Consider the following 288,358-nt stretch of genomic DNA (forward strand, 5'->3'; position numbering starts at 1 on the left):
TTTCCATCTTTTTTTTTTTTTTTACCATCTAGAGGCTACCTCTATTCTTTGGCTTCCTCTATTTTCAAAGTATCACTTCAATCCTTGTTTCTGTCATCACATCACCTTCTTCTCTAACTTCTCCTTCATCTCTATTAAAGAATCCTCTGATTATGTTGGGCCCACCTGCATAATTCAGGATAATCTCCCCATTTTGAGATCCTTAACTTTATCGCATATGCTTAATCCCTTTTGCCAGGTAAGGTTATCATTCACAATTTCTGGGGATTAGAACATGGACATTTTGTGGGAGTGGGGAGGTATTATTTAGCCTACCACAGTGACTATTGGTTGTTTTTTTTTTTTTTAATTCACTGGTACTATAGGGTAATTCTCCTTTTCTACCCTAAAAATGTCATCTAGTATTTGTTTGATGATATTACTAATATGAGAACTGGAGGGAAAAAAACACACCCATATCAATGATATTGGAATGCAAGTTAGATATAACAAGATATGGAGAAAGCTATTAAGAGAGATAGGTCTTTTAAGAAAAAATTATAAAAAAAGACTGGGGATCAGGTATGTTTTATGGGGGAAGGAGTAATACAGCTGTACTGTGTCCTTCAATTGTGGATCATTGAAGGTCCTTATATAAAATGAAACCCCCCATTCTTTAAAATGTATCTTTTGTTCTTTACACCGTGCTTACTTTTTTTTCCCTTTTTTTTTTACTTTACAATACTATATTGGTTTTGCCATACATCAGCATGCATCTGCCACGGGTGTACAAGTGTTCCCCATCCTGAACCACCCCCCAACCTCCCTCCCCATACCATCCCTCTGGGTCATCCCAGTGTACCAGCCCCAAGCTTCCTGTATCCTGCATCGAACCTGGACTGGCGATTCGTTTCTTATATGATATTATACATGTTTTAATGCCATTCTCCCAAATCATCCCCTCCCCTCCCTCTCCCACAGAGTCCAAAAGACTGCTCTATACATCTGTGCCTCTTTTGCTGTCTCGCATAGAGGGTTGTCGTTACCATCTTTCTAAATTCCATATATATGCGTTAGTATACTGTATTGGTGTTTTTCTTTCTGGCTTACTTCACTCTGTATAATAGGCTCCAGTTTCATCCACCTCATTAGAACTGATTCAAATGTATTCTTTTTAATGGCTGAGTAATACTCCATTGTGTATATGTACCACAGCTTTCTTATCCATTCATCTGCTGATGGACATCTAGGTTGCTTCCACATCCTGGCTATCATAAACAGTGCTGCGATGAACATTGGGGTACACGTGTCTCTTTCCATTCTGGTTTCCTCAGTGTGTATGCCCAGCAGTAGGATTGCTGGGTCATAAGGCAGTTCTATTTCCAGTTTTTTAAGGAATCTCCATACGATTCTCCATAGTGGCTGTACTAGTTTGCATTCCCACCAACAGTGTAAGAGGGTTCCCTTTTCTCCACACCCTCTCCAGCATTTATTGCTTGTAGACTTTTGGATAGCAGCCATTCTGACTGGCGTGAAATGGTACCTCATTGTGGTTTTGATTTGCATTTCTCTGATAACGAGTGATGTTAAGCATCTTTTCATGTGTTTGTTAGCCATCTCTATGTCTTCTTTGGAGAAATGTCTGTTTAGTTCTTTGGCCCATTGTTTGATTGGGTTGTTTATTTTTCTGGAACTCTTAACCCACTGCAATCAGTCCCCACCACTTTACAAGAATTGCTCTTGCCAGGATCAATTGCCTCCTACTGGACAAATCCAACAAGCATTTTTGTCATTACGTCTCTCTGGCATTTAACACCTCTGCTTATCCTTGAAATGTTTTCCTCCTATAACCTTGGTGTCACCTTCTGTTTTTCTGCCTGTATTTGTGGCCTGGTTTCTCTCATGGAATTTTTTTTTCCCATTTATGCTTTAAATATAGATATTCCCAAAGGATGTTAGAAGTGCTCTTCTCCTTACTCTACATTCTCCTTCATTGATCTCATCTATATCCAGGCATTCAAATACCACTACCACTCACTGTCAGGAGTCTAGACTTCTCTCCTGACTCATACAGCTAATGACTATCTGGACAACTTCACTTTGATAGCCCCTACGTAGGCCCAGGACATTTTGAACCTCTGTAGTGGTTTCATCTAATGCTTTTTGTTTTTAAAAGATTTATTTATGGTTACACTAGGTCTTTGCTGCTGCACAGGCTTTCTCTTGTTGCCTCTAGCAGGGGCTACTCTCAAGCTGCGGTGCACATGCTTCTCATTTCAGTGACTTCTCTTGTTGCAGAGCATGGTCTCTAGGCGCATGGGCTTCAGTAGCTGTGGCACGTGGGCTCAGAAGTTGCAGCTCACAGGCTCTAGAGCATAGGCTCAATAGCTGTGGCCCATGGGTTTAGTTGCTCCGTGGCATGTGGAATTCTCCTGGACCAGGGATCAAAACTGTGTCCCCTGCATTGGCAGGTGGATTCTTAACCACTGAACCACCATGGAAGGCCCTTATCCAATGTTTTTGAATAAAGATATTTTAATTGGGCTAATATTGATGAATTTTCATCAAGAAATTCTATAAAGCAACTCCATTAAGTCAACTCAATTCTTGGATCAATTTCCTATGCACTGAATTTCCATTTTATTGTAATTCTGTTCATTGGGATCTGGTCTTTTCTATAAGCATTTTACAATGGAAATTTATTAGTCAATTTTTGGTTCATTTCAAATTTTGCCAATAGTTTCTGCTACTGAGTTCTCCTGCGGCCACTATATCTAGTAAATTCCAACTTCCCAAATCAAAATTTCGATTTAAATTGCCATGATTTCATGCTTTCATCAATTTATGTGTAGTTTTAGCTGCTTTGAATTTTACTTAAACTGAATGATATTCACTATAAACTGAAAAAAGGCTGACAGTTTATATTTAATTTTGGTTAAGAGAAAATTGTGATCAGTTCCTCCCAGATAATGAAAGCTTTCATTACAGTGAAAAATAAAATATGTGCTTGGGGTCAATAAGTACTGCTCAAAAACAGGATGTGGTATGGGAGATCTGGTCCTTGTATAAAACTACTAATTTCACAATACCTGACTTTAAGAATTCCACACGCAGCGATGGTATTGGCCCCATATCTCAGCCCTAGAAAACTGGGCTGCCTTCTGAAGAAAATATTTGGAGTCCTTTTGGGCCTCTGGGCTATGAAGAAGTACTTGGTTTCCTTCCATGAAAGGTGACATAATTCAGTACAAGGAAACATAAGGGGAAAGATCTTTGCCTTCAAATCCAGAGAAACAGGTCTAAACCATCAGCTCATGGCTTTCCCCCGGATCTTACTCTGGCTCCTCCCCCTTGGATCTTGATTAGGGCACAATATAAGGGCACTTCCTTCCTGGCTGGTCTCTCACCAACCCATCTCGGGGCTGGCAAAAGTGAGTCATTAAAGGGTGAATGAATGCAATCAGAGATCACCCTGTGGGAACTGGAGCTTTTAACTCTGGCTCTGGCTCCAATTAAGGCAGAGATGACTCACCACAGGTAAACTCCATCCACTTCTGCAGAAAGCTCTGACTCCTGCATCTCAGTGGGAGTATTGCATCTGAAAGGGTTTCCCCCAGAGCACTCTGAGTCACAGGTAAGGAAGACTGTGCTTTTGGTTAACTTGAAATAGGAAAAAACCATAAGAACTTCACATTGTGGAATTAGGTATATTTAAAGATAAATGAATCAGATCTTAAAATAAATCTTCAGAAAAAGTAGGCGAACTCTCGTTTTACTCATGCATCTTATACCAGAGTTCTTTGGATCCCTGAATTTTCCTTGAACACCATACCTGTGAACTCAGTCCAGTGGGTGTCAGGCTCATCAAAGCTCTGTTATTTTCTCAGATTTGGAAAGGAAACAGGAGGCAGGTTTTCCTCACAGCATGAATTTTAAATTTCTTAGGTATAATCCATTTCCACCCAAGATTTCTCTTTCTAGTTTCTTATGGTCTCTTTTTAGAGATTTTTTTTTTTTTTTGAAGGCTGCATGTTGATGCAGGTCACATTCAGGTAACACATTTTAGAAGTTCACAGGAAAGTTTACATATTAGGGAGCTCTGTGATTTTCCCAGCTCAGTCCTTAGGCTCCATTATCTTATTTCATTTATGTCTCCACAAACATCCAGATGAAAAGTGGGTCTCAGGAAATAACTGCCAGCATTGGAAACCAATTCACCAACCAACCAACCAAAAGCTGTTCTTTGAAACTTAAAAATGTAGAATAAAGCTTGGTACTAAGTGAAAGACACATATGGAGCCCTTCAGTCCTAGGAAGATTTGACTTAAGGAATAATGCAAAGTGTAAATCATTTATTTTAATTAGGTCCATTTTAATAAAGTGTACAGAAGTTTACAACTCAAACAATTATCCATAAAAACTAGCAGATACATAAGATAGACCACACGAAGGGTGCAATAACATAAATCCAAGAGTCTGCAAAAAAGAGGTATTGCAAAAACTGTTAAGATTGACTCTATAAATGTCTCTTTCCCTTTCCCATGTTCATAGTCCTTGAGATTGCATGCACATACTGTTTTCTGAGGTCTGATGACCTCAATATTCTCACAGTTGTACTGACCTCCTCATTCAGTCAACTCAAAATATAGTCAGTAAAGGGAGTTCACCTCTTCTTCCTGGAATGAGCATGGTCCTTGGCCTGTATTCCGTTTCTGTCTCCTAACAAATGACGTTAAATGTTCCCTCTGAATTTCAAAGTAACATCTTACAGGCCTCGTAGTGTTCTAGTCACTACTGCCCTCCCAATACCACACATGAACGAGGTGTTTAGGTCAAACGCTATTGAGTTTCATCCTTGTGGATGAAAAAAGCATGCTTACTGTGGAAATGAGTCTAAAGCAGCGGCTGCTTTCTCTCCCCTTCATCTAGAACAATTCCAGTTCTAGATCACAAAGTTGTAGGTAAACAGCACTGAATTTACTCATTTCAAACACCTACTGTCACCTCTTGCTATTCTTTGGATGCCTTCATCAGGAGGTCTTTAACACCATGGCAGAAAGCATGAGGATACACACATGCACACACTCCACGCACACTCCTCAAATAGGAGTCTTTGGTTGACTCAGAGTATAACTGATTTGCCATTTCAGAAAGGAAAGGTGATATTGTCTTCTCTCGCCCCCAAAGTCTCACTTTAACTGATATGGGGGAAAAAATATTTCTGCAATTCCTTACCAAAAGGAATCACACAGATCCCTCTAACATGTATATATGATTCTCTTATAATGCAATGTAGATAACATTGACTTGATTTCAAGAACAAAACATTGCTATTATAAACTCAAGATACTGTCACTCGTATTGAGATTGCTGAGAAGTAGCTCAGACTAAATTTCTTATGGAATTACAAATTACCTTTTACAAGTTGTTCTAGAGTCCCTTCATGCATAAACCTGCCCCTGTGTCCTAGGAGAGCATGGGGCTTTTGAGTTGTGTCTCTGAAGAGTAAGGCTGGGCTTCTGCCAACCTTCCTTCTAATCCGTAAGATATGGGGAAGGTGAACCATTTCATTTTTATTTAGAATTATTCCAGGGTGATATTATCACAGGCTAGGCTGAAATTTAAGAAGAAACTGTTTAGAGTAAAAAGGAAGGTAAGTAAAAACCAACATGGTCCTTCAGTCTTCTCTTACATTCCCCACTTATTGGTATGGTTATAATAGGGGAGTGTCAAATGAGGAAATGAGCAAGCAAGGTAAGCCACATAGACTTGCAGCAATAGAGAAAAACCAGAAAAGACCAGAGTCTGTCAGTTTAAGGATGGGATCTTAGGCATCACACTTAGGCCTGATTCCTAATGAAGGTCAAGGTGCAAATGAGGCTAGCAGGACTGTAAGTCAGACAGCAGGAGGCATCCTGGCAACTGAGACACCGTCAGTGTGAATTCCCACAACAAGGGGGAGCAGCTAAGTTGTTTTCAACAACCTAGCATATTTATCTTACAGTGAAAGAACACAAAAACAATCCCCAACTAGATACTACTTTTTATTTTCAAGCATTTTGAAATTTTCCGTTAAGTGAACTTCACAAGTTTGCAAGTGTTCTGCTGGTTAAAACCAATCAATCAACAAACAGATAGTTGACAGTCATTTGGAAACGCTAAGAATTTAAATTACATGATTCTATTTAAAATCTTCATATTTACTCCAGAAGGCAAGATTGGAGGGTCAGAACTCAGGAATGGCTGTGGGCATCTAGAAGGTGCTCCTATCTCCTTAGAAGGTCTTTTTAGTGACTCTCCTATGTACCTTTCATCAGAACAATCTGAGTTCATATAAAACTGCATCTGTGTGACCTGCAGCCATTCCAAAGCTGACTGGCCTGTGTTCTCCAATTTCAAATTCAAAGACACAGCAGAGAATAACATTTTTCCTTATTAAAGGGACCCCAGGGGCCCCAACTTAAGTAGTATTCTTCCCGCTAGAGTGAGTTAGATCTCACTCTTCTCTGAATTTTCTATTTGATACAATGCATACATATTATGTAACCTACGTTTTGCCAACTTTTCATTATGGAAACAAATACAGCATGAGTGAATTTCTATTGCCAGATCACTCTGGTGATTACACCTATCTTAAAGGAACTGAAATCTGTTACTTTATGTCAGTGAAATGTCCACCAAATAGTTGAAAACATTGATGTACATGTATTCTAAAACTTACTAAATAATGGGTCAATAAGATATTGGTATTTTTCTTAAAAGTTCAAAAAGAAATCTTGGTCGCCTGGCTACACGCAGACCTAATATGGGGGTGTAAATATGTACACACCAGTCCACACATATGAAATTTTCAACTCAACAATGAGTGAGCCCAAAATGAAAAAGAATTTGTGGCCAAGATATCACCGAATCCTGTCCAGCACCTGCTGTAGCATCAAATTTTGTTCATTTTCCATTTTCCAATCTAATAAGGATTTGAAGCTAAAGGGCTCTCAGTGTAAGCCTGGTGGCTCAGCCAGTGAAGAATTCGCCTGTAATGAAGGAGATGGAAGAGACGTGGGTTCAATCCCTGGGTCGGGAATATCCCCTGGAAAAAGAAATGGCAATCCACTCTAGTATTCTTGCCTGGAGAATCTCATGGACAGAAGAGCCTGGTGGGCTCCAGTCAGGAGTCGCAAAGAGTCAGACACGACTGAGTGACTAAGCACACACCCAAGAGTGGGCCTAAGAAATAGATATGCTAAACATTTTTCACCACACGTAAGATAACTTCATTAATTCAATACTGTGTGTTAGTCGATTAACGTGGATTCTTTAAGAGTTCATCAGTGTATGCTCTAGGTCAATGTTTTATGTCTAAATATATTGTGGCTCATTGCACTCCACTGAATGAAAGGTCACAGGTTCCTGCATTCTGTTTCATATGTGTAATGCATATAAAACAGAAAACAAACTAAACAAGGAGTGCAGCATTTTGTTCACTATATGTTTTTTCTCTTTAATGTTAGCTTGCTGTAGTTGTTGGAAACATGCATTTGCTATTTAATTCAAAGCACTCTGAGCACTCCTGATTTCTTAAAGCTAAATTTCCCAGATTTCAAGATGGCCTCTACAAAAATCTTTTATCTTTATTTTAAAAATTTTATTATTTTTTTTGCCCGCACTGTGTGGCATGAAGGAGCTTAGCTCTCCATCCAGGAATGGAACCTGTACCCACTTGCATTGGGAGCAGAGTCTCAACCACAAGACCACCAGGGAAGTCCCAAGAACACTTTATCTCTACATGATGCATTTACCCTATATGATCCAAAGATGATCAGCACAGAATCCACTAGTTATTCGCTAATAATTAATGTAATCCAATAATCCAAAAATGTTCATGCATCATTAAGGAGACAAAAGTAATTTGTATGTGTCTATATTCATTTCTTGTTCAAAAAAGGTATTTACAGAGTCTCCACCCAGCATAGGTCTCTAGCAAGAATATAATAAAAAAGGGTTACAAGCTCAGCTTGACAAATAATTCAATTATGTAATAAGATCACCATTTTATTGATTTCATCTTGAGAACAAAAATGATCAGGAGGGATTGATCAAAAAACCAAAGAAAAGTAATTCCACAGGGCTGTTACAAAGGTAATCCTGAGTAGTTTCAAAGGGTGAATTAGAATGACCTTCTACTTTAAGAGTTTCTAGGATGAACCTTCCTTGAATATTCCCATCTTTTTCACTTCTGAACAGTATGAAAAGGCAAAAAGATAGGACGCTGAAAGATGAACTCCCCAGGTCAGTAGGTGCCCAATATACTACTGCAGAAGAGTGGAGAAATAACTCCAGAAAGTATGAAAAGGTGGAGCCAAAGTAAAAACAACATTCAGTTGTGGACGTGACTGGTGATGAAAGTAAAGTCTGATGCTGTAAAGAGCAATACTGCATAGGAACCTGGAATGTTAGGTTCATGAATCAAGGCAAACTGGAAGCAGTCAAACAGGAGATGGCAAGAGTGAACATCGACATTTTATGAATCAGCAAACTAAAATGGACTGGAATGGGTGAATTTAACTCAGATGACCATTATATCTGCTACTGAAGGCAAGAATCCCTTAGAAGAAACGGAATAGCCATCATAGTCAACAAAAGAGTGGGAAATGCAGTACTTGGACGCAATCTCAAAAATGACAGAATGATCTCTGTTCGTTTCCAAGGCAAACCATTCAGTATCACGGTAATCCAAGTCTATGCCCCGACCAGTAATGCTGAAGAAGCTGAAGTTGAACGGTTCTATGAAGAACTACAAGACCTTCTAGAACTAAAACCCAAAAAAGATGTCCTTTTCATTATAGGGGATTGGAATGCAAAAGTAGGAAGTCAAGAAATACCTGGAGTAACAGGCAAATTTGGCCTTGGACTACAGAATGAAGCAGGGCAAAGGCTAATAGAGTTTTGCCAAGAGAACGCACTGGTCATAGCAAACGCCCTCTTCCAACAACACAAGAGAAGACTCTGTACATGGACATCACCAGACAGTCAATACTGAAATCAGATAGATTATATTCTTTGCAGCCAAAGATGGAGAAGCTCTATACAATCAGCAAAAACAAGACCCAGAGCTGACTGTGGCTCAGATGAACTCCTTATTGCCAAATTTGGACTTAAACTGAAGAAAGTAGGAAAAACCACTAGACCATTTGGGTATGACCTAAATAAAATCCCTTACGATTATACAGTGGAAATGAGAAATAGATTCAAGGGATTAGATCTGAAAGAGTGCCTGAAGAACTATGGATGGAGGTTCATGACATTGTACAGGAGGCAGTGATCAAGACCATCCCCAAGAAAAAGAAATGCAAAAAGTCAAAATAGTCATCTGAGGAGGCCTTACAAATAGCTGAGAAAAGAAGAGACGCCAAAGGCAAAGAAGACAAGGAAAGATATACCCATTTGAATGCAGAGTTCCAAAGAATAGCAAGGAGAGGTAAGAAAGCCTTCCTCAGTGATCAGTGCAAAGAAATAGAGGAAAACAACAGAATGGGAAAGACTAGAGATCTCTTTAAGAACATTAGAGATACCAAGGGAACATTTCATGCAAAGATGGGCTCAATAAAGGACAGAAATGGTATGGACCTAACAGAAGATATTAAGAAGAGGTGACAAGAATACACAGAAGAACTACACAAAAAAGATCTTCACGACCCAGATAATCATGATGGTGTGATCACTCACCTAGAGTCAGACATCCTGGAATATGAAGTCAAAGTAGACCTTAGGAAGCATCACTCTGAACAAATCTAGTGGAGGTGATGGAATTTCAGTTAAGCTATTTCAAATCCTAAAAGATGGTGCTGTTAAAGTGCTATACTCAGTATGCCAACAAATTTGGAAAATTCAGCAGAGGCCACAGGACTGGAAAAGGTCAATTTTCATTCCAATCCCAAAGAAAGGCAATGCAAAAGAATGCTCAAACTACCCCACAATGGCACTCATCTCACATGCTAGCAAAATAATGTTCAAAATTCTCCAAGCCAGGCTTCAACAGTAAGTGAACTGTGAAATTCTAGATGTTCAAGCTGGATTTAGAAAAGGCAGAGTAACCAGAGATCAAATTGCCAACATCCATTGGATCACTGCAAAAGTGAGAGAGTTCCGGAAAAACATCTATTTCTGCTTTATTGACTATGCCAAAGCCTTTGACTGTGTGGATCACAATCAACTGTGGAAACTTCTGAAAGAGATGAGAATACCAGACAATCTGACCTGCCTCCTGAGAAATCTGTATGCAGGCCAAGAAGCAACAGTTAGAGCTGGACATGCAACAATAGACTGGTTCCAAATCGGGAAAGGAGTACGTTAAGGCTGTATATTGTCACCCTGCTTATTTAACTTATATTCAGAGTACATCATGAGAAATGCTGGACTGGATGAAGCACAAGCTGGAATCAAGATTGCTGGGAGAAATATCAATCACCTCAGATATGCAGATGACACACTTATGGAGAAAGCAAAGAAGAATTAAAGAGCCTCTTGATGAAAGAGAAGAGTGAAAAAGATGGCTTAAAATTCAACAGTCAGAAAACTAAGATCATGTCATTTGGCTCCATCACTTCATGGCAAATAGATGAAAAAACAATGGAAACAGTGAGAGACTTTATTTTGGGGGGCTCCAAAATCACTGCAGATGGTGACTGCAGCCATGAAATTAAAAGACGCTTGCTCCTTGGAAGAAAAGTTATGACCAACCTAGACAGCATATTAAAAAGCAGAGACATTGCTTTCCCAAGAAAGGTCCGTCTAGTCAAAGCTATGGTTTTTCCAGTAGTCATGTATGGATGTGAGAGTTGGACTATAAAGAAAGCTGAGCACCAAAGAATTGATACTTTTGAATGTGGTGCTGGAGAAGACTCTTGAGAATCCCTTTGACAGCTAACCAGTCCATCCTAAAGGAAATCAGTCCTGAATATTCATTGGAAGGACTGCTGTAGAAGCTGAAACTCCAAAACTTTGGCCATCTGATGTGAAGAGCTGCCTCATTTGAAAAGACCCTGATGCTGGGAAAGACTGAAGGTGGGAGAAGGGGATGACAGAGGATGAGATGGTTGGATGTCATCACTGACTCAATGGACATGAGTTTGAGTAAACTCCGGGAGTTGGTGATGGCCAGGGAGGCCTGGCGTGCTGCAGTCCATGGGGTCACAGAGTCGGACACGACTGAGCGACTGAACTGAACTTTCACTCCTGCTGATGCAGGCTTGTGCACTGATAATGACCAAGGTAAGAATTTGGGGTGCAAATTTTCATACTCGTTAGCCAAAATCAGTCAATTAGAAAGATAATTCAACGTCCACTGTTACACAGAAAATTCAGAAATGATCATTGGGAGAAAAGCCCAATGAACATTTAGCATCCTCAAAAGTAAAGGGGCGGCACTGCTGAAGCCTCAGTTGGAAAAACCACTGCTAGGAGCCCTGACCCACTGCCAATTATTTACCTTTTAACTTGGACAGCTGAAATAGGTGGAGACTGAACTAGAAAAAGTCTTGAGAAGTATCTGTTTATATTTTACTGTCAAGTTCCCAGAATTTCAAATTTAAAAATACGACATTTAGTCAACGTCAATCGAGTCTGGCATTCAGGCTTGATTCTCGGATGAATTTCCCATAATTCTTAAGTCATTACTCTTGGTTGGTGAGCAGCTCTTCTAACTTCTCCAGCTAATGAAGAAATCATGAACATTTACTAGGAGTCACAGGGAACTTTCAAGTTGAAACATGAAATTCTTTAGCAGAAATCTTCCCACTGAGATGTAAGTTTCAACTTAAGGCACTAATAATAATAAAGGGCATGAGAACAGTCAAGAATAACTTAGAGCTTTCCAGAAATAGAAGACATCTCAAAAACTTAAGTCAAGCACCTGTCCGACCTGCTTCACCATCCGAGGGGACAAAGAATGGAAAGGTTCTTGTGGCTGACCGGTTCAGCTCTTTTCCATTCTCCCAAACTTATTTACGTCTCAGGTTTCTACTTCCTCAAGGGGCAGACGAAGGTGACAAGGATGTGGAAAAACAAAAAGCAAATCTAGTTTGTAGCCTAGTCTCATGATCAATTAATTTTGTAATGACAGCATGGAGTGCTCAGACCTAAGATTTTTAAAATTACTTGATTACTTTTTAAAATTACTTAGACCCCAAACCCAGTGGTTGTAACTGTAACAAAGGGTTCTTTTCTATTGTTCTCAGGGGAAACTGTATAAGGATAATTTTTCAAGACTTTGTAAATGAAATTTGTTAATAGCAAATTCTAAAGGAAAAAACAATCTACTTAGAAAATTCCATTCCAGAAGGATTTTCCTACTCATTCCAATAAATTAAATTTTGCCATGAGAAAAGAAGGCAATAAAAACAGGGTTCAAGGAAGTTAGGTTAGGAGAACAAATACCAGCAAATGAGTGATTGTACGCAAGGTGGGACAGGATTTACCTAAAGGAAGAATGTTTCCTGTGCAAACAGACATGTACACACACAGCTGTGCACTCACATGAATTTTTAAAGTGTGCACGTGGGAGAAAGCTCCACATTAGCAGACACCAGCACAGAAATCTCATCTGTTTGCATTTCTGCAAAGGAAAGGATCTAACACACGTTACACACCCACTGACACTCATGCATGAGGACCAGGGTGGCCTACACAGACTCAGATCCAGAGCTTTCTAAGAGTTGCTGGTTTTAGAGGAATGACTAGTATCTTCGGGATCACACTTCCTTTTGATGAGCAGAATTTTTATCTTGTGTTTCCTTCCTGAAATGTACCCTTTTCAAGAGTATGAAACCAAGTCTGGGAGGAACTCATCTTAATTCCTCATTAGACATGACTCAGAACAGGAACTACAGGAATCAAAGTAGCAATAGCATGGCCCCTTTGGGAAGTTATTTCTGGATTTACTGACAAGTAGTTTGAGATTAAAACAGTTTCTAGGCACACAAGAGAAAGCAGAATTCTGGGTGGAGGTGAAGATGGACACGCTCACCGAAAGTCCAGAAATCAATATAAACAAAAGCAATGAGCATAACTTAAAGGAGTTTCAACTAAGTATCACCTCGACTGAGTTTGTTGACTCAAGAAGTTCTGCTCTGACTCATGGAACTGAAAGAGAATAATTGATATAATCTTCTCAGGAAGGCTCAGCTGGGAGTGATGTGGTGGGTATTGAGGGTAGGGTAGAGACAGAGGCCTGAGGCTCAGGCATGGTTCCTAAGGTTTCTGTTTGCCTGATTTCGAAGGAAAGGGTGCTAAAGCAAAAGGATCAGCAGCTGGCAGCTCCGTAGTCCTGGAGGCAAGGGATGTGATGGAAACGGAGCCAGCTATCGACTGCTTATTGGTTTGCGAAACAATTTTGTAGGCAGCGATGGGCTGGGCTTCTGGATTCGGCTCATCTTCCGGGCTATAGTGACGGGAATATTTGGATAAAGACTGGGGGCGGAATGGTTTGCCTGCCACGGGGCCTGAGACAGCTTCTTTCTGGGGCTGAGGTCCTTTGTTTCTGTCATTAGGATGGGCCCCAGATTCCAGGGAGGAGCCCCTGGAAGAGATGCTGTCAAGATGGTCTGCTGCTTGTACAGGATGGGAGGGGAGGTTAGACGGCTGGGCAAAGCCAGCCATGGAATACTGAGCTCGGGCAGACGGGTACACGGCTCGATCGAGGCCCGGGAGCAGAGGGATGTCATCGGTCTGACTGAGGAGACCGGACTGCTCCTGGGCGGGGCTCTGGGCAACTGTTGACTCCTCCATGCCTTTCTTCTTGGTAAAGGGAGCTCTCAAGAACACATCCGTCTCCTCTGGCTGGGAAGGGGCCACGTTGCCCTTGGAGACAAAGGGGGCTTTGGCAAAAATGTCATCAGCGGGAATCCTTGAGCTCCGGAAGGGGGCAGTGGCGAACACATCTGGCTCACCGAGTCCATCTGCAATTGGCTGAATGAGGGCTCCGAATTGGTTCTTCCTCCCACCTTGCGAGGCCTTGGCCTGCGCAGGAGTGACCTCGGGCTGAGTGAAGGGAGTAGCTCCTCCTAGCTTCCCCTGCGGAGGCTTGCAGCTCTCATCCTCTTCTTCTGACTCCAAAAGCAGAGGGCGAGAGCCACTGCAGTCCAGCATGTCCCCCTCGAGGTCGGTCCCCTCCTCTTCGCTGCTGTGGAACGAGCTGTTGCTGGAAGGGCCATCTCGGGCCAAGTAGTCAGATTCCAAACTGTTCTGAGTTTTCGTGCCAGGTACCCGGGAGGGGTCCGGGTATAGGGGAAGGCCTTTAACACCCGTCGACTCTTTAAAGTGCTCTACAGTTATTACAGGAGAGGAAATGGGCTCTCTCTGGAGACCTAGAAAAGCACAAAATGCAGAATTAATGCACTGGTCCATTCAACGCTCTTTGGAACACTCAATGGTCAACCCGCGGCAGGAACATTGTGGGACCAAATAATGGATGTTGAAAATGGAAAAAGGAAAAACAGAACAAGAAAAGTCAGGCAAGGAAACGGCACACAAATTGGAACACAACCAATCAAGGTCTCACATTTCGGAACACGAGGAACAATGTGGAGGAAAGGAGATGAAGGTGTTAGGCACACAGACATTCAGCGTTAACTATGCAATGCTCCTGCACGCGTGGGGCCAGGCACTGACACCTGCTCTACCTGACTGGCTCTGGATGGAATGAAAAACCCAGTCCCTCATCTCCACATCTACCGTGACAGTTCGGGCTGATGCAGAGATACTGTCTGGGGACAAACTCAGTTCAGATCTGATGTGTGGTCACCTGCTCCCCACCGCCTGTGACTGAAAACTGCACCTCCCCCCTCCAAAAAAAGCAGCAGAACATGGCTGCTTGATAAATACACAATTACTTGATGATTGACATCATAAACACTACTCAAAGAGTATAAGAGTGCCCCAAATATGAATGCTGAAGGCACTTTTCAAAAGGGAGACATAATCAATATCACATTTAACAGATCACCTTCAGCTGGAGTTGCCCTGGAATTTTGTTTTCAGTCTTCCAAGTTAGCAAAGATCTCCTCTGCTTAAATGTATCTGTCATAAGCTTCTTTAAGCAAAAGGAGGAAAATGCACAGGTAATTACAGAAGTATTTGCAAACGCTAATATGCTAATCGATTTCTATCTAGGTAGAGGTGCCTCAGGGTGCTCTGGCTTTCAAGATCAAACAGACAATTATCAGAATGCAAGAGAGCTTACCTTCCAAAAATATTAGCAGGTTAGAAGTATGTCATTGGGCACATGTTAGCAAGAGGGCAGGAAAAAGGCATATGTAACTAAGCAAGAAGAATCCAGAGAAAAGGGTGATTGGGGGCAGAGGTATCATGTCATCATGGGTTTCCCAACCCACCAGGGGAAGAAATTACAGGTACCATGATTTGGATTCTATAGATGATTCAGAACCTCTGTACAGAAGTAATTCAATCATCCTCTCCCCACATTACCCTCTCCCCTTCTATGCAAACCATTAGCTAGTAGAAACATCTGCTAACAATTTTCCCCTGCTAAAGTTTCTGCTTGAATTAAGCACACAGAACACAGCAGAAGCGGCATCAAAATCAATTTATTGGGAAACGAGTTAGAGACATTACATTGTAAAGTGATGTAGAGAGTGATCTGAACATTTTAGGAGATATTGTACAAAAATACTATGTTTCTCTGAATCCTGTAATTTTTTTAAGCAGTGCTTATTTTTTATTTTAGTGCTTCTTTTTAAACAGTTCTGACCTTAAGTATTGTTTTTGGAAACAAAAGTGCCCCCCTCCACCCCTTCTCTTTTTAAAACTGTGAATGTATTTGGTAAATTCCAATTTAGAAACTCTTTAAGTTAAACTCTGTACTGGTGCCAAAAGACTTTCTGAATAGTTTTTGAAGAGGATAAATGTTTCCTTGCACTGTAACTTTAATATGTGCACCTACCCGCTGATAGGAAAGCGTTAGTCAGGGAACAGGAAATAAATGGAATACCTTCTCCCTTGAAATATATGTGGAGGGACATAACTCTGACCTCTCAAGCAAGCATACTGATATTAGATCTGTCACAGTGATCCCCAGATGATGGTATCTGGGAGGAAATTCAAAATGCAGTAGGGCAGGGAAGTTTTCCAAATTTAGATCTGCTAAGCAAAGTGGTAGGAACCACCCCTTCCAAACTCCTTGAACCACTTTCTAACATAGTATCAGTTGTACGAAGTTTTTAGTTCTCAAAACTAAGGCATGGCTTCTCATCTCCGAAAACAACCCTAAGTGCTGATGCAGTTCTGTGGGAGAGCAACATATCTCTTAGGAAAGAACTGACACATTTAGTCAAGCCAATGATCAACTCTGGCCACCATATGGACCAACAATGAAAATGAGCACTAATTTGACTGGAGCTAGTGTTTGGGGGAAATTTTAATGGAATGCAGTCAAATCAAATTGTAAGCACTGCCAAGTTGCTTCAGTCGTGTCCGACTCTGTGCAACCCCATAGACGGCAGCCCACCAGGCTCCCCCGTCCCTGGGATTCTCCAGGCAAGAACACTGGAGTGGGTTGCCATTTCCTTCTCCAATGCATGAAAGTGCAAAGTGAAAGGGAAGTCGCTCAGTCGTGTCTGACTCTTAGCGACCCCATGGACTGCAGCCCACCAGGCTCCTCCGTCCATGGGATTTTCCGGGCAACAGTACTGGAGTGGGGTGCCATCGCCTTCTCCAACTGTAAGCACAGACCTCCAAAAAGCAGTTACCTATAGAACGTGAGCGTCTTGGATGCCTGCAGAATTAGATGACATTTTGAGAGCTGGAAGGTACCAAGTAGGGGTGCCCATATCCAGAGTTGGAGAGGCTGGAAGGGCATTCCTAGCCCATATAAACTATTTATGTTAAAAAGTGAGTTCTTGGTCGACTGTAAATCTGCCAACTCCGAGCATATTCCTATGACTTTCATAGTGAATAATAGGAAAATCATACCTAAAGTTTGCAACAACTTTTTAAAAATGTACATAGTCACAAAAATACTATAACATTAAGTTTGATGGGAGAACTAGTATCCAGTTCTTCAAAACAAGACCAGACCTATTTGATCTCTGAGCATAAATCTGCTCTATAGGATTGGAAAAGTACATTTAAAGGATTCTCCTGAAAAGGCCCAATCTGTTAACCTTTCCATTCTTTTTAGAGGAGGTGCAGTATGACCAAGGCTCAGAGCAACTGCCCTTTGCAACTCTCCAAGCCCGGCATTCTGGAGACCAGAGACAAGCGGTGGGTATAGGGTGCGCAGACATCCACATCCCTGCAGGGAATTTTGGTAGTGGCAGCCCAAGAAACAAAGCAGTCAAGAGAAGGAGGAATTCTAAATAACTGTAAACAGAAGACAGACATTAAATCTTGTTGGCGGTTAGAGGGTTTCATTTTTTTTTCCCCTTAATATGAATGTATTACTGTAGGAAGGGAAAACATATGTTTTCAGGGTGAATAGTCCTTATATGTGAAGATAGCCTTGTACTGTTGGAAAAACATGTTGAAAGCCGTCTGCCTGTGAGCGATGAAAGATTTACACTAACTTAACCTCAGTGTCTTGGCCCATTTCCTTTTCGAACCAATGGCTATGCATAGCAGACATCCTGTGATCATAAAACTCAGAAAGCTAGCCAGTTGTTCTTGGGGTGTGGGGTGATGGGGCGGGGTGGCTGCGCTAAACCCCAGGACCTGACCTCACAGAGTCAGGGTCTCCCTTATCAAGCATAAGGATCTTCCTTATCATGAAGTTTAAGGTGAGGAAATTTTGTTCTAATTCTCTCAAATTAAGTCATGTCTCTCTCTCTCTTTTTTGGTTTAGCACATTAAATTAAGCAAGAAGTCAAAACACACTTCTTTTTCTTGCTTTGATGTAGGGACTATGTGAGAGGTAAGGTCAAGCACACTGTTCCAACGCTTCCACTAGGGATAACTCCATTTTAGTCTATTTTGAGGCTCCAAACTACATCAATTTCAGTAAAGAGCTTATATGCTTTGAAGGAAAGACATACTCACAAGTATCTGATGATTTTGCAAAGACTCTCACCAATCCCCCCTTAATTTCCCAAGCAACTCAAAGTGCTGAATGACTTAGAATAGGTTACCCCTGGAAATTTTATCTGATGGACACAGTGAAGGCCAATGTTCCCTTAAAAAAGAAAAATCGAAATCTGAAGACTGAAATTTCAAGCTGGATCTTCCTGAGTGCCATATATCATAGGTGACCAGAATTTCACTTTCTCCCATACTATAAAGTGAAATAACAATTAGAAGAAGCATCAGAGACATACTTCTTGCCCCAAACTGGAAATTAAGACTTGGGAGTATTGGAAAACCTTCTCAGTTAATTAGCAAATAGAAAGCAAAATACATCCCTTCCCAAGAACTTCAGAAATGCAGCACCAAATGAAATCCACACTCTTTCAGAGTTGAATCAGGGAATCAGGAGATGTGCTTCAAATGCATAATTTCCATGACCTTTTGCTTAGACAATAAGATCAAGCATTTGGTTCTACCATATGCTGTGTCGTTGCACTAAAACCCATGCCTGGGAGCTAACACTGGCTAGCGATGCTGTGTCTCTCAAGCCAATGGGGCAATTAAATGAGAGAGATTTCTCCTTGGGCATAAAACTGCTGTTGCCAAGACAAAATGTTTAATTAAATTGGCCTGGGTACATCAATGATTAAATTCAAGGAGGGCAGCTGCAAATGTGTGCTCCCTTTAACAACTCCACGTCTGGTCGTATCAAATGCAGGCTCACAGGGGTTTTCATCTCCATGACCACAGGTGAAGCCAGGGTAGGCAGGACTCATTAAAACGTCCTCGGCACGTCTCTCAGATGTGTTTGCACAGCACTCGTGCACAGGTGCTTATTGTCACTCAACAATGTGTTTAAATCCTTTCTGTAAAAGTGGCTTTTCAGATCAAGAAAAGAGCAGCTATTGTAGGTTATTTATAGCTCTGAACATCATGCTCCCCGTTGAACAGATAAAAGTCTTTATTTTTCTGTATGTTTACATAAGAAATTTGTTTACAGACTTTTTTTTTTATACAATACTTGCGTAGCAATGTTCAAATTTCACATTTTTTACTGTATAAGATAGCTTCATGTACCTCTGTTTGCTTTGTCTTCTTGGGGAGGACAGGAAAAAGGTCTATGGTAAATACACATATACTTGATGAGGGGGGTGTGCAACAGGGCAGAAGAGACTCCCAGGGAAAGAGTGAACTGAGGCCACTACATCAGAGTGGGAACCAAGGAGACACCCTCCATTCTAGCAACACCACCACTTCATAATTCTGCATAGATCAGCTCTGACCCAGAACCTCTCTCCCTGATCATCATGAAAGGAAACCCAAGAGAAACAAAATAGTATCATGTTACAGTTCCTTGAAATGGAGGCCATCTGGGATTCATTCTGACTCAAGAAATCCAAGCACATCCAGCTCCAGGAGCATTACTAGTGGGGAAAAGGAAAAGGCTAACTTTGTGTTGGTAAAACTACAGTCTCTTGAGAGGAGTAAAAGATAGCTTTGTAATATCTGGAGTGTTTCAGTAAAGGTACCATGTTAAATATCCATCTAACAATTTCTTTATCCGGCAGCCTCTGACTAGCTGAATTCAATACTTTGGGGGCAATCCTGTCATTTTATCTCCAAACTTTAAGTGCATGGCTACAGAATTCTGAATCTTATAGACTGAGAAAGTTAGACTCCTGGAACTACAGCTAAACATCAGCATGGGAGACTTCGTTTTGGCCCAAGTTATCTACAGGGTGTATCTTGTCAGCTGACTTCATAGGCTTCCATACCGCTGGGCTGAGGTCAACCCCAAAAGTCCCCTCCTTCCCCCAGCACTGCTGAAGGCAGAACTGTTCCTGACCTGGGGAGAAAGCTGTGTTGGTTTGAATCATTTGTCAGGGGAGCTCCCCAAAAAGATCAGAAACAACACTCAATAGTTCATCTTGAGAAAAACAAGTTCTTTTCTGGGTTTGTTCCCCTATAATTATTAGCAATCCAAATTCCATAATTCTCACTTGGGAAGAGGCAAGTCCGGTATCCAATGACATTAAACAAACTGACAATCTCTTTCAGAGGTATTATAAAACCCGTATTTTTCAATTTTCTAAGCCATACTAAAGACAGGCAAAATCACACAAGTTCCTTTATTCAGAATATTAAAGAAATTAAGACTGATTGTTGTCACAGTCCATTATAAGGTCTTCTCTGGGAATTTTCAGTGGATTATTCTTCTGACTATCTTCCATTGTAACCACTCTTCAGTGTAGGGGAGTGGTTTTGCTTTTTTGGAAACATCAAATGTTACTTAGAACCAAGACTGGTGAAAAAAAGGGTAAGAGCATAGGTTCAGATGCTGAAAGAGACACTAATTAGATAATAATACAACTGATTTTCTTATACTTTTAACATAAATGGTGGCAGCATCATTAAAATAAGTATTATTTTCCCAAGTAAAACTAGATGCCTTTGAAGGGAACACTCAATTAGATGTCACAATTTTGATATGTCTGCTAAAGAAATCACTAACTATAATCATATTCACAAGTGTCCATTTAAACCTTATCTCCTCTGAGGCCTGTGTTTTCACTGGGACTTGAATTTGGTGATCTAGTTATCTGAATGCTGTAAAGGGGAAAAGAAAAATCCAATTTGTGATATTTTCTGGTTTAGTTACTATTTTGCACAGTTGGAATATATGCTTACAGTACTTGCCCATTTTAAAATAGCAGATCCTTCATTACACAGTTTACAATAATTGAAATCTGACGCTGTTGGAATAGGTAGATGCATGTGTGTAATATTAAAAAAAGGAAAATCTGTCCAACATTCTGTGATGACTTAGGGGTCTCTTCAGGTAACCAAGAAGAAACCCAGGTTAGCGAAAGCCTATTGTAATTCTCTAAAATATAAATACTACTATAGTAATAGTAAGAGCTACGGAAGATAACTGAAGGACATCAGGATTATCTAAATCCTTCATAGTCCTCCTAAAGCATCAAAATAAACACTGAGAACCCTAGAATTCTATAATCTTAAAAACCATCTGGTTCAAAGTCATCACTGTGGTAAGGAGCAGTTCTAAGAAGTGAAGCTCCTGCTGAAGGCCACTTGGCCAGGGACTGGCAAAGGTCAGGAGGAGCTCCCAGGGGGCCTCTCCTGCCCGGATCTCTTCTCCCACCACCCACATCTATGAAATGAAGTGGATGAACTAGAATAATCTCTAAGGTCCCTCTTGTAGCTCAGTCTACAGTTTCAAAATTCTATCAATTATTAGCATACTATGCTCATCTCAAATAAACCCTTTTAGCTCAGGGATGGTGCTATAAACGAAAGGAGGCCCCATTTATTGAGTCACTCACATGTTTTCTTTAACAGAAAAATAGTTCTATCCTTTGAAGACTTACTCCTAAAGAACAAACTCAAGATAATTTCATGTCATTATCCCCCTCAGGCTTCCTTCCTCCACCCAGTCTCTCTGGTTTCTAGTCTGTTCATTTTTATTAACATTCTCTATTAAGCTTTACTGAGCCAGATGACTAGATAATATATCTCAATGTAATTATGGGTAATACATGAAAAGGACAAATTGAGAGACAGCTAATTTCTAGACTGTACTCTTCATGGCTTCAATTACATTAGGAAGCTAGATATTTCACTGTATTTCTAACATGTATGTATGGAAAAAAATCAGATTGGAAAACACAGGCATAAAACATTATTCTTATTTAAAAATAAACTATCTCCTTCATTAGTTTACATATTCTTTCTATGTCTGGGAAAAAGTATACCATTTTGATCTTCAGTAATAATCCTGTCCATAAAAGGGCAAACCAAGTCCCATTTTTACTGTCCAGTCAAGGAGAGCTTTTCAAGCATATCTTTTTTAACTCTCAGTAGGAAGGTTGTACCTCCCTCAATTCTGGGAATGATTCGTTATCCTAACAGAGGCCTGTACGTCATGCATCTAGTTTCAGCTGGCACGGATGTACTTAAAGTCAGAAGGAAAACTGAAAAGTTCTGACTTTTCCTCTGCTGCCTTTCAAAGGCTTTTGAAGCTTGACCTCTGGGGTCAAAGCTTGACCTCTAAAGTACAGTGTGTTGCAGGCTGTTGTTGCTGTTCAGCTTTCTGTTTTCCCCTTAAAGTGCAAACATGAGGAAGCAGAAACAAGAGTACTAGACAGGGAAACAAGCAAATGGACCTGGAATTTTATTGGTACAATCTGATCAGCTAAGAGGTTCCCTTTTGACCGTGGAAATGGCACTCTAGGAAGAGAACCAAATGGGGCTCTCTGTGCCCACCTCTTATCAAAGGATGATTTGATATAACTGCTTTGCATGTAAGGAAAAAAATATACTTTAGTGAGGAAGGACATGTACAGAGGGTGACCATGAGGCATGTTGTCACATCAGTGCAGGGGCCTTTATTTATTTTATGAACAATATTCTAAGGTTAGTGAGAAACTGCTTTGTTTTTTAATCTAAGAAGCCAAGGAAAACCAACTGAACATATTTCACTGGCTGTATCCTTCAGTTCAAACATCAGAGAAAGAAAGGTAAGTAGCCAGAGTCAAATTGTGCCTGGTGTGTCTGCATACTTATTTCTGATTATCTGAAAATAAACAACATGCTTATTCTACAAAGACAGAGGACCTGCTGAAAGCTCATAGCAACACACAAGTCTATTCAAAATGATTCCATATGTTACACTGTAGGGCTGCCGTGTAGTTAGTTATACAAGGGAAAGAGATCAAAACCCTGTACAGACACCTGATATCGGACTTGAAACGCCAAGTGGAAACAGAACTATTCAGTGTCTTCATTTATACACAATTTACAATATTTGATTCAAAATAAAAATCACAAGAAAAATACATCTGTTTCTGCTACAATTCCTTCCCTTCCCTCATCCACCCCCCAGTGAAAAGTCTTCTAATAAAAGGTATCATATTACCATATTGTCTTGTTTTGGTCTAATTCTGAGATCCTGGCTTGGGATAGTTAAACACTAAAAGGAATGGCAATACTTGGAATTTATATAATGTACACATTTTATCCAAGGATCTCAAGTACTTGCGGTCACGTCTCCAGATCTGAGAAATCACGGTTCAATGGAAGCCAGAATGCTGGAAGGATGCTGGGCAGGTTGCATGGGGTGTAAAATCTCTTGGCTAAGTCTATGATCAAACAAGGTCAGAGTTGGTTGGCTAGAGCTGGGCTCAATTTCTCTTTCCGGACATAAACCATCAGTCAGTTTTACCCTCTCTTAAACCACACACCCATCTCTAGGTTACTGCCTAGAGTCAAGACCAACTGAAGAAGCCATGTCCTCAGGATAATGCAGCAGGATAGAAAAGCAAAAACAGAGAAACACATTCATCAGCATCTGGCCAGAGGAGATGGGGTTGGGAGGATCGATTTGGGAGGCCATTCCTAGCAAGAATGAGACAAAGGTGTCAATTCACTAGTTTCAGTTACAGTTAAGCTTGTGGTGGAGTCGACTCCAGCGGAGGTGAAGCTCATGGCATCTAGCGCTTGATGTAAGATAATGCTATTGAAGACGGGTAATGAGAAAACACAGCAAACTAACAGGGAGGAACTGGCCAACGAGTATCTGGAGGGCCAAAGTGATTTTCTTTCCTTATCATTTCTATGGGAGAAGGCAAGGGATAGAAGATCAGGGCTAGAGGGCCCCTTATTTGCAGATTAAAAAAAAATCATTTTCTTATAACTCCGTAATGAAAATGTGTATTACGGTATGAAGGTTACAGAACTGCATCTGCTACTGGGTCACGGCTACAGGTCTATGAGCTGATCCACCAGCAGCAAAGACCTGGCTAGGTTGGGAAGACTGGACTCAGAGCTCCCACTGCTGTTTCTAGAGTGCCCACCTGGAAGTGGAGAGATAGGAATTCAGTACAAAACACAGAGGGTTAAGGTTTAGATGTGCAGAATAAGCAAAGGAAAAAAAAAAAACAAATCAAAACAAAAAAATCCTGGAGAAGCAACAATTTACATTTTGAAAACTCTTACATGTTAATTCTTAAACATGTAAATTAGTTGTCCACCACCTCCCACCAAAAGTTCGGGCACTGTGTGCACACCACACTGTAGGCAGGAGATCTTGCAAAGAGCATGCTATTTTCAAATGAGTATCTATTTTGCCTGAGAACTGCTGGCTGTACATAATTTCCAGATAATATCAACTCACTTCCCTGATAAAGTAAAATCAGTAATTTTTGATTTGGGGAGGAAGCAGTTATTAAGACTACTGCAATAAAAACATGCTTTAAGAATACATAGATGGTCTTATGGCAATTCAGTGCTTTATGGCATGTTCAAATAACAAAGAGGAAAAAAAGGATACTCCACAAATGTCTAAAAGATGCAAAATGGTGTCAAAGTACCATTATTAATCTCTTTGGAAAGAGTATTTATCACAGATTGTTCTAATTATGATAAAAAATGTTCAGTTCATTTTTTGATATAGATCTTCAGGTTTCCATTTACTGAAGATCACTATTTTTAGCTTGATACTTTGTAAAAACCAGCTTTTAGTCAAACTATTAGATACTTTCCTTCTCTCTAAATAAATACCACAGTCATGCTTTAAGATACCTATACTAGTATCTTTATGTGTACCTCCCTCTATCTATACTGGTCCAGCCCACAAGGATTGTTATGACCCCCAATTTCTTTCATTAAATGTTAATGCTTCCCCCCCTTTCTACATTAGGTACATTACTATTTTGAAGAGAGCTGATATCAAGCTCTTTTCTTTTCCCCAGCCTCTCTTTCTTACCTTGTGGGTTTTTGGTTATCAATACAGGAATAGGGTCAAACTCATCTTCTGCCACCTTGTCCGAGCCCTCAGGGACATCAAAACCTGAGATGAGATTACTATCTTCCGCAGCTTAACACAGAACGCAAGTACACACGCAGAAACAACAGAGGCAGAGATCAGCAAATGAGAGAACACATCAGAGCAACTGCACACGCACTGTTGCTTTTAAAGATGAAAATGCTTATTCTCCTGCGTTGAAATAAAAGTAGTAAAGCTGGAAAACTTGAGGAAATAGAAAAAAAATGCTTTAGAGCTAGCCGTGTTAAGACTTTTATAAATGAGAAGGGAGAAGGGTTACAGGAAGAGTTCTCCCTACCTTTATATGGTCATTAAATATAGTTATTGTGAGAGATCTCTTCAACATCAGTAATTCATAAAGGCATGGGAGTTAGTCATTTACCTTCTTCATTGAGCTAACAGAGGCTGGACTAACAACGTTAGAAAAACTCAAAACCAGAGTTTTGAGTAGCAGGGAGATAATTAGTTGCCCTTTAAGAAGTAACCACTGTACGTGCTAGTGCTAAGTCACTTCAGTTGTGTCCGACTCTTTGCGATTCTATGTACCATAGCCTGCCATACACAGACAAAACAAAACAACATACTTCTGAAAGGCCACACTGCCCTGTGATTGGGAAAACAGACTTTCAAACTCTGATGCCCCAGGAATACTGGGCCACAAGACTGTATGCACTGAGATTTAAGGCAGAAGTTTGCTAGAAATTCTTCTCCATTCTACAAGCAAGTGCTAGCTGAGCACCAGTTTTGCAAGTGATGCTTCTCTGTAATTATGCATCACAGCTGACACACTCCTGTCAGACATAATTGGCTAAATAGGAAACTTGTCACTACACGTTCTATAAAAACACAGTCATTTTAATGCTATCAAGGATAAAAACAAAAACTCAGCTATTACCATTGCAAACTAAAGGCTAACTATTTTTCAGTCATATTAGGGAGGCTTCCTTCCTACATTTCCCTCAGAAAGGACTTAACAGCTGTTCCTTTTATATGTATTTGCTCCTTCTAGAAAACCACTTTCACCGTCTGAGCCCAGAAAGTTTACTGGATGCCCATGTTCTGTGTCTGCCACTCTCACAAACCACTCAATGAACAGAACTCAATTCAAGCTATTTTTCTGTCCAGCAGAAGTTCAAACCAGTATTAACACAAGGCAAAGAAATAAAAATAGTAGACTAGAAAGAGAAATATAGTAATTAATCATGACTACAAGGTTAACTAAAATTCAAACCTTTTCTGAGTTCAATCTTTGAGGACTCACTTTTGAGGAACAGTGCTTTTTTCTTTATTATAGTAATCATTACCAAAAAAACTTAAAATCTGATTAATGAAACAGTTTTAAGTTCTAAGGCCACCCAGTATCTAATCAGAGCCAGTTTGTGGACAGTCAGTCATCTCCCTGAGCTGACTACAAAGGCATGCAGCTGTGTCTTTACGAGAAAGCATGGGATATCTGCATTAGAGGTGACTGTGAGAAAGCCACACCTCCACAATCTGCCATCCCAGCCTGATTAAATATTCTTAGTGAAAGGAACTTTAACACAGGGGCTAAGAGTACAAACTCGAGTTTTCCACTCAAGGAGGTGGTTAGAAAACTTCACTAGCAAAGACTTTTGTTAAGGGAAATTCTCTTCTCCTCTAAGGATACATGTGGGCTCGAGAAGAGGAAAGTGTTTACCTTTATGGGCCGGAGCAGAGATGGCTATGGGGGCAAACTCTTCCAGAAGGTCAGTAGTGGGGTTAGAAAGCAGAGAGCAATCAATCAGGGAATCTTCCCCGGTGAGAGAATCTGAGTCCAGATTAACAGCATCCCAGGTCAGTGACGGCATTAAATGGCACACACAACAATATCACAGGTTAGGTCTTAGCTTTTGAGTTATTGCATTTATATTATACATATGAGCCAAGGCGGGAGGAAGAAAACCAAAAGAAACACGTTAAGCACTCTGGATTTTCATCTACAGAAACATGTATTTCTAAACTCTTAACAGTAATATATAAATATGGAAGAATTTCTTGCTTGGAGGTTACTAGTTAAGCAAGTAAATGGTTTGGATGCCAATAAAACTTGGGCAACTCAGTTCTCAGCAAATGCTGTTTGGGAAAAAGGACTCCGCAGCTAGAGTTTCACTTAAATCTTCCCTAAAAGTTCACTGAAAACATTTATTACAGGATGAGGTATCCAAGCTGACAAGAAGTGGGTTATCCCTGGCTTATAATTAGCAGAATATGACATGATTAGACAGCACCTTCTAGAACTCAACCCGATGCCCATTCAAAACAGAATTATCTTGTCTCTTATTAGTACTCTTTAAATTTGAATTGGTCCTCTGAGCACATGACTTTGCTTTTAGTTAAGGAACAGAGGAAAGATAAAATTCAGAGTTCCAAGTATTTCAACATATGAATTGTTTTCTGCAAAAGTTTTCTAGGAGAAAACAGCCAAGTAAGCACAAGAAAAAGAACTATATTGTCTCCTATCTTAATTCTTTTTTAACCTGGTTGAGTTTATTCTCATATTTCCCAGACTTCTAATTGTTTCTATTCCAAGTTGGCATAGTGGACACTTTTATCAAGGTAATTATGGACTCGACAAAATGAAGGTTAGCAAATCTCTATTTAAGGAACTGTAGTTAAGGAATTCTATTAAGAGTGAACTTTGAAATTGGGTTAAAAGCAATGACAAAACTAGGGAAGATTTCGATTTTGCCTAAAATTTAATAACAAATCATCTAGATATGATCAAACTCTGGGCTGGGAACAGAATGTTAACATACATAGCATGAGTTCCCATGGACATGACAGATACTGTTGAGAGAAAGACTGCTTAGTACCCTGGAGGAGTTAAGGGTATCCTTACAGCACAGTTCTTTCATTAAGAAACTAGAGGGAACCTGAACCAGTGAAAAAATTCTTAAGACTGAAACCAAAGAAAGCTCAGGAATCACTCTATAGAGAACACGGCCTCAAAAAGTGCTCCACTCTTTACCAAGGAAACACATCCCTCAACATCTAGAAGCTGGAGCTATAATGATGCAGAGCATCATTGTGGGAGGAGCTAACCAGGCTGAGAAATAAATAAGCCCAGGACCACTGGCTGCAGGCGGAACGTCTGACTCAGCGCTGCTGGCACTGACCAGTCCCTGCAGCTGTAGAGACTCCTGACTGACCTGTGCGGTTCGAGGTCACAGATTCCGTCTGAGATGGAAGGCGCTGAGGCACCGGGGGCTCCAGTCCTGGTATCAGACTCTCAACAGCAACATCAGCTTTTTCTTTTGTGACAGAGCATTAAGAGAGGAGAGGAAAGGGTGAGGAAAAGGGAATCAGAAGGTTCTTGGGATGATTCTGCAAAGGCTTTCTTCTGCACTTCTCTAAAATGCCCATCTCGGGCAAGATGGAAAGCATGTTAAGATTCTTTCTTTTTCTTGATTTGAGTGTCTGGGCTTCCCTGACCAAGCAGGCACTACTGTGGTTAACCATTGTGTCTAATTTTGGTGATTCTCAGTTTTCATAAATAAATGCAGAACGGGAGCCACCCCAGCAGACCTCTTACATGTCAGAAGACATAGGCTGAAGGCACATTAATGTCTTCCGGGAATTGTGCTTTTCTTAAGGGATAAACTTAGGGCAAACACGTTCTGTGTCTTGCAAAGGCAACTGGTCCATCCTGAGTCCCATGCCATGATGTAGCTGGAGGTACTCTTTACCATGCGACATCCCCCAGCTGGAGGCGCATCTCTCTGAAGGGTCATGGCATTTCTGAGTTCTGGGACTTCGTGCCCCATAGTACAGGGACTCCAGATATTTTATGGGTTTTGCCTGCCTTGTGGTTGGAGCACAAGAGAATGTAAAAGCAAGCAGATCAAGCCACCAGATCAAGATTCTACTCCTGGTGCTTCACCAGGGGGCAAATGTTTTCTCAGTTATTGACACCTGGCACATATGGAGGCCTTCTAAAGAAGAATCTGCTACAGGCAAAGACCACCTCAAAAAGCTTTTGCAATGAAATGTCAATTTTCCCACATTCCCCTTCATTCATAAGAAATTCACTCTAGAAATCTCAGTGTTTCAAGAAAGGCATAAATAATAGCACTCCCTTCTGCTGCAGGGAGGCAGAGAAAACACTCCTTTGGAGTGATAACAAGGGAAATCAACTAACCCTGGCTTCTGGTTCAGCAGAAGGCAATGCTTCAACACCAGGAGGCTTTTTAGCATTTCTACTCCTCTGCAGGGTTATTCAGTAGGGAACTGGTAACCAGTGGGTTGCCATTCTTGAAACAGACACACATCTCATGCACAACAGAAGACACAAAGAGAATGACTTTACCAATTACAGCATCAGAAGTGCTACCAAAAGGATCTGTCATAGGCAAGAGGTCAGGGAGCAGAAGAGAAGTGTCAGGAGATTTGAGTCCCTCAATTAGTTTTTCTAGGTTGGGCAGAGAAGTAAAGAGAAAGCAAAAATGCAATGAGATATTCAAGTAAGCCAATTATTTACCATATCCTATGCAAACATTTGAGGGATCAAAATTTTATACAGGTTCAGCGTAAAAACAAATAACTGCTAGTATCTTGTTAAAACCATGCTCTCAAAGTTTAAAAATGATTATTTCCCCAAATGAACTAGTCACTTTGTAAGGCATTCAAGATGCTGCCTTAAATTTGTTTGTTTTTAAATTTGCAGTATAATTTACACTGAATAAGAATACAAGTTACCAATTTTAAGAGTACAATTTGATGAATTTTGACAAATGTACACACAAGCACCACTGAAATAATGAAGCAGAAGGTTTCCATCACCCCAAAAAGGACCTGTGTGCCCCTCTCTGGTCAATGCCTTCCTCTGAGCCCCAGGCCCTGGCAACAACTGATCTGCATTCCGTCCTTGTAGCTTTGCTTCTTTTCTGATGTCCTTCATTTAGCATGATGCAATTGAGATTCCTCCATGTTGTGGTACATATCAGCTGTTTGTTTTACTGCTGAGTGTCACTGTATGAATGCACTTCATTTTGTTGATTCATTCATCAGCTGATGGACTTTCGGTTATTTCCAGCTTTTAGTTATTAAAAATAAAGCTGCCATAGGGATCCCTATAGCTCAAACAGTAAAGAATCTGCCTTCAGTGCAGGAGACTCGGATTTGATCCCTGGGTCAGGAAGATCCCCTGGAGAAGGGAATGGCAATCCACTCCAGTATTCTTGCCTGGAGAATCCCATGGACAGAGGAGCCTGGCGGGCTACAGTCTGTGGGGTCATAAAGAGTCAGACACGACTGAGCGACTAACAACTATTACTACTAAAGCTGCCATAAACATACACATATGAGTTTTTGTGTGTTTGTATCTCTTTCTGAGCTTAGTTTTGAATCTCTCCCCTTTTTTTGAACTTGCACTTAGAAATGGTTTATAGCTCACCAAGAGAAGCAATGAAACCACACCTAGGTTTAACTTCAACAATCATTTACTGTCCGCCAACTTACAGCTTGTGACACTCCCAGTACTCATTATTAAACTGTCAAATCTTATAAAATTCACTTAAGCCTGCAGGTGGATTACTTCTGATGTCTTTTGGCTAAAGAACAAAAGGACATTAGAAGCCACCAGATTTGTCACACCTGATAACTTAATGTGTGATAACATGCACACTGTTTCCTTCCAAGACAAGTCTTTATAGACAACTCTTTCAACAACTCTCTACCTTTTAAAAGTAGAGCATTAACTTGACACAAAATAATGAATCACAGACTCTTAGAGAAAGAAAGGAATTAAGAGCTCATACTTCCTTTAACTTACAGAGACTGAGTGAGACCACACAAATTCTATTACTTGCCTAAGTAAAGGCCTGTCAACAATGTCTTTTCTACCTCAGAAATAAAGTGCCATTAAAATAAAACTAAGACATCTAAGAAAAAGCAGTGACAACTGTGTGTATATAATATCTTAATCTGTATTCTTCTAGGCTATTAGGAATAGAGATAAGCAAAGATGAAACAGATATTCACTGAGGGACAGAAGCCAGATTTTAGGTGACCTGTAATTGAGATGATCTGTAACTGCACAGGTGAAACAAAATAATGGATTTTAGTGTCTAGGCAAGATAACTTGCTTTGGTACAATTAACACTGCAGAAAAAGCCATTTTTATAGGTGAAACCAATTTACCATTTTTGGAAAGTATAATATGCGGATATATTGGAATTAAATACCAGTAAGCGACATTTCTCATTGATACCTAATTTATATTGAAGGAAGGAAGGAAAGAAGAAAGCAGCCTCTGAGCAGCAGAGAACGAAACTCAGGGTTCTAACCAAGTACACGAACATAATAACATCAGCATTACTCGAACTGCAGATGACATGGTGAGAAAAGATGTTTAAAGTTTCTTGGGCAATTTTCTGCATACTGGCAAAAGTAAGATGGTTTTCCCCCCAAATCTAATTTTTCATTATTCTGAGCACTGGCTTTGGTTTTATTCCCCCCTAACAAGGACCTTTCACGTTAAAAAAAAAAAAAAGTGATGATCTGCTTTTTTCACTTCTAGCACTCAGACATTTGCAATCTTATGAAGTCCTGGACAAAAGGGAAAGAGCCCACATGTCTTGCTTGTCTTTCACCGGAGGCCTGTTTGTCTTGGCCTGTCCAGTGAGTGGGCGTGACTCTGGGGCTGTTCCTGAAACGGATCTCCTTACCTGTAAAATGCAGACAGCTACCCCCCAACCTTTTCGTATTAGTCACTCAGACATCATCTCTAAGCCTTTCCCCACACTCTCTGTCACAGTAGCAACTTTCTGGAACACTCTGCTTTCACTTCTCTTACAGCCCTTGAAGGCAGGGAAGGTAGATTCTTAATTTCTGATCCCCAGTTCCCGGTTCCCTCTCGTCCTCTGTCACATCTCTGCCTTTTGGCTTCATTGGAGAGGTGGGGAGAACAGAGGATCGATGGCAGAAAGGCAGGTCCTTCAACAAGAATCTAATTTTTTATTAGCCATTAGCAAAAAACATGAGAGGGTAAAAGAATATGTGTGTGCATGCGTGCATATGTGTGTTTATGGTGATATATAATGGGGTGGGGGTGGGTTAAATGGCCATGTTTAAGAAGGCTTTATTGACCAAACCTCAAAGTAACAGGCTGCTCACATAGATAACCTGTATGGTCACTGCTACTTAAGAATATTCAAATATGGGAACTAGGGAAGGAGAAGCAGGGATCAGAGTTAAAACTAGGCACAAAACACGGAGTGAGAGTCCAGGCCACAGCCTGTGCAGAAACAGCTTCTTTCACTACCAGCACTCTTGCTGAGAGTGGGCAGTCCATTACTCAGTGCTATTGTAACAAAGGTTGTCGCCTGCATTTGCAGAGTTCAATGCCAAACATTCTCATTCATTATTCACAAAACCCCCTGGAGTTTGGGAATATCCATGCAGTTGAGAATGGACATCAGAGACCTTGAGAATGTGTGACCTGTCCAAGTCACAGATGGGACATGGCAGAGGCTGGACTTGACTTCAAACTTTCCTCCCCATGCTGCACAAAGGGTCTGCCTAGCTTCATTACCAGAGAAGGGGTTTTCACAGACATGGTCTCATGAACAATGGTTAAGTTATAAAAGATATGTTAACACTGGAAAGAACTTCAGATCTTATCCAATTATCCTTCTCATTTGCAGATGAGGAAACAGCTTCAGAAACGTGAAGCCACTTGCCTAAGATCTTCTAGCAAATAAGTCACAGAATTAGCTAGGACTAGGACCCAGATCTTTACATACAGAGATTCATCCTTCTGGTTTAACTAAGGCTTCAACTGCTTTAAAGTGCACAGACTCAGGATTTGCCTGGTGGTCCAATGGTTAAGAATGTGCCCACTAATGTGGGGGACATGGTTCAATCCCTATCAGGGAACTAAGATCCCACATGCTTCAGCTAAGCCTGTGTCCTGCAACTACTGAGCCCTCGTGCTGCAACTACTGAAGCCTACACGCCTACAGCCCATGCTCTGCGACAAGAGAAGCAACTGCCACGAGAAGCCCACGCACTTCAACCAGAGAGTAGGGCCCACTCGCCACAACTAGAGAAAAAGCCTGCACAAAGCAGTGAAGATGCAGCACAGCCATAAATAAAAGTGTACAGACTCCTAGAAGATAAATTTTAAGCTGTTACCGGTCATTTCTGGTCACTGTAAATGGAGAAATTGACGAGAAATTATAAGAGAAATTAAAAGAAAGGCTACAGGAGGCTGACAGCCTCTAAACCACAGCCTAGACGCCTCCCAAGTGTATCAAGGTCTGGTTTTGATATCCCTCATTTTACAAATTATTGCCTCTCTCACATTTTTATAAAAACACTCTGAGGCTGTGTATTATGACAGAGGAAAGAGTAGAGAGGGTGGTGAATCTAGGAAACTGGGAAGTATTCTTTAGGATTCAAAACCTTATGACCAAGCCCCACACCACCGTATGACTTGTTGCCATCTAACAAAGAATTCTATAGTTTAACTTGAATAATGGGAAGTGGCTTCCCTGGGAGCAAAAACAAAACCCAAATTCTGGGACAGCTCATACTTGAAATGCATAGAGGCTCACACTCTATTTCCCAATTACACAAAGTGACAGACCAGTGAAACCAAGAAATAATTCATAAATTGCATTTTGCAACGATCGAATCATCCTAAGAAACATTTTACAAGAGTTTTCAATATCTTCTGTGTTAGAATCAAAAGTCCATGACTCCATCTTATTGCAGTATATGTGAAAAGCAGTGGACAATTATGGATAGAAGAAAATGATCCAGTTTTATATCAGTTCCTAGGCTGACTCTGATATTTTCAGATCCGGCTTCAGATTCTACATGTGTGTTGGAGGGAAAGGGGAGAAAATTCCTGGATTTGAGGAGGTTATTATTTATCTACTCTGATTGTAATACTGTACATTTTCAGCTGGAGTCTGCAAAATCCTCTCAAATAAATAAGCAACATGAAAGAGCCAAAGGGCCTGAGTTTACATTAGTTACCTAATTTTTCTAAGCATCAGTTTTCTCACCTGTAAATACAGGTTAAGAACTACTTTAAAAGGTTGTCAGGATTAAATGGGCATATTTATTAGAAATTAATGTGTGTGTGTGTTTATAAATTGAAATACTTAGCACATAAAAGAGGTGTGAGATTACAGTAGTGAAAATGGGTGAAATTCTAGAATTTTCTCAAATGCCTTGGTATGAGAATAGAATAAGCAGAATTCCTTGAATAATGTGAAGTGGGAGGTGGAGGCAGCATGTAGAGAGGAAAAACAGGTGAGGGAGGTGGGAGGGGGGTTCAGGTGGAGAGGACATACATATGCCTGTGGCCAATTCATGTCAATGTATGGCAAAAACCATCACAATAAAGTAATTATCCTCTAATTAAAACAAATAAATTGATTTTTTAAAAAGAATAACATTAAAGGTAAAAAAAAAAGAACCAGGGGACCTGGGTTCTGCACAAAGTTTGTGTGGCACTTTGGGCAAATCACTGTCTCTCTCTGGATCTAAGTCTTCCCACCGATAAAATGAAGATAAACTTAAAGATGCTATCAACCTCTAAAAGTTCAATCATACAATATGAGGGGAAAACCAGAAAGTAGGAACTGGTTGCTTAGAAGACAGAGAGCTGAATGATGACACTGGAGCTCTGAACTGGTATTGACGGCAGAGAAGGACACCCGGAGGGCTCCTCAGTGACATGGGCAGGAGCTAAAATGAGTGGCCCCAAGGTGGCAGGTTTTGGGCAATGCAGAGAGCTGTTCATCCTGCAAACTCAGCTCAGACATGCCCAGCCGGGTGAACAGGGAATGAGGCTGGGGGGAATATCTAAACTTGCTTCTCATTTGAAAAAAGAACAAATTGCAATTTTTTTTTACCCTAGTATAAAAATAATATCTGTTTACTGTATAAAATTTGGGAAATATAAATAAGCTACAGGATAAAAGTTAAACTACCCCAAATTTCCCTTGTAGAGATAGCCACTGTTAAGTGTTTTTTGGGAAGATATATTTATTTTTGGCTGCCCAGGGTCTTCGTTGCTGCACAGGCTTTTTTTCTAGTTGCGGCAAGCCGGGGCTACTCTAGTTGCAGTGTGCAGGCTTCTCACTGCAGCAGTTTCTCTTGTTGCGGAGCACAGGCTCTGGGACACGTGGGCTCAGCAGTTGTGGCTCCCGGCTCTAGAGCACAGGCTCAGTAGTTGGGGCTCACAAGTTTTGTTGCTCTCCCTGACCAGGGATCAAACCAGTGTCTCTTGCATTGCAAGGCAGTCTTAACCAATGGATCACCAGGGAAGCTCCACTGTTGAGTTTTAAACAAATACTCTTTCATTCTTTTCCTATATAAAATGATTGTTCAATGAATATTTAAGCATACTCATGTCTTCATGGAGATAATGTATTAGAAAGGAACTGCTGTCAATAAGGAAGTAAAATCTCAAAGACCACATTATCCACCCTGAGAGCTGTACTAATGATGTTCCCACAAGCAGGATCAGAGTGTGTCCATGAGGCACTGGGTTATTTCCATCTTTACCAAGCTGACAGCAGAAGCTGAGCACCTCACTGCTTTATAATTGGTATATTATATATACCAATTAAATGATAGTGAACTTTAAAAAAATATTACTTACTGATAATTCATACTTTATTTTATGGATTGTCTGCTCTTATTTTCCCGTTGGTGGTATTTTCCTATCACATTCTCAGTACTATAATCAGTTCTTTCCCAAGTCTCTAGGCTTCTCAAAAATGAGTCAGATTAAGTGCTTGGAAAAGCACTGAAATCACAGTTAAAAGACTGAGAAGGTAGACTGCTAAAGAAAAATGGATGCAGAATTAGTTAGCCTGGACAGTGGAGACCAGGACTGCTTTTGAAGGAGAGGACTGTTAGAACTTAGAAATGAAGGAAGGAGTGAAAGGGTCTTCTCTGAGCACCACCCCTCTCCTTCAAAGTAAGTCAAATGGCGTCAGGGACTAGGAGAAGAGAGGAGAAGGCAACTGCTGGAGCTGGGGGCAGGAATTCATCCATTTCAGATGTAGTTCCCTCTCCTCTCAAGGTTCAGTTATTGAAAACATATATTACAAAAAGGGTAATAAATTCTTCATAAACCAGTCTAAGGATAGATAATCAGAACCACTTCCTGGCATGAGACCAGGGAATACTGCAAGTTGTAAAATTTCTCTCTTAAAATCTCAAAAATGAGGATAGATATCTATTTATACAGACTAATAAGACTAAGGGCTTGCTCAGGGCCCATTCCAACCCTAATCAGAAATAGGCATGAGGAATAAAGCAGAATGAACTTAAGACAGAAGAGCCAGATGCAAGCCTCATCAAAAAAGATGATATGGCTGCTCCAGCTTTGTGGCTTTGGAAACTGTATGTCGTGTTGACTTGGGGTGTGAGCCCTGAAGTCTTGTAACAAGAGATGCTGTTTTTAGAATTTAGCCACTCTAAATAGCTCCTATCACTGAGAAACCAGGCACTAAACTGTCTGTGACATCTGCACGCTGGAATCAAAAGTCAATCTCCATGACGCATTCTAAGTCCATTTTAGAGAACTGAATCTGTGGGAAGAAAAACTTTCCAGAGTAAAGACACGCACTCTGATCTACTTTGGACCTTTTAATATCACAAGATGGCAGTAGGAAGTGAGGAAGATGCCAAGCAAATAGCTCTGAGAAGAATGCCAATCTTAACAATAAACCACTAAGGAAATGCAGCTTCTCTTGCCTGCTTGTCGAAAGAAGACAGAGGGCTGTAAGCCAAGAAGTATTTTTTTTTTAAGTTATTAATTCTAGGAAGTAGCGCTCATGGGGCAACTAATGCGTTCTTGCTTAGTCTTGTGGAACACTGATGTCGAAAGCTCAGTATGAAGGGGTTGCTATAAAAATCCTTTCCTCAAACTCTGAGCACTGCTGGCAGAAATGTAAAGATGTATAGTCACTGTGGGAAACAGTATGGCAGTTCCTCAGAAAACTAAAAACCGATTTACCGTACGTCCTAGAAATTCTATTTTCGAGGACATACCCCAAAGAATCTTGAGTTTTGAAGAGACATTTGCACAGTCATGTTCACCGAAGCATTATTCACAACAGCCCAAAGACAGAAGCAAACCATGTGTCAACTGACGGATGGATGAGCAAAACACAGTAGAATATTATTCAGCCTTAAGAAGAAAGGAATTTCTGACATATGCTACAATATGGATGAACCATGAGGCATTATGTCATGTGAAATGTTAGTCGCTCAGTCATGTCTAACTCTTTGCAACCCCATGGACAGTAGCCTGCCAGTCTCCTCTGTCCCTGGAATTTTTCAGGCAGGAACAGGGTTGGAGTGATTTGACTAAAACCACCTAGCTACTAAGTGGCTAGAACCAAGCTCTTACATGTTCAAATCCGTTCCTGTATTTCCCTAAACCTTAAGGTGAGCTCTCTAGTCAAAGGCCTGATTGACCTGGGATGGATGCAAAGGAGACCACTAGCTGCCTTGGGCTGTGGGCCAACAAAGAGCAGGGAGCTCAGTCACACAGAATTAGGGCCTCCCTCCCTCACTCACAAGGCAAGAGACTGCATGACACACCCACCCGTTTGTATTATCTGTAGGCTCAAAGGATATTATATGTGTAAACATTTAAACAGCATAAAATAAATGTCAAGTCATAGACACAGTTGTCAGGAGACTGAGGTTCCATGACTCTCACCACCAGGAAGGATGAGTGTGGGAGGGGAAAGCACGTATGTAAAACCAACCAACCAATACACCTGACCAGTGTCCACCATGGGGTGGAGAGAGTGACCAACTGCTTGCTTTGAGGGGCAGGAGACAAACCCGCAGTCTGCCATGGGACCAGAGACCCTAAATTCTCAGCCCTTTCCTCACTGCAGTATTTCAAGATGCTGCGGAAGGATATGGGGACAAAGAGCTATAACTGAACGCTAAATGTGCCACAGGCTGGGCACTGAAGTAAATGAAATATTCAGACACAACGGTCACATGCCATCCTTAGCCCAAATTCCAGACAGCAGCATGAAAAGAGGGAACTGAGGATCTGCTGAGCTTAGCTACTACTTTCATCCAGGGGTTTGGCAGCTTCCTGACATGTGGGCTGTGGGCTGTTTATATCTCCTCAAACAGTGGGTAGCAGGCCTGGATCGGGGTTGGCAGAGTCACACATGGAAGGCTATGGAGCTAGGAGTCTGGGGTTCGGTGTTTGGGGACAGAAATGGAGAGTAATGGGACCGCCAAAAGCCTTTCAGCCTCAGGTTTTGTTTAATTTATTCATCTGATCTGCAAATACTCAGTGAGTGCCAGCTATGCCCAGCACTATTCCCGACACTGGCAGTACACTGGCAAATAAGACAGACAAAGTCCCTCCCTCAGGACCTGATGTTCTGGTGGGGACTGAACAAGCAAACAAGAGGCAATGAAGAAGCAAAAACAGACAATGTCACGATAGGTGCTGTGAAGAATAAAGCCAGGGAGCGTGATTGACAGTGCCCACAGGACCACATTGGGCCTCACTGAGAAGACAGCATTTAAGCTCAAGACCCAAATGTCGACTGACAAGAAGGAAAACCTTTCCAGGCAGAGTACCAGAAAGTGCAAAGGCCCTGGGGTGGGAATCAGGTCAGCTTACTGAAGGAAGAAATGAGGGGATGAATGCTCTGAGCTCAGGGCAGAGGGGCAGCCAAGGGCCAGAATCATCAGGGCCTTGTGGGTGTGGTAAGAAGCCTGGATTTTTTGCTCAGTGATTTGAGAATTCAAAGGAGTAACATGTATGATTTATGCTTTCATCATCTGGCTTGTGCCAAGAGGCCACCCTTCCAGCTTCTGCAGTTCATGGGCTATCTGGGTAAGAACAAGGCATGAACCTGAAGGGGCATCTGCTTGAAACTGGCCTGTCTAGGCCCTGCCAGGCATACCTGAAAGATGCAACAGAGAAAAGGACCTCCATTTGACACCTTTCTTTTCATTTCTTTAACTACCCTCCCTGAGTCATTCCTTAATTATTTTAAGTATTTTTGACCTACCTCCAGGTCCAGCCAATACACAATACTACCTGATTAAGGCAAATTTCTGCTTCTTCTTAGAAGGGTCAACAAACTATCTAAAGAAATAAAAACTGTCTTGGTACCCCTAGCTGTGGGTCTGTTTTGTAAGTAGAGGATTTCCACATCACAATCCCTTCCAATTATGAAGCAATCAATCAAATAAATCCCTCTGACATTTTGAGAGAGAAGAAAAAACCAAGCAGATTCTTTTAGTTCAAGAAATCGACAGGAGTAAGAATGAGGAAAAAGAAAAACTATCAACAGCAAAATGACCTCCAGTTATTTCTAAGGGGCTGGATCTATTTGCTTTTTGAAAGGAACTGATCAAGAAGGAAAGGGCAACTTCTGTCCCTCACATCATGCGCCTCTTCCCCTAAGAGAATGAGGAGGGGAGCAAAGGGAAATCTTTGGCATCATGAACCCCAACTGGAAAGCATCCAAGCATTGTTTTGAAAGCTGTTTCAATCAGACCACGCTAACCGTTTCTTACTTTTGCAGACTGCTTACTTAAAAATCAGTACACGGCAGATTGTATGGGAGATGAGAACTACTTATCTTGATGATGAAAAGTCAAGCTCAGACAGTGGAAAGTAGTGGAACCTAGGTCTCCTGACTCATTCCCTATCAAATTTTATTATGTATTTTTATCTTATAAAAATCAAAGCACATTAGAACAAAACAGGAACAGGAAGTCACTCATAATCCAATCAGTATACTATACTATTAGGATTTTATTCCTTCCATCATGTGCTTGTAGGTTCCCCCGCACATACACTGTTAACATCACACTGGACTAAAAGTTGTTTGCAATACACAGGCCCTTTACATCACCATTAACACAGTCGAGGACATGAAACTTAACATTGGTATGATGTGGAATACAATTTGGTATAATTTGAGCTGAATTTACTGTCTTTGCTAAGGATAAGTGCCTTCCAAGTGAATTTTGGCCCTTTTATTGAGACACAGTAAAAATATACAACAGTACCTATTATTAGGTCTTGGACTGCAGGTTGTTCTCACAGTGTTTAAAACAGAACTCTCAAGAGGCCCTGTGATGTAACTTAACTTCAGTTTTATTTACCTACCTGGTGCATCAGGTACTTGAAGAGGAATGAAAGGATCAGATACACTTAGAAGAGGAAGGCTAGAATCCATAGTCTGCCCACCCTTCCTTTTTTCAGCTGGAGTTGGTTGGAGGGGAAAGAAGGGTCAAGGAGACAGGGAAAAAAGAGAAAAGCAGAAAACATCAAGTAAATCTAGATGTATTTACCATCTATTAACCCAACTCAAATTATAAAGTAAGTCTAAATTTAGAGACAGAATAAAGAGAAATGAGTGGATATAATTCAATGTAATAGCAAAATACATATGAGATATACACTCTGGTCCTTGCAGCACAGTCTGAGATGCAGTTAATGATAAAACTAGAATAGCTGTACATCTGAAATTTCTCTTCTTCCTTAGATACTGCAGTCTAGAGTGATCCCTTTCAGAATTCCTACAGCAATACTGGCCCCATCACACATTTTGGTAGGTAAACAAACTCTATTGTGTAATCTAGAATATGTGTATAGGTACTTCTTTTGTACCCATTTCCCTCTTGAGGTCCTTTGGGGACTGAATCCTGTTCTATCACCAAATGTCTAATGTAATGCTAGGCAAACAGAGAGACAGAAAGAGATTTCTTGCCTATTGCAAGGTTAGACAAGCCCTAACCTCTGGACAACCTCTACTATACTATTGGCATTCACTTTGTATTTGGCAAACTTACAGATTTACAAAAAATCTATACACCTTAAGGAATACCAGAGCTTGAAGGGATCTCAGGATTTTCTAGCACAATTTTCTTATTTTTCAGAAGAGAAAATGAAGCCCAGAAGTTAAGAGACTAACCAGAGGTCCACCAGCAGATCCATGATCAAAACACAAGTCTCCTAGTTCCTACTTTACCATGTTGTACCTTGCATTTTAATAATCAGTTTGTTTCTGAATTAAAATCTAATCTAGCCTTTTATAAAGTGGATGTACAAAAAAGTTTTAATTTTCAAATAATTATAGAATCATAGGAAGTTGCAGTACATAGAACCCTGTGAACCAGCTTCCCCCAGTGGCGAGTTCTTACAATTGTAGTTCATTATCATTGATGCTGGTGCAATTCTGTTGACTAACCTCTATCCCATTTATGTAAATTTTCACATGTATTCATTTGTGTGTATGTGTGTGTATACACACAGTTCCTTGTAATTTGATTCTATGTATAAATTAGTCTAAATACCACAACAATAATACACAACTGTTCTATCAGACAAAAATCTTCCCTGTACACCCAGTCCTTACTCTTCTCCTAATCTAATTTTGTCATTTTGAGAATATCATTAAAGTGGGCTTCTAACTAAGCTTCGTTAAAGGCTGATGGAGGAAGAGAAGGGTAAAAATCACAGCTTTTAAGTCTTTGAAATATATTAAAATGAGATACAATGAAATATATTCAAAGAAAAATAACAAACTATGAAAAAATATATATAGCATAACTCAATGGCAACCCACTCCAGTGTTCTTGCCTGGAGAATCCCACGGAAGGAGAAGCCTGCAGTCCATGGGGTTGCACAGAGTCAGACATGACTGAAGCGACTTAGTAGTAGTAGTAGCATAACTCATTTTGAAAAATGTATGTATGCAGAAATAAAACTATGGACATAAATATTGTAAAACGTTAGCAATGCTTTCCTCTTGGAGTGGGGTTATGAGTTTCTTAATCTTGCTTCTTTGGGGTTTTAGCAAATGAATGTATATAATTTATCAACCAAAAACTATTTTAAAAAAAGAGGTACCATGTCAAGTTTTAATCATCTGCCTGTTTCTCCTCTAATGTCATCTGCCCGTTTCTCCTCTAATGTATGGACATAGTTTAGTAACATTTTTGCAGCTTTTACCATAAAAATGTTAATGATAACCCTTGTGTCATCCTCCCCACCTCATTGCCACATTTCCTGCTTAGCTCCTCCCTTGGTTGGTTAGAAGGTCTAAAATCAGTGAACCATCTGAGCTTGATTAGAAACCTTCCAGAAAATATTGCCACCCTGAACTTCATCAAATGGGGACATATTCATTTCTGGGACTTAGATATAATTTTCTTTCATTTGTAAAGAATGAAGATTCTTCTTCATTCACACTACAAATATGAACAGAGAAAATACCAAATGTTCACAGAAAATGCTGCATAAACTGAGAGAAAAAGACGTTCTGTTATGTCTGCAAAAGCTTAATGTCATTGATTTATAAGATTTCTGAGATGTGTTTATGACTACAACTACTGTGCTGGGCTCTCAGGTACAAATCTCTACTCTGTCATTCTCCACCGGGGACCTTGGGCAGGTCACTCAGGCTCTTGTGGGCTGTTGTGAGGGATCACTGGAGATAAAGTGAATAAAAGCACTTACTGGGCTTAGTGTGTAGCAGGTATTCAACATATGTACACTTTTATTACAGCCCTAATTTTACTCAAATATGTGTTTTCTAATTGTTGGGCCTTTAAAAAAACTGCTATTTATAGTCTTCAAAGTAAGCATAAAGGGGAGAAGACACAAAAATAAAAGCAAAAAACAACTCTTTAAAAAAACAGTTTATACAAACAACAAAACATAAGATATATAATAAGTTAGAATTAGGCATTAAAACTGGAAGTGGATGGAAAATGATTAGGAACCTTTGTCATTAACATTGACGAATCCAAGCTCCTATCCTTTGGCAGAAAGCAACTCCTTTCCTTCACTCAACAAGACTGTACCGAGCCAAGCACTGTACTAAATGCTGGGATTCAGCAACAAAGAAGACTCTCCTAGAGCTATCCCACGACCCTCTTTTCTTACCCACACCATAACTGGTCATCACTGTGATGTTTCATCTCAAGGACAATGACCAATGCTTTATACATCTGGTATAGTCAAACTAAATATCCAACCCTGAGCACTTTAAGCCAGACCAAAATACCAATAAACTTAAAAATTCTACAGACCAGACAACAAAGCTAAAAATAAAAAATAACGCACAAAAAGTTTTAACTATTTAATATTTGAAGTGTACACCTTCCGAATAACTCCAATGCCTATTTCAAAATACTGAAAACATCATATGAAGACTTATGAGATACAATTAAAACTTGAGTTTTTTCTTACAAGGGAAACACACAGCTATTAGAAAGCACTCTCAATAACAGTATAATCCTCAAAAGGTGGGGTAGGGTGGGCAACTGGAAAAAGGCGACAAGGGAGTAATAAATTATGTGTGAAAAAGTCTTCCTGGAGATTACAGTCTCCCTCCCCACACTCACGCTGGTTGAAAATCTCTCTTATATTGAGAGAAAAACTCTAATTTTTTTTTTAAAGAATTAAAAAATTTACTATGTATTCTTTTTGAAATCAGCAAAGTGGGCCTAAAAAAGGGAACTGTAATCAAAAAGATAACGGCAACAGTCAAAGAATTAGAAGACAGAAAAACAGTTCTATAGAGTTATCTTTGAAAGATAATAAAACAGCAAATCTCTAGTTAGAGTTACCAAGAAAAAGAGCAACACAAATGCATACAATAAAACTGATGTATGGCAAGAAAATACTACAAAAGATTTCAATGTGCTCTTCCACCTTATTAAAAAAATTTTGAAACTATAGATGATTTTCTAGGAAAATATTACTAAATTTGCCTTATTATGAGGCAGAATACCTGAGAGAGGAAGTTCTAGAGCCAAATGTTAGGACACTGTCCTAACTCTGCTATTTACTAGCTATGCGACTCTGGGAAAGAGACTAGTCTGTACTCAGTCACCTCAACCATAACTGATATGCAGATGGTATGGCAACCTTCGAGGGTTGTTGAGAGGGTCAGATGAGACAATACTTATATAGGACAAATGACAAACTGTAGGATTGCCTACAATATATGACACATGAAGTGCTCTTACATATTAATAAGAACAAAACAAACATAGAACAATAAAAAAAAAAGGACACAAACAACACAAATTCCAAAAGTAATAAAAATGGCCAGTAAACAGTGTCCTCTATCTAAAACCTCTAAGCTGGTCTGGGTAGGAAAATGAGGTGAAAATTACTCATCTATTGTTAATTGAAATAAAATTTGATTAGCATTCTTGGAAACTGATTTGGATATAGGTATCATAAAGCCTTAAATACATATATATCTGTTGATTTAGCAAATAATCTCCTAGAAGTTATCTTAAGGAAATGGTAAAGGATATAAATAAAAACTTAGCTTCAGGAATGTTTACATGGTGAAAATTAGTAACAACCTAAGTATTCGTCAGGAGAAGGAAATGGCAACCCACTCCACTATTCTTGCCTGGAGAACCTTGTGGACAGAGGAGCCTGGTTGGCTGCTGTCCATAGGGTCGCATAGAGTTGGACACGACTGAAGCAACTTAGCATGCATTGAAGAAGGAAATAGCAACCCTCTCCAGTGTTCTTGCCTGGAGAATCCCAGGGACAGAGGAGCCTGCTGGGCTGCAGTCTATGGGGTCGCAGAGAGTCAGACACGACTGAAGCGACTGAGCGGCGGCAGCAGCAAGTATTTGTCAAAAGTGATGTTAAATACAATGCTATTACTCTTCCACTAAAAATCATGTTATAGACTAATATTTATCAACATGGAAAACTAATTCCCATATAATGTACACAAAATGAATAACAAACTGGACAATAGAAAGCTCCTCTATAGTAAGAACTACCTCTGTAGTTACAGAGGCCATATTATCACAATGCAACTAAAATATATCTTAAGCAACTTTAGGGTAAAGAAATCAAAACTTAAATTTAAAAATGTCCAGAAAACAAGAATAAGACAGCATTACATATTAAATATTACGGAATGACAGCCAAAGTTCTAATAAGAAATAAATTTATGAGGTTAGAAAAACTACTAACACACAATAGAGAAAGCAGGAAGAAAGAATATAAAGAGTTAAAATCAGTAATTAATCAATATAATTTAAAAGATCAATTTTGAAGGATATCAGATTCCATATCCTACAAAGAACATAGTCAAAACCTTACATCCATTGCTGAGGAATTTATAACAGTAAAATGTTGACATAAAATTAACGTTTAAGAAAGAGGTACTTGGTTAAATATATTAGGATATATCCACATAAAGGAATTTTATGTAGACAATTTAAAAGTTACATTCGAGGAGTTTCTCTAATGATATAAGGGAAAAAATGCTAAATTTTTAAAATAAAAATCAGGCTTTAAAATGTGACTATAAAAATGTATGCTGGAGTCATAAACTGAGGGTGAAAATTGTGTACAAAACTGTGGACACCTGTGTGTTCATAAAGAAGAAGATCCATAACTTTCCTCAGATTCTCAAAAGATCTCTGTGACCCTAAAAGGATTAACTGCTACTGACAGACATCAAAATGGTATCCAAAATGTTATTTCTTGTGTTAATTTCTTGGGGATAAGATCATGGGGCTTTTAATTTTCTTCTCTGTACTTTCCTATAAATTACTAAATAAAACATATTGTTTATTAATAAAAGGGAAAATTAGGTTTTTACTATTACTTCGAGAATTTTTTAAAAGTCTCATTTAAAAAGACCTCTCTCGTTCGATGCACGATACTGGATGCTTGGGGCTAGTGCACTGGGACGACCCAGAGGGATGGTATGGGGAGGGAGGAGGGTTCAGGATGGGGAACACATGTATACCTGTGGCGGATTCATTTTGATATTTGGCAAAACTAATACAGTTATGTAAAGTTTAAAAATAAAATAAAATTAAAAAAAAAAAAAAAGACCTCTCTCTCTCCCTAGAAGCACAGACACACATGCACAAAAACACGCACAGCAGAATCTCAGATATAGGACAGAACATCTAATTCTCAGAATCCTCCCAGTCATTCCAAAGAACCTAAGCAATTACAAGACAGTAACAGAGTGATGTTTCTGAAATTTAGAAATATTTGCTTAAAAACATGTCTATGGACTTGAGAGAACAAATCCTGTATATTACTGCCAGATCATTCTGACAATCTAATTCAAAGAAACTCTAGATCATTTTTCAATCCCCATCTTTTTTTAGGAAATCTTTTGAATGAAGGAAAATATGTTAACCCCAGGATCTGGGGCTCGCTGGCATGCTAGGGTCATCTGTGGACTGGAACCCAGTAGTGGGAAGGTAACAACAGTGAAGTCTTGAGTTACAGGTGTCTGCCATACTAACCAGTTCCAGCAGAAAATGAGGAAGCAGCAAAAGCATCACCTTGGGTTGGTTGAAAGCCTGGGATCAAACTCTCAGCAGAGCCTCCAAGCTTCTCAGGATACTTGCCTGGAGGGACAAAACACCACTCAGTTCATCCGAGGAGAATCCCACAATGCACACCCAGGCAGGAGGTGAAGAGCATCCTCCAAACTGACATCACTCTTGACTATTTTTACCGCAGAAAGGCAGCACCTTGGCTATTCAAAGGTCCTTATCTAGCCACTGCAGTAACTGAGAAACAGCTGAGCAAAGAAAGGAAGTCTGAAGCCCTGAAGCTTGAGCATATTACTCCCAGCAGAATGCCTTCAGCCTTCACACTGAGTCCATTTATCTCTACATAATTCTAATGAGTGTGATAATCTGTTTTCCACATTAGAAGCAGTCAGGAGAGCGAGTGAGAAGAAAGATGGCAGTACTGAGATGTTATGAGGGATGGGCACAATGACAACAGCTTAATGTAAAAGCCAACAGCTGAATAACAAGAAGAGTGACAGGAAATTATTAAAAAATAGAGACAAGAATTTTAAAACTAGGGCGTCACTTAATAGAGTGCAAAATACTAATTTTCAGTAGTCCATGAAGGTGTTTCTATTTATAATCTAGAGCAATAGGTGGTATACATAATGATAGCACAAACTGACAATGAATGTCAAAGGAAATTAAATCCTATTCCCTATGAAGACTAAAAAGAAAAGGGGGCAAGAAAGCATATGGATTTTGTTGTTGTTTAGTCGCTAAGTCGCGTTCAACTCTTTTCGACCTCATGGACTGTAGCTCGCCAGGCTCCTCTGTCCGTGGAATTTTCCAGGCAAGAATACTCAAGTGGGTTGCCATTTCCTTCTCCAGGGAATCTTCCCAACCCAGAGATCGAACCTGCATCTCCTGCACTGGTAGGCAGATTTTTAGCACTGAGCCACCAGGGAAGCCTATACATATTTTAAATGATGTCCATAAAATAACAAAACTAAAATGTTTGATCAAAGCTCTTATCATTCACTCTATTCTGATCATTCTTTTAGCCTGTGCTTTTGTTGACACTAAGGTACTTTTTTTTGAACTGTATCATATTGGAGAATTTTTCCCAGGGTATATACTGTTGTTTTCTGGCGAGGAGGCGGGGGGAGAGAGAGAGAGAGTGTGTGTGTGTGTGTGTGTGAGAAAGTGTGTGTGTGTGTGTGTGTGTGTGTGTTAGAGAGAAAGAGTGTGTGTGTGTGTGTGTGTGTATGTAGGCATCCTGCCTTTCATATTAGCCGGTGGATTTGAGGGTGCTACTGTTTGGAGATGCCATCACACACCTCTAAAGAGTAAATGTACTTGACACTATCATACTGATCTCTGCTACCAAACCTGTCCTAAATGTTTCCAACTCTCCCTGCTGCTCCCACAACACAACCAGGACTTCCTGAGGACAAAAAGACTTTGGCGCTCTGGTGAAAATATAAATTGATTTGCACACATACTTCAAAGTCAAGTCTTGGGTCCAAACCTACATTTTCACAGGCATACCCCTCTAGAATTAAGGTTCAATACCCTCAAAAAGATACTGATTACTCACCTTCCCCCAGCTTGGCAAAGTCCTTGTTTAGCAGTTCTTCAGCTGTCAGTTTGGAGAAATTGTCGTCATCAAAGGGATTCCAGGTAGAACCTTCTGAAGGATTATAAACATTTTGCTGGGAGGCCCGAGGGGAGCCTGAAGGAGTGGTGGTTGCAGACCTAGGTAGGTTCCCACCCCCACGAAATAAAAAGATACATGAAGGTTGAAAAGGGTCAATCTATTCTTCTTGTTTCAAGATTAACCTTCCACAGTATTTTTCTAAAAGGTCTTCCCGAGGCAATGGAAGTTTCCACAAATGCCCTTTCCACTGTGTGAAACAAACATCTCTCTTTCTTTTGTGATTCACTATCTCTCATTACTTCTTTAATCTCTCACTTATTAGATTTTTGGCCTCATCTGTGAGTTCTTTCATTCAGGATCCCAAACCAACCTGTTGCTGGGCTCGTTCACCCTGTGGTGACCACTGTAACAACTGGCCCCAGAGGGGCTGAGGCCTATTCTGGCTGCCTCACATCTGTCAGGGTCCTGCATCAGTGGACACCATCACAGTTAAAGAGCAATAGAGACAGTTTCCACCATCCTGGGGCTCCTGGGTGTCATTACCTAATTTCCTCTTAAGTCTCTTTTGATGCCCTTTGCATTTAGCTAATGACTTAAAGATTTTTAACTTAGCACATGGTTCCAAGAAAGTGGAGAAGGCAGTGGCAACCCACTCCAGTACTCTTGCCTGGAAAATCCCATGGGTGGAGGAGCCTGGTAGGCTGCAATCCATGGGGCTGCTAAGAGTCAGACACGACTGAGCGACTTCACTTTCACTTTTCACTTTCCTGCATTGGAGAAGGAAATGGCAACCGACTCCAGTATTCTTGCCTGGAGAATCCCAGGGATGGGGGAGCCTGGTGGGCTGCCGTCTATGGGGTCGCACAGAGTCAGACACGACTGAAACAACTTAGCAGCAGTAGCAACAATGACTTAAAGATTTTTAACTTTAGTACATGGTTCCAAGAAAATTGAGGGTTTGACACTGCATTTACGCAACAAACACTCATTGCGATCTACTTGATGTCAGGCACAGAGCCTGTCACCAGATTTACTAAGCTTGGTTAAACCATGGTGCTTGTTACGGACGAACCTACAGGCCAGGTCAGATAGACATACAAACAAGTAATACAGTGTGAAACATGCTCAAAAGACAGTTCAGACAAAATTATATATGATACCAGAGGAAGGGTCAAAGAGAAAATAACTGTGTACATGGATCTTAACGAACAAACAAGCAGTTCCTAAGTGGAACAGAAGGAAAGTGGCAGTTCTACCAGTGTGATATAATAGGCCTTGATCTGTTAACCAGTCAGTTCAGATATTATTCCACAGAAAATGGGGAGTCAAGAAAATGTTATCGGCATGTAGAGATTTGGTCAGATCAAGAATTTAGAAAACACTCTATACGGTATGGGATGGATGAGACTGAAACAGTGAGGCAAGTAAAAAATTATTTTTTAAGATCGGTCTGATCTATGCACTACAGGAAAATTCAGTTTCTCATTAAACCCAGACACGCACCCCTAAACGTACATCTATACACAATTATGTACATAGCAAAAATTATACAGCAATGGCCCCCCAGCAGCCCTTGCCCACAGAAGCAGTACATACTTGGACTTATTGAGACTGGCCTCAGCTGCAGCTGCTTGGAGCAGCTGGGTTGATTTGCTGGCAGGGACCCCAAAGACTGCGCTGTGGGTCACGTCGCTGAGAATTCGCCTGTGCCCAGCACGCTGGGCTTTGGGGGATGATGGAGGAGTGAGAGATCCGAGTTTCTGCCCCTGGATGGTAGGAGGTGGGGTTGTCTGAACCTTTGGCTGTTGTCTTACTGGGGCTTGAATCTGCTAGGAAGAGAGATGAAAGTGTTCAAGAGAGGGGAGATGGGTGGGGGAGGAGAAGAAAAACAAATAAGCAGACAAGCATAACAAAAAATGCCATGTGAGAGCTAACATATGGCTCAAATGGCACAGTTTCTCAATAACACCCAGACTGTCTAGGCTTCCTTGACAATCTGAGATGCAGCCTTGAGCCTGACACCAACAGAGTACTTACCTGGTGCTTATATATACATTTCAGTCTTCATCAGCAATAATAAACAAGGTAACCATACGCAAGTCGACCCAAAGACTGCAGAAGTCATCCCTAGGTCTAAAGATCTAGAAAGTTTCCTGAAGGACAACTTTCTGCTTTCAAAATTCGTTCAGAATGCCTCCAAAGGGTAGGCTTCAAGCATTCCACTACCAGAGTCACAAGCCAACAAAGGCTCACCTCCAGCTAAAACACGATTGAGCTGAGTGAGTTCTGCTAGGAGATCCCTGACTTTCTGACAGAACACAGACTACTAGTTAGAAATAAGTGAGACAGAATTTCACTGTGATTAAGAAATGGCAGTTCTTTTTTGCTTTTGCTGTTAACACTGTTTCGTTGACAGGATGGGTCTTACAGGATTCTGTTTCTGCAGTGACCTCTGAGAAAATGTAAGCACGGGGGCAGTTGGATTAATCTGTCAGAATCTTCATTTTGGAAATGGCACCAAAGAACAAGGTAGAGGATACAATAAGAAAAAAATGTTAAAGCCCTTGATGATGACTGACCTAATAATATGAGATGTGGGCCTTTTTTAGAAGGAAGGCAGGATGCACAGTCACCAGAGAAAAAAAAATTGGAGGTAACATCCTTGTTCCCATGTGGTGAGTTTTTAAGCATAAGCCATGATCTACAAAGTTCCATGTCAAGAAAATGATCAAATTAAAAAGGTTAAAGAGGAACACCTAATCCTTTTCTTCCTAACTGTCAATCCAGAAATAAAGGAATTTAAGACTATTCAATGCCTCAGGGGTTGAACTATCCCTTCCCTCGTCTCTCATCTCAGACTGGAGCTGTCCCTCCATGCTGCAGGTCAGTTCCTACATTCTATGTCTTCAAAGGCTGGCCCTGGGAGAGATTCCAGAAACTAGTGTCCAGCTACTTGGGTCAGGATGCTGACAGCCTGGGGGTTTCTGTCCTTATACTGACTCAGGCTTTAATTTTACTGAGGCAAGCTATGTGCATGTAAGAGTACACAACCACTCACCAACTGAATGAATGAAATAATATAAGGTTCTAATGTTGATCAAATTAAGGTCAGAGGGTAAAGCACTTTGCATCTCTGAGGGAGAAGCAAAGTGCCCTGTGAAGCAGCCCAGAGCTCCAGCTCCACAACTTCCTCAGGGCTCCAGGAAGCAACAGCCAACCTAACTAAAGCCAGTCCCCTCAGGGACAAGAAGGGATTTAAGGACAGAACTAGATTTGCTTATTTCTTGGAGTTTAGGACATCCATTACTCTGAAAAGGGTACTTAACTGTTGAGGCCCTTTATTTTGAAGAGTCCAAACTACTCGGAGAACATTTTCCCTTCTTCTCACCTATTCTCCGCATGCCGCACACTGGAGAACACATGCTTCTGTCATGACGACACCTTATCCTACCACAGCTACCAATTCAAAGGGGCTGCAACCCATCCAGCCACATCCCACAACAGCCTTATCAAGCAGTTTTACTTCCCATCAGAATCTCAGACTGAAGACTCAAGAGGGATCTTAAGACAGCATGGATTCCAACTCCCTCGTTTTAGAGACAATAAGACCAAAGCCCCCTGAGGTTAAGTGCTTGCTCAAGGTCACAAGGTCAATTGAGGGCAAAATCCATGTCTCGACTATCGCTCAGGACTCTCTTTTTTTGCACAACGATGCTTCCTCATCCAAAAATGAGATTATAAAGGAGGAGAGAGACACATAACACAGGGGGAGAGAAGCAAGGTGGACTCAACATGTCTATCTTGCCAAAGATTTTTTAAAAAGCAAAACTATGAAAGAAGTATAATCACATCAAGAAATATAAGAATACAGACAAGGGGAGAAAAACCACCTCAACTTCCACTCCACTACTCTAGTACAATTGTTCTTATCTTTTATTTGGTATCTTATATTTATGTGTATTTTAAGGACATACTCTTCCTGTAATTTCATCTCTCCTTTAGCATTACCCCATGAGCTTTTCCATACTGTTGTACAGACTTTTATAACCGTGACTTTTAAGGACTGCATAGTTAGGTTGTTGGAATGAGGAATGTTGCTTCCATGCCTGTGCTGATCATTAAGACTGCAGTAAACCTCTGTGGGATACGGCCACATCCCTGCTGTGAAAGGGCTGCACGGTACAATTTACATTCACTTACCTGGTTCTCTAGGTAAGTCCTATAAAGTCATGGGAAGAAGGGAAGGGTCAAGGCCAGGAAACTCTCTGGCTCCTGGCTGAAGCCCATTCTGCTCTTGTCCCCTCTCCGTACTCTTAACCAACTACCCCTGAACAAAGTGCCCAAGTATTTTTTCATTCAAAAAACATGGAGAAGGATCACAGTTCATTCCCAGAAAAGTGGATATTTTGTCCACGGTCAGCAGAGAGGGTTCCCGTGAGAAGTGTACAGTCAGTGGCAGCACTGTCATGACCCTGGATGAGCACTGCTGGTGCCCTTGAACACAGATCAGGATTCTTCAAATCTTGCCCCAGCTCTGCTGCTGTCAGTCTGTGTATCTCGGGTGATTCCCATTCTAGCCTGGACCTCAGCTTCTAATTCCATTACAGGAGGACTGGATGAGACAAAATCTCAGCTACATGATATGATAATTTTTTAAAAACTGTTTTTCCATTAGCAAGAGGAACTCTGTTACTTGTTAAAAAAACAGAGAATGATCGTCTACCACACGCCCGCAGGAAGATCGAGCTATTTCAGAAATGAAGGTGTAAAGACACTGAGCACACATTTAGCTGAGACTCAGAGAAGACAATCTATTTATGGCGCTGCTTACTTTTGAAGGGATGTAGGTTTTCTGGTTTAAGATCGATGACAAAACTCTATTAGAAATCAATCCTTAGAAAGACAGTTTCTTACTTTTCCTTGTTTCTCTGTTGGTTGGACTTGCCCGGGAACGATAATAGCTGTGATACTCTATCAACTGGGGATGTAAAACACCCTTTTCCATCACTATAAAGTTTTCTATTACTGTCACTCTGTGAGTACAGAATTAAGGGCACTCATTAAAAGCCAAAGTATCATGTGCCTGAGGATATACCTGTGGAGGTGAATCAGAAGAGTGTGTAGAGGTCCTGATTCTAAACTCAGCCAATATATAGAATGAACATGCCCAATTTCTAAACTGACAGGATGGCTCAAATAACAGTCAGACACTCTGGTGCCCAGAGGGGCATCAGGCCACAGCAAATGGTCTCAGCAAGCAGGCTCTTGAAGGTACTGCATACTCATATGAAGTGGCCAGTAATGTCATTCAAGACAAAGAATAAGCACAACACGGTCAGAACTCAGGGTTAAGGTGGGGGGCCTACATGAACCTTCTGAGACTGGCAAGGCCACAGTGGTCACACTGCCCTCTAAAGACAGGACAGGGATTAGCTCTAAATCTACTTTGGTCTCTGACTGCTTGACACTGGCACCAGTAGACACAAAGGACAGCTCCTCCCACTGGTCTAATATTAGGGTGAGAAACAAGAAAGTTTGTCTTCTATTGATACCACACTCCTAACTTATCCCTCTCCCCTCCTTTCCCCTTTGATAACCATAAGTTTGTTTTCCATGTCTATGAGTTTATTTATGTCCTGTAAACAAGTTCACTTGTCCATCAGCAACTTAGAATCATTTTTCTAAAACCTTAAGCTTCTATAGAATACTTCATCCTTTTCCTGGATACACTGGGAAAAGATCAAACATTTTAACCACCAGGGTGGAGAGCAGCCAAGCCTTGGTCCAGCAGCTCCCTCACCAGCTGCTGCCGCCTCTTGCCCACCCTTTCCCTAGCCCTCACTGCGGGCTCCTCTTCTGGCTGACTCTCACCGCTGGCTCCTGGGCAGGGGCTGGCGAGGCTGCTGCGGCCGGCTGTGCTTGGGGCTGCGGTGCGGCCGCTGCTGTCGTCTTCTGCTGCAAGGCAGCCTGCTGAGTCAGCAGCTGTTGCTGATGCAGGGCTGTGGCCAGCTGCTGCTGCTGCTGCTGCTGCTGGTAGAAGTTCTGTATCAGCTGCTGTTGAGAGCTTCCTTGAGATACCACGGGGAACTGAGCGATCACTGGTTGCTGGGCTGCTGGGTGTACTGCCTGAAACTGAGTAGGGGAAGGGGGCCAGGTAGGAGGAGGTGAGTAAAAGCCTGTTTCAGAACCATACTCCACAGAGGATGAAAACGCCTCAATGACAGCTGAGACCAGCACGGAAGGCAAAGGCAAGGGCAGGCAGGCGTCTCGTGGCTTGGCCGGAAAACTCACGAGGGGAACCGCAGGGCACCGCGCTTAAACACAGCAGCGCCTTCCGCTGCCAGGCTCCAGCCACTGCCTACCTGCCTCCTGCACTGCAGACTGGCCTCCAAGGGGTTTCCGTGCCTGGCCTGAGGGCATCCATCTGACTTACATCTTGTGACTCCACATGCTGCAGTGTAACAGAAGCTAACAAATGAACTCCCAGTCACAGAAGTTATCCCTCTTACAAAGGGATTTGGAAATAGCCAGGATTAAAATTCTTCCCTACATGAACTGGGCGAAGCAATGATGACACTGAAGAGAATAACCTAAATGTCAGCCCAGCTAGTAAGTCCTCTCAAGCCCTTCTGAAAATTATTTCCAAATAGCTCTCTTCATTAAACTTCCACCTTTAAATATTCAGAACACTCAGTATACTCTACTACTTAATGATATTTTGTCTCATACTAGCAGCATGGTTTCAAGTTATATTCTTTTGTAAACTTCCTAAGGATAGGAATGCTTCTCTTCTCCCCGCCGCTAAGGACTGTGTGTCAGACACAAAAACACAGCTTAAAAAATGGCCTACTGATGCACAAAAATCAGGATCTTAGTTTTGAAATCCCAAATATTGTTAGTTATAAAATTAACTGGGAAGATACTGTTTGTCTACTTGGGCAAAGTTAAAAGAGTTAGCAAAAAAGGCAGATGTCAATAAATAGCTTGCTTACAACAGCAAAATGCTAGAAACAACCAAATGTCTGTCAACAGGGAGTGACCAGATAAACTACACTAGACAGCCTTAGGAACACTCTCAAGTTGTAAAGAGAAATGACGGATACCTTTATATGCGGGATGGAAGGAACAGAATACTGCAGACTGAATTTTGAAACTATGCAAATGTTTTAAATTCTCACAAAACAAAATTAAAACAAAATTACAAAGTAACAACTAAAAAGCAAAACAAAGCAAACAAACTTGTATATCACATAAAAATATAAATCAACTAAGAATTATGTTGTTAGGAATCAAGATTTCCAGATGAGACAAATACAAATAGAAAAGCCAAGAAGTTAAAAATCCTGTAATTACAAATCTGCTTTAGAAATATAAATTCGAATTCATGATATACATTTTATTAAGAAAAAACCCAAATACATGCCCTAACTGTTCACTGAAAAGGTCTAAAAATAATAACCAACCTATTAGCAAATGGATATGCCTAGCAAGGGAAATAGCTGAGGAAAAAGTGGAAGCAGTGACAGATTTTATTTTCTTGGGCTCCAAAATCAATACAGATGGTGACTGCAGCCATGAAATTAAAGGATGTTTGTTCCTTGGAAGAAAAGCTATGACAAACCTAGACAGTGTATTAAAAAGCAAACCTATGGTCTTTCCTTCAGTCATGTATGGATGATAGAGTTGGACCATAAAGAAAGTTGAGTGCTGAAGAACTGATGCTTTCAAACCGTGGTGCTGGAGAAGATTCTTGAGAGTCATGTGAACTGCAAGGAGCTCAAACCAGTCAATCCTAAAGGAAATCAACCCTGAATATTCATTGGAGGGACTGATGCTGAGGCTGAAGCTCCAATATTTTGTCCACCTTATGTGAAGAGCTGACTCATTGGAAAAGACCCTGATGCTGGGAAAGATTGAAGGCAAAAGGAGAAGGGCATGACAGAGGATAAGATGGTTAGATAGCATCACCGAGTCAATGGACATGAGTTTGAGCAAATTCTGGGAGACAATGAAGAACAGGGAAGTCTGGCATGGCTGCAGTCCATGGGGTTGCAAAGAATCAGACATGACTTAGTGACTGACCAACAACAACAAATCCCTAGCAGCAAGACTGTGGTCTCTAAATACCATTTCCATGAAAGGGAAACAGCTCTTTAGAGAAATGGCTGACTCCAGGTCAAGGGAAGAATGATCCTGGAACAGCCTGTTACATCAAATAATAAAGGCATATTAAAGCTTACTGGAGTCAGAGCCAAAGGACCCAGGAGCCAATTTGAAGAGACTTTCACTGGCCAAACCTGGGACAGTTAGAACAAATTTTTTTATAGTAATGTACAGAAACATATCAAATATATTGGGTTGGCCAAAAAGTTCATTTGGGTTTTTCTGTAACTCCCTACAGAAAAATATGAATGAACTTTTTGGCCAACCCAATATTAAGATGCATGAATTCATAGTGATACTAAGAGCAAACAAAATCTTCATTGTTCACCTTTGGATGGTACCAGGAACAAACTCATTATTCTGAAAACTGGGAAACACAGGGAAAGAGTCATGCATTTTTTTCTGCCTTTTCTGTACAAACAGTACCTCAGGATAAGCAAATACTTGATGAAAAAGTTCTTTACAGAAAAATTCCATCCCCTAAATGAAGATAAAATGCTAGAGTATCAGCACATTATAACCTCTAAGGAATTAAGGGACTTAGGAAACAAACTGAAGGTGAATATTAAGTGACTGGATCACACAAGACAACACCAAATACACTGATTGATCTTAATATTAATAAAATAGAGGACAACCAAACTGCAGTTCTGCTTTCCACAGTTTCAGTTACCCATGGTGATCAACGATATGAAAATATTAAATGGAAAATTCCAGAAATAAGCAATCCGTAAGTTTTAAATTGCATGCTGTTCTGGGCAGCGTGATGAAACCTTGCACCATCCCTTGCACCTGCCTAGGCTCTCCAACCATTGACATCATCTGCTCCAGACACCCAACCATCAACATGGCTCCATGATCCAGGATCCCCTGAAGCATATGATCCTCCCTCTGACCCATGGTTAGAAGATCAACAGTAGCCTAAAGTTATGTCACAAAGTCCATGTCATTCACCTTACTTCACATCATCAAGTAGGCAAGAATATTTTGAGAGAGACTACATTCACATACTTTTTATTACAGTATATTATATTGCTATATTTTATTATTAGCTGTTACGTTAATCTCTTACTGTGCCTAACTTATAAATTAAACATTGTCATAGGTATGTATGTATAGGAAAAAACATATTATATATTGGGCTGGTACTAGCTATGGTTTCAGGCATCCACTGCAGGTCTTAGAACGTATCCCCCACAGATAAGGTGAGACTACTGTATGTCTCCTGATGTGATGTAACCCGAAGAACAAAGAACTATCATCCTGAAGCAAATATTGAGAGGCCTCAAGAAATTACCAGTTTACACAGGCGGTGGTGGGACATATTAAACAGCACCATGGGGCTGCTATCCACCAAATTCAGAATGTGGGAAATTCCACAGGACAAATGACCCAGGTTCTTAAAAAAAAAAAGGGGGGGAGGGGGGCTAAAGGAGGGAAAAAAAGAAGAGAAAGGCACCTATAGATAAAAGGGGACATAAAAATGTATGATTAAAAAACGTGAAAAAATATACAAACCAATTTAAATTAAGACACATCAGAAAGAATTAAACACTACTGGATGATAAGAAATAGCTGTTTTTTTGGCTCAGTTTGAGAACAGTGTCATGTCAGGAAAAAAGAATCAAAATTGAGCCCTGAAAAACCAGCTCTCTTGCTGAGGGTCCTCAACAAGGTGCAGAATTCCCCATGGCCTGAGAAGAAGAGGGGGAGAGGTGCGAGTGATTCAGCGAGGGCTCCACTATATCAGGCTTCAGTGTCTACCTGTGTGTGACAACGGTTTGTCATGGCTCTGTCTTTCCAGGGCTTCTCAAGGAAGACCCCTGTGCCTAGTGGACCTTGTCACAGATCAAAGTGAGGGTCAGATTTACCACCTTACCTGTGGAGCCTGGGCCTGCTGTTGTGGCTGCTGGTAGAACGTGCCCGCTGGCTGCTGTGCGGGCGGCGCTGTCTGCTGCTGCTGCTGCTGCTTGAGGAAGAGTTGCTGCTGGTGCTGGGGCGTGGCCTGGGCCTGGGTGGGCAGAGCCTGGGCCGGCGCGGAAGGCGGCTGCTGTGAGGTGGGCGGAGCCTGAGGCTGCTTGGGCTGAGACTGTGGTAGGGGTTGACTGGGTGGGGGCTGGGTTTTTGGTTGAGGAACACTGGCTAAAAGACCAGGCTGATTGCTGGATCCTGCAAAGAGAATAAACTCCATATAAGGGCTCAAAACTTTGAAACTCTTGCCAAAGCAATAAAGAAGGGGTGATCCGTGGAGAGATAAATCCCATGACCCATGGGCTCCTCACTGTTCTTGCACCTGCAAGTCTCTTCCTTCTTGCCAAACAATGTGCCTCATATTTTTCAAAACACGGTTCATTAACAGGGTTCAAGACCTGTCTCCAGAAAGTCCTCCCTATTCGCCATCCCATTTAGTTAATCACCCCTTTAGTCAGCACCCTGAAAATCTACATATTCAACTGGCCTTTGATGCGACCATACAGAAACACAATCTTTGTCAGCCTGCTGCAGCACAAAAGCATTCTTTGCTGGTTTACATGTATGTTTCACAACCCCAGTCTGCATGTCTGATTGTTAGTAAAGCAGCTTCCTGGAGAGTGATAGCTGTGTTCAGTTACTTATAATTTGGATCAATCCTCTTCACAAAAATAAACTCAGTCAGCTCATCAGAAACAGAATGTCAAAACATGAAGAGGTGAGAGATACCTCAAGAGACACAGCATTAAAGAAATAATTCGTCCGTGTCAAAAAAAAGTTTTGTTTTTTTTTAAAAATATGAAGTACATGAAATAGAGAGGCAGGTATGGGATGAATGGACCACGGGCTTCCCAGGTGGTGCTAGTAGTAAAGAACCCACCTGCCAATGCAGGAGATGTAAGATGGCTCAATCCCATAAAATCAGGGCCAAGACTAGAAAAAGTAGAGATAACAGGCTTCAGTGGCCTTGGAGATCCACTGGAGAACTCAGTGAGAGCCTTCCCTTTTGCTGGTCACTTAACGTACAATTTCAATGGCAGCTCACCTCTTGTTCCTCAAGGAAAACCTTTATTCCTTTTAAAAAAAAAAAAAATTCTTTTGTGATGTGAACTATTTTTAAAGTCTTTATTGAATTTGTTATAATATTATTACTGTTTTATGTTTTGGATTTTTGGCTGCAAGGCATATGGAATCTTAGCTCCCTGGCCAAGAATCAAACTTGTAGGCACTCCCTACATTGGAAGGTGAAGTCTTAACCAGTGGACCACCAGGAAAGTCCCAAAGTGTAAAAGTGAAAAGTGTTAGTTGATCAGTCGTGTCCAACTCTTTGCGATCCCATGGACTATAGCCCTTGGGGGTCCTCTGTCCATTGAATTCTTCAGGCATGAATACTGGAGTGGGTAGCCATTCCCTTCTCCAGGGGATCGTCCCAACTCAGGGATCAAACCCAGGTCTCCCATATTGCAGGCAGATTCTTTACAGTCTAAGCCACCAGGGAAGTCCCAAGGAAAACCATTATTCTTTATGTGCCTCTAGATTTCATTCCAGGAAAAACCAGGTTTCCCAAGGCTTCTCTGTCCAGGATAACAGAGAGGTGTTCCACGTTTCAAACAGTCTTGTCACTGACCTGCGGCCTGAGGCGGGGGCTGAACTGTGGCCCTCTTCCGAGGGGTCAGGGCTGGTTGGATGGGGAGGATTCCTGGGTTGGGCTGAGTCTGCCCAGCTTTAGGCCTCTGGCGGGGTGCAATTGACGTCTCTGTAGTGGGAATGGGATCTGTCAGTCTAGAAAAAGAAAAGGAGGGGAAAAAAAGAAGATTCCAGTTAAAGTATGGGAAAATGGAGAAGGGGTAGACAGAGTACATAATGGATAAGCTTTCATCTCCACATTTACCGAAACCACCCAGATTCACTTAATTGACATTTCCCAAAGGATATTTCACAGGATGTTATATTACTATGTGTTATGGAAAAAAAAAAGTGGGCAAATAAGTTTTAACATATTGATCAAAATACACCAAGCAGATTTCTGACTAGCAGAACATTTATGTGTGAATGTGCATAGAAAACCTCAAAGAGACCATTATATAGAATGCAGTGTTTCTCAAAGCTTTTTTGATCTTGGGACCATCTTGCCTAATAGTTAACCAGAAGTTCCTAGAATATACTTTGGTGATGATGCAAAAAGGGGTTTAAAGTAGGTGGTTTTCAGATGCAGAGGGACTCAAAATTGATTAGCACTAGCTGTCAAAATGGTCTCTTGATAATAAAAAGCATCAACTGAGTTAATCCAATAAGGCAACTAAAAGGAACAAGTAAGTAACTCAAGACACAGGATGTGGGGAGTCTGACAGGAGCTCCATTTCTTTCAGTACACATATTGCCTTTTTTCATAGTAACAACAATTTTTAGCTGGGCATAGGGTCACCCATAGTAAAAATCTCATTGCCCAGTCTCACACGTAATCAGGTATGGCCATGCATCTAAGTTCTGTTTATATCCCTAATGGGATATATACAGATTGTTATGGAGCAGTTTCTGGAAACTTTAAGAAACTCCATGCATGCTCTTTGTCTTTCTTCTTTGGCTATTCCTTGATCCTACTGCTTGGAAGAGGGATGGCCACAACTGCCATATCAGTCCATGAGGGCATGGCCACAACCACAAGGATGGTAGAGTGATGAGCTTAAAGCAGCCTGGGTACCTGACGGCTTTGTCTAACAGAACTCTGTACCAGCCCTGGACTACTTTGAGAGAGAGAAAAAAAAAATCTACCTTATATAAGCCACTGTCATTTGCACTTTCTGGAACTCACTGCCAGACCTAATCCAAGTAAGTACAGAGTGTGGTCAGCTTGCTCTCTGTAATAGTGCTGCCACTCAGGTGGTAGCTTCCTTTGATTCTGAGCAGTTCAGGCAGCTGGCTGCTACCTAACTCAGGTCACAGCGACTGTTCTTTGCAAATACACTTCTGGGAGTTATGGCCAAGATGAAGGCCAAAATAAACAAGCTTCGTGAATATTTCGAAAATATGTCTGGCACAGTCTCCATAAAATTCAAAATAGGAAGTCAGGCAGAGCTGGTTCTTCCTCATGACATACCTCCAAGACAGGTCCATTCCAGACCCTGAGGCTTTTCACTAGCTTCTTGCTTTCATGCTGGGGGCGGGGGGCAGAACTGGTAATACAAAAGCTACCACACTGGGGGAGGCTATGATCTGGAGAAGGAATCAGGGAGGAAAACGGGATAGATGTTGGGGAAGAGGAGAAAGGGGTATGAAAGATCAAGTTCAGGGTGAGGGAGGTAAACAGGCTTCTGTAGAAAACCAAATGCCAAGAACTTCTGTATTGGCCTTCTAAGGGCAATATTTTTTACAATCAATGGAATTTGGAGTCAGAGAAAACTCTACTTGAACTCTCATGCTTGTGCACAGCCGCCAACTCTTTGCAACCCACCAGGCTCCTCTGACAACGGGACTTTTTTTTTTCTAGGCAAGAATGCTGGAATGGGTTGCTACCTCCTTCTCCAGGGGATCTTCCTGACCCAGGGATTGAACCTGTGTCTCCGAGCTCCCCACTAACTAACTGCAACAACAGGCTTGGCATCGAACCTCTTGGCCTGGGGTCCCTTATGTATACAGTGGTGTGTGTGTGCTAAGTTACTTCAGTTGTGTCGGACTCTTTGAGACCCCATGGACTGAAGCTTGCCAGGTCCCTCTCTCCAGCGGCTACTCCAGGCAAGAATACTGGGCTGCCATTTCCTCCTCCAGGCATACAGTGGAGACAATAATGCCTACATTATGAGGCAGATGTGAACACCAAATGTATCAACAACTGTAAAACCATTCCAGAAACTGAAGAGTGCTCAAAATGTCAGTTTGCATGGATCTCAATATGTTGTACGAAGATACAGTCTTGAAGACAGGAGATCTGGCTCTACACTGCCTTGTGTGATCCTGGGCAAACCACTGCGTGTGTGGAGGAGAAAGAGTGAGGATGCTGGAGCTGTGGGTCTTTCACTAACCACATACTGACTGACGACCTGGGCAACTGACGTATACGTCTCACTTTCCATATCTTCACTTGTAAAGTGAGACCAGCAACAACCTCACAGGTTTGTCTGAAGGGCTGAAGGTCACTTGACATATGTAAAGTACCCAGTATTGTATCTGGTGTATATGATGCCTCCATGAATAGGGCTACTTTAAAAATAAAGTTTGAAAGAAAAACCCACCTCTCAGCACTAGGGACTGAATATGATCATGGAAATGAAATCATAGCATATTATATATTGGACAATGTAGACCCAAATCTCTTGGCTCTAAGATTTGCATATTCTTTCAGCATTACTGAGGTCATACAAAACAATAGTTTGGGCATCATGGAGTTTACAAAAGTTTGACAGTCACAGGTAGATTCGATGTTCATGTCTGCCTCATGATGTAGGTATCATGTTCTCCATTTTACACAACAGAGTACCACTCAAATGTCAGCGGGTGATAGAATTCTTACAAATGATTATGCTTTAGTGGGAACGGATCTCTGTGTAGCCTCTGTACATACCATACCTGAGCCGAGTACAAGATTACCATAAGACCAAAATCAGCCCCAAAAGCAACTCCCAAAAGTGAACATGGCAGACTCACTTAAGATATAAACAAGCTGCAAACAAACATCATGGAAGCAGTTAGCTAAGTTTGTTAAAAACCAGTCTTATTATTTTACTACCACATCTGGAATAGCCCCAGGCATTTTATAAATGTTCAAGAATTTTTTAAAACATAGAAGTTTAAAAGATACTATTCTATTAAAATTCACACATCGCCACCTAGGGTGCTTTGTTTGTTTTTATATCATTTTATTCATTTTTGGCTGTGCTGGGTCTTCGTTGCTGCTTGGGCTTTCTCTAGTTGCAGCGAGCGAGGGCTATTCTTCATAGCGGAGCGCGGGCTTCTCACTGCACTGGCTTCTCTTGTTGCGGTTCATGGGCTCTAGGGCATGTGGGTTTCAGTAGTTGAGGCTCGCGGGCCCAAGAGCACAGGCTCAGGAGTTGTGGGTGCATGGCCTTAGCTGCTGCAAGGCATGTGGGATCTTCCTGGACCAGGGATCGAACCCATGTCTCCTGCTGATTCTTTACCACTGAGCCACCAGGGAAGTCCCAATAGAGTGCTTTGTTGATACAGTCTGTGCTAAGGTGCCTTGCCATGGGAGTGTGGTAGGAAAGTGGGATATAAACATTTTTCCAGACCACCATGAGAACCTACCATTCGGAAGGCATGGCAGCCATTAGGATGTGCCTTGCAGACCTTCGACTACAAGGGTGTAAAAGACCAAGAACCGAAACTGAAATCCACTAGTGCTCCTGAAATCCACTGCACTGTGTGCTCTGAGGCCACGCTTCCCAGAGGCTGCTCTCAGCCTTCATGTCCTAGCCACAGGGTTATTAAGCCAGGCCCATTCCTACAAGACAGGATTCCCCGATGATGCACCTTCCTTACATTGTATGGCAGGCAGTCCACGTCACTTCGAACCAATCTTCAACTCCCCATCTCTGGGTCACTCCCTCACTGCTGGGAGGCTCTCTGATGGCTCTCCCAGCGTCCTTGGCACCCTCTCTATTTTCTCTCACAGGGGCATTTCCCCTAATAAAATCTTAGCTTCTTAACTCTTCCCTTGGCCAGCTTCTTAGAATATGGATTAGTTAAGATCCACAGGCTTTTTTGCTCTTCATAACTCAAATGCTTTTGACCTGTCCTTGCCCAATGTGGCTAGAGCCACAGAAAGTAAGAATTCCTGGAGATTAAGGTGGTGGATCAGGCTATGCAAAGGCCAGGACATGAGTTTAGGACAGACTTGTACTAGCAATGTTTAAGATCTGCTGTTGCCCCTTTCTGAATTATCTGCACCTATTCCCATGCAAAGGGAACAGCCACAGGGCTCTTGATTCTCTTTCAGATGTAGATCACTGTATTTTATTGTATTCCAACTGGCAGTCCCAAAGAACAGTTTCTGCCTGGGGGAGACAGAGCTTTCTTTCCTGTTCTGTGCAGCCTCTGGCCCTGGCAGTGGAAGAATCAAGAAACACTAGGCGCCCTCCCCTACTACTGGAGCAACAAGCAGTAGGATACTTGCTCACTCAGGCATTTCTTACCTGGCCTTTGGCTGGGTCTTCTTTGCAGCTGCCTCACTGGCTTTCACTGGTTCAGGGAGCTTTGTAGGAATGGGAGAGTTCTAGAGAATTGAAAGAAAATTTTAAAAGGATATCACAGACTTTTTTAAAAAATTGAGATGTAACTGACATACACTCAGTTAGCTTCAGGTATACAATAGCATTGATTTGATGTTTGCAAATATCACAAAATAATCACCACAATCTTTGTCTAGTTAATATCTATCATGTGGTTATAAATTTTTTTTTTCTGGTGATGAGAACTTTTAAGATTTACTCTCTTGGCAACCTTCAAATGCAATACAGTATTATTAAGTAAGTATAGTCACCATGCTACACATTACATCCCCAGGACTTACTAATTTTATACCTGGAAGTCTGTCCCTTTTGACGCCCTTCTATTTTGGCCCACTTCCAAAACTTACTTTTTAAAAACAAGTTACCAATCTGAATGCTTGCAATTCTAATCCACGTTATTTAACATCATGAGTGAGAAAGTGAGACAGCAAAAGATATCATATCGTGTTAGGTTAGTGCTCAGTATCCCGTTTTAATCTGAGAAACCTGAACTATGGAAAACTGGTCATGAAAGTAGCTTTTAGGAGGCGCCTCCATTTCATTCAAGCTTTCGGGTGTGGGGGAGGGTGATTCTGCTAGGAAATTTCTCCTCATTTCTCTCCCACCTCACAAACATTCTTCTCCCAAGGGAAAGAGTAGCTTACTTGACTGATAAGACTGGGAGAGAAAAGGGAGCTAGCCTGGCCACCCTCCCCTCCCCTCCTTTATGAAAGAACATGTCCCTCAGGAATCAGGGACACTGCTCAGTCATGCAGAGCTAATGGTAGGGATGCTGACCGGTCAAGCCACACTCTCTGACTCAGTTTTATTCGTAATGAAACCAATATGCTGAGCTCCATCTGAATGATTCCCACGTCTGATTCCAAATGTGGCAGTGAAGGACAAGTGTTATTTATTAGCAGCTTCAAACCCTAGTAGTGACATCAGAAGTTCACCACTGGAGAAACTGGCAAGACAATTTCCAAGCAGAAATTACTTATTACAGCGTCTATTAGTAAAATACTCAACAAAGTTGGATCATACTATGACATGAGAAATATACCAAGTCTGTCAAAAGCATGCCTGCAAGCACTGTACTCAGAAAACTGAGTGTAGAGTTTAGGATGACTACGAGCAGAAAACCTTCTGATGGCTGCAAAGTGTGTGGGGAGGGTAGAAGAAAAGCGTGTGGGTTACAGACTGGTCAGCAACAGAAGCAACATCGGGAAAGCTCCACTACAACGAAGGAGCAAAGGGACAACAGGCTCACGTTCCACCAAGCGCAGGGGCGAGTCCAGGGCCTCGCCTTTGGAAAGCAGCCTGCCTAACCCCCTCTAGGTAAATACATGGGCCAGTGACTCTCAGGGAAGTATGACTGCTGACAGGGTAAGGCTGGTCAATCTTCACCCAAAGTGTTCAACTCAATTCCTAGGGTGCTTGGGTGTATGTGTGCTTAGACGTATGTATGTGTAATTGCCTCAGTTTTATAATTAAATTCTATGGGAAAGCTGGATTCTATTTAAAGCAACTGCTTCATAGTTAGCTTTGTTTGAATGCCCCTTACTAGAGAAAGCAAGGAACACTTACATTCATTTTAAACAGCTGACTATTACCCCAGGAACACTAAAGGACAATTCAATCATGTTTACTTCCCCTAAAAAGTACCTCTCACATACCTGTACATTTGGAATTGGGCATTCTTTCTTGAGTAGTTTAAATGAGAAGTAGGAAACCTGGTAAATATCCGGCCTTTTGTCAGGGTCTGGTTCCAACATGTACCCTAAGATAAACAGACATGAATTTGTTTAATGATACCCGAAGAGTTATTACATTAGCTAAGAGGCATAATTTCTCTATTACCAAAATTCTGTTGTTTTAAAATTACTTCTCAGAAAAGTCAGAGAGTGCAATTAGCCCTCTTCCTCCCCTCTCAGAAAGGGAAGCTCTGACTTTCCTAAAATTTTAAACATCCGCAAGAAAATAATGCTTTTGAATTGTAACAAAAATACTTCAAGTTCTGTGCACTGCACAACAGGGACTCAAGTTCTCAATGTGGAAGTTAACACATTCATCTTCGGGTTCCTAGGAAATTCTGGCCTCCTTCTTTCATACTGTCAGCTAAACAAATGATTGTTCTTGATAATTATAACCTAAACTCAAATTTCAAGAGTATACTTATCATTCTTTTGTTGGAGGTATTAGCTGGTTTCCCATCTAAAAGAAACTGCAAGATAACAATACATCTCTACTTTTATCGTGATCTATAGATCATGTGTCTGTCTCCGGTCTTTTAAACTTCTGCCCTTTCTGACGCTAGAAAAATCCCCGGGGGAAAAAAAAATATTGAGAAGACACACACACACACACACACACACACACACATACATACATACAAACAGTAATGTGAGGCAATGTATTGCTTAAGTAATCAAATGAATGGTTTGGATACTAAGTTGAGAAAAGACTGATGAGGCTGCATCCTGGTGAAGGGCTTTGCAGAAGAGGCAGGAGCTGAGCTAGTCCTTGAAGGCAGGAAAAAAATTTAGTGAGTCAAGGGAAACACAGAAAAAAAGAATTCCAGGTAAGAAAACAGTCTGAGAAAAAATGGACTGGGAGAAAGGCAAGAGAACACTTTGTTGCAAGGAACAGATGAGCCAAGAGGACAGGACAGAGGTTTCCTCATCAGAGAATAAAGGGAAATAAGGTGGGGAGAACGAAGCCAGAATATGCGGGACCATTGACAAGCACGAGGTTTAACTGAATAGGGACGTGATAGGGTGGCATTTTATAAGATTAATCTAATAGTGAAGAGTCCCTTGGACTGCAAGGAGATCCAACCAGTCCATTCTGAAGGAGATCAGCCCTGGGATTTCTTTGGAAGGAATGATGCTAAAGCTGAAACTCCAGTACTTTGGCCACCTCATGTGAAGAGTTGACTCATTGGAAAAGACTCTGATGCTGGAAGGGATGGGGGGCAGGAGGAGAAGGGGACGACAGAGGATGAGATGGCTGGATGGCATCACTGACTCGATGGACGTGAGTCTGAGTGAACTCCAGGAGTTGGTGAGGGACAGGGAGGCCTGGCGTGCTGCGATTCATGGGGTCGCAAAGAGTCAGACACGACTGAGCGACTGATCTGATCTGATCTGATCTGATCTGAGGGTGTGCTGGACAGACGGAAGGAGGGGAGAGGCTGGCCAGTTTACCAGTACATGCATGAGCTGACAAGGTTGGAATGTATTATGGTGGCAGTGATGAGAACAGAGAGAATGTCATGAAAACAGGAGAAACTTCAGAGAAAGCATTAATGCTACCACTTAGGAAATGACTGACTCCCTTTTTTTCTTGCTGGCCAGATCCAAAGAAAACGTCACATTTCAGTCATCTAGGCTTGGATGGTGACACCCCTGACAGAAACTGAAAAGCGGGGGAACCTTGTGTTGGAAGTGAAAGGGTATGCGGGGGGGAATGATGGAAATGTATGAGTGAGAGTGACAATGGGCTCTTCCAATAGTTTGTAAAGTGAAATAGATCAGAGTGTAGGAAAGATGTCATATTATACACATTCATAGAGTTGTTTTTCCTAATACAAATTTGTTGCACAAAAGTAAAAAAAAAAATTTATCAAAAAATACTACCATTCTAGCAACAAATTTGGCCATTTTTTTGCATATTTCTTTCCCAGCTCATTTATAAAGCTGCCATTTTAGCACAGATATAATGCTTTACCCCCAAAAGCAATCCAACAACCATTAAATACCATACTCCGTTTCTTCAAATATTGCCCCTACTTTTGTATTCATAAACGGAAGAGATTAATTGATAAAACTAGTATAACGGAACAGGTGGTCACTTAGAAGCTAAAACTATCTTAACTTGGGTACAATACCTATCCTTTTTGAGGTACTGTTTCCTTGTTTGTAAAATAGGGATAATTATATTTACTATATACGGTTTTAAGAATTAAATGAGGTACAAGTAGGCCTTCCACAAATGTCAGATGCTCCACTCACACTGGCTTCATCTGTTTTCTCCAGTGCATCCCCATTTAGGATTTACAGTCTGTGATTGTTAAATGTAGATACTGAACGTCTTGACCAAAGTAAAAATATAATAAAAATTTGTTACTTCAGCATTCCAGTACAAGGGTTTGAGTAAAGCTTACTTACTCTGCCATCTGATTAATGAACATTAGTTCATATGCTTACTATGAAGGTACAAAAGAGTGAGGAATCTTAAAATCTTTTAAAACATTTAAATGCCTCTTATCGAAATCCAGTGATGAACCTAAATGAGAGGAAAAAACTAGTTCCACTGAGGTATAGTCTCAATTATGAATTCACTTCAGCCAATGCATTGCCATCATTTTAATTTGAGTTGCTTCCAGTTTTGCAAAGACGAATTTCTTATCACTTGATCTGAGTCAGCTGGACTCCTTTGGTACCGGAGCTTTCACACAGACTGCAAGAGAACAGAGCAATGCTCTGCAATGCTCAAAGCCCAGTAAGGATTTCTGCTTGGGTGGCCGGCCCAGGTGGGAAACCAAGTGGCAAAAAGACTCACAACTCTAACTCAACACCGTTACATGATCTTTGAGCAACCAATCATTATCAATTGATTTCTTTACTTTTCCATCCAACTTATCACTCATGGAATCTAACCCCTTTATCTTCCATTCCATTTCTAGAGATCAGAAGTAAAAATGTGAAACCAGAACCTTAAAATACTTACTAATTAGGCAGTGCATGTCTTGGGAATATCGAGAGTTATCAGGAATTGTGAAGTTTCCATCACAAATTGCCACTTGACTCTCCCCAAATGGCAAAGTGAAGTAACATAATTTATACAACAAACATCCGAGAGCCTGAAAAAATAAGAGAAGCAGAGTGCTATTAGAGGTTTATTTACCATAACTGAAAATGGGATTACTGAGAGATACTGGCACCATCCACATTTACTAGCCGATCTAAACACTAGGCATTATTAACCTATTTGAAACTTGAATTTAGAACCCAATATCACTATTTACCTGCCATTATTTCTACCATCATTACCCAATTGTGCTTCAAAAGAGAACAAGTATTCAGCTGGTTCTGCCCTTAAGAACTAGTAACACATGTGAAGACCACCTAAGTAATGGGCAGGTGACCCGAATAACTTTCCCAGAGGTCTGAAGTCATTGTCTTCGACAGGCTTCAAGAAGCAGTGGCTGATCACCTCGAGGCAAGAATAACCCTGAGGGGTAAGTAGACAGGGATGCGGTACAGTGGCTTCTCTGGCTAAGGCACTGTCTGGATTAGGCTGGGGAGTTTACAGCCAAGACTACTGACATCTGAGATGCAGATAGCTTTGTTGACACCTACCCAAATGTCTGCCTTCGTCGTGATGACCTTGCCACTGTACAGGTTGACCATCTCTGGTGCGCGATAGGACAGCGTTGTGTACCTACAATCAAGAGATTCATTTTTTTGTTAAATATGTCAATGCTATAATTAAAAACCAGGGGTAGCAAAATTACTTTTTAAAGAATATATGTATCAGTACAGTCAAGTTCCCTGGGAGCACTCAGGAGAAGAGAGGACGGGACGTTAGTGCTGGTGGGATGAAGAGCTGTCCTTGGCACACACCACACCCTTGAAGTGCCATCCTCTCACTCTAACAGCAGGTGGACGCAGACACTAAGGCTTTAAATAAACCCTAAAAGCAACTTTCCATGGGTCCTTAAATAACAAAATTGTCTCCTATAAATCCTTATTGTCTGACACTATATTTGGCTGGTTTGTTTTTTAAAATATACAGTAATCCCCTTAGATGCGGCTCGACACAGAGATGTGACGCTGGCTGGGACACTCAGGATAGAAAATGGGCCCTGGCTAGGCAGGAAGTGGGCCCGGAGCTGGATGGGTCTTTGCTGATGGAATAGGGCTGAGACAACAGCTTTTCTCTCTTCTCTGGCTCAAGAAAAGAGAAGTAGAAGTTCATCTTCAAAGTGAGAGTTAGTGTTACCAAGCCTGCAATTTGTGCTGCTTGAGCCTCTAGAGCCCAGAGGGCTCTGTGGCTTAGATGCCCACCAGGGCCTTGGACCAGAAGCCCTCCTGCCCCAGGCTGGGTTGCCAAGGGTGAAGCAGGAAAGGATCAGGATATGGGCGCACTCTACACTGCTGATTGTTCGCAGTAACAGTCAGCGCTGCTGCCTCTGAAAAATTTAACACTCTGGACAACAGGGGAAAACAGCCCAGGTTCTTACTGGAGTAACAAATCTAAACAAGCTGTTTCTCATGTAAGTCAGTGATTCAATGTCTGTAGAGACTTTAATAGCCCTACTCACCATTAATTCCACTAAATTGCAGGTTAGCTCCTTATGAGCAGGAAAAAATATACAGCAATTTAGGGTTCAGTAAAAAGCACAACCGACTGACTGGTAATGTCACAGCTGCTGTGATCCCACTGAAAGACATCACAGTACTTCCATGGTGTGTGAACCTTTTTAAGGGCTCTGGGATAAAAATCAAAAGATCTATGTACCACAGGACCATTGATAAAGTGCTATAAAATTCCTTCGTTTTAGTCCGCCGATCAATGATTGTGAATCCCCTCCCTATCCTCCACCTAAAAATCAAGCAACCCAACTGCTAATATGATGTTCTGAAATGAGGGACAACTGACTGGCACCACTGTCTTTTCACCATGACCCTCTCAATCATAAGCTGAAAGTAAAACTGTTGATCTGATAAGGATAAAACTCCGAGAAAGGAGGAAAAGCTTACTTCTTAATCTCATCTTCTACTGCATTGACTCCTTCTGTTTGTGGATTCTGGAATTTGTTGGTAGCACTTCCAAAGTCACACAGGACATAGTGGCCTCGGTCATGCAAGAGAATATTCTCAACCTGAAAAACATTGTGCAACCGCCCATTCCAAGATATTGTTTAATACTGGTTTGAAAATTTGGTGTACATTACACATAAAGGTTTTATTTCTGATAATCTCATCAACATGCATAGGAAAGTTATTCTCCTCCAAGTATATCAACAGGGGTCATTCCAAGTGAAATAAAAAGAGATGCACAGTAACAGAGGAAAATGAGAGTGGGGAGCGGAGTGCTGAAGAGGAAATTCCACAGTGGGAAAGCCAAGAGTTCCATTTTTCTGGATTTCTAGCCACACTTCTCACCTCTGCAGAAACAGCCCTCCTACAGTACTTTCAAGACCATATCTTTTCTCCTGCCTTTTTTTCAGTCTAGAATGCTTCCGATGATCACCAGCTCCTTACCCAGCTATCAAAATCCCATTCATCTTTCAAAAGTGAAAGGGAAACTGTTAGTTGCTCAGTCATGTTCGACTCTTTGCAACCCCAAGGACTAAAAACCCGCCAAGCTTCTCTGTCCATGGGATTCTCCAGGCAAGAATATGGGAGTTGGTAGCAATCCCCTTCTCCAGGGGATCTTCCCAACCCAAGGATTGAACCTGGGTCTCCCACACTGCAGACAGACTGTTTACTGTCTGAACCACTCTAGTTCAAATGCCACTTCTTCCTTGAAGCCGTCCTCAGAAAAATGTCACCCTTTCCCTACATTCCTTCAGTACTTGGTTCTTCCTGATATCAGTGATTTCACTTAGACCTTCTAAACATACATATCAATTTGTTTACCATGGTAGGTAAGGATTTTCTGAATTAATAAATATTTGCTATATTTTAGTTATTTCTCAAAGTGATTAAAGGCCTGTGGGCAAATGCACAGTTCTCCTGTGAAAGTACCATCCTTCTATTTTTGTAGATGTATTCTCTGGGCAGTGAGTTAGGAGTTCTGGGTAGGAGGGAGCTTCCAAAGACCAGAACCTAGAGAAATTCTTGGTGTCAAAGGATTCTGCCAAAGATATAACAATTCCAAAACATGGGCACTACCGTACTCAAGATGCATTAATTTTTGGCAGAGGTGAATTGAGCTGACTGGTGTTCTGGAGGACAGACCTGGCTATGTGTGGGCAGTAAAATGGTAGCCAAAAAATCTTGTTAGGTCAATAAGTCCGTGGCCTCCATTGTCTTTTGTCTTCAGCCTTCCAAAGACTGATCACCTTTGGAAAACAAAGGTAAGAGTAGACTAGAAGCTCCTTAAGGACAAGCACAGATATTTGTCATCTTCTCTACCAATGCCTAACATGATGCTTGGAATAGAAAATGTTTGTTGAATGGAATAAAGTGAAAAAGAGAAATACATATGACACACTGTGTGTGTGTGTGTGTGAGAGAGAGAGAGAGAGAAAGAGAGAGAGAGAAGCTGTCGGAAATAAGACAGGAGCCACCAAATACCCAGGCCCCGACTACTAGTGGTTCTTTTAAAAATATCTTCCCAACTATGATGTCTCCTGTTTCTATACTTTAATTTTTCTAGGATTATAGATTATAAAAATTATAGTCTGCATTTTATAAATATAATACCTAAAGTCTTTAAAAACTGACTCTACAGTTTATTATTCCTTATTCCAACTGAGTGTCACTCACGATACATTATTGTGAGAGGCTCTGCCACTGTTGCTGTTGATTCGTGCTCCTCAGAATTCATCTGTGGGAAGCCTTAAGAGGCCTGAGTTCAGGTCTATTATTCTTCCAGGAATAACCTACTTATGCACCTGGGGCACTAATAACCTACAATCACTTCACAAAATTGTAGGCGCTACAGTTTTGACCTTGGGGTTTTAGCCCTTCAGGCAGTGTGAACTATGACCATAAACTTGGGCGGATATGCTGTTGTGGTTAAGAATTCTTAGGAGAGACTTGTTCCCCAAAGACAAGACTGAATCAGGCAAATATTTCTACCATCTACAGCTTTTTATAATGCTCATCAGTTTAATCTATTTACACAAAGTGAAACAGTCAAGCTATCCTGAACGCATACTCACTTCAGGAATCTAAAGTAACTCCAACAAGGCAACACTAATATTTCCAGTGGAATTTAGAGGTTTTAAAAAGAATAGCTACTATTTACTGACTGACTGTCTCATCGCTTTACATGGATTATCTCATTCAATCCTTACAGTAACAATATAACAATAATCCCCGTTATACAGACAGAGAAAGTGAGGCTCACAGTGATTAAGCAAGGAAGTGCACCTAGGCAATCCAACTCTAGAGAAGGACAGGTAATTGCCTTTCTGCCAGGGCAGGGGGCAGAATAATTACCCAAAGCCCCCCATTCCCACCCTCCTACCTGGTAGGGATGACTACACTCACCCAGTGTCCTGGCTACAAGCGTAAGGACAGGGGTTTCTTAATTCTTTAAGCTCAGAAATGCCCCTATAATAGGAATCCAGTCAATGAGGAACCAAATGTCCAAACAATAGTCAGGCTGATTTGCTCAATGTCTCCTAAGCATTTCCTACAATGACTAATTTGTCTTTTTATTCAATTGCTCCCTCTCTGCTAGTCAACTCCTAGCCATTCTTCAAGGCCTTGCTCAAGTCATAACTCCTCAGGAAAACATTCCCTGGCCACCCTACAAAAATCTACAGAACTTGCTACGGCTAGAAAGGATTGACAAAGTGAGACCTGGCCAAACCAAGCAATGCCCATAGGTTACCTGGCCTCTTGTCTATGGCTGTTGTTTTGCTCCAACAGCAGAGTCAAGCAGTTGAGACAGAGCCTATGCAGCTGACAAGCCTCAAATATTTATTCTTTGGCCCTTTGAAGAGAAATTGCCACCTCTGGTCTTTACACACATAAGGGGCCTCTAACTCCTTTATTCACTGTCTGTCAGCAACAACCCTCCTTGTTGGCCTCTGCCACCCTACAGGGATCAAGTGAAACCATGTTTCTCCCATTGGATATGAGTAGTCCCTTCCCAAATCAGATGCTATACTTCTAATCCTAGAATATACAATCTAGAAAATTGAAAAGCCAACTCATATCAAAACACAAACAAGGTCATTCTAGGGACCAAAATCTCTGTTGGGAAAGGGAAGAAAACTGAGTAGGCAAGGGACAGAATAAAGATGATGCACAATGAGGCTTTGTTTTTGTTTTCTACCCAGACCTTAAAAACTTGGTTTGTATTTCTGGTTAGTTTGACTGATAGAACTCAGGAATTATGCTACATTTAACCTGGTCCCCACCCTGCCTTCCTCCTTCCCACAAAGATACCACTGTACAGAACTATATTCATAGGAAAACCAGAAGAAATTAACGGTGTGTTCAAAAACAGACAAGAGAACCAGAGATATCAATGGAGTGAAAGCCTGAGAAATATCAAAGAACTATCGATGCAGATGAGAAAAGTAATCCCTGCTTTGGCCACCGTGAAATTCTGTGGGGAGGATCAGGTGAGATTACGGAGGTGAAATCGCCTGGCAGCAGCCACAGCTCCGCCCCCTCGCCATCTGTCCCTGTGACCTGTGACACTAGTTAGTGACAACCTCCAAGCTCAGGCGGCTGCTGCCCTCCATCAGCAACAGCACCGTCACTAACAAAACACTTAGCACAGAGCACAATGTGTGGCAACCACACTGGACTTGGGGTTCAGAAGACCTCGGGGACTATTTTAGATGTTTGGCCTTGAATAAACCTTTAAACCTCTTTGGGCAGGTTTCTTATCTGTAAAGTAAAGCTGGTAATAATTCTATTATTGTTCTTATGAAACAAGGAAGAGAATGACCATGAAAGCACACTGCAAGTCTCCCTGGACACATGTAAGATCATTCCTTTATTAGAGAAATACATTTGAACTCCTACTACTGCCTATTATGTGCCAAGTACTTTTCTAAGTTCCACAAATAAGGCTGTGACTGGAGCTTAGGGTCCAGCTGATGATTTAAAAAAAAAAAAAAGTGTATTTGCCTGGTACTGATAAACATTGTGGGGAAAAAAACCCCAGCAGGTTAAATATATGTCAGTTAAGACGGATGCCACTGTAAACAGCACATTCAGGAAAGGTCACTCTGGTGAGGGGAGCCACCATGAACAATCTGGGGGATGAGCATTCTCATTAGAGACCGGCCAGCAGGAAGGCACGGTGGTGAGAGCACCTGTAGGGAGACTGAAGGAGACCGAAGCAGAGACAGGCCTCTGTGGCTGGGGCAGCACAGTCCTAGGGATTGGAAACTAAAGACGTGGGACCGGACACACTATGGGCTAGCACTCTCAAGAATGACGAGACGAGATAATGCTGGGCCTTGGAAAAAGGGCAAGACGCAGGTTAAGTGGAACCAAGAACAGGAAGGCATGGGGGGGTGAGAGTAATAAAATGGTGTCAGCAACTAGTAGCACTTAACATGTGGGGCCCAACCCTGCCCCACGTACTTCCTGACATTCTTCCAAGGCCTCACTGTCCCACTTGATACGTGGGAGAACGGAGTGCAGGCAGAGGTCACAAGGCTGTGGGGGCAAGATTTGGGCTCAGGCTGCCACACCGCCAGGACTGCACCCTCCCCGGCTGCACTGATGTGCAGAAAGGAGATGATGAGGGCAGGTACGACTCTGCAAGTGTGAGATGACCAGGGCCGAGAGGGATTCAATGAGGAAGGTCGATAACCAATTGGAGGTTCATACACCAGCTTCCGGAAGCTTCAGAGAACCTGCGTGGTGACTTTGTTTTTGGCCAGGTCCTTTAGGAAGTCAGGTGAATGCTGGTTACCTTCGCTCACAACCTCCCATCTAGAAGCTTGTTGAGCGTTCAAGCTACTGACCTTATTCCGCAATCAGCCTGAGAGGATTATTAAAGCTGTCACTCCCGAACTCTGCTCAGAGCTTCAGCTAAAATGTCTAGAAAGCCACCTCCTTCTGACCTCTTCATCTTGATATTATCCCAAACAAAACAGCATCCAGGCATTCAGCCACAGAGTTTATTACCACTAGAAATTGTGGAGCACTAGGTGAATGCAGGTTTTCAAACCTGTGATTCAAAAATAGGACAAGAATCTTCATGCTACTGTACTTCATGAGATCCAAAACCTCTTTTCTGACAGATGAGGAGACATTCATGACTTTTTCAACCTAGAATGTACTTACTAAGTCTTATTCCTTTTATCCCCCTTCTTAAATGCTTGGGCAAACGGCATGGTAAAATATAGCAAAAACCAAACAAACAGAAACCACACTGAGGGTCAAAAGCCTTGGCCTTTGTTCTGGTTTGATCAATGAGTTTGCTGTGCAGGTCACAGCCTTTCTGAGCAGAGGATTCCCTGTTGGTAAAAGGAAAGCGCTGACTTACGTGACCTTCCCAGGAACATAATTCTATTATTTGCAATGAAGACCTCTGTCAGTCCTCAGAGAGACAATTTTAAAAAAGGGAGGAAATAATGAAAATGTAAAATAATGTATTTGAGGAGAAACATTCAGTAAAGACTAGAACTTCTGTTTTGGTTATTTTTCAGAACATATGCTGCTTAAGGACAGGGACTGCTGTCAGCTTATTTCCGCTCCGGAATTTGAAAGAAAGACCAAAAAAAAAAGAAAGAAAGAAAGACCACACACGTGGTGGGCAGGGCAAGAGGGGCCTTCTGAGTTCCCCACAGGTGGCACTGGCTCAGGACCCTCGTCCACAGCTGGCCTGGTCTGTGCTCCTTCCTGTGTCCCACGGACTTATTCCCAAGGGCGCCTCCTTATCATGTGGTAACTCGGGTCACACAGAAACAAGAGAGACCAGCCACGGGCACGTTCTCTGACCAAGAGGAGAACAAAGAATTTCTTGGCTCTGGCCACCGCTAGGACCTTGCTGGCTGGTACCAGCCATGATAGGGAGCGCAGAGAGGCCGAGGCCTTGTGACGCAATGACAGAGCCAGGGCAGCAGGAGGTCCAGGGGACTTCTCACTCCCGCCTAGCAAGCTGGCACTGCAGCAGGCAGATGTGACTGCCCGCCAAGCACATAGCAGTAGAAATCAACAGAATCTAATAGGCCAGCAAAAGCGTCCAGATGGCACCTAGATTTGGGGAGTTTGGGAAAGCATTAAAAAAAAAACACAAAAAGACAGGTAGGAGTCAATAACTAAAATCAACAGCAACAGGACTCCTCTAGACCAATCACAGGGGCCCCTGTGTACGTTTTGTTTCCAAAGTCAAGGAGAAGAGGAAACAAAGTCTCCCAAACCACAAGTGGCAAACCAGTGGCATACCCGGTAGTCTTCAGTACTGACTGAACACAATTACTGTGCTCCTAGACTGGAGTGACGGGTGACGGAGGGGCAAGGGCCAGGGCCTAAGGCAGGCTGGGAAGACAGTGAAGCAGCCACTCACTCATGGCCCGGCCTCACCCTCAGAGCCCAGTGTGCTCCCAGGTCCTCTGCTCAGACATCTCACAGGCTGCTCAGAGCAGTCAGGAAAGAGTCTGGGCTCTGGCTGCTTGAGACCAACCACCTACTGTGTCCCCAGGTAAGATGCTGAACTCTGCCTCAGGTTCCCGTCATGGGCAACCTTCTCCGCCACCTCACAGCAGCACCACGGGGCACTAGTATGCTGGCCACACAGAAATTGGGCAGGTGCTATTTATGGGTGTGAAGTGATGATCATTTAGGCCTTGTTTAGTCCAATAAATGTTGGAAAAGTGACAATGAAGGAAGACTTTGTTTAAAACGTACGAGTAGCACTCTCTAAAACAAGGCTCTGTAGCCCCCTTGGCCTCTTCCTTGCTCTCACCTCCCTGGGTGTCTGCTCAGAATTTTCTGAGCCAAGGATGTGCCTGCGCACTGATGCGCATGTTCTCCTTTAGCCCCACCCAGGCCCTAACAAGGCTGGTGCTGTTGTCTCTGCTGCACAGACAAGGAAGCTGAGGCTCTGAGGCCAAGTGATGGGAGGAACAACCCAGGAGCCTGAGGGTCTAGGAGAACACGAGGTCAGGGAAAAGTCACAAAGGAGTCAAAGACTACAGGGAGGAGAGCAAGACGGGGATGGAAACAGGAGGAGAACAAGTCGGAGATGGAAACACGTCCTGTGCATCTGGAAATATGAAGGATGCTTATTACCCACAGAGCTTACAACTCGGTTGGTACCAGTTACATGGCTACAGAACCAGAGTTCTCATAGGAAATTGAACCCCATCTGACATGGAGGGGTGGAATGGGACTCTGGAGGGACCCAAGCTCATACAGGTCACAGAAGTAGTGTTGATACAGCCAGGCCATACTTCTCCAACCCTTTTCTTGGCCCCTCATAAATTGTTCTTCAAGATAAGTGGCAGGGACAAAGATCAGGTCCTAAAATGTTGGTACTCCTGCTACTGCTAAGTCGTTTCAGTTGTGTCCGACTCTGTGTGACCCCATAGACGGCTGCCCACTAGGCTCCCCCATCCCTGGGATTCTCCAGGCAAGAATACTGGAGTGGGTTGCCATTTCCTTCTCCAATGCATGAAAGTGAAAACTGAAAGTGAAGTCGCTCAGTCATGTCCGACTCTTACCAACCCCATGGACTGCAGCCTACGAGGCTTCTCCGTCCATGGGATTTTCCAGGCAAGAGTACTGGAGTGGGGTGCCATTGCCTTCTCCGAAAATATTGGTACCATTGCTTATTTTGAAATATACACTAACAGGCCCAAGAATTTCACTCAATGTTAAAACAACTAGGATAAAAGTGTCATCACCTGAAACTAACACAACACTGTAAATCAAGTGTATTTAAAAAAAAAGGAGTGTCATTACATTCTTAGAGAAGTGGCCTACAGTCACTCTGGCCTGCTTTGTAACTAGCCAGGTACCAGGCCCTTACCCACCTCCTCATCTTCAAACACCTTCTTGTTCCCTCCCCTCGGCAGTCCTTAGGCCCTGCTCTCTGCCTGAAATACTCTTCAGCCTCTCTGTGACCACCCATATCCCACCAGTCTTTCAAAATTCAACATTTCCAGAATATCCCAATCACCACTGCCAGATCTCATTATCTGACCACATACTAAGAGACTTTGTATTTCCCTTCTTTAAGTTTCAGTTCCAAATATTTCACTTATATGCTCTCACCAATACTTTTACATTATGAGCGTAGGGACCATGTTGTATCTGCACTGTCCTCACAGAATTATGTTTTGTATGATGTGAGGCTCACAATATTCATGGACGTATACTTGTTCTGTCAGAAAAGGGGCTGACTATGAGCTGAGGTGCACCGGAGAAGGCTGTCTTAGGCATTTGGAGACTTTGCACTCAACAGGACAGAAAAATAAAATAGGGCAAAATCATGAGCTAGTGTGAAGAAACTGGAACCTTGTAAGTTGCTGGCAGGATGTAAAATAGTGCAGTTCCTTTGGAAAATAGGCTGGCAGTTCCTCAAAAAGTTAGAGTATCCATTGCTACTGCTAAGTCACTTCAGTCGTGTCCGACTCTACTCGACCCCATAGACGGAAGCCCATCAGGCTTCCCCGTCCCTGGGATTCTCCAGACAAGAACACTGGAGTGGGTTGCCATTTCCTTCTCCAATGCATGAAAGTGAAAAGTGAAAGTGAAGTCGCTCAGTCGTGTCCGACCCTCAGCAACCCCATGGATTGCAGCCTTCCAGGCTCCTCCATCCATGGGATTTTCCGGGCAAGAGTACTGGAGTGGGGTGCCATTGCCTTCTCTGAGAGTATCCATATGACCCAGCAATTCCTCTCCAAGGTGTGTACCCAAGAGAACTGAAACTATGCGCTCACGTGAAACCTAGTACATGAATGTTCACAACAGCCTGAGTCACAATAGCTATAGCAGAAACAACTCAGATGTCCACTAACTGAGGAATTAACAAAATGTGATAGGTCCGCACAATGGGATGTTGTCACAAGAAGAAGGCAGTACTGACATATGCTACAACATACATGAACCTGGAAAACACTGCTTGTGAAAGAGGTCACATACCATACAAGCCCATTTAGGTGAAATGTCTGGAATAAGCAACAGAAAGTAGACTGGTGGTTGGCAGGGCTAAGGGAAGAATAAGAAGTGACCCCTAATGGGTACAGGCTTTTGGGGGTGGTGGTGATGAAACTTTTGATGAAGCTTTTGTGGGTGGTGGTGAGGGGAGATGAAATTTTCTGGAATTAAACAACGGTAATGGTTGCACACCCTTGTAAATATACTAAAACCCACCAACATGTACATTCTAAAGGAGTAAATTTTATGGTATGTGAATTATACCTTAATTAAACTAAAAACCATCCTCATAACAGAAAAGCTAGTATGCTATTGTGATCCTCAAACTTTGAAATATACAAAAACCAACTGGGGTGCCTAAGATAAAAACTCCCAGGCTTCCCTGGTACCATCACAAACACTGTGGCCCGGAAGATTCAGTGGGGACCCAGCAGCCCGCATTTAACAAGCATGGGAGGGGATGATGATGTAAATGTTAGCCATGAAGCATGTTTCAGGAAACATAAGTATAATCAAAAGAAATTGCAATTTAGAATCAGAAGAGCTGGATTCAAATTCTGGTACTCCTCCTTCCCAGTTATACGACCTTAGTTAAGTCACATAACCTCTCTGCTCCTAAGTTTCACTGACCATAAAATGTTAACAAGACAGTCTCTCACCCAAGAGACAGTGCGCATGCAGTGTCAGAGTACACGGCACACAGTCAGTGCTCCAAAGATGCTAGTGAACCCTGACCAGGTGCCAATTCCATTCAACAAACGTCATCAAGTGATACAGTCTGAAAGGTCCAGTGCAAGGGAACAGTAATTCAGTTCAGTCACTCAGTCATGTCCGACTCTTTGCGACCCCATGAATTGCAGCACGCCAGGCCTCCCTGTCCATCACCAACTCCTGGAGTTCACCCAAACTCACGTGCATCGAGTTGGTGATGCCATCCAGCCATCTCATCCTCTGGCGTCCCCTTCTCCTCCTGCCCCCAATCCCTCCCAGCATCAGAGTCTTTTCTTAGCAGGACAAAATTTTTAAATTATCAATTAATGGATTTTACAAAATATAAAATAGACTTTAAAGACTAGGCACTGCTGTTTACAAACTTTAAATTAGCATATTACTACTCTTCATGACTCTAAAACAGTGAATTTTGGAGTTTACTAGGAAAAATAACAAAGATGTGTTCAGGCATTTGGCAATTATAAAGAACTTCTGAAAGCTACTTAATAATAAAATTGATACTATATTGAACTGTATGAGCATGCATGCTAAGCTGCTTCACTTGGGTCTGACTCTTTGTCACCCTATGGACCGTAGCCCCTCAGGCTCCTCTGTCCATGGGATTCTCTAGGCAAGAGTACTGAAGTGGGTTGCCATGTCCTCCTCCAGGGATCATCCCTCCACCCAGGGACCCAACTTGCATCTCTTATGTCTCCTGCATTGGCAGGCAGGTTCTTTACCACTAGTACCACTTGGGAAGCTCTATTATACTGTACTGTTCTGCTATTTTTTTCTCTGTGCTTTCTCTCCCCAAGCAGAATGTCAACTCATAATTTGGTACCAAGCCTGACGCTTTTCCCATACCCTCATAACATTTACCCCACTCCTGGAGCAGGTAGAAAATACTCTGTAAGAAAGCTTCAGGGTGATCTGTTACCTTCAGGTCACGGTGGATAATAGGAGTTTTGCACTGATGCAGGCGGGCAACAGCTTCACAGGTGTCACAAAATATCTGGAGTACTTCATTTTCTGTAAAACCTGTTTGCAGGCGCTGGTTCATTAGGTTGACCACTTGGCCTCCTGAAAGGGGTGCAGAGCAGAGGAAAGGTAATAAACATTCAGCCCCTTCACTTATTCAAGAGAATGAATGGCTGTCCACAGAGGAGCAATCTGGATTCGGCTAATTACTGGCTGAGCCAGGATTAAACCCCAGTATCTTGATTCCCAGCCTGCGACCTGTTTTCTACTGCTTCAAAACAGTTTCTTCATTTTATAAAGCAGCTCAGATGTGAGCTGCCCTCATTCTGTCTTCAAGATTAGCAGCAGAACTGACAACATGGTCCTGGCTCTGGTTGCCTGGTTATACTGTCCCTGTTGTGCATCAGATGGGGCCACAGGTTCAACTTGCTGTACCTTTTAGTAAGAATCAGATTGCACAATAGACCCCAGGAGGAGGAAGAAGACAGTTTGATAGCCTGTACTTTAGGAACAGCTTGGTCTCTCTGGCTTTACTGCCTGCTGCCTGGCCTGCAGAAATGCTACATCAACACTTAACCCCTAGGACTGAAAGACTGATGACCTCGCTTAGAAAATTACCCAGCTCCCTGGATTCTCCTACTACCTCATCTGTGAACATTTAACTGTCCAAAAAGGAATGGCCAGGAGGAAACAATGTGGTACTATTTTATAAAGTCAGGCTAACAGCTGTTACAGTAAAGGCTGGAATTATTGGTTAACATCATGTTTTTAGGATTAGCAACATATTTAATTTATGGACAGTGTCTTGAAAGGCAAGGACAATGTTAGTGGAACCAAGGGTGATTACAAAACTGGGCACCAAACAGTGAAAAAGCGACCCAAGAATGTAAGTGGCAGCTGCTAAGACCCAAAAAGCTGAACCTCCAAACAACAGCTGTATGAAATACAGTCAACTCTGAATACATTCATGCTCCAGCCTGGGTTTCCCAAGATAAATACTGCTCAAAATGCTAAGCTTTCAACTACTTAACTACTGTTAACAGCAGCATGATTTGAATGGAGCCTTATTGGCAATCCAAACTGGAGCAAGCAGAGGAGGGTCATTTCCATTAGACAAAAAGGATTCTTTCCCTCCCAATGCAAGGATGGTGGTGTGGGTGGAGAAGAGAACACACGAGTGAGGGAAGCTGAATTGTTTCTTTAGTCCATCTGGAGTCGGGTCTTTATTATGTGCCTTCATCATTTGCTTTAAAGCATCACAAAGAACACATTCATTCTCATCCTCATACATCCACATTCACGTACAAGCACCAAACCTCCCAAAACCTAACAAAATTAGAGTTCTGTATTATCCACCAGTATTTGTGCCACTGATCTTTGACATTGTAAGACTAACCAAGAAGTCACAGGAGGCTCTGTCTCTCTCAGCCTCTTTGTCTTCCCATCCTTAAAACCAGAACAACATACATTAGAGTACAGTTCCTGTTAACTGCAATGACCCCACCCCCTTGACAATCAAAGTCCTAGAGAAATGAAAGCGTACAATCTGGCTCATGTACTTACCCCTGCAGAAGTCCATCAGGATGAGAACTTCCCACACATCACCGCTACTCACACTATTGATACTGGAGTCAATGTAACCCACGATGTTCTTATGCCCCGACAGGTCCCTCTGTAAAGAGTTGAGAAATAAATGATTCGTTACAGACACCAATAGAGACAGAACGAGCCAGGTTTTTCCATTAGCACAGACAACTTAAATACACAGACCAACATTGACAGTGAGCAGAGGTCAGACTAAGAAACAGGGTCAATAGAACATTTCCACTGGTCTCTGAGAGTCATGGCCATATCTTCAATAGCAATTCTACAATCCAACTAAACCATAATGCTCTCCTGAGTTCAGTTCAGTTGCTCAGTCTTGTCTGACTCTTTGAGACCCCAGGGACCTCAGCATGCAGGCCTCCCTGTCCATCACCATCTCCCAGAGTTTACTCAAACTCATGTCCATTGAGTTGGTGATCCCATTCAGCCGTCTCATCTTCTGTCATCCTCTTCTCCTCCTGCCTTCAATCTTTCCCAGCATCAGGGTCTTTTCCAATGAGTCAGTTCTTCACATCACATAGCCAAAGTATTGGAGTTTCAGCTTCAGCATCAGTCCCTCCAATGAATATTCAGGACTGATTTCCTTTAGGATGGACTAGTTGGATCTCCTTGCAGTCCAAGGAACTCTCAAGAGTTTCCTCCAAAACCACAGTTCAAAAGCATCAATTCTTCAGTGCTCAGCTTTCTTTATGGTCCAACTCTCACATCCATATATGACTACTGGAAAAACAACAGCCTTGATTAGATGGACCTTTGTTGGCAAAGTAATGCCTCTGCTTTTAATATGCTGTCTAGGTTGGTCATAACTTTCCTTCCAAGGAGTAAGCGTCTTTTGATTTCATGGCTGCAGTCACCATCTGCAGTGATTTTGGAGCTCAACATTCTCTTGAACTAGATTCTAAAACCAAATGGTCACAGGCTGCCTACTTGCTCAGGGCATCAGTCTTCCCTATAAGCCAGAAGCGAAGACTCTCATCTCTAGAAACACTGCAGAGGGGCTTAGAGGAGAGCACAGTACAAACTATTTAAATATGTGAATTTTTAATTCAGAAAAATGAAACTGATCATTTTTTTCCCCGGTTGTAAGAACAACAAGTGAATTCAATTTGACTTTCAAACTATTCATACTGTTTTTCTCTCTTTAGGAAATATACGAAAAGAATAACTGCTTTTTAAAGTTTTGGAGGGACTACAATGGCAAGCATTTTGCTCACAATTAAGCCTTTCAAGCCAACCAACTGGGATAGAAGATGGGTTGTTTCCAGCTCTCTGGTTAGAACAGCATATCTCAGGGCTGCTCGTGGAATTAATGTTTCAACGAGTACATATTGAGCACTTCTCATGTTTCAGGACCCATTCAGACACTGGAAGTTGCCTCATCCCTTGGTATGGTTACTTCAATATCCATAGAGGCAAACCTTCCTGAAAATGATGTTCAAAATCCAAGGTCAGTGAGCAAAAATTGAGCAAGCTGGGTAATAGAATTTATGCACAAATACAAAGTAAGGCCCTATTTTTAAACTAGTTTTAATAAATTGTTTTACTTCTGTTTAATAAAAATACATGGGAGGGAGGAGGCGAGAAACATGTGGTTCTGTAAGAGTTACCACAAATTTGGCAATTAGAACCATGAGAATAGTAACCCCCACCACACTGACTGGAGACCTCAGCTGTTCCAAGTGATAAAGTCTCTTTTAACGGGAAAGTACATACCAAAACAAGAGGAGGCTTCACAGTATCAAACTAACACACCTGAACTCTGAGCATACAAATGAAAATTTCTTAGCACTTTCCTTGGAGTAAAGGAGTAAGAATGACTATTGCCTCAGAAAGGTAGAGCAAAGGTAGAAATGGGTCCGCTTCTACTGGCAATGGGGAAATCACTGGAGATCTAGACAAGAACAGTTTCGGAGAAGGAATAAAATGAAAGAACAATGGAGTTGGACTTGCAAAGAACGGGAGAGGCGTACGTAGAACCAGTGACTAAGGATGACTCTTACCGAACATTTTGAGCTGAAAAGGAGCAGCACTGAGGGAAAGGAAAGGGTGGGAGAGGACTGAGCACTGGAGAGTGGCAGGAGCCAGGAGAGACAAGCTTTAAGATACAGAAGAGGATGGGGATAACTGATGCAACAAGGTCCTCTGAGTAGAAAGGGTCAGGATTAGGAACACTGTTAAAGGGACTGGTCTTTCAAAGGCATTTCTTTCCTGGCAAACAGGAAGGAAATAAGGATGGATATGCATATTGGTTTAAGGCTGAGGGAAAAAGGGAATTTGAGGGAGTTCAGATCCATTGTTCCGTTTTGGGGTAGAATGCAAGATTATCTTCCAAGCGTTAGGGAATGAGAAAGAAGCCTGATGAGAGAAATAAAAGGATTCGAGCAACTGCTCTGGATAATTGACAAGGGAGATGATGAGACAGAAAAGCAGCCGCTGGAACTGAAGTTTCTCTAAACAGAAAGTGATTTCAGGGCTCATGTTTTAGAGGACTGTGCTTCTCCCTGCTTCTCAGTCTTATCAACTCTTCTAGAACTTGTTTCCATTTACACAGTGCTAGAAGTAGGAACATGTAGACAGAATTTCTTTGAAACTAAAATGGAGCAGAAGATTCTGTTCTCCAAATGTTCACAGAAGGGAATGAAAGACTAATGTTTCTGTATTTAACTGTTTGGGAAAATAAAAATTAGCAAACTCACCTCTGAGTTTCTCTCACCCCAAGAGGAATAATTAAGAATCTGGAAGGAAAATAAAAAGCAACTGATAGAGCCAAGAGGAGGTCAAGAGCTATTAGAGGACACACACTGGATAATCAATATCTGTAGATGGCATCTCAGAACAGTATGCCACAACGCTGGATGATTGGTCCAAGGCCAAATTCCCATTCACCATGTCTTCTGCAAAGATCTAGAGATACGTTCAAGTAGAAAAGACCATCTCTTTGGAGGGAGACGATGGCATTTTACTTTTAATGGCTTGGAGTCCAGAAACATCTCAGATTTTAGAGTAAAATGTCACTGGTTTGTATGTGATAGAGAAGATCTGTTTGATTGGCTGGGAAATGTAGAAAAAGGTCAAGAGGAAATCTTACTACAAGTTGAGATAGGCTCACATTCAGGGTCCAAGTGACAGCACTTCTCAACAGCAACAGGTGAGAGGATATCCAAGCTTTCCCTGGCTTGAGTTAAAAGACCAGCCCCACACTTACAGGAGAGATCTGGGCTGTAACCCACAGGGGAGGCACCTCAGTTACTACCTGTTTACTCAGGAAAAGGCAAGGTATAGGAAGATGCTCTGATGTCCTCGGTTACTACTATTATTTGGAGTATTGAGATAAAAGTCTACTTGCTAAGTCAAAATCTGATTTTCAGGGGAGTGGTGAATGTTCGGCTAAACTATAATCAGCTTATATATTACATTAAATCATGGAAGCGGTGATAAGTCTAACGACACTGTATTGTCATTCTAAACTATTTTTATTTATTTATTTGGCTGCATGGGGTCTTAGTTGTTGCACTCTGATCTTTGTTGTGTTATGTGTCCCATCTTTCAAGGCCACACAAAGACACTCTAGTCGTGGCAAGCAGGCTCAGCAGTCGCAGTGCATGGGCTCAGCTGCTCCATGGTATGTGGGATCTTAGTTCCCCGACCAAAAATCAAACCTGTGTCCCCTGCATTGGAAGGCAGATTCGTAACCACTGGACCACCAGGGAAGTCCCTAAACTTTAAATTAACATTAAACCACACTGATAAACATTATTAGAAGACCTACTTTATTGAATATGTTAGGGGAAGCACACTGACTGAAACCGCCCACCCTGGCCAGGCCCTTTAGTAACCATTCACATGAGTTGTTTTATGACAGGAGATCCTGGTAAAGAATACGGAACTAATAAGCCACCACCAACTGGAAGAGTTCGGGAAAGGTCAAAAGGAGACACCACATGTCCGTCCACTTCCCGGAATCCCTCTCGCTAGCATCCATCTTGGCTGGGTGATGCGAGCGCCACCAGGAAAGACTCTGAATTAGAATAACTGGCCAAAGACAACCCGGAAACCAATCCATCACCATAAAACCCGAGACTGCGAGCCACGTGGCAGAGCAGTTCTCCTGAGTTCCCTTATCCTACTGCTCTCCACCCAGGTGCCCTGTCCCAATAAAATCTCTTGCCTTGTCAGTACATGTGTCTCCTCGGACAATTCATTTCCGAGTGTTAGACAAGAGCCCAGTTTCAGGCCCTGGAAGGGGTCCCCCTTCCTGCAACAAATAGATATGTAAAGTGTTTGTAGTTAACTTAGTAACTTTCATAGTTAAATGCTTGAAGTGATGACAAACTTTTTTCATAAACACACACAAACACTACCATTGGAAAATAAGGCCTTCTACCGGATCCTACAGATGATCAGAAACTTTATCTGTGGTCCTAATTAATGGTCATTCATTGGAAGGGCCGATGCTGAAGCTGAAACTCCAAAACTTTGGCCACCTGATGCGAAGAACTGACTCATCTGAAAAGACCCTGATACTGGGAAAGACTGAAGGCAGGAGAAGGGGACAACAGAGGAAAAGATGGCTGGATGGCATCACCGACTCGATGGACATGAGTGTGAGCAAGCTCCGGGAGCTGGTGATGGATAGGGAAGCCTGACGTGCTGCAGTCCATGAGGACACAAAGAGTGGGACACGACTGAGTGACTGAACTGAATTAATGGTGCTTGTAATGCAGAACAGCATTCTATCCCGAGCTTCAAATTTTCTGCAGCAGGAAATTCCTACTAAGAATCTTAAAGCCTTACAAGAGAACAGAGGCCTCAATTCCTAAGTACATCTATAAAAACCTTCATTTTTATGTTCAAGAAAACAAAGAAGACAGCATTCTAAGTAGCATATCAATAATGTCACTCACCTCAAAATAGTCAAGTGAGTATGGTATGTAACTAACTCCCTTATGTATCTTTTGCTCAGACCACTCTTCCTTGGAACATCAGCATGACAAATTCCTGCAAATTCCTGATGCTGATAGTGCTTGCATTTGCATACAATAAGCTTCCAAAGAGGTGTATTTACCCAAATAGTCAATGATTTCTTATTTTATGACACAGCACTATTGCTGCCAACTTCTAGCATTGCACTGTGATTTCACAAACAGTTTGAACCAAAGTTAGCTTCTTTCCCAAAGTTGCTTTGTAAAAGTCTTCTGTCTTACTATTCCTCTCCCACTCCTCTTCTCTATAACTCTAAATTTTCTCTGTACCTATTCTCTATAACTCTAAATTTCCTTTATAACTATAATTCACAAGCAAACAAAAACTATCAAATCCGGTGCAATAGTGAAAAGAAACGCTTTGAGATCAGGACTAGCGCTGGAGTTTCTACTGAAGGCTGTCGTATCTGAGGCCCTTGTGGATTTCTACCACATGAGTCCCAGATATAATCCTGCCTACACTTACATTTATGCTCCCTTTTCCAAGTCTTACTCGTTAACTAATCCTGTATTTACAGAACAGATCTTTAAAGTCACTTAGAGTCTGATTCTAGAGTCATGCTGCTCAGACTTTAATGAGCAAGTGAATTACTTGGGGGCTGGGGGGTGGGGTGGGGTAGGGTTGGGGGGCTTCTGTTTGAAAACAGATCCTAATCCAGTAGCTTTGGGATAGAGCCTAGGGTGTTTCTGGTCAGCGGCACCTAAAGTGCCAAAGATCTAGGGCAGTACTCCTCAAAATGTGGTCCAAAACATTTTCTGAGTAGAAACAAGTTCATAAGGAGATAAGAAGCTTGCTCCAGGACATAAATCAATCTGCTCACTAAGATGACTTTCTTTTCCTAGTGAGACTCCACCCATGAGGGAAGCAGTTCATTGATTTATGTTCTAGGACAAGATCTTCGTGAAGCATACATTGATCGACAACTGATTTTTGACAATGATGCCAAGACTCAGTGAGGAAGAGAACAGTGTTTTTCACAAACTGGTGCTGGGACAACTGACCATCTATATGCAAAAGAATGAAGTTGGATACCTATCTCACACCATAAACCTCACAACTCCTCAAAATGGAACTAAGGAGAACCGTACAGGGCACGTTCCCCCAAGTATAAAACCAAGCAGTTAATGATTAGGACAATAGAGTCACAGACTCAGTGTCTGATGCACACTCCTGAGTTGTTTTATAAATACTATAACTGCAACCAGAGGAAAAAAAAACTAACTGCATGATGAACCAGACTGTGTCCATGACATAAGCTGCTCCATCTTGAGCAGCACTGAATCTATGTTTAGCACAATTCCAAGAACAGGCCTCAAGAGAATGGGATTAACATCATTGCTTGTAACAATCTGAATCATTCTGGGCATTAAAGTAATTGTAGCTTGCTCTGCCTGTCTATATAAGTAGGCAACTAAAACTGTCAGCAAAGAAATGCTGATATCTTCCATTCTGAGAATATGGTTCCCTATGTCAATTTCTTCTACAAAGAAGTTATAGAAGATGAACCTTTGCCCCTGCTGCTGCTGCTAAGTCGCTTCAGTCGTGTCCGACTCTGTGAGACCCCAGAGACGGCAGCCCACCAGGCTCCCCCATCCCTTGGATTCTCCAGGCAAGAACACTGGAGTGGGTTTGCCCCTAATTCCACAGAAATGGAATGACGTTGCACCGTAGGGAACTGAGGGCAGCTCTTTTGCTCCTTTCCGGTTTGCTCATTTCTCTTTCCCTCCAACTTTGAAATAAACTAATTAACCTGTTGATTCTTTTCCCAGATAAAAAAAAAAAAATAATTAAGTAGTTAAAGAATGACTAGCTCTCTATCCCCAACAGCCCCCTTAGCAGTCTTGCTCGCAGATCACATGCCAAGATAACATCTGAAGAGTCAGCGGCCTGCATACAATGGAGAAAGATGCAGAACCCAACCTCCTGCCTTAATGATTCACTGAGATTCTCCCTCCTTCCCCCACCTTCCATCTCCTGCTTTATGAACTGTCATGGTTGACCAGAACCTTCAGAGTTGGTCTCAGGACATATTCTCCCCAGACTGGCCACCTTCTCCTGAGACTGTCAGCTTTTCTGATTAAAGCACTTTGCTTTTCTTCTTTGAAAATACTTATTTATTTGGCTGTGCCGGGTCTTAGTTGCAGCATGCAGACTCTTTTAGTTGAGGCATGGGGATCTAGGCATGTTTGATCCCAGGGATCAAACCCGGGACTCTTTCACTGGGTGTACAGTCTTAGCCACTGGACCACCAGGGAAGTCCTTAAAACACCTTTCCTTTCTATTGACACTTGCTTCTCAATTATTTGCTTTTGAGCATTGAGCAGCCAAACCTGAATTTAGTAACAAAAATGGACCACAAATCTAAAAAATTCCTCAAAGAAAATACATGTGCAAATCTTCATGATGTTGGGTTAGTCAGTGATTCTTAGATTTTGACACCTAAAGCATAAGCAATCAAAGAAAAAACAGATAAACTTCATTTCATCAAAATTAAAAACTTTTGTGCTTCAAAGGATACTATCAAGAAAGTAAAAAGACAGTGCAAAGAATGGAATAAAAACTTGCAAATCATTCATCTGATAAGGGTGCCAGTTCAGTTCAATTCAGTCACTCAGTCATGTCCGACTCTGCGACCCCATGAACTGCAGCACGCCAGGCCTCCCTGTCCATCACCAACTCCCGGAGTTCACTCAAACTCATGTCCATCGAGCCGGTGATGCCATCCAGCCATCTCATCTTCTGTCGTCCCCTTCTCCTCCTGCCCCCAATCCCTCCCAGCATCAGAGTCTTTTCCAATGAGTCAACTCTTCACAGGAGGTGGCCAAAGTACTGGAGTTTCAGCTTTAGCATCATTCCTTCCAAAGAAATCCCAGGGCTAATCTCCTTTAGAATGAACTGGTTGGATCTCCCTGCAGTCCAAGGGACTCTCAAGAGTCTTCTCCAACACCACAGTTCAAAAGCATCAAATCTCTGGTGCTCAGCTTTCTTCACAGTCCAACTCTCACATTCATACATGACCACTGGAAAAACCATAGCCTTGACAAGACGGACCTTTGTTGGCAAAGTAATGTCTCTGCTTTTGAATATGCTATCTAGGTTGGTCATAACTTTCCTTCCAAGGAGCGTCTTTTAATTTCATGGCTGCAATCACCATCTACAGTGATTTTGGAGCCCCAAAAAAATAAAGTCTGACACTGTTTCCACTGTTTCCCCATCTATTTCCCATGAAGTGATGGGACCAGGTGCCATTATCTTAGCCTTCTGAATGTTGAGCTTTAAGCCAACTTTTTCACTTTCCTCTTTCACTTTCATCAAGAGGCTTTTTAGTTTCTCTTCACTTTCTGCCATAAGGGTGGTGTCATCTGCATATCTGAGGTTATTGGTATTTCTCGCAGAAATCTTGATTCCAGCTTGTGCTTCTTCCAGCCCAGCGATTCCCATGATGTACTCTGCACAGAAGTTAAATAAGCAGGGTGACAATATACAGCCTTGACGTACTCCTTTTCCTATTTGGAACCCGTTTGTTGTTCCATGTTCTAACTGTTCTAACATGTTCTAACAGTTCTAACTGTTGCTTCCTGACCTGCATATAGGTTTCTCAAGAGGCAGGTCAGGCGGTCTGGTATTCCTATCTCTTTCAGAATTTTCCACAGTTTATTGTGATCCACACAGTCAAAGGCTTTGGCATAGTCAATAAAGCAGAAATAGATGTTTTTCTGGAACTCTCTTGCTTTTTCAATGATCCAGCGGATGTTGGCAATTTGGTCTCTGGTTCCTCTGCCTTTTCTAAAACCAGCTTGAACATCTTGAAGTTCATGGTTCACGTATTGCTGAAGCCTGGCTTGGAGAATTTTGAGCATTACTTTACTAGCATGTGAGATGAGTGCAATTGTGCGGTAGATTGAGCATTCTTTGGCATTGCCTTTCTTTGGGATTGGAATGAAAACTGACCTTTTCCAGTCCTGTGGCCACTGCTGACTTTTCCACATTTGCTGGCATATTGAGTGCAGCACTTTCACAGCATCATCTTTCAGGATTTGAAATAGCTCCACTGGAATTCCATCACCTCCATTAGCTTTGTTCATAGGGATGCTTTCTAAGGCCCACTGGACTTCACATTCCAGGATGTCTAGCTAAGGGTCTAGTATCCATTTTATACAGATGACTCTTATCAAAGAGCATATGATAAGAACAAGGAAAGATGCTAAACACCATTAATTACTAGGAAAATGCAAAGCAAAATTATAAGATTATCACTTCATAACAACTAGAATGGCTGTAATAAAACACAGAAACAATAAAAAGTGTCAGTAAGGATATGGAGGTTGGAACCTGCATACATTTCCAGTAGGAATGTAAATAGTGCTGCTTCTATGGAAAATAGTTTGGCATTTTCTGAAAAAGTAAAGTTACCATTTTGCCTTGTAATTTTACCCCTAAGTATATATCCAAGAGAAATGAAACATTATGTTCACAAAAGCTTGTACACAGATGTCGGTAACAGCATTATTCATAATAGTCAAAGAGTGAAAAAAACCCAGCTGTCCATCAGAATAAACAAAATGTGGTATATCCATATAAAGGATTCCCAGGTGGCTCAGTGATAAGAACCCGCCTACCAATACAGGAGATGCAGGAGACATGGGTTCAACCCTTTGGCTGGAGAGATCCCCTGGAGGAGGAAATGACAACCCACTCTAGTATCCTTGTGGGATAAAATCCCATGGATAGAGGTGCCTGATGGGTTACAGCCCATGGGATTGCCAAGAGTCAGACACGACTGAGCGACTGATCATGCATGCATGCATACCCATAAAATGGAACATCACACAGTCACGGTAAGGAATCAAGTACTGAAACGCTACAACACGGATAAACTTTGAAAACATTAAGCTAAGTGAGAGATGTCAGACCCAAGATCTTATTGTATGAGCCCTTTTATAAGAAATACACAGAATAAGTAACAGAAAGCAGATTAATGGCTGCCAAGGACTGGGGGCAGGTGGAATGGAGAGTGACTGCTAATGGGTGTGGGGTTTCCTTTCAGGGCGATGGGAAAAAAAATTCTGGAATTTGATAAATGGTGATGGGTGAATGATATTGTAAGTAAAAAAGTCCCTAAGTTATACTTAAATTATATTTATATTTAAAAGGATGAATCTCAATTTACAAAGAAAAGTAGTATGATAAGATGGGAAAAAATAAAAATAAAATATACAAGGGGGTAAAGAAAAAGAAAATAAGATCTTTTGACTAGCACTGATCTAAAGCAGTCAGGCAGTCCATGCATGAATCCCTGCTCTAGCCTTTTGACCAGAAATTTTCCTAGATTAAGGTGACTTTCTTGGGCCTTCAGCCCATCTGCAGACAGCCATCGCTGTTGATCTTCTTTCAGTTCAGTTCAGTTCATTTGCTCAGTTGTGTCCAACTCTTTGCAACCCCATGAATTGCAGCACGCCAGGCCTCCCTGTCCATCACCAACACCCAAACTCATGTCCATTGAGTCGGTGATGCCATCCAGCCATCTCATCCTCTGTCGTCCCTTTCTCCTCCTGCCCCAAATCCCTCCCAGCATCAGGGTCTTTTCCAATGAGTCAACTCTTCATATGCGGTGGCCAAAGTATTGGAGTTTCAGCTTCATCATCAGTCCTTCCAATGAACACCCAGGACTTATCTCCTTTAGGATGGACTGGTTGGATCTTCTTGCGGTCCAAGGGACTCTCAAGAGTCTTCTCCAACACTTCTTTACAGCCAGCTAAAAACTTCCACCATCTGATTCTAGACTGTCTTCTTCAGAACAAAAAGAACAAGCTGCATCTATTTTTTCACTTTCCAAACAACTGAAATATTATTTAGACTTATTATTATTGAAATATTATTATTTAGAAAAAAATTAGAAGTTTTTTTCTTCTCTAGGTTAAACACACCCACTTCCTTTGACATGGTTTTTAGTCACACCACCATTTTGGCTGCTCCCACACTTAAACACTTCATTTTGTCTATATCCTTTCTGTAAGACTGGCCCCAGGGAATGAATGAAATATGCAGGCCTGGTCTGACTCATGAAAAGCTGACCAGCACTGTCACTCTCTATTAATTCCATTAATGTAACTAAAAATTATATTCCTTTTGGGGGGCATCCACATCATGCTATACAATCATATCAAGTTAACTGACCACTAAAACTTTTAAGTCGTTTTCTATTTGTGCTGCTTTTAATCTCTACCTTCCCAGAACTGTGCTTGTAAGGTTGATTAGAACAAAAAAACCCCCAAGTATATGACCTTACCTTGCTATTTCATCTCATTATAATCAGTCCATTGCTCCAATTTTAAGGATAATTTTGATCCTAGTTCTATCATCCAATGCAGTTATTATATTGTCCAACTTTATACTTGGCACACAATTAATAGATATGTCTTCTACTTCTTTAGAGTAGAAGCTATTTATTAAATGTAAAACAACAAAGTTAATGGTAAGCTGCAGTGCTTTTTTCTTAGAAAGTTCCCTCCAAACTAGTAGCACATCACTGATCAGAGACCATTACAAACAGTAGCAATTACACTCAGTATCCAGCCTAGACTCTCCATCTTGCTCACAGATCTCTGGTGAATGCCTTTATTCAAATGACACAGTCCACAGTCACTGGATCTATGGCACTCCCATGAGCTCCCTATCCAAAAACCTTCCCAAAGGAGGACATGATGGTGATAGCCCATGGCTTGTCCTTACTCAACCTGAAGGCTCTTTGGATCATTTCTTACTCATCTAAGTGACTATAAAACAGCTTAAAATTTAATTAAAAAATGAGTAACACATTAACTTCAAAAACCAAAACATAGCAGACAAGTATTTTCAAATCCAGTCCCCATCTCCTTCAGGGAACCCTCCCCTTTCTCTCCCTTCTTCCCTTCTGCCATTCCTCTTTCTATTCCATCCTTCCAGTGTTTTCTCAAGCAAATTTAAATGATATGTATTATATACACATATAACTCAGAGAGGTAGGGCTGAGCGTCTATTGGACAGAAGTTGGAGTCTGCTGCTGCTGCTGCTAAGTCGCTTCAGTTGTGTCTGACTCTGTGCGACCCCAGAGACGGCAGCCCACCATGCTCCCCCGTCCCTGGGATTCTCCAGGCAAGAACACTGGAGTGGGTTGCCATTTCCTTCTCCAATGCCTGAAAGTGAAAAGTGAAAGTGAAGTCACTCAGTCGTATCCGACTCTTCGCGACCCCCTGGACTGCAGCCTACCAGGCTCCTCCGTCCATGGGATTTTCAAGGCAAGAGTACTGGAGCGGGATGCCATTGCCTTCTCCGGTTAAAAATATTGCACAGGACTTTTGATTAACAGTAGTAGCAAATTGTTTCAAAAGTTGAATACGTGTATTTATCTCTGCTTCCTTCAAAAGCCTTACTAAATGATGTAAAGTATTTATTTTTAGAAATGAATGAAGTAATTTATTTTTGGCTGCACTGGGTCTTCGTAGTTGCGAGTGAGCTTTCTCTAGCTGCAGTGTGTGGGCTTCTCATTGCAGTGGCTTCTCTAGTTGTGGAACATGAGCTCTAGAGTGCATGGGCTTCAGTGGTCGTGGCCCCCAGGCTCTAGAGCGCACGGGCTTCAGTGGTCATGGCCCCTGGGCTCTAGAGCACACAGGCTTCAGTGGTCATGGCTCCCAGGCTCTAGAGAGCACGGCCTTCAGTGGTTGTGACCCCCAGGCTCTAGAGTGCATGGGCTTCAGTGGTCATGGCTCCCGGGCTCTAGAGTGCACGGGCTTTAGTGGTCGTGGCCCCCAGGCTCTAGAGAGCACTGGCTTCAGTGGTTGTGGCCCCCAGGCTCTAGAGCGCATGGGCTTCAGTGGTCGTGGCCCCCGGGCTCTAGAGAGCATGGGCTTCAGTGGTCGTGGCGCCCGGGCTCTAGAGCACACAGGCTTCAGTGGTCATGGCTCCCGGGCTCTAGAGAGCACAGGCTTCAGTGGTTGTGGCCCCCAGGCTCTAGAGCACATGGGCTTCAGTGGTCATGGCCCCTGGGCTCTAGAGAGCACAGGCTTCAGTGGTCGTGGCTCCTGGGCTCTAGAGCACACAGGCTTCAGTGGTCATGGCTCCCAGACTCTAGAGAGCACGGGCTTCAGTGGTTGTGGCCCCCAGGCTCTAGAGCACATGGGTTTCAGTGGTCGTGGCCCCTGGGCTCTAGAGAGCACGGGCTTCAGTGGTTGTGGCCCCCAGGCTCTAGAGTGCACGGGCTTCAGTGGTTGTGGCCCCCAGGCTCTAGAGCACATGGGCTTCAGTGGTCGTGGCCCCTGGGCTCTAGAGAGCACTGGCTTCAGTGGTTGTGGCCCCCAGGCTCTAGAGTGCACGGGCTTCAGTGGTTGTGGCTCACGGGCTTAGCTGCTCCACAGTATGTGGAATCTTCCCAGACCAGGGATAGAACCTCTGTCCCCTGCATTGGCAGGTGGATTCCTATCCACGGTACCATCAGGGAAGTCCAAGTGTTTAATTTTTAAAAAGGCATAAACAGAAGACTTCTGCTTCTGGGAAGGTGAAGTAGATGTACTTTTTCATTTCCTCCTGCTAAGTACACTTATTTTGTACATAAAACTGAATTTAAAATAATTGACTTAATAACAAAAGTCTGAAATGCTGAGTAGAAAGCAGACTGAATAGGAACTTTGGGGCCCAAGGAACAACACAGTGGTGAGCTGCCTGGGTTTTCTTTTTGCCGTATGTTTCCCCAACTGAAAATTGAAGAAGCCAGCAAACTGAAACCACCAATGGGTGCAGACCTAAAAAGTCTGCCCTCTCCAGACAGACCCAGAAAAGGGGCAACCCAGTAAGACAGAACTCATAGAAACTAACTGCTCTATGCCAGCCAAAAGCCATGGAAAAAACCGACAGCCCTGACCCAGCCATGCCAGTAAAGACCAAATGGAGAGCCTAGACTTCCAACCTCACTAGTCTGCAACAAATCCCTCCAACCTTCCCTTCCGGGTAGGCAGTGTCAGGAGAGGGCTGAGTCAGGACCTTCAGCTCTGAGGTGCTAGGAGAGGAGGCCAAGCAGAGAGTCAAGACTTCCACAAACACCAAGTAGTAACAAGGTCAACTCCCACCACCACGGTATCCACTGAAGCCATAGAGGTGATAGCAGCAAGGCACTCCCACTTCCCGGCCAGGGAAGGATCGGTGCAAGCCTAACAGGAAACTAGAACTTTTACCTCAATCCAGTAATAATGAGAAGCACTTTCTGGGGTGAAAACAGAGGCCCCACAGGAAACCTGAACTTCTACCTCCACCTAGTAGTAACAAGAGGGCTCTTTCCAAGTCCCATCAATCCTCCGCCAGAGCAGAAGAAACCAGGCAGAACAAGAGGTTGACAGAAGATTCAGAAGCTCATAGCACAATATGAAAGTGTTGATATTGTCTGTCATACCAAGAACTAGGAAGATCTCAAGCCACATCTATTGACAAGACAGCAGTCGATAGATGCCAAAATGAAGGTGACCAAGAAGACAGATTTGGGCTTCTCTGATAGCTCAGTTGGTAAAGAATCCACCTGCAACGCAGGAGACCCTGGTTCGATTCCTGGGTTGGGAAGATCCCCAGGAGAAGGGAAAGGCTACCCACTCCAGTACTCTGGCCTGGAGAATTCCATGAACTGTATAGTCCATGGGGTCACAAAGAGTCGGACACAACTGAGTGACTTTCACTTCAAAAAGACAGAATCATCCGGTTATATTAAGCAGTTATGACAAAAGTGCTTAAACCAGCAATTAAGGACATGCTTGAAACAAATGAACAAACAGAAAGCCTCAGCAAAGAAACAAGAAGTGTCATCAAAAACCCAGAAAACCTAAAGAACCACCAAATGGAAATTTTAGAACTGAAAAATGCAATAACCAAAGCAAAAAGCACAATGGATGGGCCCATCAGCAGAATAGAAAGGAGAGAGCAAAGAATCAGTGAACTGAAAGATGAAACAACAGGAATTACCCAGTATGAACCAAAGATAGCAAACAGATTGAAGGGGGGAAAAAAGGACAAAATTAATATGCCTAAGAACAAACTGATATAAATAAATGATTGAGTAAATAATTAAATGAGGGAGATGTGCAGTAAGGTTAGAAAAGGAAGTTAAAGAGAAACATATCAGAAAGGAAAAAATAAAACTGCCTCTATTTGTCAATGACATGGTGGCGTACATAGAAAATCCTAAAGATTGGAGAAAAAATTCATAGAACCAGTAAACAAGGTCAGCAAGGTTACAAGATACAAAATAAACACAGAAAAATCAACTGATTTTCTACATCCTAGCAGTAAAAATATGAGCACTGGAATTAATTATCCCATACCATTTATACTCACTCAAAACCAAAACCAAGGTATAAATCTCAGAACACATACAAGGCCTGTATGCTGAAAACTACACAATGTTGATGAAAGAAATCAAAGATGTAAATAAATGGAGAGAGGTGCCGTATTCATTTACTGGAATACTAAACAGAGAAAAGATGTCATTTCTCCCCAAATTGATACACCAGTTTAATGAAATTATAGCAGAACATTCTGTAGATATAGATAAGATTATTCTAAAATTTATGTGAAAAGACAAAAGAATGAGAATAATTAAAAATAATTTTCAGAAAAGAAAGAAGTAGGAGGAATCAGTCTGATTTCAAGACTTATTATAAAGCTATAGTAATCAAGGCTGCGTGGTGCTGGTGGATGAACAGACACAGAGATTAATGGAATAGAACAGAAAATAGAGAAATGTCTGGAGATCAACCCTCACAAATAAGCTCAACTGATTTTTTACAAGAATACTCAAAGAAGGAAAGAGCACCTTTTCAACAAATGAACACCCACAAACAATAAAATAAACTTCACCCTAAGTCTCAAGCCTTAAAGTTAACTCAAAATGGCTCACAGACTTAAATGCAAAATGTAAACACTTACGAAAAGAGTAAATAAATAAAATCTTCAGGACTGAGAGCCAGGCAGAGTTCTTAGAAGTTACACCAAAAACACAATCCCCCAAAGGAAAAACTAATAAACTGGACTTCATCAAAATCCCAAACAAAACCAAAAAGAAGGGTCTTAGAAATTAAAAAGCCTGATATATAAAAAAATGCAACAGTTTGGTTGAATATAAAGTTGAGAAAATTTGCTGGAAAGTAGAAGGATAAGACAAAGAAATGAAAAATAGAATGAAGAAAACAAAAAGTCAGAAAATCAGTTCAGGAGAACTAACATCCAAATACTAGTAGTAAAGGAAGACAGAAAAGGAAAGCATCAAATGAGACCAACTGAAACTCTCCCCACACAACGATATGAGTTTGTAGATTAAATGAGACCACCAAACAACAAACATAATAAATCAAAAAACGCACCCACCAAGATATATCATCAATTTTGTAACACTGTAAGCAAAGAATTTACAAATTTCTAGGCAGAGAAAATGGGTCACAGCCAAAGGACAAGGTATTAGAATGACTTTGGATTTCCCAAACTCAACAATGAAGCTAAAACACAGTACAGCAATGCTTTCAATATCTCAATGATACTATTTCCAATCCAGACTTTTACATGCAAACTACCACATGTGTGAATGTAAAACAAAGATACTTCCAGACCTGCAAGTTATTAAAAACTGGCCTACAGTACATCAGGAAGCTCCTGGAGGACGAGTTCCACCAAAAGGAGAAAGCAGAGCGAAAAGAGGAGGCGACAAATCTGACAAGAAAGAGAAGCAAAAAGAATGGCTAGAAAATCCCAAGATAAGACAGTAAACTGTCCTAGAGAGCAACCAACTCAGATTTCATCAAGTCTGAAGACTGACAGAGATCTCCTCAGGATGATAAAACAGAACATGTTCAGAAGTATTTTTAAAAGGATTTAAACAACTTGGGGGAGAGTTTGAAATTGTGCAAAAGCACACAGAAAACTGAGATTTAAAAAACCTAAAAAACAAAAAAAAGACAATGATTAATTCCAGTGGGGAGATAAAAAAGAAAGGAATAGTCATCATAGTCCACTTAGAAGATTCGGCAAAAACAATGTTTTCTTACATAATAATGTAAAAACTAATATTAACATAAATGACAGATTGCCAAACTTATGGCTATTTTGGAAGAATAGAAGTGAGAATAATGAAAGTATTTGGAGGGAAGGGCATGTAGGGAATGAAAGAACGCCAACTTTTTACTTTGCATAGTACATATCGCCTAAAATGGACGGGGAGGGGAGAACAACTAGCAACATCAGCTTGTTACTTAGAAATATATCAAAAGAACCCACTAAAAGTGGTGGCCTCGGGGACCTTGCAATGGCACAGGAGGACCCCTCAGGGAACTGCTTGATGTTTTTTGTAATAAGCTTACTCCAATTATTTGAGTGTTCAAGTTTTGGAAAAATATAAACTAAAAAATCAAATTCTCATTGCTAATACATGGCTGCCGCAGAATGTGAACCATATAATTTAATTCCAAATCAGGTCCATTAATTTATGAGCTCCTAAGGGGCCCACGACTTCTTAGTTGCTTTACTCCAACACCTGCCTAGCACAAAATAAGCCCTCCAAACTCGTTTCTGAATGAGTGGGAGAAAGTTAAAGAGTGAGATTAACTCTAACACCTGAAAATGAATGAGAAAGGCATTTTGGGCAGAGGAGAGAGCAGAAGCGAAGAGGGGAAGTGGAGTGTGAGAGCTGAGCAAGGAAAAGGGGCGGTGGGGGAGGAGGAACACCATCCAGGAAACACTGGGTGGAGAAAGGGAAACACAGCAGCGTGGCTGTTGGGAGCCAAGTGGCGGGCAGCGGGAGGACACTGGCGCCTGAGGACAGATCCACACGGCCCTGACTATATGTCTATCAGCCTTGGGGGTTTTTTTGCTTGCTTTGCAATGATGACAGCAACATTTATTTCTGTCAACAGTTTCTTCCCAAATAGTTTCAGCTTTATGGAATCTACATATCACCAGGCTCTCTAAAGTCCTGAGCTGTACCACTTGTTACTCTACAAGCAGCCACTGAAAGGGCAGTCGCACAATGGCAAGCAAAGCCTGGGGGATCCCCACGTTGCCACTCACCCATTTTCTGGACCTCTTTCTTAATGCGCTTACCAGGAGCATTAAAATGCAGGGTACAAAGGAGCCATCACCCCTAGGTGACATGTGCGTCTGCTACAATCATTATTCATATATTCATTTCATCCAAAGTTTAACTAGTTCCTTTATGTTAGGCAATGTACTGGAATACAAAGTCTCTGGTTTCAAATAACTTACTTTCTAAATTACTTATAAAATAACATGATAAGGAACATAACTGACACAAACAAAAGTACTGAGGAAACACAAAGGCATAATAACGGACTACCCAAATTTCTTAAATGTGTAATGTCGAACAGAAGTTAAAGAAAGCGAACACTCCAACAAACTCCCATATACACATCACCCTGCTGGTGCAATAATCAATTCATTGCCAATCTTGTTTCTCTTCTAAACCCACTCATTTGATTTCAAGAAATCACATTATTTCATCCACAAATATTTCATCAAATATCTAACAGATGGGGTCTCTTTCTTTAAACACAAGAAGAACCTAAATCCTGAAAACTGAGGATTTATGAAGTGAGATATAATTAATATATAAAAGGCACAGATTTTAAGGTGCCCAACTGAGGTCTGACAATTGTGCAGCCATAACCACTACCCCAAAACAGGATACAGAACAATGTCCGTGGCCCAGAAAGTTCCCATATACCCCTTTCTAGTGAATTTCTCACAACCAGATAGCCACTTTCTGATCTCTATTACCATGGGTCACTTTTGCTTATTCTTAACCTTTTATAAATGGAATCAGAGTGTGTATGCATAAACATTTCTAGGCAAAAAAAAAAGAAAGAAAAAGAAGAATTCTGGGGGGAAGGATGACATGGACAAAACACAAAGATGTGGAAGACTACATCATCATTCACAGAATGATGAAGGACTTGAGAGGGTTGAAAACTAGGACTGGTAGCTGATAGATGATAAGACTACAAGAAGAGATTCGTTGGCAACCTCAGATCTCTGTAACTATTAATAATTCTGGGAACCAAGCTGTTAAGTATGTTTTTCCCAGTGCCTCAAACTATTTCTCTGACCTGAAAACTGGTCAGTTCTCTCAATATGCTTCTACTCCTCAACTCTCCAGCTGAGAATGACTGAGGCAGGAGCAACACCCTATGTCCCTTGGCTGTTCACTCCCATCTTGGGTGAGGCCTCACTGTCATCTCAGGGAAGGAAAGAAGCACCCCCCGGGGCTTTCTTATGAAAGGGCATAGTCCCTCCCCAACATTTGAACAAGTGAGCCCAAGTCTGATGGGCAACCTTACCATTATCTGGATTTCTCTCTTGCACACCTGGAGATCATGCTCGTTGTTGACAAACATGCGTTTCAAGGCACATTTCATTCCATTGCTCGTCCTCACCAGAAACACGATGGCAAATCCACCTGGGAGAGAAACACACACACAAGCTCTTGTAAGTCATGTTGTAGAAGTCAGTCGAATGACCATGAAGCTGCAGGCTGCTGATGTCACTGCTAATGGTTCTGATGCCATCGTCAGCTAGGCCTAGGGCTGGTCTGGCACAAAATGCATTCTTAAGAGTCTGGGACTCAGAGGTATCGTTTGTGGGATAGGGTAGCAAGAATCAGAAAAACTGTTCCTGAACTATCTAAAACAAAACAAAACAAAACAGGAGAACAATAATAGATAAACAGATGAATGAAAAGATGAAAAAAAAGAACCAACTACATTCCAACTGCTCTCCTGGGCACTCTGTCATCATGAAGTCGTGAAGTCACTCAGCTGTGTCCGACTCTCTGTGATCCCATGGACTGTAGCCCACCAGGCTCCTCCATCCATGGAACTTTCTAGGCAAGAGTACTGGAGTGGGTTGCCATTTCCTTCTCCAAGGGATCTTCCCAACCCAGGGATCGAACCTGGGTATCCCACATTGCGGGCAGACACGTTACCGTCTGAGCCACCAGGGAATCACTCTCCTGGGCTCTCTGAGCTCTTGTTAATTCATACCACAATCCTATGAAGCCAGGTGATATTCTTCCCTGTAAGACAATTACTCTCTGAAGAAAACAGAGGCTTAAAGAGATTAGATTCAACCGAGGACTTCTTTAAAAGAAAAAAAAAAAAAACACCTAAGTCCAATACTTAAACAGAGAGGCTTGGAAATTATTTCAAAAACCGTTTTAAGATAGTTGGCAATCAATTTCGAGAATCTCCTTCCCTTCCTTTCTTCTCATCCCTCCTCACCTCATCCCCTGACTAATCAACAATACACTTGGAGGATTACTTCTGCCCTCCCTACTTCATGGGCTGTTGAGAAGACACAGACACAGTTAGGAAAGAGCTACTCTACGCAGCAGCCACCAGGGAAGCACGATGATTACTGGGCAGATTTTTTTAATGTCTGCTCTAACCTTTCTCTAAAACACAGTTCATAATTCATTAAAAGAGATTACTATAACTCGAACAGGAATCCTTCAATGCTCTAAACTGGTTATACTTTGGTGTTCCACAAATTCTTAGAACCCCTAACCTTGACCTCACTCTTCAAACACTGTCAGAGGCCTTCAGTGCCACTGTTAAAAAGAGTTTGGGTAGATAAGGTGCAGCAAAGCTATCAAAGGTGAAGCTTTGGGATAAGCAGCAGTTACATCAGACTTAGTCTATCTGCCTGCTCACACACCTGCATTAACTTAGCTTGTACTACCCTGCACATTGACCCTGGGTACTGAAAAAAACTGCTAGGCTGTTCTTTGCTGAGCTACTAGGGAAGCCCTCTTTGCATGGAGGTGATGACTAATTGGATGGAGCTGAACACAGAGAGAAGTCAGCAGTACAGGAACTTGAGCTGGGGTTATGGCATAGTCCTGGGGTGAGACAGGGCCATTAGTAGTGATTATAGAGACCTCAGGCCTGTGATATAAGACCCGGGTCCCAACCATTCCACTCGAAATCCTTGAAGACCCAGCAGCCCTCCAGCAGCTGTCTGTCGATGTTCTCAGTATTTCCTGTTGTATCTTTATAATAACTGTTCTTTTTCAAATTAACTTGAGTAGGATTCTGTTCCATGCAACCAAAGAGAACCTTAATCATGCAGCATTGTTGCATTTTTTCATAAAGCACACACATAATTCTGTGTTAAAAAAATTTTGAACAGACTCAAATGTTCCAAATGTGCGTTTTGATAATGATTTAGCAGAGACTGCAAGTTTGTGTATTTCCTGTCATGGTGCTCTTCAGTACTCAGATAAACACTACAATTTACCATCCAGTCTTTCATTTCAGCTGTCATCTCTCTAATTTTTGTACCTCAATAACATTTTTCATTTTCTTATAATAAAGTCCACTCACACTGCTCAACTGTCGATTTAATTCTACAATTTTGAGTACTTACCATAAAAGATTTTTAAAACCCTAGCATGCATCGACAATAGATAGAAGTCTAACACACATGCAAAAGAACGCAATTCTAAGATGCATATTTTTACATTTTAATTTTTAGTATCAGAATTTTCTTCTAATAAATATGTACATTTAATGCAGTACTATTTGTCTTCCCTTTCCCCCTCAAAAGCCATTAAATTCATGATGTCTCTTATAAGCAATTAAACTTGGAGAAAATAATAGTATTAATATAAATGATAAATTATACAATTTCCAAGCATAATCATAATTGTTGTGTGAACAATACAGGTAGGTATTTCTTTTACAGATTTTGAATTTCTCTTTAAATCACAGAACTGCAGACTTTGCACCAGCCATGCTTCTGTGCTGTGCTCAGTTGCTCATTCATGTCTGACTCTCTGCAACCCCATGGAAGCCCGCCAGGCTTCTCTGTCCATGGGATTTTCCCAGCAAGAATACTGGAGTGGGTTGCCATTTCCTTCTTCGAGCAGTGCTGCTACAGAGTGTTAAGTCCTAGCATTTTGCTTTATGGGGGAGGAACCACATTTTTAGGACCCAATGGCTAGTTGTGGGCAGAACCTGGACCAGTGTTATTGTCCTAATTATCTAAAAAGTGTTCTTTCCACTTAGTGAAAACTGCAATACTCATTTAGATCACAAGGAGACACGTGACAGCGCTGCAGAACGGAAGCTGGGAATGACCAGTTCCTACGGTTCTGACATGTGGCACCACCAAAGGGCAAGGTGAGCCTGGAGGAGCAGGCTGGTGATGTAGCAATTCGAGATAACTGCCACCAGGTGGGAGCAGTGCAGCTTTCTTCACCAGGTAGCAAGATGACATTTCCAGACAGGACTAGAGAATCAGTTCCAAGGCCTATGGCAGGATCCAGTCAAGCGTAACTGGTTGAGAAATGCCAGCCCAGACTCTCAAAATCTGTGACCAACATTAATCTACAGACAAAGAAATGAGCCGCTATGCTTCCCACAAACAGAACCACGTTTTAGGCATCTATGCCTATTAAGGGGCTTATTTGCAGGCACGTGCTGCATGCTAAGTCGCTTCAGTCGTGTCTGACCCTTGAAGACCCTAAGAACTGTAGCCCGCCAGGTTCCTCTGTCCATGGGATTTCCCAGGTAAGACCACTGGAGTGGGTTGCCATGACCTCCTCCAGGGAATCTTGCCAACCCAGGGATCAAACCTGCATCTTTTATGTCTCCTGCATTGGCAGGTGGGTTCTTTACCACTAGCGCCACAGGGGCACTTGCAGGTAAGAAGCATTTAAATCACGGCTTAAAAACTAAAACAGAAATAATATTGTAACAAGGACAATAAAGACTTAAAAAAATGATCCACATTAAAAAAAAAAATCTTGAAAAAGAAAAAATCGAAGCCTGATAGGATTTGTCAGTTTAAAGATGTTAGTCACTTTCACCACATGGCTGACTAAGAGGAGTGTAAATTTCAGGTAGAGCGCAAACAGCACGAATCTTCTTCACCACAGGCCCACATCTGCCACGCGTATCAGGGTGAGAAGAGGCTCGGCCACAGCTGAAGAGGGTATGGGGATTACAGAAGGCAGCTATCAGGCTTCAAGAGAGGTGCTTACCTAAGACTGAGTTGCATCCCTACATCTTGATTAAATGGAAAAATCTAAAGCTGAGCTGGGGAGAGTTTGCACAGAGGGAAGAAAAGCTAACATTCAGCAGAGCCTGTGCCAGTCTGCCCACTGGAGCCTGTGCCAATCGCTCTGCCTACTGGCATTTTTTAAAACACTAAGATAATGTTCAGGATTTTGCTGAAATCCATTTCTTAGGAAAATTCATGGATGTATTGAATTGTAACAGGAAAAAGGATCTGACCCATTATGTGAGGTAAGGGAAAGAGGCAGGACAGGATAATTTTGACAGACTCACTTTTACCAATTCATTTTAAATCCAAAAATATTTTTATTTCCACAAAGAAACATGCTTTCTCCCACTTTCCCTAAAATACACAGTACTCTTGGCCTCACTTTCTCCCTCTAATTTCTGATGATGCAGATGGGTACTTTCCACTCACTATATGAATTAGAGGTTTTGTGTTTGGTTCCCCTCTGTATCTTCATGCCCAAGAACAGTGCCTGACACATAGTGAGTCCTCAAAAATGAATTAGCTTTCCTCTTAATGAGGAGAGATTAGAAAAGACTACAGAGAGTGGTGGAGATTGTGGAAAACCAAAGTATATGGTCCATGTAAAGGAGCAGCTTCTATACAACTCAAGTTAATTATTGCCCTGTCACAATGCAAGAGATGAGAGACTCGGGTTAGATCGCTGGGTGGGGAATATCCCCTGGAGAAGGAAACGGCAACCCACTCCAGTATTCTTGCCTGAAAAATCCCATGGACAGAGGAGCCTGGTGGGCTACAGTCCATGGGGTCTCTAAGAGCTGGACAGGACTGAGCAACTGAGCACACACGCAGAGAGAAATATGGACCCTGTTCTAATACCAACACTTGGTTTTATTGGTCTTCCTATTTTAGCCATTCTGTTGAGTGTGTAGTGATATTTAATTGTGATTTTAATTTGCATTTCCCAATAGATCGCTTATCTTTCAACTTCAGGATTACCTGCTTCCTACCACTGTCCTGATAAAAGGCTTTAATGAGCACAGTATCAACGAGTCACCAATGAAATTACTGAGATAACTTGGACTTCTACCTCTCAGGCAAAGATGACAGAAATGGCTATCTATCTCTGAGGGAAAAAAGGAAAGTGAGAATTTGTAATACATGAAAGAAAAAGTGAAAGTGTAGTCGCCCAGTCATGTCCAACTATTTGTGACCCCCTGGACTCTAGCCTGCCGGGCTCCTCTGTCCATGGGATTCCTCAGGCAGGAATACTGGAGTGGGTTGCCATTCCCTTCTCCAGGGGATCTTCCCAATCCAGAGATTGAACCCAGGTCTTCGGCACTGCAGGCAGATTCTTTATCATCTGAGCCACCAGGGAAGCCCTTTGTAATACAAAGAGAGGGGATTATATAATTGCTAAAATCTTGTTCAACTTTAACATCAACAGGAGATCATGGTCATCAACATCATTATCTGGACTGAAATCTTTTAAACAGAACCTTCTCAAGGAGCCTGATCATGCTATTCAACACTGGCAATGGGGCTTTTGAAGTAACTGTAGTACAGCTCCTGGCTTTATCTAAAATAAGCAATCATGCTAGGTGGTACCAGGCCCTGGGGGCTCTTCTGAATGAATTAACACAACAGTGACTCCACTTAGCAAGGAGGAGTGAGGGATGGGGAGGGAAGGTGAGTGAGAAGAGAAGGAAAGCACCAAACTGATGATCTGAGCAGTGATATGCACAGAGATAGGGAACAGCTGGGCAGACAATGAGAATGATTAGACCGTGAAACAAAGAAGCCCATCATGGTGCTGAGGCAGGGTTTCTGGATTTGCTGCCAAAGAGGTTTTTGGTGGGTATTTAGCAATCGAGCCTGGAGTCTGGGTTACCAACATCTGCGGCTTGCTTATTTCCTGAAGGTAAAAGGAAACTTCATTTCCTATCATGGGTCCCATCCACACCTTGAGGAATGGCTTCCACTTGTGTGAGAGGAAAGGAAACAGAAACCAGAGCCAGAGGAAACTACAATGAGGGAAACTTCACCCAGACCCACACTCTGCTCACGTCCTCCACTTCTCCACCCTACACGTTCTGTGTTTCTCTTTCAAAATAAGGTTTAACCCAATGACTGCTATTTACTTAATGCAGTTTCTCTTGGAACTAACAGAAAGCTAGCATAAAATAAAACAGCTTTCTGAAGCTTCACTGAAGAATCAGACAGAGAGAGGACTTCCCTGGTGGCACAGTAGATAAGAATCCGCCTGCCAGTGCAGGGGAGTCAGGTTCAATCTCTGGTCTAGGAGGATTCCATATGCCTCCAAAGAGCTGAGCCCACGCCACAACTACTGAAGACCACGTGCCTAGAGCCCGTGCCCCACAACAAGGGAAGCTACCGAAATGAGAAGTCCACCCTCCGCCCCTGAAGAGTAGCGCCTTACCCCAAAACTAGAGAAAGCCCACGCACTGCCATGAAGATCCAGCGCAGCCAGAAATTAATTAACAAATAATAATCAGAGAGCGAATCCAGTTAAAGTGGTATTAACCCAGGAGATATAAAAGAAAGGACAACACTGGATAAGTTACTGGATCTCTTTGGTCTCCATTTCCTCAACTGCAGAAATTAAGACCAAATTAGTGGTATTTAAATGAATGGGTCCCTCGGAGACTTAGGATTACAGGAGATGCTGCAGTGGCTCTACATACAGCTTCCTTTTATCTGCTGAATATTCATTCTGAAAAAAGGGGGGAAACTCTGCTTTAAAGGAGAAAAAACCCAAAGAATATTCCATATCCCTATATAAAGGTAAGGAGTACAGCACTGTGAGTCACACAAACAGCCTTTACCTACAAGCCTACCACTGACACATATGTGCACAGGCAGCTACAGAGGTGGGAGTGGGGGCAGGGCCACCAGATCCACTCTATACTGAGACCGTGGAGTATTCCTGTGGAGTCCAGCAGGTTAGGTTCAAACCCTGGCTCAGGAAAGCCACGGTCTCCCTGAGGCCCCATCCTTCCACCTTTCAAGGTCGGCTGAGATTCACCTCTTAGCTTTGGGGAGGACCGAATGACAGGCGAGACACCATCATATCCATAGGAGGGATATGATGAATACAGGTTGTCTGGCCTTACCTCCTCCCCACCCAAATCCTCTGTATTTATGGTAGATACAAGTGGTATCTAAATGAATGTCGTTAAAGTTTTAAATCTGGAGTATCTTCTTGAGATAAAGGGCATAAACTCAAATACCTACAGGGGCCAGACAGACCATCTAAAGCAGGGAGACAGTGCAGGCATAACAAAGTGTACAGAGGGAGCCTGCTGATGGGAGATCATGAGCAGGGGCGGACCCAGGCAAACCAGAAAGGGCACACCCCGTTCATGAGGCAGTGGCTTCTCAGTGAAGGCCAGCTGTTGCCATGGAGGAATGTGGGCTGAGGGCTGCCAAGTTTTTTGATTTCCAAAAGAAGCTCGATTTTTAGGAGAAATCTCCTGATTTTCAAATCCTGGCTACAACTGTAGAAAAGCTCTTCACCCCTGTGCAAGTCAAGGAAACCCATTTCCAGGCTAGGACTGAACGAGACAGCCCAACTTCAACTTTTACGAGAGTCCTGTGAAGTAGCGGGACATGTATGACCAACTCTACTTGACCAGCTGGGCAACTGAGGCACAGAGAAAAGCCCAAGTGGCTTCCCAGTGCTGCCACCTAGAGGAAGGGCCAGAGGGCGGCAATCCGGGCACACCAATTCCTGGCCCTGACTTTGTCCACTCTCCTTCGCTGCTGACTTTCCCTCCCCACAGCAGACCCTACAGGACACCTCCGTTACCAGGGAAGGTATGGGAAAAGACATGGTGAAAGGCAAGGGACCTGCCCAGGGCTTGGCCTCCCTCGCCGGCCTGGTGGGAGGGAGAACTTGGGTGCAGTGTTTGTGAGCTCCCGCAGGGAGTGACAACCAAGAGGCTGACAAACACCCATCCACAACTGATTCACATTTTGCCAAAAGTTTCAGAAGGAACGAAAGTTTTCTAAACTCTATAACAGATGGCAAGGAGCACAGCAAAGATTCTGCAGGAGAAAAGGTCAATCTGCAGCATTTGTTCAACACTGATTTCAGTGGGGACTTGGGGTTTGTTTTTTTAACGTCAATCTCGCCTAACTCGCCTCAAATTAAAAATCGCCATGTGCCAGCTTCCTTCTGGGGAACGTGTCAAAGCAGTCCCTGCCCCAGGCAGAAAGAACACCCAGATGGGGGATGACTGGGGGTTCTCAACCTCCTCTCTCCCCATCAGGAGCTGTGGGCACAGTCAGACACTGGCAAACTCTGACAGTGCTCCAGAAACATCAACAGAACCCAATCACAGCCACAGCCCAGGTTGAACACGGGGCAGCTGGCAGCTGGCTCTTCCTTTCTAGGACTGTAACAACTGGGGAACATCTGCAGTTCGGGGGTTCTCTCTAGGCAAAATTCTCCTCCATCCCCCAAAAACTGCCAGAGAAGGTACCTGCCTGTGTGGAACAAAAGGTCAGAGTTTAAGAAATTAGGAGGAGGGATAGTTGATTTTGGGATGAACATGTACACACTGCTACATCTAAAACAGATAACCAACAAGGACCTACTGTATACAGCACAGGGAGCTCTGCTCAACGTTATGTGACAGCCTGGATGGGAGGGGAGTTTTGGGGAGAATGGATACATGTATATATATGGCTGAGTCCCTTTGCTGCTCACCTGAAACGATCACCACATTGTTACTTGGCTATTCTGCAATGTAAAATGACAAGTTTAAAAAAGAAAGAAAGAAAGCAGGTTGGCTCACACACAGCAGAGGCTTGTGAATTACTGCACGTAAAACCAGAGCACACTGGGCCTGGACTGTCACCATCGGAGATCGACCAGACAAGGGCCTTTCCCAGAGCCACCCGGCCGTCTTGTCGGAACTGTTTCCATGGCATTAGCTGTCTAGCAAATGCAGAAATGGTGAGAGACATCAGCAGGGCCGAGGTCTTTGTTCATTGATATCCTCAGGTCTTGCTGAGCCATTTTCTCTTCTCTATACTACAAGCCAGGGTGATCTTATAAAAACAGAAATTGAGTATCATTCTCCTGTTTGAAAATCCACGTGGCTTCTGGCCCTCCTTAGAAGGAAACTCCAAAGGCTGACATGGCCCGCAAAGCACCCCATGATATGATGTGAGATCTCTCTCTCCAGCCTCATTCACATCATAGCCTCTCACTGCTCACTCTGTTCCAGCCATGATTGCCTGTTTTCTTCCCACATGTTGCTTGTGCTCCACGCTACCTAAAGACGGCTATGCATATCCCTCCCTCTGCCCTATTCACCTCATTCCTGGCCTGAGCAGCTCCCACGAGCCATCCTTCATGTTTCAGGCTCGATGTCATCTCCCCAATGAACCTCCCCTGACTGCCCCAGTCCCCACTCCCTTCCTCTTCTGATCAGGTTACATACCTTATTATACACACACCCTCCTCTTTTCCTTGTGAACGTATCAGAAGCATAATTCAATACTTAGGTAGCTAATTCCTGGTTTGATGGCTTCTTTCCCTGAACCCTGTAAACTGCACAAGGACAAAGATGACAACTATCTCACTGTGGCCTGTGTCATGAAGCACAGTGCCCGCTGCATAAGCAGTCCTTAGGTGTCTGCCCAGCACCCTAAGGATACCAACAAAAACAAGCAAACAAAACCAAAAAGCCCACACCACACCAAACTGAGACACACTACACAGTGCCAGCTTTTCAGGAGGTTAGAATCTAGCAAGGGGAAGAAGGGACACATTTTGAGAAGGTCCGTGGGTGATGAGGCAGCCCATCCACAGAGCAAAACCAGAGTGCACAGCCCAGCACAACGATGGGTCCTCTGAGACAAAGCCCACTGGATGGTATTCTGGGGTAACGAGTACAGGTGCAATCTCTACAGAAACCTCTGCACTGTCAGAGTGCCACTTGTTCCATGAGTGATTCCTTCTTTTAAAAAGAACACTTGAGCTGAAAAGAAAAACCCTCTTCAGTTGAGAAGGAAAAGAAATCAAAACCCCCGTGCCCACTGCTGCCTCATCCCTCAGCTGAAGAGGTGAAGAGCCTCTTGGGCAGGAACTGTCTCGCCCCCGCCCTCCCTCAAGCCATCGGTGCCAGCTGTCTTCTAGTAAATGGTGTGCAAACCTGGAGAGCAGCTGGGACCGGCCAGAGGGCGCAGAATCTGTGCCCAGGTTTGTCAGCTCCCACCACAGACACCCAAGCCCCAGCTCGAATCATTTCCACCAACACTTTGTTTTTAATACTTATTTTATTGTTGGCTGCCTTGGGTCTCAGCTGCAGCATGCAGGCTCTTCACTGCAGGGCGCAGACTCTAGAGCCTGTGGGCTCTGTAGTTAGTGGTACAGGAGCTCTCTAGTCAAGACACGTGGGCTTAGCGGCTCTGAGGTATATGGGATTTTAGTTCCCCAACCAGGGATCAAACCAGCATCCCCTGCATTGCAAGGAGGATTCTTAACCACTGGACCACCAGGGAGGTCCCTCCACCAACACTCCATGTGTGTTACTCGCCCACTTTCTCCAAAGAACTGCGAAGTCAAAGTTTGGCTGACATTCTTTTAGCTTCCAACTGTTAATTCCAGAGCATTCCATTCTAACTTCATGCTTCAAAGCTTACTTCAGTTTCTGCATTTTGTGCTTTCAGAGTAAGATCAGGTTAACCAGCTCTGTTTCAGAAAGAGCATTTTCTATTGTGGTGATTTGAGCTCAGCAGCCAGGCTAAGCTGTGTCTTTTGTTCTCCTGGGACAGGCACTGACATCAAAGGTACATAATAGAAGAGTTTTCAATTCTTTGGTTTCATTAGAACTGATTTTCAAACACATCTGCTTTGTCCAGGTCACCCTAATCTCCTCGACCCTCCTGGTTATAAGGGAGACAAGTCCCCAACCTGGAAAGCAGGGTGACATTCTCTCAGCTCCCAACAGTTAATCACAGCCCATTCCAACTTCATTTCATGCTAAAGCCTTTTTTCTGAAGTTCAGGATGTCTGACTGGACTGCCCATCACCGTCCACCAGCTCCCAGGTCTTAGACCCCTTCCCCAGTACCTGTGCACCAGCTCCCAATCTCCTTACCACCCCAACTCTCACCATTACCCAAGTCTTAACAATTCTATCCCTTAAATCTCTCTGGAATTCACACTGTTCTTTCACCCCTGACACTCCTTCATACGCTTCTCTTTTCCTATCGGAACTAAAATAGAGTTCTTAGTGTCATGCCTTGGATCTCTTTCCAGTCTTAAATTCGTATCTAAAAACTCCTCCCTCTTAAAAGGATTCATTAACTTCCCAAAGTCAGAATAAAGACCAACTTCCTGAACGCAGCAGTATGCTAAGAATCTTTATATTTTCCCCCATTTTATTTTGAAGAATTTCAAACACACAGCAAAATCAAAAAGATCATACTTTCATATGGTGAACCTCCCTATGCTCACCACCTAGAGTCTACAAATTGTTAACATTTTGCTACACTTATTTTATCACATATTTATCATCTGTCTATGTAATCATCAACTCATATTTTTGATGCATTTCCAAGAAAGGTATAGACCTTGGTGCACTTCACCCTAAACACTTCAGCATATCTTTAACTACTATTCAGAATTTACAGTTCTTTTGGAGGGGCTGGGTAGAAATAAAATCTACTTACAGAGAAATGTATAAATCTTAAGTATATTATTGGATACGTGTTGATGAATGCACAGTCAAGTAACCCAAACCCCTAACAAGATATAAAACCTTTCAATCACAGAAAGTTCTCTCAACCCCTTCCCAGATAATCCCACCCTCGTATCCCCCACAGATGCAATCTGCTTCTAGTTTTATCAACTTTAAACCTTCATATAAATGGAATCATACCATATGTGCTTTTTTGTGTAAGGATCTCTTATTTAACATAATAGTTTATATTGGTATCAGTAGTTCGTTGCTCTTATTGCTGACCCATGTATCTTTTCTCTTATTGATCGACATTTGGGTTATTTCAAATGTGGAGCTATTATGAACAAAACTCTAAACGCATTCTTTTACAAGTCTTTTTGTGTCATATGCTTTTATTTTTCTTGGGTAAATACCTAATGGTAACCCACTCCAGTATTCTCGCCTGGAGAATCCCATGGACAGAGGAGCCTGGCAGGCTACAGTCCACGGGGTCGCAAGAATCGCACACAAGTTAGCGACTAAAACAAATAAGAGTACAAGGGCTATACCACTGAGTGGGTGTACGTTTAGTTTTAGAAGAAACTGCCAGACCTTTTCCCAAAGTGGTTGTACCACTCTACACTCCCACCAACAAAATATGCTCTAGACCTTGATAACCTGAGTACTTCCTGTCTTCGCCCAGAATCTATCTTCCCATGCTCTCTCCTCTACCACCAAGCTTTCAGAACTAGAACTTTTTTGCTGCATGTCATTCCCTCTGCAGAGAACATTCTGACCCAATCCTCTGCTAGATAAAAGGAGTTTAACATTGCTAAAATAACACCTCTTCCATGAAGTCTTCCCTTTCCCTGATAATTGCCCCCCTGGCTTTCTTTCCCTTTTTTTTTAAATTAGAGGATAATTACTTTATCCCCCTGGCTTTCATTATCACACATTTGGCCTGTACTTTTACTGCTGCACTCAGCACAGTGTGTTGTGACCTCCTGTGACATGCTCATCTCCCTAGGAGACAGGCTAAAGCAAAGAAGGAACCACTCTTTCTGCCTTGGCAGAAAGACCTGTTATGTCACCATAGTACTTTATTATATACTATATGATACTTTGTATTTCTTCATAAAGTATACTATGTATACTTTAAGGCTATCATTAAACAGGGCTCTTAGGACTTTGAATACTATGCAAGTGTATGAACAACATTCCACATTATTCTCTAGGTGGGGCACTTGAAAAATGAGTCACCAAAGAAAATTAAAATGGCAAGAAGAGCTTCTTGTTTCTCCTGGAGTCCTCAGGGCTAGCACGGTGTTTGGTACGTTTGCTGCTGCTGTTCTTGTTGAGTCACTAAGTCGTGTTCGACTCTTTTGCGAGCCTCTGTCTATGGGATTTCCCATGCAAGAATACTGGAGTGGGTTGCCATTTCCTTCTCCAGAGGATCTTCCTGACCCAGGGATCGAACCTGCATCTCCTACACTGGCAGGTGGATTCTTTACCACTAGCCACCAGGGAAGCCCATCTTGGTACACAATAGATGATTAATAGATATTTCATAAATTAATAGCAATGTGAGAATGCTACTTCCCTGCTGACAATACTCCTCTAGCCCCAACCACCTACAAGATGAAATCCTACCCTTAATGTAGCAGACGAGGCCCATGAGAGTCTGGAGCCCACACAGAGCTGAGGGACTGGACGGTGTCCCCTAGTGCCTCGGTGCTTTTTGCTCATGTTCTGTATCTGGAATGCCTGCCTTCTCTTTAATTAGTAAACGAGTAGCTGTTAGTCCAAGTGCAACTCAAACCTGAGCTCCTATGTGAACTTTGACCTAACAGAATGCCCATCCCTGCCTTATTTTCTAACCCTGATTATATCTCACTTGTCTGCAAACCAGTCTTTGAGGACTATAATCTTTCACTCACAGGGCAAAGATTTTACTTTATTTTTATTCACTGTAGGAAACACATTGGCCTAGCTTACCACATGCTCTACCCCATGCTGAAATGATGGTCAGATACATCAGATGGCTGCCTCTTCCTGGCCATCACTACCCGGACCAGGATCAGGCAGCAGCCACACACTCTCTCTTGAGAATCTGAGTACCAACTTAGGAACTGGAATCAAGACAGTGTGGGACAACCATGTGGACCAGGCTGGTAGCTACTGGCAGTCATACCCATGCTCACAAATAATCAGAGAAGAATGTTTTGTCCAAAAAAAAAAAGGGCAAGACATCAGAGCAGACACTTGGAAGAAGCTGCAATTCGAGACTATGAGGCTCCAAGAGGAGGGAGATGGGCAGAGACACCTGATAACTTTCCAGTACTCACAAAATCCAGCTTCACTTCCTGCTGTTGGGTTCTGGAAGGTTCCTTTATATTTATTCAATGCATTCCTTTTGACTTACTCTAATTTGAATTAAATTTCTGTTCCTTGCAACCCAATGACCCTAAACACCTTGCACCAATATGTTTATAAATACATAAGCTCTGATACAATCTAAATTTTAATAATTTTAACCATACAGTTTCCTTTAATAGAAAACATCCAGAACAGAGTGTTAGAACAGAGTATTAAAAATTATACTTGAAGAGTGAGAATTCTTAAATTAAAAACTAGATTTAGAGATTTCCTTGGTGATCCAGTAAGACTCCATGCTCCACTGCAGAGGGCCTGGGTTCGATTCCTGGTCAAGGAACTAGTCCCACATGCCGCAACAAGAGTTCATATGCTGCAACTAAGACCAACACAGTGAAATAAATAAATACTTTAAAAAACAAACAAAAAACTAGATTTACATGAAAACAGAAGCTGCATTAACATACAAAGCTCTAAGTAAGAAAATGATGAAAATCCATCTGGGAAAGGGCAGATACAGGGCGCCTGAACAAGGGAGATGGTCTGTGCTGCAGCCTTCCTTGGGCTCAGAGACCAAGGAAGTTGGGGAGTTGGGGAGATAAGACCCACCAGCACTCAAAGCACTCACTACTTGGGGAGGCCGAGGAGATGGTTTTTACCAGAGATCATCAGAAAGCAATCATAAAGAAGAGGATTTAGTTCTCAGACGGAGTGGGGTCCTCAGACTGACAGGGTGGAGTCGTTCACATTAAGTGAAAGAAGAGCCCAGCCATGGACCACCCTGGGGAGGCCTGTCAAGAAGGTTAAGTCTCTGCAGGGCCCTGGAGGACCCGGCACCACACAATGCACTGAATCTACGTGGGGAAACTTCCTCTACCTTTGGTGTAAAGCCAGGGTTGAGATTAAGGTGAGTGGAGTGAGATACTTGCTATAGGCACAAAAAGACAAAGTCAGTATTGATGATTTTGTTCCTTCTGCCTCAGGCTGCAGTACAGCTGGGTACATGCATGCCCAGTCACTTCAGTCGTGTCTGACTCTGTGTGACCCCATGGACTGTAGCCTGCCACGTTCCTCTGTCCATGGGATTCTCCAGGCAAGGATACTGGACTGGGCTGCCATGCCCTCCTCCAGGGGATCTTCCTGATCCAAGGATCTTGTCTCCTGAGTTTCTTGCGTTGGCAGGCAGGTTCTTTACCACTAGTGCCACCTACAGCTAGGTACAGCACTATTAAACTGATACCGGTTTTATTTTAAAATATTTATTTATTTGGCTGCATCAGGTCTTAGTTTCAGCATGCAGGATATTTCGTCATGGCACATGGATTCTCTAGTTGCAGCGTGGGCTCAGTAGTTAGGGCACTCATACTCAGTTGCCCTGCAGCATGCGGGATCTTAGTTCCCTAACCAGGGATCGAACCCACGTCCCCTAGATTGCAAGGCGGATTCTTAACCATTGGACTACCAGGGAAGTCCCTCTTGTATTCATTTTTATCTTTTAAATATTACATTAAAACACTGCTGTTGACAACTAAGTTTCTGGGTGCTCTCTTCAGTTCCGCACTGAGGTGAGTGTCTCACCCTAGCTCTGGCCCAACATGAAAATGCTGTCTGTACATTAGAGAAATCTGCCCGGGCACCATACTGTCCTTCCCTTCTGCCCCAGGGAAGACCTGAGAGCTCAAGACATTCCTCAGCGGGAAAAGAGAAACTTGGTGAGGGACTCCAAAGGAAGTGGGAGCTGGGAAACCCAGCAGAGAAACAGAGCTGTGGAGTCAGTTTCTGGCTCTCAGTGGGAACTACAGTGATGCTGTTAAGTTCCAGGGATGGCCAGCTCCCGAGCTCCTTGGCCACAGCTGAGATCAAACTAGACCTAGGAGCCAAACAACATAAAGAAACCAAGCTTCACTGAAGCAGAGACTAAGTCTGAACAGTCCAGACACCAAAATAGCATAAGCTTATCAATTAGATCAATAATGAGTACCAGCTAAAACAGAACAGAGCAATACGGGTTAGGGAGAAAGAGGAGTCTTCTAATAATCAGAGTCTTGGGGGCATCTCATCAAAGGGTTGAAGGAAAAGGCTATGGGGTCAGTGCAGAGCAGCCAGAAGCCTAGGGGGAAAATACCTGAAGCTTAACTAGGAAAGTGCTCACTCACTTGGGAGCCTGGACAGACACCAGGAGAAACCAAGGTGTCACAGGGTTCTAAGATGTTTATGCCCAACAAAGAAGGGAGAGAGATCTGAAGAACAGATCCAGCCAAACGGGAAGTAAGAGTTCTGGATACCACCCAAGCATCCAGTTCTGTTAAGGCTACAGTTCAAATAAAGTTGAGGGGAGGGAAAAAATGAGAGCTGAGTATTCCCCAAGCTATATCAGTCTGAGTTAGGCAGCCATACCTCCTGGTAGGAACGTCAGCTGGAATTGCTTGGAAAGAGACATGGAAACATGTATAAAAAGCCCAATAGATCTTTTGACTCCAAAATTTCACTTCTGGGAATCTATCCTAGGGAAATATTCTGAAATATTCACAAACTGTGTACAAAAATGCTCACGATGAAAAAAATTATAGCATGAAAAATGGAAATTACTTAGATGTCCAATAAGAAAAGATTTGGTTTAAAAAAATGAAAGTTTGTTCATATAAGAGAATACTACATAGCCATTAAAATACTGAACATTTTTAATGTTAAAATGTGCACAATATAGTCAATAAAAAGAATAAGATACAAAGTTCTGAGTTTATTAAGAACAGCTATGTAAAAATGCATATCTGTTGTGAACAGACTAGAAGAAAATACAACAAACAAAATGCGATGATTAAAAATATGCAAAAAATTTTCTAAGACTGAGTTACCTGGGAGAAATGACATTATAGATGATTACTTTCTTCCTTATCCTTTTATTTTCCCGATTTTCACTAATGACCATATATTACCTTTCTTAAATTATTAAAAGAAAAAAACAAAACAAAACACACTTTTTGTTGTTTATTTTTAAAGAAAAACCTGTGCTCCAAAACCTGGGAGGCATATTACGAAGGTATTTCCATTCCTAAAACAACCAGGAAGGAGCACAGCAAAATCGACCAATGAATGAAAATCCATGGGGACAAAATTTCTTCTGCCCCTGGGGTAAAACCAGGACTGGGACTGGGGTGAGGAGAGTGAGGCAACAGCCTGGGGCATGAAATTTATACAAGTGCTCAAAAACTCAATTATCAAGATACATAGCATTTTAATGTATTTTTAAGTGCAAATAATGGCCAAAAAAATCCAGAATGAAAAAAATTTCAATTTTAAATAAAGACAGGATCAGTATTGATTTTTTGTTTTGTCTTAGACTCCAGTATGGCTGGGCACAGGGCTGTTACTGATCCTGTCTTTACTTTAAATTCTGGTATTTTGTTGATCCTGACTGGCTAATTGCCTAGGATTTCCCGACCCTCCATGATGGTCAGGGCAGTGAGGTGGAGCAGTACCTGAGTGCTCCGATGGCGGTACTAAGTGGGAACCAAAGAAGCAAGATGACGGCCTTGAGAGGGTAAGTAAGTGGTCTTGAGAGGAATCTAGAAGGCCCCATGAACTCTCCCAGGTTTCCCCAGACCACGAGTCTAGCTCGACTTCTCTTTTCACTGACTTTTCATGATTAAAATATATGACTGACACCAACCATAAAAGGAGCATTTAGTCCTTAACAAAGTACTATTTTTAAATATTTATATGTTGGCAATTATGCTTGAGTTTCATTGCGATGCAAACAAATGATACACACACAAACATTCAAAAAGTGAATGCCGGTGAATTATAAAAATCAGCTCAATTAACCATGCTTATGAAAAGTTCTTCAAGGCCTGAGTTCACTTGGTGACAGACAGGCACACAGACCTAGAAAACAATGACCTCTGAGTTCAAAAACTCAAGTCATTCACTGACCAGAAGCATCACCACCCTACACAGCTGGCTAAAAAAACTTCTCTGTTGTTAACACCAATGTCATCAAAATATGAAGAGAGAGAAACACACATACAATAAAACACACCACAGCATTAGGGCCACGTGGCCTATGCTCCATCTACCTTTGCATCTTCCATCTACTTGACAGCACATCTGTTTAGGACACATGCAAAAATAGCACGATCGAGATTCAGCTCTGTGCCAGGCATCTTCGCACGCACCCACTAATTGCATCCTCATGACAACCCTGTGAGGCAGTATTATTATACTCGCCTATCTGATGGGGAACCACAGGCTCACTCTCTAAGCAGGAGAACCTCAATAGCCTAGGCATGTGCCCTGTGCCCTGGATGTGTGCCTAGCAGGCCCATTTCCTAAAGCCCACCTACACAGCATGCTTCTGAAGTCTCCTCCAAAGACTTCCCTGGTGGGCCAGGGACTAAGACTCTGGGCTCCCAAAGCAGGGGCCCTGGGTTCAATCCCTGGTCAGGGAACTAGATCCCATACACCGCAACTAAGAGTTTGCATGCTGCAGCTAAAGATCCCACATGCTGTGACTAAGACCTGGCAGAGCCAAGTACATAAATAAATACTAAAAATAAATAAATAAATAAAGTCTCCAGCACACTCTTCTGTGATTTTCCCATCCAAATATCCATCATCCATTCAGAGACTCAAGTCCCGTTTTACCAATAAGGAAAGTGAGACAGAACAAAGCAACGAATCTAGTGAACTTTCCACTCTAACCTTTGGTACCACCCAGTTAGAAGTGGGTTGCTGTGCTGGCCTGAGGAACCAGGCTGCTCTGTAAAACACTGCACTCCCCTGCAACGACGGAGAAATGGTACCCTCGTGTTAACTCTTCCTACCCGGTTCCATTCTAGGTGACCCCCCCAACCCCGTGACAGGGAAAGCTGAGCGACAATATGGGAGAGCGCCAAGTAACTCCTGGGGCGTCAGTTTTCAGCACATCTTCTACCTTTCAGCAAAGTGGAGGAGATCATTTCCCAGACCTGCCTGCAGGACCAAACTGAGGGAGGGATTTCAGCTACAAGGCTTGAGTTACAGTTGCTCCATGCTGGCCCTAATCCCTATTCTCTTGCCCTTTGCAGTAACCCCAACAGCAGAAGGCAGTCTGCAATCTACATCATGGCAGAAAGGAGACCAGGTACTGGCAAGAGACCTCCCTTGACCAGCCCCCGCTACATCCATCCCCAGGGGGGGTGTAAGGGACCCCCCCCAAGCAGTGGCACGTTTTGATGGGGCTTACATTTTACGTCAGAGCGGCAGTGGGGCTGGAGGAGATGACATTCATATGCTTAAATTCAAAGTCTTTTCACCACCCTCGGTTTATCTCTTTGACCTTCATCTTCACTAAAGTGCCTTGGGAAATTTCGGGCACTGGGGAAACGTGGTCTTCGCCAGAGGGGAAGGCCTGTGTGAAGGAGGAGGAAGGAGAACTCATCGCACTTGCCTCCCACGACCAGGGCTGGAAAAGGAACGCGGAACCTTACCTCTCAGTGTTCAAGCAGTAATTAATCACCTCAAGTCCAGGGTTTGGGACCAAGTGAAAAACAGTTAGCAGAAGACAAAATCCGACCAAAGTTTACGTGAGCAAGATATGTGATGGAGGTGTGGGAACTGTTTTCAGGAAAATTCTAAACAGAAAGATGCCTCTAGGCTTTTCTCTGGATGCTGAATATTAAGAGATGCTGTCTGGGCTGAGCCTACTTCATTGTAGTGATTCAATCCTAGGAAACCTGAGCGTCCACTGCTGAGCACATCGACAACCTGGCTCAGACAAAAGTTCAAAGGCACTGAGATCCTATTCCCCAGTATAACACCTTCTCCTCATGCCCACAGATCTATAGAGTACAACTACCCACTTTTGTTTCTAAAATTACTCTCAGGGTCAAAAGCATCATTTAAGAAAATCTCAACCCCCAAAGCCGTCATCTCCCTTCCACCATCCTTTCCTACCAACAGTTCTCAAGTCCTAAAAAATCCTGAATCCACCCCGAGTCCCTCAACTTTCACAGCCCTCTCTCTCTTCTAAGTTCTCTGGATCAGTCCCATCCTTGCCTCCATCCCCCTCCTGTCTCCAGAGACCATCACTCCCGCTTTAAGGACTTCATTCCAGTAATGATCCCTCCTCTCTTATATTTTCAGTTGATTCTCTCTACCGCCTCTCTCCTACCAATATTTAAACATGTTCCAAGTCTCTCTGATATTGGAAAGAAAAAAAAGAAAAAAACATCTCTTCACCTTTTTCTTGATCCAAATGGCTACCAGCCCTTTCCTCCCCTTCCTTCACAACCAAATATTATCAATTACCGATACTCTTCTCTCCTTCCATATTCTACCTCCCAGTCATTCAGAAAGTGAAAATGTGAAAGTGAAAGTCGCTCAGTCGTGTCCAACTCTTTGGGACCCCATGGACTGTATAGCCCATGGAATTCTCCAGGCCAGAATACTGGAGTGGGCAGCCTCTCCCTTCTCCAAGGGATCTTCCCAACCCAGGGATCGAACCCAGGCCTCCCACATTGCAGGCAGATTTTTTTTTTACCAGCTGAGACATAAGGGAAGCCCGAGAATACTGGAGTGGGTAGCCTATCCCTTCTCCAGTGGATCTTCCTGACCCATGAATTGAACCGGGGTCTCTTGCATTGCAGGCAGATTCTTTACCAACTGAGGTATGAGGGAAGCCAGTCGTTCAGAAACCTCCTATAATCTGGTTTCTGCCCTCTCCAAGGCCTGCTCTGCACATCACTAGTTTTCAGATGCTATCTCACCTGACCACCACGCATACTTTTCATCAGTGACAGTCTTAAATCAAGAGCTTTCCCTCTGGGCTTCCAAAGAAAAGGACACAGCATGCTCAGTTCTTCTATCTCTGTCCACTTCTTAATCTCCTTTAGAGTGCCTCATCTTCTTCCTGTTCTTAAATGCCAGTGTTTCCAGGGTTCAGTCCTGAGTCATCTCTGTTCACTCTATAAATGCTCCCGAAGCAAGTTTACCCTTTAAGCATTTCAGTATCCTTTAATTATATTCACAAGATTAACTCTCCCTAGACGTCCAGACCCATATTCGACTTTCTCAATTAACCTGATAGACATTACCACTTTTAATTTTGACAAGTACTCCAAACTCAAGATGTTTAAACTGAAATCAAACCCCATATGTCCCTCCCACTCGTCTCAAGCCTCCTGTCCCATGTTTCCTATTATCATGAATTCAAACTCCAGCTCCCACACCTCCTATCTTCAACAACTCCCTCTCCCCAATATCCAACTAATTACTAGAGTGCATTGATTTTTCTCCATCTCTCTCAAATCTGCTTACTTCTTCCCATTTTCACTGCCATTGCCTTCTTTCAAATTCTCCTCATTTTCTTCCTAGGACACAATTTCTTAGTAGACTTTCAGAATACAGCTTTGGGGAGTCTGCTTGATTCAGTGATTCACCTGTCTCCAGACACTCCCTTTCCCCCACCAGGCATGTTTTACTAATACCATCAGCCTCATCTTTGCCAGAATTGATGGGACCAGTAAGGATATCTGGCTCAAGCTTGGGCCAATCAGTTTCTCGCCCTCAGAAACGTGGAATTTGGTGTAAGTCCATGTAGGCAACTTAAACTGTGACAAGTTCAAGTGGGAGCTGGACAGTAGCCATATTGAGCCACATGGATGAACAAACAGGGAAAGTCCACCCACAGAGAGGAAGAGAAAACCAAAGCAAGAGCAGAGGTATGAGAGAGACAGAGACACCCGCCGACCAAGAGCCTTCTTGTTCCTCCTCTCAGACCCTCCCCACAGCCAGCAGCGCTCCTGCTCCCAAGTTCCCTGAGAAAGCTCCCCCCACCATATCTTTTGAACATTATCCTTTTGTGTTTCAGCTAGTTTACATAGGTATCTACTATGTGCCTATAAAAGTCTTGATCAACACATTTGGAGCAACTTACTTCTCTTCACTGGGTCTCAGGTTCCCTCACCTATAAAACTGGAAGACTGAATTAGAGGAACTTCGTGAAGGCAGTAAATAAGTATTAATGCATAACAGCTTTCAGGCAGAGTATGTGTCATTACTGTATTCAGTGTACACATAAAACGATGGTCACCACTTGCCTGAGGACAAGGACAGTCAAATGTATATTTTAGGATTGTGTTTTTAAAGAATCAAGCTTTATTAAAAGATGCTGAGTTTTAAACAAATAAAAATAGCCTATTTTAACTCCAAGTATTTTATTCATGTCAATTTTCAACCCATTTACCATAAGTGTACATTTTAAAATTACTTCCTTTGTTAAAGTCCTGAATTAAAACATTTCTCTGCAGTTTAGTAGCTCTCATTTGGCACTCCACAGGTGGGCCAGTCAATTTTCAGATGGGCCATTTCTGAACATGTTTAGAGAATGACCTTCACTATTCACTCTCATATTATTGCAGAAAAAAAAAATAGATTCACTTTACAATGCCGCACTGAATGCAGTGCACTGTTTTTAAAAAAATCTTTGGTCCTCTTAGCAGGCTCTGGATAAATTCATATGTCACTTACTAAGTATCCAATATACCAAGTACATACTACATCCCTGATAAAGTACTTGGTAAACATAAGCTAAATGCTGATAAAAAGATTCAGTAGGTGTGGGTAGGGTCCTGGGATCTTTTTTTTTTTTTTTTTTTTAAGCTTCCCAAAAATATAGATCACAGGCCAGTGTGGGGACCCCTGCCCTAGGATCAGGGACATTTCAAATCTTTCAGAAGTAAAAAGGGCAGTATACTAAGAATACTTAAATAGAATCAGAGTATCTCTTTGTATGAAAACCTGGGTGTGTGACTAAATTAAGCAAGCCCTACCAGTAGTCTAGGGGTGAGAGAGGAGGTCAGGAAGTTTGACCACGCTGGCTGTCTTTGTCCAGGGGAGGAAGCTAATGACTCTGCAAATTCCTACTCTTCTAAAAAGGTCTGCCACTGGAGAAAACAAAATATACCATAATCCAGATGTTAGATGACTACGCAAGATCCAATGCAGAGACACTTCTTTGCCAGATGTCAGCTCAATCTGAAGTGTGCATGCTAGCAAGGACGAGAAAAAGACAGAGGCTATCTCAAGGTTGTTTCAGAAACATGGGCCAATAAGAAGTGGTGACCAAAGAGAAAAGAAGAGGCAGGTTCAGTGAGGAAACAAGACTTCCTGTTCCAAAGTCTTTGCAACCTCATGGGAAAAGAATGCTGATGTCCAGAACCTTAAAACTCTTCGCTGCTGCTCTGAAGGCCCTGCTGGAAGTTACGACACCAGTTAACACACCAAACAATGCCTGGAGAGTTACATCCATGAGTTGTGCAATTACACACCCATCTAATCATATGTCACTGCCACAGAACTGCTGACAACATATCAAATAAATCTCTACATGAGCGATACCAAGGGACAACAGAAAGAAAAGGGCCAGAAGTCAGGAGACCTACTCTAGTCCAAGTTTCACAAAGGACAAGCTATGACCTTCAGTAAGTCACTCCACTCTTCCGGGCCTCTGTTTTCTTATCTGTAAAATAAGTGTGGCATCAGATTAAAGAATTAGAAAAATTTCTGACTTTTGGAGCTGGGCGTCTGTCATATTTTGGTGATTCTTTAGGGACAGGAAACATACCAAACAACCTCCTAAATTCTATGCAGGGATTCTGAATGATCAGTTCTTTAAAAGACAACACTGCTTTCATACTGGAAGGTAGTGGATGAGCAGCAGAAAAAAATAAAAGAAGCTCTCTGACAGGAGGGAGTACGAGTTAGAATTGGCAAAACATTATTTCTTCTGGGATGTTTGCTAAAATCACTTGCTCATTTTCCCGATACAGGCACACTTTCAAAACCCGAGAGCAGAGATTTTCTGTTAAAGATTCTTCTAAAGGGTGTTTAAAAAGTTTGATATTTTCATTGAAAGTCACTCCTTGTATGTTTAGTGGACGGCGTGTCAGCATCCTTCTGGCTCTCAACCTCATGGCTGACAGTGCGAAGACTCCTTTCCAGCTAAGCACAAAACCCACAGCAGCTCTAAAGACACACTACCCTCACCTGTCACTTGCCCGCCAGTTGCAGGAATTTTTCATCTGATTCCAAGCTCTGAGTCCCTTCAGAGGCAACTCATCCAAGTCCCTAAGCACAGTGCCTTACATTCAAATTCTACATTGCCCTAGCCCCATTTTTTTTTCATAGTTCCTGAATTTAGTATTTTCATCCATGATGCAAACTACCCATTGAAAAAAAAAAAAACAGTAGACTTTTCATTCCTTATCCTGCATGGAAAAAAAGATCTCAGTTATTTCTCCAGGTACACTTGGAGTTTCTGGCCATGTTATGACGGTCACCTTCACCTGGCTGTGTGTGTGTATGTGTGTGCTCGGTTGTGTTTCACTCTGCAATCCTAAGGACTATAGCCCGCCAGATTCCTCTGTCCATAGGATTCTCCAAGCAAGGATACCGGAGTGGGCTGCCATTTCCTATTCCAGGGAATCTTCCTGACCATGGGACTGAACCTGCATCTCTTGTGTTTCCTGCATCGATAGGCGGGTTCCTTACCATTGTGCCACTTGGGAAGCCTTCACCTGGCTACCTCTCCTCTAATACACAGAGCCTCTTCTACAGAATAATTAACCTTCTATCACTGATCTCTATGGTAAGGCATAATAAATGCTTAGAAACCCTCAAAAACTGCTTCATCCCCCTTCTCCACAACCTACCAATCTCCTTCAAGAAAGGCAGTAGTGTTTCCAATGTCATTTACCTACACCACATACACACACACACACACACACACACACACACACACACACCCCAGCTCCCTTAACAATCTAGAATCCTCCTCGAAAAACATAATCAGGGAATCCTAACCAGGCAGGCGTGACTCCTCAGCAGATGGCAGGCCTCATAATTAGGTCATTACATAATTCCTCTTCTCCAACCAGCGTCTCCACACTTCCCTCAAAGATCCTGCACTGAAGTGCTTTATGCTGTGCTTATTTCCACTGGAATTTGCTCTTGAGAACACAGTATAGTAATACCGTGTTTTGACAGAAGCAAGGAAAGAGGGTAAGAGAGAGTGGGAGAAGTCAGAGTCAGAAGTTGCTTTCAGCTTCAGTTCTGAGTAGTTCAGACTTGTATGGTAACCTCTCTTGGTGCCTTGGTTTCCCACCCTGCCACATAGATTCTCGCCCATCCCTGGCTGCCTCAGTTCCATTACAGGACCCACACATAAATGTTCTTATCATGTGATTCGATTTCTACAGGCTACTCCACCACATTTACATGTCATGTCAGGCTCTCAACAACTCTTCACTGAGCTAATAAAGACTGCCCAAGGAGGATCCACATGCACGCGAGCAGCTGCTGCCCTCAGTCAGATCCCAGGTTGGCAACAAATCAGGTCTGGTCTTGCATTTCCCCCAACCTCCACCTCCAGGCCCCCAGAGATCTCATTTTCAGCCCCTCCACCCCACTCCCAATGCAGCTTTCTACTCCAGTTTTGCTTCTCCTTGAGTTATCTACGCTCCAAAAATCACTGCTGCCTTCGCCCAACAGCAAAACTGCCATTCTTACTGATCAGTTGGTTTGGGGGGAACCTGGGGTTTCATAGCTGGTATTCGTATGGATAGTCTACAATTTGCAAAAGTCATTCAGAGAGATGTTCTCATTTCCTCATTACAATAAACCTGAATTATCATTTTGTACATTCAGAAACTGAAGCCCAGTTTCTGATATTATCAAAAGTACTATCAAAAAAGGAAGGCATATAAAAATTGAAGCTATCTCTTAAGATTTAAAGAAAAGACTATTCTACTAAAAAGGAGAGATTAGTGATCTCCAGTTGACATGACGTACAATGGGAGGTATTTCTGAGCTGGAGGTCCACCCCGCCCCCTTCCACTTCTGGCTGCCCAAGAACCTTAGCTTAGGATTTATGCTTTGGTCACCCTGAGTTTTCCAAGCCCTGACACTGGCCTGGGACAGTGGCTGTGTTGGCACCTGGTTTCCATGTGTTGGCCTAGAGACTCCATGCCTACCCTCACACCTCACTTCTCAGACTATGACCCCTAAGCTCCCATCTCTGGAATCATGTGTCAGGTCCTATATTTCTCCTGGACTGCGTTTTTTTTTTTTTTTTAAAGGCTTCTTTTTTTAAGTTAAAAAAAATTTTTCTTTTTTTTTATATTTTGATTGCGCTGGTGTGCAGGACTTCGTCTAGCTCTGGTGGCAGGCTTCTCCTGCTGTGGAACCCAGGCTCTAGAGCACATGGGCTCAGCAGCTGCAGCGCACTGGCTTCTCTAGTTGAAGTGGGCAGGTTTAGTTGCTCCAGGGCATGTGGGATCTTAAGCTCCTGGACCAGGGATCTAACCAGTGTCCCCTGCATTAGAGGGCGGAGTCTTAACCACCAGACCACCAGGGAAGTCCCTCTCCTGGATTGTTAAATCAAAGCCCTGATTTCTAAAACCTACTGAGGAGATCAGAAATCAAATTTAAGAATCACTTATTTAAAAAGTAGGTTTCAATTAAATCAAAAGGTTTACATATGCTATGGCATGTGGTACAAGGAAAAGGACATGACCTTTAGGTCAGAAGGTTCTATGACTAAATTTCTAGCAACAAAACTTACTTGTTTATGTAACCTCAAGAAAGTTATTATGTCTATTTAATAATAGACTGGAGAAAGACCAGTCATCTTTCTCCCCCAAACTATTAGGAAGCATTAAAGAAAAAAGTATTTGAAAAAGGGCCTAGCACAGTGCTAGGCACACAGGGGCCTCCTCCTTCCCTTCTCAGGGACTGGAGGGACATGCTCCCTGCCCTCTGCTGCATTCACTGCCCTGAGGGGTCTGGGAAAAACTCCAGAAAATATGCAGCCCACAAAAAGACTGTAGGATGAATCACAGGACTGTGAACTAATCAGGAAGCACGGAAAAGAGATCAGGGTGTCCACCAGAAGGGTAGGTTTTGTCCAAGCACTGGGTTTTGAAAATAACTGTTCTTCAGCTTTTCAGGCCTTTTCCAGGTGAGATGCTTAAAAACGAACTGAGAACAAAGCAGTCAACTGAAAAGCTGTGGGCCTGTGAACCTAAGGCAAAATGGGTGGCTGAATACCAGGCTGGTAATGAGGCAGAAAGGCAGGCAGGAGACTTCTGGAGCTGGGAAGCCAGGGGCTTGAAAGCCACTTACCGCAGTGTTAACAGGAACCGTGTACACAGCTTGGAGGATCTGAGAGAGAGCCTGGCCATGATTATATTCCGAAGGCTTTATAACACTGATGAAGTTGGGAAATCGGGGTTCCAACTGTGGCGTTGCATTAACCAACTATGTAGCCTTTGCCTAAAATCACTTCAAAGGCAGGGAAAACATTTTCTCTTTGCATATTCTGAATCACCTGGAATAACAAACGGTCAGTGCAGGGCAAGTGCTGGACTGAATGAAAGGACTATCTGGCTTCTGAGTTCTCTGGGCCTCAGTTTCCTCTCTAAGAGTGTCGGAAATATCTCCAGGGCCTTCGGGGCACACATCCGTTCCACTGGGACAGTTTCTCAATTCTAGTAGCACATCTGAATCATCTCAGAAGCCCCAGACCACATCAGAACCCACCGAGATTCAAAATCCTCGAGATGGTGGGTTTGTATTTGCTTTCCTTTTTTTTTTCCCCAGCCTCCACAGGTTGACAGCTGGCAGTGAGAACTAATACACAGGCTTTCAAATGCAGCGCTTTTTATGAAACAAGGGAATTGAGGCTGAGTCCCTGCCTATCCCTGCCTTTCTGCAGAAATCAGCAGCTTCATTTTCTAAAGCAAGCCTATCTTCTAAAGAGCATGGCTCTGGAGTTAGATCTGGGTTCAAAGCCCAGGTCAAACACTTTACAGTCATGTGATCTCAGCTCATTTATAAGATGAACCATCAGCTACTCCACAGATATGTCCTGAATATCACATGAGGTAGCATCCTGCAACGCCTGGCACACACATCTAACCTCTGAGGCGGTCGACAAGCATTCACCCCATCTCCCCTCACCCCTACTGTCCATTAAGTGGGTGTCTGACACCACCTGCAGCCCTCAGCAACACTCTGGCTAACAGGAACTTTTGCTGATACAAAATTTGCTCCTTTTTTTAGTATTTGTCAGGAGCAATGGCTTCTCCATCCCTTACATTAAGAGAAGAGACTAAATCCACCCTCTTCTTAAACTAATGAGTCTCTATATCACAAGGGTTTGTTGTCAGCAAGATGGTTTCAGATGAGGCAAGTATCCAGAAATCTGACCTCCTGAGTGGTCAAGGCAAGGCCCAGTCCTGGGTGCCTGTGGCATCTGAGCGTATGTGACAGCATCCCTGGTGCTCAACTGTGTGACTTTGTGACGCCTAAATTCTGCCATTTGAGACTTGCTGCCACAGCTCCATGCTTTTTTTCCATGTAGGTTTTTATGGTTTCCATTAAACAAGCTGCTTTCTAGTGAGTTCTTCTACATTATTTATTTTTATCAAATGGCACATCTGATCTGTGGATCAAGGTTTACTATTGTTAGGACTATCCTAGAACATTATGTGGGAGAATATTTTATAAAGAGCTCGATCTGGATCCTCCAATGGAATCAATGAAAGAACCGCTACTAAAAAGTCAGCCTCTGATTTTCAAAAGCACTTTCATCGCTTTTTAGATGTCTTTCAAAAAAGGTGGAATCAGTCTTGAGAGCCATGCAAACAATATGCTCATAATGCACACGTAGGGTCAGTCTTCTTCCTTTAGCCTAATCATAACCATCGTTAGCGTCATCTGGGTTAAGGGTCAGAGTACAGATGAGAAACCAGGGCTTTCACTGAGCAACTTTGGTCAGAGCTGGGGAGGGGGTGGGGGAGCACAGATGTGCCAGATTGGACAGAACTTCACTAGTCCTTAGACCAGGCAACAAGTTAACACTAGGTAGAAATGCATCAGAGTTGGGAAATAAATCAAGTAGAGCTCAGACAAACAGCAGACTGCATGCCGGACAGAGTGGAGAATACAATTATTAGACTGTGAAGCTAGCTAGTGGTCAAGCACTGAGGTACAAAGTCAAGACTTAGAAAGAAGATGAGCAAAGAAAGGAAACCTAGGGGATATGAACAGGGGAGATGCAATATTCCAACTAAAAGAAGGTAAAGGACTGTTGGGTCTGAGGAGTTAAGCGTCCTTGAAGCAGAGAGTAATCTCGAGTTATGACTGGCCCCAAGCACTCAGGGACAGATAACAGAGCAACTGGACTAGGCTGTTCAAACACAGGACGTTTGTAACTCCGAGTCTGTTTCAAGGCAGCTTCCATTTTACCCCATAGAAGAAAGGCACGCAACAACATGAAAAGAAAACATGCTCTAAATGGTTCAGATAAGGTAATCTACAGAAGCTAGCTCTGTGAGGCCAGGGAAATAAGTCAAAAAGCTCTCTATGACTCTGCTCAGTGCATGGGGCAACCAACAAAGAAGGTCAGACATGCAGAAGAGCTGGGGGCTTCATTCCCCATTCCCTGAAAGAAACTAAAAGCAAGGCTCCGCCCTCTTACACCAGCCGGTCATTCTCTGCAGTTTCCATCCTGGACAAGGTATACTAACTTCCAGGTCACTTCAGTGCAAACTGGAGCCTCTCTCTTAAACACCCAGTTTCAGATGGTCTTAACACAAAGCCCTATCAGGGACTTCCCTGGTGGCCCAGTGGTTAAGAATCCACTTTGCTCACAGAAATATTAATATGTCTCATTATAATTATGTATAATTTTCCTTTGCCCCTATATTTCTTCTGATTTTTGCTTAATGCATCTTTGTTTCCTTGTTGTTAGGTGTCCAATGGTGTATGATGTCTATCTTCTTTGTGAATTGTATCTTTTATCATTTAAAAAAAATGGGCTTCCCTGGTGGCTTAGATGGTAAAGAATCTGCCTGCAATGTGGGAGACCTGGGTTCAATCCCTGGGTTGGGAAGATCCCCTGGAGGAGGACATGGCAACCCACCCTAGTATTCTTGCCTGGAGAATCCCCATGGACAGAGGAGCCTGGCAGGCTACAGTCCATGGGGTTGCAAAGAGTCGGACATGACTGAGCAAGTGACTAAGCACATCATTAAAAATATTCATCTTTGTTTCATTTAAAATAAATAAATAAAAGAATCCACCTTGCAATGCAAGGGACACAGGTTTGATCCTTGGTCCAAGAGCCGCAACTACTGAAGCTCACGTGCCTAGAGCCCATGCTCTACAACAAAAGAAGCCCGCACACCGTCAAGAAGAGTAGCCCCCGCCCGTGGCAACCAGAGAAAGCCCCACATGCCGCAACGAAGACCTAGTGCAGCCAAACAATTTTAAAATAAACCTATAAAAAAATTGCTCTATCAATAACAGCAGAAATGCTAAGGATTAAAGCAGGGAACATTTAAGGCCTAGAAGAGGAAACAGCACACATTCCAAGAAGGCTATGGAGAGAAACTGCTATATGCTGAGTCTCTATATCCACCCCCAGGTTGCTGTTCCGCAGTGCCTGTCCTTCCTGGAGGACAGAGCAGGGCAGGAGTGATTCAGCATAAGCCATCACCGCTAACCTTGTTCACAGTCAACCTAATACAGCAGGCTTAAATGTCTCTACATTTTAACTGGCAACATTGAGATTTTGCACATTGCAAATACAACATAAATTCAAAACAGTTTTTAGGCTTGCATGATTTCTCTATTTAGAAATCCCAACACCTAATGGGTACTATGCTTAACCACCCATTAACTGGATAACACTGAGAAGTTTCGACTTCTCGAAAGCTTTCTTTTCACAGTTGTAAAAGGGGAATAACTATCTTTCCTAAAACTTTAAAGTTAGTGGGAAGATCAAATGAGATAAAGCATAAAAGAGATTTAACATAATATAAAAATGTGGTGTCTTTTCCAAGCCCTATGCCTACCTTCCTGAAAAAACACTTAGAATTTTGTTGGAGAGATAAGATATGAAACAATACGGCAAAAATCTAAGTCCATGGAAAAACAAATGTTAGCTGAAATTGGTAGGAAAAGTTTCTTGGGACAAATGCAACTCTGGATGGATTCCGAAGGACTGGTGATTTGGAAAGGCAAATCCACTTTGCAGGTCCAGATTTTATAGTGCAATTACTTAAGCTGTAGTTAGAAAATTTATAGTTAGGAAGTTAACATTATTAATATCATTGTAATTTTATTACTCTCAATGACTTTGAGAAATAGGTAGCTTTAAAGCATAAAGTAGATAAAGAACTCAATTCAAAAGGTCACAGCAGCAAAGCAAAAAATGAAGTCCAATGTAGTACCCTATGTTACCTGGCTCAATTAGGGCATGAAATAATTGGAAATCAATCAAAATTAGTAGGGTCTACTGATCATCCACAACATCACTTTGCTTCCACGTAAGAGATTTTGTCAAGTGCCAACAAAGTATAGAAGTACCATACCTACAACTCACGGTGAATTTGGACAGGAAAAATAAGACCACATTTAATAAAGAAGTCTCTGGAAATGACTTACAAATAACTTTTTTTCTGGAACCAAGAGTGTTAAAACCAGTTCTGTATTTCAAACCACAATGACCACAGACTATCGGTGTTGTTATTCAGTCACCCAGTTGTGTCTGACTCTCTGAGACCCCACGGACTGCAGCACACTAGGCTTCCCTGTCCCTCACCATCTCCTGAAGTTTGCCCAAGTTCAAATCCATTGCATCGGTGAACAGACAGTCTAATGGAGCTCCAAGGGGAAAGTTGGGGCAAGATATTATCAAGGGATCTGCTGACAGTCTTCCTAACATTTTATTAATAACTCCCAGTTACCTGCTCCTGGTTCCCCTACTCCACAGAGGGGTCAATAAGAGAAGATGAGGAAGTGAGGCAGAGGACCAGAGTGACTGCTGAACATAACAATTATTGGTGATTTTAATACTCCTTTCTCAGTAACTGATAGACCAAGTAAACAGGAAAGCAATAAAGAAGATTTGAACACCAAAGAACAAACCTGACCTAAGTGACATTATAAGGACACTCCATTTAACAACAGCAGAATATATTCTTTTCAAGCACCCACAGAAGACCAAGATTTGCCATAGTCTAAGCCATAAAACAATTCTTAATAAACTTAAAAGGATTTAAATCAAAGTATGTTCTCTGACTATAGTGATCTTAAATGGAACTAAATTAGAAATCAATAACAGAAAGATCTCTGGGGAAATCTGCAAATATTTGGAAACTAAATGAAACACTTCTAAATAACCCACGGGTCAAATGACAGTCAAAAGGGAAATTAGAAAGTATTCGGAGCTCAATGAAAATGAAAACATAACATGCCACTAAAATTTTGATAGGTTGCTTTTGGTTTGGATGAAATTATTCCAAATTTCATCTAGGGAAAAAAAAAGATGCACTAGAATACTGGAACAGTCAAGATGAGGGTGGGGGCAGTTTGAATGGATGATGGAGAAGCTGGCTCTACTAGACATCAAAATTTTAAAACATATAATTTAGATATAAAATTATAAAATGTTTTTGTTATAAGAACAAAGGGAAAAATGCAAAGACCTCAAGAATATGCAAGAATTCAACATATATGTGCATACTTTGCTCTACGGTACTTAACAAATATTGCCTTTTTATAAAAATTGAAGGTGTGTTGCAATCCTACATTAAGCAAATCTATTGGTGCCATTTTTCCAACAGCATTTGTTCACTTCACATGTGTAAGTCACATTTTGGTAATTCTCACAATATTTCCATTTTTTTTCTTTATTGTATTTGTTATGGCAGTCTGTGATCAGTGATCTGTGATGTTGCTACTATGATTTACTAAAGGCTCAGACGATGGTTAGCATTTTTTTTAAATAATGAAATATTTTAAATTAAGGTATATGCATTTTAAAGATATAATGCTATTGCACATTCAATATACCATAGTATAGTTATAAACATAATTTTTACATATATAGGGAAACCAAAAAATCTGTAAATCAACCGATTACAACATGTGCTTTATTGTGATGCTCTAGAACTGAACCTGAGTTATCTCTGAGCTATCCCTGTACTGGAATAATTCAATAAAAATTGTTGCTAACTAGTCATTTGGGGGAAAAAACTCAATTCCCTCTATCATCCAAATACCAAATTAATTCTATGTTGACCAATTAGGAGTCACAAACTCAAATGCCCATAAGGATCATGTTGGTAAAATGAAACATTCACATCTAAATATGTGGGGCATGAGACAACTGGGAGTTGTGGGGCATGAGACAACTGGGAGTTGTGAGGAATGAAACAAATTAGACGATACATGTCTTTACTGAAAGGTACTTAAATTCCTACTGTTAAAAACACCATGCTGAGGGAAAAACAACCCAAAAAATCCACCTCTTGTAGCAGGTGAAATAGATAAAAATGTTTGCAATTTCTGATTTAAATGAAAACACTAAAACTATAAAACTACTAAAAGAAAACTAGTAACCAAAGGTGGGGAAGGTTTTCTACAAATATAATATGAAAGGAGTAACCAAAAATTTTACTGATTTTCCTTCATTAAAATTTGAAACTTTCCTGTGGTAAACAAAACCCACAAAATAGGTTAAAGATGACTGAATTTGAAAGTTTTACCATAAAAAAGGTACACAAAAATAAAAAATCAGCACAGTCCTATCCTGAGATTCACCCACCTGGGTTTTAAGAATCACTCATTTAACACTCTTCAAATTATGAGGACTGGTTTAGATCTTGCGTACTCCATGGATAGATGTCTTAAGACAACAGTTACCATGCTTGTGCACTGAATAGTCAATGTGTTATGTTCTTTGTTAGTTTATAAACAGTAACAATCTCATGCATCACATTCTCTAAAAATATATTTTTTTTGGTCAATGGCTTCTTTAGCTTTTACTGCTTTTTTTTTGGATTAAAAATTGAATTACATAAATGTAGATTTAAAAGAATTATAATATCAAATATTGATCAGAATACAGTGAAAGGGGTACTTAAGGTGACAGAAGTGCAGTCTAACAACATATATAGGAAGCCTTTAGAAAGTACATATCTGTTAATCCAATAATTCTCCAGGAACTTTATCCTCATGGAATGTGGAGGAATGTATATTTAAAGAGGCTATATGCAGAGTTAATAATAACTGAAATTGGAAACCTATATATACAACAATAGGGAATTTGATTAACTGGAACAGGTATATCCATGCACCCTAAAAAATGAACATCTATACTCATATATGGGAAAATACTCACATTATATTGTTGAATTTTTTAAAAGCAGCCTTCACAATGTGAATACAGTTAAGACTACTTAACTGTAGACTTAAAAGTAGTTAAGAGGGTAAATTTTATATTATAGGTTTTTTACTACAATTTTTTAAGTTGAAAAAAAGGAGAGGAAGCAGGCTTCATGTTCTCACACAAAAATTTGGCATAAACACAAATCATATATTTCTTATATTATAGAAATATGTATTTTTATTTATACATGGGAAAGAGCTAGGGAGCTAAATAACAATATGCCAAGGGTAGTTAAATCTATTTTGTTGTTCAGATGCTCAGTTGTGTCCAACTCTTTGCTACCCCATGGACTACAGCACTCCAGGCTTCCCTGTCCTTCACTATCTCCTGGAGTTTGCTCAAACTCATGTCCACTGAGGCGGTGATGCCATCCAACCATTTCATCCTCTGTCACCCTCTTCTCCTCCTGCCTTCAATCTTTCCCAGCATCAGGGTCTTTTCCAATAAATCAGCTCTTTGCATCAGGAGGCCAAAGTACTGGAGCTTTTAATCTACAGGTCCTAAGATATGGACTATTTTTTATATATTTTTTCTTTGTTTCTGAATATTTACAATGAACGTGAATTAGCTGTAGTAAAGGTTTTCAAGATAAGTTGACTCACATCTTGATGTTCCCAAATTGTATCAATACACTAGATAAAATTCCACCTTTTATTGTTAACTAGTGAAGTCACGGCAAATACCTTACTCAACACTGGGGTGCCCTTGGAAACTACAGGCATATATAACACTACTTTCCCCACTCACTAAGCAACTCCAGACAGCAATGCTTTTAACTCTTCTGTCAGATTTCATGCTTTTTGTCTTTACTCAGTGGCTCCTGTTATCTCTCACTACTGTTAGGATGGTGTCTTTCTCTGTTTTAATTTATTGCTTTTAAAGGAGCTGTAACCAAAAGTGCTAGGAGCACATTAATTTAAAAAAGAGAAAAACAATTAAAAGGCTGAAGGAGTCACAGAGTCTATCCCATGGCACAAATGAGAACAGCCATTTTTATGAAACATTTTTGCTGCCCAAAAAGTTTTCTCTGGGAAAGGGAGGTGGGGTGGGGGTATATTTCAAAATTCCAATGTGTTTAAGCCATTCAACTGCTCTCCACCACGACAAACATACCCAGTGACATTCACGGACCAGACATATGCCCCTGGACTCAACGAGGGCAAGCTGGAGCCGGAGCATCCTGCTGGCTGTGTAACTCCTGAGGGGTAAGAGCTATGCCTCCACGGTGTCCCTTGGCAACAAAGTCCAAATCTGAGCGAGAGTCAGGTTATTGTGGAGATAGACTTTAATTTATTAATGTGTTTATACATGAATGTATATCAAAGTCACTGATTTAAAATCCAGTGTTTTATATTTAACAACATGACATCATTGCAAAGAGCTGTGCTTTCAGGGTTACGGCTGTCAGGAATGTGCTGAATAAGAGGGACATGACCACGTCCAATTACTATCATATCTCATCTCCCTGAGGTCTCATGGACAGAAGTCACAGCTTTCCCCAGAAGGATGCTGGTGAGGTCAGAAACATAGAAATATTGAGAAACAGTGCACTACAAAAGGGCAAGGTAAGCCTGTTGAATAAGGGAGTAGGGAAGAGCAGCTTCCCTGAACCCACACTGACCCAAAGAGGCCAACTTCCTGTGTTACAACTTGCCATCTAACTTCTAGTTCAACGAAAAAACTACAAGGCACTGTAACCAAAGACCAGAAGCAGACACATGGCTGTTAGGAATGCCTGCAGACCAGCACCGAGACAGCTATCATGTGCTTAGCTAACACTCCTGGAGGCAGAAGTTTTCCTAAGGAAAGTCCAGCCATTCTGCCAAACCATCCTCTCAGCTTCTGGTTGAGACATTTACTAGAAAGGGTGTGCTGAGGCTGCACATTCTTACCTGTGTGCCTTTCCTCATGATATCCCTGCCAATCCAGCAATCAAGGCTCATTTTCCCCAAAAGTCTTGATTTTTTTTTTTTTTGCTTTATTCATTCTTGTTTCTTTAATTTCTATAGCATCTAACTGTAAAAACTGGCAATTGATTACATACCACCTAGTATTTTAAAAATTTCTTCCATTATGCCTAATTCTGGGCTCTAACATACACAAACTGGCTTCTGTGACTCATGGAACTGCTGCCTTAGCACAGCAAAGGATCCGTAACTGGGGCTCAGGGGATTAGATTAGATGGGCCTGGTAGCCAGAAGCAATGCTTGCTCACAAGTGATTCAACACAAAGGGAGTTTACTCTGGCCTCTGACAGACAGCATCATAATCAGAACCAAAGATAAGGGCCAAAGAAAAAAAACCGAGCCACAGGCCAAAGACCCAAAGAGCACTTGTGACCAGAATAAACTGGCTGGATCTTGAGCCCTGGATCACCAAACCAGGAGCCCAAAGGTTACAAGTTACAGGAAATACCTATTCTCAAGAGTGTAACTACAGTTAAATTAACATAACTTAAAAACAAACCCAAAGACCACAGGCAGTGGTTTAAAAAAAAAATGTGGCTGATCTGCCTAATAGACAGTGTCCCTTTCTGTTGCTTCACTTTAGCTCCAAGGGGAGGAAAAATCTGTATTCACTTTGAGCATCCTTGCCTCAAAAGACATGATGTGTGCTAAAATTAGTGATAGTTTGATGAGGAACAGGATATTTATAGAGTCAAAGTATTTTCCTACAAAATACTTATTAATTGCAAAGTCAAAAATAGTAACTTTACAGTACAGAAGCCTGGCAGATACCATTTGACTAGGTGATTAATCACCAGTGACAGGGCAAATAGATGTCACATGCCTCTTGATACATGCACTGAGAAGGGTACAACATCACTGTGGTAGTCCACCCAGAACACATGACCTGTGTCTAATCACAGGAAAATCAGACTCCCTAAACTAAGGGACATCCTACAAAAATGAACCGGTCTGTACTCTTTTTAACATGTCAAGGTCATGAGAAAGCAAGATTAAGAATTTATTCCAGATTAAAGGAGATTTAAGAGACATGACAACAAGTACAATGTTTGACTCCAGTTTCCACTGGACTGGGAAAAAATGTTTTTATTTTGTTATAAAGAACACTGGTGGGACAATTGGTAAAACATGAACAAATAATTTGAATGTTACATCAAAATTAATCCCCTGATTTTGACAACTGTACAGTGGTTTGGGTTTTTTTTTTTTTTTTAAGGAAATACACACTGAAGTACTTAGAGGAAAAAAGACGTTTTATCTGTAACTGTCAAATCGTTCAGGAAAAACAAAGTGTATACAGATAGAATGAATAGCAAATGGAGAAATGTTAGCCTTTGGTGAATTTGGGAAAGGATTTACAGGAATTTTTGTACTGTTTCCGTAACTCTGAATTATTTCAAAATTTAAAATGTTAAACAAACAAACAGAAAGACAAGACGAGTTAAAGATCAGGCCTTTCGGCCTGAAGATCTAGGATTCTAAAACCAGCCTTTCTGCTTTGATATGACCTGCAATGATAAGCATGGATTTGAGAGCCATGCAGATCTGGTTTCAAATCAGTAAGCCATGATCAAACTAAGTTCACAATAAATGATATTTATTATTTCAAAATTTTAAGAAACCAAAAATATGGAAGGTTTTCATAGTTATTTTATAAGAGCAAGTAAGCAATTTTATGGAGCAAGAAGGAACAGCCCTAATATTCAACACAGATTATTCCATTTATGAATAAAGATACAGAGATACTTGATGAAATGTTAGCAAATTGAATCTGGTAGTATGGTAAAAGAATAACAGATCACTGCAAAATCAAGTTAGTTCAGAAAAACAGGGGCAGATGAATGGATGAATATCAAGAAATCAATTAAAATAATGCACCAGTTACAAAAGTCAAAAAAATTATAAATTCAATAAAGAAATATTTTCAATAGCTGAACACCTCCCTGATATTTCAGTGTTTATTTTTCCAGTGGGACATTTATAACTTTTCTATTATAAAAGCAATTATGATTATTATGAAAAGTTTCAAATAACGCAAAAGTGGATAGAGTGAAAAGTTTCCTAAATAGTCCACGATAAGTAAGACTGACTTACTGGAGTAAGTCTTTCCAGTTTGTGAAAGTATATTTTAGGTAGGTAGATAGGAAGCCAGTGAGCACAAAGAGAGAAAATGCCATTCCGAGAACCCCAATCTGAGAAGGCAGGCTTCTGTCCCCACCAGTTACTCTATCAGTAACTGTGCTCTTGAACAGCACACCACGGACAAAAACGATCCACAGCAGAGTCTCCCTTTCTACTGTGAGTCACTTGAAAAAAGTTCTCATTACATATAAAGAAGCTCTCCTCACTACTCAGATACTACCCATCCTCAGAATCAATGGTTTAAAGACAGGAGGGGATTTCCCTATTGGCCCAGTGGTTAGGACTCCACCTGCCAATGCAGGGGGCAGGGGTTCGATCTCTGGTCCGGGAAGACCCACGTTCCTCAGGGCAACTAAGCCCGTGTGCCACAACTACGGAGCCTGTGCGCCTAGAGCCCGAGCTCCACAACAAGAGACGCCACTGCACTGAGAAGCCTGCACAGCATCACTGGAGAGTAGCCCCTGCTGGCTGCAAAGAGAGAAGTCCTCACGCAACAATGACGACCCAGTGCAGCCATAAATCAATAAGGATGGAAGGATAAAAAAATAAAGAGATTTTAAAAGAGAGAAGATTTACATATGAAATTTTAAAGATGGGAAAATTAGAAGAATAAGGCAATCCTGGGCAGAAGAACCCAGGTTTAAATCATCATTACCATCACCATCACCCGCTTTGAAATTACACAGTATAAAATGCATGTTATTCAGCGTTCAGTTCAGTCGCTCAGTCATGTCCAACTCTTTGCGACCCCATGAACTGCAGCACACCAGGCCTCCCTGTCCATCACCAACTGCCGGAGTTCACCCAAACCCATGTCCATTGAGTCGGTGATGCCATCCAACCATCTCATTCTCTGTTGTCCCCTTCTCCTCCTGCCCTCAATCTTTCCCAGCATCAGGGTCTTTTCAAATGAGTTAGCTCTTCGCATCAGGTGGCCAAAGTACTGGAGTTTTAGCTTCAATATCAGTCCTTCCAATGAACACCCAGGACTGATCTCCTTTAGGATAGACTGGTTGGATCTCCTTGCAGTCCAAGGAACTCTCAAGAGTCTTCTCCATACACTTGTATTTAAATTCTCTGGTGTTTCAGGGGGTTGGTAATAGTTTTTCAGAATTCAGACAATATCACTCAAGTAAGTAATGGACAGAAAAGAGAAGTGGGAGGCTCCCTTGCTGGTGCTACTCTCTATGCTGGAAACCGAGGCATTTTCCAATAATAAAGGGCACAGAATCCAACAGGCAGAGCATCCATTCCCAATTCGGAAGAACTTGTCCTGCAAAAGATAAAGAGCCTTCCGAAACCAGGGACGTTAAAGAGTCTGATGTCATCCCTTCAGAACAACCAGAGCTCAAGGTTACGGTAACCCGACTCCCCAGTATTATTTTGACCAACTTCATAAAAACAAAAGCTGCCTTTGATGCATTTCAATGCCCGGCCACCTCACCAGAGAATCAGATATTAAAAATTAATCAGGCTAGCAAGGCAACACTCAATGTCAGGCAGCTCTGCATATGAGATGGAGCTCTATCATCTTTTGTAGCCATAAACCTCTACAATTTAGATCATGGCCTAGTCCTCCTGCTGTGTCTAATTCTGGTTGGTCAGCTCTGCTCTGGTTAGCTGGCCCTAACCCACCTTCTTTGCTTCCTGCCTTACTGCAGTACCCGTGGACAATCTTCACACCATAGCGAAGTCCCAGCCATCACCTCTACTCTGAAACAAACATTGACAAGACTGGGATTTCACTAGACGGGGAAGGAAGAGAGGAACATTCAGGCCAAGGCACAGACTTCAAAAGCATGCTGAAAATGGATGACTGAGGAAGGGCCAAGTGGTCCAGCGGATGCAGCTTTCCTAGAGTGTCTAGCACTAGGCTCTGTCTCTCCTGAGCTCCACACACCACCTGCACACCAGGCTCCCCATATGGCGTTCTTCAGATTCCTGAAACCTAACATAGGATGGCCAAAACCTTTCTCCTCCTACACTCTAAATGTTGGCTAATAGAGCCACCATGCATTCAGTCAAGCTTAAAACCTCAGTCATCTCAGATTCTTCCCTCTCTGTCTAGACATGCTGTCCAAATACATCAACAATTTGCATCAATACTATTCCAAAGTGGTCTTGAATCCATTCCCCACTCTCATTCCTACTGCCACTAATCTCAGCTGTATCTTTCACCTGGACTATTGCAGAACCGTGGTGTAGGTGACCCAAACTCGGTCAGCTCAATTGCTGCATCACTATGAAGCTTTTCCCAGCCCCCGCAGTTTGTCTCCACCTCCCACCCCTGCTTTCCTTGCTCGCACAGTGCTTTGTACCCATCTCCACCACTACAAAACCTGCACACAGTATGATCATTACATAGAACAAAACTCCTCCACTCAAAAACAAAATTCTCCTCCACTCAAAAACAAAATTCTCAGGCTTCCCTGGTGGCTCAGTGGTGAAGAGGTCTGCCTGCCAGTGCAGGAAACACGGGTGCAATCCCTGGTCCGGGAAGATCCCACATGCCATGGAGCAACTCAGCCCATGAACCACAGCATGTGCTCTAGAGCCTGGGAGCAACGACTCCTGAAGCCGTGCACCCTGGAGCCTCTGCTCCACCGCAACGAGAGGCCTGCACACTGTGGCTGGAGAGTAGCCCCCACTGACCACAACTAGAGAAGAGCCCGCACAGCAGTGAAGACCCAGCACAGCCATAAATAAATAAACATTTTAAAAAAACAACAAAATTCTCAAGTGTAATCGCCATATTTGATAACTTGCCAAGCATCTTATAAAGTATCTGAACATGGCAGTTCACAATAAAATAGTTTACAAATTAAAATCCTAAGAAGTTGCCCTGCTCTAGCCTCTCCTTCACAAAATTTTCCTTCTTATACTTTTTTCTGTTTATTTTGAAATAATTACAGATTCATAAGAAGTTAGAAAAACAGTACAAAGAAGATCCATGTACCCTTTGTCCAGTTTCCCCCAATGGTAGTATCTTACCCAACTCGAGTACAATATCAAAACCAGGAAACTGACATTGGCACAGTCTTTGGACCTTACTCAGATTTTACCTATTTTACATGCACATGCATGTGTGTGCATGCAGGTATAGCTCTATGCAAGCTTATCACATGTCTAGACTCGCGCAAGCCCACCTCAATCAACATACAGAACCGCTTCTCCCTTGTGCTGCCTCTTTACAGTTAACTCACCCTCCCCCCTACTTTTTCCCTATCCCCCACCACCCTAACTCTTGGCAACCACTAATGTGTTTTCCATCTGTGTGTGTGTGTGTGTGTGTGTGTGTGTGTGTTGCTCAGTTGTGTCCAACTCTGCAACCCCACAGACTGTAGCCTACCAGGCTCCTCTGTCCATGAAATTCTCCAGGCAAGAATACTGGAGTATGTAACCTTTCCCTTCTCCAGGGATCAAATGTTCCCAACCCAAGGATCGAACCCAGGTCTCCTGCATTGGCAGGCAGATTCTTTACCATCTGAGCCACCAGAGATGCCCTCCATCTCTATAACAGACTTAACAGCATCCCACTGCAGCCAACAGAATGAAATTCACAGATCTCAGCATGGCATTCAAGGCCTTCATGACGTGGTCTGGACCGACCGCTCCAGCTCGCTCCTCACCTCTACCCTACTGAACCCACTATTCCAGCAATATAAGACAACTCACCACTCTCAGAGCATGTTTGCACTTTCCTGCCTTTGCATCTTTGCTTGTGTTGTTCCTATAACTATTATAGTCCCTCCCTGGTTTTCCACTCGGAAAAAACATCTTCAAAGCCTCAGCTCAAATGTCATATTTATAAAAAGCTCTTCCTGACCTCTAACATCCCCAAGGAATTGGTTTTTCTCTTCTCTGTGATCCCATTCTTACAACATTCAGATCACAGAATTGTGATGTACCCACATCTTCTACATTTTGCCATGATCTAAGGGAACACAGGATATATATATATATATATGTATTATTCTCTTCTGTCTTCACAAGACCCAGTGGTTTGACTCAATAGCCTTTCACAAATCCTTCCTTTGTGCTATCTGTCACTAGCTGCACTAAGTGCTAGAAATGCAAAAATAAATATACTCATAAGGGGCTTATGAGCTGGCACGTCAGTGCCCACCTCACTGAAGACACACAACAGAAACTTCCTGAATGAATGAATGCTGAAAATCTGTGGATCCCTTGAAGACATTTCTAAGACTTAATGATCTAGAGTAGACATACACCATCCATGATCCTGATGCTGCTGAGTGATCCATCATTGATCATTCAACAAGAGGTCACTGAGCGACTACTATATGTTAGGTATTTTTCTAGAGATAAGAATAATATAGGGGAGCTCTCTTTTCTTTAACCCAATCTATCAGGCCAGTCTCTGGCATCATCAAGGGTGTGGGTATAGCAGAGACAAGCCAGGACCACTCAGCAGGAGTGTTGTACAGAAGGGATGGCAAGCCTCTTAATTTCATCAATGGAGTTGGTAAAGAGAACGTCTACCTTACAGGACACCTAGGTAAGATAGAAACAGGAGGATAGGTATCTCCTGCCCCTGGTTTTCTTTAAAATAAGCCAAGGGAAAATAAAAATAGACAAAAACCTGCATCTGAGCCGAAAATCAGGAAGGACGCCATCCCACCGGCCCAAAACTTTGAGGAATTTCCATTAGATATTCTTTCCCTAAAGAAGCAGTGTGTTCTGGCAATCAATGTAGGACCAGCAAAACACATAAAAGGAGGGGGCAGCACACAGAGAACTGCTGCAACACAGGCCAAGGCCCACAGCAGACGGCCTCCCGCTGAGCCCCGGACAGGCGCCACCCCACCCACCCCCGCCCAGGCCGCCTGCCTGGCAGAAGGAGTGCCACCAAGGGCTGGGCCTAGGCACAGGCAGTCCCAGTGCAAAGGCAGCCAACCTAAAATCTCCCCTGTTCCTTTACTTGGGCATGGAAAAGTTAAAACAGATACTTATAGATATCTCTGTAAGAATCCCTCTCTCATGAGATTATGGAGATGGCTGCAAAACTCTATTCAGAATAAGATTTAAGGAATCAACGTAACTATGATACTCATGTTATTTAAAAAAGGGATTTCTAAACCAGAAAAGACTGAATGGAAATTAAAACTCTGAATGCCGACTGAAATAGTAATGGAGAAAAGGAATAGTAAATTGAGGGTTATAGAAGAATCAAATTAGTAAAGTAAAACTTAAAATCCTCAAGAACTCAGAATAGAAGTTTAAAAACATAAAAATAAAGCAGGGATTAATTTTTAAAGTACAGGATAGACGGGACACCCCTGGTGGTCCAGTGGCTAAAACCCCAAGTTCCCAATGGAGGGGCCCAGGCTTGATCCTTGGTCAGGGAACTAGATCCCACTAGTTCCCTTGGTCAGGGAACTTAGATGCCGTGACTAAGAGTTTGCAAGCTGCAACTAAAAAAGATCCCACATGCTGGAAATAATCCCAGTGCCACCAAATAGGTTTTTTTTTTTTTTTTTTTTTTTAATTAAATTACAAGATAGAGAAAAAGGTATAGCAAGTTTATAGCTTGAGCTTATCAAAAAACTGCCAATAAATTCAGCAAAGTTGCAGGACACAAAATCAACATGCAAAACCCAGCTGCATTCCTGTACACAAAAAATACAATCCAAAAGGTATATTAAAACAATCCCACTTATGACAGCATCAAAAAGAACAAAATATTTAGGAATAAACTAAACCAAAGGGGGTGAAAGACTTGGATGCTGAAAACCACAGTACTAACAATTCTAAAAGAAATCAGAAACGACATAAGTAAAAATGGAGAGACATCCGTGTACGTGAACTGGAAGGCTTAATGTTATTAAGATGTCAATGCTACCCAAAGCCATCTAGATTTAATGTAAACTCTATCATAATCCCAATAAAACAGAAAAATCCTCCCTAAAATTCATATGAAATCTCAAGAGATCCTGAATAGACAAAACAGTCTTAACAAAGAACAGAGTTGGAGGTCTCACACTTTCTGATTTCAAACTTAGAACAAAACTATGGTAATTAAAACAATGTGATACTGGCATAAAGAGACATATTGACCAATGGATACAAGACAGAGCCCAGAAATAAACCCTCACATATGGAGTCAAATAATTTTTCAACAAGGGTGTCAAGTCAATTCAAGGGGGAAAGGGAAGTCTTTTCAACAAATGGTGTTGGGAAAACTAGTATTCGTATGACAAAAAATGAGGGCCCTCAACTTATAACATATACAAAAATTAACTAAAAATGAAACAAAGATCTAAACATGAAGAGCTAAAATCAAAGGCTAAAACCAAAAGCCAACCCAAAGAATGGGAGAAAATATTTGTAAATCATATAACTGATAAGACACTAAAATCCAGAATATATAAATTCTGCAATTCAGTGATAACAACAAAAAAACCCATTTAAAATGGTCTATTTACAAATAGACACACGGCTTGAACAGACATCTTTCGAAAGAAGATACACAAATGATTAATAAGCACATGAAATGATCCTCATTATCACTAGTCATTTGGGAAATGCAAATCAAAACCACGACGACATACCACTTCGCACTCAGTGGTGGTGGTGGTGGTGGAGGTTTAGTTGCTAAGTCGTGTCCGACTTGCGATCTCATGGACTGCAGCCCGCCAGACTCCTCTGTAGATGGGATTCTCCAGGCACTCAGTAGGATGGCCATTATAAAACCCACATACACACAGAGAGAGAAAGAGAATAAATACGGGCAAGAAAGTGGACAAACCTAACCCTTGTGCACTGCTGGTAGGAATGTAAAATGGTGTAAACTGAAGTAATAGTGCATACCAACACTTCACAGGGCTGTTGAGAAAAACGAGATGATTCCAACAAAGCACTCTCCACATAAGCTCTAAAAGTTAGCTCTTAATATTATTATGAAGATGACGATGAGGATGGCACAGCTGACCAGCAGGCATCTGACCAGAAAAAGGACTGTATTTCTGAATCACTATCATTTTTGCGTGGTATTTTATTGATAAAGTCCTTTCTGTTCTCTTAAGGGCCCTTACCCCCTTCACCATTCAACCCTTCTAGGACTGAACTACATGCTGTATAATTTTTACCCAGCAAATCTCAATGATGCCCAAGGAAGCAAGACAGTCACTGGAAAAATTACTAACTAGTATATTCATACTAAAATGGAAGATATGACCTAGTTTAATTAAAAGCACCTCAAGGAACCTCCCTAGTGGTACAGTGGATAAGAATATGCCTGCCAATGCAGGGGACACAGGTTTGATTTCTGGTCCGAGAAGATGCCACATGCCACGGAGCAACGAAGCCTGTGCGCCACAACTCCTAAAGCCTGTGTGCTGCAACTACTGAAGCCCGTGTACCCTAGAGCCGGTGCTCCGCAGCAAGAGAAGCCACCGCAGTGAGAAGCCTGTGCACCGCAAGGAAGAGTGGCCCCCTTCGCTTTAACTAGAGAAAACCCCTACACGGCAACAAAGACCCAGTGCACCAAACATAATAAATTAAAATTAAAAATAAATTAAAAGCACCTCAAGGAATACCTCTAAAATCAGCAAAGATTCCAGAGTCTCTCTGTCCTTCACCCTACCTACGATGTCAACTGTGTAGATCTGCCAGTGTTTCTCTAGGCTTCCCTGCTGGCTCAGACAGTAAAGAATCTGCCTGCAATGCAAGAGACCCAGGTTCAATCCCTGGGTCAGGAAGATCCCCTGGAGAAAGACATGGCAACCCACTCCAGTATTTGTGCCTGGAGAATTCCACGGACAGAGGAGCCTGGCAGGCTACAGTCCATGGGGTTGCAAAGATTCAGACACGACTGAGCAACTAACACACAGTATTATTTGAGAAGTGCTGATTGGGCTTTTAAGTCCTTCAGAAGTATTCTTATCCACTGGGGGGATCTCCATTTTAACAAAGTAATTTAACCACTGATAATGGCTTAGAGGAGGGCATGGCAACCCACTCCAGTATTCTTGCCTAGAGAATCCCATGGACAGAGGAGTCCTGGAGGCTACAGTCCGTGGGCTCACAAAGAGTCAGACACAACTGATCAATTAACACTACACTACTACTATGATGGCTTAAGCTCTAGATCTGGCAGGAAATCAAGAAAAGTCCAATGAAAGTAGGTGATTCAAGGTCTCAGGAGGCCTATCTTCTCCCCAAGTCCAATAATAATAGGTGCTCTTGGCAAGGAAAAGCAGACACAAGCATTTGAAGGTATATGCTTTGTGCAGTCCCAATGCCTCTGAGAATCACATCCCAAAGCATGTGGCCAAATATCAAGAGCCTAGCAAGGAGAAAGGTCAAAGGGAAAAGGTCACTGCTGGGCTCTAGCACCATCATCAGCTGAGTCAGCTCAGATGACAAGCAACAGAGAGTTACTTGATAAATATTAAGATTACTAAAATACACACTTCTGCTTCATTTACTGTCCATGATGGGGATAAAACAGTACCACAGGAAAGCAAATCACTGAAGAGAAAGCATCTAGAAGGAAGGAGAGAAGGAAGTAAAGGGGCTTATGGAAGGAAGACCAACAGGGCATTATACGGAAACAAGTTAGACAGAGATGAGATAACGTCTCATCAACTATCTCTGGTGAAACCAGGCCTGGTCAGGCCACCTCAGTCCTCTCCCTGTGGAGCTAGCAATTCAATCCAAGAGCTTCCAGGGAGAGTGACAGCAATACCGCAGGTGCCATGTAAGGGGTTCAGCCAAGCTACTCTCCATAGCACCTCGTTTCCTTTCCCTGCCAGGTAAAAAAAAGGTTTTCGTGTAACTCCAGCTTCTTGTCTCCTCCACCCTTGCAGTGACCTGAGTGACAGCCCAGGTCCTAACCCCAGAAACCTGTAAATGTGACCTTATTTGGAAAAAAGGACTTTGCAGATGTAATTAAGTTAAGGATCTCAAAATGAGGTCACCCTGCATTATACTGGTACACCTGACATCCAATGACAGGTGTCCTCAGACCAAGACACTCACAGGAGAGACACAAAAAGAGGAGGAGACTGCCACGTGAAGACAGGGGTAGAGATTGCAGTGATGTAATCACAAGTCAAGGTGCCATCAGGGGCTGCAAGAAGGAAGGAAGGATTCTCCTGACAGCCGCTGGACGGAGTGTGGCCCGGCCAACACCCTAGTTCCAGACTCCTGCCCTCCAAAATCATGAGCAGATCAATCTTCATCATTGTAAGCCGCCCAGTTTATGGTCATTTGTCACAGCAGACCTAAGAAAATAATACGACCTCAACCACGGCAGGAAAAACAAATAAACAAACACTCTGTGATACTCCTTCTTCGTGGGCACTTTCAAAAACCTTTCTTCCAGGGAATCTTCACTTACACACTCTAACCAAGGCAACATCACATCCACCGGTGGTGTGCTTTCCATGTGGACCTGGACCTCTGCTTAGCCCTCATTTCAGGGGCTTCAGAGAGAAAAGGGCTCTGCAGTTCAGTCCTGCTCGGCATCCAGCCCACCTATCCCACCTCATCTCACTCAGGCTCTGATCCTTACAGATGACACAGATGGACAGCGGGGTATGTGATTTTGCTTCTGAACTAATTTGAAAGGAAATATACTCGTCCTACCTGTATGACTCAAAAGATAAAGGCAGATCACAATGCAAGATGTTTAAGCAGCAGCTTGGGGCGTTTGCCTGGGGAGTTTCTAAAGGAACGTGACACGCAGGATGTCCCAGTGGATACGGGGCAGGGACAGGTGCCACAGTACCAGTCCTCTCCTCCCCACTGCTGGGTCTTGGATTTCTCTTCGTTTATTTTTACCCTGTGTCTTTGAAACTATGAACTTGCTGCCTTTATATGAAAGAACTAAACATACACACACACACACACACCACACAAACACACACCCGGACATCAAGAAACTGTGACAGTCAATTCTGCTCAACAGCTACCCCCTCTCCTCTCTGCTAAATCCCTTCCAGGACTTGACAACTAAGTGGTAGGAGTTCAAAAATGTCTGCCTCTCCAGGGCCTGCTCATCACAGTCCAGGCAGTGCTTTCAACAGTGTCCTTATGAGTAGGGTCTCAAAGTATACTTGGTGAGTGACCAGTCTGCATATCAGACAGTAAAATACTACCATGGTAAATTTCATGTTATGCACATCTTTTACCACAATGAAAAAAAGTTTTCATTTTGTTGAAAACCACACTGAGATACTACTTTGTACCTACCAGGATGACTACTATCAAAAATTAAAAATAAAAAAACAAGTATTGCCAAAGATGTGGAGAAACTGGAAGCTTCATACTGTGCTGTTGGGAATTAAAAATAATTCAATCTAGGGCTTCCCTGGTGGCTCAGAACTAATGAAGAGTCTGCTTGCCAATGTAGGAGATGCGAGTTCAATCCCTGGTCTAGGAGGATCCCACATTGCTGTGGAGTAACTAAGCCCATCAACTACCGAGACTGTGCTCTCGAGCCCGGGAGTCGCAACTACTGAGTTCACGTGCCACAACTACCGAAGCCCGTGTGCCCTAGAGCCCGTGCTCTGCGACAACAGAAGCCACCGCAATGGGAAGCCTGAGCACTGCAACTGGAGAGTAGCCCCTGTTTGCTGCAACTAGAGAAAAGTCTGCACAACAATGAAGACCCAGTGCAGCCAAAAAATAAAATTATAAAAAAAAAAAAAAAGTTTAGCCTCAAAAAGCTAAACACAGAGTTACCATATAACCCAGAGATTACACTCCGGAGTATGTACCCAAAAAAGCTGAAAAAGAATTTTGCTTTTAAAACCAAAACTTGTACACAAATGTTCACAGCTACATTCTTCACAATACCCACAAGTGGAAAACAACCCACATATCCAGTGATGGGTAAATGGATAATGGAATACTATTCAGCCAGAAGTGGAATGGAGCACTGACATATGCCACAACATGAATGATCCTCAAAAATATTAGGCCCAGTGAAAGAAACCAGCCACAAAAGACAATCATATACTGTATGAATCCATTTATGTGAAACACCCAGAATAGGTAAATCCATAGAAACAGAAAGCAAATTGGTAGTCCCAGGGGCTAGGGAAGGAGGAGATGGGGAGTAACTGCTTAACGGGTACACGTTTCCTTTTGGGATGATGAAAATGTTTTGGAACAAGACAGAGGTGATGGCTGCACATTATAAATGTACTAAATGCAAATGAACTATTCACTTAAAAATTACATTATGTGAATTTCACCTCAATTGAAAAAAACTTCCCTGGTGGCTCAGATGGTAAAGAATTCACCTGCAACGCAGGAGACCTGAGTTCAACCTGGTCATGAAGATCCTCTGGAGAAGAGAGTGGCTACTCACTCCAGTATTCTTGCCTGGAGAATTCCATGGACAGAGGAGCCTGGAGGGCTACAGTCCATGGGGTCGCAGAGTCGAACATGACTGGGCAACTTAGCACAAATAAACCCAACACTGTCATTAGGGTTCAAAGAATACATATAGAACATTTTTAATGACTTAACTAATCATCAGGGTCTAAATCAGGGTTTCTCAACCTGAACACAATTAACTTGGGGCTGTATCATTAATTCTCTGTAGTGAGGGGCGGTCCTGTGTACTGTAGGGCGTTCCGCAGCATCCCTGGCCAATACTCATTTGATGCCAATAACACACAGTCCACAGGGTTGCAAAGAGTCGGACACAACTGAGAGACTGAACAACAACACACACACACACACCCCTCACTGAATTGTGACAACGAATACTATCTCCAGACACTGTTAAACATCCCTTGGTGGGCAAAATCGCCCCCAATTAAGAGTCACTGGTCCACATGAAAAAAGGGCTCTCCCAGCACTTACTAAGAATCTGTTCTTTTTCAATCCCTGTCAGCCTGACAGGATGACTCACTGTTTCCTGCCAACCCTACCAGCCACAAATGACCTATCTATGAACTTCTGGCACCTGATTATATGTCCTGTCTTCTACTTCCAATTCCCCCAAACCACTCACAAGGGCCCTGGCTAGGCTGCTTTCTGCCTGCCAGGCCAGAGCTTATCCAGTACCCTTCACCTAGTCCCCAGCACACGGCTCCATGTCTCCATTAGCACCCAAGAGACAGAAGGACATTCTGAAGTCACAGGTCAAGGAAAAAGCCAACCTACCAGTTTTACAAGTAGGACAGAGACTTCCTGTGCCCAGGTGCACGTTCCCTAATCTCAGCAGCTAATTAAAGAACAAGAGAAGTCCTCCACATCAGTCCACCCCAAACAGAGAGACAGCTGAAATGACAGGCTGAAAGTCCCTAGTCCTAGAAGATATGACTACACTTTCAAGAACTTTGATGAGTTGTAACTTTGGGGAACACAATCCATTCAGGCTCAGTTGCCTTGACATTAATCTTTCACAAAGCTCCCAAACCTTGAGGAGAGAAATGGATCCTACTTCCATCTGAACCTATATAGCTTGGACAGGTCATTTAATCCTCTGGGCATAGGTTTCTCCTTTGCAGGGTATGTGAGTTAGGCTGTTTGAATTCTAAATTTAATGCACTATTTCAATACCTACTTACTGTATCTACTTATAAATATTAAGATCATACATAAACATAAGCAGAAACCTAAGAGAAGGCAATGGCACCCACTCCAGTACTCTTGCCTGGAAAATCACATGGACGGAGGAGCCTGGTGGGCTACAGTCAATGGGGTCGCTAAGAGTCGAACACGACTGAGCGACTTCACTTTCACTTTTTACTTTCATGCACTGGAGAAGGAAATGGCAACCCACTCCAGTGTTCTTGCCTGGAGAATCCCAGGGACGAGGGAGCCTGATGGGCTGCCATCTATGGGGTCGCACAGAGTTGGACATGACTGAAGCGACTTAGCGGCGGCAGCAGCAGCAAGCGTGCCCTTAAGGAGTGCAAGTTGGGTTGGAGGCAGGTAAAAAAATAACTTAGAAGGCCCAGAGAGGGAAGGAGAGGGGACAGAGAGAGAGACAATAAGACAGAACAAAAACTAAAGAGGTACGTGCCAAGTGCCTTCGAATGTGTGAGAGATCAAACATCAAGAGCAAGTAATCATGTGTAAAAAAAAAGTCAACAGACACTGCCCACAGCCCCTCCATTGGTGCAGCAGGGGAAGTGAGGAGCTGAAGTACTAGGGGTATGGAGGAGGCAGCATTTAATGGGGGCTTCCCAGATACTATTTTGGTTCTTGAATAACGGGAAATATGCAAGATACCACTTCTAACTCACAGACTGAGCAATTTTGCTGACACAGTCAGACCTTTTCCTTTATGTAAAAGCTGAGTAAAAACTCGGGGACGTATTCCTTCATTATTTAGCAACCCCCGAGGTAAAGGGATTTCCTAAGAGTTGAGCAGTGTGACAAAAGAGAACAAAAGAGACAACCAGCCTGACCAGGAGGGTTGTTAAGGGTAAAGGTGAGCAGAAACCCCTAGCAACAAAATGCAAAAGGCACATTTTGAGGATGTCTGCACAGTGACCATATGAGGTCTCCTGTCTTGTTCTTTTCAAAGCCAAGACCCAAGGGAGAATTTAAAATATATATATTTATGTTTATGTACTTAAATATATGATATATCATATGTAAATATATAGGCAAATATAAGTAAAAAGAAAGTTTATTACTTCTAATAAGAGAAAACACAAAGATGTCAAAAACTGTAAATTACACAAAAACAACAATTTAGCTTCATAATCTGGCCAAAGATACAGCATCCAAATTGCCCTGCCTGCTCTTGAGCCAGTCAACATCGCTTGCATCACCAGTCTGCTGATGCCAGATTTTCCTACACCTCAAGATCTTCAGGGCAGGAGATCACGTTTTTAACTTGTTCCCCTCAGCTGATTCCAGATCATTACTCCCACCATCCACCCTCATGTAAGGTTCCTGTCCCTCTGAGCTCAGCCACCTGGCTCAGGCGGCTTCCACCCTACCTTGCCTTTGTCCCTCCACCCTCCAACTCAGTTTCCAACATTCACTGAAGCCTTTGGCACCCGAGCTTCCTCTCATCACAACTCCTGCCATCATACTGGGCAGTTTCACAATCTACGAGGATGACTTATTCCTATACTTCTGCCTCCAGATGTCTTCAGGACTATGATCTTTGGTTCTCAACCACCTACACACATGGCCACACCCCAGACCTTACCAACACAAACCTTAAGTGACAACTGTTCACTTTCTGACACTCTCCAAGCCTCCAGCTTCTCGTGCCTTCACTCTGGGCTGAACCATTCTTCAAACTCAAATATCTTCCAGCTCTGACTCTTCCATTTTCTCCCAAACAGCTCTCTCCTCACCCCCATTCTAGCTCCATGGTTGATAATCTAGACCACTCTTTTGACTCTCTGCACCCCTGGCCTCCTAAAATATCTAAATCTGAAAGTATTAGCCGCTCAGTCGTGTCTGACTCTTTGTGACCCCATGGACTGTAGTCCACCAAGCTCCTGTGTCCACGAAATTTTCCAGGCAAGAATACTGGAGTGGGTTGCCATTTCCTTCTCCAGGATCTTCCCAACCCAGGGATTGAACCCAGGTCTCCTGCACTGTAGGCAGATTCTTTACTATCTGAGCCACCAGGGAATATTAAAGGCTTTATCTAAACCTGGGTCAGTGCTAAATCCACCTATTCTGCCCCTAACCCTAGGCTCCTGAGTTCCAGCAGAGAAAAACCATGCAGTCTTGCTAAGTGGCATCATTATTCACTCACTGTCTTCATCCTGAGTCCTATAGTTGTCCTTGGACAACTCCCTCTCCCACTCTTCTCAGTGACTAACCCAAACCCTCAGCTGCCTCCTCACCCCCATCCTCACCACAACCCTCAAAAGACAATCCTGCTTCCTCATTCCATAAAACCGAGACCATCTGCCCCGACTACCTTTAAATTCCTATCTCCCCATATATTTCCAGTCCTCCCACGACAAGCTTAACACTATCCATGTTGATTCATTTATCTCCTCCTGTCTCAGAGGGTAAAATGTCCTCCTTTTCCAAGGATCGCCCTTGATCCCATTCATTCATTCATTCATTCACCCATTTAGTCAACAAATATTTTCTGAGTGTTCTAGGCCTGTGAACAAAACATACAAGCTCAGGAAGCTTACATTACATAAAGTTAGCTTTATTACACAAAGAAGGGATACAATTAATTATAGAGCATATCAGAAGCAGAGAAGAGGAAAGGGAAGAGCTAGGGGAGGGAGAGCTTACAATCTTTAAGAGAAGGATCAGAGACGGACTCTGCAAAGCAGACATTTAAGCAAAACAGGCAAGGGACAGCAAGCTTTGGAGCTACCAGAGAAGAATACAGTGGGCAGAGGGGAAAGCACAAAAGCCCCAAGGGAGATGCACGAGTGTCTCCTACTTTAAGGAACTACCAGGAGGCCAGTGTGGACAGAGTGCAACAACCAAAGAGGAGCGCAGAACACAGACAGAAGAGAAGTCGTTGTGGGCCAGAACGTAGCACTTTCTAGACCCACATCAGAGTCTGCAGTTTTACTTGCAGTGAGATGGGGAGTCATTGGATGGTTCCCGACAAAGAATTAACAGGAAATGACTTGCATTTTAAAGGATCCCTCTGGCTACTGTGCTGAGAGCGGGCTGAAGAGGCTTGGGTAGAAGCAGAGGAACTGGAGAAGAAATAGCCAGTGTAATCCATGCCAACAAAAGCTGGGCCCAGGGAAACAGCAGAGGAGGAAGTCAGAAGTGGCTGGATTTTGAATCCACTGTAAATGTAGAGCAAACAGGATTTTCTAATAAACCGGATGAGAAGTAAGAGGGTTTTGGCCTGAAACTATAGAAGGACTGATCGGATGGCTGAAAGAAAGGTTTCTGGCCTGAGTAACTGAAAGAAGGGAGCTGCAAGGCAGAAAGATGAAGGTCTGTCTCCTCCAGTCTCCTTGGGAACCTCATTCCGTTAGACGACTGCCTTCACTCTTGTTTTAATCTCTCTCTGTGTCTCCAGATGCCTTCCTATCAGCTTATTAACATGCCCAAGCATCACTTGATCCTGTGCCCATATGATCTCTCCTCTCCTCTCCTATTCACATTGCTTAAAAAAAGAGTCGAGACTTGGTGCTGCTATCCACCAGCTCACCACTCTTCTAAAATTGCTCGTGAGGAGGCCAGTGCCATTCCTTTGTCCAATCCAGAGGCCACTCTCCGGTCTTTATAATACTGGACCATTCGGGGGCAATTGATCCTCTTTATTCCTACTTTTTAACTCTGTAGGGTGCCTGGTGCATGAGACACTGCAGTACTGATTCTCCTCATACTTCTGGATATTCTTCCTGTTTCTTAAAGCTTTCCTTACTAAACTTGCCCTTAAATGTTGCTAAAACTCAGGACTTCCCTGGCAGTCCAGTGATTAAGACTCTGAGCTTCCAACGCAGGGGGCCAGGGTTTGATTACTGGTCAGGGAACTAAGATTCCACACGCTGTGCCGTACAGCCAAAAAAGTGTTTACAATGTAGTTAAAACTGAACTCCGTTCTCAGCTCATTGCTCTTCTTACTCTTGACTTTTCAAACTTGAGTACAAGTATCTCTGCATGAACAGCCCCAAACAAATCAGTTTCACAATATTCGACTTCCTTAAGCTATTCTTTACTAAAAATGACTTGCCCAAGTTCCCCCAAGCCCATATTCCACTTTACCATAAATAAATAACTTTTGTAAAAGACACACCATTCAGCCAATTCTCACTGCATCTCCCAGGGGGTGAAAAACAAAAACCAAAGCTCTGTGTATAAACTCAGGGTTTCCTGTATTTCTCTGACATATACTTCTGCTAAGGATGAAGCATGGTATTAGAAATGTGATATGTTGGTCCATGTTGGGATGGTATGAATTCAGGTGTATAAGAGAGTGGTAAGATGAAAGAATTTTAACAGATCCTAAGTGAGATGTTGGAAGAAAAGCTATGACCAACCTAGACAGCATATTAAAAAGCCGACACATTACTTTGCCAACAAAGGTCCATCTAGTCAAGGCTATGGTTTATCCAATAGTCATGTATGGATGTGAGAGTTGGGCTATAAAGAAAGCTGAGCATCACAGAATTAATGCCTATGAACCGTGGTGTTGGAGAAGACTCTTGAAGAGTCCCATGAACTGCAAGGAGATCCAATCAGTCCATCCTAAAGGAAATCAGTCCTGAATATTCATTGGAAGCACTGATGCTGAAGCTGAAACTCCAATACTTTAGCCACCTGATGTGAAGAACTGACTCATTTTTGATGCTGGGAAAGATTGAAGGCAGGAGGAGAAGGGGACGACAGAAGATGAGATGGTTGGATGGCATCACTGATTCAATGGACATGAGTTTAAGTAAGTTCCGGGAGTTAGTGGTAGGAAGGGCATGCTGCAGTGCATGGGGTCACAAAGACTTCGACACACTGAGCAACTGACCTGAACTGAAGTGAGATAAGCAGAAGCCCCAACAGAAGTCCAGCTTAGACCCCAGTCAACCTACGGAATCGTGAGACATAATGAAGTGTTGTTTTAAGCCACTAGGTTGTAGGGTAGTTTGTTATACAGCACTGGGTAACCCAAACACACCAAAACTGATCAAGTCAAGCTCATTCTCTTCCCTCATTAAATCTGAGTCTTCTTTCCTCTTTCAACCTTCCTCTCTTCCTGAATAATATAGCTCAGTCAGTGCCACTTCTGTCTTAGGTGCCTGAGCTCTCATACTAGAAACATGATATCATTCTTGATTCCATCTCTCCTTCAATCTCTAAACCCATCCAATCAAGCACCAAGTCCTGATGACACGGCTTCCTACATATTTGTCTCTACTCTTCTCTGTTCCAATCGCCACTCTGCCACTCGAACCCTCACTGCTTTTCACCTGGATCATGGCAACAGCCTCCTAAATGTTCTAAACTGCTCCCTCCTGTCATCCTCCACAAATATAACCACGTTGCAAATCTGATCATGCCATCCCTTTCTAAAAACACTGCGTGGCTTCTCTATCGCTCAAAGATAAACTTCAAATTCACAAAGTCTCTGTGAAACAGGCTCTTTCTCCTCAGGCCTTTTCAAGTACGACTGCAGACAAAAATCATAAAGACTGACATATTTGACTGCACAAAAATTTAAAATATCTGCAAAAGCCCCACCTTAACAGAAGGTAAATTATAAAATAGAAAAACAAAAATCTGATACACACACACACACGATCACTATCTTAAATAGGTAAAGCGCTTCTATAAATCATTAAGATGAGAGCCCTAATAGAAAGGAATAAAGAAACATAAAAAATTCACCACAAAAGATATATAAAGGAAGAAGGAAGGAAGAAAAACGAAAGAAGGAAGAAAGGAAAGGGGAGGAAGGAAGAAAAAGAAAGGAAGAAAGAAAACATGTCCAACTTCATAAAAAGATACAGTTCTGGTGGAAGTATATATTGGTTTAATCTTTCTAGAGGCTATTTCATAATAGGTACCAAAAGCTAAAACATGCATATCTTTTGATCCAGCCATTTCACATTAAGAAATTTATTCTAAGCAAGTAATAGAACAAGTACCCAAAGGCTTTAAAAACATCCTCATTGCGGATGTTTTGTAATAGTTATAAATAACCTAAATGTCTAATAGGAGATTAACTAAATAAATCACAAAACATTCACACAATGGACTAAAACTGTTGATGCCTACATTTAACACAAAAGACAAGATATATTGCTAAGTATATTGCAAACTACAGATGATGATGTAAAGCATATTCTTATTCTTAAAAAAAGAGAAACAAGTCTGGAAGATACACACCAAAACGTTAACAAAGGTAACCTATGGGATTACGGGTAATATTTACTCTTTTTATCTGGCTTTATCTTCTGATTATTCTACTATACTATGGATTAATTTGTTCTAAGAAACTTTTAAATACTTCTGGATTGCTTTCTTCCATATCTCCCAAAGATTATACATGGAACTAGCATTCATTTCATTCTTTCCAGTCTTCCAGGTCCAACCCCAAATACCATATGAGGGTCTCCAGCAGGGCTCTTATTGAGATATAAACAGATAAAGGATTGAACAGTGGGTTATAATCCTGGAACCATCTCTGTGGTTTCAAATAAGCCAAAAGTGAATGACTACAATCGTATTCTAATGGTGCCTGAAATACTGCCTTCCACAGAAGTGTGGAGAAGGGGCTGAGAAGGCAGCAAGAGAAAGGACAGTAGATGAAAAGGAAAATGGAAGAGCGAAGGCCCTACGGCATTGACAATTTTTCAGGCAAAAGATTCTAAATACGTTGTATTAATAATAAGTATCAAATGGTAACTCGTTATCTCTTTAGAACTCAACATTTCTAGAACAGACATAAAAAAGTGGTTTCTGTGCCAACAAGAGACCTGAAGCCCATGCTCAGCAGCTCATGTACTTTAATTAAATTTTAGACCCTCAAAGGCTCTTTATTGTTACACAAGGTTCTAACAAGCTTAGTCACCTAGTTTCAAAGTCCACAGCAGACTAAAAGCGGCAAATTAGAGAGGCACTAATTCAGGAAGACACTCTGGTAGCAGTAAGAAGTGACAGGTGACAATCTTTTAAGAAAGGAACCAGAAAACACTGAAAAGCACAACATGAAATTCAAAAAGCCTAGCAACCCAGGGCCAATTTATTCAGGAGCAAATTGTCTCGCCCATATCATGCAAAGGCCCTAACAGATCTGTAACAAAACAAGAACATTCTAATAACAATGCATTTGAGAAATAAGAGAACAGGAAGATGTTAGAGAAAGCAAATTCACCATCATCTCGTTCTCATTTTACAGACAAGAACCTGATGATGGACAGAGCTGGGAAGCCTTTTGTCCAGAATCCAGGGCATGGTGGTCACCAGACAGGTTCAGATCAAGGGTACTTTCCGCCTATATTATGCTGCCTCTGTGGTATATAATTCTTTTAATTTTTATTTGTTTATTTTTGGCTGCACAGGGTCTTCGTTGCTTTGCATGGGCTCTAATTGCGGTGCGCCGGCTTCTCATTGTGATGGCTTCTCTTGTTGCGGACCACAGGCTCTAGGCGAGCGAGCTTCAGCAGTTGCAGCACGAGGGCTCAGCAATTTTGGCTTGCAGGCTCTAGAGTGCTGGTTCAGCAGTTGTGGCACAAGGGCTCAGCTGCTCCTAGGCACGTGGGATCTTTTGGGACCAGGGATCAAACCTGTGTCCCCTGCACCGGCAGGCAGATTCTTACTCACTGCACCACCAGGGAAGCCCAGTGGCATATAATTTAGAAGACAGGAAATACATAATGCATTTCAGAAAAAGCCCAATTCAAAATCGTGCATTTTTCAGAACTGATAAAACATTCAGGGGTCAGGACAACACGTATTCTTATTTTGAGTCATCTCAAATGGGCTCTCCATATGACCAGGCCATTCTTCTACTTAGTCTCAGTCCTTCTCTCCATAAACCTAGGAAACTCCTCCATATCCTTCTTTCCTCTCTTGAACCCCCAACTCAACTCCCATCCCACATCATCCAAGAGAAAACAGAAGCCATGAGGCAAGAACTCCCTCAACTTGCCAAACCTCACCAATTCCTTCTCCTGCACCCCCATTCTTACTTCTCTTCCTTCCAGGTCAGTGAATAAAGTGCTCTTTCTCCTCTTCAAGGTCATCTGTTCCATAAAAGTCCATGACTCCATCCATGACCTGCCATCACCTCCTCAGCCCTATTTCAATAGTAACCGTCCCGTACTACATTTCCAACTTCCTCCCTAGTGGCCACTTCTTTTCCACTTAATGTACTCAAGACTCTTCCACCACTTAATAATAATAAATTCCTCCTGACTCAGCATCCCCCTCACTTCCCATTCATTCATTTCACTCCCACCTAGATTCCACTCCATCACTCCACTTAGAATGTTCTTAACAAAGCTCATGAATGATCCCCGTATTTTCAAATCCAAGAGATGCTCTTCCATCCTCGTCCTGGGTGACCTTTCTGCTTTCTTACACCCTGATGTATCCACACCCTTCTTACTTTTAAATCTACTTAGTATTCATTTCCCTCACTCACTCTCTCCCAGTTCTCCATCCATATCCTCAGCCATTCCTTCTGCCTCCTCCATGTGCTCACTCATTCATTCAGCTGGTTTTCATCTGAGCTTTTAGATGTACCAGGCCCTAGCCAGGCACTGGGGACAGAGCAGCAAACAAGTCAGTCAAGGGCTCTGCTTTCATGGAGGTGAAATTCTAGTGGGGAGGAGATAAACAACGAGCAAGAAAAATCAGCTGACATGTGCTACCTGGCAAATTAAAACATGATGGGTTCCTTATAATGGATGGTCAAGAAAGGCCTGAGATGAGATTTAAATGAGTGCCTATCTGTTCCAAAAGTTACACACAGGGATTAGTTTTAGGCAGCACCTCTCCAGACTCAATTTACAACTGAACTGCTTGTGCCATATTTATGAAACTTTCAAAGGCCATATCCTCTTTGACAGATATAAAAATCGCATGTCCTCTCCCCACCTCAACCCCTTGCATCTACAATTTGACTCTTTAGAGGGTAAAACCACCACTCCCCACTCTCACTGAGGTTCCCTTCTTTCCTGGCTGGACTGGGCATTTCCAAATTATACATTCCCTCCCTATCTGCCCCTTGCCCCTATGCTCACTACCCTGCACACACGTTGAGAGTCACTGTCTAATTTATTGCAGGCCAACAACTACACAGGGCTTCCCTTGTGGCTCAGCTGATAAAGAATTCACCTGCAATGCGGGAGACCTGGGTTCAATCCCTGGGTTGGGAAGATTCCCCTGGAGAACGGAATGGCTACCCACTTCAGTATTCTGGCCTGGAGAATTTCATGGACTGTATGTTCATGGAGTCACAAAGAGTCGGACACAACTGAGCGACTTTCACTTCATTTCACTTCTACAACTACACAAGCTAGAAAATTAATGCATGCCTTGCTTAAAGATAAATTCCAGTAATATCTGAGTTTTTGATACTTGACCTAACCTTAGTTTTAGAGTTCCTTTATAAAGTTAAGATATTTATACCTCACAGCTCTACTTTTGAGACTGACAGTATTAGGTACCCATAATAGAATCCAATCAACAAAGAGAGATTTACACGATTTTCTGGAAGATGTCCTATTTTGCTTTGTATTTTGTTGTTTTTCAACTTCACTGAAAAACTAGAAGATTTCTTATGATTGTAATGAGGTTCCAAATACAGAACTATTTTTTTAATTAAAAGAGGGATAAAGGAGGTCTATACCTCTCAAATCTAGTTCTAGTGCCTGCCCAGTGAATTATTCTCCAATACCCACCCTTGCACTGTTCAAATTTAAGAGTTCTTAATTGCATACAAAATAAATCTAAGGTTTATATCCTGCCTCCTAAGAACTATCTATCTTACACTAGAAAGTAGATATAACTGAAGAAACAGCAAAATAAAAGTGTGAGATTACAGGCCCAAAGAGTCAACAGAGCCAGCAAGACTGACAGGCACTGGAGGACAGAAGGAAGGAATGTCCATCTGACAGCTGCAGTGAGTACTGAGGTGAGGCAGGACAAAGGATCCGTGGATTAAGGTAGGTGGGTGGGCTGGGAAGGGGATCTCAGATGCAGGGGACACCATCAGTAGAGCATTGGAAACAGCTAAATCCATGGTTCATGGGAGATGAGTGGGAGCACAGGCCTGAATGAAACAGGAGACCTGTGTTAGAGCACAAAGATGTGAAGGTGGACGTGCGCCTGGAGGGCAGGCATTCCTCTGGCAGAGAGACCCAGGATACTAACAACAACCTGACAGGCTGGGGGAGTTAGCTGAACACACATGGCTTTTAAGTGGGGAAAAAAATAAAATAAAATCTGAATTTCTCCTCTCATTCATCCTGGGGTTTTGTAGATACTGTGAAAAATTTAGATATATAGATATAGAAGATACAGATATCTACCTATAAATATTATCTATTCATTTATCACCAAGACTCTAGCTCCACCAGGTTTTACACAGCAAACCAAATACTGCTTGATAAAAACAAAATTCATGCACCTAAATACTAAGAGTTACTGTTTGCAGACTGACTACATGCTAGACACTATGTTAGGTGCTCTACAGAATTTCATCCATTCTTACAACCACCCAGGGTGTTATCTGCATTTTGTAAATGACAAGCCAGGATCTTAATAAATTCCCCACCATCACAGGGATGGGGCCAGGATTCAAGCCAAGGACTGCCCACCTCCAGTACCCATGCTTTTAAACTAACTCTGAAAAGTCCTCTAAGGAGAACACCATGGTGCTCCCCTTGATCTAGGCAGTCAAGGAGCAAAGACAGAACTGAACATCAGGTTTTCCTCAATCTTTACTGAGCTACACCTTCTGGTAAAAACAGGGTTTTCCATAGCCGAAAGGTCAGAAAGAATTATTTCTTCCAACACTGTCCACTCCCCGACCACCAAGATTCCAGGGATTCTAAAAAACAGTAGAGGACAAAGGTCTGTGAAACAGGGCTAGGAGGCTACCCCCAGGGGAAATTAAACAAGTCTAACAAACCCGTAAGATAATCAGCACTTCCTGAACCAAGAAGATTCACTGACCAGGGTAAATGAGTCAAGGATACTAGCAGGAGACGTGCCACCTCTGTAAAGCTGGGAGGCCCCTCTTCTTTCTTCCTGTCCCTGAAGGGTAATAAAGTCTCCATTTTGTTCTCAAATTCATGCTCAGTTCCAGAAGGACAATAATCTTTCTCTCACTCTAAAGGTCCTAGTACAATAGCTATAAGCGTCCTTAAAAACAGGCGCCAAACAATTACATGGCATTATACTGCTTTCTCCAGGACTCAAGCCCCAGATGAAAGGCATCATTATTTAAGATCATTATAATTACAAATGATAATCCAACATCAATGCTATGCTTGGCCTTTTATTACAATAATATAGGGATGCCATGAACTCTTTCATCTAACAATCTCTTGGCTCTTCAGAAATCATAAATGACACAGCTTCAACTGGCATGGCCTTCCATTGGCTGCCAAAGTTAACTCAGAGCCCAAGGAGAAAAATGGCCAGATCAAGCTGATTCACTCACAGCGCATCTCAAATGAAACTCCAAGTTTTTACTCTTTTAACTTTGTTCCAACTTGGGGACTCGCCCTCTGTCAAGGCTCAAGTCTCAGGCAGAAGGATTCCTCTTTCCTAACAATTGTTCATAACTCAACAGAAGAACTGAGACTGCTTAAAGTACATAATAGACTAATGCCATAAAGCTAATAAGGAGGTATTAGGGGAAACACACTGACTGAAACCGCCCACCTTAACCAGGCACCATAGTAACCATCTGCATGAATTATTTTACGACAGGAGGTCCTGGTAGGGAACACTGAACTAGTAAGCCACAACCAACAGGAAGAGCTCAGGAAAGGTCAAAAGGAGAGGCCATGTGTCCTACCACCTCCCAGAATCCTTTTCACTGGCATCCATCTTGGCTGGGCAATGGGTGTGCCACCAGGAAGGACCCTGAGTCAAAGAGATTGGCCAAAGACAACCCGGAAACTAACCCCATCGGCATCAGACCCGAGACTAAGAGCCACATGACACAGCAGTTCTCCTGGTTCCCTTGCCCTCTTGCTCTCCACCCAGGCATCCCTTTCCAATAGAGGCTCTTGCTTTGTCAGCATGTGTGTCTCATTGGACAATTCATTTCCAAGTGTTAGACAAGAGCCCTCTTTCAGGTCCTGGAAGGGGTCCCCCTTCCTGCAACAGAGGGAGAAAGTAGGCACAAAATCTTGAAGGCAGTATAGCCTCAAAGTGCTAATATCCATTATTCCTGAGTGATTCAAAATCACATAGAATAAAAAAGTTTTGCTTTGGGTGTACACACGGAACATATGATTTATCTATGTAAAAAACTTTGTTCCTCAAAAGAGACTAAAAATGTTGCAACACTTACTTCAACTTTACTAAGAATATAATGTACAAAGGTGCAGAACTAGATGTGTTCCCTAGAACAAGGTTCCTCAAAGACGGAGTCCCAGAGAAAAGACTCAAGAACAATGACACTCCAGAAAACCTCGTCTAACCACTTCAGTCCTCACTGCTCCCTTTCCCTCAGCCACCCAAAATTTAGAGACTACACCACACACTCCAGCATTTCAGTAGCTATTGTCTTGTGGGGTGCACTCGTTTCCCATGTGTTGGTCACGTCAACTGGGAGGGCAGGATCTGAGGCTTCCATTACTTCTCTGCCACAGCATTTCTAACAGAGCTGGGAGAAAATACACTTAGTAAACCTTGCTCCTCCTGGCTGGCAGGGCTAGCTGTGTCTCATGCACTCTGTGTTACACCCACAGCCTCTCACTTCATGATCACAGCAACCCAACAGAGAGAGAAGGACATTTACTACAAACCAGGAAGCAGAGGCTCACGATGGTTCAACAACTACCTCAAAGCCAGATGGATAAGTAGTGTAAGTGGAGGAACTTGAACCCAAGATCATTAGCTGCAAGTATTAGACTCTTCATGAAAATTCTTCCTCGTACAAAGGATTATCGATATCTTCTCTCATAACATTCTGACCTTTATTATCCCTTCCCAACTGAACCTTGTTTTGAGTAATTCAATTCAGAAAGTGCTTCAACCCCATTTTGGGGTTGCTCAGATATGGGAATTTGGGGAGAATTTTTTTGAGCTCATAATTCACAAATAGTCAGTAGACAGCACTGTTAGAATCTCCTCAGCCAGGACCCACACAGACCTGCCATTCTACCTCTGCTGGTGTGTTTGTTGGTTTATTCTGGAAGTAGTTGTTTTACACAGAAAATTACATAGAGACTTTTAACCATAGTAAGTTAAGAAAGATTGCTGGCTTGCTGATTCTGAGAAAATGAATTTAAAAATTAAGTGACATGCCTGAGTCACACAGCAAACTAGACCCTTCTAAGCCGTGCTGACTCCTCTCTTTCCCGACACTGACCAGCATATCATGCTGAAGACCTTGACACTGCTGACTTCTGGGGTTGGATAATTCTCTGTTGAGGGTAGGGGATCAAGTGCATGGTGGGATGTTTAGCAGTACCCCTGGCCCATACTCACTAGATGCCAGGATTACCCCGTCCTGTGACAATCAAAGGGGGCTTCCCCCGTGGCTCAGCATAAAGAATCCACCTGCAATGCAGGAGCCACAGGAGATACGGGTTTGATCCCCAGGTCGGGAAGATTCCCTGGAGGAGGGCATGGCAACGCACTCCAGTATTCTTGCCTAGAGAATCCCCATGGACCGAGGAGCCTGGCGGGCTACAGTTCATAGGGCTGCAAAGAGTCAGACATGACTGAAGCGACTGAACACGCACCCACACATGTGACAATCAAAAATGTCTCCAGACATTGCTACTTGTTGCAGGGACGGGGTGGGGAGGGGGGGGTGTGTGTAATCACCCTTGCTCCACTGCTCTAGACCAGTGGTCTTCAGAGGTACAACAATCCACTGGGTTTAGAAAGAAAACATGAGAATATTTATAGTAACTGTCATCTTAAAAAACAAGATTAAAAAAAAAAAGACAAGACCTCATCTTTACTAATAGTTAATACAAAATCCATCTCTAGCACTCCCATTGAGTCCAAATGGCAGTCACACACCTCAGAGAAATACGACAGGATCCTGGGGGAAGAAGGAAGCTCCGCAGCAGAGGCTGAGATGCACCATCCATATGCTTAGTTAAGTGCCTTTACTGATTACATTTGTTTTAAATGGATTAGCCCTCATAAAACAAACAAGGGGATTAAAAAGATTCCTGAGAGAAACCTTCGATAAAAGATAACACAAGCATACATGAGCAACAAGACAATGTTCCGGGCATCCTCTTCATTAGTCACACGACAATGCAGAAACCACCACAGTCTAATAAAACATGACAAGATTCACCCATACCTGACTGAGGTGACTTCAAGTATGGATCTGCATCCACTATCATAAGTGATGCACCTCATTTTAAGTATATACTGTGCCTTCAGGGTCCAGCCAACAATAGCAGGACGTGACATAAATAAACAGACAGACATAAATGAAGGGACAGACTGTTTGTAAACCGACAGTGCTATTCTATTAAAAAAGTTTATGAGACTGTTTTTCTAAACCAACACTGCCCACTACAACTTTGAGATGACGACATTTTCTGCATCTGTGCTGTTCAAAACTGTAGGCAGTAGCCACATGCAGCTACTAAGCAAGTGAAAAGTGGTCTGATGAACTAAGTTTGTATTTTATTTCAGATCATTTAAATTTTAATAGCCACATGCGGCTAGCGGCTACTTCATTGGCCCACACAGTCCGGAACCACTAGTCCTGGACCGCACAGTCGTGGACCACCGTTGCCTCAAAACACCCAGCTCGCAGTGAGCAGTGCATTTTTCCTGCTTTTGTATCTTTGGCCGTGTTACTCTTTCTGCCTAGAATGTTCTGTTGACCCTGTCCATCTAGCAATAAGTTCTTATTTTTGAAGACACATTTCAAGTATCACCCTTCGTTAGCTTTCCCTGACTTCTTTTCACCCAAAAATCAATGGTCCCCCATGTCTGTCCCCCTGGCCCTGTTCACCCTTTATCTTAGCATTGAGAGCTATTCGTTCGTGTGTCTGAAGTTCTGTGAGTGTGAGTTCCTCAAGGCAGAACCGTGTCTTATTTAATCACTGCATGATATCCAGCACAGAGTGGGTGCTCACGGACGATTACTGAACCAACAAACCCAGGTCTCCCAATCACCCCGCAGGGCTCCCACCACCACACCGAACACACCGGAAGATGGCTCCAGAAAAGGAGGCTCAAGGCCACGCTTTGCTACTTCAAGTGCTGGATGCTACTTCAATAGACAATTCCATTCCTATGATTATCACTGTTTGGCTCCTGCAGATGCAGATGTCACAGAGATTTCTTAAGCATCCATCCTTTGAAGAGGACAAGATGAAGGTGCACAGTCAGTCCCCTTTCTGAAGTGTCAACTTTCAAAGACGGCAAGTTAAAATGACTGCTCTGATGCAGGAGTGTGTTTTCATGTGTACTTTATTAGTATTTACTGAGCTTTTCTTGTGTACTCTACCCACAGTTTTAGCTCCTGAGGTATAAGTATAGCCTCCTCCCAGACCCTCCTACTCAGAACCCATGGGAAACTGATTCTCTCTCTTCACAACCTCTCATTAAGTGAGCCTGACTTTGTTAGAAAGACCAAAGGAAAGGCTTTGAGCATGCAATGGCTTATTCTGGATTTCATTTCTGAATTCTAGATTTGGCTATATTTAGCAAAGCTATAACCGTCATCATGCCTGAAGCCAGGAAGAAGACACCATTCACAAACCACCCCCTGAAAATCTGCAGTTGCCACTAAAAGACCAGACTTCCCAGCAGGCAAAGACATCTGAAGTGGGAGGGGTCAAATTGGTGATTGCGTCAAGAGAAGACCTCACAGGCTTCTAGCCAACCTCCCAGCCTGCCACTGAAGCTCTCTGTGACCTGATTTCCTTTTCTTTTCTCTCCAACACACCTGGTCTGGTCAAACATGCTCCTTTTCTCCCCTGTCCATTCCTTCCTGTAACACTGGTCATCTCACTCCCCTACCTGCTTCAGCTTCAAGCTTCTTGCATCTATTTGAAGCTTCAGGACCTCTCTTCCCCAGACACCAGCCACCTCCTCGCCCCACTACTGGCAAAGGGCTGAGGCATAGAAGGAAGCACTGCCTACTGGACAGCTAGGCAACAGTTACTCGGACGGCCCAGGGCCACTGGGGAAAGCGAGCAGCCAGCGCAGCCAGGGAGAAATGGAAAAGAATTTCCTTCTATCACATTGTATCCTTCTTTCCTTGATTCTGGAAGGGAAACTTGTACCAACCAAAATGACACCACCAGACTAGTTGGTATTCCCAGAACTCACCACACTGTCTCCCCACCCCACACTTCCGCACACACTATTCTTTCTGCTTGGAAAGGCTTGGGTAACCCTCATTGGGAACCTCTGGGTAATTTACATTCCTGTTTAAATGACACTTCATCTGGAAACCCTCCACCCCAGGGCCTTTCTCCTTTATCATCTCATAACATCTTTTTACCATCTACTCTATATCCAGGACCATGCTAAGTACTGGACACTTATCTTAGGATTATTCATTGGTTTATAGCAAACCCGTCAATCCTAAAGGAAATCAACCCTGAATAACCACTGGAAGAACTGGAGCTGAAGCTCCAATACTTTGACCACCTGATGCGAAGAGCTGACTCACTGGAAAAGACCCTGATGCTGGGAAAGACTGATGGCAGAAGAAGGGGACAATAGAGGATGATATGGTTGGATGGCATTACCAACTCAATGGACATGAATTTAAGCAAACTCAGGAAAGTAGAGGACAGGGACGCCTCGCCCGCTGCAGTCCATGGGGTCACAAAGAGTAAGACATGACTTACTGACTGAACAACAACAATGAGCTCCTTAAGAGCCAGGCCCAAGTTCCATTCATCCTCTAGCTTTGGAATCTAATACAGTGCCTGATACAGAGAAGGCACTGACATTCCCTAAATGAATACATGCCTGCATCATTCTGATACTGCTAATACATATTTCTGACATACACATATATAGATACACACACATTTGTTGGTTTAGCTGGTTTCAAATGTATTTTTTAAATGTCACTACTTTGCATTGTAAGTAGGAGAAACTGTCAATGTTTACTGCCACAGAGACTTAACTGGGTAGTTCTCATTAACCCTAGACCTGAATTCTTTTAGTGGAGGTCAAAATACTGTCCTGAGGGCCCCCTGGTCCACCTTATATAAACCTACGCAGTTCTGGAATGTTGTTTTGGACACAGCAGGTAGTCAACGTTTACCTGTGTCTGGAGCTTAGATGTAAAGCCTCATTTAGCCAAGGTGTGATAAAAGCATAGCTTCTCAGACCTCCTTTGAGCATTGCTCCACTTTTCCCACTGAGCTTGTTCTGGAAGCTTAAACCAGATCTTCCCTTGACATCCCATGCCCGTTACCTCAGACATGTTTTAGTATCTCATCATGGTATCTTTCCTGAGGAAGCTAGAGAAACAATATCCAACCCTGAGCCAGCCAAGACAAAGCCAGATCCTCTGAACTGGTGATGGAGAGCCTTCACTTTCCCAGACAACCCCCCTAGGACTAGTTAGTGAGACAGGGTGAGCAGGGCTGAAGCCACTGATCTTCCGCTCCAGCAGCTTGTCCTTGGGGTTCCTGCGATTCCCCCCGATAAAGGACAGACCAAACCGACATAAGAGAAAGAGGGATGGTCAGTGGGAATAGGTGGTAACAGGGTCTGTGCTTGAAGTCCACCACCTCACCCCTCCCTGAACTACCCGGCCACTGCCCTGGGCACCTGATGTACGACTCTCGTCGGCCTGAGACACCCCTGGCTAGGATGGGTGGCTAGGTCAGCACCTGGAGCCTCAAAGGAGCATAGCTACCCCAAACATCTCTTGATCCCTTAAGGAGCCATGAGGCCTCTGCAAAGAACATTTGGCTCTGCCCACACACACTGGGGGGGACGGTGGCGGGGAGTAGCTGCAGTCAAGCTAGCCTTCACATTGCCCCTACTCCTCCTTAACTATCTGCCTATATGGCTGAAAAATAATAGCTCCCAAATATTCAACATCTGAAAAATGTTGAGTAATTTACATATGTCGCTTCATTTAATCTTCAAGACTGCTCCCTAGGGCAGTGGCTCTGAAACTTCAGCTTGCAGCAGAATCTCTTCAGGAACTTGTTAAAACCCCACAGCCACACAGCCTCTGCGGTGAGGCCCGAATTTGCATTTCTAACAAGCTCCTGACCCAGGTGCCACACTTTGACTACCACTGTCAGAGAGATCGAAGACAGGCTGGAAATGTCTTACCCAAGGTTTCACAGCTGGTCGAGAACACATCCAGAATTTGAACCTGGATCTGCCTGATTCCTTGGAGAAGGTGATGGCACCCCACTTCAGTACTCTTGCCTGGAAAATCCCATGGAGGGAGGAGCCTGGTAGGCTGCAGTCCATGGGGTTGCAAAGAGTCGGACACGACTGAGCGACTTCACTTTCAGTTTTCACTTTCATGCATTGGAGAAGGAAATGGCAACCCACTCCAGTGTTCTCGACTGGAGAATCCCAGGACAGGGGAGCCTGTTGGGCTGCCGTCTATGGGGTCGCACAGAGTCGGACGTGACTGAAGCGACTTAGCAGCTGCAGCAGCAGCTGCCTGATTCCTTGGGGGCTTCCCTGATAGCTCAGTTGGTAAAGAATCTACCTGCAATGCAGGAGACCGTGGTTCGATTCCTCGGTCGGGAAGATCCACTGGAGAAGGGACAGGCTACCCACTCTAGTATTGCCGGGCTTCCCTTGCGGTTCAGCTGATAAAGAATCCGCCTGCAGTGCAGGAGACCTAGTTTCAATCCCTGGGTTGGGAAGATCTCCTGGAGAAGGGCAAGGCTACCCACTCCAGTATTCTGGCCTGGAGAATTCCACGGACTGTATAGTCCATGGGCTCCCAAAGAGCTGGACACAACTAAGCGACTTTCACTTTCACTGCCTGATTCCACAGACAGCGCTGGTAAACACCTCACTGTAGGAGTGAAAGTCTGCCTTTGTCTTGTTTTCCTAAATTCACTGACAGCTCCTTAAAGGCAGGCATTACACTTTAAACCTCCCTGTATCCTCCTTCTCAGACCCTAGTAGTACCTTTGTACTTGGTGGGTACTTCACAGGCACTTTGTATACTGGCTCCTCCATAGCTATATACATGTGTGTGTGTGTCACTCAGTCGTGTCCAGCTCTTTGTGAATCCATGAACTGTAGCCTGCCAAGCTCCTCTGTCCATGGAACTCTCCAGGCAAGAATACTGGGGTTGGTTTCCATTTTCTCCTCCAGGGTATCTTCCTGACCCAGGGATCAAATTTGTGTCTCTTTATGCCTCCTGCAATGGCAGGAGGGTTCTTTACCACTAGCCCCACCTGGGAAGCCCAAATAGTAGTGCTTTTGCATTGGCTGGGAATCAAACCAGGGCCTCCTACATGGCAGGCAAGAATTCTACCACTGACCCACCAATGCTTAGCACCAATTCTCCAGGCAAGAATAATGGAGGGGGTGGCATGCCCTCCTCCAGGCAATCTTCCTGACCCAGGGATCAAACTCATGTCTCTTTCATCTCCTGCCATGACAGGCAGGGTCTTTACCACTAGTGCCACCTGGGAAGCCCAATAGATTTCTAAGAGCCACAAATTCAAATTCAATCAGAGTCAAAGAACATAAAGAGGGCAACACTGCCAAACCAAGTTTTCCATGGCCCTCCCTCTTGCTACTCTGAGTGTCTGTGCTGACACTGAACCTGGATAATTCCAACTCATCCTTCAGTCAGTCACTTCCTGCAGCAAGCAATTCTTGGCACTCTAAAACTGCACCCTAAGTTAATTTCCATGATGGCTCATATCGCTTGATTTTAACTGGCTGTTTTCCATCTCTCAAAGTAGTATGTAAATCCTAGCATCTAGTTTTAAATTATATTCCCCAGAACCTAGCACAGTGCCTGGTACATCGCAGACACTCTATCACTGTTTGTTGAATGAATGAATGAACACGGAGCTGCAAGCTCTCAGTTCCATTTAAAAATAAAAGGGCATGATGTACAGTTCTCAGGGATGAATTCTGGGGAAGAAAAGGGCAGCAGAGATGGAAAATTTGCCTTTTCTCTTCCCCATCAACTCAGACTCTGAGAAGTGGCACCACTTAGGGTTACCTCCTCTCTAACGAGACAACATCCTAGCTGAACAAAATGTTTCTGGGCTATAAGGTCAGTAGAGGCTGTTGAGAGGGAAGGAAGGAGCTGGTGCCCCCTCATTCCTCCCAATTTCTCTCTCACAGACACACCACTTCTCCATTTCTCCATCCCACTGCGGGCCAGGGCTCTGGCACAGGGATGAGACAGATCAGATTCAAGGGTGCGGAGCTGGCAGCGGGCACAGAAGCATCTCCCATCCTGCACCAAAGCCCACAAGGAAGGATCCAAAGGGATAGTGACTCAGACCCCGGATCAAGTCCAGCTAGAGCAGCACTGAGAATGGAAAAGCGCGTCAATTTCATAAGGACATCCACTGCCAGATGTTTTTTTTAAGACACTGTTTTTAAAGTAAAGACTTCAGCCATAAGCCCAGAAAACTGGGCCCAGCTGAATTCCATGCTGATACAAGCTGAGAGCCTGACACAGCTTCTTCCTCCTCCAAGCCCACCAGCAGCAACACTCACCGTGACAGGCAGTTCCCAGGCCCGGGTCAGGACCCTTGCTCCAACCTTAGCTTGCAAAAAGGCTCCTTCCCCAGCAACTGAACTGTTCCCCCACCATGCTGCAGTAATACAGGCCTCCCCTTCCCCCATCCCTTGTCAGCCGATAAAACAACCTACAGCAGGTTGGCCCTATCCAATTAGTTTGAATAGCTTCATGCCAAGGAAATTGCTGCTTTTATTAAAAATAAAAGCACACTCGGCAGGCAATGGGCTGTGAAAAGTATGAGTCTGGCATAATTATGAAGGTCAAGGTTAAGGTTACCAAAAGAGACATGCAATAATTTCCAGAAAGCCTGGGGGATAAAGATATATACCTACATGTCTGTAGATATAGAGGAACACACATGTAGGGAATTTACATAGTAGATCTATATAACATCCTCTCCAACAGAGAAAAAGCAAAAATCAGATGCCACTCACAAGTAATTCTTTTGGCAAAACACTCACACACCCCAAAATCAAAAGACAAGAATAGGAAGAAGGGCCCACTGGACCGATTTCAAAATAACCACATTCATTCCATGTAATTTCTGTTATCCGAACTGTATCCTGGGGACCTGATTACAGTTAGGTCAGGAAACAAACCTAGTCAAACCCACCAAGTGCCTTGGCTCTTGGAAAAACACATTCTGATTCCCCGAAAACCCTCTCTTCCTCTAAGCCCTGCTCAAGGGAGAGGGAAAGTTGGGTGGGAGGAGAAACCCTCTTAAAGGTTCTCCAACCCCACCCTGCAGCCCTCACATCAGTATTTCAAGTTTTAGGAGCATCACAAGCCCCACACCCTACATCTGATGTGAAGCTTTGCACTTTCACACATACATTTTTCTCGTCTGATCCTCACAATTCCATGAGGCAGGCAAGAACTGTCCCGTCAATTTTTTTTTTTTAAATAAAAGGCCACCGAGGTAAACAATTTCTGGCAAACTCCCCCCACCCCATAAAGCCCTGTCACTCTGAAATCCCCGTTTCAAATTTCTCAAGGACAAGGATTCACAGGGAGGGAGAAGGATGGGTGAACTGGGCAAAAGCCATTCATACATTCAACAACTGGAAACCAGAGTCTTGCTGCATCAGCACAAGATTTTAATTTACGGCGCACCGAAAGAGTCCCACCATACCTTCCGCCAGCACCTCGTCCACAGTGACCTGCTGTCGCCCAATGCCAAAGACCCTTCCGATGTAGCCGCTGCCCAGGCCCGAGGTGCTGCCCCCTCCTCCGCTGGAGCCGGAGCCCAGGCCAGAGCCACCCTGCTCTCGCCTGGAGTCGAAAAACTTCTTCATCATGCGAAAAGGAAGCAGGAAAGCAAAATACCGACGGTTTCTGGATTTTTTTTTTTTTTTAAACAAGAGATCCAAGGAGATTTCTTCTCGGATTTCAGCTCGGAGAGGAGCCACCCGAATCCGGCCGTGGGGGTGGGGGCTGAGGGAGGATGCCTATAGGAATATGCGTGTCAATCGCGCGGCGGTCCCCTCCTCCTCAAGAGAGCGATTCGTGTAAGTTTAAACCTGCGATGACAGAGGGAGAGAAAGAGGATGAATCAGTAACACACTTAAAAATTCAACTGCTGAGTCCTAGGGGGAGCAGAAGCCACCATCCTGGGGAAACGCTTCATGAATTTTCCTAGAGAGAAAAACCCTGGGGCTGAAAACGCATCCCCGGCCCCAGAACCCAGGACTCCCGTGCCCTGGGCTCTGAAAAAGGAGGAATTCGGGCCGCCCCGGGCAGCGCTGACCCAGCGGGCAATGCCTCCCCTCCTCCCCGGTCTCCCTGCCGCCCCGCGAGGCAGCATCCCGGCGGCACCCACTTGAGATGGCTCGGCGGCCGGCGCCCAGCTACCAGCCCCGCAACATTGTCACGGCCGCCGGGCCGGCCTGCGACGCGGAGAGGAGGAGGCGCTGCAGCGAGAGCCGGGGCCGCATTCGGCGCCCGCCCGCCCGCCAGCTGATCCCCGGAGCGCCCGGCGGAGACTGACCCGCCGCCCCTCCCCCGCGCGCGCTCCCGCCCGGCTCCATCCACCCAACCAGGAAGTGAACCGCCGCCGGAAGTGCCTTCCCGAGCGGCAGGGCCAGGGGCTGAGGCCCCTGGCGGCCTCCACTCTGTCACCAAGAATGAGAACGCGTTGTCGGAGAGAAGGGGAGTCGGGAAACCGGGTCTCAGTGCGGAGAGAGTTTTGGAAAAGAACGTTGATATTGCCCGATCCGTAGAGCACCATGGGAAAGGTAGTTCGCTGCAGCCTAGCGGCTGGACTACAACTCCCAGAATGCCCTGGAGGAGCGAGAGAGGCGGCTGCGGTGGCCTTCTCCGCCACGGAGGTGGTTAGCGGGGTGGTGCATTTGTGGGATTTGGTTATTTAAACACATCCGGTAAAGAAACTGCCAGGGACTAGGGTTTCCACCCTGCTGCATGTTCCACCCTTCTGGAGCCATCTTATTTGTGACTTGACCTCCCTGCACAAGGGATTCTGGGGATTGTGGTTTCCAAACGGATCGAGGCTGACACCTGAAGGACGCCGCTTAGCCGCTTAGCCCCTAGCGGGTCCTGCGGGGCTTACCGACGTCACCTGGACAGAGGTGGAAGACCGAGGGCGATCGGGAAATTTTCGCTGGCCGTTGGTGCCTGGCCACACCTCAAAGCTAACCCTAACATAAATAAAACCAGAGCCCTTCCTCCTCCCAACTTCAAAAGCAGCTTTTGCTCACAGATGTTGAAAACAGGCTCAGCGGTCAGCTTTGAGCTAGGCACTGTGAAAACCCTTAATAAGACGGTGCCTTTTCAGGAAATTTGCAGGCGAGACTCAAACTGAGAAACTTAGAGAGCGTATGTGCGGAGCAAATCGTAGGCTACCAGGAGACCCAAACCCTTGGCTCGACCCCAAACTTCGGGGCTTGTCTGACGGTGATCCTTAATTCTTCCACCTTTTCTGATGCTGTGGTTTTGCCTGACCTTCATTTAACCCCCGCCCACACGAGAACTCTAGACTGACTGTTATATCTTTCCTCTTCAATATTCCCGTTTTGATGCTTATTTTTACCCTGATAACGCCCGAGTGCGCAGAATGGAGGTGGACAGTGTGGTTTCCATCTGCCAAAGGCAGAAGATTTGGACCCTTCTTGGTACCCTTCTCCATCCCTAGATTTCCAGATAGATGATGCTGACAGTAGTGCCAAATCCTTTCGCATCCCCGCTCCCCAGATCCATAATTTTTCAAATCCTGAATATAAGTTATTTCTCACCTCCACTTGCTCCCTATTTCTGAGACAGCCCTTTTGGCTTGTAAATTAGTCCTAGAATTTTTTCTGCAGGCATTTGAAGAGAGTAGAAAAAGGTGCTCCAGGGCGGGGCGACGGGCGGGTGGTGAGGTTAGGGGGATGGTGTTCTTGGTTTCTCTTAAGTAAAATTTAAATTTTAAATTGAACTGTGACTGAATTGACAGAGGTTTCTGCTGCTTCCTCTTCCTCCTCCTCCTCCTCCTCTTTTTTCTCCTCCCTCTTTTCTTTCTCCCTGTTGTCCTCCTCCTCTTTTTTGTTCATCGTGTTTCAAGTAGTATCGTAGTTAAACTATCAGTTAAACTTCCTGTGTAAAGACAGCATCTTTTCTTCCGGAGGGAGTCGATGTTGTCACCTCAGTTCACAAATCGGCGCAGCCACCTCCAGGGCAGAACGCAGCACCTGCTAAGACAGCCCCTCGAAACAAACCCAAGGGAGGCATGTTCTCTGCACTTTCCTTAAAAGGCTGGATTTTTTCCCAAGGAAGTTTGGAATAGGTCTTGAAATAGATGGGAGAGCTAATTTGAATTAGATTCATTGACCTCCATCTTTCTCTGCACCTACTGATCTTGGCTTTTTTAAAGACCTGTTGGGTCCTAGAATCTGTTGCTATCTCAGTTTTTACTTTCCTAGACATTCCTGTTAACCAGACTAGGCCAGAATTCAGCAGATCCCCAGTCTTACTTCTAAGATACAAAAATGTGTTTTTATCTTGTAGAATTAAGGTAGCTAACTTGTATTCATTGAGCGTTCATCTGGATGCTTTGATCAGAATCTGAGGGAAGAAGTTTTACAAAGAAGAAAAAGAAGGAAAAAACAGAAGACTAGATTTTTTTGTCTTCCATTCTCTTGGAGACTAATGGCAGTTATACTGACAAAACCACAATTTTTAATGTTTTACATGTATTAAGTTAGTGAATTCTCATAACAACACTATGAAATAAGGTACTATTGTTAGTTTCACTTTATAGATGGGGCACTGAAGCATAGAGATAAGTGACTTGCCCAAAGTCACACAAATAGTAACTGGCAAAACCAGGACTCAAATCCAAACATTTTAGCTGCAGAACCCAGTGCTTAGCTAGCAACACCATACTGCCTACTTAAAGTAAGAAGCAAATCTATAAGCAGCATGGGACCAGGAGACAGGACACCTCTACCACCCCATAGCTGTGTCCCTAGACCCCTTAGAACTCTGGACCTATTTTCGCAGCCAAAAAGCAATAGCTCTCTTACAACGCTTAGTAATCCTCTAGTTCTTAGTGCAAGGTAATCAGATCAACCACTGTAATCTCAAGATTCCTAGCACACTTACAGAAGTATGATTTGTCCAGCCTGGCCTTGCATTTCTATTCAACTTTTCAAGTATATTGTCACCTCTACTCAGAATCAGGTAACAGTCATCTACTTATCTCCTTGAACATCCAATATGATAGTTTATATAGAATGTGTCCTTATCAGTATTTAAATAAACCAAATAATCGAATTCAAATTAAATGTGACACAGAAAACAATCTGATGAGGGTGGAAAGATTGTTTTGAGGTATTATAGACCATTTTGAACTTGCTCTAAGAGATACTAATGAGAAATGTCCAATTGAAAGGAAAAGGGGGGACTACCTAGCTGGTCCAGTGGTTAAGAATCAGCTTTGCAATTCAGGGGATACAAGTTTGATTCCAATTGGGGGAATTAAGGATCCCAGATGCCTCAGAGCAACTACTGAGCCCATGAGTCCCTGGGCCACAAAGAAAGATCCCACGTGATGCAATGAAGATCCCACATTCTACAGCTAAAGACCCAAGCAGCCCAATAAATATATGAATTGTTTAAAAAAGGGAAAAGAAACTGATATTTACTATGTATCTTCCACATGCTAATTGCTGAATTAGGCACTTAACACATTACGTTGTTTAATCCTTATAGATGCAGATCTGCACCTCTGCAAAGTAGATACTATTATCTATTATATCAAAGTAGATACTATTCTATCAATACTATTTTCCCGAATTTTATAAATGAACTATGAAAATTTTATTAGTAGCAGAGGAATGCACATGGTTTGTTGGGTTTGGAGGAAATAATTTGGCCTGTGATATGGCTAAACCATGTCACAGTAAAACCCAGTTATGGCCAATGTGTGGTTAATTCCTTACAGGAAGTCAAAGAGAAGGGGACCAACATTATTTAAGGACATTAACTAAGGCCTGCACTGCAGTGGATATTTAATCGTATCATGCAGCCTTCACAAGACACTTATCAACGTGGAAACAGGCTGACTGGGGTTAAAGTATGTCAACTGTGGCTACACACAGCCTGGTAAGGGCAGAACCAGAATTACAATCTGACTGACCTCAAACCCAGTCATTTTCTGGACACCGTATAACCATTCTATGTTGCCGTCTTTTAGTCTGATGGAACTTATTAGAAATGCAAATTATCAGGCCCCACCCAGATCTTTTGAATAGGAGGGAGGGGCAGAGGTGGCAGTCTCTTGGCACCACCCATCCTGGTGATTCTGATACATTTTCAAGTTTGAGAACCCTTGTTCAGCAGAAGGGACAGAGTAACAACCACGTATTTTCTTCAAAAAGATTTCTTGGTTTTTGGTTTTGTTTTCTGAGTAGAAAAGTAATTATATAATCATCAAAGACAGTATGAAGAATAGAAGTCAACTCAGAATAAAATCACTCAGAGATATTTACTACTGACTTTTTTTTTTTTTGCATTCGCTGTTTTTATAAAGCTCAAATTTACAAGAATCTCTCAACATTTTCCAGTCCAGTGCTCTATTGTAGATCTAAGACCCCTTCTCCCTTCATTTGCCCCATAAATCTTTCAACTACGCCGTCTGCTGTGTCCTGCTACTTACTGTTACTACGGCACTTTGGATGTACATTTGGCCCCCTATATTTGAGGGTTGCATACTGGAGGATTAAACCAAGTACAGACGGAAAATATTCAGAAAAGAAAATTATATAAAGTTCCAGAAAGCAAAACTTGAATGTACCTTGGCCAGCAGCTATTTACATACATAGTATTTACCTTGTATTAGGTATTTTAAGTAATTTAGAGATGATCTAAAGTGTATGGGAAAGACTAGAGAAGGCAATGGCACCCCACTCCGGTACTCTTGCCTGGAAAATCCCATGGATGGAGGAGCCTGGTAGGCTGCAGTCCATGGGGTCGCTAAGAGTCAGACACGATTCAGCGACTTCACTTTCACTTTCGACTTTCACACATTGGAGGAGGAAATGGCAACCCATTCCAGTGTTCTTGCCTGGAGAATCCCATGGACGGAGAAGCCTGGTAGGCTGCAGTCCATGGGGTCGCACAGAGTCGGACATGACTGAAGTGATTTAGCAGCAGCAGCAGCAGCAGAGATCTCTTCAAGAAAATTAGAGATACCAAGGGAACATTTCATGCAAAGATGGGCTTGATAAAGGACAGAAATGGTAGGGACCTAAGAGAAGCAGAAGATATTAAGAAGAGGTGGCAAGAATACACAGAAGAACTGTACAAAAAAGATCTTCACGACCCAAATAATCACGGTGTGATCACTCACACTCACCCAGAGTCAGACATCCTGAAATGTAAAGTCAAGTGGGCTTTAGGAAGCATCCCTACAAACAAAGCTAGTGGAGGTGATAGAATTCCAGTTGAGCTATTCCAAATCCTCAAAGATGATGCTGTGAAAGTGCTGTACTGAATATGTCAGCAAATTTGGAAAAGTCAGCAGTGACCACAGGACTGGAAAAGGTCAGTTTTCATTCCAATCCCAAAGAAAGGCAATGCCAAAGAATGCTCAAACTACCACACAATTGCACTCATCTCACACACTAGTAAAGTAATGCTCAAAATTCTTCCAGCCAGGCTTCAGCTATTAATACATGAACCATGAACTTCCAGATGTTCAAGCTGGTTTTAGAAAAGGCAGAGGAACCAGAGATCAAAGTGCCAACATCTGCTGGGTCATCAAAAAAGCAAGAGAATTCCAGGAAAACATCTATTTCTGCTTTATTGACTATGCCAAAGCCTTTGACTGTGTGGATCACAATAAACTGTGGAAAATTCTTTAAGAGATGGGAATACCAGACCACCTGACCTGCCTCTTAAGAAACCTATATGCAGGTCAGGAAGCAACAGTTAGAACTGGACATGGAACAACAGACTGGTTCCAAATAGGAAAAGGAGCACATCAAGGCTGTATATTGTCACCCTGCTTATTTAACTTCTATGCAGAGTACATCATGAGAAACACTGGGCTGGAAGAAGCACAAGCTGGAATCAAGATTGCCGGGAGAATTATCAATAACCTCAGATATGCAGATGACACCATCCTTATGGCAGAAAGTCAAGAGGAACTAAAGAGCCTCTTGATAAAAGTGAAAGTGGAGAGTGAAAACGTTGGCTTAAAGCTCAACATTCAGAAAACGAAGATCATGGCATCCGGTCCCATCACTTCATAGCAAATAGATGGGGAAACAGTGGACACGGTGGCTGACTTTATTTTTCTAGGCTCCAAAATCACTGTAGATGGTGACTGCAGCCATGAAATTAAAAGACACTTACTCCTTGGAAGGAAAGTTATGACCAACCTAGACAGCATATTAAAAAGCAGAGACATTACTTTGCCAACAAAGGTCTGTCTAGTCAAGGCTATGGTTTTTCCAGTGGTCATATATGGATGTGAGAGTTGGACTGTGAAGAAAGCTGAGTGCCAGAGAATTGATGCTTTGGAACTGTGGTGTTGGAGAAGACTCTTGAGAGTCCCTTGGACAGCAAGGAGATCCAACCAGTTCATTCTAAAGGAGATCAGTCCTGGGTGTTCATTGGAAGGACTGATGTTGAAGCTGAAACTCCAATACTTTGGCCACCTGATGTGAAGAGCTGACTCATTTGAAAAGGCCCTGATGCTGGGAAAGATTGAGGGCAGGAGGAGAAGGGGACGACAGAGGATGAGATGGTTGGATGGCATCACCGACTCAATGGACATGGGTTTGGGTGGACTCTGGGAGTTGATGATAGACAGGGAGGCCTGGCGTGCTGTGGTTCATGGGGTTGCAAAGAGTCAGACACGACTGAGCAACTGAACTGAACTGAAAGTATATGGGAGGATATGCATAGGTTATGTGCAAATACTTGAGCATTGGCAGATTTTTGGTATCTGAGAGGGTTCCTGGAACCCACCCACCTCGGATTCTGAGGGATGACTATACCTCCATTTATAGCCCATATCAATTTGTACTGTCATTATTGGTTTACATTCATCTTTCTTTCCTTAGCAACCAACTCCCACACATATATAGTGAAGTGAAGTGAAAGTTGTTCAGTCCTGTCCAACTCTTTGCGACCCCATGGACTATATAGTCCATGGAATTCTCCGGGCCAGAATACTGGAGTGGTAGCCTTTCTCTTCTCCAGGGGATCCTCTCAACCCAGGGATTGAACCTAGGTCTTCCACCTTGCAGGCAGATTATTTACTGTCTGAGCCACCAGGGAAGCCCTGGTGATAACATAGTGAGTGCTCAGTAAATACTTTGAACAAATGAATTTGTAATTTAATGAAAAATAAAATAAATTAGCTGAAACATATTCAATCCTTCTTATTAGATTGATGATTCCTAATTAGTTTGAACTCTAAAAGTCTGATTAAGCATAGAAATGTTCTTTTAGCAGAATTCCTTCATCACAGATGTTGTTAGATCTGAAAGTCCAAGTTTGATACCAGTGAATCTCAAGGGATTAATAAAGTATATATTAATATATAATATATTAATAAAATATAAGAGTCCTCTTAGATAACATGAAAAGCAGCTGAAACATGTTCTAGGTCTCTCGTATTTCCCCTTCTCCTGTATTTTCATGTCATTAACTAAACTTAATTAATTAAGTTTACCTTGGAATTCTCATCCTTCTCCAGCAACTACCATTTTTCTGTACCTCTTTCCAGCAAAATACCTCAATGCAATTTTCTATTCTTGCTGTCTCTACCAATTCTCCACGTTACCATGTCCAATAGACAGCTCTCAGTCCTCATCTTCTGTTAAAATTCAATTTATTTAAACAACAAGGAGATAACAGTTCATTCTTTCTGCCTCCTACCCCTCCCATCTTTGGAAATCATCAACCCGTTCTGTGCATCTAAGAGATATATACATATATGTGTGAAAGTGAAGTCGTTCAGTCATGTCCAACTCTTTTCGACCCTGTGGATAGTGTAGCCCTCCAGGCTCCTCCGTCTATGGGATTCTCCAGGCAAGAATACTGAAGTGGGTTGCCATTTCCTTCTCCAGGGGATCTTCCCAACCCAGGGATCGAACCCAGGTCTCCCACATTTCAGGCAGACGCTTTAACCTCTGAGCCACGAGGGAAGCCCTACACATATGTGTAACAGAGATCAAACAGTATTTGTCCTTCTCTGTCTGACTTACTTCACTTAGCATAATGCCCTTGAGGTCCATTCACATTGTGACATGTGGCAAGATTTCCTTCTTTTTATGGTTGATTAATATTCCATTGTATATATATACCATAATTTATCAGTTCATCTATCAATGAACATAGGTTGTTTACATAGCTTGGCTATTGTAAATAATGCTGCAATGTACAAGGAGGTGCATATATCTTTTTGAATCAGTGTTTCTTTTATTTTCTACAGATTAAATACCAGAAAGTGGAATTGCTGGATCATATGGTAGTTCTAATTTTAATTTTTTTGAGGAAACTGCATACTGCTTTCCACAGTGGCTATCTATTACATTTTGATAGGTTGGGATGGTGATCATTGTTTTCATTGTCATTGTTTAGTAGTTGTTGTTTGGTCCCTAAGTTGTGTCCAGCGGTTTTGTAACCCCATGGCCTGTGTAGCCCACCAGGCTCCTCTGTCCATGGGCTTATTTAAGTCATTGTTGTTGTTGTTTAGTCACTTGGTAGTGTCTTTGTGAGCTCATGGACTGCAGCACGCCAGGTTTCCCTGTCTTTCACCATCTCTCAGAGCTTGCTCAAACGCATGTCCAATGAGTTGGTGATGCCATTCAACCATCTCATCCTCTGTCATCCCCTTCTCCTCCTGCCTTCAATCTTTCCCAACATGGGGGTCCTTTCTAATGAGTCGGTTCCTCGCATCAGATGGCCAAAGTATTGGAGCTTCAGCTTCAGCATCAATCCTTTCAGTGAATATTCAGGGTTGATTTCCTTTAGGATTGACTGATTTGATCTCCTTGTAGCCCAAGGGACTCTCAAGAGGCTTCTCCAAAGTCAGTGAAGACTTTTTCAAAGACTTTCTTTGATAAAAAACTCTCCTTGACCAAACTTGAATCAGTACCTTGCAGTCCTTTTTTTTCAACTAGACTTTGACCTTGTGCTCTGTCCTTGGCCCAACTAGTTTTAGCAAAAATTCTGATGAGTCAGTTTAGTGAAAAATCCCCCAGCCTTGATATTACTCTGAATATCTGGTCAAATTCCTTATCCTTCACTCTCAACATCTTATCACCTTAAGCTGCCTTAAGGCAAGAATCCTGTTGAGTCTGATCAGCAAGAATCCTCCTAGCCTTAATGCTTCCTCTAGTAATTTTCCATCCACTGATCCCCACCCTGCTCCTTAACTTATCCTGGTTGGTTTGGATTTGAGCTTTGTCTCTCTCCCGTACCGGACTTCCGTGGTGGCTCAGACGGTAAAGTGTCTGCCTGCAATGCAGGTTCGATCCCTAGGTCGGGAAGATCCCGTGGAAAAGGAAATGGCAACCCACTCCAGTACTCTTGCCTGGAAAATCCCATGGGCGGAGGAGCCTGGTAGCCTGCAGTCCATGGGGTCGCTAGAAGTCGGACACAACTGAGCTACTTCACTTTCACTTTTCACTTTCATGCATTGGAGAAGGAAATGGCAACCCACTCCAGTGTTCTTGCCTGGAGAATCCCAGGGACAGGGGAGCCTGGTAGGCTGCTGTCTCTGGGGTCACACAGAGTCGGACACGACTGAAGCGACTTAGCAGCAGCAGCAGCAGAGTCCGTTTCTTTAAAACTAGGCTGGTCAGATTTTCCCAGAGAAGATACTTCTAATATCCTGCCTGGTGGGTGAAGACCTGGTCACCTGTGTTGGAGGATCCAGTTGGGAGAGATACCTAAAGGAAGCAGTGTGCACCATACAACCATCCCCTAATCTTCTCAGCTTCAGTGCTGTACTTTGGCTTTTCACTTTACCGTGTATTTTCCAGAGAAGAAACCCTTTGTTTCACCCTTTTCAGATATAAAACTCCAGTCTTTTTCCAGAGTTGGAGGGGACAGTCACCTGGTCACTCAGTGTGGGGGAGAGAATCAAACTACTTCTTTAAGGTATTTTATGGGTTGTTAGGAGGAGCTAATGGACACCTAGCCAGATGTCTTCTTAAACTGGGACTCAGTGCTTTCATTTTCACTGCAATGGACACATTAAAGAATTGAACTAAGATGTACTTGCTATAATCGACATAAAACATAAATTGAGATTTCTGAAATAGTCAAGGAGAGCAGTATGAGAGTCCCATCCTTACTGAGTCACTTACTCTTTTTTTTTTATTGTGAATGTTTTATTTAGTCATTTTTGTTTACAACTGAAAGTCTGAGCATTCAAAATTAACATCCTTGCCCATGAGCTTCTTATAGACACCAGAAAATGTTTCAACTTTGTGTTTCACATTGTCTGCTGTGCTTCATCCAAATGAGCCTTTAGGAGCTGGCTGCCATCCAGTTTGACTTGGATTATCTTGCCCATAATCTCACTTGGGAAAAACCAAGTCATCCAGGATCCCATTGTGCCCAGCTGTTAAAGCGCAGCTCCTGAGATATTTTTGCTTATTTTTTGGTACAGCTTTTTTGAGTTGGCTTAGGTAGAATTCTCCTCTGGACACTAAAGACAACATGCTTCCCATTGAACTTTTTCTCCAGTTCACGTACTAACTGGACTTGGGTTTTCTGAAAAGATTTCAGTTGAGGAATGGGAACAAAGATTGTAATAGCTTACTAGCCACCACCAACTTCATTTTCTCGGCTCCTGTTGTATTCAGCTTCCTTAGTGGAGCCCCGAGTTCCAAGTTGATCTCAAACTCATGGAGAGCCTGGGAGCTGCCAGATTCCAACTCCTGCTTCTTGCCATTGGGCTTCACAGTCTTAGTGCTCAGAACTGAAAGAAAATGAAAGTGAAGTCGCTCAGTCAGGTCCGACTCATTGTGACTCCATGGACTGTAGCCCACCAGGCTTCTCCATCCATGGGGTTTTCCAGGCAAGAATCCTGGAGTGGGTTGCCACTTCCTTCTCCAGGGGATCTTCCCCACCCAGGGATCAAACCCAGGTCTCTTGCATTGCAGGCATACGCTTTACCCTCTGAGTCACCAGGGAAGCTCAGAAGTGAACATGGCCTAATCCTTTCTTAAGAGGCCAACACTCATTTGCCTGGCCAACACCTGGCCTGAAAAGAGCATGGCATGGTTTGTTTGTTTGGCTGGTTGGTTGGTTTTGCTGGGTCTTCACTGCTGCTTGGGCCTTTCTCTAGTTGTAGAGAGTGGAGCTACTATCTGTTTCAGTGCACAGGCTTCTCATTGCAGTGACTTCTCTTGTTGCAAAGCACAGGCTCTAGGCTCTAGGCACGTGGGCTTCAGTAGCTGCAGCATTCAGGTTCAGTTGTTGAGACGTATCCTTGAGATCTTTTTGCCATCAGTCCATAACCTCTTGGTTGGATTTTGACTTTAGGTTTATGATCTGTGTCTAGGGAACAACAGAAAGCTATATCTCATTCACACAGGCATTAACTCTAGGACTCTGGTCTCAGAACTTCAGTTCTGATTGTCTGAGCGAACATTCAAACACTCACAGTTAGGATGTCCTCCTAGAGGTCTTATTCTGACTCTTTAGAATTATGATGCTTAGGGTGTGTGCTCTATAGATGAGTACCAGCCCATTGACTGGTCCATGGTGAGATAAGTGCAGAAATTAAGAATAAACATTTATACTATATAAATTACATATAATTTACAGAATATTTGAGACACTTCGGAAATGAAAAGGGGCATATGATTCTGCACCTCCAGTTCCAATGTGTGGGCTTTTTCCACTCACCACCTATTCACTGACACTAGTTAAGTGTCCTACAATTTTACTCAATTTTACTCTGACATTTACTCCTTGGAGATAGCATCAAATCCCACAAGTTAAGGACTCAGTCCTACAAGACTGAAACCCCTGTTTCTGATGCCAATCACAAGTTCAGGTCATCACATATGCTTCTGACTGACTGATTATGAATCAAAGGTTTAAGTGACCCCACTCTTTGGGTTCCATTAATTTGCTAGAGCAGATCATAGAACTCAGAGAAACATTTTGCTTATTAGCTTATCAGTTTATTATAAAAGAATATAACTCAGGAACAGTCAGATGAAAGAGACACACAGGGCAAAATATGTGGGAAGGGGCTCAGAGCATCCATGCCCTCTCTTAGAGCATCATCCACTCTCACACCATTGTCTTACAGCTGGCTATTCACCAACTTAGAACCCCAGGTTTTGAGTTTTTATGGAGGCTTCATTACATAGGCATGGTTGATTGAATCATTGGCCATTGGCAATCATTCAACTTGCAACCTCCTTCCCTGATCCCCTTCCAAGAAGTGGGTAGGGAAGGGGACAGGGTGACTGAAATTTCCAATCCTCCAATCACACAATTGTTTCCTCTGATAACAAGCCCTCATCCTTAGGAATTTTCCAAAAGTCACTTCATTAATATAAACTCAGATATGGTTGAAAGGGACTTATTGTGATTATCAAGACACTTCTTTTGTCTTCTCTCTTAGGAAATTCCAATGGTTTTAGGAGTTCTGTGCCAGAAACAGGGATGCAGACCAAGTATATATTTCTTATTATAAATCACAGCATCATAAGGGACTTCTAATAATTATGCCAGAACAACAGATATTACCTGGACTGTCAGGCAAAGAGGAACATATGGTCACCTCCTCCATAGGTCTCTCTGGTGGTAGAGCCCTGTGGTACGCCTTTCAAATGACCTCCTGAGCCTCTCTTTTCCTAGGTGTAGTAGTAGTAGTTTAGTCACTACCCTAATTTCCAAATTCCAGGCCCCATGCCCCTGCCCTGATAAGATAGCCCAGCAATTATAGTTTTGCCCACCACTTCCTAAACCATTCTTGGAAATTGGCTTATAATTGGACATGCTGTCTTGCCTACTTGCCCCATTCTGAGACTTCCTTCCCGTGACTGTCTTCCCCCAAGAGGGTATTTCTGAGAACAGGCTTCAGTCTTCAGCCGTACCACAATGAGGAGTCATAAAATATGATTCATGGTCATGATAATTAAATAAACTACTGAGTGCAGCAGTAGCTTCAATTCATTAGAAACTTCAGAGTTTAAGTGCTTCTTGGCAAATATTTTCTAAATAGTCCTGGTAGATTTAACAAGAAGTCAGAGATTAGACAATGGGAAAAATCAACAGTTTTTCAGCCAACCCTCTGCTAGGAGCATCTGTGAAATATCATGCATTTCTTGGGAATTATTATAGTAGTCTTCAAATGTTTTCACTAACATAATCACTAAGTTCATTTTTAAAAACCCTATATTCCTTCATACATTTTAAAGCTGACATATAAGAATTTTCATCACAAGTCCAAATAATTACAAAGGATATAATTTATGCCATCTTATAAATACTGTAATTTAAAAATGAAACTATTCCATCAGTCCTTTTAATGTATAGAATGCAGACAAACTACCATATATTTAATAGAATATAAATACTCACCATCATCCATTTAAAAATACTCTAACTTCTTCTACAACAACTAAGAATTTCACAACTATTCTTTTTTCTTCTAGAATGCATATTTCTAATTCCCCCACAGAAGCTTATCCTATAGTAATAAATGCTTGTTTTTTTTTAATTGATTGGATCATTTTATTTCTTCACACTAAAAACTAATTAATTTTTAGTTTTTAATTTCCTATAAGTATAAATTTCTAAGTGTTTAAATAATTTCTTCTGGTTGACAATTAGCAGCTTTATACAACTAATTAAAACAATATAAATGTAACACAAATTTTGATAAATTGACAAAAAGTAGAAATATATTGGGAATGCATTTTTTTTTCAGTTATTTATCGATCTTTAAGGCAGGGAATACATTTTTTAATTGATGTATAATTGATTTACAATGTTGTGTTAGTTTCAGGTAAATAGCAAAATGATTCACCATATATTTTATATATGTATAATACATGTGTGTGTTATACAGTTGTTCCTTATTATTTATTTTACATCTAGCAGTTTGTATCTGTTAACCCCAAACTCCTAATTTATCCTTTCCCCCCACCTTTCTCCTTTAGTAACCTAAGATTGTTTTCTATGTCTGAATATGTTTCTATTTTGCAATTAAGTTCATTTGTATACTTCTTTTTAAGATTCCACATATAAGTGATATTGTATGATACTTGTCTTTCTCTGACTTTATTCGCTTGGTATGATAATCTCTAGGTACAACCATGTTGTTGTAAATGGCATGATTTCATTCTTTTTTATAGCTAGGTAATATTCCACTGGGGCTTCCCAGGTGGCTCAGTGATAAACAATCCTCTTGCCAAGCAGCAGACATGGGTTCCATCACTGGGTCAGAAAGATGCCCTGGAGAAGGAGGTGGCAATCCACTCCAGTATTCCTGCCTAGGAAATCCCATGGACAGAGGAGCTTGGTGGGCTACAGTCCATGAGGTCACAAAGAGTCAGACATGACTTGGCAACTAAACGACAACAATATTCCATTATTTGTGTGGGTATATACATATGCATCACATCTTCTTTATCCATTCATCCACAGATGGACACTTAGTTTGCTTCCAAGTCTTGACAATTATAAATAGTGCTGCTATGAATATCAGTGTACACGTATCTTTTTGAATTATAGTTTTTATCTTTTCTGAGTATATGCCCAATACTGTGATTGCTGGATCATATGGTAACTCTATTTTTAGTGTTTTAAGGAACTGCCATACTGTTCTCCTTAGTGGTTGCACCAATTTACAGGAAATGCATTTCTTTACAAGATGAATAGGGCTTTTAAATTTTTAGTGCATTAATCCCATCAATTCTATGTCTAGTTTTTATTTTTATAGATGTAAACACTGGGAAAACTTGTTCAGTACATACCCAGATGGGACTTGAAGTTTCCTTCAGCAGAACCACTTATTTCCTTGCATGCCTGACATATAAGCCCCTTCAAAAATGGTATGGGATCTAGTCTCAATAACTACTTTGAACGATATATCAACTTTAACTTGATTCATCTTTTAAAAATCTTATCAAAAGCAAAAAAAAGAAAAGAAAACTGAGCGACTGGGCATACACACACACATACACACACACAAAGATTTAACACACGACTACTATTCTTTCCCTTAGAGCCACCTAGTTTAACCCAATATTTTCAAGACAGGTTGAAAAAATAAAAATAATGTTAATTTCAAAGCACTCTTTCCAATATAATATTTCTTAATAAAATTCTATTTTTATAATCTGATTTAAATATACTTTTGCCAAAACTATGGAGATAGATTTTACTCATTTAATTTGTAAATTCATTTAACTTAAGTACTTCTTGTAATCTAAATAGTAAACTCACTCTTCTTGGTCAAAGCAACCACGTAAATCACACTTACTTTGTGAGAAAAGTCTGGCTTCTTTTTCCCCCCTTAACTTTATTTACAATACATATACAGTATGTGTTTATATGTTTCAAGAAAGATTACAAAGCATTTGGAGGTAAATTATAGATAGTATCTGGAACATTACTGAAAACAATTGAGATTAAAACACTATAGATCTAATATAATTGGCCTTTTCCCTTTTTATAGTATAAAACAAGATGAAAAGAATATACTATTTCTTTATTATTTATTTTGGAATAATGAGCTAGCATGTGTAGCTGAAGTTACAAAAAAGTTATTTATTAAATGAGCATGAAAAAAACATTGCATGCTTTTTGCTAAATATGTGTGGCATGTATCAAATACAAATGTTTGGCTTCTCATGTTAAGAATCATGTATAAAAATCAGACAACGTTTTAGTTATTATGTTCAAACTTTCCTTGTGTATCTAATAAAAAAGAAAGGTACTGCTAAAACTAATTGGCCTGGCAGCTGACATCTACTTTTAGTTTTTGTTTTTATTCAGTTTTAGAAAATATTAAATAATTAGATTAAATAAGATAAAGATTGACTATAGCTGCTTTATAAAATAGATTTTAACATATTGATTCACACTGAATTTTAAACAATTAAAATCTTCATCTAAAATGATATATCGTAGTCTCAGAAAACAGACAAATTATGTTGGAGTTGTACTGCTTATTCAGTTTGAACATGCTTTTCTTTCCAGCCAAGATATTCTAAGGATGACTATTAAGAGTTTCCTAAAAGAATTGCTTGTATTTTAAAAAGCTGCTTATAGACTTCAATATTTTTCACCAATGCTTTCTTTGCTTTCCCCTCATGAGACTCCTCCTAAAAAATGTTGTATCCTATGTTACTCAGTTATAAAAAAAGAACACATTTCAGTCAGTCCTAATGAGGTGGATGAACCTAGAGCCTATTATAGAGTAAAGTAAGTCAGAAAGAGAAAGACAGATATTGTATATTATTTGCATATGGGATGCATGCATATGGAATCTAGAAAGATGGTACTGATGATCTTATTTGCAGGGCAGCAGTGGACACACAGACATAGAGAGCAGGCTTGTGGACACAGTGGAGGAAGGAGAGGGCGGGAGGAATTGAGAGAGTAGCATGGAAACATATACATCACCATATGTAAAATAGATATCCAGTGGGAATTTGCTGTGTGACACAGGGAGCTCAACCTGGTGCTCTGTGACAATCTAGAGGATGGGATGGAGAGGGGGATAGGAGTGGGGGGTTCAGGAGGAAGGGGACATATGTACACCTGTGGCTGATTCGTGTTGATGTATGGGAGAAACCAACTCAATATTGTAAAGCAAATATCCTCCAACTAAAAAATATTTAAAAAATGATGCATCTTTGATAATCGTCGAAGAATAGAAGAGGCAAAGTCATTAAATGAAAATTGTCATTCCTCCCCTACATTCACACTGACTTAGATCTATCCCAATGGGAACAAAATATTCCATTTCTAACCCCGAGCTTTACCTTCAACAGAAATAACTATAACATACAAAGACTTAGAGCATGCATTTGGTAACTACTAACAAAATTCTGTAAAGCAATTATTCTTCAATTAAAAAAATAGATAAATTTTAAAAAGTAATAAGATGTTTCCCAAACCAGTTGTTTCCCATAGTCCTTTTGTTTGGCTCTCTGGGAGATTTCACACAGTGAGGTAAATGATGACACCTATGCCTTCCATTTGTAAAGTGGGAGAAAGACTATTGTGAAAGTGCATGTAGAGAGTTAGCACATACCTTTACCACAGGCAGGTCGATTTTAAGACACAACTCATATGAAAATGGAAAAATCTTGAATTAATGTTCCTAAAATTGTAAGTCCACATTCCCTTTGGCTTACAATTTATGTCTTCTCCTATTGAATTACTATACAGTGAAGATTCTTTTGTTGTTGTTGTTGTTGTTAATATTTATTTATTTGACTGCATCCAGGCCTAATTGCAGCACACAGGATCTTTGCTGCATCATGCAGGATCTTTTGTTGTGGCGCACGGACTCTAGTTGTGGTACATGGGCTCCAAAAGTTGTGGAGTGCAGGCTCAGTTGCTCCAGGGCATATGGGATCTTAATTTCCCGGCCAGGGATCAATCCCACACCCCAATGCCATGGACAGAGGAGCCTGGAAGTCTACAATCCATGGGGTTGCAACTGTGTTCGTGCCTGGAGAATCCCAGGGACGGGGTAGTCTGGTGGGCTGCCGTCTATGGGGTCGCACAGAGTCGGACACGACTGAAGCGACTTAGCAGTAGCAGCAGAATGACTGTCAGTTCACTTCTTTTTCTTTTTTTAAATTTATTTTTAGTTGGATGATAATTGCTTTACAATGTTGTGTTGGTTTCTGCCATACACCAGTGTGAATCAGCCATTAGTGTACATGTATCCCTTCCCTCTTGAACCTACCTCCCATCCCCCGCATCCTACCCCTCTAGGTTGTCACGGAACACCAGGTTGAGCTCTTTATGTTATATAGCAACTTCCCACTAGCTATCTATTTTACATACGGTAATGTATATGTTTCCATGCTACTCTCTCAATTTGTGCCACCCTCTCCTTCCCCTGCTGTGTCTACAAGACTGTTCTCTATGTCTGCGCCTCTATTCCTGCCCTGCAAATAGGTTCATCAGTACCATTTTTCTATATTCCATGCATGCATGCATGCTCAGTTGCTCAGTAGTCCAACTCTTTGCAACCCCATGGACTGTAGCCCTCTAGGCTCCTTTGTCCATGGAATTTTCCAGGCAAGAATACTGGAGTGGATAGGCGTTCCCTCCACCAGCTAATTTCCATATATATGCATTTTCTCTTTCTGACTTACTTCACTCAGTTACAAGCTCTAGGTTCATCCATATCAGTTCAACTGACTCAAATTTGTTCCTTTTAATGGCTGAGTAATATTCCATTGTATATATGTACCACAACTTCTTTATCCATTCATCTGTCAATGTACATTTAGGTTGCTTCCATGTCCTGGCTATTGCAAAGAGTGCTGCAGTGAACATTGGGGTACATTTGTCTTTTTGAATTATGGTTTTCTCAGGGTATATGCTCGGTAGTGAGATTCCTGGGTCATATGATAGTTTTATTCCTTGTTTTTTAAGAAATTTCCATACTGTTCTCCATAGTGTCTGTATCAACTTCCATTCCCACCAACAGTGGAAGAGGGTTCCGTTTTCTCCACACCTTGGCAGGCAAATTTTTGACTACTGAACCACTGAGAAAGTCCCTGCATAGTGAACATCCCACATTTTCCCCTCTCCCTCTGGTCCCTAACTTTTCTGCAGTATTTATGCTACTAAGACATTTTTCAAAAGTTAAAAAAGTAATAGGTTAAAAAGCAATAGTATTTATAATGGAACAATTCCCATTACAAATACTTAGAAATGCTGGATAAAATATAGGTAAAAGTCTTTAAAAATATAGGTGAGCTTGAAAGAGAGAAGTCTGCAAATAATAAGAAAGGAAGCAGGTGTTGAAATCTGAGGGAAAAGATTCCAGCCACTATTGCAAATGAGTAGTGGGGGAGTTAGAGGGAACTACCTAAGTTAGGGACTTGGATTTTAAGGCATATGCAAAAAATAGAGGACAGGGATCAGGACCAGAATAGAGGACATGTCCTGGACCAGGAAAGGAAACCAGAACAGAAATCTCTCTGAGAGGCTGAAACTGCCAAAGGGTAGCACCCTCTGTGAAAGGATAGTAGAAGAAAATCTGCTCAGCAGCACAGGGAGGTAACAAGGAAATCCATATTCCTTTGCCCATACACTGACCAAGGAAAAATGTTTTCACTGGAACATTGAAAACTCAGCCTGCTTCTCACAGCAGTTTTGACTTTGACTTAACACTACCTTGGAAGTCCAGCAATCCCTAAGTTAAGAAATTAACATAAAAATTGACCCTGGGCCAATGGAAAACCCTGAGGCGCTTACAGAAGCAAATGTAACATCCTGAAGGGATGATACTTCACCTAAGGGCACATGAGGTTCTCATGGAATAAAGCCAATCCAGGCAAAATAGAGTTTTTATAATAAAAGAGGATGAAATACACAAAAAAGAAATCAAACAGGAGCTCACTCAGGAGACTAAAGCAGAATTAGAGCCCTAAATTTCTGAAATATTAGACTGATAATCTAGAAAAGAATATAAAATGAATATGCCTAAAATAATTAGACATGAAAGAAATGTTTTTAAACCCCTGCTTGTTGGCATTTGTTAACATTGCACTGGCCTAGGTAAGCTATGTGGCCAAACCCACAGTTAGAGGAGGAGGGGACTACAGAGTTACATGGCAAAGGCTGTGAAGACAGAGTCCTTACTGGGGGGCATTAACAGAACACAAAATTGTGTTTATTATTGTTTTGTTGTTGTTGTTATTTAGTCATGCCTTTGGCCACCTGATGCGAAGAGCCGACTCACTAGAAAAGACCCTGATGCTGGGAAGGACAGAAGGCAGGAAGAGAAGGGCACCACAGAGGATGAGATGGTTGGATGGCATCACCAACTCAATGGACATGAGTTTGAGCAAGCTCCAGGAGATGATGAAGGACAGGGAGGCCTGGCGCGCTGCAAACCTTGGAGTTGCAAAGACTTGGCAACCACAACACAACAACAATTTGTGTCTGACTCCGCGACCCCATGGACTGTAGCCCGCCGGGCTCATCAGTCCATGGGATTCTCCAGGCAAGAATACTGGAGTGGGTAGCCATTTCCTTCTCCAGGAGATCTTGCCAACTTAGGGATGTTTATCTGTTTAATAAACTCCATATAGTTCATTTCATCTTCAATTGTCACTCCTTCTCTAAAAGTAAAATTTATTCTATTGTTATAAGAAACATAAAAGAAACAAATCAGAATAGACAAGCAAAATGAATGTAAAGAAATATGATAACGACCCTCACAGAGACAACCACTCGATGAATAGTCTTCTCAATTTTTGTCTGTCTCTACCTCTGTATATGTATGTATGATTATGTCTAGATTGGTTGTGGAATTATTTTAAAATTATATAATATAAACATTAATTTAGAACAGCTATTAGGTCTCAATGAAAAGTCATGTTTCACAGAATGATATATAAAATTCATCTGCACATGGAAAATCCTTGTCTTCAGGCACAGACTTTTACACTATATGCAGCTTTCATCTTTTGAATGAGATGCCTCTTTAGCAATTGTATCTGCTGGTTTTCATGTGGTCACTGATATTACTACATGCCTTGTGGGATGATAAATGTTTACATTTTATGAAGTTATATGTTTATCATACATTTTCTTGAGAAATTAAAAATGTTGAATTTTTATTAAACACGCACTTTTTTTTTCCTTTGAACTTATTTTTGTTAAAGATCTTATTGCGCAGTGTTACAAGTGTTACCAAACAATAGCATAAATAAACAATAATATATTATCATCGTGCAAAGAATGGCAAAACCTCTGTGACAAGCGTGGCCAATCTACTTTCAATACACTCTATTGCAGCACTGTTCAGTCTCTATTTCCTGCACATAATTCACATAATCTAACCTGGAATTTCCCAGGTTTCCTACTGACTGGTGGCCTAGCAGGCCTGGCACCGTTGTGTGGTATGCCAGATAGTCCTCAGGGACTGCCACATCTAATACTTCCCCACCGCCCCCCAAGGTCACACAGAGTTCACTGTCCTGACCTGATTTTATCAGTAAGTACCCAGCATGTTGTTCTTGAAAGAAAATTCACAGCTACCATGCCTCCGGAAAGGATTGCGAAAAGAGTTAACCAGATTATTGCTTGTTATATTCAATTTTAACCATGAATTGCAGTGAGAATTCTTTTTGCTGCTGATGCATCACACACACTAGAGCTGGCAGAAACTGAAATGCAAAGTGTGGTGGTGGCAGTTTAATTGCTGAGTTGTATCTGACTCTTTTGCAACCCCGTGGACAGAAGCCGCCAGGCTCCTCTGTCCATGGGATTTCCCAGGCAAGAATACTGGAGTGGGTTGCCATTTCCTTCTCCAGGGATCTTCCCGACCCAGGGCTTGAACCCACGTCTCCTGCCTTGGCAGTAGGATTCTTTACCACTGAACTACCAGGGAAGTCCCAAAGTAGAAACTCATGAGTTTACCAAACTCATTCTAGCATATTGTGATGCAATTATTAATAATAGTACGTGGTTTTAAAAAGTGACAAATCTGAGACAGATGTCAAAATGGATGGCCGTTGGACCACAGTAAACCTGAAGCACTGTTGTCCTAATTATAAAGCTGGTAATTAAGACAACGCATTGTGGGCACAATGATAGATAAATAGACCATTGGCAGAATAGTCCAACTGACCAAAGGATAAATGGAAACTTGATACATTATTGACCTGTGAGGAAAGAGTATTTCGTCCTGGGAAATCTGGTTATCTATGTGGAAAAACATAAAAGTGGAGTAGACCTTTACCTTACACCAATCATAAAAATTCAACTCAGAATTGACTTAAGTGTGAAGGGCAAATGTATAAAATATTCAGAAAAAAATGAGTGGAAGAGCTTTGTGACTTTGAGGTGGGAAAGATTCTTTAAATGAAACACACAAAAAATAAACCTTTAGGAAACAAGATTGATAAGCTTAATGACATTAATATCGATGACTTTTGTTCATAAAAAAATAGCGTAAAGAGAGTAAAAAGAGAAGCTACAAACTCAATTAAAATATCTGCAATTCAAGTAACAGAAGTTTAAGATCCAGATAAGAAAAGAACTCCTATGAATCAACTAGAGAAATACAACACAATAGAAAAATGCAGAAAAAGACATGACATAACATTTAACAGGACAGAAAATATGAATTTCAATCAGTCCACAAAAAGATGATTGATCTCATTTATAATCAGGGACATGCAATATGAAACCATAGTAAGATATTATTTATCACAGCTATCAGAAAGTACAAAGTTAAAATGTCAGAAACTGTCAGGTGTTGATGAAGATGTGGAGCAGTTAGAACTTTCATTCACTGTTTTTGAGACTGTACATTGCGCAAGTTTGAGGAACAGTTTGGTATTTTCTGTTAAAGATGCACAAAATAACCACTCAGTGATTCATTCTTATGTGTATACATTCTAGAGAAAATTTTCCACGTGTGACCAGAAACAAGTGGAAAATGATCTTCAGATCAGATCAGTCGTTCAGTCGTGTCCAACTCTTTGAGACCCCATGAATCACATCACGCCAGGCCTCCCTGTCCATCACCAACTCCTGGAGTTCACTGAGACTCACGTCCATCGAGTCAGTGGTGCCATCCAGGCATCTCATCCTCTGTCATCCCCTTCTCCTCTTGCCCCCAATCCCTCCCAGCATCAGAGTCTTTTCCAATGAGTCAACTCTTCGCATGAGGTGGCCAAAATACTGGAGTTTCAGCTTTAGCATCGTTCCTTCTAAAGAAATCCCAGGGCTGATCTCCTTCAGAATGGACTGGTTGGATCTCCTTGCAGTCCAAGGGACTCTCAAGAGTCTTCTCCTACACCACAGTTCAAAAGCATCAATTCTTCGGCGCTCAGCCTTCTTCACAGTCCAACTCTCACATCCATACATGACCACAGGAATAACCATAGCCTTGACTAGACGGACCTTTGTTGGCAAAGTAATGTCTCTGCTTTTGAATATGCTATCTAGGTTGGTCATAACTTTCCTTCCAAGGAGTAAGCGTCCTTTAATTTCATGGCTGCAGTCACCATCTGCAGTGATTTTGGAGCCCAGAAAAATAAAGTCTGACACTGTTTCCACTGTTTCCCCATCTATTTCCCATGAAGTGATGGGACCGGTTGCCATGATCTTCGTTTTCTGAATGTTGAGCTTTAAGCCAACTTTTTCACTCTCCTCTTTCACTTTCATCAAGAGGCTCTTTAGTTCTTCTTCACTTTCTGCCATAAGGGTGGTGTCATGTGCATATCTGAGGTTATTGATATTTCTCCCGGCAATCTTGATTCCAGCTTATGCTTCTTCCAGTCCAGCGTTTCTCATGATGTACTCTGCATAGAAGTTAAATAAGCAGGGTGACAATATACAGCCTTGACAGACTCCTTTTCCTGTTTGGAACCAGTCTGTTGTTCCATGTCCAGTTCTAACTGTTGCTTCCTGACCTGCATACAAATTTCTCAAGAGGCAGATCAGGTGGTCTGGTATTCCCATCTCTTGAAGAATTTTCCACAGTTTATTGTGATCCACACAGTCAAAGGCTTTGGCATAGTCAATAAATCAGAAATAGATGTTTTTCTGGAACTCTCTTGCTTTTTCCATGACCCAGCAGATGTTGGCACTTTGATCTCTGGTTCCTCTGCCTTTTCTAAAACCAGCTTGAACATCAGGAAGTTCATGGTTCACATATTGCTGAAACCTGGCTTGGAGAATTTTGAGCATTACTTGACTAGTGTGTGAGATGAGTGCAATTGTGCGGTAGTTTGAGCATTCTTTGGCATTGCCTTTCTTTGGGATTAGAATGAAAACTGACCTTTTCCAGTCCTGTGACCACTGCTGAGTCTTCCAAATTTGCTGGCATACTGAGTGCAGCACTTTCACAGCATCATCTTTCAGGATTTGGAATAGCTCAACTGGAATTCTATCACCTCCACTAGCTTTGTTTGTAGTGACGCTTTCTAAGGCCCACTTGACTTCACATTCCAGGATGTCTGGCTCTAGGTGAGTAATCACACCATCGTGATTATATGGGTCGTGAAGATCTTTTTTGTACAGTTCTTCTGTGTATTCTTGCCACCTCTTCTTAATATCTTCTGCTTCTGTTAGGTCCATACCATTTCTGTCCTTTATCGAGTCCATCTTTGCATGAAATGTTCCTTTGGTATCTCTGATTTTCTTGAAGAGATCTCTAGTCTTTCCCATTCTGTTGTTTTCCTCTATTTCTTTGCATTGATCGCTGAAGAAGGCTTTCTTATCTCTTCTTGCTATTCTTTGGAACTCTGCATTCAGATGTTTATATCTTTCCTTTTCTCCTTTGCTTTTCGCTTCTCTTCTTTCACAGCTATTTGTACGGCCTCCCCAGACAGCCATTTTGTTTTTTGCATTTCTTTTCCATAGGGATGGTCTTGATCCCTGTCTCCTGTACAATGTCACGGACCTCATTCCATAGTTCATCAGGCACTCTATCTATCAGATCTAGGCCCTTAAATCTATTTCTCACTTCCACTGTATAATCATAAGGGATTTGATTTAGGTCATACCTGAATGGTCTAGTGGTTTTCCCTACTTTCTTCCATTTAAGTCTGAATTTGGCAATAAGGAGTTCATGGTCTGAGCCACAGTTAGCTCCTGGTCTTGTTTTTGCTGACTCTATAGAGCTTCTCCATCTTTGGCTGCAAAGAATATAATCAATCTGATTTCGGTCTTAAAGCATTGTTTTTAATAGCAAACAAAATGTTTTGCAGAAACCAACACAATACTATAAAACAATTATCCTTTAATTAAAAATAAATAAATTTAAAAAATCACATTATGAACAAAGCAATTAGAAACTTATAGATTGGAGATCAATTGTGGAATATTCATGAACTGCAGTTACATGGATCAAAATTGTTGAATGTAAAACATATTACTGAGTGAAAAAAATTCTCTAAGAAATAAAGAACAGTTTAATTTCATTTATATAAATACACACATTTCAAAAACTGCAAAATGAAACAGTATTTTGGTGATAATCTACATGTATAGAAATAGTATAAAAGCATGCCAGTGAATGACAACACCACTTTCAGGATAATAGTTACCCTTGAAGGAAACAGCAACCCACTCCAGTACTTTTGCCTTGAAAATCCCATGGATGGAGGAGCTTGGTGCAGGCTACTATCCATGGGGTCGCAAAGAGTCGGGCACGACTGAGCGACTTCACTTTCACTTTCACTTGAGGACAGAGGGCTTCTCTGGTGGCTCAGACAGTAAAGAATCTGCCTGCAATACACGAGACCCAGATTCGATCCCAAGGTAGGGAAGATCCCCTGGCAAAGGGAATGGATAACTTCCCCAGTATTCTTGCCCAGAAAATCCCTTGGACACAGGAGCCTGGCAGGTTACAGTCCATGGGGTTGCAAAGAGTTGGCACAAAGAGTCGGACACAACTGAGCAACTAATACTTTCATTTTCCTTTTGAGGGAAGGAAATGGATTGGGGAAGAAATTCATGTTCCAACCATGTTATTACTTTATTTCTTTTTAAAAAATCTGAAACATTTAAAAAAGACTGAAACATTTATGGAGATGTGGGATGAAGCTGGTGGTGGGAGCGTGAGATGAAGCTGCTGGTAAATATATGGTACTCAGTATATTATTTTCTTTTTTCTATACGATCAGTTGACGTACATAATAAATCTTTTCAGAGACAATAAAAAATGCAAAGGAGAAACTCACTGATCCCTGCCTTCCTGGTGGGAGCTGACTTCTCTACGTTTTCCCCCTTTGCTCAGCTGGCCTAGCCTCAATCATGGCTGTGGGCGGCAAGGCTTCTGCTGCGGTTCTTCTTCCCTGCAGACTGAAGCACTCACGCAAACAGGAGACTGCACTGAACCTGGCCCATGCCAATGTTCTTGCTCTGTGTCATCCCTAAGGTTAGCCAGTAGAGCTATGGGGCCAGCCAGCTTTCTACTATGGTTCTCATACTGAGCCCAGCACAAAGAAGGCGTCCAAGACGTGTTTGTTGAATCGACCTGAGATATTGTCAGCACATCAGTGAGCTGCTGGTAGGACATGAAAACAGTTACGTGGTGATGTGGTGTGTGCCAGCATCTGTTGTGTTCCCTAGTACGGTCAGCACTCTAGCTAACATTCTCTGGGAACTCTGGCCCATATGCAGGAAGCTGACAGCAGGTATTCAAAAATTTTAGGATTTGGGTTTAATTTCAGATAAGCAGGATAATCTGGGCTCTGTGCCAAGGAGAAACAGATTCTACTGTCTTTTTCTGCCTTTTCAGCATCTCAAGTTCTTATACCATCCACCCATATACAACTTTCTTCTTAAGAAAGTCATCTGAGAAACTGGCAAAAAGCACCATCTCACTCTTTTCTATTTCTATTCTGATGTGTAACCAATGGGAACCAACTGTGATAGAAATGGAGGATTATGAATTGATAAGAGCAATCTATTTCCATTTGTTTTTGTTCCTGGGCAAAATAATGAAGGAAAATGTACTGGATGCGTAGAAGTATAATGTACATTTTCTGGGTCAGCCTTTCTATAGGGGTACTCAATTATTTCTGTGTCTTTTTTAAGAGAGGAAAAAATATGCTTTCCACATTTAAATTGGTTGGACTTGGGAAAAGTTTTTATGGGAATGATTTTCTAGGAACATTGAGATACAAAATAATATCAGCCCTTTTTCCTCGACTTTATTAATCTGTGAATTTAATATCTATTTTCTGCTATCCTCTTACAAACAAAAACTATGTGTTCTCCAACTTGATAACACCATTGATAATTTTTTTCAAAATGTCACATTGCAAAAAGTATATCACTCTAAAAGTAAGCCATTTTTCTTTTCCTATGTTCTTACTTTCCAGTCTTATTCTATACAAAGGCATTCTTTTTGCATAGTGAATCACAGCATATAGATTTGTATTCTGCTATTTCATTTAGGGTATAATATGACTTCAAAATAAAATGGCACATGAGTCTCATGATTTTTAATCATGCTGATGATATATTATCACATATACAGTCACATAAAATAGGTAAAGTTTTGTATATTTTAAAGTATCTCTATGCATTTTATTGTATGTGAATGTTATGTGTGCACTCTCAGTTTTGTCCTACTCTTTGCAACCCCATGGACTGTAGCCCACCAGGCACCTCTGTTCATTGACTTGTCCAAGCAAGAGTATTAGAGTGGGTTGCCATTTCCTCTTCCAAGGGGGATGTAAATAAATGTCACCTCTATGTAAGAAACATTTGAACTTTAAAAAAATTTATTTATTTATTTATTTTTTGCTGTACTGGGTCTTCGTTGCTATGTGTGGGCTTTCTCTAGTCGCAGAGAGCAGGTGCTACTCTTTGATGTAGGCATGGGGCCTCAGCAGTTGAGACATGTGGGCTCTAGAGTTTGGGGGCATATGGGATCTTCCCAGACCAGAGATCAAACCCTCGTCCCCTGCATTGGCAGGTGGATTTTTTTTCTTCTTGTTTATTTAATTTCTTTAGCTTTGGCTGTGCTGGGTCTTCATTGCTGCAAGTAGGCTGTCTCTAGTTGTGGTGAGTGGGGGCTACTCTCCAGTTGAGGTGTTCAGGCTTCTCATTGTGGTGGCTTCTCCTGTTGCAGAGCACAGGCCCTTGAGCAGAGCTCAGTAGTTGTGGTGCTCAAGCTTAGTGGCCCCGAGACATGTGGAATCTTCCCCAACCAGGAATGGAATCCACGTCCCCTGCACTGGCAGGAGGGTTCTTAACCACTGAACCAGTGGGCATGTCCGGCAGCTGGATTCTTAATGGACCATCAGGGAAGTCCCATTTGGATTTTTTAAAGTTGGCTCTTTCAAACTAGCAGAGCTCTCAACCAAGATAGAGAAGAAATTTACTTAGGGCTTAACACCAAACAAAGTTGAGTTACCTATTTGAGTCAAATCACAAAGTTAAAAAGTAGAATGGTGGTTACCAGGAGCTGGGAATAGGGGAGATTGGGGAGTTACTGTTTAACAGGAGTCCCTGTTGAGGATGAGAAAAAGGTCTGGAGATGGATGGTGGTGATGGTTGTACAAAAATGTGAATGTACTTACAGCCACTGAACTTAAAAATTATTAAAATGGTAAATTTTGTTTGTGTATTTTTGCCATGAAAAATGCTTTAAAAGATGAAACAGTTAGTAAACTAAATGTTTACTAAACTAACATTTAGTTTACTAACATTTACTGCCTCAAATTTGTTTTGAAATGTGACTATTTGTAAATAATAAATATATTAATGTTAAAATGCATTGGGTTTCAGAATAGTAGGTTCAGAAACAAATGAATAAAGGAATTTTGCCTTAAAAGGAAATTAAAATGAAACTTAACAGATGTGATTTGTAGATTCAGGGGAAATGAAGAAGACTTTGAAGCTATGGGAGACCCAGATGATTGGTGATTAGTTAACTCATCCAAAGTCTGTCTTAGTCCATTCAGGCTGTTATAACAAAATACCAGAGACTGGGTGACTTACAAACAGCAGATACTGATTTCTTACAGTCCTGCAGGCTGGAAGTCAGAGATCAGGGTACCAGAGTGGTTGGGTGAGGACCCTGTTTTTGGTCCATTTTCTTGTATTGTCAAATGGCAGAAGTGAGTAGGGAGCTCTGTGCATTCTCTTTTATAAGGGCACTAATCCCATTCATCAGGGCTCCACTATCATGACCTAATCACCTCCCAAAGCCCTCACTTCCAGATACCAACACACTGGATTTTAGGATTTCAACATATGAATTTAGGAAGGACACAAACATCCATTCTGTAGCAAAGTCTCACACTTAGAAATGACAGAGACACGTAAAACCCGTGATTTTTACTAAACTGGAAAAAAAGATTAAGGTTTTCAATTCTCCTATGGATCTGGATTTTAAAATGTTATGTTTTAAATGTCACATAGGATTTGAAGTTGTTTTAAAATTTATTAAATATGTATTGTTGTTGTTCATTCACTCAGTCTTATCCGATTCTCTGTGACTCCATAGATGGCAGCACACCAGGCCTCCTTGTCTGTCACAACTCCTGGAGCTTGCTTAAACTCATGTCGATTGAGTTGATGATGCCATCCAATCATCTCATCCTCTGTCACCCCCTTCTCCTCCTGCCCTCAATTTTTCCCAGCATCAGGGTCTTTTCCAATGAGTCAGCTCTTCACATTAGATGGCCAAAGTACTGGAGTTTCAGCTTCAGCATCAGTCCTTCCAATGAATATTCAGGGTTGATTTCCTTTAAGATTGGTTTGATCTCCTTGCTGTCCAAGGGACTCTCAAGAGTCCCAGCACCACAGTTAGAAAGCATCAATTAGCTTCAATGTTTTAAAGAAAATTATTTCTCTGGTTATAAAAGTATATATGGTCTTTGTAGAAAATTTGGAAAATAAAATATATAAAGATTAAAAATCACCTATATCCCCACCCCAAATAAATACTTGTTAATATTTTGGTGTACTTTTTTCTAGGCTATTTCTTAAACACATAGTTGAAATTGCTATACAAAATTTCTTTATCCTTTTTTCATTTAGTATTACAATATATGTCCTTAGTTATTAAAGATTCTTCATAAATTAATTTTACATGTCTTTAGGATATTCTGACTTATGGTTGCATCATAATTTGCTTAAATATTCTTTTACTGTTGGACATTTAGGCTATTTCCATTTTTGTTATCAGTAATATAGTGACCTTCCTCATATAAAGGTTTTGTCTGCATTTTAAGTTATTATTTAAGAAAAAGTTCTATAAGTAGGTTTACTAGGTAAAGATTATAAATATTTTTAAGATTCTTGGTTTATGTTACTGCTTTGCTTTTTGAAAAGTTATTATGAATTTATACTTTCAACAGAAATATGTTATCACCACTGGAGTACAAATAAGTCCTAATATTCATTAGGCTCTAGTTTTTAACTGGATACTAAGGTTCTTTGGAAAGAATGATGCTAAAGCTGAAACTCCAGTGCTTTGGCCACCTCATGCGAAGAGTTGACTCATTGGAAAAGACTCTGATGCTGGGAGGGATTGGGGGCAGGAGGAAAGGGGGATGACAGAGGATGAGATGGCTGGATGGCATCACCAACTTGATGGACATGAGTTTGAGTAAACTCCAGGAATTGGTGATGGACAGGGAGGCCTGGCATGCTGCAGTTCATGGGGTTGCAAAGAGTCAGACACAACTGAGTGACTGAACTGAACTGAACTGAAGGTCTCCCTGTGTCAGTCTCTTGTGGGGTCACTGCTCCTTTCTCCTGGGTCCTGGTATGCTCAAAGTTTGTTGGTGCCCTCCAAGAGTCTGTTTCCCCAGTCCTGTGTAAGTTTGTAAGAAAGGCAAAGGAAAAAAGGGAAGATATACCCATTTGAATGCAGAGTTACAAAGAATAGCAAGGAGAGATAAGAAAGCCTTCCTCAGTGATCAATTCAAAAAAATAGAGGAAAACAATAGAACGGGAAAGACTAGAGATCTCTTCAAGAAAACTACAGATATCAAGGGAACATTTCATGCAAAGATGGGCTCGATAAAGGACAGAAATGGTATGGACCTAACAGAAGCAGAAGATATTAAGAAGAGGTGGCAAGAATACACAGAAGACCTATACAAAAAAGATCTTCATGACCCAGATAATCATGATGGTGTGATCACTGACCTAGAGCCAGACATCCTGGAATGTGAAGTCAAGTGGGCCTTACGAAGCATCACTATGAACAAAGCTAGTGGAGGTAATGGAATTCCAGTGGAGCTATTTCAAATCCTTAAAGATGGTGCTGTGAAAGTGTTGCACTCAATATGCCAGCAAATTTGGAAAACTCAGTAGTGGCCACAGGGCGGGAAAAGGTCAGTTTTCATTCCAATCCCAAAGAAAGGCAATGCCAAAGAATGCTCAAACTACTGCACAATTGTACTCATCTCACAAGCTAGTAAAGTAATGCTGGAAATTTTCCAAGCCAGGCTTCAACCGTACGTGAACCATGAACTTCCAGATGTTCAAGCTGGATGTTTCTGCTAGAAAAGGCAGAGAAACCAGAAATCAAATTGCCAACATCCTTTGGATCATCGAAAAAGCAAGAAAGTTCCAGAAAAACATCTACTTCTGCTTTATTGACTATGCCAAAGCCTTTGACGGTGTGAATCACAACAAAACTGTGGAAAATTCTTCAAGAGATAGGAATATCAGACCACTTGACCTGCCTCCTGAGAAATTTCTATGCAGGTCATGAAGCAACAGTTAGAATTGGACATGGAACAACAGACTGGTTCCAAATAGGGAAAGGAGTGCATCAAAGCTGTGTATTGTCACCCTGCTTATTTAACTTATATGCAGAGTACATCATGAGAAACGCTGGACTGGAAGAAGCATAAGCTGGAATCAAGATTGCCAGGAGAAATATCAATAACCTCAGATATGCAGATGACACCACCCTTATGGCAGAAAGCGAAGAAGAACTTAAGAGCCTCTTGATGAAAGTGAAAGAGGAGACTGAAAAAGTTGGCTTAAAACCCAACATTTAGAAAATTAAGATCATGGCATCTGGTCCCATCACTTCATGCAAATAGATGGGGAAACAGTGACAGATTTTATGTTTTGGGGCTCCAAAATCACTGCAGTTGGTGATTGCAGCCATGAAATTAAAAGATGCTTGCTTTCTGGAAGAAAAGTTATGACCAACATAGACATACTAAGACCAACATAGCATACTAAGAAGCAGAGATGTTACTTTGCCAATAAAGGTCCACCTAGTCAAAGCTATGGTTTCTCCAATAGTCATGTACGGATGTGAGAGTTGGACTATAAAGAAAGCTAAGTGCCGAAAAATTGATGCTTTTGAACTGTGGTGTTGGAGAAGATGCTTGAGAGTCCTTTGGACAGCAAAGAGATCAAATCAGTCCATCCTAAAGGAGATCAGTCCTGAATATTCATTGGAAGGACTGATGCTGAAGCTGAAACTCCAATACTTTGGCCACCTGATGCGAAGACCTGACTCATTTGAAAAGACCCTGTGCTGGGAAAGATTGAAGGCAAGAGGAGAAGGGGATGACAGAGGATGAGATGGTTGGATGGCATCACCGACTCAATGGACATGAGTTTGAGTAAACTCCGGGAGTTGATGATGGACAGGGAGGCCTGGTGTGCTGCAGTCCATGGGTCACAAAGAGTCGGATATGGCTGAGTGACAACTGAACTGAAGGTCTCCCTGGTGACTCAGTGGTAAAGAATCTCCTGCCAATATAGGTATGTGAATTCAGTCCCTGTGTATGTTCTGTGGTTTCTGACTCTTTGTGATCCCATGGGCCATAACCTCCCCAGGCTGCTCTGTCCATGGAATTTTCCAAGCAGGAATACTGGACTGGGTTGCCATTTCCTCCTCCAGGGGATCTTCCCAACCCAAGGATCGAACCCAGGTCTCTTGTGTCTCTGCATTGGCAGGCAGATTCTTTACCAACTGCACCGTAGATCACCTGGAGAAGCAAATGGCAACCCATTCCAGTATTCTTGCCTGGGAAATCCCACGGACAGAGAAGCTTTGTAGGTGACAGTCCATGGCTTTGCAAAAGAGTTAGACATGACTTAGTGACTAAACAAACTCATTACTTAGTATGTATTAACTCAGCATTAAAATCTTTTAAATTATTGGTGAAAAAGTGGCCTATTGTTTTAATTTCATGTATTTAATAATTAGTGATACTGAGCTCTATTTTATTTTTTAATTTTCTTTGTGAGATTTTACATTTCTATGTTATTAAATCTACTGAGTTGTACTTCATGATTCCTTTTTTCTTTAAAACATTTAATTGCATTAATAGCTCAGTAATAAATAAGATACATTTTACAAGTCTATAACACTCACTGCATTTATAATATTTCAGGCTTTTGCAGGAGGAACAACCAAACCAGATTCTTGTGCAAATATGTTACTTAACATAACTCTACATTCTTTACATAACTGTTCTTTTGAAGCTTAAAAAAGCTCTTTCTCAACAACCTATATTTTCATCCATATGGAATCGACTAACTATATGTAACAAACAAAATGAAATGAAGAACTATAGAGTCCTTAAAAGTCATACCATATACCTATATTTGGTGACACATAAAGATGTTAGTGACATTATTGAGCAGGAAGGAAGAACACAATGCAGCAAGTACAAAACATGCCACTCCTGTAAAATTAAACATACATATGCGCAGAAAAACGTCTGAAGTGACTACCAAAATTCTGTCAATGTTTATTTCTGGCTCATGAAACTTCAGTGGATTTTTATTATTTTCTTTGTGCTTTTCTGATCGGTTTCAATATTTTGCAATGAGCACGTATCATTTTTACTAAAACAACTGACATTTTTAAAAGCATGAACAAAACTTTTTTCACATATAAAAGAACAATAATATTTGTCTATTTTTTCCTACTCTTTAATCAAATGTTTACACACATGAACAGCATTTAACATTTGTGCAATTTCCAGAAAAGTATATATATATATGTATATATATTTCAATGTATGGGTTAAATATACATGCTTATCAGTGAATATGTTTTACAGGAACCTTGGGACTTCTAAATACTGGATAATTCCTAATGAAAAGAACTCTTAAGTGAACTATTCTTCTAATCTGCAGACCTTCCTAATACATAACTTTCTAGATGATGTCATACAAACCTCTTCCTGCATCTGGGACTGTTTCCAGTGGCTACATGTGGGAGCTTCCCGTTTTTGTTCTAAGTGAGTGATATTTACTGGAAATGAAGGTTCACTAACAAGATCTCAGTTCAGATAGCTTTGTGGGGACAGGAAAAAGTGATCGTGAGATGGCTTTGGCCAAAAACTTTTACTTTCTCCCTTATCATTATCTTGTTTTGATAGGTTGACTTGATTTTGTTTTGAAATTACCTCTTGTAAAAAACCTGAGAGGAATGATATGGGCTATCATCCTCCTTCTCCACTCCTACCAAAGTTCCCAACTTAAACTTTTCTTCCCCTACATACCCACATACTGACTTCAACTGCAGAGAGTGGGAGGAGACAGCCAAGAACCCGTAGACAGCATGGCTGGACATTTTACTGCTCTCTGCTCTTAGATCTGGAAGGGACTTACAACAATATTTAGATGTGAACACAAAAGGCAAAGGGATTTTTCAAGATTGTACAGCTGATTGGTAGTAGAACAAAACACAAAACCTAGGCTTCATATCTCTTAGTTTAGGGCCCTTGAGTTAAAACTCATAAACACTGTTTTCATTTTTTGGAACTGTGTATAAGGGTAACTTAAAGAGTTCCAGATAAAAGTTCCAGGTTGTTCTTGCTGAATAACAGGACTTGGTTATATTAATAGTTTTTTTTTAATAATAAAGATCAACTAAATAAAATTAAAGAAAAAAGCTCCCAAATGTACTGAGTTCTTCCATATTTGCAGTTCCCCTTGATTGTAATTTTGTAATATCAGAACTATCTACAGTGTTTTACTAAAATACTTTAAGATGAAAAATCCTCAAGGCCAAATTAATCAAAAATTTAAAGATTAATATACATCATGCTATACTTGAGGAGGTAGGGAGACTGTTGCAAATTCAGATAATGATATGATGTCATAGCTTATGAAACGTTAGGAATCTCATCATTTATCTATCCTACCATCAAATTGTCATTACGTGTGCTAGAATATTTGTGGGACACATTTATTAGTATCAGAAAAGCTAAAGCTCCCAATATGCTCAAGTTATTCTAAAATGTTCTGTTACGGCTGTCATTTTAGTAAAGTTTGATGGCTAACATCAAGTAAAGGACAGGATGTTCATCTTGGGACCACTGCCAACGGGGGATATGAAGGAAAGAGCTTTTCCATTTTCTTTGTTTCTGATTTTCGTGGCAGAGACCATTTCTTCTCCACATCGAGGGTGTGAGATGCAGAGAAGCAGCCAAATGAATGAACCTTGGCAAGGGAAGATGGAAGCCCCAGATAGAGTGATGAAATGTGATAAAGTCCAGAGCTGCTCCAAGCGATTTCAAATTCCCAGTTCAGAGAAATAATACCTTAGAGCCTTGAGAAAAACTTTGTATGGGATCACCAGACAATTGTCAGTGACTTGTGGGACATCATTAAGAGAGATACAGCAGTGGGATGTCTTAATTTTTAAAAAGAAGGCAGCGCCAGAAAAATTGTAGACCATAATCTGTGACTTCAATCTCAGGCAGAATTCTAGAACCCATACTAGAGTAACAGTCTCAAGTACAAGGTGAAGAAGTAATGGAATCAGAATGAATTTACTCAGAATCAGCCAAGGCTGACAACCTCCTTCCCTCTTTGACAGGTTTACCCACCCAGTAGTTTGGGAAACTCCTTGTAGAGAGAGTATTTCAACATCGGTTAGACATCTAATGAGGATTTTCATGATATTCTTCCAGACAAGATGGGGAAATATGAACTGGACTCTGGTGTTCTTTTTTTTTTTTTTTTTCTTTTTATCTTTTGTCTGTACCACATGGCTTGTGGGATCTTAGTTCCCCTACCAGGGATCAAATCTGAGCCCCCTGCATTGGCAGCATGGAGTCTTAACTACTGGACCTCCAAGGACATCCCATGGCATTCTTGATGATAATTAGTAAACCAGTAGATTATATGCAGAAAGTGCTGACTAGCAAATTGATATCAAACTGCAAGGAAGCATATAATGATGAGTCCTAGGGTTGTGTCCCTCTTCCCTTCACAAATGCTTTCAGAATAAATACACAAAAAGTATGCTCATTAAATTTATAGGTGACCTGAAGTTGGAGGTATAATGAATACTTGGATGATAGAATCAATGAACCGAATCTAAAAGGATGCAATTTGAAAGCTATTAATGTAAGGTCTGATGAACTAACTTGTATCAATAAGAATGGGTTATACTTCTTTAGCAGAAGCTAGGAGCCTTAGCCCAATCTGAGTCAGAAGAAGTCAGAAGTTGCCAAAAATAACTAAGATTTTAGGTTGCATCTAGGATGGCACCCCACTCCAGTACTCTTGCCTGGAAAATCCCATGGACTGAGGAACCTGGTAGGCTACAGTCCATGGGGGCTGCAAAGACTGAGCAACGTCACTTTCACTTAGGAGTGCTGTGGTGAAATGTCACAACTAGCACTCTGGAGGAAAAAAACACCTTGATTTATAGCACCTGCCAATTTCTGTAGTGTGAATGCTCCCACAATGGCCAATTTCAAACTACCAGCATGGTCTTACTTCCCGTTTGGAAGACATTTGCAGCAGCACACCAGTGTGTGTGCGTGTGCTCAGTCGCTTCAGTCGTGTCCAACTCTTTGAGACCCTATGGACTGTAGCCCACCAGGCTCCTCTGTTCATGGGATTCTCCAGGCAAGAATACTGGAGTGGGTTGCCATGCCCTTCTCCAGGGGATCTTCCTGCCATGGATTGAACCCACGTCTCTTGTGTCTCATGCGTTGGTAGGTGGGTTCTTTACCACTAGTGCCATCTGGGAAGCCCAGAGCATGCCAGTACATGATGGTGTTTCCACCACACAAATGAGATCAATGTAAATAACCTCAAGAGAAGAGATAATAGTAATATGGAGTAAAATTATTAGGAAGTGATGTTTTAAGTATTTTCACTTCTGTTTATTATAACATATTTGATTTTAAGTTTATGTAATTTAACTTTTAATTATGGATGCTTATAACAACTGGCCCACAGAATTCTTAGAAATTGAGCACTCAGTTCTTGGGACTTTGTGTATCCAGGCTCCAGCCCAGGGTAACAAAAAAAATGAGGGAACTGGAATAAGGGAGGTGATAGCCCTGTTCTCTGCAGTTGTCAGGCCACACCCAGATCACTTCATTCCAGGGCAGAACAAATTTACAAGTCAAACTGTTCTGAGAGGAAAGCAGAGCAGCCAGGATGGCAGGAAACCAAAGTCCTGGGTGTACAGAACAGTGGACAGAATTAGAGCTGGAGCTCAAAAGGTCTTCGTGAGGGATTAGGACAAAAGGGCCAGGTGAATGCTGGTTTTCAAACATTTGAGAGGCTATTGTGTGAGGAAGGGCGGGTCCTATAATCTACAGGTGGCAGAGATACAGGGAGATTAATTTTCTGCTCAGGATAAGAAAGAATTTTCAAAGCTGTCACAAGTGGAATGGGCTGAGGGTAATCCTGCAAAATGTGGGCAACAATATTTAGGAACAATGTAGAGGTGATTCAAGCCTCAGAGGAGGGAATAGGGTCCCCTCCAAGTCTCAGTTCAGTTCAGTCTCTCAGTCGTGTCCGACTCTTTGCGACCCCATGAGTCACAGCACGCCAGGCCTCCCTGTCATCACCAACTCCCAGAGTTCACCCAAACTCATGTGCATCGAGTTGGTGATGCCATCCAGCCATCTCATCCTCTGTCGTCCCCTTCTCCTCCAGCCCCCAATCCCTCCCAGCATCCGGGTATTTTCCAATGAGTCAACTCTTCTCATGAGGTGGCCAAAGTACTGGATTTTCAGCTTTAGCATCAGTCCTTCCAATGAACACCCAGGACTGGTCTCCTTTAGGATGGACTGATTGGATCTCCTTGCAGTCCAAGGGACTCTCAAGAGCCTTCTCCAACATCTCAGTTCAAAAATATCAATTCTTCAGCGCTCAGCTTTCTTCATAGTCCAACTCTCACATCCATACATGACCACAGGAAAAACCATAGCCTTGACTAGACGAACCTTTGTCGGCAAAGTAATGTGTCTGCTTTTGAATACGCTATCTAGGTTGGTCATAACTTTCCTTCCAAGGAGGAAGCGTCTTTTAATTTCATGGCTGCAATCACCATCTGCAGTGATTTTGGAGCCCAAAAAAATAAAGTCTGACACTGTTTCCACTGTTTCCCCATCTATTTCCCATGAAGTGATGGGACCAGATGCCATAATCTTCGTTTTCTGAATGTTGAGCTTTAAGCCAACTTTTTCACTCTCCTCTTTCACTTTCATCAAGAGGCTTTTTAGTTCCTCTTCACTTTCTGCCATAAGGGTGGTGTCTGCTGCTAAGTTGCTTCAGTCGTGTCCGACTCTGTGCAACCCCATAGAGAGCAGCCCACCAGGCTCTGCCATCCCTGGGATTCTCCAGGCAAGAACACTGGAGTGGGTTGCCATTTCCTCCTCCAGTGCCTAAAACTGAAAAGTGAAAGCGAAGTTGCTCAGTCGATGTCTGACTCTTTGCGACCCCAAGGATTGCAGCCTACCAGGCTCCTCCGTCCATGTGATTTTCCAGGCAAGAGTACTGGGTTGGGTTGCCATTGCCTTCTACGAGTTCCTAAATTTTGATGCACCACTCTTCCCAGGTCACACTAGTGGTAAAGAACCCATCTGCCAATGCGGGAGACGCAAGAAGCATGAGTTTGATCCCTGGGTTGGGAAGATCCCCTGGAGTATGAAAAGGCGACCCACTCCAGCATTCTTGCCTGGAGAATTCCATGGACAGTGGAGCCTGATGGGCTACAGTCCATGGGGTCACAAAGAGTTGGACATGACTGGATCAACTGAGCATGCATGCGTACAGGGTGCACTTGAAAAAGTTCTGTTTTTTTTTTTAAACTTTTTGTTTTGTATTGAGATATAGAGGATTAACAATGTTATGATAGTTTCAGGTGAGTAGCAAAGGGATTCAGCCATACATATACATGTATCCATTCTCTCCCAAACTTCCCTCCCATCTAGGCTGCCACATAAAATTGAGCAGAGTTCCCTGTGCTATACAGTAGGTCCTTGTTGGTTATCCATTTTAAATATGGCAGTGTACATGTTGATACCAAATTCCCTAATTGTCCCTTCTTCCCATCCTCCTCCCTGGTAACCCTAAATTTATTCTCTAAGTCTGTGAGTCTCTTTCTGCTTTGTAAGTAAGTCATTTGTATCATTTTTTTTTTCTTTTTAGATTCCACATATAAGGGATGTCATACAGTATTTCTCCCTCTCTGTCTGACTTACTTCACTTAGTATGACAATTTCTAAGTCCTTCCATGTTGCTTCATTATTTTATTCTTTTTAATGGCTGGGTAATATTCCATTTTATATATGTACCACATCTTCTTTATCCATTCCTCTGTCGATGGACATTTAGGCTGCTGCCATGTCTTGGCTATTGTAAATAGTGCTGCAATAAATATTGGGATGTATGTATTGTTTCAGATATGTTTTCCCCTGGATATGTGCCCAGGAGTGGGACTGCAGAGTAGCTCTACTTTTAGTCGAAAAAGTTTTTTTATTAAGGAAAAAAAAATTTAAGTAAAAAGAATCATCACCTCACCAATTTTCTATAATTATCAATTGTGTCTAATCTTGTATCATCTATACACCTACCCTGGATCACTGTGAAACACATTCATGACTTCATCTCACTGCATCTATAATGACTGCAGTATTTATCTCTAAGATATAAGGACTCTTTGAAAATATACCCACAGTATTTTCATCACACTTAAGAAATTAATTCTGATTCCCTAAAATCATCTAATATCCAGTCAGCATTTAAATTTTCCCAGCTGTTTCATACATTTTAAAATTTGAATTTGCGCAAATCAAGATCTATCTAAGGTCCACACACTGCAATTGGTTGATGTGTTTCTTAAGTTTCTTTTAATTGTAGGTTTTACCTTTACGTTATTTTTTCTCCCTGGCAGTTTATTTGCTGAGAATGCTGAGTCACTTGTCTTGTAGAATTTCCCAGTCTGGATTTTTCTGACTACTTTATTATGATGTGTTCAACATGTTCCTCTGTCCCCTACATTTCCTGTGATCAAATCTATGTTTGATTTTGTGCGGTATTGTGTATTTCTCATTAGGAAGCAAAGAATGTCTGGCTCTCTTTTTGCTGTGTTAGCAGCCACTAATAAGTCCATTAAATATTAGAAGTTTCAAATGGTGATGTTCTATCATTCTTTCCTCATTTATTAGCTGGAATACTTCTCTAAAGAGAAATATCTCTCAATTATTTGTACTCTGAAGTACAGATTATACAAGAAATATAAAATAAATGCCTAATTATTCATTAATTTTCAAAATAATGAATTGGTTCCCTAGCATCTGCTGAATTTGACCGGTGAGATGTTTGATTTTGTTTTGAGTATCATTATGAACTCATGGTTTTTTTATGTATTTCAATCCATTTCCATTACTATTACTATTAATATTCATTTGTGCCATATTTGGCCAGTGGGAGTTTATTCAGGTTGGCTTCTGAGTCTTTTTTACATAATCCTGGTAATTTTCCTATTTTCTAGTGTAAGATTCCTTATATTCCAATCTCAGCTCATGAATTTTCAGCCTCAGATATGGAATCAGTCATTACCTCAAGGACCCTGATTCCTTTTAATGGGCAGTGAAATTTAGAGACAATAGTCTGGCCTCTAGGGTTCTTAGGCTACTGGGTTGATCAGTTTCTAGGCCATCTCAGTAGAAAGAGTTAGGAAATACTCCTAGTCTTTAAAAATAGCTATGTCATGAGTTCAAATGACATTTTCAAACAAGACTACAGGACATTTCTTTATTTCTTTTTTTTGACTGCACTGCACTGCATATGGGATCTCAGTTGTCCGACCAGGGATCAAACCTGTGCCCCTTTCAGTGGAAGCACAGAGTCTTAACCACTGAATCTTCTGGGAATTCCCAGGGTGTTTTCTAATTTCACCAATGTTACATTTGTATTTTCTTTCTCTCTTATCAAAAATCCCAATCTTCAAAGACATCAACACAAATTGCTTTATTTTACAATAGACATGCAACTGTCTTAGAAGAATTGTTCTAATACTTCCACCCATAATATGATTACTGGAATCCATTTTTTTTTTGATTACTGGAATCCATTATGTAGTTATTTTTGTTTTTAAAGTATATCATAACAAAGAAAATCAAATTAAAGTCACTTGAAATAATTTCTTTCTGTGTTGTTACTTCTCCAACTACATTTTAGTTTATTTGTTTCATTTTGGTTTTAATATTTCTTAAAAAATGATGAAAAAAATTTTAATGAAATTGTGTGAAATGTTTACCGGCTTCTGAAGTCAAATCCTCAAACCAGGCATATTCAGATGACAGTGTTGTCTTCTCCAGTCCCCTCTACCTGATCCTTTTCCCCAAAAGAGATAATTTAAAAACAAACAAAGAAACAAAAAGTTTTATGGTTTATTCTTTTATTTAAAAAAGAAAATAAAGTATTTTTGTGTATTGAAGTCTCCCTTTTTAGATAAAACAATGGTATCACATAGATTCTGTTCCTACCTTGCCTTGTTTTCTCTAACCCTATATTTGCAGACTTGTTTCATGTAGTCCTCATCGATTTTTACAGCTGTGTTGTACTCTGTTGTGTGGATTGAACATAATGTGACTTGGATGTTAGACATTCATGAAAATAAAAATTTAAAGCCTTATAACTCCAGTACTTTGGCCACCTCATGCAAAGAGTTGACTCATTGGAAAAGACTCTGATGCTGGGAGGGCTTGGGGGCAGGAGGTGAAGGGGACGACAGAGGATGAGATGGCTGGATGGCATCACCGACTCAATGGACGTGAGTTTGGGTGAACTCTGGGAGTTGGTGATGGACAGGGAGGCCTGGCATGCTGCGATTCATGGGGTCACGAAGAGTTGGACACGACTGAGTGACTGAACTGAACTGAACATTGATCATGGTCAACAGAGAAAAAGTTTAGGCACCTCTCAAATGTTCCCTCAGCTCCTCTCTCCCCTCTACTTAGGACCTTGCTCTGTTTGCCTAGTTCCTATACCCTTACCCCTGGGGCCCCCTCTCTAGCCTTAGCAAATGGCCAGTATTTCTCAATTTTCTCAGGTTTCTAAATTAGCTCGTTTTCATCCATCCTCTTAAAACGCTGCTTCTTCTTCTTCTTTTTTTTTTAGGTGACAGTGCATGCCAAAGAGTTCACTTAAAAATAACTCCTGCAAAAGCTTTACCTCCTAATGAGTCACCTCTCTGAAGTAACCTGAGGCCCTGACTTCAAATGCACATATATCAAGGCATCACTGGTTGCTTTATTAAGCACCATGTTTCAGTTGATAGCAGTTTAGGGCTGTCTATAAAACAAACAAAGCAATTCATAATCAAAATGTATGTTGGGACCTCATTGGGAAGAAACACACTGAAATAATTGATAAATAAGAATAATGATAAGTCATTGGTACATATGAATGCTGGGAATGGAGACTGTGGCAGCAGTTTTCCTTATAGATTTTTATGACTGCATTATCACGATGTGTTTTATATTTTAATACTCCCTCTAATATTTCTTATGTGATTACCAGAAATACAAATTTTACAAATACTCTAGCCAGGAGAACAATCACTTGCACCATAATCTTTCTGGTACAGTCTTTGCACTGAAAAACAGATGCCCCACTTAAGACGGAATGAAGGTAAGAGTTTATAGATAGAAGATAAAAAGGAAGCAGATTCAAAAGTACAGGCTCAGGACTTCCCTGGTGGCGCAGTGGTTAAGACTTTGCCTTTTGGTGCAGAGGCTGCAGGTTTGGTCCCTGATTGAGGAGCTAAATCCCACAGGCTTCTCAGCCCAAAAAGCAAAACATAAAACAGAAACAATATTGTAACAAATTCAATAAAGATTTTAAAAAAAGGTCCATATCAAAAAATCTTAAAAAAAATAAAATCAATCAAAACAAACAAAATTGTAGGCTCAAAGGTCGAATATTGAGAAGCTGCAGTAATTATACACACACACACACACACAAACACAAGCTATTTGTCACAATGAGCCACTAAAGCTTCGAAACTGCTACAGAAACCCAGGGAGCAGTGGAGCACAGCCGGAAAAACCCTGGGACGTGAGGTTCTAGAGCAGTCCTGCCGAGCCGTCCAGACGTCACATGAGAAGAAATGTCTGCAGAATCGAACCACTTGCAGGATCGGAGCTGTTTGGCCACTGTTCCTGGCCTTCCTAGCATATGTAGACTTTGAAGGGGTGTGGGTTAGTTGTTGTTGTTTAGAAACTAAGTCGTGTCTGACTCTTTGCGACATCTTGGATTGTAGCCCTCCAGGCTCCTCTGTCCGTGGGATTTCTCAGGCAAGAATACTGGAGTGGGTTGCCATTTCCTTCTCCAAGGGATCTTCCTGACCCAGGGATCAAACCCATGTCTCCTCTATTGGCAGGCGAATTCTTTACCATTGAGTCACCTGGGAAGCCCTGTGGGATTATTTAGTATTCAGTGATTTATCTTTCTTGAGGAAACTTCAGAATATTACCTAAATTCTAGAAAGCTAGAAATACTCTGCTGTAGGAGACTTAACATATCCAACTCTGATTTGGGGCATGATGATTTGCATTATGCAATTTATTAAAATTTATTGAAACTTTATAAAGCCAAGGAATTTACACCTAGAGTGTCTCTAAAAATTTTAGTGCTTTAGATCTCTATGTATTTATAAGTGCTGTGCACTTAGCTTGGAATTCCCTTTCCTTGAATTTTCACATCCTAACAAATCTCTGCTCACTCTTTAAGACCCAACTTCATGTCCTATAGCACTAAGTATATATCTCTTGTAACAATATCTTGTATTATCATTATCTGTTTCTTACTTGTTTTCTACTGAACTGTGAGTTCTTTTGAAAGAGGAGCCTATTCTGCATACTTCAGGGCCTGGCATAAAAGACCCAATGTTTATTAAGTGATCTTAGAGACCAATGGCACCCCACTCCAGTACTCTTGCCTGGAAAATCCCATGGGCGGAGGAGCCTGGTAGGCTGCAGTCCATGGGGTTGTTAAGAGTCAGACACAACTGAGCTACTTCACTTTCACTTTTCACTTTCATGCACTGGAGAAGGAAATGGCAACCCACTCCAGTGTTCTTGCCTGGAGAATCCCAGGGCCGGGGGAGCCTGGTGGGCTGCCGTCTATGGGGTCGCACAGAGTCGGACACGACTGACGTGACTTAGCAGTAGAGACCAACAACCCAACCCCTCTCCCTGGAGAAGGAAACGGCAACTCACTCCAGTATTCTTGCCTGGAGAATCCCATGGACAGAGGAATCTGGCAGGCTACAGTCCATAGGGTTGCAAGAGTCGGACATGACTTAGCAACTAAACCACCACCACCACCACCACCCAACCCCTCTAAGTATAAGAAACTGAGGCCCAAAGTGTTTCTTTAAATTCAGTTAAACAGCAAGCCTGTGCTGATTATTTACTATGTACCTAGCTCTGTGTAAGGCTAAATGTCTTTAGTGTATTTTATATGTGATTCAGAGTGCAATTTCCACTTATCCAGAGAGCAAAAGATAAATACTGGTACCTCATGTGTTCTCAAAGAAAGATTAAATTATGCTCAGAATGAATTTACATAAATTAATGTTATTATATTCTTAGTGAGTATCCCCCAAATATACTACCTACAGAATGTTAACTTAATTGTGAGTCTCTGTGTGCGTTTGCAATAAATGTTGAATGCCTAACTCAATTTGGTAAACATTAAGTTAAATAGTTTCTTCCCTGAAATTTCAATACACTTAACAGTGCTTAGTTAAATCTCTGAGAAAAGCATCTAATATGAGGTGTTTCCCAGATTCATATGATAAGTGAAACTCCCTCTGTTGTTGCATTTATTAACATACACCAGAAATGGTATTCTGAAAAACACATAGCGAGTTGGGAAATGAAGTGGTGCTTTGAAAAGGGCTCATCCACGTTTAGTGAGGACGTTCAAGAAAAACAGGACCCTAAGGGTGGCCGGTGAATTTCTAGTGTTGGGAGGTACCTGGAAGGGGAGAAGGGAAGGTTTGGAGGAGAGGCAGTGGCCAGGAGACTAGGAAGGTAGTAGGTTGCTATCCAGGGACTGAGAGTGGGGAGCAAGCTTGTAAGCTTGTGTCCATCTCTTTGCAACCTGTGGACTATATTGCCAGCCTGCCAGGCTCCTCTGTCCATGGAATTTTCCAGGCAAGAATACTGAAGCAGGTTGCCATTTCTTCTGCCAGGGGATCTTCCTGACCCAGGGATTGAACACAGGTCTCCAGTGTCAGGTGGATTCTTAGCCACTGAGCTACCTTGGAAGCCCCAAGAGAGAAAGGGGAGAGGGACCACAAACAGACATTTGAGCGATCTTTTCACTAAGCTGTGTGAGGCACTTGGGGCGCAAGCAAACCGGCCATTGAGCAAGAGGTAAAATGTATTTACCAAGGGAGTGAAGAACACTTTTGCGGGAACATGCAGCTGTCTGGGGACTCCAGAGGACATGGCACCCCGCCTACAGTTCCCCGAGGCCTGCCACACATCCTGGCCACAGTGCCTGTGGGCGCCGGAGAGGTAGGAAATGAAGTGGACACAAAGTAGGTGACTGGATGGCTTCATCCACTACTGTGAAACTCATCCCCAGAGGACTCATGGGCATCAGGAGTGCTGAATTTAACAAGCAGCTGTAGCAATGGGAAACAAAAGTAGATGGACCAAGAGCCAGGGAATAGGACCGGCTACAGAATTTGCAAGGCCCAGGGCAAAATTAAAATGTAGATCCTTTGTTTTAAAATTAAAGATTTCATGATGGTGTCAGCAACACCCTACAAGGACTCTCTGGAGTGTGGAGCCCTGGCAACTACATTGGTTGCCCATCCGTGAAGCCGGTATTGTTTGAGTTCTCAGTAGTCCTATGGCCCATTTGAATGCCCTGGCTGGTGTGAGCTACAGAAACCAGGTTACACACTTGTCATATAAAGGATAGATCCCCTCTCTCAATATACTTGCTATCATGGAAACCCTGATTACTAGTCATTCTGGCTAAGCTTGACTTTGCTCTAAGATAAATCTATGTACACATTAAGTTTCAGGAACACATTTAGTGCCAAAATCCAGGCGCATCCAAGCTATTACCATATGTAGTTCTTACACCACAAACAACCTTCTTTCTTCTCATGCCAAGAAGAGAGATAAGCAGCCGCACCGCAGAAACAGATAAACTCCGACTTTGTCCTGGAGTTAAACACCAGTGTTTAGTTGGTGCTGAGGCAGCACTCAGCACCCGTGCTGAGTTCTCTCAAAGTGAAAAACAAACTTAGGTGGAAAATCCGGGTCAGCAATGTCTTTTGCTATTTTTGGAGCCGGGGGAGAAAAAGAAAGTTGTGGGAAGCGTTGGCGCAAACAACGCAGAACAGCACACCATGAGTGTGAAATAAAACAACACCCGCCAGCTCTTCTCGGTGACTAGATGGTAAGACACCTGGTGAAGGAGAAACCGCCCGGGGAGAGCTAGTGTCTGCTCACCGGGGAGCCTCTGGCCTCCCAAGCATTAGAAGGAAAGCATGAGTCACCACATGCTGTAAGGTTCATCTACAGACCCACAGCAGTCCTACCTCTGAGATAATTCTAAATGTCCATTTGGGGGAACAGTGACTACATGAGGATTCTCTTCACAAAGAAGGCTTTTGAAGCTGAAAAAACTTCCCTGCAAGCCTCTCCACAATCTTTCTCCTCTGTGGCCTCCTTCCACTGGCCACTCCCCTATGTTTGTCCACAGGGAGTTCTGATTCCTCAAGGAGGACAGGCTGAGTGGGTCAAGTCATGTAGGGCAGCGAGTGGGGTACTACGACAGCAGAGAAGGACTTCTGGATGGCCTGGGCCCCGGAGTGCCGTGTTCAGTCGCTCAGTCGTGTCTGACTCTTTCCTACTCCACAGGCTGTAGCCCGCCAGGCTCCTCAGTCCATGGGCTTTTCCAGGCAAGAATACTGGAGTGGTTGCCATTTCCTCCTCCAGGAAATCTTCCCAACCCAGGGATCGAACCTTCGTCTTCTGCATTGCCAGCGAATTCTTTTCCACTGAGCCACCAAGGAAGCTCTCCGGGCCCCGGGGGGGTGTCACCTATAGAGATGATGGCTCCTCAGGACAGACTGAGTTGTGCACTTTGACCAGGTGGAGCAGGGAGACCTGGGAGGTGAGCAAGAGTGAACTACTATTGCCTCCACAATACAGATGAAAAAACTGAGGCTCAGGCAGGTTAAGAGAAGTAGTTGTGCTAGGAATCAATTCTTGTCCTTGTTCCTCTAAGACTCACATCTTTTCTGCCCCATCAAGCTTTATCCCTGCTTCTCAGGACTATGATATAAATCACAAATGCTCTCTGAAAGGGGTGTCTTTGAGTTTGATTTCACTTAAGAGGGAAAAGAAGAGGTGTTTACCTAAACACAATAAAAATAGGTTGATATTTATAGTTTGAAACATTGAGTAAAAGAAGCAACATCCTTCAGCACAAAATAAGAGGATAAGGAGAGAAAACAGGGGGAAAAGCTAAACAACAAAGCTTGGGAACTATACTATGCTAATATCTTAAAGAGCTAGTAAATCAAAGGAAAGATTCAGGGGAGGGAGAGATAACTGAGATATACACGGTGAGGGCAGAAGAGGGCCTGATGTTCTTTGCCAAGTACCAGCATCAGTGGTGAGAACTCAGGGATAGGGGATAGGGGTCAGGGGTCTAGAGTTCATCTGCATTTCATGGATGAGAACACTGGACCTAAGTTAGTGGCCAAGCTGGAAGTTGGGGCTGAACTTTGCTCTCTCTCTCTCTGGCGCAAGTGTTCAGGGCTCTTCTCTCTACTTGATCCCACTCTGAGACAGAAGTAAAAGGATCCTTCATGAAGACATGGAAAACCATCTGAAAAGTTAGAGGATGCTCACATAGTGAGAACCTGGGGCTTGGCACTTGCAATGGACATGATACCCTAAACACTGAGGGCTCCTGTGTTCAGGAAATACATGAAAGAGGTGCGGCAAATGAAGGATTCAGGACTACGGTTTTGAGACTTTCAAAACAAAAGCATCACTTGCAACCAAGAAAATTTTATTTTTCAAATAGGTACTGAACTTTCAGTTCATGCTCTGCATGTGCCAAGTGAAAGGAGAGTTATGGAAAGTGTGAGGCAGCACTTCCAAAGATATCTCAATGCTGTGTGTAATAGCCACAGACTCAGTGGTTTTGTGTTTAGACAGGGAACACCTAAGGGGAATGGAAGGAGAGAAGAATGAAAGAAAGGCAAAAATAATGTTTAATGTTATGATTTTAAACTTTGTCTATTAAAAAGGATGGTTAGCTACTATGTCCGAATGGAGCTATATTTGTAAACCATACTCCAAGGTTCACAGCCTTTGAGCACAAAAGATTCCATTTCCTTTAAACTTAGAAAAAATTAAAATGAATACATGCAAATTGGAGAAAAAAAATCCAAGCACTACAAAAAGATTTAAAATTAAATTTTACTCTCACCACTTTCAAGACTACTCCTCTCCCCACTATTAGCAATTCATTTAGAATTTCAGAAAAATATGTTATGGTTATATAAAAGTTAGGGTAAACATATCACATACACGTGCAACACACACATTTCTTAAAATTTATACACACGGGCCAAATCATACACACTCTGTGAAACTCTACTACCTTGATTATGTAATAATATAATCTTAGAGATCAACCTGAAACACAGCAGGATCCTGCAGTGTTTTCCCAGGGACAGACCCCTGTGGCCCCTGCTTCTTATTTGTAGAAAAGTTTTAACCTCTTTGGCCTTCCTCTTGTTCCAAAGACAGATTTAATCAGAGAAGTGAGAAAATGCAGAAACAAAGGTGAGCAGTTGAGCCAAACAAAATAATAATAGTTTAGCCATAAAACAAAACCAAGGACCTTTAGTTCCCCCTCAAAAACTATAGATAATATCCTGAGCCATATCCCTGACTTGTTTTGCAGATCCTAAAATCCCCACCACGTGGAGGAAGTTAACTGCCTGCTGACCATCAGCAAGCAGGTCCCCAGACCAGTTAGAAACAGAGGGCTGATGATTGAGATTCCATGTTACTGCACCATCAACCAGTAAGAGAAATGGACACAGACTGATCATGCAACCCTCTGAACCCCTCCCTCACACTGTCTTTAAAAACCCTTCCTTGAAAGCCATGTAGGAGTTCTGGTCTTTTGAGCACAAGGTGCCTGTTCTTGATTGGTGCCTGCAATAAATGCTGCACTTTTCTTCACCACAACCTGTGTCAGTGGATCGCCTAAGCTATGCATAGCGTGTAAGGATTCAAGTTCAATTTGATGACAAACCCACCTCTTCAAAATTCCTGCAGGATTGAATGCTGTATGGATATGCCATAATTTATTTAACCAATTTACTATTGCTGGGCATTTACATTGTTTGAAATTTTTGCCTTTACAATAGAAATGAACGCACTTGACATATTTTTGCTCCTCTAACCTCGGGTAAATATTTGGAAGTGGAATTTCTGGGTCAAGGGGTATGTATTCTTTCCCTATTTTTTTATGATGATAAAGTACCCACAACATGGAGTACATCATCTTAACCATTTTTAAAAATATTGATTTTTATCATTTATTTGGCTGTGCCGAGTCTTAGTTGTGGCATGAGGATCTTCTAGTAGTCTCTGGCAGTCTCTTAGTTGTGGCATGTAGTATCTAGCTCCCTGACCAGGGATGGAACCTGGGGCCCCCTGCATTAGAAGTGTGCAGTCTTAGCCACTGGACCACCAGGGAAGTCCCCCATCTTAACCATTTTACGTGTACAGTTCAATAGTACCAAGTACATTCATACTGTTGTGCAACCATCACCATCATCTATTTTCAGAACTCTTTTCATCTGGCAAAACTGAGACTCTACCCATTAAACAGCACCTTCTCGTTGCTCCCTCCCCATAGCTCTTGGCAACCACCATTCTACTTTCTGTCTTTATGATTTTGACTACTCTAGATGTAATAGGGGTGGAACGCGTAGGTGCCTATCAGCACCAGTATTAGGGGTCCTGCTCCGCCAACAGTCAGCCTCATAGCGGCCACTGCGGCAGAAAGTGGAGTTAGGGGCAGGGCTGGCAGGTGAGCTGGGGGCCCAGGGACAGGCTGAGGGCTGTGTCCTGCAGAACTCTGGAGCCCTTGCCATGGCCACCCACTGGCTGGGCCCAGGCCTTGAAGCAACAGAACCTCTCTCCTATCCTCACTTCTGCCACCTAATGGCAGCAGCATTTTTCATGGATCGTGGGCGGTGGAATCCTCAGCAACTGGAGTGTATGGACGCTGCCATTAAGATAACAGCTTCAACCAGCAGCAGTCTCCCCATTCAAGTTTCAAAAATTAATACAGTTGAGATGGGTTGTCTACTTCTAGGAGGTGGCCAGAGGTCAGGATGAGGTTGCAAGGGCATTGGACATTGTGACTTCAGGTCCACATCTGTGGTTGGGGCTGTTCTCAAAGAGGGGCAATTGTGAGCTGGGAATTAACCTGATTGGTATTTACTACAACATATATTCCCGTTGCTCCTATGGAAATGATTCTCCCTAGTTTCACTGAAAAGCCTGAGGGCCAGCCGGGTCCTGGGCACCTGACTCCCTCACTGAAGATGGCTGCGCAGGGTCTGGGGACCTGGCACTGAGGGTGCCACCAGTTGAGGTCTGTCTCCTTGGCTGGATCTGGGCACTGGCAGGAGGACCCAGACTGGGTCCTGGATGAACACGCCTGGGCAGGAACCCCTTCTCTTAGCCAGGACCTGGATCTCAGAAGGTGAAAGTTGAGCCTTGGGACCTTGCTCTTTTTTGTCAGAACAGAGAATAACATTTGTTTTGGTGAGGTTTACAGGAACTTGGTAACCTTTCCCTGACCTACCTCAAGAACAAAGGATCTGACACCAAGTTGCTGTTCAGTTGCTCAGTCATGTCTGACTCTTTGCGACCCCATGGACTGCAGCACGCCAGGCTTCTCTGTCCTTTACCATCTCCCAGAGCTTCCTCAAACTCATGTCCATTGAGTCAGTGATGCTATCCAACTGTCTCGTCCTCTGTTGTCCCCTTCTCCTCCTGCCTTCAATCCTTCCCTTCATCACTGTCTTTTCTAATGAGTCAGCTCTTCGCATTCAGGTGGCCAAAGTATTGGAGCTTCAGCTTCAGCAACAACTAAACCACGCCTCTGCTTCACCTTTCCTATAAAAGTGCTCTGCTAGAGGCTTTTGGGGAGTTTGGGGTTTTTGAGTCATGAGCCACTTGTCTCCTTGCGTGGCCCTGCAGTAAACCTTTCTCTGCTCCAAACTCTGGTTTTTTGGTATTGTTCGGCCTCATTGTGCGTTGAGCACATACTTACAATAGATAACATAGGTACCTCCAATAAATGGAATGATACAGTATTTCTTTCACTTAGCATAATGTCCTCAAGGTTTATCCATGTTGTAACATACGTCAGAATTTTCTTCCGTTTTTTAGAATGAATAATTTTCTATGGTATATTGTATGTGTGTTGTGTGTGTTTGTTTATGGAACATTTGGAAACTATTTATTTAATGTCTCAGTTGTTGACAAGCATAAAAGTGAAAGCCTTGTTTCTTTAAAAATTTATTGGCATATAGTTGATTGTAGTTGTTGTGTGAGTTTCAGGTATACAGCAAAGTGATTTGCTTATACATATATTCATTCTTTTTCAGGTTCTTTTCTCACGTGGGTTATCACAGAATGCTGAGTAGAGTTCCCTGTACTACACAGTACGTCCTTGTTGATTATCTATCATATATATAGTAGTACATGTTTGTTCATCCCAAGCTCCTGATTTATCCCTCTCCCTTTACATTTATTTTTTGGTTATGATAAGTTTGTTTTTGATGTCTGTAAGTCTGTTTCTGTATTGTAAATAACTTCGTTTATATCTTCTTTTAGAAATTAGATTCCACATCAGATCAGTCGCTCAGTCGTGTCCGACTCCTTGCGACCCCATGAATCGCAGCACACCAGGCCTCCCTGTCCATCACCAACTCCCGGAGTTCACTGAGACACGTCCATCGAGTCAGTGATGCCATCCAGCCATCTCATCCTTCTGTCGTCCCCTTCTCCTCCTGCCCCCAATCCCTCCCAGCATCAGAGTCTTTTCCAATGAGGCAACTCTTCGCATGAGGTGGCCAAAGTACTACGAATGATATTATGTGATATTTGTCTTTCTCTGACTTACTTCACTTTAGTATAATAATCTCCAGGTCCATTCAAGTTGCTGCAAATGACATTATTTCCTTCTTCTTGCTAGCTGAGTAACTCCACTGTGCATACGTACCACATCTTCTTTACCCACTCCTCCGTCAGTGGGCATTTAGGGTGCTTCCACGTCTTGGTTACTGTAAATAGTGCTGCAGTGAACATTGGGCGCGTTGTCTTTTTGGATTATGGTTTTCTCTGAATATATGCCATGGAGTGGGATTGCAGGATTGTATGGTAGCTCTATTTTTTGTTTAGCTTTTTTTTTTTTTTTTAAGAACCTCCATCCTGTTCTCCATAGTGGCTGTACCAATTTACATTCCCACAAACAATGTAGGCAGATTGCCTTTTCTTCACATCCTCTCCATCATTTATTGTTTGTGGGTTTTTTGATGATGGCCATTCTGACTGTGTGAGGTGATACCTCATTGTAGTTTTGACTTGCATTTCTCTGGTAATTAATGATGTTGAGCATCTTTTCCTGTGCTTTTTGGCCATCTCTATGTCTTCATTGAAGAAATGTTTATTTAGATCACTTGTCCTTTTTTTGATTGAGTTGTTTATTTTTTTTGACATGAAGCTGCATGAGCTGTTTATATCTTTTGGAAATTTATCCTTTGTTGGTCACTTTACTTGCAAATATTTTATACCTTTCTGTGGGTTGTCTTTTTGTTTTGTTTATGGTTTCCTTTGCTGGGCAGATGATTTTAAGTTTAAATAGGCAGCATTTGTTTATTTTTGTTTTTATTTCCATTACTATAGGAGGTGGATCAAAAAAAAATTGCTGTGATTATTGTGTGTGTGTTTAACATGCTGACAGATACTCTGAAACTGTCACACCTCTTCCCATGTTTTTGCTCGGTGGGAAATAACATCCCATTATGGCTTCCCTTTGCTTGTGTGAGTAAGGCTGATCATTTTTTCACTCGTTTATTGACTGCTTTGTTTCCTTTTCATTGTTCTGCCTGTTGATGTCTTCACCCACTTTTTTCTTTTAGGTTGTCATTTTCTTAGGAATTTGTATGAACTCTATAAATTAAGGAATTAGCCCATTTAATATTTTATGCTGCAAATATCTGTACCCAGTTTATCTTTTTGCTTTGTACTTCATACATTTTTTTGCAATCTATTGTTTAATTTTTTATTACAGAAAAATCAAACATATAAAAGAGTAGAGAGAAGAGTATCCCACGGACTCATTACCAAGCTGCACCTCTACCCCAAGTTATTTTGAAGCAAATCCCATACATCTTATCATTTCATCCACATGTGTTTCAATAAAGTAGAAGTGAAGTCGCTCAGTCGTTCCCGACTCTTTGCGACCCCATGGATAGTAGTCTGCACCAAGCTCCTCCGTCCATGGGATTTTCAAGGCAAGAGTACTGTAGTGGGTTGCCATTTCCTTCTCCAGGGAATCTTCCCAACCCAGGGATCGAACCCAGGTCTCTCACATTGTAGACAGGCGCTTTACCATCTAAGCCACCAGGGAAGTCCCGTGTTTCAATATGTGTCTCTAAATACAGGAAAAAGCTTTCTTTTAAGTTTGATTTATTTTTGGTCGTACTAGGTCTTTGCTGTGGAGCACAGACTCTTCGTTGCTGCTCCAGGACTTTCTCTAGTTGCTGCCAGCTGGGGCTACTCTCCAGTTGCGGTGGGCGGGCTTCTCAATGTGGTGACTTCTCTTGCTGTGGAGCCTGGGCTTTAGGGCGAGCAGGCTTCGGTAGCTGCTGCACACGGGCTCAGTAGCTGCTCAGTAGCTCTTGGGCTACAAAGTGCAGGCTCAGTAGTTGTGGTACATGGGCTTAGTTTCCCCAAGGCATAAGGAGTGTTCCAGATCGGGGATTGAACTGTGTCCCCTGCATTGCAAGGCAGATTCTTAACCACTGGACCACATGGGAAGCCCCCTCAAAATCCTTTAAAAACATAATATGGCATTTTAAATATAATAACTGCTAATTTCTATACAAATGGATCAGTTATTTCCCATTTGACTTCTGGGTTTCCTGCGATGCTTAGACATGTATTGATTTCAAAATTACAAATAAATGCACTCGTGTTTTCTTCTAGTAATTTTTTCAGTCAATAAAAAACATTTATTAAGATTAAAATAATTGTCTGGGGCATGCAGAGTCCACAAGTCCTGCGAAGAAGCAGAGTGACAGAGTGCTGCTGCTAAATCGCTTCAGTCGTGTCCAACTCTGTGCGACCCCATAGACAGCAGCCCACCAGGCTCCGCCGTCCCTGGGATTCTCCAGGCAAGAACACTGGAGTGGGTTGCCATTTCTTTCTCCAATGCATGAAAGTGAAAAGAGAAAGTGAAGTCGCTTAGTCGTGTCCAACTCTTAGCGATCCCATGGACTGCAGCCCACCAGGCTCCTCCATCCATGGGATTTTCCAGGCAAGAGTACTGGAGTGGGGTGCCATTGCCTTCTCCAAGAGTGACAGAGTAATCAGAGCCAAAAGAGATAGTTTCTTTTGCTCCCTTTCTTGGTATAAAACATTTACTTCTGAAAAACACCCTTCCAGACCCAGCTCCACTGTACCTGATCTCTCTACTTGGGTCAGAGGCTTTCCTGGACTCTCCAGTCTCTGGGTTTTTTTTTCATTTTCTTCTACTTTTGTTCTTAAGGAAGAGTGTTATTGAAATATAATTCACATACCATAAAATTGACTCTTGTAAAGTGTGCAAGTGGTTTTTAGTATTTTCACAGTTGTACAGTCATTGCCACTATCTAATTTTACAAATGTTTCATCATCTGGAAAGAAACCTCATATCTAGTTATCAGTCACTCCCCATTACCCCGGCCTCCAGCCCCAGGCAAAAACCACTTTCTTTCTTTCTTCCTTTCTCTATGGATTCCCAGGACATTTCACATAAATGTAACCATACAAAAGGTGACCTTTTGTATCTGGCTTCTTTACTACTAGTGCCTTTAGAGTTTCATTTTAACATTTCACCTTACATCCCTTCTGGAATTTACTTTGATGAAAGAAGTGGAGTTATACAGCTTGAATTTCCTCCCTCCCCAAACTAGTCCCAACACTTTAAAAAATAATCTATCTTTCCTCTCGTGAATTGGAAATGTCACCATTACCATTTACTAAAACCAAGTGTATCTTAGTCTGTTCTGAATTCTCTATTTTATTCCATTGGTCTCTCTACATTCTTTTCTGGAACCAAACTATTTTTAATTCTTGTAACTTCAAAATGCATTAGAATATTTAATCTGACTTCCCTCTACAATACCTTTCTGTTCAGATATTTTCCTGTTTATTCCTACAAATGAACCCAGTAACATTTTTTAATGTTTAATTTTTTTTACATTTTGATTGAGATCACATTCAGTTTGTAGATTAATTTAGCAAGAATTAATATCCTTTAATAGAGATTTTTATATTCTTTTTATACAGGTCCTATTTCTGGTTACATTTATTTTCAGTTATGTTGTTGATAGTGTTGCTATTATAAATGTGATCTTTTCGTACATTTTATTTTCTTACCATTTGCCAATTTTGTACAGTAATTATAAAAAAAAAAAGTAGCTGACCACTTTAATAAATTTACTTATAATTTCTCTATCAGTCAACTTTCGCTGCATGACAAACCATTCCAAAACATAGTTGTTTAAAGAATCTGCCTGTCAGTGCAGGAGACACGAGTTTGATCCCTAGTCTGGGAAGATCCCACATGCCACGGGGCAACTGAGGCCATTAACCACAACTGTTGAGCCTGTGTTCTAGAGCCCATGCTCTGCAACAAGAGAAGCCATTGCAATGAGAAGCCTGTGTACTGCAGCCAGAGAAAAGCTCGAGCAGCAACAAAGATCCAGCACAGCCAAAATTAAATAAATAAATATATTTAAAAAAAAATCTGTTCATAAGACAGTAAGACTTTGTGGGTTTTGTGTTGATTTGTTTTGTTAGTTTAATAAAGAATCAATTTTGCTAAATGGTATTTCAGTATCTATTGAGATGATTATATTGCTTTTCTCCTTTGATTTTATATAATAAGTAGCATATTGATAAAAATTCTAATAATGAATCATATTTTCATTTCTTGCATGAGTCTCATTTGACTGAAGTGTGCTTTTTGTTACAGCCGGTAGAAAAATTGTGTGTCTATGAATCTGCCTGGGGCTTCCCAGGTGGCTCAGTGGTAAAGTATATGCCTGTCAATGCAGGAGCCGCAGGAGATGCAGGAGATGGGTTGAGAAGATCCCCTGGAGGAGGAAATGGCTGCCAACTCCAGTATTCTTGCTGGGACAATCTCATGGACAGAGGAGCCTGGTGGGCTGTAGTCCACAGGGTTGCAAAAGTTGGACACGACTGAGTAGGAGCAGGAGCATGGATCTGCCTAAACTGGACATTTCGTATAAATGGAATTGTACCATACAGTCATATCTCATTTTACTGTGCTTCACAGATGTCGCGTGTGTGCTTATTTTTTTTACTTTAACAAATTAAAGGTCTCTACCAGCCCTGCATTGAGCAAATCTATTGATGTCATCATTCCAACAGCAGTATTTCCTAATTAATGTTTTTTAAATGTTTAATTGCTTTTTTAGACATAATGCAGTTTCACACTTATTAGACTACAGTGCAGTAAACATAATTTTTATATGCATTGGGAAATAAAAAAATTTCGGTGACTTGCTTCATTGTGGTTTGCAACCAAACCTGCAGTATCTCCAGGTATGCCTGTATGTGGCCTTTTGTATATGGCTTCTTTCACTAAGCATGTTTTCAAGATTTCTCCATGTTATATCATGTATCAGTACAACATTCCTTTTTTATGGCTGAATAATAGCCCACTATATGGCTATACCACACATAAATGCTTTTGTAGCATCTGCCAAGTTCATGCTCAAATCATCCTTCTTTATTTTGCTTTTCTAGTGAATTACATTCTTGATACCGCAATGTTGAAATATCCTTTCAATTCTGGGTCACAGTAATTATTCTTTAATGAATTGCAAGATTCAATTTGCTAGTATTTTGTTTAGAATCTTGGTATTTTTTATAAAGGAGTTTATATTTCTTTTGCTTTTTAATTTATTTCTGGTAAAAGATTTTCTCTAGCACAGGAAGAATTGGATAAGATGGGAAATACTTGTTCTTAAAAGTTTGATAGAATCTAGTCATAGAATCACAGGATCTGGTTTCTTTTAGCAAGTCAATCTTTGGCTACCATTTCAGTTTCTTCTATGGGTATTGGTTTATTCAATTTAATAGTATTTTTTATATGACTATACCACTAAGTAGTAATGTATGGATGTGAGAGTTGGACTATAAAGAAAGCTGAGCACCGAAGAATTGATGCTTTTGAACTGTGGTGTTGGAGAAGACTCTTGAGAGTCCCTTGGATTGCAAGTAGATCAAACCAGTCCATCCTAAAGGAAATCAGTCCTGAATGTTCATTGGAAGGACTAATGCTGAAGCTGAAACTCCAATACTTTGGCCACCTGATGTGAAGAGCTGACTCATTTGAAAAGACTCTGATGCTGGGAAAGATTGAGGGCAGGAGAAGGGGACGACAGAGGATTAGATGGTTGGGTGGCATCACTGACTCAGTGGACATGGATTTGGGTAGACTCAGGGAGTTGATGATGGACAAGGAGGTCTGGCATGCTGCAGTTCATGGGGTCACAAAGAGTCAAACACGATTGAGTGACTGAACTAAACTAAAACCACTAAGTATACCAATAAAGTAATAGTATTTTGTTGTATGAATTTGTTTAATCATTCTTCTATTGATGGACTTTGAGGGAGTTTACAGTTGGAGATGATTACAAATAGAGCTGCTTATGAACTTAAAAAGATATGTTATTGGACATGTCTTTTTAAAAATGTGTGCACATATTTTTGTTATAGTCTTATATATAACAAGTATATATATAATATATAACTATATATATAATATATAACTATATATAATAATATAATATATTATATATATATAATATATAACAAGTATAATATAAGGGTATATTCTTATATATGGCACTGCTCGGTAAAAAGTTATATGTACCCTCAACTTTATTAAATACTATAAAATTTTCCAAAGCGTTGTAGTAATCTGCACTCCTTCAGGACCATATAAAAGTATCTGTTATCCACATCCTTATCAACACTTGGTAATGTTGGTCTTTTAATTTTAGCCATTCTAGTGGGTATAAAATGATGTCTGGTTATAGTTTTTATCTGCATTTCGCTGATTATTAGTGATTTTAAGTATCTTTTCATATGTCTTTGTCCATTTGATATCCTTTTTTTCTCTTTTCCCCCAGAAGCATCTGTTCAATGCTCCCATTTTTCCTTTGTGTTGACTGTCATTTTCTTACTGGTTTGTAGGCTTTCTTTATGTATTTCATACATGAACTCTTTGTAGGTTATAGGTGCTACAAATATTTTCTCCATTTTCTGTATCTTTTAGTAAAGAGGAGTTCTTAATACTGATGTTAAATTAATCTCAAATTTACTAATCTTTTTCTTTACGATCAGTTCTTTTTGTCTCCTATCTTAAAAGTCTTGCCAGGGACTTCCCTGGTGGCTCAGTGGATGAGAATCTGCCTGCCAGTGCTGGAGACATGGGTTCAATCCCTGGTCCAGGAAGATTCTACACGCTGTGGAGTAACTAAGCTCAAGAGCCGCAACCACTGAACCTGTGCGCTAGAGTCCGGGAGCCACAATTACTGAGCCCACGCACCTGGAGCCTGCGCTCTGCAACACAGAAGGTACCTCAAGGAGGAGCCTGCACACTGCAGTGAAGCATAGCCCCTGCTCGTTGCAACTAGAGAAAGCCCATGCAAAGCAACAAAGACGCAGCACGGCCAAAAATAAACAAAAAATTTTAAAAGCCTTTCCTTACCTTTAATGAGGCTTTAAATTGTAATGTATTTAATACTCAAATGATCATTTTCTTTATGATTAGTGCTTAAATAATCTTTCCTTGTCTTGCAATCATGAAGTTCTTCTTCCTCTAGAAGCTTTATTCAGCCTTTTACATTTTAGTCTATGATACATCTAAAATGAATTTTTATATATAATGTGAGGTAAGAGTCAAGCTTCTCCCCATAATTTATTCAATTCTCCTAGGGCTGTTTATTGAAAAGATTATCTTTTCTTTAATGCTTTGCAGTGTCTCTTTTGTCATAAATAAACTATCTACATATTCATTGATCTTCTTATGGATTCATACTTTATTTCATTGGTCAGTATGCCTATATTTGTGCCAAAATAATTTCTAATAGATGTAAATATATAATAGGGGAAGTTCTCCCACTTTACTTTTCTTCAGGATTTTGTGAGTTATTCTAGGTCCTTTGTATTTCCATATTATCAAGTTTCAGAAAAAAAATTGGTTAGATTTTTTTGGCTACCAAATTTTTTTTAAACCCTCTATTTGATCTTCTGAATAATCATTTGAATATTATTTCTTGGGTTCAGGGATTACTCATCAGAAAACATACATCATGTGCCTGTCTTTGGTAAAGTAACTGATTGGGCTCAAAAATATTTCTGATATGAGCTGAATCACTAAACTTCACAAAATATGTTTCCTTAGGAAACTGCCTTCTTATGAGGGCCCATCCCTGCAGAGCAGCTTAAATCCCTTTCTCTCAATAAACCCAGGAGTAATTGTCCTCTCCTTCCAGTCTTCAGAGGATAACATAAATAGCTGCAGAACTAGAAATATTGAAAATGAATAAAAGAAAGTGAAGTCGCTCAGTTGTGTCTGACTCTTTTCGACTCCATGGACTGTAGCCCACCAGGCTTCTCCATCCATGGGATTTTCCAGGCAAGAATACTGGAATGGGTTGCTATTGCCTTCTCCAGGGGATCTTCCTCACCCAGGGATTGAACCCATGTCTCCTGCCTTGCAGGCAGATGCCTTACACTCTGAGCCACCAGGGAAGCTCTCATGAATAAAAGGACACAAATTATTTTCAGGATGAGACTTTATAGGCACAAGCCGTAGCTACAAAGTTCTTATTCAAAGTCTGACAGTTCTCAGTCCAGAGACTTATTTACTTAGGTTCTCAATTCTTTCCTCCATTTCCTCATTTCACCCTATTCTTCTATTCTTGCCTCCAGTATTTTCTTCAACTCAAGACTTTTCTCTTTAACAGCCTTCATTGCTTGTCCTCCAGCTCTCTGTATCTGTGTATTGCCAGGAGCACAAAGGCTCTGTCTTCTAAATATTAAAGGCATGCCTGATTTCTCAAGATTATCTCCCCAAGTCAGTGAACAAAAGTATAAGAGCTGTTATGTATTTGAGAGTACATACCTGGGAAGCAGTTCCCCAGAAAGCTAAATGACAGCTTTTTGCTAACTTCACAGTTCTGAGTCCCATTTTAAACAGGAGTAAAAAACTGTCTGAAGTTCAAAGGCAAAGCTGGAATTACAGTTCATATATTTTGGGGGGTCTGTTACGCTATTAACTAACTCATTTGGTTTTTGTATGTGTGCTAAGTCACTTCAGTTCAGTCGCTCAGTTGTGTCCGACTCTTTGGGACAGCATGCCAGGCCTCCCTGTCCATCACCATCTCCCGGAGTTCACTCAAACTCACGTCCATTGAGTCGGTGATGCCAACCAGCCATCTCATCCTCTGTCGTCCCCTTCTCCTCCTGCCCCCAATCCCTCCCAGCATCAAAGTCTTTTCCAATGAGTCAACTCTTCGCACGAGGTGGCCAAAGTACTGGAGTTTCAGCTTCAGCATCATTCGTGTCCAACTCTTTGCAACTGTATGGACCATAGCCCGCCAGGCTGCTCTGTCCATGGGATTTCCTAGGCAAGAATACTGGAATGTGTTGCCATGCCCTCCTCCAGGCGATCTTCCCAAGCCAGGGATCGAACCCCGCATCTCCTGTGGTTTCTGCTTTGCAGGCAGATTCTTTACTGCTGAGCCACTGGGGAAGCCCTCACTTGTTTTTTAACGGTATCACAAATCATGCTGCAGTCTAGGTGAGCATATAAAGGAAGCACCAACCACAGTGTTAACCATTTACTTCTTTATGAAAATTCTTTTTTTTAACTAAGGCTTCTTTCTGTATCAATCTTGAAAAGAACAGAAAGCCGTAGAGAATTTAAACACCAGCCATAATCTTACCACTCAGAGTAGCACCCTTATTATTTTGGCATATACTTCCAAGCTTTCTTAATGCATAGCTGACATGATACATAATTTTATTTTCTGCCTAAAATTACATAAAAAGCAGGTTTCCATGTCTTTATATTTTTAGTGTTAATAAATGACTGAAATATTCCTTTGATTGTAACTTCTTTCCAATTTCATCACAATTGTAAATAACATTGAAGTGAAAAACCTCATGTAAGACTTTTTGAATTTTTATTTGTTTCCATAGGCAAAACATGTATCTGATAAAGAACTTATAATCCAGAATTTTGGGGGGCTTGCCACACAACTTGCAGAACCTTAGTTCCCTGACCAAGGATTGAACCCAGACAATGGCACTGAAATCACCAAATCCTAACCACAGGACTGCCAGGGAATTTCCTATCCAGAATATTTAAAGAACTCTTAGAAATCAACAAAAAAAACAAACAATCCATTTTTTAAAAATTGAAGAGTGGTTGATATATAATATATGTTGCAGGTCTACAATATTCATACTTTTTAAAGGTTATATTCCATTTATAGTATTAAAAAACATTGGCCAAATTCCAAGTTGTACAATATATGCTTATAGCTTATTTTATACCTAGTATTTTGTACCTAATTCCTTGCCCTGATACTGCCCCTCCCTCCTTCCCTCTCCCTACTGTGACCACTAATTTATTCTCTATGTCTGTGGGTCTGCTTCTCTTTTGTTATATTCACTAGTTTGTTGTATTTTTTAGATTCTGCATATACATGACATCATACAGATTTGTCATTTTCTGTCTGACTTATTTCACTTAGTATAAAACCCTCCACATCCATCCATGTTGCTATAAATGGCAAAATTTCATTTTTTAATGACTGAGTAGTATTCCATTGTGTGTGTGTGTATACTATTAAATGAATAAAAAAGATGTGGTATATATACACATTTAATTGTCAATGGACATTTAGATTCCCTCCATATCTTGGCAGTTGTAGATAATGCTGCTATGAACATTGGGGTGCATGTATCTTTTTGAGTTAGTGTTTTTGTTTTTTTCAGATATATATCCAGGAATGGAATTGCCAGGTCATATAGTAATTCTATTTCTATTTTTAATTTTTTTGAAAAACCTTCATACTGTTTTCCACAGTGGCTATACCAATTTCCATTCTCACCAATAGTGTATAAGGGCTCCCTTTTCTCCACATCCTTGTCAACGTTTGTTATTTGCCTTCTTTATGTTTAATTGAAATATAGTTGATTTACAATGTCATGTTAATTTCAGGTTTACCACACAGTTATTCAGATATACATATATATATATATATACACACAAATATATTTTTTCAGATTCTTTTTCCTTACAGGTCATTATAAAATACTGAGTAGAGTTCTCTGTGTTACACAGTAGTTCCTTGTTGGCTATCAATTTTATATATAGTAGTATGTATATATTAATCCTAAATTGCTAATTTATCCCTTCCCTACCCTTTGGTGATAAGTTTGTTTTCTGTGTCTGTGAGTCTCTTTCTGTTTTGTAAATAAGTTCATTCGTGTCGTATTTTAGATTCCACATACGATATTGATATCACAAGATACTAATTTGTCTTTCTCTGTTTACTTCACTCAGTGGCTTACTTCACTTAGTGTGTTAATCTCTAAGTCTATCCATGTTGCTACGAACGGCATTATTTCATTCTTTTTTTTTTTTTGGCTGAGTAATATTCCTTTGGATACATATACCACATCTTCTTTATCCATTCATCTGTCATGGACATTTAGGTTGCTTCCAAGCATTGGCTATTATAAACAGTGCTTCAATAAACACTGTATCTTTTTTGTGTATGTATCTTTTTTGGATTACGGTTTTCTCTGGATATATGTCCAGGCGTGGATTGCAGGATAATACAGTAACTCTATTTCTAGTTTTTTTAGGATCTCCATACTGTTCTCCATAGTGGCTGTACCAATTTACATTCCAATCTACAATGTAGGAGGGCTCCTTTTTCTCCAAACCCTCTCCAGCAGTTATTGTTTGCAGACTTTTTGATGGTGGCTCTTCTGAGCAGGGGGGTTTCCCAGGTGGCGCTAGTGGCAAACAACCTGCCTGCTGATGCAGGAGATGTAAGAGATGCAGGTTCAATTCCTGGGTCGGTAAAATCCCCTGAGTAGGAAATAGCAACCCACTCCAGTATTCTTGCCTGGAAAATTCCACGGGACAGAGGAGCGTGGCGGGCTATGGTCTATGGGGCCGCAGAGTCAGACACGACTGAGTGTGCACCTAAATACATGCACAGACATACATTCTGACCCGAGGGAGGGGATACCTCATTGTTGTTTCGTTTTGCATTTCTCTAAGAATTAGCGATGTTGAGCATGTATTCATGTGCTTGTTGGCCATCTATATGTCTTCTTTGGAAAAATGCCTTTTTAGATCTTGTCCCCTGTTTTTGATTAGGTCTTTTGTTTTTTGATATTGAGTTGTATGAGCTGTTTCTATACTTTGGAAATTGCATCCCTGTCAGTCACATCATTTGCAAATATTTTCTCCCATTCCGTGGGTTTTCTTTCATTTTGTGTATGGTTTCCTTTCCTGTGTTTATTTATATTCTTTTTGATGATAGCCATCCTGACAGGCAAACAGCCTAATTTTTAAATGAGAAAAGAATGTGGACAATTTACCTAAGAAGGTATCCTCAAGACAAATAAGCACATGAAAATATACTTAGCAACATGATCTATCTGGGAAACACAAATTAAAAGGACAGTAAGGTAATACTACACATCTACTTGAAAGGCTAAAATTTTTTTAATTGACATTGCAAAGTGTTGGCAATGATAAGGAGCAACTGGAGTCCTCATATTTTGCTGGTGGGAATAAAAATGATGCAACCCCTTTGTAAAATAGTTTATCAGTGTTTCAAAAACTTAAATTACACTTACCATACAACTCAGCAATTTGCTTTCTAGAAATGAAATAAAATTCTACACCCACAAGAAGGGAAAATATATGCCCACATAGAGGCCTGTATGTGAATATTCATAGCACTTAATTCATAATAACCCAAAAGAAAACAATGCCAATGTTTACCGACTGGTAAACAGACAGTTGTGATACATCTATACAATGCAGTATTTCTCAGCAGTAAAAATGACTGAGTTATTGATACATGCAATGCCGGGAGCCAGCACGGGAGTTCCCACCCATGACAAAGGTCATGCGGAGAGGATCTGACATGCAAAGGCGCATCAGAACTTGAGAGGCCCCCTGGACTTGCCCAAGCATCTACCCCAAAACCAAAATCTGTCTGTTTTACTATTTCACGACTTTCACCAACTCTTCTGACATTAACGGGGGGCTATCCCCGACCACCTTTCTCTGAAAAAAATCAACTTAGAGCTCTAGTTAATAAGTCTCCTGGGCATAATAGGAGTGTTTCAATTCAAACCCCTCTGATGACTTTCTAGCTTGCCTGGCAGGTTTGTTCGGACTCCTGCAATTACGCATGTGATTGTTCACAGCCTCCCAACCACGAGAGGCATGGGAAGCTTAAGATATTCTAACAATGCAGAGCTTCTCAGAGAGTTAAAATTGTTAGAATAGAACTAGTAGAGGATTTCTTTGTTGAGCTAATGCTTGCTGCCAGGTTTCCATATCCCTTACCTACTGTGTCCCTGGGAGTGTATTGATTAATATAGTTGGTATATAGAAATGGAAGTAGTAACTTTAATGTTAGTAACCTTGGACCCTTGAGTTAATTCTTTTCTTGTTATAACCCACCACACTTTTGCCCTATAGGAATGCAACTTTATCTAATGCTTTCTGAGGGTGGCGCCTGACTTTAGAATAATCACCTTTAGAGAAAATAAGTTTTCTGATTGACTAACCATCATTCAGAAGAAAGGGTCAAAATGTTAACAGAAGATGATGTAAATCACCTAAAGCCTTTGCATATGGTAAGTTTGCAGAAAGAAAGCCTGGCTTCAATACAGAGTCAGGGACTGCTGACCTTGCATGACCCTACACCCCCTATTATCCTCTATGCACAACTTAAGCTATAAAAGCTACTTTGGAAAATACATTTGTGGACCTTGTTCAACAGGCTTGCTCTCCCTGTGTCGGTCCTGCTTCCTTTTCCCTCCTTTTCTTTTCTGTTCTTCCTTCAGGATGACTAATCTGGAGCGCGGGGGCCCTCTGAGACTACGTATTTGCCCGGGCTTCTAAGACCCACTCGAGAAGGTGCCTAAGGTGGGGCACCTTCAGCGATTTGAGAGGGCGCCTGCGGCCTCCGTGGTCAGTGCAAACCTGATGTCACAGGTTTTATTGGCTTTCTGCGTAAACCAGTTAGTTCAAGCCTCTGTCTCTTTCTCCTTTTATCTATCCTTTCGCCAATGCCGTCCTACCGAGGGAATCCCTGGATCCAACTGGGGCTGGATCCCGGTAAGGCAACAATATAGATAAATATGCTAAGACAAGAAGCCAGACACAAAAGACTACTATATGATTGTATTCATATGACATTTTAGAAAAGGCAAAACTACAGTGATAGGAAGGAAACTTTTTGAGGCAGTGGAAAAGTCTTGATTGTAGTAATGGTTACGTGACTATGTACATTTGTTCAAAGGCATTAGATTTTATACTTAAAATGGGTGAATTTTCATTGTATGTAAATTATATCTCAGTAAGCGTATTTTTAAATAAGGAAGGATTCTGAGGGTTTTTTGTTTGTTTGTTTGTTTTAAACTTGGGCAGCTGACCTGAAGTAGAACCTGAGAACAGATGGGGAAATTTAGACAGAGAAGTAGGACTTGAGGGATGTGGAGGATGGTGTCAGGATAATGACTTCTGGATTTGGACGTGTTAATGAGGTTGAGTTAATGAGGGCACAGACAGAGCAAAGAAACATCAAAAAGAGAAGGGGGAGAAATAAACTCATATGCAGTAAAAAGAAGAAAGAGCATAAAATTGAGGAAAGGAAAGAGTTGACTTTTGTACATAGGCTTTTTTTTATTATTATTATATTGCCTGCTTTTGTCTCATCTTAATTTCTTTTTTTTCCCTTTTGTCTTTCCTTTTTCAGGGGTTGGGCAGAGTGGAGAGCCTTACACACCACGTGTAATCATTCCGAAGTCTCCCTCTACACAGACCACACGCATGTACACACACACACACACACACACACACACACTCCAATAACACAACTAAATGAGAACAATGGGTGGGAAAAGTAAAGCAAGAAAAACCAAGAAGGCAAAGATGTTTGGTCCCGGCACTAACATGCACTGGTAGGGAGGGTTTATTTTTGGTTCTTCACATTCTACGGAGAGAAGCCACAGAAAAGTGCCAGGTTATTTGCCTTGAGTTTAAACAGCTGAATAGAAACAGAGCCTTAATAACTCCATTAGGACCTGGGCCAAGGACTTTTCCTTTGGGTTTGTTGTGAATAATTAAAGGTTAATGATGGTATTTTTCTTTCAGCCTGGGGGAGGCACCAAGCCAGTCATGATCCTAATTGAATCCAAGTGGGAAACTCCAGAAACTTCCAGTCACAAATTTGCAATGGTTCTGGGCCCGTTAATCTGTATTCACAAAAAGCAATGAGGCTGTATTTTATCCATCTTATGGATGAAGAAATCAAAATTCAGAAAAGCCATGGAATTTACTTACTCCCTCATTAAAAAGACTGAAGGACAGATGTTTAGAGCAGTTGGCATTTTGTTCTTAGAAGAGGCAGACGAGCTTCTTGGGTGTTGCGGCGTGGGTTCTGCATGAGTCGTCAGGACAGCACCGAGACCCTACCCACCTGCTGTGGACCAGGCTTGTGACTGCTATCACCCATGGTAGCAGAGGCTCAACACAAGGGGAGGGTAGGAGTCTCAGATCTTCTGAAAGAGCCGATGAGCAGAGCAGCCTGACTTCTGCCCCAAGTACATAACAAGATGCTTCTCACTCCAACTTTATTTTATACAACATCACACAGCTAGAGAGTGTGTGAGCTGGGGTGTGAACCCAAATTCTGTCTAACTGCAAAGATCTGCTCTCAGCCATCATACCCTTCTGCTTCCTATTTTTCTCTAAAATTTCCAGTATAGGTATTATTATGAGGTAAAAAAGAAAAAGGAAGAGAGGAAGGAAGAAAAGAAGGAGGAAGGAAGAGTGAAACAGGGGGTGTCTTCTATTTCCATTTTCCATGTGTTTCCATAAAGAACCTTCAGTCTGCTTTTTAGAGGAGAACACTATCTCCCAAGCCATATGCTGGAATGATGAGATTGGGAGAAAGGGCACTCTTACACACAGCAATAAGTGTTTAGTAATTGGTTTTGGGGGTGGGGGAAGAACCCTGACCTTCAGCTTGGGCCAGTTTCCATGGTGTAAACACCTCCAGCCTGGCTGATTTCAAGCTACTGAAATAAGACCAACCCGTTTGCAAAATTCCTGAAAACTGAACATTCACTTCCCATGAGCTGTTATGTGGCTCCAGCACATCAACACCCACATAAAATGGTTGTGGGGGCCTCAGTCCCCTACTGTTAACAGACCCCAGAATTCCTCTGTCCTTCCATTCCTTTGACTTCTTTCTGAAAGGCATTTCCTGTTTCCTTGGGGCACCTAACTCTTTAAGGAGTTTGGGACTTGGAGAAGTTCAGCATCCCCTCCCTCCCTATCCCCCACACACTACATGCACAGTTAAAGAAAAGAAAGAAATGTTGTGTCTCAGCAGCTTCTGCTTTCTACCATATAGCACAGACTTCATCTGATGAAGGAACACAAAGGCCAGGCTACCTCCCTTGAACAGAAGGAAAATTCTAATATAGTAGATAGCATGCACAAAGCCCATAGAAACTTCACTCTCTGCTTCCCTGTCCTCCACAAGAAAAGGACAAGGACAGTCTTCATTCTGCACCTCTGTCCTAAGTGAGTTCTCAGTGATGGGTGACCTCTCGCAAGCTTTGTGAGACTCCAGCCTGATCTCTGAGCACATTTCTGACTTCCCTCTTTTGGAAGCTCGTCTCCTGCCAGGTCTGCCATCCCACGAGCCCTGGATCTTTCCCATCTGTTGAGGCTGGGCTCTGGGCTAGGGGTCAGGGCAGATACGTGAGGGCATCATGAATGGCAGCCCTATCCAGAGCCCACGGAATGGGAGTTGAATTCCTCTGAAGGAGGGCAGTATACTGTTTCGAGAAGGAAGGATGACGTGCAGACCAAAGGCATCTACCACGGGACTTCAGATATAAATGAGTTGATAGAATACAAGCATCTACTTCCAATAATCAAAGCCCAAGAAGGGATGCCCAAGAAGATCAGACAGTGGGCTTCAGTGAGAGAATGTGAATGAGACCTGTCAAAGCACTGTAAAGCTTTCTTCAGGGCGGGCATCCAGGTACAAACCCAGTTCACCCAGCCTGCTGTTCACAGTGTGACCACCGCTGGGCCCACAGCTACCCCTGGAGATACAGGCTTTTCCAAACATCAGCACTGTTTCCTGGGACCCAAGCAGGGTTGAAAGAGTGGCTGGGATGCCCATGAACTTGTGTTGTCCCCTCGGTTCCCAAGCATGGAAGTGTGCTTACGCTGGACCAGATCCCTGGGCTGGGACCTAATTTGTGGTGAGATGCCCTAGAATGAAACTATGGCCTGAGCCCAACTAATAGCCAGGCACCGAAGTCCAGAGGTAATTGAGTCAGTTGGTAGGACGCTGGGCCAGCTCCAGGTCTGAGGGCAAAACCACAGCGGGTTTCTCCTTGGATTTCTCGGGGCTTGTTCACAGCGCCCCCTGCTGACCATTTCTCGTTAACCTTTCGTCTTCTGGCGTGTGTGCGAGCTAAGCCGCTTGAGTCGTGTCTGACTCTGTGCGACGCCGTGAACTGTAGCCTACCAGGCTCCTCTGTCCATGGAGTTTCCCAGGCAAGAATCCTGGAGTGGGTTGCCACTTCCTTCTGGATCCCTGGTCAGTTCTGTTCATGAAACCTCATCCAGGCCCCTAGGATGACACAATGAAGTCAAATAATAGATGTCAAGAAGCCCTGGAGAACCAAAAAAGCAAGACTACATAAATGCAACGGATCGTAATTGTAAAGCCAAGACTGGGACAGACAGAACTAAATTCTTCCCTTGTCTTCAAAATTTGCCTTATCATGCATACCTTTTCAGTAGTAAATTATTTCAGTGAACAGAAATTAATTGTAATGGATTGAACTGTTTTCCCCCAAATGTATATGGTGAAGTCCCAACCTCCATTACTTCAGAATGTGACTCTATGGAGAGACAGAACCTTCAAAGCGGGAGTGAGGTTTAGATGGCATCATTAGGGTGGGCTCTAATTCAGTAGGGCTGGTGTCCTTACAAGAAGGAGAAATTAGGATGCATTAATAGATATGCAGATGACACCACCCTTATGGCAGAAAGTGAAGAGGAACTCAAAAGCCTCTTGATGAAAGTGAAAGTGGAGAGTGAAAAAGTTGGCTTAAAGCTCAACATTCAGAAAACTAAGATCATGGCATCCGGTCCCATCACTTCATGGGAAATAGATGGGGAAACAGTGGAAACAGTGTCAGACTTTATTTTTCTGGGCTCCAAAATCACTACAGATGGTGACTGCAGCCATGAAATTAAAAGACGCTTACTCCTTGGAAGGAAAGTTATGACCAACCTAGATAGCATATTAAAAAGCAGAGACATTACCTTGCCAACAAAGGTCCATCTAGTCAAGGCTATGGTTTTTCAAGTGGTCATGTATGGATGTGAGAGTTGGACTGTGAAGAAGGCTGAGCGCTGAAGAATTGATGCTTTTGAACTGTGGTGTTGGAGAAGACTCTTGAGAGTCCCTTGGACTGCAAGGAGATCCAACCAGTCCATTCTGAAGGAGATCAGCCCTGGGATTTCTTTGGAAGGAATGATGCTAAAGCTGAAAATCCAGTACTTTGGCCACCTCATGTGAAGAGTTGACTCATTGGAAAAGACCCTGATGCCGGGAGGGATTGGGGGCAGGAGGAGAAGGGGACGACAGAGGATGAGATGCCTGGATGGCATCACTGACTCGATGGACGTGAGTCTCAGTGAACTCCGGGAGTTGGTGATGGACAGGGAGGCCTGGCATGCTGCGATTCGTGGGGTTGCAAAGAGTTGGACACGACTGAGTGACTGAACTGAACTGAATAGACACAAACATGGGGAAACAGTGGAAACAGTGACAAATTATTTTGGGGGGCTCCAAAATCACTGCAGATGGTGACTGCAGCCATGAAATTAAAAGGTACTTACTCCTTGGAACAAAAATTATGACCAACCTAGACAGCATATTAAAAAGCAGAGACATTACTTTGCCAACAAAGGTCTGTCTGCTGCTGCTGCTGCTGTCTAGTCAAAGCTATGGTTTTTCCTGTGGTCATTATGGATGCGAGAGTTGGACTATAAAGAAAGCTGAGCACAGAAGAACTGATGCTTTTGAACTGTGATGTTGGAGAAGACTCCTGAGAGTCTCTTGGACTGCAAGAAGATCCAACCAGTTCATCCTAAAGGAGATCAGTCCTGAATATTCATTGGAAGGACTGATATTGAAGCTCAAACTCCAATACTTTGGCCACCTGATGCAAAGAATTGACTCATTTGAAAAGACTCTGATGTTGGGAAAGATTGAAGTTGGGAAGAGAATGGGACAATAGAGGATGAGACGGTTGGATGGCATCACTGACTCAATGGACATGAGTTTGAGTGAACTCCGGGAGTTGGTAATGGACAGGGAGGCCTGGCGTGCTGCAGTCCATGGGGTCACAAAGAGTCGGACATGACTGAGCGACTGAACTGAACTGAATAGACACAGAGGGAAGACAGTCATCTACAAGCCAAAGAAAGTGCTTAAGATTAAATCAATCTTGCTAATGTCTTGGTATCAGACTTCTAGCCTCCAGAATTGTAAGAAAATTCTCTGTTGTTCTAGTCACCTAGTCTGTGGTTGTTGAGCTGCATCCCACAGGCTTGTAAGCCCTGTATTTACCCGGCCTCAAGACCAAAGAAAGAGCCTGGAGTCAGCAACAAAGACAACAATGGTTTAATGGATGGGGAGATCTTATACGTCCGAAACAAGGTCCTGGAGGGAAACCCTATGGTGTGTGGCAGATGGTGGGCAGGACGTGGCAGCAGTCTTTGCTCCCAGGGGAAGAGGGAGATTGGGAGGAAGTGACATCAAGTTGGCTCATTGGTTGCCAGGGAAACCAGCAGAGGGGTGCACCTCTCACCACTTCTTTGATAAACTATCCTAGTGGAGATCCTCTGAGCTGAAGGTTAGAATAATCACTAGCTGGCACCAGAGGCAAGTACATATGTGCCTACTAATTCAGTTCAGTTCAGCAGTCACTAAGTCGTGTCCGACTCTCTGAGACCCCATGACTGCAGCATGCTAGGTTCCTCTGTCCTCCACTATCTCTCAGAGTTTGCTCAAATTCATATCCATTGAGTCGGTGATGCTGCTAACCATGTCATCCTGTGCCACCCCTTTCTCCTTTTGTCTTCAATCTTTCCCAGCTTCAGGGTCTTTTCCAGTGAGTCGGTTCTTCACATCAAGTGGCCAAAGTACTGGAGTTTCAGCTTCAGCATCATACCTTCCAATGAATAGTCAGGGTTGATTTTCTTTAGGATTGACTGGTTTGATCTCCTTGCAGTCCAAGGGGCTCTCAAGAGTCTTCTCCAGCAACACCTACTGATTAGGCTCTATGATTAAGAGGGAAGTGAGAAGAGTGTAGGTAGGTAAAGCAGACACTGGTAGAGCAGGGGATGCACAGAGAGCAATAGAAAAGCCATCTTTGGTGGCCCAACCATACAGTGGTACTTGTTTAGACAGCGCTAGCAAACCGATATATCAGTCTATGATACACTTGAGCCTTGCTAGTATAGCTAAGTTTTACTGTCCTAAAATCCCTGCCTCAGGAACTCATGTTCTAGAAGGAAAAGATAAGCAAATATAATCAATTATTATGAGTATTATTAATAATGCTACCTACTGTATGTAGGATACTTTGTTTATGTTGTCTTTAATCCTCACAACAAGACCAAAATATTACACAGATGAAAAGTAAAGGCACAGAAAGGTTTAAAATTTTCTCAAGGTCATAGAGTTATTATCAAGCCAATAATTTAATCCATGTTCATCTGACTCAAAATTCTGTTCTGTCCCCCACTAAGCCCACTGTTTCTACACAGAAGATAGTGGAACATGAACAGAGCAGGAGGGAAGGTGAGAAGATGATCATAATAGACATTAGTGGTCTAGTCTATTTTCCTAATAACAGCACCTTCTCTTTCATTGGAGAATGGCTCTCCATCAAAGGGAGTACTCATCCTCCTTCCCCAGGTACAGAGGGATCGTCCAAGGCCTGATCAGTCATAACTTATCCCTCCATCCACAGGTCAATGACCAGTCATGTGTCTTCAGCCAAGCTAATCTTAGTCTTTCCCATAATTTAAAAAAACTATTTATTTCTATTATTTTTCACTGTGCTGGGTCTTTGTTGTTGAACAGGCTTTTCTGTAGCTGCTGAGAGCAGGGTCTGCTCTCTAGCTGTGGTCACAGGCCTCTCCTTGCGGTGGATTTTCTTGAGCGTGGGCTGCAGGGTGCTTGGTCTTCAGTTGTTGCGGCTCGCAGGCTCTAGAGCACAGGCTCAATAATTGTGGTGCGTGGGCTTAGTTGCTCTGAGGCATGTGGAATCTTCCTGACCCAGGGATAGAACCCATGTCTCCTGCCTTTGACAGGTTGATTCTTTACCACTGAGCCACCAGGGAAGCCCTCCCATAATTTTTATAAGCTGAAACCAGGAGAAAGAAATTTTTGCTCTCCCTTGGGATGTCCAAATTGTGTTTAAGTCTGGAGCATCCTGTGACATTTTCCCCAAGCAACAGAAAATGAGATCAACTTCTAACAAGAAGCCAAAATGTGTGTGGAGTGTGTATGTGTGTGTGTACACAGAGACAGACAGTTAACAGCATCATTCCAGTGTCTGGATCCAGCCATTCCTGAAGCCAACTCCAACCAGTCATCATTTATCTGAGTTATGCCATCCCTCTTTCACTAAAGCTAGTTTGTGGTGGGTTTCTGTCACTTAAAATTGAGTCTTGAGAAATACAATATTTGTAAAAACAAAACAAAAACCTTCATAGATGAGGTAACTCAGGAAAGAAGGGACTCACCAGAAGACAAGAAGGCAAGAGAAATAGAGGCTGAGGTGCAGTTACATTTGGGGAACTGCAGGCAGCTCAGTGTGGCTGGGGCTGAGATACGTGGAGGGTAGACAGATGGACAAGAGTCACACCAGTGAAGGCCTTAGTGCCCTGCTTAACATTTGTTTATTTGGCTGTATCAGGTCTGAGTGCAGCACACTGGGTCTTCAATCTTTGTTGCTGCATGTGGAATCTTTTTAGCTGCGGCATGTGAACGCTTGGTTACGTCATGTGGGACCTAGTTCCCTGACTAGGGATTGAACCCCAGCCCTCTGCATTGAAAGCGTGTAGTCTTAGCCACTGGACCATGAGAGAAGTCCCAATAATTTGGCCTTGAATGAGGTCGACGTGGAGCCACCCAGGAGTTTTAAGCAGTGGTATGGACACGACTGAGCGACTGATCTGATCTGATGATGTGATCAGGTTTACGCTTCAGAAGGTCACTCAGGAAATAAATCTAAGAGAACACAACAGGAGGCAGTTATAACAGGAGGCTGGGCCAAGAATCCAGGAGAGAGGTCAGGGTGGAAAACGACTCCCAATGTCTCGGGTTTGCCATTGGCTGGAGGGAAGTGCAAGGACAAAAATAAATGCATTTTGGTCACTACAAGGTTGAAGTATGTGTCAGACATTGAAGTGGTATTGTCCAGTGTGTATATTAAAAAGATGCTTGAATCGGAGACTTTTAAAAAGTTTCTTTGAGTCTTCAACCCAACTATTTACTACATGCCTACTACTGCAAGCACTGTGCTGAGAAGACTACAGTCAAATCCGTGCTGCCCCAGGATTATACTCCAGAGAAGACAAAACAGATAATAAAAACGTAGACAAATAAAGAAACAAGGAAGTGTCTGGTAAACAACACAGCAATGTGTAATAGAGGTGGATGTGGAGTGGGGGCTTCATTGGTTTAGGTGGTCAGCTGCTAGGAAGTACGGAAGTCCTGAGGGTGAAGGAGGCAGCCACAAGATGAATGGTCTCAAATCAATGCAAATATGAGCATGCCCTTTAAAAAAAATCCACCTATTTTGTAGATTTGCCTTCTTTGCCTGGCTGTGCCCTCAAGGTTGGCCATTGTGTGGCAAGAGGCTTCAGGGCAAAAAACAGACTGGTGCTCAGGAAGTTCCCATCAATGTTTCCTCATTTACCCAATGCCTTTCATCCCCCATTTCTAAAGCCCATCCTGGCATCTGCTCTGTATTTGGCAGGCCTGGCTCGTTGGCACAAGTGGGTTGTATTTGATCATTATTCCTGAATCATAAATGAGGGCTACAAAAGCCAAGGTATAAAGGGCATCAGCAAAATTATTTGTGAGTCAAAGGATCTTACTTTGAATTGAACCAGAAATACCTGATGTCTGTGCTGTGCTGTGCTTAGTCATTCAATCATGTCTGACTCTGCAACCCCATGGACTGTAGCCTGCCAGGCTCCTCTATCCATGGGTATTCTCCAGGCAAGAATACTGGAGTGGGTTGCCATGCCGTCTTCCAGAGGATCTTCCCAACCCAGAGACTGAACCCATGTCTCCTGCACTGCAGGTAGATTCTTTTCCATCTGAGCCACTGGGGAAGCTCATGAATACTGGAGTAGGTAGCCTATCCTTTCTCCAGGGGATCTTCCCGACCCAGGAATTGAACTGGGGTCTCCTGCATTGCAGGCAGATTCTTTACCAGCTGAACTACCAGGGAAGCCCCACCTGATGTCCAGCCCTTTCTTTTTCTGGACTCTCTATCAATGTATCTATTACAATGGTTTCCTCTTTGAATCTAAGCATCTAAAAACTTAATTTCTCTTCAAGGAGTTTGAAGTAAGTTACTTTATCCTGTCTACTCCAGGTCCGCTACTCAAGCCAATCAGCGTTTCTACTCAAGCCAATTCTCTTTTTCTTTTGACATGTTCACACTGCTTTATTTATTTATTTATTTTCTTTATTTTTGGCTAGGCTGAGTCTTCAGTGCTACACGTGGACTTTCTCTAGTTGTGGGGAGCAGGGACTACTCTAGTTGTGGTGTTCAGGCTTCTCATTGCAGTGGCTTTTCTTGTTACAGAGCACAGGCTCTAGGCACATGGGATTTGTAGTTGCAACCTGCTGGCTATAGAGTGAGGGCGTCAGTAGCTGTGGCAGGCAGGCTCAGTAGTGGTGGTGCACAGGCTTAGTTACTCTGTGGTATGTGGGATCTTCCCGGACCAGGAACTGCACTGTCCCTTGCAATGACAGGCAGATTCCTATCCACAGCACCACCTGGAAAGTCTTCCTCAGAACATTCTGTAAATTGAAGTGCTATGTAAAATTCAAAATACAAGTTGTTTCCTTTTTAAGGGGTCCTTGTATAATGGCACAAAATTCAGGAAGTAGTTAAGGTAAATTCCTGTGTTTCTAGGTTGCCCAGGCAAGAATTTGATAGAAAAGGATTGGTTTCCTCCAAAGTTAGGAAGTTCAGGTTGCCAGCTGGAGGGCTGACTGTTTGGGGTAGTGAGGAAATGATGGTATTACCTTGGAAACCTGGTCAGTAAAATACACAATTTCTCTTTCTTGAGAAAATGTTTATGCAAACTAAAGAGGATTGGCATGAGATTATTTTGAGTGGAGTTTAAGTGTAAGATAATTATCCTCCAATTAAAAATAAATACAATTTTTAAAATTTTTTAGAAAAGGAAAAAAATCTTCATAAGCACAAGTTATCATTTGTGTAAAGAATACATTATCATTTCTATTTTATGTGCAAAAGCTAAAGGATGTTCAAGTACTATGTATTACATACTAATAGTTTTTTAAATTAATATTGTTCTCATATTTCTGGCATGCCAATAATTATTTGACATTATTTGTGTTTCCCTAAGTGAACAAAATTGGTTTCAGAAATAAAAATTTTTTTAAAAAGATAAAAATCAGGCAGCCTTACAGACTTGTGGCTATGTCTATGTAAAGAGGTTGGTGAATCTTCTTGGCAAAAACAAGAGGTATAAAACAGGATAAAAGTATTTAAAAATGAAGTGTTAGGGCTCTGGAAATTGACCACAGGCAGAAAACAAATTGAGAAACATTTATCCTTGAAAAATTGCTAGACTTTCAGATATGAACAGTGGAAGTCTATAGTTGTAATACTTATCTATTGCTATGTAACAAATTACTCCAAAATGTAGGGGCTTAAAACAACAAGCATTTATCATCTCATAGTTTCCATACATCGGGAATGCAGGAGTGGCATAGCTGGGTACCTCTGGTCTCTCATGCAGTTGTGGTCAAGCTGTTGGCAGGGCTGCAGTCTTACCTGAAGACTCAACTAAGAGAGGATCCGCTTTCATGCTGACTCAGGTGGCAGCTGGCTGGCCTCAGTCCCTTGCTGGCTATTGGCTGGAAGCCTTTGCTCAGCATATGAAGTTCTCCACAGGGCTACCTCACCTCATTGCACCTAGCTTACCCTGGAATGAGTGATCTGAGGGAGGAAGAAGGAGAGCACCAAGATGAAAGCTGCAGTCTTTTTTTTTCAGCATATAAATTTTACTAATTATGCAGCTTTTTTAGAGAAGAGGTGAAATTCTCATCTTTGTTTAGAAGCATCAAAGGATTTAATAACTTACTTCCTGGTTTAAGCAAAGCATACCTGTAAACTAACATATGCAGCCCAGTTCGAATCAAGAGTAGCTTAGAAGGCATTTCTGCTAGGCAAAAGTCCCAAGCATTTAAATCCTGTCTCTCACTGCATACGTCTCCCAAATGTCTTCTTAATTTTTCTCATAAGATTCACATAATATATTTGGCAAAACTAATACAATTATGTAAAGTTTAAAAATAAAATAAAATTAATTTTAAAAAATAAAAATATAAAAAAAAGAAAAAGAAAAAAAAAAGTAACCATTAACTATTTTATTTTATGGTTGTTGAAATATTTATTTATTTTTATCAAAGTCCATTTGATTTATAATATTATATTAGCTTCAGGTATACAACATAGTGATTCAATGTTTTTGTAGATTGTACCCCATTTAAAGTATAAAATATTTGCTGTATTATTGTGCTGTTACACAGTAATATATATGAACCCCTTAGTCCCCCATGCCATCTTGCCCCTCCTCCCATCACAGTGTGTTTCTGTTTTATTATATTCGTTTGTTTGTTTGTTTTTTAGATCCTGTATGTAAGTGACAACATAAAGTATTGGTCTTTCTCTGATGTTGAGCATCTTTTCATGTGCCTGTTGGCCATCTGTATCCTCTTTGGAAAAATGTCTATTCGGGTCTTCTGCCCATTTTGTAACTGAGTTTTTCATTTTCTGGATATTGAGTTGTATGAGCTGTTCATATATTTTGGATATATGATGCCATCTGCAAGTAGTTTCTTCCATTCAATGGGTTGTCTTTTTATTTTGTTGATGGCTTCCTTTGCTATGCAAAAGCTTTTATTAATAAGTTTAATCAGGTCCCATTTGTTTATTTTTCTTTCGTTTCCTTTACCTTAGGAGATAGAGCCAATAAAAAAATATTGATATACTGATGTCAAAGAATGTTCTGCCTGTTTACTTTTATGAATTTTATGGGTTCAGGTCTTGCATTTGGTCTTTAACTCATTCTGAGTTTATTTTTGTTTATGATGTGAGGAAATGTTCTAATTTTATTCTTTTACATGTAGTTGTCCTATTTTTCCAGTACCACTTATTGAAGAGATTATCTATTCCCCATGGGATATTTTTGCTGCCTCTCTTGTACACTAGTTGAACATTTTTGTGTGGATTTGTTTCTGGGCTCTTTATTCTGTTCCATACAATGGAGTATTATTCAGTCATAAAAACAGATGAAGTAATGATACATGCTACAACCTTGAAAACACTATGCTATGTGAAAGAAGCCAGAAAAAAAAGGTTACATATTATATGATTGCATTCATATGAAATGTCTAGAATGAGCAAATCCATGGAGACAGTAAATAAATTAGTGGTTCAGGGGGTGGAAAGAGGTAGGAATGGGGGGTTGACTGCTAATGAGATGGGGGTTTCTTTTGGGAGATGATGGAAACGCTTTGGAATCGGATAGCAGGAGTGGGTGTACAACCTTCGACTATACTAAAAACCACTTCATTGTACAACTTAAGAGGGTAAATGTTATGGTATGTGAACAATATATCAATTTAAAAATTTAAGTTTTTCACTTCAGAAGACATCATTAATAAAACAATTAAGATATAGATTAGGAGAAAATATCTGCAAATCATATATCTGATAATGGACTTGTATATAGAGCACAAAAAGAACTCTTATAACTTAATCAAACAGTCTAATAAAAAAATAGGCAAAAGACTTGAGCAGAGATTTCCTCAAAGAAAATATTCAAATGGCTAATAACCCCATGCAGAGATGCTAACTGCCATTAATCATTAGGAAATGCCAGTTAATACTCCAGAGAATCCACTACAGACTCACTAGAATGTCTATAAGCCAAAAAGACAGAATATGACAAGTGTTGAGATTATGAAGAAATAGGAACCCTCATACATCGCTGGTGAAAATGTAAACTGAGAGTTACTTTGGAAAAACTTGGCAGTTTCTTAAATTAAATATACTCACAACATAGCAATTCCAAACTTTTATGTATGTATCCATGAGAAATGAAAATACATATCTACACGAATACTTGCTCACAAGTGTTCAAAGTGGCACTATTCTTAAGAGGCCCAGATCAGAAATGATCCAAATGCTCACCAATTAGTGAAGAGACAAGCAGTTGTGTTGTATCTACACAATGTAATAGTTACCAGCGATAAAAAGAACAAATTATTGGTGGATGCGAAAAAAAAAATGGATTAACTTCAAAAACATTATGCTAAGGAAAAGAGACTCTGTACTGGAGTTTTCTTACGGAAAGACGTAACAGAAAAACCCAGCGAACTTTTTGGCCAACACAAATACTATATAATTCCATTTACATGAAATTTCTAGATATGGCAGAACCATAGAGGGAGAAAGCAGATCAGTGGTTGCCTGGAGCTGAAGGCAGAAGTAGGGACTGACTGCAGGCGGGCAGGAGGGGAGTTGTGGCATGACTGTTGTTGCTGTTCAGTCACTAAGAAGCGGCTTACTCTTCTGCAAGCCCATGGACTATAGCCTGCCAGGCTCCTCTGTCCGTGGGATTTCCCAGGCAAGAACACTGGAGAGGGTTGTCTGGCATGTTGTTGTTGTTCAGTCACCAGGCTCCTCTGTACTGAGTCAGCGATACTGTTCAACCATCTCATCATCTGCCGCCCCCTTCTCCTCTTGCCTTCAATCTTTCCCAGCATCAGGGTCCTTACCAATGAGCCAGCTCTTTGCATCAAGCGGTCGAAGAATTGAAGTTTCGGCTTCAGCATCTGTTCTTCCAAAGAATATTCAGGGTTGATTTCCTTTAGAATTGATTGGTGTGATCTCCTTGCAGTCCAAGGGACTCCCAAGGGTCTTCTCCAGCACCACAGTTCGGAAGCCTCAATTCTTCGGTGCTCAGTTTTCTTTATAGTCCAACACTCACATCCATACATGACTACTGGAAAAACCATAGCTTTGACTAGACAGACCTTTGTCAGCAAGGTGATGTCTCTGCTTTTTAATACACTGTCAGGTTAGTCATAGATTTTCTTCAGAGGAGAAAATGTCTTTTCATTTCATGGCTGCAGTCACTCTCTGCAGTGATTTTGGAGCCAAAGAAAAGAAAATCTTCCACTGCTTCCACTTTTTCCCCTTCTGTTTGCCATGAAGTGTTGGGACCAGATGCCATTCTTAGTTTTCAAAAAACTTAGATTTTTGAATGTTAAGTTTTAAACCAGCTTTTTCACTTTCCTCTTTCACCCTCATCAACAGGCTGTTTAGTTTCTCTTCCTTTTCTGCCATTAGAATGGTACCATATGCAAATCTGAGGTTGCGGATATTTTTCCCGGCAATCTTCATTCTGGCTCATGATTCATTCAGCCTGGCGTTTTGCATGATGTACTCTGCATATAAGTTAAACAAGCAGGATGACAATATACAGTCTTGTCATACTTCTTTCCTAATTTTGATCCAGATTGTTGTTCCACGTCCAGTTTTAACTGTTGCTTCTTTACCAACAACTAAATAGTGACAACTAGCCTAATGACTAACTCTTGAGTCCTTTTCATTCCAAATTTCACATCTCAAGGGTTGCCAATAAGATGTTATTCCAAAAACAGAGCTCTGCTGCGGTAAACTGCTATGGTAAAGCACTTTCTAGCAGGAAGTTTTATGGATATACAGCCTACGTTAATATACAGATTTCTCAGGAAGCTGTTGGTCTGGTATTCCCATCTCTTTAAAAATTTTCCAAACTTTGTTGTGATCCACACAGTCAAAGCTTTTAGTGTAAATCAATGAAACAAAAGTAGATATTTTTCTGAAACTTGCTTGCTTTCTCCATGATCCAACGACTGTTAGCAATTTGATTTCAAGTTCCTCTGTCTCTTTGAAACCTAGCTTGTACATCTGGAAGTTCTTGATTCATGTACTGCTTAAGCCTAGCTTGAAAGATTTTGAGCATAACCTTGCTAGAACATGAAATGGGTGCAATTGTATGGTAGTTTGAACATTTTTGGCATTGCCCTTCTTTGGGATTGGAATGAAAACTGACTTTTTCCAGTCCTGTGGCCACTGCTGAGTTTTCCAAATTTGCTGGCATATTGAGTGTAGCACTTTAACAGTATCATGTTTTAGGATTTTAAATAGCTCAGCTGGAATTCTATCACCTCCACTAGTTTTGTTCATAGTTATGCTTCCTAAGGCCCATTTAACTTCACACTCCAGGATGTCCACCATTATGGTTATCCAGGACATTAAGACATTTTTTTGTATAGTTCTTCTGTGTATTCTTGCCACCTCTGATTAATCACTTCTGCTTCTGTTAGGTCTTTGCCATTTCTGTCCTTTATTGTGCCTATCTTTGCATGAAATTTTCCCTTAGTATCTCTAATTTTCTTGAAGAGCTCTCTAGCTTTTCTCATTCTATTGTTTTCCTCTATTTCCTTGCATTGTTAACTTAAGAAGGCTTCCTTGTCTCTCCTTCCTACTCCCTGGAACTCTGCATTCAGTTGGGTATATCTTTCCCTTTCTCCTTTGCCTTTCTCTTCTCTTCCTTCCTCAGCTCTTTGTAAAGTCTCCTCAGACAACCACTTTGCCTTCTTGTTTTTCTCTTTTGAGATGATCCTCTTCATGGATCACAGCTTTGTCATGGCAAGGGAGCTTGCATAACTTAATGAAGCTATGAGCCATGCCATGCAGGGCCACCCAAGACAAATGGGTCACAGTGAAGGGTTCTGACAAAACATGGTCCACTGGATGAGAAAAGGCAACCTGCTCTAGTATTCTTGCCAGGAGAACCACATGAGCAGTATGAGAAGGCAAGAAGATATGACACTGGAAGATAAGTCCCTCAGCTTGGAAGGTGTCCAATATGCTACTGGGGAAGAGCAGAAGGCAATTACTAATAGCTCCAGAAAGAATGAAGACGCTGGACCAAACCTGAAATGATGCTCAGTTGTGAATACGTCTGGTGGTGAGACAAAAGTCCAGTGCTGTAAAGAATAATATTGCATAGGAACTTGGAATATTAGGTTCATGAATCCAGGTAAATTGGATGTGACAAAGCAGGAGATGGCAAGATTAAGCATCAACATCTTAGAAATCAGTGACCTAAAATGGACGGGAATGGGTGAATTTAATTCAGATGACCATTGTATCTACTACTGTGGTCAAGAATCCCTTAGAAGAAATGGAGTAGCCCTCATAGTCAACAAAAGAGTGCTAAGTGCAACACTTGGGTGCAGCCTCAAAAATGACAAAAATGATCTTGGTTCGTTTCCAAGGCAAACCATTCAACATCACAATAATCCAAGTCTATGCCCCAACCACTGACACTGAAGAAGTTGAAGTTGAGCAGTTCTATGAAGACCTACAACACCTAGAACTAACTCCAAAAAAGGATGTCCTTTTCATCATAGGAGATTGGAATGCAAAAGTAGGAAGTCAAGGGTTACCTTGAAAAACTGGCAAGTTTGGCCTTGGAGTACAAAATGAAGCAGGGCAAAAGCTAACAGAGTTTTGCCAAGACAGCACATTAGTCATAGCAAACACCCTTTTCCAACAACTCAACAGATGACTCTACACATGGACATCACCAGATGGTCAATACCAAATCATTTTGATTATATTCTTTGCAGCCAAAGATGGAGAAGCTCTATACAGTCAGCAAAAACAAGACATGGAGCTGACTGTGGCTCAGATCAGGAGCTCCTTATTGCAAAATTCAGGCTCAAATTGAAAAAAGTGGTGAGAACCACTAGACCATTCAGGTATAACCTAAATCAAATCCCTTATGATTATATAGTGGAGGTGAGGAATAGATTCAAGGGATTAGATCTGGTAGACAGAGTGCCTGAGGAACTATGGATAGAGGTTTGGCATGATAGAGGTGTTCTAAACTGGATTGTGGTAATGGTTGCATAACAGTATAAATTTACTTAAAATCAATGAACTATTAACCAAAAAAAAAATTTTTTTTTAAATACAAAGAACTGCACACAAGGAAACTTTGGGATAAGGTAATTTTCTCTTTTTTTTGGCTTGGAAGGTAGGTAGCTATTTAATAATAATTTCTGCCCATGTATATATTTCTCAAAATTCTGATTTATTCCGTTTACTGTATACATGTCATACTTTAATTCTTAAAAGTTTAAAATAAAAATTTAACAATTTAGATAATTTAAGCAATTCATTGATGAAAAAAAATCAGGGTGAAATTTAATGTCTTGCTGATGTCTGCTGGGTCTAATCTGTGGTATTAATATTTTTTTCTATAGAGTCCTAAGAGAAGAGTTAGAGGAGGAACAAAGATAATGGATTTGAGAATGACACTGAGTCATTGGCCACTCCTAGAGAAAATTGGGAAGTAGGCTAGGTGCCTTTAAGGAAGCTCCCTGCTCATGTGCTTCCCTCCTTTGGAATATCTTGTTCCCTGTGGCCTCTCTCCACCAAAGCCCTGCCTCAACATCGGGTAGCCTGGGCCCTCATGATGCCCTGGACTGGTACCTCGTCTGATTGACTCATCTCTGGAGATGCCTGAACTCTGAAATGCCTGGACCTCTACAGTGCATGCTCTTGGGGCCTGGCCTTCTTCCAGGGGACAGGAAAGCTAAGAAATTTACACGATGTATGGGATCCAGTCTTCTAGGGAGAAAGCTGGAATGAAAAAGAGCCGTTTTAATGGTGGAAAGTCTGGCTGGGGGCTGCCTCACGGGAACACTGGGCTGTGTGTCTAGCTGGGTCTGGCACAGCTCAGCAGATTCTGAATTACGCTCCAGATGTTTGGTTTGGAAGGTCCTTTGGCTATTTGGCTTCTGGAGTCCTCTCTCACCATGGAACTCCTCTGTGGGAGGACAGAACTCATCAATCACATCCCCCAAATGTCAAAGCTCCTGCTGTGTGACCCCAGGAGAACCCTGCTTTTCATCTACATGACAGAAGCAAGGACTCCACATTTGCTGGATAAAAGCTTGAACTGTTGGGCAAAGGGCCTCCCCGAGGATTAGAGTTCTCACAGAAGGCTATAAACTGCAATATAAATGTACCCCCCATCTCTGGATGTTTGTCATTTCACCCTTCCTTCTTTCCTTTCCTACAGTCTCTTAACAAAATTATATTTAATTTTCTCAATTAGATGCTATTTCTGATATGTACAGCCAGAACTTGAGATCCTTGGACGAGGTCACAGAATCATTCAGGTTCAGACTTGCAGAATTCCTTGTACTTTCCAGAACCTGCCACATCTTCCTTTTATTCTGAAGCCTTTGACCTGCTGCTTCCTTCCAAAATAACCAAGCAAACTAGAGAATATTTCCAGAGAAAGAAATTCAATTTAGAATTTGTTTCATATGTTCAAGGCTTGGCCCTTGAGGGATAGGAGAAAGACTAGCAATACTAATTGTAATCTCTGCCTTTAAGGAGTTTTCCATTTTTAAAGGATGGACTAGCATTGGCTGCCTCCTTGTACCACATCACCTCTCTTTCCAGCAGTTCCCTTTTGACGACTCTTATTCAAGCCTGTCCAATTGTACGTGTTCAAAGGTTGTTGGGTGAAAGAGTACCGTGCCTGCATGATAATCCATAGAAAATCCAGAGTCAGGAAATGCAGGGTAGCTGGAACAAAGTGTATTCATGCTGGAAAGGAGCAGAGACAGTGCTGGGAAGAGATGAGGCTGGAAAGCTTGGCAGGAGCCAGGTATCAAAAAACCTTCCAATACTGCAAAGGAATGTATCCTGACAACAAGGAGCAGCCAAGGGCAGGTTTGAACAGGGGAGTGACTTAATCAGATTTGGCTCAGTGGCAAGGAGTCCACCTGCCAAGCAGGAGCTGTGGTTTTGATCTCTGGGTCAGGAAGATTTCCTGGAGGAAGAAATGGCAACCCACTCCAGTATTCTTACCTGGGAAATCCCATGAATGTAGTGGCCTACAGTCCTTGGGGTCGAAAAGAGTCAGACAACTGAGTGACTGAGCATGAACACTGGGTTGTTTATATTCCAAGCTCAGGAACTACTGTACTAGATAATGAAAGCTAATCAAGACCCCTCAGCCTCCTGCTGCTCTGTTACATTCTTATAATCAGTTACATATTTATAATCAGTTTTTGTAAGAAGGGACACTTTTCACCAATGATTTTTCAAAAATATTAAGAACAGCAAAATAATAAGATAAGATGAAAATGGAAATTAATTAGAAGGCATAAGGTCTGGAATTTTAAGTGGTTTTGACTCTGATCCCCTTATCTTTCCTAGGAAGTATATTAAAAGTAATAAGAATAAAACAGAAGTTAATAAAATAAAAAACAAAGAATCAATAGAAAAATAAACAAACTAAAAGCTGACTCAGTGGGAGAGGAAAGCTAATAGAACAAATATAAACAAACAAAAGGAAGTAATTACAATAAAATGCAACATGTGTTATAAAAATGTTATGAAGAGGGGACTTCCCTGGTGGTCCAGTGGTTAAGACTCTGCCCTCCCAATGCAGGGAGACCAAGTTCAATCCCTGGTCAGGGAACTAGATCCCACATGCTGCAAATTTGAAAAAAAGTGAATGAATAAATATAAAAAAGTATCACTTTTAAAAAATGCTATGAAGAAACTCCTAAATGCAGAGGGAAGTAGGGGTCTTCACAAAGATGTGCTTTTTGTGAAGTTTAATTGTGAACTTGTGAGAGAAGTTTTCTAGGGCATAGAGTGTGTGTCTGTGTGTGTGTGTGATCACTAGGCAAAGACACTCTTGTTTTAACACCATGGTAACCCTTTCCTAGACCAACATCTCAAACCAGGGTGCTTAAGGAATGCTTGCGAAATGAATAAGCATCTTCACAGTCGTTCTCCAGTGTATCTTTTGTCTGTCCAGAGATTTTCAAACGTAAAGTTTCCTAAGCACTTTACCTATAACTTTTGGCTTTGTTCAATTCTATGCCGCAGCCTTTCATGGCAAAGCAGTGTGACGGTTTTCCTAAAGACACTGCATTAGAGACTCCCAACATTTTTTTTCCATTTCACCTGGAAACACCCAGGCTTGAATAGAAAGCTAAAATTGATAGTGCCTGTTGGAAAGAAAACTGAAATTCACACGTAACAGTAGCTGCCCGACTACCTTAAGGATACAAATGAGGGTGAGATGCCCCCATCTTCTGCCCCAGCTTTTGGGCACTGGTGTTTGCTGTGGGCATCTGAGGTACCTGGAGAAGACTCTCTCGCTGCATCCAGGCTGCAGGGATGGTTGTGCAGGTTTTCCACTGCACAAGAGGTCCCGGCAGAGGTGGTGAGGAGGGCTGAAATAGAGCTGGTAGTGCACCCAGGGGCATTGTCCACCCAGGTGAAAGAAGACTTTTTTTTTTTAATTTGGCACAAATGCATCAGTGAGTAGGGCCTCATTGCAGCCCTGTGTCCTTGGCTGTCATCGATGTGCTGCTCCAGCTTGGGCAAGAGTCATGCCTGAGAGGTTCCCTGAATGTCCTTTTAAAAGAGCTCCCTCAATTCTCTTCAGCTTCAAAGAATCATTTCAGAGAAGCTTTTCAAGCCCTTTGGTGGATGACTAACACATCACTGGCAATCCACAGATGGAGAATTACTACCTTCTGAGTTCTGGAAAAAGGCAAAGCTAAGCTCGATTTCACCATGCAGTTTGTGGCCCTGCAGCTGCTTCTCCTGCCACCAGATGGCAACCTCCCCCAGGTACCAGAAAGAATTTACTGAGGATGGCTGGATGGCATCACCGACTCAATGGACATGAGCTTGGGTAAACTCCAGGAGTTGGTGATGGACAGAGTGGCCTGGCGTGCTGTGATTCATGGGGTCGCAAAGAGTCAGACACAACTCAGCAACTGAACTGATGCCAGCTTTTTTATTATGTGTTTCAGAAATGCCTTATCATCCTGTCATGTAATTTTATTAACTGGAATAGCAGTTTCACAGCACTCACCCAGCTCATACAGAGCCCCTTCTCTTTTTCTTGTTCACTTGATTCTGTTTCCATCTGCAAATGTTCAAATCTAGGAGGCACAGGACAAGCCATAGGGACCCCAATTCCCTGAGAGCTAATATTTCTGGAAAATACTAGGAGATCTTATTGATAACACCACTGGGTATTGGTTTCGTAAATTCTAACTCCGGACAACCAATGGCTATTAATTTTAAGTATTCTTCTTTTTTAATTGGTGCATAATTTACATTATACTTAAAAGCACAAAATTTTTAAAGGGAAAATTTTTATTCAAATTTTGATTGTGCTTTTTTATTGGATTGTAGTTCATTTACAATATTGTGTTAGTTTCAAATGTACAACAAAATGATTCAGTTATACATATATAGATATGAAAGAAATTGTTAGTCACTCAGTCATGTCTGACTCTTTGCTACCCCATGGACTGTGTAGTCCACCAAGCTCCTCTGTCCAGGAAATTCTCCAGGCATGAATACTGAAGTGGGTAGCCATTCCCTTCTCCAGGTGCTCTTGCTGCCCCAGGAATCGAACCTGGGTATCCTGCCTTGTAGGCAGATTCTTTACCATCTGAGCAACCAGGGAAGCCTGTACATATATAAATAGATAGATTCTTTTTCAGATTCTTTTCCATTATAGATTACTATAATATACTAAATATAGTTCCTTGTGCTATACAGTAGGTCCTTGCTGTTTGCCTATTTTATATAAAATATTGTGTATATGTTAATCCTAAACCCCTAATTTATCTCTCCCATCCCCCCACTTAAAGGTGCAATTTTTAACTGTAGTGTCCAGTGTGTTTTAATAAATGTATATGCCAGTGTAACCACCACTCCAGTTGGGACGTACAACGTTTCCATAATGGTGGTAAGGTCTCTTGTCTGCCTTCAAAATCAATCCCCAAGGCCTGAAGAAGACTCAAGGCCTAGGGGAGCGCAAACAGTGGGTTGAATGGAGAGTATGTGGCCTGGAGGTTAACATGCATTATTAGAAGCTAAATAGAACTCTTAATTACTCACAACCTTATGATTTTGTGTTTTCCTGGTATTTATTATTAAGAAAGAAATGGCATTTAAGAATTATTTCATTTACCCAGCTGTTTTTGTAACAGTTTCCTTCCAGATATGTAAATATGTGAAATATGAAATTCTTTAAAATGTAGTCATTGCTTCATTATTCGGTTCTCCTAAAGTTCTTTTGCTATTCATTGGTTGGGCTACAGCCAAGAAAATTATCAAAAGTGTTCAGTGAGACCACTGATTAATTTTGAAATTAATTTTTCCAGAAGAACCAATCAAAACATTGATCAGCGCAGGAGTTTAAATTCGTTTGTCAGTCTGCCCTGGCTGTGACAGTATTAGTCTGTTAGGGAAATGCAGTGATTTCTACTGAGAGATGATTTCTTTATTTTAAACATTTTATGGAAGCATAGCCTACATATGGGAACGTGCAGAGCTCAATGAATTTGTGAACATACCATGTAATCAACTCTCAGATCGAGTGACAATTACCAGACGCCCAGAAGCCCTTCTAGTCTCTTTATTACCCTGATTTATAAGAACACTGATGAATTGTATCTGCTTTTGGACTTTCCATCTAAATATAGTCAGATTAGGTACTGATATGGGCCTGGCTTCTATCACTCAGGACTTTATTTTTAATTTTTTAATGCATCTTCTTGTATAGTCTTCTCAATTATGGCTTATCACAGGATAGTGAATATAGTTCCCTGTGCTATATAGTGGGGCCTTGTTGTTTATCCATTCTATACATAATAGTTTGCAGTTGCTAACCCCAAACTCCCAATCCGTTCCTTCCCCCACTCCACCTGCCCCCTTGGAAATCGCAAGTCCATCCTCTATGCCTCTTATCACTCAATGTTTTCTTCGAGAAAGACATTTATGCTGTTTTGCTGTAATTTGTTCTTGCTCTTGCTGTTGGGTCACCATACCACAATTTATTCATCCATTCCACTACTGATGGACATATACACTGTTTCCAGTTACTGGCTATTATAAACCGTGCTGCTATATAATTTTTGAAAATATCTCTTGATGCATACTACCTACACATTGCTGGGTCATGGGCTCTCCATTCATTCAGCTTAAATGGATGCTGCCGAGCTGTTTTCCAGTGTGGGTGTACTACCTACCATCAGCAGTGTAGAAAAGGAGTAGTGCCTCTGGTTTGACAATATTTGATAGGATTAGTCTTCTCGTTTATTTTATAATTTTATTTTATTTTTATTTATTTGCTTATTTATTTTTGGCTCTGCTGGGTCTTTGTTGCTGTGTGGGTCTTTCTCTAGTTGCAGGGAGTGGGGGCTTCTCACGGCAGTGACTTCTCTTGTGGAGCACAGGCTCTAGGGTACATGGCTTTCAGTAATTGCAACTCATGGACTCTTGATTGTTTTATTCTTTCATGTTTGAACCTACAATTTACATGGAGTTGATTCTCTTTTATTAATTATCAAGATTCATTATTTTGTCATGATCTAAATTGACCCATCACCACTTATGGAAAAGTCCTTTCCTCACTGCACTGCTATCTCGGTTATAAATCAGGTGACTGTGTGCGTGATGATCTACTTCTGCTCTCTCTCTTCTGTTCCGTTTATCTATTTGTCTTTGTGTGAGTACCACACTGACTTAAGGATCATATTATCAGAGTTCTCCCAAAACGTCTATGACCCCAGAGTGAGCTCGAGTTGTCTCCTGCCTCTCTGTGAGGCTCTCCAGGATCAGTAGGTAGTCTGACCCAGGCTCGTTTCAAATTACTATGTCTGCCCTGGGTCCCAGAGCATGTGAAATTTTGTGTGCACCCTTTAAGATTGGAGTCTCTATTTCCTGCAGCCCTCTGGCTCTCCTGAAAGTGAGTCCCACTGGCTTTCAAAACCAGATACTCTGGGGACTCATCTTCCTGGTGCAGGACGCCTGAACTGGGGAGCCCAATGTGGAGATCAAACCATGAGCTCCTTGGGGAGAACTTCTGCAATTCTAATTATCTTTTCATTTGTGAGTTGGTTACCTGGGGGTACAGGGCTTGACTGTACCATGTCTCCACCCTTCTTAGCCATCTTGTTGTGGTTCCTTCTTTGTATCTTTAGTTGTGGAAGATCTTTTCTGATAGATTCCATTCTTTCTCATCAGTAGTACTCTGTAAATAGTAATTTTGATGTGTCCATGGGAGGAGGTGAGCTCAGGGTCTTCCTCCTCTGTCATCTTGGCCACTCCCTGTCTTGTATTTTGTACTATGCCATTTTATACAAGGAATTTCAGAATCCATGGATTTGGGTATCTTGTAGAGGTCCTGGTACCAATTCCCCATGGATGATACCAAGAGACAACTGTATAGAAAAGATAGATTATCACGGTAACTCACCCTATGTTATTTGCAACTGCTGTGTTTTGTGATAGCTAACTTACTTGCAGTCACTTCAGGTCTGTCCACAGGCACCTGGGGTATTTGCAAAAACAAATGAGACCATGTTGATTCCTATGATCAGAGCTAATTTTCGTAATGATGGTTTGATTTTATGAGGCGTATATGTAACCTGCAGGACAGCAGCAGGAAAAATACAAGCTGAAAGAGCAGATTTTTTTGTTTGTTTACAAAAAAGATCAACAATCTTGAAGGAAAATTACTTTCCTCATCAGCTGCCAGGCTTCTGAGTGGGGTGAAAGGTGAAAGTGGGCACTTCCCTGGAGCCAGAGATCTGCAAATGCATTGTTATTTGATTGTCAAACTTTGCTAAAGTTTATATTGATGTAAGGCAAATGATTACCGTCTCTGTGGTCAAATCAACTTTCTCTTTTTGTTGAGCCGAAGCAACTCACGGTAACAAAACAGGTTTTGGAGAAGAAAAGACATTCCTCTTCTGGGGCATGGGGAAGGGAAAATGGCAAATACTGCAGGTTTTTCTTTGATTCACTTTCAGTAGGATTAGACTAAGAGTCGGACACAGCCGAGGGACTTCACTTTCACTTTTCACTTTCATGCATTGGAGAAGGAAATGGCAACCCACTGCAGTACTCTTGCCTGGAGAATCCGAGGGATGGGGGAGCCTAGTTGGCTTCCATCTATGGGGTTCCACAGAGTCGGACACCACTGAAGCAGCAGCAGCAGACTATCTTCTGATGGGGAGTGAGGTTCATAGAGGATTCATTGCCATTGTTCATGATGTGTGTTTTGTAAACATAAATTTCTGAGATCCTAGTATCTAAAAGTGAGGTAAATTGGGCAATACCTCTTTCTAAACACCAAAAGCATTCACTGAGTAAAGATTACTACAGTACCAAAGAGCACCTAATTAAAAAATCATACTAATCTAGGCAGGCTGCTCATCTGCTGCCATGTTGTACCTTAAATTTCTTAGGCGCCCAGGCCAGAAGTGAAGCAAGTTGTAGCGCTGCCTCCTCCATGGAGGCAGTGATCTGCTGGCTCAGGCTTGACGAGGTGGGGGAAAAGGGAAAGGGAAGGAAAAGAGGTCACTCAGTCATGTCCAACTCTTTGTGATCCCATGGACTGTAAGAATACTGGAGTGGGCTGCCATTTCCTTCTCCAGGGGATCTTCCCGACCCAGGGATCGAACCTGGGTCTCCCACATTGTGGACAGACGCTTTGCCATCTGAGATTACCGGGGGAAAAGGGAAAACCAGTGTTAAGCATTGAAGGGAGAACTGTCACTGCCATTGGACAGGGGCTGTCCCCAAGCAGACCTGTCTTCCTGTCTATCTCTTTATCATTGTTCTTTCCCTCACTCTCAATTTAGCAGATTGGAAACACAGATTTTCTTATCTTTTTAGCTTTATTTTATTTTTAGATTGAGGTATAATTGACATATGACATATTATCTTCAGGTGTACAGCATAATGATTCAATATTTGTATACACTGTGACATGCTCACCACAATAAGTCTAGTTAACATCTATCACCAGGCAGTTACAGAAATTTCCTTTTGTGAAAAAAGGACTTTAAAAATCTATTTTCTTAGCAACTTTCCAATATGTTATACAATGTTATTAACTACAATCACCATTCTGTACATTACATTCCCATGACCCATTTATTTTATAGCTGGAAGTCTGTAGCTTTTGACACACTTTGCCGCTTTGACACATTCCTCCCTACGCATCCTCCTCTGGCAACCACCGTCTCTTCTCTGTGTCTGTGAGACGGGTTTTTGTTGCTGTTGTTTGTTTTTTAGATTCCGTATATCCGTATAAGTGAGATTGTATGGTATTTATCTTTCTCTGTCTGAATTATTTCACTTCACATAATGCCTTCAAGGCCCATCCATGTTGTTGCAAGATTTCATTCTTTTTATGGCTGAGTAATCTTCCATTGCATGTATATACATCTTCTTTATCTGTTCATCTGCCGATGAACACCTAAGTTGTTTCCATATCTTGGCAATTGTAAATAATACTGTAATAAAGGTGGAGGTGCATGTATCTTTTCAAATTGGGAAATGCTACTTTTCTTTATTGAGACTCCCTCTTGGAAACCTGGCATAGATGTTATTTTAGCAAACCTAATACACTGCTATGACTTGTGATTGGGACATACTACTAAATAACCTCAGAATCAGTGGATTCTATGGCCCCAGATGAGTTTGTGCCTAGAGAAGCACTAGTTGCCTGGTAGAAACATGGAAGAGAGAGGAAATGAAAAATTGCTGTTCTTTTTGTAACAAACTTTATAGAACTACTTGTGTCTCTTAAAACTATGTGCCTTTGCAACTTTGATAAAAATCAAAGTTATATTTTTTCAAAATTGGTAGGTAGATGGGCTGAGTAGAATGGACGCACTGAAAGTGCAATCAGGGGACTTCAGAGTAATCCTAAGAGTTCTCTCAAACTCAGAGCTAAAGGACCAAAATGAAAAGAAAAACCACCAATGAAAGAAAGGTTAAGTGACCTGGAGGATAAGGCAGAAGTTCCCACAGCATCAGATAGGAACTCCAGAATGAAAGAAAGGAGAAAAAGGAGGAGATACGTAATACAGACGAACTTTTCTGAATTTGGAAAAGATTTCAGTCTTCATAGTGAATAGATCGAAGAGTGCCAACCAGGACAAGCAAAACAAGTTTTGCTCTAAACATGCCCTTCAAAGGAAAGAGCTCTTTCTTGGGAGAAAAACCAGATTACTTACAAAGAAATAAGAAGCATTTGGATATCAGATTTTTCTTTGATATCAGTGGATTCTAGGAGATGATGGAGAAGGATGGTATCAAATTCTATCAATATTTTGAAGGATGGTATCAAAGTTAGTTTCCTTAAGAGCCCCCAAACATGGTATTTGTACAATTAGTTAATAGTAAACACTATTGGCTTAAAAAAGGAATTAGTTCAAAGTTTTGTTATTGAATTTTAAGTTTATTAACTCTGATCAGAAAACAGTTAACGATAATATAGAATTACAATGAGCCAAAAACTCTATATGTATATACATATATATATCATTTAATTATTATAAAGTAGCACCTATAAGATAGATACTGTTATTATCCCTATTCTACAAATAAGAAAACCAAGGCACAGAAAAAATAATTGATTTTCTTAAGGTCATCAGCTAAGAAGTGGTATAGCTGGTCCTGCTAAGTCGCTTCAGTTGTGTCCGACTCTGTGCGACCCCATAGACGGCAGCCACCAGTTTCCCCCGTCCCTGGGATTCTCCAGGCAAGAACACTGGAGTGGGTTGCCATTTCCTTCTCCAATGCACTTTTCAGTGAAAAGTGAAAGTGAAGTCACTCAGTCGTGTCCGACTCTTCGCGACCCCATGGACTGCAGCCTACCAGGCTCCTCCACCCATGGGATTTTCCAGGCAAGAGTACTGGAGTGGGGTGCCATTGCCTTCTCCATAGCTGGTCCACTCAAGTCCAAACAGTAGGGACAGAGATGCTATTCTTTAAATTAATAAATTAATTTTTATTTTTGGGTGCTTTGGGTCTTCATTGCTCGTGGACTTTCTCTAGTTGGAGCAAGTGGGGGCTACTCTGTAGTTTCGGTGCACAGACTTCTCATTGAGGTGGTTTCTCTTCTTATAGAGCACAGGCTGTAGGGCCCATGGGTTTCAGTAGTTGAGGCACGCCGGCTGAGTAATTGTGGCGTGTGGGCTTAGCTGTCCTGAAGCATGTGGAATCTTCTTGGACCAGAAACTGAACTTATGTCCCTGCATTGGTAGGCAGATTCTTAACCACTGAACCACCAGGCAAGTCCAGAGATGCTTTTTTCATTTTGAAATTTTATGAGGTTTTCTTTGCAGAAAAATATCTTGTCAGTTTTTGTGACTATTCAGTAGATGATTGTAAAAAACTCTTTTCTCTCTAGAATATGGAATAATCCAATCTAGTTCATAACTATTTATTCTACCTCACAAATAATATTATACTCCGATCCTGTCTATGTTTTTTGTTCTGTTCAGTCTATCAAAGTTATAGAAGAAACAGTTTCAAACTTACTTCTGCTTCATATTGTAAAACTTGAAAAATTAGTTTCTTCTTCTGTCTCTTAAATGCTCTTTTCTATGTTCCAGAATTTTTTCATGGTTTTATATCCTATTTTATGCTTACTCATCCTTGAATGTTAAAAGATTAATACATGCTTTGCATTTGTTCCCAAAGAGGATGAGCTAATTCTTCTTGGCTCCCTGCCTGTCTATTTGGATGCCCTTGGAATCTTCTTCTAATATCTTAGGCTGGACGATCGATTACCTTCCAGCAGCCTATAAAGATTGTGAAGAGAGCCATCTGGCAAGGAATGTCACTCCTGCAAGGTTTCTTCTTAATGTTTTGCAAAGCCACTGCCCCAAAGGGCTGAAGGTTATCTTGCCTTTGTCTTCACCTCCTTCTGAGCCAGCAGCCAGACTGGCTATCAAAGAGGAGCTTGCCACTCAGGGTAAAAATTTCCCCTCTATGTGCTGTGGGCCATTTCAGTGAGTACTGGGGAGGGATATTCAGAAGTCTGGGCTAGACGCCCCCACACTTCTATCTAGAAGTGTTCTGGTAATCTATTGTGACATGAAATAACACCCCAAAGTTGATGATATGAAGCAATGATAATCATATACTATTGTCGTCTCTCAGGAATCTGGAGATGGGCTGGGCCCCGCTAGGTGGTTCTCACTCAGGGTCTCTCACCTGGTTGCCGTGAGGCAGGGATGATGCAGGGGTCATCTGTTTTCCTCATTAGCACGTTTGCCATTGAGTCTGGGAATGTTCAAACTGCTGGGGCTGAAACAGCTGGGGTTCCTCTGACATTCTCTGCGTACATGTTGTCTGCTGTGTGGTCTCCACAGCATGGTGACTTCGGGGCACCTGTACTTCAGGGGTCCGCAGGCATATGCTCTGAGTAAGGGAACTAGATGGAAGCTGTATCAATTTTTAAGAGCCAGCTTCAAAAGCATTACTTTCTTGTGCAGTTATAGAAGCTCACCCAAGAAGTCCACTCAGGTCCAAAGAATAGGAACAAAGATGCCATCTTTTGACTAGGTAAGGAGGGTGGGGTTGGAAGAGCACAAGAGACTGAATATACTATTTCAACCGATTTTGAAAAATGCAACCGGCCACAGGAAGTTTAATACAATTTTGTAAATGACTGTATGCCATCCATAGTAATACTGACACTCCATGCAAGCTAAAACATTATATCTAAGGGTTTCCTTGGTAGCTCAGATGTTTACTCATCTGAATCTGCCTGCAATTGTAAGTACTTATATAAATGTTAGATAATACTCTACAATTTAAGAAAATGAGACTCAAAAACTATCGTGTTAACTAACTGTCCTTCCCCGCCATTCAATTTTCAATTGCCCATTCTGCTATTTATTAAAAAAAAAAAAAAATTCTTGGTTTATCTCCTTGTTTTGTTGGAACATGTCATCTGAAAGCTTTTTAAGAAAAGTTTCTTGGGAAGTAAAAATTTTTTAAATATCTTACATGTCTGAAAATATCTTTATTTACCCCCACACTTGACTGATAGTTTGGCTGGGCAAAGACTCTATACTGGAAGAAATTTTCTCCCAGAACTGCAAATACATTATTCCATTGTCTTCCAGTTTCATGTGTTGCTAGGGAGAAATCTGATGCCATTCTGGTTCTTGATCTTTTGTACACAACTTCATTTTTCCCTTTGGAAAGATCTACTCAACGTACCCCAGAGAAGGCAATGGCACCCCACTCCAGTACTCTTGCCTGGAAAGTCCCATGGACGGAGAAGCCTGGTGGGCTGCAGTCCATGGGGTCGAGAAGAGTCAGGACTCATCGACTTCCCTTTCACTTTTCACTTTCATGCATTGGAGAGGGAAATGGCAACCCACTCCAGTGTTCTTGCCTGGAGAATCCTAAGGACGGTGGAGCCTGGTGGGCTGCCGTCAATGGGGTCGCACAGAGTCGGACGCGACTGAAGCGACTTAGCAGCAGCAGCAGCATTCAGTGTACCCAGTCTTGTGAAATTTTGTCATGGTGTGCCTAGGTGTGGGTGTGGTTTTGTACATTTTGCTGGAGTCAATGAGCACTTTCAATGTGGAAAATCATGCCCTTCAGTTCTAAATATATATGATTAAATTATTAATACTTAATTGATTTCTTCCCCTCTGTTTCCCAGGAATCCTGGGCTGGCTTTTGAATTTTCTTATCCTTTCTTACATCCTTCTCTTCTTTTTGCCTTCTGTCTTTACATTTTAGGACATTTCTTCAACTTTGTGTTGTGAAAGTAAAAATGTTTAGTCAACCAGTCATGTCTGACTCTTTGCAACCCCATGGATTGCAGACTGCCAGGCTCCTCTGTCCATGGAATTCTTCAAGCAAGAATGCTGAAGTGGGTAGCCATTTTCTTCTCCAGGAGACCTTCCCACCCCAGGGATTGAACCTGGGTCTCCTGTACTGCAGGGCAGATTCTTTATCATCTGAGCCATCAGGAAAGCCCCATCTTTCTACTATTTTACCAAGTTTTAAATTTTTGCTATATTTTTAACTTGACTTCTATTTGGTTCTCTGAGTGTTCATTTTTCAGAGAATCTATTCTATTTCTATTCTATTTTTATTTCTCAAAGGAGATCAATGAAAGATTTTTCAAAATTTTCATCTCTTCCTATATCTGTTTCTTCCAAGTTTCTTTTTTCCTGTTCTGTTTCATATGAGATCCTTCCCTTAAATTCTGATGCCGTTTGACTGTTTGCTCTTACTTAATAGTGTCAAACTTAGCAAAACAAAACAGGACACTTAGTTAACTTTGAATTTTAGATAAACAATAAATAATTTCTAGTATAAATATATCTCATGCAATATTTAGGGCATACTTATTTAAGTATTTTGTAGTTTAATAAAAAGTCCTTTGCTGTTTATTTGAAATTCCACTTTAAGTCAGTTCAGTTCAGTCACTCAGTCGTGTCCGACTCTTTGCGACCTCATGGACTGCAGTACACTAGGCTTCCCTGTCCATCACCAACTCCCGGATCTTGCTCAAACTCATGTCCATCCAGCTGGTGATGCCATCCAACAATCTCATCCTCTGTCATCCCCTTCTCCTCCTACCTTCAATTTTCCCCAGCATCACGGTCTTTTCCAGTGAGTTAGTTCTTCACATCAGGTGGCCAAAGTATTGGAGCTTCAGCTTCAGCATCCGTCCTTCCAATGAATATTCAGGACTGATTTCCTTTAGGATGGACTGGTTTGATTTCCTTGCAGTCAAGTATCCTAAGGGACTAAGTATCCTGTATTTTATCCAGCAACCCTAAGACTGAGGTGTAAAATGCTACCTGGAAAAAAAAAGAATGAAAATTTTCCATTTTTAACATGGATGGACCTAGAGGGTACTGTGTTAAAGTTAAATAAGTCAGACAGAGAAAGACAAGTACGGTATGATTTCACTTATATTTGGAATCTAAAAAAGCAAAACAAATGAACAAACATAGCAAAATGGAAACAGAATTATAGAGAACAAACAAGTGGTCACCAGAGGGAATGGGGCTGGAAAGAAACAGATGAGGGAGATTAAAAGGAACAGACTTCCAGTTGCAAAATAAATGAGTCATGGGTATGAAAGTGTGCAGAATATAGTCAATATCTAAGTAATATCTTAGTATTACAACATATCATAGCTAGGCTTATGGTGATCATTTTGATATTTACAGAAAAATCACTGCATTTTGTAATAGGAACTAACAGTGTTGGAGGTCAGTTATATTTCAAAAACAAAAAAGCATACAAACTCACAGAAAAAACAATCAAATCTGTGGGTACCAGAGTTTGGAGGTGGGTTGGTAGAAATAAGTGGATGAAGGCAGTCAAAAGGTACTGCAGACTTCCAGTTATAAGATAGATAAGTACTAGGGATGTAATCTACAATAAGATAAATATAGTCAACACTGATATGTGTTTCACATGGAAGTCGTTGAGAGTAAATCCTAAGAATGCTCATCACACAAAGTGTTTTTTTCTATTTCTTTAATTTTGTATCTGTATGAGATGATGGATCCTCACTAACTTATTGTGGTAATCATTTAATGATGGATGTGAGTCAAATCATTACGCTGTGCACCTTAAACTTATACAGTGTTGTATTTCAATTACACCTTAATAAAGCTAGAAGAAAAATAAAAATCAAAAAATTTAAATTAAAATAAAAAGCTCCCTGGAAGCTCTGTATGCCTGTATAAGGAGTAGGGTTCGACGACAGTGAATTTACTGAAGGGTAGCTCTAGTTTTCATTAAATAACTGATGACAGTCTCTTAGGTCTTCACTCTTCCCCAGAGAAGAATATTTCAAACTCTTCATCTTGGTTGCCAGTGTTGTAGGAGTCAAGTGAAGGAAGAATACTGAGCAGCTCAATATTCATTATGTTAGGTTTCATGTATTAATAGATCTTCAATTTCAGTACCATTCTCCTATCCTTGTGTGGTAGATTAAAGGTGAGTACAATTTTTTTTGCTAATCCCTCATTCAGGAATGAAACCCAATTCGATTTCTTTGCCCAGCCTAGGTAATAAGAAGCCCAGGAACTTTTGCTTGGATTTCTGGGAGTATCCTTTTTGGGTATCTTGCCCTGAACCTCCGTAGGAAAGCTGACCATCCTGATACTGCCATGTGGAGAGGGCATGTATGTGTTCTGATGGACAGTGCCAGCTGAGATCAGCCTTCCAGTTCATCTTGCCATGGTGCCAGACATGTGAGTGAATCCTTCAGACTGGCCCATCTGCCAGCTGAATACTACCAAGTGAGCTTTCTAAAAAGTCTTGTCTGGTGTATATTTTAAACACACACACACACACACACATATATATACACGCACACGCACACACATATACACATGTACACACACACATTTATATAAAAGTTCCTGGTACATAACATAATGATTTGATATTTCTATACATTTCAAAATAATTGCCATGATAAGCCTAGCTGTCCTCTGTCACCATAAAAATATATTACATATTATTGATTGTATTCCCCACAATGCGACTCACTTCATACCTGTGACTCAGTTATTTTGTAACTGAATGTTTGTACCTCTTAACCTCCCTCATCGGAGAAGGCAATGGCACCCCACTCCAGTACTCTTGCTTGGAAAATCCCATGGATGGAGGAGCCTGGTAGGCTGCAGTCCATGGGGTCGCTAAGAGTCAGACATGACTGAGTGACTTCACTTTCACCTTCCACTTTCATGCATTGGAGAAGGAAATGGCAACCCACTCCAGTGTTGTTGCCTGGAGAATCCCAGGGATGGCGGAGCCTGGCGGGCTGCCATCTATGAGGTCGCACAGAGTCGGACACGACTGAAGCGACTTAGCAGCAGCAGCAGCAACCTCCCTCATCCACTTCTTTCCTTCCCCCACCCCTTCCCCCACTGCAAACAGCTGTTTGTTCTCTGTATCTATGGCTCTGTTTCTGTTTGGTTATCTTTGTTCATTTGTTTTGTCTTTTAGAGTCCACATGTGAATGAAATCTTATATAAGTATGTGTGTGTGTGTGTGTGTGTGTGTGTGCACTCCGTCATGTCCAACTCTTTGTGACTCCATGGACTATAGCCTGCCAGGCTTCTCTGTCCATGGAATTTCCCAGGCAAGAATACTGGAGTGGGTTGCTGTTTTCTTCTCCATGGGATCTTCCTGACACCCAACGATTGAACCCGCATCTCTTATGTCTCCTGCATTGGCAGATGTATTCGTTTCCACTGTACCAACTGGAAAGCCCATGTGTATGTGTGTATACATATATATATATAATTTATTCATTTATCTCTTGATAGGTACTTGGGTTGCTTTCATATCTTGGCTATTATAAATAGTGCTGCAAGGAGCATAGAGGTGAATATATCTTTTCTAATTAGTGCTTTTGTTTCCTTTGGATAATTAGCCAGAGGTGGAATTGCTGGGTCATACAGTGGTTCTATTTTCAATTTTGGGGGGAATCTCCATGCTGTTTTTTATAGTGGCTGCACCAATTTACATTCCCCCCCACAGTGCAGAAGTTCCCTTTTCTCCACATCCTCACTGTTACTCGTTGTCTTTTTGATAATAACTATGCACTGGTCATAACAAACCCCCTCTTCCAACAACACAAGAGAAGACTTTATACATGGACATCACTAGATGGTCAACACCGAAATCAGATTGATTATATTCTTTGCAGCCAAAGATGGAGAAGCTCTATACAGTCAGCAAAAACAAGACCGGGAGCTGACTGTGGCTCAGACCACGAACTCCTTATTGCCAAATTCAGACTTAAATTGAAGAAAGTAGGGAAAACCACTAGACCCTTCAGGTATGACCTAAATCAAATCCCTTATGATTATACAGTGGAAGTGAGAAATAGATTTAAGGGCCTAGATCTGATAGATAGAGTGCCTGATGAACTATGGAATGAGGTTCGTGACATTGTACAGGAGACAGGGATCAAGACCATTCCCATAGAAAAGAAATGCAAAAAAGCAAAATGGCTGTCTGGGGAGGCCTTACAAATAGCTGTGAAAAAAAGAGAAGCGAAAAGCAAAGGAGAAAAGGAAAGATATAAACATCTGAATGCAGAGTTCCAAAGAATAGCAAGAAGAGATAAGAAAGCCTTCCTCAGCGATCAATGCAAAGAAATAGAGGAAAACAACAGAATGGGAAAGACTAGGGATCTCTTCAAGAAAATCAGAGATACCAAAGGAATATTTCATGCAAAGATGGGCTCGATAAAGGACAGAAATGGTATGGACCTAACAGAACCAGAAGATATTAAGAAGAGATGGCAAGAATACACAGAAGAACTGTACAAAAAAGATCTTCACGACCCAGATAATCACGATGGTGTGATCACTGACCTAGAGCCAGACATCCTGGAATGTGAAGTCAAGTGGGCCTTAGAAAGCATCACTACGAACAAAGCTAGTGGAGGTGATGGAATTCCAGTTGAGCTATTCCAAATCCTGAAAGATGATGCTATGAAAGTGCTGCACTCAATCTGCCAGCAAATGTGGAAAACTCAGCAGTGGCCCCAGGACTGGAAAAGGTCAGTTTTCATTCCAATCCCAAAGAAAGGCAATGCCAAAGAATGCTCAAACTACCGCACAATTGCACTCATCTCACATGCTAGTAAAGTAATGCTCAAAATTCTCCAAGTCAGGCTTCAGCAATATGTGAACTGTGAACTTCCTGATGTTCAAGCTGGTTTTAGAAAAGGCAGAGGAACCAGAGATCAAAGTGCCAACATCCGCTGGATCATGGAAAAGCAAGAGAGTTCCAGAAAAACATCTATTTCTGATTTATTGACTATGCCAAAGCCTTTGACTGTGTGGATTACAATCAACTGTGGAAAATTCTGAAAGAGATGGGAATACCAGACCACCTGATGTGCCTCTTGAGAAATTTGTATGCAGGTCAGGAAGCAACAGTTAGAACTGGACATGGAACAACAGACTGGTTCCAAATACGAAAAGGAGTAAGACAAGGTTTATATTGTCACCCTGCTTATTTAACTTATATGCAGAGTACATCATGAGAAACGCTGGACTGGAAGAAACACAAACTGGGATCAAGATTGCCGGGAGAAATATCAATAACCTCAGATATGCAGAGGACACCACCCTTATGGCAGAAAGTGAAGAGGAGCTCAAAAGCCTCTTGATGACAGTGAAAGTGGAGAGTGAAACAGTTGGCTTAAAGCTCAACATTCAGAAAACGAAGATCATGGCATCTGGTCCCATCACTTCATGGGAAATAGATGGAGAAACAGTGGAAACAGTGTCAGACTTTATTTTTGGGGGGCTCCAAAATCACTGCAGATGGTGACTGCAGCCATGAAATTAAAAGACGCTTACTCCTTGGAAAGAAAGTTATGACCAACCTAGATAGCATATTCAAAAGCAGAGACAGTACTTTGCCAACAAAGATTCGTCTAGTCAAGGCTATGGTTTTTCCTGTGGTCATGTATGGATGTGAGAGTTGGACTGTGAAGAAGGCTGAGCGCCGAAGAATTGATGCTTTTGAACTGTGGTGTTGGAGAAGACTCTTGAGAGTCCCTTGGACTGCAAGGAGATGCAACCAGTCCATTCTGAAGGAGATCAGCCCTGGGATTTCTTTGGAAGGAATGATGCTAAAGCTGAAACTCCAGTACTTTGGCCACCTCATGTGAAGAGTTGACTCATTGGAAAAGACTCTGATGCTGGGAGGGATTGGGGGCAGGAGGAGAACGGGACGACAGAGGATGAGATGGCTGAATGGCATCACTGACTCAATGGCCGTGAGTCTGAGTGAACTCTGGGAGTTGGTGATGGACAGGGAGGCCTGGCGTGCTGCGATTCATGGGGTCGCAAAGAGTCAGACACGACTGAGCGACTGATCTGATCTGATCTGATCTGATTCTGACTCATGTGAGGCCAAGTGACTTCTGTTGATGTCACACAAAACAGAGGAACTGCCAAGGCCTGTCCAAATTCAGACCTACAAAATCATGAGATGTAAGAAAATGGCCATCGATTTTAGTCATCAAAATCTGTGTAGTTTATTTGTCAGCCTTAGATAACCAGAACATCTTGACTATACCTTGTATGCCCCATTCCAGAGATCCTCTGCTTTATCCCTCCAGAGAATGTTTCCAATTTTCCACCCAAGTGGGAGAGAGCAGTGGCAACTGTGTCGTATTGCGAAGTATGTGGAGGAGATTCATTGCTTCCAGTACGTACTTAGGAAAATCCTCCTGTTTTTTGTCTTAATTACATACCTACTTTTAGAAGGACCTGGTGCAGCAATACCTGGGTTATCCTGGGTAAATCTATAAAATCATGTTGCTTCTTGGCTTTCCCTACTCCTGGCTTAGGAGTCAGTTTTCTCGGGTCTGCTAAGTCAATTATTACCTGCAGTATCTGCTTTCCAGTTTCCAAAAGTTAATTATTTTCCCTCTTTTGTTTTTGTGAGTTTTCTTAAATCTACTATTTAAAAAAAAACGATTTAAGTACATTTGACTTACAATGTTGTGTTAATTTCTGTTGAACAGCAAAGTGATTCAGTTATACATATGCATATTCTTTTTCATATAGTTTCCATTATGGTTTATTACAGACAGGATATTGAATATAGTCCTTTATGCTATATAGTAGGACCTTGTTGTTTATCCATCTTATTTATATCTAATAGTTCACATCTCCTAATTCCAAACTTCCAATCCTTCCCTCTCCCAACCTCTTTCCACTTGACAGCCAAAAGTCTGTTCTCTGTGAGTCTGTTTTCTGTTTTTTAGCTACGTTCATTGATATCGTATTTTAGATTTCACATATAAGTGATATTATGTCTGTCTTTCTCTTTCTGACTTCACTTAGTATGATAGTCTCTAGGTCCATTCATGTTGGTACAAATGGCATAGTTCACTCTTTTTAAAAAAATCTACTATTGCTTGTGTCAGATTTCAAAGGAGGCAAGGCATGTGCTCATTCTATCTTTAATCAGTTACTTTATTTGACTATGCTGGGTCTTAGTTGCGACACTCCAGATCTTCATTGTGCCATGTGGACTTTACTTGCAATGGGAAGTGAGGGGATGTGGGAAGGGGTAGGAGGAGTGGGGTTGGAGTGGGCATGTGGGATCTAGAGGATCTAGCTCCTGCATTGGGAGTGTGGAGTCTTAGCCACTGGACCACCAGTGAAGTCCCCTGCTGTCCTTAATTTAAAGGCTTCTTTGAGTCTTTAATTTCAATGATTATACTAATTTTTAAATACTCATAAAATGTTTTTTTTTTTCATAAAATGTTTTTAATAAAATAAAATAAAATACTTGAAGCTCAGGTGGCCTAGAAGCAAAGCCCAAGATATAGATTCTTGTGTAAGTGCTTTGTGAGGGGATATTCTCAGGAAAACCTATGAGTCAAACAGGATTGCACAAAGGGAAAAACAACACAGGAGTGGTTTCTGCAGAAATTTAGCCTCAGGCTAAGCCCATGGGAGCTCTGGAATAGGAAGGCTCTCATTGATCAGTTCTTGGCCTTTGGTATCCTATAAAGTTAGCACTGACTGTGGCTTCCCAACCCGGCATGAGGGCAGTCATGGGAAAGAAAAGGGCCGCTGTGAGTTGGGTACACCTGCCTAGTAAAGGTGATCTTGGCAGGGTGCATCTGTTCAATTTCTAACCTTTTATTTTTTACTTTTTAAGGAATAAGTAGTCTTTCTAATCCCTCTGAGAAAATGAATTAACCTTTTTTCATTCTTTTTCCACTGTTTGTCTTGTTAATTTAGTTTCTTCCACGTTAGTTCATAAACTGAAGTTCAGAAACTTCAGAGTTATCAAGCAGAGGTGGGGGTGGAATCCAAATCAGTGTGGTTCCAAAACCCATGCCTTTAACCATATTAAGTCACCCTCTTTAGCTGCCTCTTCAGGAAATAATTTATCGTTACCTCTACAGCTATAAGGGTCCTAACAGTCATTAGATCTGTTGGATACAAAACACACTCTCCAAACCTTCCTGCTGCTGCTGCTAAGTCGCTTCAGTCGTGTCCGACTCTGTGCGACCCCATAGACGGTGGCCCACCAGGCTCCCCGTCCCTGGGATTCTCCAGGCAAGAACATTTCCTTCTCCAATGCATGAAAGGGAAAAGTGAAAGTGAAGTCGCTCAGTCGTATCCGACTCTTCGCGACCCCATGGTCTGCAGCCTACCAGGCTCCTCCGTCCATGCGATTTTCCGGGCAAGAGTACTGGAGTGGGGTGCCATTGCCTTCTCCACCAAAGCTTCCTACCTTCTGTTAAATAAAAGTCCGAATTTACTTATATACCCAATGGGTTCATTTTGCAAGCATTCACTGAGGACCTGCCATGAGCCAGCATGGTATTGGGTGTGTGTGCAATGACCACAGTCAGTGTCTTCAAGAAGCTCGAGTCCTGTAGGAGAGGCAGATACTAACATACAAGACTGTATAACAAGGGGTAGGGAGCTCGGCTTCAAGGCCGAACCTTGGAGCTACGGACCAGCAGCGAACCCAGGTAATTTATGAGTAAAGACAGAAAGCTCTGGAACTGCCCCAAACTCCCATTCCCAAAAGCTTCCCCAAGAAAGGGAACTCGGTTTTTCTCAAGGGAGAAGTGGAACGACTGGGAGATTCGCGGGAATGTAAATGTGCCGTTCCACTTTCCACTTCGCCGTGAGAAAGTGCAGTGTCCCGGGGAGGAAGCTTTGACTCTGAGCGGCAATCCCGGCCGCGGTGGGAGCAGTGCGCAGGCAGGAGAGGCCCTGGGCGCGGGCCTCCTGGAGTGCAGGGGCGCCCGGGCACCCGCGATCTGATTTCCACTGCTCCGACTCGCGGGAACCCGGGCGGGGCCGGCGATCTGGGATCCCGGCGGGGGACGAAGCCAGAAGCGTCAACCCCAACTCTCCGGACTCCAGGTGCGCTTCGCCCGCGGAGGACTTTCCGGTCTCGTGAGCAGAAGGACAACCAGGAACTTAAGCTCAGTCTCCACCCCGAAGTGGGGCGGGTCCGTCCGGGATAAGACCCGCTGCCCGGCCCTGCCTGGTTGTGATCTCCGTGGCAGCAGAGAACGGGCGCCGTCCCATCTCGGCCTCTGGGGTAAGGGGGCCCCGGGCCGGTGGTCCTGGGCTCCAGAAGGGGTGCGGCAGCTCTGGAGGGCCTCGCGGGGGTGGCCGGTCGGGCGCCGCGCCCAGGCGGAGGTGCTGGCGCCGGCACAGGGTGGAGCCGGCCGGGACTCGCTCCGGGCGGGCGAGCGGGAGGCAGACACCGCCCGTATCCAGCCGCCCCTTGCAGAGGACCTCTGGAGCAGTGTGTGGAGCTTAGAATGTCAGAGGTCACTGCAGTTATTTATCGAGTTCATGTGCCAAGCGCTGTGCTGGATTTAGGAGTTACAAAGAAAGGATTGAGTAATATTCCCTGGAACTGACTCTAACACCCACGTTTTGCTTTTTTAATTCTTTCTTTACTCCTTTTAAGAAACTTACTCCTTTCTCCTGGTCTCTTACTCTTTCTCTCCTTGTGGAGCTAATGGCTTCAGTACAATGCCTGGCACATGGGAATCTGTTATTATTGTGAGATCCATGAACTGAGCCTGAGTCTTACTCTATGGTCGTGGCTTTGACCAGCTGGAGACTCTGGAACCAAAGAGGTTATTGCTTTTCAACAATCTGCCCAACTGTAAGTGCTTCCCAAATTGATGAAAGTCTTCTGTAAGCTGTTGGGAGCGTGTGAGACCTGAGTAACCCACAGCTTTCAGGAAAAGTGAGTATCTGCCTCTCTTCAGTTGACAGTGGAAAGAATGAATAGGATTCTCCGCGCCCCCCCCCCACCCCCGTCTAAAATGATGCATCCCATTGCCCATCAATTCTAGAACCCTCCGCCTTCTCCTTATATTGCAGGTAACTCTGTTGATAGGGAAGCTCTAGCTCTTTAGTTGCCATGGAATTCTCAGATGACAGAGGTGGGAGAGCAAGCAACAGAGGAAGTGGGCAGGAATGAGGAAATGGGTATCCTTAGCCTGCGAGGACCGGCTAACTTCCCAGGGTGCTTTCTGATCAAGGCCAGGCTGCCTCCCTCAGCTTAGATCAGATTTGTTTTGCTTTGGGGACACACACGAGTGCAAACGCAGGCAGACATACACACAACTACTGGGTCAAAAATGCTGTGAATTTCCCTCCTAGATATGCTTGCATTTGGTTAGGGATATTTTTTGTCTGAAAGCTTTTTAGAGAGTAACGTGTAGTCAGGTCCAAGCAGGCCAGTCCTCAGTGTCTGAAGGGGATGACCGCCTGGTCATTTCAAACTGTAGCTTGTGGCCCATTTCTCTTCTTATATCTGCAGCTCATCTGTTTTCCCAGCCCTTGTTCATCTGCTGATAGACTAAGCCTGCTCTTCTCCAAGGGAGATGGAGCTGAGGGGAGGCACTCAAGTAACAGATGTTGTGCCAAGGAGTACCTGATGATTCAGAATAAAGGAGAGGGTAGATTTTCCTTGGTTGTCCAATTTTATCCAGACATTTGAGGATAAAAACGCTTTTTATACTAAAACAATTACAAGTATATTTTGTGGTAGGATTCAAAATTTAAATACTTTCTTTATATAAAAGAATAAACTTCTAAAATTTTTGTTTGGACTTTGGGCTGTGAGTTGGCCCAAATGTAACCTTTGGGAGTTTGCTTTCACTGCAATGAGGGCTACTTATGGAGGCAGTTTGGTAGATGCTGCAGTGTCTTCCCTGGAAGGACTTTGAATAGCATGCTAATTGTGGCATGTAGGATCTTCATCACAACATGCGTGGCCTTTTGTTGTGGCACTCGGACTCAACCTTGCAAAGCACAGGTTTAGTTGCCCTGCAGCATGTGGGATCTTACTTTGCCAACCAGACATCAAACCTGTGCCCCTGCATTGGAAGACAAATTCTTAACCAGTGGACCATTAGGGAAGTCCCCTCATTTAATCTTTTTTTTTTTTTCAACCTGAGGCAGGATTATTAAACTTGTTTTACAGAAGAGATCCCAAGGCTCCAAGTGGTGGTACAAGGGTTGGACTCCTTGCAAGAAGATTTAAATCCAGCTGCTGGATACTGGCTTCCCAGATGGCACAGTGGTAAAGAATCCACCTGCTAATACAGGAGACACAGGAGACTTGGGTTCAATCCCTGGGTCCAGAAGATCCCCTGGAGGAGGCAACGGCAACCCACTCTAGTATTCTGGCTTGAAAAATCCCATGGACAGAGGCGCCTGGCGGGCTACCGTCCATACGGTTGCAAAGAGTTGGACACAACTGAGCATGCATGTGTGCACGTGCACACACACACACACACACACACACACAATGGATACTAAAGCCTGTTCCCTTAGCCTCCCTGCCTTACTGTGGCTCTATCAGTGCTTGGTTCAGAGTGATTTGGCATTTGGATTTTTAGCTTCCTGGTTTATAAACTAATCTTGACCAAATGTTTTTCTTTTCCTTTTCATTTTTCTTCTGGTCAAGCGGATGTGTAAACTATGGTGGGAAGAACTGGAGCTGGCAGTGGTGTGGGAATACAGGTTAACGGCCCTGGATTCAGGAGGGGCTTGGCTTGTGAATAAGGGAATCAGCTCACTCTTTGTGGCCCTGGGAAGAGCTGGGCAGGAGTGTTTTGGATGGCAGGTTCTGGTTAAATTTAAGGAAATGACTTTGGAAACCCACAGGCTGGATGGGTTTGGAGGTGGCAGGAGCTCTGTCACCAGAGATATCTGGGCAGAAGTCCCACAGCCCCTTTCTGATGGAGCTAGGAAGGGGAGAAGGCTAAACTAAGATGACTTCTAAAGCCATTGTCTCCAAACTTTGGGTGCATCCCCCTGGAAGCTTGCACAGCATACAGATTTTTGCCCCCAGCGTTCTGATGCAGTATGACAGGGTGGGACCCAGGAATCTGCCTGTTGTGTTGGTTTTATTGGGAGTAACTTGTTCAGTTATGTTTGAACTGGACAGAGAGCTTTGCTGTGGGAACCTGAACCACCACCTTTGAAGAATTTGTCTTAAATGTTCAAGATGCTTGAGATCAGTCAAATGCCTAGACACTGTGTTAAGAATTGCCCTGAAATTTGGCAGTGTGTTTCTCAAAATTTTAAAATCCATTGACTTGTGTTCCATCCATTTGAATACTAGGAATTTATCTGAAAGATATGGTTGGACATGCGCATGGAAGGGCCTTCAGTTGGTGGGCAGAATGTCAGTGGCCCCCACCAAATGGATAAAGGTTCATTTATTTATTATACAATGTGACAAATGCTATATATTCAAGGGTAAAATACCTAGACCCCATCCTTAGGGAGATAAGCAAATCAACAAATAAAAACTCATAGGACTGCATGAGAAGTGAATGCACTTCAATGCACTGTGCCTAGCCTGCCATAGAACTGAGGAGGTGCACCGAACCCCATCATGGGTGGTCAGAGAAGGCTTCTTGAAGGGGGAATGAGAATGATCTTGGAGGTGGGAATAGGAGAAGAAGGGCTTATGCACAGACATGGAGGAGAGCCATTCAGCCAGAGTAGGGCTAGTCCAGAGGCCAGAGCTTGAGGGCCCTCAGAAATTAACGTCATTCTGTGGGCCCTTGGGAGACAGGACCAATTATTGGGAGTTAGGTCTTAGAGATTCCAGGGATCCCATAGTATGAGTTGCTGGCCTAAGTTATAAATTCCTATTTTCTTCTGCATCTGCTTCTATGTTTAGCACTGTTATAAGATCATGCTAGTGTGCATGCATTCTACATCGCTTCAGTCCTGTCCAGCTCTTTGTGACTCCGTGGACCGTAGCCCACAAGGCTCCTCTGTTCATGGGATTCTCTAGGCAAGAATACTGGAGTGGGTTGCCATGCCCTCCTCCAGAGGATCTTCCCAACCCAGGGATCGAACCTGCATCTCCTATGCCTCCTGCATTGGCAGGTGGGTTCTTTACCACTGGCGCCACCTGGGAAGCCGCCAGTTTTGTGATAGACGTTTGTAAATAAAAAGGAAACTCTGGGTACCAGGAAGGAAATCGAGGCAGAGATTCAGCCTTGGAGAAACAAGACTCCCAGCTTCCCTGTCCTACACCAGGCCAACTCTTCAAGGTTTGTCTTGGATGTAACCTGGGTGAGGGTCCTCCTCTGTGTGCCCTTGCCTCCCTGTGATCCCCCCACCACGCTTTATTTTTTCTTGATTACAGACTTGTGCCCTCCTCTCAGCTTTGAGCTCCTCTGACATCAGGACCACAGAGCCCCATTCCTCTGGCCCATTGCCTAGTGAGCATTCACCAAAGGTGTGTGCTGAGTGCATGTGTGATTTTTCACGGCCTAGAAAATATATTCCAACCTCTGAGCCCTACAGAATGATCCACTTGCTGAAAAAGTTTCTCTTTCTTTTTTTACCGCACTGCACAGCATTTGTCATCGGAGTTCCCCTATCATGGGTTGAACCTGCTCCCTCTACGCTGGAAACACAGAGGTCCAAATGACCCATTTTAAAAAATGATTGTTCAATTCTTTGTCTCCACTCCCATCATATCCTTAAACCAGCCAAACTCCGAACTTAATGCATTTGACCCTTAATGCATTTCCTGCCCAGTTGAAAAATCCACGTATCACTTTACACTTCCTACTTCCCTACTGCCTTATCCTTTGATCCTGGATATCTTGGGATCTACATCTGCAGATTCAACCAACTGTGGAAGGTGTAGTGGTGCAGTAGCATTTAGTGAAAAAAACTGAGGTATAAGTTGTCCTGGGGAAGTTCAAACCTGTATTGCTCAAAGGTCAGATATTCTGTTTTCCAAATAAGTCATATCAGTCATAATCAGAGAGAAAGCCTCATTTTTACTGTCTTTGCCTATGGACTCTTTGCTGTTAAAATCCTATCTGAGCCTTAATCAAATGAAATCTCTGACTCTCTTGGGTGGGGGAAGTGAGGTGGGATTACTTAGTCTGCAGTCTCTCCCTTCCTTGAAGTTCTAATGTTAATAGCTGCCCAGTGCTGCTTTGTCATTGGATTGGTTACATACTAGTCTTGTTTCTCTTACTGGCTTTCATGCTTCTTGAGAGCAAAATCATCTTCAACTTTGTTTCTTTCACAATGCCTCGTACCTGATAGGAGCAAAATAAACTTTTTTTTACAGTTATTTATTTGTTATTTTTGGCTGTGCTGGGTCTTCTTTGCTGTGTGGGCGTTTCTCTAGTTGCAAAGAGTGGGGCTACTCTTTAGTTGCGAAGCATGGGGTTCTCATTGCGGCGGCTTCTCTTGATGCAGAGACGGGCTCTAGGGCCTGTGGGCTTCAGTAGTTGAGGCTTCAGTAGTTCGGCCCTCAGGCTCTAGAGCACAGGTTTAGTAGTTGTGGTGCATGGGCTTCATTGTTCCTCAGGATGTGGGATTTTCCCAGATCTGGGATCGAATCCGGGTCTCCTGCATTGGCTGGCGGATTCTTTACCACTGAGCCACCAAGGAAGCCCTCAAATGTTTAAGTGAAGACGATGAGTGCCTGCACACACAGCAAGTGGCAGTTTTGAAACGAGGGGTCTCATGCAGAGACCACCTATTTGAGAGTCAGGGCTCAGAGCTGGATGTGAGAATAACCAGGACTGCATATTGAAACTTAATTGAGTAAGGTCTCTGAGCCCCACCCAAGATTTACTGACTCAAGCTCTAGAGTCTGACATCCCCCAGATCTGTATTTCTAAACACTCTCCAGGGGATTTTTGTGCCCGCTAAAGTTTAAAAGCTTTTCCCAAGATACCATGCCAGCTGCCTTACCCTCTGTACTAATTAGGATCCTTTTGAAGCCATAGCTCCGGACACTTGAGTCATGCCTTCTGTGCTTAGCTGCTCAGTCATGTCCGACTTTTTGCGACCCAATGAACTGCAGCCTGCCAAGCTCCTCTGTTCATGGGATTCTCCAGGCAAGAATACTGGAGTGGGTTGCCATGCCCTCCATTGAATCTTCCCAACCCGATGATCAAACCCAGATCTCCCGCATTGCAGGCGGATTCTTTTCTGTCTGAGCCACCAGGGAAGCCCAAGAATACTGGAGTGGGTAGCCTATCCTTTCTGCAGGGGAACTTCCTAAGCCAGGAATTGAACTGGGGTCTCCTGCATTGAAGGTGGATTCTTTACCAGCTGAGCTACCAGGGAAGCCCAAGTCGTGCCTTCATCCAAGGCCAAAAGAAAGGGGGAAGTTGGTAGGCTGACTCAGTCATTTTAGCATGGGGAACGCTCCTACTCCAAGCCTCCAGACAGGCTTGCCTTTACTTCTCAACCTCCGCAGTGTGTCACGTTACTACTCATAAACCACTGTGGCAGTTGGAATGGGCTTGCCTTGGACCAGTCATTCTTTCTTCCTAGGAAAGTCCCACTTCCCTGGTTTATCAAACTCAGTCCCTCAACTCATGAAGGCTCTCTCAATGAGGAAGGAGGATGTAATAGAGATTGATTGCTAATCCTGGCAGAAATCTTTCACAATAGTCTACCTCAGCTTGATGCCAGAATAAACTGGCTCCCACAGGTGGGGTTAGATCTTGAAGCAAGGACTGGAGCTCTGCCCTTGTTGTGGATTCGCAGCCTGCTAGCTCCTGGACTGAATGTGTGCCCTACAGCCTAGGCCAACACTCAAACGTGGGAGAAGACTGGAATCTGGAGTTTCACAGACCGTGTAAATTAACAGATCAGGCCTTCCAGGAGTAAGGTGTGCTTGCACTGGATGGTTTTGAGAACTCTACTATTCAAATAATCTTTGGCAGACATATATCCTGAGTCATATTTATGCATAACTATGTACACATGCATGTGTATAACATATTAAAAGATGTTAATGTTATGACTCCCCCCCTTCTATTAACAAAATTTTGCT

General features: G+C 42.0%; 1 protein-coding gene and 1 pseudogene across 20 annotated transcripts; both read right to left on the bottom strand.

The window, feature by feature from the left end:
• Positions 1–4,330: 4,330 nt before the first annotated feature.
• Positions 4,331–176,079, bottom strand: AAK1 (AP2 associated kinase 1). 20 transcript variants are annotated; one of them, XM_010810144.4, is made up of 22 exons: positions 175,915–176,079; positions 175,228–175,615; positions 102,660–102,778; positions 83,275–83,383; positions 81,671–81,813; positions 70,972–71,093; positions 69,568–69,649; positions 68,936–69,068; positions 65,881–65,984; positions 64,130–64,209; positions 59,611–59,765; positions 57,892–58,181; positions 53,721–53,981; positions 49,446–49,675; positions 47,790–47,947; positions 46,196–46,300; positions 40,047–40,142; positions 29,220–29,321; positions 28,063–28,164; positions 26,571–26,681; positions 24,833–24,943; positions 4,331–14,339 (listed from the first exon to the last, which is right to left on the bottom strand). In XM_010810144.4, the coding sequence occupies exons 2-22, from the start codon at positions 175,391–175,393 to the stop codon at positions 13,225–13,227; spliced, it is 3,894 nt and encodes a 1,297-aa protein (XP_010808446.1). In that variant the 5' UTR covers positions 175,394–175,615; positions 175,915–176,079; the 3' UTR covers positions 4,331–13,224. The 20 variants fall into 20 exon arrangements, with proteins under 20 accessions (XP_010808446.1, XP_010808445.1, XP_059747777.1 ...); XM_010810143.4 differs by having other exon boundaries at positions 49,446–49,678; XM_002691441.7 differs by lacking the exon at positions 4,331–14,339 and adding an exon at positions 15,561–23,921.
• A 9,798-nt stretch (positions 176,080–185,877) lies between these two features.
• On the bottom strand, positions 185,878–188,364 carry LOC787229 (small ribosomal subunit protein eS7-like; annotated as a pseudogene).
• Between the last annotated feature and the right edge of the window lie 99,994 nt (positions 188,365–288,358).

This window comes from Bos taurus, chromosome 11 (assembly GCF_002263795.3).
Source record: "Bos taurus isolate L1 Dominette 01449 registration number 42190680 breed Hereford chromosome 11, ARS-UCD2.0, whole genome shotgun sequence".
Lineage (NCBI taxonomy): Eukaryota > Metazoa > Chordata > Mammalia > Artiodactyla > Bovidae > Bos > Bos taurus.

Excerpts from the sequence above, each read along its gene's own strand:
- AAK1 (XM_010810143.4), bottom strand. The coding sequence starts at position 175,393 with ATGATGAAGAAGTTTTTCGACTCCAGGCGAGAGCAGGGTGGCTCTGGC. Across the intron at positions 69,069-69,567 it reads CGACGAAGGCAGACATTTGG|GCTCTCGGATGTTTGTTGTA; the intron begins GTAGGTGTCAAC and ends TTATTTTTTCAG. Across the intron at positions 65,985-68,935 it reads AGACATGCACTGCCTAATTA|GGTACATGTTGGAACCAGAC; the intron begins GTAAGTATTTTA and ends TGTTTATCTTAG.